The sequence below is a fragment of the Erythrolamprus reginae genome, chromosome 5 (assembly GCF_031021105.1).
Source record: "Erythrolamprus reginae isolate rEryReg1 chromosome 5, rEryReg1.hap1, whole genome shotgun sequence".
NCBI classification, from domain to species: Eukaryota; Metazoa; Chordata; class Lepidosauria; order Squamata; family Dipsadidae; genus Erythrolamprus; species Erythrolamprus reginae.
Genome location: NC_091954.1, coordinates 36023518 through 36281203, shown reverse-complemented (window position 1 = coordinate 36281203; position 257686 = coordinate 36023518). Strand labels below are relative to the sequence as shown.

General features: G+C 40.7%; 1 protein-coding gene across 6 annotated transcripts; it reads left to right on the top strand.

The window, feature by feature from the left end:
- Positions 1-31019: 31019 nt before the first annotated feature.
- On the top strand, positions 31020-250976 carry PLCE1 (phospholipase C epsilon 1). 6 transcript variants are annotated; one of them, XM_070752402.1, is made up of 34 exons: positions 31020-31085; positions 63149-64575; positions 117848-118106; positions 134070-134365; positions 176740-176885; positions 179044-179302; positions 181479-181693; positions 195262-195937; positions 196974-197156; positions 197776-197893; positions 199027-199189; positions 200370-200492; positions 200582-200718; positions 202372-202610; positions 203730-203791; positions 203871-204036; positions 205787-205894; positions 207022-207138; positions 209061-209219; positions 216847-216976; positions 218279-218320; positions 220007-220131; positions 221145-221262; positions 223233-223364; positions 225984-226271; positions 228596-228759; positions 229216-229477; positions 230381-230499; positions 233793-233921; positions 235293-235505; positions 240192-240353; positions 241432-241650; positions 247670-247871; positions 250046-250976. In XM_070752402.1, exons 2-33 carry the CDS (start codon positions 63664-63666, stop codon positions 247847-247849), a joined length of 6621 nt encoding a protein of 2206 aa, XP_070608503.1. In that variant the 5' UTR covers positions 31020-31085; positions 63149-63663; the 3' UTR covers positions 247850-247871; positions 250046-250976. The 6 variants fall into 6 exon arrangements, with proteins under 6 accessions (XP_070608503.1, XP_070608504.1, XP_070608502.1 ...); XM_070752403.1 differs by lacking the exon at positions 31020-31085 and adding an exon at positions 45373-45537 and having other exon boundaries at positions 233796-233921; XM_070752401.1 differs by lacking the exon at positions 31020-31085 and adding an exon at positions 45373-45537.
- Positions 250977-257686: the final 6710 nt, after the last annotated feature.

Here is a 257686-nt window from a genome sequence, read left to right as displayed (position 1 = left end):
AGAACCGATTCAGTGACATCATCATGAAATCAGCAGCGGCTTCTACCGATTTGAGTAAACCAATCCGAACCTCTGTTCCACCTCTGGAACAGAGACTCTATCCCTTTTGTATTTGTGTTGTGATGTCCCGCACATTCAGGCAGGTAAGAAATGGAACTTTCATTGTGGTATTTCATCACTTGTATTACATTTTGAAAGGATAATTTTTATATTTGCTAGATTAGTTTGTCCTTTGCTTCAATATATTAATTTTACATTGTAACATTTGATTAAGGTAATGATCCTTCAGATATTTACATTTCACACCCACCCACAATCCTGAGAATTGTTATGAATGTCTTGGATTACAAGAAGAAAAGTAGTAAAGACGGCTAATTTTGTGTAGCGGTTAAGGCATCGGGTTGCAACCAGGAAAATCCTATATTCTGGTTCTCCCTTTGGTGTAGAGCCAGTTGGGTGATACTGCACCAGTAATTGTATCTCAACCCTAGAAAGGAGAAGGCAACGGCGAACAATTTCTGAAATCTTTCCAAGTAAACTGCAGGGATATATTCAGGCCATCACCAACAATTTAATTTAATTTACATTTATTGGACTGCTAAGCTGCCCAACTCCTTGCAGACTCTAGGCGGCGTACAATAATAAAAAATAGTGTAATATAATAATAACAATATAAACAGTGATAAAAGACATTATAAAACAATAGCCGTAAGAAACAGTTAAAACCCCCCAAAATAAAACAACCATTCAACAAACATTCATTCGAGGTCCCGCCAATCAGCATTGTTTGGCTGACGGAACCTGGAGAAGGCCGACTCTGTGGGTTCTAGTTGGTTGCTGGGAGATACGTGGCAGAAGACGGTTCCGTAAATAGCCTGGCCCGATGCCATGTAGGGCTTTATAGGTGATAACCAACACCTTAAATTGCATCCGGAGATCAATTGGAAGCCAGTGCAGCTCGCAGAGTGTTGGAGTTATGTGGGTGTACCTAGGTACAATGACTCAAAGGAGCAACAACATCAACAAAAAGTGTCTGTATAGGTGTGTAGAGCTAATTTTAAACCCAATGCTTGGAAAAATCAGAGGCAATTGCCAAGGCAGGCTAGATACAGCAAAGCGATGACAGAAGAATGGACTCACAAAAACTGAAAGAAGCTGTCACTGATAGATAATTCTGGGGACATTACATCCGTTACAAAAACTGAATTTTTACCCTAAAATGTCATACACTCTACATGCAGATACAATGAAGATAAAACAGGAGAGGCAATTAATGGCAGGTATAAAAGATTGAATATTTATATACATGATACTAGTAAAAGAGACACATTAGGACAGGAAACAGAAGGCACTCTGGTGCACTTATGCACGCCCCTTACTGACCTCTGAGGAATCAGGAGAGGTCAACAGTGGATAATCTAAGGGTAAAGTTTTGGGGGTTAGGTGATGATACTACAGAGTCTGGTAGTGAGTTCCATGCATCAACTACCGTACTTGGTTACTAAAATTGTATTTCCTGCAGTTGAGTTTAGAGTGGTTTGCTTTAAGTTTGTATCTGTTGTGTGCTTGTGCGTTGTTGTGGTTGAAGCTGAAGTAGTTGTTGACAAGAAGAACGTTGTAGCAGATGATTTTATGGGCTATGCTTAGGTCATGTTTAAGACAATGTAGTTCTAAGTTTTCCAAACCTAGGATTGTAAATCTAGTTGAATAGGGTATTCTGCTATGAGTGGACGAGTGGAGGGCTCTTCTAGTAAAGTATCTCTGGACATTTTCTAGAGTGTTTATGTCTGAAATGTGATGCGGATTCCAGACAGATGAGCTGTATTATGCAAAGACCTAGTGTGCTAGAAAAGACTCAAATGCTTTTGAGTCTTTTCTAGAGAGGTGGAAGGGCAGAGAAGAAGAGAACAACCAGCAGCATGATGGATGGTCTTGGTTACAGTGGTGAAGGGTGCACTGTTGAGCCAAGCTGGGGACAAATCCTCCTGGGGAAAGTCCTTAAGTGGTTGCTAAGAGTCAACATTGACTTGATGGCAATAAATCAATCTATGAACATGTACAATGGCACGCTGTACAAGCAAACCTCTTACACAAGGCCTGAAATTAAAGATTAGCTGAGCATACAAGATTCATTTATTATCCTACCTTTACTTCGTAAAACCCCACGGTAGTGTATATGGCACTTCCTCCTTCTATTTTCCCACAGCAACAATCTTGTGTGATGGGTTGGGCTGAACTCAAGGTCGCTCAATTGACTTCTGTGCCTGAGGCAGGACTAGAAATCAAGCTCTCCCAGTTTTCTACTCCGGCACCTTAAACTCTGCACTGATGCCCACATATTTAGCCAGTTTATCCCCACTCTTTTATGGGAAAGTTTCAACAGGGCTTCTATGGGTGAAGTCTTGTGACCAATTTGAGGACTGATAAAGCAGGATTTTCTATCCACATTCAAATGAAAACAAGGAGAATCAATTTTCAATCTTCATTTCCAGTTGTATTGAAAAATTCTCTTTGGCTTTTGATCATAGGATCTCATGGATCCCTCCTTCCCTCTCTCCCTCTTCATAGTGCTGATGGAGAGTTAGTGTGGTCTTTCATTCCAACATTTTTTAGTTTTTCAGATAAGTAGCCTGTAGTTTCTACACAGGAAATGGACTTGTATGCAAATACTTAGGATTTTAAAAGGTTGGGAACTGTACCCTCAGATTGCATAAAACAGCTTAACTACACCTAATAACTTTTTAAATTTACTTTTGCAAAATGGAGAGGAGAAAAGAATGATTAATCTAAATGTGAGATTGTGAGAAAGGTTGCATTTTTATTCTCATCCATACAGGCAGTGTATATATACTAAAGCAAGGTATTGTGCTATAGTTTTTTTCCTCCAATAGGTGTCACTAGTATTCAGTTGTTTATGAATCATGGCTCAGCATTTTTAAAGAGCAAAGCACTTTAAGTCTGGTGATGGATGATGGTGTTACTTATTTACTGGTGTATTGGTTAAATATACTCTGTAAGTTCTTAATGATATTTACCAATGTCATTTTTTCTGATTTTTGAAGTGCAGAAATGGAACTCTAACATCCATTTGGTGCTCTTGACAGAATGTAGCCTTAATCCTCCACCATTCTAAGGCAGAAGCTGTTTAGGATTACAGCATTGTGGCTGTATGTTTCTTCCTCTGAATGCTTCTTATTCCTAATAAGGTTTGTGCTTTGTTTCCTCAAATAATTCATTCATCATTTAATCTCACACAAATCCCCATAAAAGGTGCTACCAAACCTCCTCAATCACAACAGCCTTCTGATCAATACATACAATAATTGTGACTTTACACTTTTTAAAAACAAATGTGAAGTATATTTTTTTGTGTGCTTTTAAGAAAATCTAATTATTAAGTTAATCAGGAAAAATGGTACATACTATTTTAGGCACTCTGTTCGGTTTGTGCTATGTGCTTATTATTATGGTTAGTTGCATAGTCAGCCAAATATTAAGACTGGATCTAGTATTTTTATCCACCCATTGGATCATTCCCAAGGACTCTTTGGATAGGCATATGTTGATGTTTAATGGTGTTAAAGATATCATTTTTAAGGATATAAACTGTTCCCAGTAAAGCTGTCTTTTGCAATTGATTGATGATGAGTGTGTCAATGCCAATGGTGTTGAAAGTGGTGATCTAGTTGTTTTGGGACTGCACCCAAGGCATTTATTACCATTGATACTAACAATTATACTAATCATTATATAAATAATGGTTGCAGGAATTGGTTATGTCTGGTTTAGTGAAAGGAAGGACTAGTAGTGGATAGCACTGTTCCAATATCTCAGGGGGTTGCCACAAAAAAGAGGGAGTCAAGCTATTCTTCAAAGCACTTGAAGGCAGGACAAGAAACCAAGGATGGAAACGAATGAAGGAGAGAAGCAACCTAGGACTAAGGAGCAAATTCCTGATAGAACAATTAATCAGTGGAAAATTAGTCTCCAGAAGTTGTGAATGCTCCAACGCTGGAAGTTTTTAAGAAGGGATTGGCCAACCATTTGTCTGAAATGGTATAGTGTTTATTGCCTGAGGAGGGTGTTGGATTAAAAGACCTCCAAGGCCAATTCTATTATCCCAGTAGTACTGTAGCTGCTGGTCCTGGTTGCTCAACCAACAATCCTGAACTTCGCAGCCCGTTTGTCACCAGATTTATTTATTTATTTACTTATTTACTTATTTACTTATTTACTTACTTACTTACTTACTTACTTACTTACTTACTTACTTACTTATTAGATTTGTATGCTGCCCCTCTCCGTAGACTCTGGATGGCTCACAGCAATAATAAAAACAATTTATAACAACAAATCTAATATTTAAAAATATCTAAAAACCCATAATTTAAAAAGACATACACACAACATACCATACATAAACTATATAGGTCTGGGGGAGATGTCTCAGTTCCCCCATGGCTGTTGGCAGAGGTGGGTTTTAAGGAGTTTACGAAAGGCAAGGAGGGTGGGGGCAATCCTAATCTCTGGGGGGAGCTGGTTCCAGAGGGTCGGGGCCACCACAGAGAAGGCTCTTCCCCTGGGTCCCTCCAGACGACATTGTTTAGTTGATGGGACCTGGAGAAGGCCAATTCTGTGTGACCTAACTGGTCGCTGGGATTCATGCGGCAGAAGGCGGTCCTGGAGATATTCTGGTCCGATGCCATAGGTCATGACCAACACTTTGAATTGTGACTGGAAACTGATCGGCAGCCAATGCAGACTGCGGAATGTTGGTGTAACATGGGCATACCTAGGGAAGCCCATGATTGCTCTCACAGCTGCATTCTGCATGATCTGAAGTTTCCGAACACTCTTCAAAGGTAGCTCCATGTAGAGAGTGTTACAGTAGTCGAACCTCGAGGTGTTGAGGGCATGAGTGACTGTGAGCAGGAACTCCAACACCTTGCACAATCCTTGTTGACCCAGGCAACAACTGATCCAGTATGGGTTCCTGTAAATGAGATCTCACCATATGGTTTATGGGGGGAGACATTCTTCACCTAACTATTTTGGTGAGCCCAGAATGGTTGAACCTCTGGCATAGCTCTTTTTGTTGTTTTTTTATATCCGAGGGAACGAAATTCATAAATCCATGTGACCCGGTTAATTCTCAAGGCCACATTCTTCTTTGTTGCTAGACGTGTTTTTGTTAGCCCTCATTCTTTCCCAAGAAATGTAACTATACTTTTGTGATCAGGCTTAGCTTGCTCCACAAGAAAAACAGGATGTTGTATTCTGTTCAGGGAACCTACTCTTTCTTGAAAGGCTAAATATTCCCCAAAGATTTTGGAGTGCTCCTGGGTCTCCTAAAAGCGGTGTTGGTCTCTGGAGAGGAGAGGCAGGTTTTTTTTTTATTTGACAAGCTGCCTGTCATACACCTACTTCTCCAGTACATTCTGGGGTCAAACGTAGCAACCCTGTGAGGGAAAGGGAGATTAACTTTGAGTATGTGACATGATTTTTAATCTGGATAATGGATCAAGTCAAAGCTGCGGCACTGAATTTGCTACGTGTTTATTCATTGTATATTTACTATAGAGTCAGAAGCATACCCTAATGTTCTTTAAAACTAAATTAGCCCTAAAGTCAACAAAGAAAGCTATAACTTAAAGTTCCAAAACCTAGGACCAAAGAAAGAAAGCAAACATAAAACATCAATCAATTCACCTCAGACCAGTACACTGCAAACACTGCAAGGGTTTTTTTTTGTGCCTTTCATTCAGTTTTCTGACTCTTGGCAACCACCTAGACCAGTGTTTCCCAACCTTGGCAACTTGAAGATATTTGAACTTCAACTCCCAGAAAACCCCAGCCAGCAAATGCTGTCTGGGGAATTCTGGGAGTTGAAGTCCAGATATCTTCAAGTTGCCAAGGTTGGGAAACACTGACCTAGACTAGTCCCTGCAGTTTCATTGACAAAGGGTTTGTGTGTGTGTGTGTGTGAGAGAGAGAGAGAGAGAGAAATGGATTGCCCTTGCCACTTTTCTAGGGTTTGGAGAGAATGACTGGCTCAAGGTCATCTAGCTGGCTTTGTACCTAAGGCCGGACTAAAACTCACAGTCTCCCAGTTTCTAGCCTGATATGGTTTTTTAAAAATTATTTTTAATTATTTTCAAATATTTTATACTTCAACAAATATATGACAGAATGTCAAGACAATAAACATACATTTCAATACAACATTATATATCAAATTGTTTTTTGACTTGTGAGTCTGCAGCCTGATATGCTTACACCAAACTGGCTCTGGATGGCCTACGTTGCAAGCGAGGATAAAACTAAAAAAATAAATAGCACAAGTAAAAACACGAATGTATTTATATGCCCTCGAAAGGACAGCCTTGGGAGTCCTAAAGAAGGGAGGGTGAACCTTTTTTGGCTCGGGTGTCAAAAGGGTGAGTGCATACATGATACCTTGCACCTGTGTACCCACACCCATAATACAATGCCCTCCCCACCATGCATGTGCACAACCCCCATGCTGCCCCCCTGTGCATATGCCCTGCCTGTGCACATGGGCCTCATTGAAGCCTCTGGATGTCCGGTAGACTTGTTGGGCTGTTTTTCGTGCTCCCCAGGGTTCAGGAAAGCCACCTGAAGGCCGATGATGGCAAAAACGAGCCCAACGGGCCCAACAGAAGTTCATTTCTAAACTTCCTGTTGGGCTGTTTTTTGCCGCCCCCAGTTTTCAGGGGGGAGAGCGAAAACAGCCAAAAAGAAGGCTGAAAATCAGCTGGCCAGCACATGCATGCGCGCTGGAGCTGACATGGGGCAACTTCTCAGGTGCCCTCAGATATGGCTCCACATGCCACTTGTGGAGCCTTGGTGGCGCAGTGGTTAGAGTGCAATACTGCAAGTTACTTCTGCAGATCACCGGCTGCCAGCAGTTTGTCAGATCAAATCTCAGTAGGCTCAAAGTTGACTGTTTCCAACGTTGGAAAAATGAGGACCCAGATTGTTGGGGGTAATATATGCTGACTCACTGTAAACCACTTAGAGAGGGCTGTAAAGCATTGTGAAGCAGTATATAAGTCTAAATACTGTACTATAAATGCTATTGCTATAGGTTCGCCATCACTGTCCTAAAACAACAGGGCTGCAGGAAAAAAAAACAGAAAAAGAGTTTTTCTTTAGTTGGGTGTTTCTTGTTGGAGGGAGGGAGGGCGGGAAGAAGGGAGGGAGGGAGAGAGAGAGGGAGGGAAGAAGGAAGGAAGGAAGGGAGGGAGGGATGGGTAGGAAAGGGATAGGAATGGATGGGAGGGGCAAAATATTCTTTGTCAAAAGGCCTTTGTTTGGGAATGTTTTTGTGATCTGTGATGCAAAGATTAACCATAAGAAAGCTTATCATTTTGTACTATTGTGCTATTATAAATGTGATTCTAAATCTCTTCCACCAATATAAAACGAGTGTTTCCTATGCATCTGTGTGGATCTTAACAATAGCAAATCAGCTTGTGCTAATAGGCAATGCAGGCAAGCAACTGCAATCACATTTCTAGCTGATACCCAACTTTTGAAAATATGCATCATTGGCAACTAAAATAACTGCTGCTATGCTGACTTCAGTTAGAAATATCAGGTACCATTATAGAAACATTTCTCCCAATATTTAGTATTTTTCTGGAAGGAGCAAATCTTTCTTTCCAGACTTTTATTTTCTTCACAAACACCTGGCATGTTGTTCTGCAAGATTTTTATAAAAGATTTGTTTTCGTTTTTTCCGTCTCCTTCCTATCAGATTTATCCAGATATATGGATCTGTTAATAAAAGTTATTCTATAATCCCTATTAACTTCTCCTGACGCTAGACTTGCATCACAAATGTTATTATTACAATTTCCAAATCACCTATGTTGGATTCTGTTTAATAAATTTGTCAGAAAACAAATAGGCATTTAATAGGGATCTTCTGCAGACCAAAGGCTTTTAAATGTTTAGCAGACTGAATTACTGGAATGGAGAAGCAGGAGTATTTTGTAGATTGTTATTATTTTGGATAGCCCACACACTATGCCACTACCCAAATACACTTGCAGAAGATAGGATAGTGATGGGGGACCTATGGTGTGCGTGCTACATGTGGAACGCAGAGTCATATCTGAGAGCATGTGAGGCATTGCCTTATGTTAGCTCCAGTGTACACGCATGTGCTGGCCAGCTCATTTTTGACCTTCTTTTCCGCCATTTTCACTCTCCCCAGGCTTTGAATTGGCCTGTTGGGCCATTTTTTCATCATCTAAAGGGTTCAGGAAAGCCTGGAGAGGGCAAAAAATGCCCAATGGGACCGCCTCTTGCCACATACCTCCCAGAGAGCAATAAGAACACACAGAGTTGGCCTCCTCCATGTCCCGTCAACCAAGCAGTGCAGGTTGGCGGGACCGCGGGGGAGGGCCTTCTCTGTAGCCACCTGGGCTCTATGGAACCAAATACCCCCCAATATCCATACTGCTCCCATATTGGCCTTCCATAAAGCTACGAAGACCTGGCTTCGCCAACAGGCCTGGGAGGCTATGAACTAACTACTGACAGGGCCATACTGTATGAATGGTATGTATGTATAGGATCGTGATTGTTTTGTATTAACTGGGTTTCTTTTAATATGGGGTTTTACATCGTTTAGATTATATTTGACTTCTTTTTATTGTTCTGTATTTATTTGTATTTATATTTATATTATTATTGTAAGGAGCCCTGAGTCCTTTGGGATTGGGCGGCATAGAAGTCGAATAAACAAACAAACAAACAAACAAACTTTTGTTTCCAAACTTCCAGTTGGCCCGTTGTTTGTCATCCCCAGGCTTCAGGAGGCTTTCCTGAGAGCAAAAAACAGCCCAATGGGCCTATGGGAAGTCTGGAAGCTTCAATGCGGTCTGTGCATATGCGTGTGTGTGGGGGGGGTGCAGCGTGAAGGTGGGGGTTGTGCATGTGCGTGAGGGGCAGTGCAGGGGCTTGTGTGGATGGGGTGGGCACTGCATTATGGGTGTGGGCACACACGTGCACGCTATTGCACGTGCATGCGTGCTTTTGACACCCAAGTCAAAAAAGATTCGCCATCACTGAGATAGGAGAAGCTGTTCCTGAGCTTGGATATTTTCCTGAGAAAACCTCCACCATATCAACCAACCTTCCAGTATTGAAAAGTTCTGATAGAACACACCCATTACAAAATGCCTATTGAACTGGCTTTCGGAAGGACAGGCAGCAGGAATTCTGAGCTATAATGCATAGCAGTCCCAAAAAATGTACTCAAGGTTAAGGGATGCTGGGAGCTGTACTTGAGCAATACAGGTGGGATATAAATTAAACAAATAAATAAATAAATAGGTAGGGCAATGTATGTTTTCCTTGAAGAGCAATGACTCAGAGCTATATAACGCTCCCAAAATCTTATCTACTACAGTGGTACCTCTACCTAAGAGTGCCTCTACTTATGAACTTTTCTAGATAAGAACCGTGTGTCCAAGATTTATTTTGCCTCTTCTCAAGAACCATTTTCCACTTACAAACCCTAGCCTCCGAAACTGTAACCGGAAAAGGCAGGGAGAAGCCTCCATGGGAGCCTCTCTAGGAATCTCCTGGGAGGAAACAGGGCCTCCACCCTCCCTGTGGTTTCCCCAATCGCACACATTATTTGCTTTTACATTGATTCCTATAGGAAAAATTGCCTCTTCTTACAAACTTTTCTACTTAACAACCTGGTCACGGAACGAATTAAGTTCGTAAGTAGAGGTACCACTGTACTATATTACTCTTAAAAAGCCATTATTTATGAATTTTATAAATTTTCAGTTAATCTTCGAGTTACAACCACAATTGAGCCCAAAATTTGTCGCTAAGCGAGACAGCTGCTTGGTGAATTTTGCTTCTCACCACAGTTGTTAAGTGAGTCACTGTAGTTGTTAAGGTAGAAACACTGTTGTTAAGTGAATCTTGCTTCCCTGTTGACTTTGCTTGTCACAAGGTCACTAAAGGTGATCCCTTGACCCTCAGATGCTTTATGCATTTTATGACTTTTGGCTGAAAAACGGCCCATAGAGAACCATTGGTTTGCTTAATGACCACCAAAATGGTGTTACAGTCATAAGTCAAGGACGATCTATATTCTGCTATTACCTGCTGATGTTACCATCACATTTATTTTAGCTAAAGTATTTTTTATCTTTTTAAATATTAAATGTATATTTGAAATATCATAGGTGTATACCTGTAGTCAATGATGGGCTGCCAAAATTTTTACTGGCACACTGTGGGTGTGGTTTATCTTTGTGGGTGTGACTTAAAGGTCATGTGACTGGGTGGGAGTGGCTTACCGGCCAAGGTAAGTTTCCAAATATGTGCTTGGACTCTATTTCAGTTGATTAAGTCACATGATTTGAATAGCCACAGAAAGGGCAAATGATAGACAACATTATTTGTTGAGGAGCACAGTAACATTTTAAGGTTTTGTACTGAACCCACAAGTTCAGTACGGTAACAGATTAGGCAAGTAGCTCAATTTTCTTTAATTGCTATAAAAGTTCAGTTCTAGATAATGATTAAAATAATTAAAGTATTTATGGGTAGTATTTAATTATTTCTTATTTTAAAAGTAATTAAGGATCATACTAAGGTACTGTACTAGAGAATGAAGGACAGTAAAAAAAAACTATTAAGCATTCAATAAATAGTGCATAAACCTACTCCCCCCCTGCGTCCCCCCTCCCCTGCCCCCCTGCAGCAGCTCATTACCTTCTGTAGTATAATATTAATATAATTTGTTAAAATCTCTCTGCTCTTTCATTTCCCTCCCCATTTTTCTTCAGTTGAAATGCTCAATTAGAAGCTGAAAAGCTGCAAACTGATAGCTAGAATTGACTAAACTTTGACCTTATATATTTGCTCATAGAAGAAGGTTTGATACTTGATATAGATTTTATTTTAGTGAAATAGGTTTGAAAGAAATCAGTTATAGGACTAAAATTCTCAGAAATGTTCTGAAGGTTTCTATTAATATAAATATAGCATATGCCTATTTTATTTACAACCCTTTTCTTAAATCATGACTGATTATCTGCTGCAAATATTTACAAGATACTTGCTGTGCCAAACTTCAGCTACTGGAAATGAGTCAGTCAGTGGCCTATTCCAAATTTCTGCTAAACAAACAGAAACACAAGCAGGTGTTTTTAGGAAGTTTGCAAGTAACTGAGTAAAAACTGTATGCATTGATTTACAGCAGTGCGAAACTCGCGGACCGTGGGCCAGATGCGTCACATGTTGGCAGTGGTGGTTTACAAGCCGGAACACTAAATTGCGCTCACTGCTGCGGCTGGTAAGATCTTGCGGGACCAGCGCAATTTTGCTGCTGCACCTGTGGAGGAAGCAAAATCACGCACGGAGCTGCAGGTGCGCCCATGTTTCAGCATGTGTGGAAGCAAAAAAACCTCGCCAAAACATGGGTGCACCTGCGTTTCCGTGTGAGATTTTGCTTCCTCCACAAGTGCAGTAGAAAAATTGCACTGGTCCTGCAAGAACGTACAAGCCACGGCGGTAAGCGCAATTTAGCGTTCCGGCTCGTAGCCCACCACTGCGTGTTGGCCACACCCACGCCCAGTTTAGCAAGGGGGGGAAAGGTTGCAATACATCAATGTGACACTGCCGTGATGTTGCGAGTTTGACACCCCTGATTTACAGTATCATGTTTGTACAGTATGGACATAAAACCTACTAAGCAGTACATATGAAATATAAAAGCCAATGCTCCCAACAAACCTGTAAAGTAGACTATCAAGCATAGTTCCCTCTAAGCTGAGCAGTGAGCAATCGCTCACTTAAAAATCATCATCAACTCAGAGTTTTCCAAACCTGCCCAGAAGCCGAGAGGGAAAGAGTGAGAGGGAAGGAGAGAGAGAGGAAGAGAGGAAGAGAGAGAAACAGATAGAAAAAAGAGAGGAAGGAAAAGAGAAAGAAAAAGAATGGGAGTAAGGAAGAGAGAAAGAAAATCAAAATCTAGTTTGAAACTAGCTCAACTATTTAAGTGGCATTTTGATATTGATAGAGTTGCCCTATTATGAGCTCACTGTTATAGACACACAGTACAGTATTTTATTTTGAAATTATCTGAGGCAAAACAGGGTGGGTTTTTTGTTTGTTTGTTTGTTTCTTTGTTTGTTTGTTTGTTTATCTATCTATCTATCTATCCATCCATCTAATATATCTATCTATCTATCTATCTATCTATCCATCTAATCTATCTATCTATCTATCTATCTATCTATCTATCTATCTATCTATCTATCCATCTAATATATCTAACTATCTATCTATCTATCTATCCGTCTAATATATCTAACTATCTATCTATCTATCTATCTATCCATCCATCCATCTATCTATCTATCCATCTAATCTATCTATCCATCTAATCTATCTATCCATCTAATATATCTATCTATCTATCCATCCATCTAATATATCTATCTATCTATCTATCTATCTATCTATCTATCTATCTATCTATCCATCCATCCATCTATCTATCCATCTAATCTATCTATCCATCTAATCTATCTATCTATCCATCTAATCTATCTATCTATCTATCTATCTATCTATCTATCTATCTATCTATCTATCCATCTATCCATCTAATCTATCTATCTATCTATCTATCCATCCATCTATCTATCTATCCATCTAATCTATCTATCCATCTAATCTATCTATCTATCCATCTAATCTATCTATCTATCTATCTATCTATCTATCCATCTATCCATCTAATCTATCTATCTATCTATCTATCTATCTATCTATCTATATCTATCTATCTATCCATCTAATCTGTCTATCTATCTATCTATCTATCTATCTATCTATCTATCTATCTATCTATCTATCTATCCATCTAATCTATCTATCTATCTATCTATCTATCTATCTATCTATCTATCTATCTATCTATCTATCTATCTATTTATTATTTCTGTGCCGCCCAGTCCCGAAGGGACTGCCGCTCAGACACTATACTTTTCCGCCCACCCCCCAAAAAAATTAGAGGGAACACTGCTATCAAGCCAAACTTCATGCAATGTTGAATGTCTCACTGTAGTGCACATGTACAGGTCGGAACAGGACAACTTGCCATGGCCAACTCACCACAGCCAATTCACTGCAGGACAGCTCGGCACATCTGGAACAACTCACTGCGGGACAATTTTAACAATTCTATTTAATTATTAAAAATAAATATCAAATGTTTTAATTTTTGCCATTCACTTTTCATTCTGTTTCTCCTTTTAAATTATTTATTTATTGATTCTATTGCACCATTTAATGTAACTCTTGTGGTGCAGCGAGTTGGCCCCAGCATGTTGTCCTATAGCCAGAAGTGGGTTGCTATGGTGGAATGGTGACGCCTGCTAGCCCCCTTGGCTCTGAGTGCTAGTGGAGTCCAGCGCAATTTTGCTACTGTACCTGGGCAGGTGGTGAAATCTTGGTTCTTGAAGCTATGAGATTCCATCTGTTTAAAAATATAATCCAACAAGGCCCAGGAAGACTTTTCTGTTGCTGCACTTGTCCTCTAACATAGGGCCTCCAACCTTCGCAACTTTAAGACTTGTGGACTTACAGCAAAGCTGGCAGAGGAACCAACCATGGTGGCGCAGTGGTTAGAGTGCAGTACTTCAGGCTACTTCTGCTGCCTGCTGGCTGCCTGCAATTTGACAGTTCAAATCTCACCAGACTCAAGGTTGACTCAGCCTTAAATCCTTCCGAGGGGGTAAAATGAGGACCGAGATTGTTGGGGGCAATATATGCTGACTCTGTAAACTGTTTAGAGAGGGCTGTAAAAGCACTGTGAAGTGGTATATAAGTCTAAATGCTAATGCTAACTCTGGGAGCTGAAGACCACAAGTCTTAAAATTGCCAAGCTTGAAGACCCCATCATGCTCCCTAACATTTCCTTGGCTCCAATTCCAATAGCATTTCATTAAGTTTTTAAAATGTGGCTGTTTATCAGAGCCAAACAAATTTGGTGGTTAATTCAGCCTGTGAGATTGATGATCATTTACTAATGGTTTGTGTTGTCCTCAATTGCCATTATGTGTTTTTGTATCATTGTTGAAGAGTATTGAATTCTTAACATTATGTTAGCTACTGAGAGTCACCATTGAAAATAGAATAGATTGAATTGACTCAAAAGAAAACTGTACAATGCCTCTCACATATCATAATGTTGTTAGCCCATATAAGAGGATTATTATATCAATCATGGAACAACCAACCTTTGCTACATGACACTGTTCAATTGAGTGCACATCTCCAGCTTCAAAGAAGCAATAATACATGTGATAAATTATCAGACGTTCTAGTTTCTTAACACACCTTGAAACAGAGATTTCTTTCATCTGCTCTGAGCTACCACTAAGTGTTAATTTTAATTTTTCCTCTACCTGTGTGTGTCCTTTTTTCAATAGGACAATCTACCTACGTTTCCCACCTCTCAGCTCACATTCCTGAAGCTAAATTTGGATAGAGTCCTCGTGTGTTACAATGCTAATATTTTAAAAACTCAACAAATATGTAACCCTTGAAAGATGTGTATGGTCAACACACTTTGCCAGAAATATTGATATACCACCACTGAAGTGCAGTCAGTGAAAAAGAATTAGCTTATTACACTCAAATTCATGAATATATGAAGGGGCCCACTGACTAGGGAAGTGGGATTGAAACTGCTTTAAATCTATTTCCCTTTTATTTTACTTTTTTGCGTTATGAATTCACAGAGAAGCACAGGAGGGGAGTACATTGGAGGGCCTTCCTCAATTGCACCTAACAATAGCACGGAGAGGCCCAGGCAACATTTTTGTTTATTTGTTTCTGTCATTGTGATGCTCCCTTCAACAGTGAGAACAATTAAACAGGCTGTGGCAGCTCCATCACTGGAGGCTTTTAAGAAGAAGGTTACTATATCTACATGGAGAGATGTAAATGGTGGAGTACCACAAGGCTTCATCTTAGGCCCAGTATTCTTCAATATCTTTGTAAATGACAGATGAGGGAATAGAAGGAAACTTCATCAAATTTGCAGATGACACTAAACTGGCAGGAATAACCAATATCCCAGAAGACAAGCTCAAGATCCAGAAAAATCTTGATAAACTTGAACAACGGGCCCTATTCAACAAAAAGAATTTTAATGTGGAGAAAAGGAAAGATTTACATTTAGACAGAGAATATTAAAGATAAAAGTACAGATTAGGGAGAGGGACCTTTGAGTCCTAGTGGATGATCACTTGACCTCCAGCCAAGCTGGGTTGGGGCGGGGAGGGCGAGGCAGCAGCTGAGAGCTCGGAATCCCCTCCCTCCAGCCCCTTCCCAAGGGGGCTGGTTGGGAGAAAAAAAAGTGGGACATTTTTCAAAGGGCATGGGACACAGGACAAATAATGAAAAAGTGTGACTGTCCCGCTAAAAGCGGGACGTCTGGTCACACTAACATAGAGAGGCATAGAATCAAGATCACGTGAAGTATTAGTATCGCTTTATAAAAGTAAGTAAGACCCTAGTAAGACCACATCTGGAATATTGCAGCCAATTTTGGTCACCATAGGACAAACTTTGGAAAAAGTTCAGAGGAGATGATGAAAGGCCTGGAGATTAAAACATATGAAGAATGGCTGCAGTATTTGGATTTGCCTAGTCTAAAGAAAATAATTATTAGAGGCAACATGATAGCTGTATTCCAGTATTTGAGGGGCTGCCACAAAGAGAAGGGGTCAAATTATTTTACAAAACACCAGAGGGCAGGACAAGAAACAATGGTTGGAAAGTAACCAAAGAGAGAAGCAACCTGGAATTCAGAAGAAACTTTCTAACAGTGAAGACAATTAACCAAAGGCATAGCTTGATTCGGGGGTGAAATTCAGCAGATTCTGAAGAATCAGTAGCAGAAATTTTGAGTAGTTTGGAGAACTGGCAAATATCATCTCTCGCTGGTCCCTCCCCCATCTATTCCCTGCCTCCCAAGACCCAGTTGACAAGGAGGAGATGGGAATTTTGTAGTATCCTTCCCCTGGAGTGGGGAGGGAATGGAGATTTTACAGTACCCTTCCTATGCTACATCCACCAAGCCTCACCCACCAAGCCACAACACCACACCCACCAAGCCACGCCCACAGAACCTTGGAATGTTTCTTACTGTGGGAAGAGGGGGGCGGTTGCATGAGGAGTTAGAGTGGTAGGCAAAATAATTTCCTTTTAAAGTTTCAAGGTCATCTTTTGTCAGCACCGGCCTGGAAGAAGATGGGCATGTACGGACCTAGTGGCAGAAGATTATGGTCCATGTGACGAACTTGCCGGTGTGGGGCAGGAGAATGAACTGTAAGCTGGAAGTAGAAGTTCTGGGGAAATCAGATCCGGGTTTCCCAGAGACGTGCCAAGATGGCTCTAAGAATATATTGGAACTTTGAGGAAGTATTTGCCTTGGACTCTGATTTAAACTTAGATGTTAGTTGGAACGCTGATACCCACCATTGTCCATCAAAGGTAGAGCTAAAAAGATGACTGAGCCCTAATATTTTCTAGAGCTTCACCTTTGTCTCAAAAGTGAGAAGAGATAGCGAAAAGTCTGGCAAATAGTTTGCATTTAGTGGTTAAATTGATTGCAGATTCTCATTAATTGGATCCTCGTCAAACAGTCTTGCACCCAGAATCAATATCATTCATAATGCTTCTTTGATTCTAGTTCCTGATCTCTATGGTCTAATTATATATATATCACATGTTTTTTGCTAAAATTTTAAAATTAAGGGAGACTAGGATGGCACAATTTTGGCCTTGTTCTGGCCTCATCAGCTAGCCACAACCTTACTGGGATTTGTATATATATACATATACATATACATATATATATATACATCACAGAAATTATTGTGTGGGTGTAGGTGTGTTTTTAGATTTTTGATTAACCACTCTGGGGAACAGCTCACTGTTCATGTAGCTTCAAACGCTTCTCTACAAAAATAAAATTCCTTTCAGATGCACTGAGTTATATTTTATGTTTCTTACAATTGTCCTGATCACTTACAATGGGTTTCTTATTGTAAAAATGGAATATATGAATTTTGCTTCTTTTAACACATTGAGCACATTATTGCACTGCCTCGGGAGATTAAGCTTCTTTCCCCTCATATATTTTCAAAGTTTCTGAGACACTAACAGTTTTGATTATAAGGGCAGTCCTCAACCTATGACAATTGAGCTCAAACCCTATGTTGTAAAGTGAGAAATCTGTTAAATGGCTTTTGCCCCATTTTACGACTTTTCTTATCACATTTCAATAGAATTCTTTATTGCCCAAGAGTGATTGGACAGACAAGGAATTTGTCTTTGGTGCATATGCTCTCAGTGTACATAAAAGAAAAGATACATTTGTCAAGAATCATGAGGTACAACAAATAAGCAATGAAGAAAGAATCAATATTAATAAAAATCTTAGGATACAAGCAACAAGTTACAGTCATACAGTCATAAGTGGAAGGAAATAGATGATAGGAATGATGAGAAAAAATAGTAGTAATAATAGTGCAGACCTAGTAAATAGTTTGACAGTGTTGAGGGAATTTGTTTAGCAGAGAGATGGCGTTCGGGGAAAAACTGTTATTGTGTCTAGTTGTCTTGGTGTGCAGTGCTCTGTAGCAATGTTTTGAGGGTAGGAGTTGAAACAGTTTGTGCCCAGGATGCGAGGGGTCAGTAAATATTTTCACCGCCCTCTTTTTGACCTGTGCAATATACAGGTCCTCAACGGAAGGCAGGTTGGCAGCAATTGTTTTTTCTGCAGTTCTAATTATCCTTTGAAGTCTGTGTTGGTCTTCTTGGGTTGCAAAACCAAACCAGACAGTTATAGAGGTGCAGATGACAGACTCAATGATTCCTCTGTAGAACTGTATCAACAGCTCCTTGCACAGTTTGAGCTTCCTGAGTTGGCGCAGAAAGAACATTTTGTTGTGTTTTTTTGATGATCTTTTTGATGTTAGGTGATCATTTGCTAACTGAATTGCTGCAGTTGTTAAATTAGTCACATAGTTATTAAGTGAAATTGGCTTCCCCACTGACTTTGTTTGTCAGAAGGTCACAAAAGGGAATCACATCACCTGCCCTGGGAGACTGCAACAGTCATAAGTATGAACCAGTTGCCAAGCATCTGAATTTTGATCACACAATGATGGGAATGCTGCAAAGGTTATAACTGTGAAAAATGATCATAAGTAACTTTTTTCAGTGCTGTTGTAACTTTGAATGGTCACTAAATGAACTGTTGTAAATTGAGGACTTCCTGTAACTTATTCCACACAACTCTGACGAGATACTTTGCTTTTATCATTTTGAGAGGAATTTGTGACTGTGGGAACCCCTAAAGCAGATGTACCAAACTTGATTTCATTGAGGGTTGTGTTTGACCTCGGGGGGGGGGGGCATGGTGGGCGTGATCATGGTGGGCATAGTCAGACCAATGTCATTCATTTTGGAGGTGCCTGTAGCGGCCCAAGCGCTCTGCTAGCAAAAACAGGCTCCCGAACTCTGTTTTCGGCTGCAATGGCCTCCTGCAACCCTTTGCCAGTAAAAATGGAACTTAGGAGGGTTGCTGATGGCTCTCCCAAGTTCCATTTTTACTGGCAGAGCCACTGTTGGCTGGTCCTTCATTGTTTCCAGGCTGGCCCCGCAGGCCAGATCTAAGTACCTCACGGGCCTTAAATCTTTACTTCTTGGTGCCATGCTTCTCTGAGACCTATTTACTGGTCATTTTGATTTTAAGTGATCATGTGATGTTAGCATACCAATTTTTATTTTCTGTCACTGTTACATCATTCTGGAGCTGCTATTAATGTTTTGAAGTGTTTTTAAATGTTTCCATATGTTTTATAGTTTAATTAATAATTTTTGCCTGACACCTCAGCGCTTAGCATGCCTCTCTTAAGTATATGGGGAAACTCTTCATGTTGCAGACAAATACATTTGGGGAATTGAAAAGAAACAAATTTGCATTATACTGTAATTAAACATGTACAAAATGCTCTTTAATATCTTGTTGCTGGAAAATTCAGCCTATTCCTGATGAAGGCAAGATTTTTGAAGACATTTATGAATTGTCTTCATAAATTCTCTGGTCTTCTGAAATAAAATCTCTTTTGGGAATGTCACTTTTTATCCATTACAACACACTCTGGTCTTCCCTTGAAGGACACAGAGGCGTCCTGACCTGGGTTGCACTCCTTAATTTCTGATGAGTCATTCTTGTTTTTGAGTTTCTCCTAATCTGGTTGCTATAAACTGATGGAAAATGCTAATAATTTCTCTGCGTTTAGGTGCTATAGTAAATCCTTTAAACCATTTTGGACTTTGGCTTAAAGTGAACCATTGTTGGATGCCAGATACTGTATTCCTGATGGTAAAGTTTTATTAGTAAAAAACAAGGATGGAAATACAGTTACATCCACAGGCAACATCTGAACTTATATGCAGGTAGTTCTCAATGTACAACAATGGAGACCAAAATTTTGGTTGTCAATTGTTGTGGTCATATATCAAGGAACCCTGGATCTGATTTTTCAACCATTTTCAACCATTTTCACAGTCATTAAGCGAATCCATTCTCTCAAATAGTTATTATTATTCTTTTACCAATTAGGCTACAAGGCTATAAAGTAAATGCAAAATGGAATACCCAAAGATCTGTAGAAAGTCAGCACCACCCATTCTCCTAGCAGAGGTGGTTCCTCTTGGTTCTGACCAGTTTGCCTGAACTGTTAGCAACTCGCTGGTGACGACAAAATGATATCACGGAACCGGTTCGGTGGGTGTCAATCTGTAGATGCTACATCTTTTTTAAAAAAAAAATTGGGGAGATTTTTTTTTGTAAAAAAATTGGGGGAGGGAATTTTTTCTGACTTTATTTTTCTTCTGAGCATGTGCAGAAGTCGAATTTCCAGTACTGTGTATGCATCACAATATTGGTTTTGACCTTTTGGGGGGGGAGGATTTTTTTGGGGGGGGCATTGTGCATGCATATGCATGCACACACAAAGCGTGCACACCCCACACGGCACGAGAAGAAGCAAACTGGCAGCGAGGTAAGTTAGAACCAGGGGTGAGCTACTGCCCAGACGAGGGGGGGGGGGGGAACGCAGTGGGGTAGCAAAAATGGTTCTCCATGCCAGAGCATCCAATTTGCACTGAAAGATGTTGAAAGAAAATGCAGGGCGTCCTGCATAAGCCACACCCACTGTGGTAGTAAAAAGTTTGATAGCCCTTCACTGGTTAGAACCCACCCCTGCCTCCTAGAGAATGAAATATACAGCAGTACCTCTACCTAAGAACTTCTCTACTTAAGAACCTTCTTCCTTCGGTAGCGACTGTCCTCCTCTTCTTCCTCCTCCTCCTCCCACCCAAATTCTGAGCTTTTATTTATTTCCTAATGGGTTATTTGCTGGCCAATAATTATTTGCTTTTACATTGTTTCCTATGGGAAAAATTGCTTCGACTTACAAACTTTTCTACGTAAGAACTTGGTCACGGAACGAATTAAGTTCTTAAGTAGAGGTACCACTGTACTGGTCAAAAAAAATAAAGGGAACACTCAAATAACACATCCTAGAATGAATGAAATATTCTCATTGATTACTTTTTCTCTACAAAGATGAATGTGAAATTGATTGTCAATATGTGTTGCTTCCTAAGTGGACAGTTTGATTTCACAAAGTTTGATTTACTTGGAGTTATACCGTGTTGTTTAAGTATTCCCTTTATTTTTTTAGCAGTGTATTATTATCCAACAATTTGTTCTTGGCATTCTGTTTAAGCTCATGCACTCAGTGATACTCAATACCATCAAATTTAGTATTCACACTCAGCTTTCATTCCCCAGTTTTTAATATTGTCCTATTAATGTTGCTCTAATACCAAGATGGCAAACCCATATTTCCATGTTTCAGCTACAGCACACATGTGCGCCAGCTGATTTTTAGCTTTGAGAAAGGCGATTTCGTCTCCAGATGATTTTTTCCCAATGTCTCAGCTGTGCTTCGGGTGAAGAATAAAGGTTGACATTAAGATATGGGGGGCAGAATGCATACTAGCACACCCACACCCACCCCTTTTGGCACGTGAACCAAAAAAAGTTCGCCATTACTGTTCTAATAGGAGCTCTACTACAGTGTTAAGTACAGAAACCTACCAAGACACTTGTACAACACATCTGGTCTGCACCACATACAGATTTAATGTGTAATAATAAAAGCTGGTGGAAGCGGTTTGCTTTGGCTTTATCTGGGACATTGCATTGGCAGTTATATATTTCCTTGGCATCCTGAATTTTTATTGCTATCCACGATTGACCTTTCCAGGTTCCTAAGAGGTCAGTAAGGGGCATACATAAGTGTACTAGTGTGCCTTTCGTCCCCTGTCCAATTGTCTTTCCTTTATCTCATATATCTTATATATTTTCTTCCTTTCATATATCTTCTCCTCTGTTTTTATATATTTTCTTTATATATATTACTCATGTCTATTCTCTTCTATATGTATTGTGTATTGGACAAAATAAATAAAAAATAAATAAATAAATATCATATATCTTTTCTTCCTTTCATATATCTTCTCCTCTATTTTTATATCTTTTCTTCTACCCTTTTCTTTATATATAATACTACATGTCTATTCTCTTCAATATGTATTGTGTATTGGACAAAATAAATAAATAAAATAAAAATAAAATAAAATAAATTTGTAATAACCCTGCAGTTACAAACTTGGAAACCACATCATTTCAGCTGTTTTAATGCAATGCGTTCAATTCTTACTCATCTATGCAATAACTCAGATGTTCTTGCATTCATTTGGAAAAAAATATCTACTGAACTTTTCCAACTTATTTTTCCCACTTATTTTAATAGTTATATGCACATTATTTTAATAGTTATATGCACATTTTCTTGTCTGAGTAATATATATGTTCTGCAGAATATGTTCCAGAGCTCTATATGTTCCAGAGTTCTATGCTATATGGTTTTGTAAAAAGGCATACATTAACCAAGAGTATGAGTTTATCAACTTTTCTTAATGGAAATGTCAGTGAGATATCTGGTAAGCTTATATTGAATTCAAGGATGTTTACATGTTATAGCAGTTTTATTATTTAATATAATTTTTTTCAGCTTCAAGTAAGATACATTATCAAACTTCAGTTTCCCCTATTCAGTTCCATACCTAAATCTTTAACACCCCAATTATCATTAAATGGCAACAAAGAAATTTATTTATTTATTTATTTATTAGATTTGTATGCTGCCCCTCTCCGTAGACTTGGGTCGGCTCACAGCACAATAAAACAGTTCATGACAAATCTAATAATTTACAATTTAAAATATTTAAAAAATCCCATTATTAAGCAGACATACATACAAACATACCATACATAAATTGTATAGGCCCAGGGGGGATATCTCAGTTCCCCCATGCCTGACGACAAAGGTGGGTTTTGAGGAGTTTACAAAAGGCAAGGAGGGTAGGGGCAGTTCTAATCTCTGGGGGGAGCTGGTTCCAGAGAGTCGGGGCCGCCACAGAGAAGGCTCTTCCCCTGGGGCCCGCCAACCAACATTGTTTAGTTGATGGGACCCAGAGAAGGCCCACTCTGTGGGACCTAATCGGTCGCTGGGATTCGTGCGGCAGAAGGCGGTCTCGGAGATATTCTGGTCCGATACCATGAAGGGCTTTGTAGGTCATAACCAACACTTTGAATTGTGACCGGAAATTGATCGGCAACCAATGTAGACTGCGGAGTGTTGGTGTAACATGGGCATACCTGGGGAAGCCCATGACTGCTCTCGCAGCTGCATTCTGCACGATCTGAAGTACCCACAATTCTAGCTTTGAGCTGCCATTTATTGACTCCTTTTGTATTTTTGGCTTTTAATGTTATAGGGAAGTACTCAAAAAAGAGAACTAGAACCAAAATTATATATTTAGAATGAAGCTGGTTTAAAAATAAATCCATTGAATATACTTTTCTACTCTCCGGAAGTCCATAAATCAGCTGGACAGCACATATATGTGCACTAGAGCTGATATAGGGCAACGTCTTGCATGCCATCTGTTGTGTCCAGAGGACAGTTAGGATTTGTACCAGCCCCATATTCTTTGGGCGGGAGAATACTGTAAAATGATTGGCCGGCTCAGCCTGGCAGCCCGGGGTATATATATAGCTGCCAAGCACGGCCGTGTTGTTGTTGTTGTCTTGTTACTTGTTGTGAAACCGTTAATTACCGTTCTAATAAAAAGATCTGTCTTACCCAGAGAGTCTGCAGTTGATTCTTGTAAGGATCTAACACCATCAGATATGGCTCCATGTGCCATCTGAGGCACACATGCCATGGGTTCGCCATCATGGCCCTAAACTAAACTGACTCTAATTAATTAATTAATTAAAATTAGTGATTCTTAAAGCACATCATTTTTCTTATTTTTCTTTCTTTCTTTCCACCTTCTTTTTACTCTTTTTGCTTTAAAAACATTGGCAGTTCATGCCCTCTAATCAGTGTATCCAGAAAAGGAACAGCAGTTTCTTGATGTTCTATTAACGAAAGCAATCAGAAAAAGTTTGTTACATGGTTCATACAGACCATCAGTTTGCTAGAGTTATCTCTATTTCTCAACCTGATCAGCTTTGAGATGTGTGAACTTCAACTTCCAAAATGATGGCTAGGGAATTATAGGAGTTGAAGTCTACACATCTAAAAATGTTTGTGAGTGAAAACCACAGTGACAAGAAGCCTTCATCAAGTTTCCCAATTTTCATTTCTGGAAATGAAATGCATTATTATCACAGGTTTTTCTAAAACTCCACAAGATACCAAGCTAATTAGAGTAATTGGAAGTTGCTGCTAAAGAATGCCAAACCACAATGTGAAATTGCAGCACTGGTCAAAAGGGTCCAGCAGATTATACTACCTGAGATTTCTCAAGAAACAACAACTGAATGAAAAACTGCTGGTGACTGCCAACCTGCCTTCCATTGAGAACCTGTATACTGCACGAGTCAAAAAAGAGGGCTGTGAAAATATTTACTGACCCTTCGCATCCTAGACATAAACTGTTTCAATTCCTAGCCTCAAAATGTCACTACAGAGCACTACACACCAAGACAACTAGACACAATAATAGCGCCCCCCACGAATGCCATCACTTTATTAAATAAATAATTCCCTCAACACTGTCAAACTATTTACTAAGTCTGCACTGCTATTACTATTAGTTTTTTCTTAACATTCTTATCACCCATTTCCTCCCACTTATGTCTGTATGACCGTAACTTGTTGTTTGTATCCTTAAGATTTTTATTAATATTGATTGTTTCCTCATTGATATTTGACCCCTATGACAATCATTAATTGCTGTACCTCATGATTCTTGACAAATGTATATTTTCTTTTATGTACACTGAGAGCATATGTACCAATGACAAATTCCTTGTGTGTCCAATCATACTTGGCCAATAAAGAATTCTATTCTATTCTATTCTGTATTAGAGTAGAATTTTATGGGACAAGTGTGATGGGACACACAAACAATTTGTCTTGGTGTATATACACTCAGTGTACATAAAAGAAAAGATAAGTTTGTCAAGAATCATAAAGTACAACACTTAATCATTGTCCGGGTACAGCAATCAAATCGTATTAACTTACTGCATCTGTGTATGGTTTGCCAATTGCACAGTGGCAGATAGGACAGCACTCCAGTAAACATCATTGCCAAGAGAATAATTGGTTGTCCTCTCCTCTTCCATTGCCTTAAAAAAGTTGAAAACATTCTTAAAGATTTATCTCATCCTGGGCACTCTTTTTTTGAAATATTACCATCTCGCAGACAGTACAGGATAATAAAAACAAGGACAAATAAGCTGAAAAACAGCTTTTATCCCAGGGCAATAACCATATTGAATTCTACCATATAGTGCAATATCGGGTTTTCAATTTCATATACAGAGAATGTAAATGATGTATGTTTGTGTTTGTGTTTTTATAGTTATAATACTGTACATTGAAGATGGCATTTAATTTCATTGTACTATGTGCAATGACAATAAGCTGAACTAAATCAGATAGATCACTAGGAGTTTGATATCACAAGATCCAAAATGGATGTGGCTAAAGAGCTTAAAGGAGGCCAGCAAACATTTTATCACATCCTGGCTACACCATTGGTGACAGCTGTCAAACTAATCTTATTGCAGAAATGGAAAGCAGCAATCCACTAGAAATAGCAAAGTGGTATGCAAACGTTTAGGAAATCAGAATGATGAACCAATCAAAGCATATGATTGGAAATAAAGACTACAATCTTTTATACTTACCACACCAGACTTATTTCAAAAATGCGTGGGGTTGTGCAGTAAAACATTAAATGTTTTACTCCAGCAAGTTGGGTGACGTAAGACCATTACTTCAGTAATGAAAAGTAGGAAGGGGCATTATAATATTTTCCCCCCCAATATATTTTATTAATTTTCTTAAAATAGACAAAACTGACAAACATACATTTAACATAGAGATGGGGTTGTATCTTCCCCGCTTATTCTAGAAATAAAATTTCAATACAGAAAAAAGAATACATTTAAAAAGTACTTAAAATCAACTTGTTACTTTAGATGAAAAGAAGAAATTTGTTTTACCTTATATAGTAAATCTTCATACATACACTAGTTCTAACATAACTCTTAAATCATATCCCTGCTAATTTTAACATAACTCTTAAATCATATCTCTACTAATACAATTCTCTTTTTTTTCCTTTTAATATTTCTTCTTGTTTATCCACATATACACTTTGTTCCATATCTCATAAAATTCTGTTAAAATAAAAGTAAGAGCAGATCCAAAAATAAAGGGTTTGACCATTGGAAAAGAAATATATAAAGTTCAAGCATTTGCAGATGATTTGACTTTTATAATAGAAGATCCGATAACAGCAGTCCCAATATTGATACAGACAATAGAACAATATGGAAAAGTTGCAGGGTTAAAAATAAATAAGAGTAAAACACAATTTATAGTGAAAAACATGAATAAAATTCAAGAAAGAAAACTTGAACATATCACAGATATGAAAATAGTTAAGAAAGTTAAATACTTGGGAATACAGTAGTCCCTCGCTATACCGCGCTTCACCTACTGCGGCTTCACTTCATCGCGGGTTTTCAAGAAATATTAATGAGAAAAATCATTCGCGGATCTTCACTGGTTCGCGGGTTTCTGAGGAAGTCGATCGGCAGATTTAAACAGCCCACCGAACTCGATCGGCAGGTTTTTCAAAAAATATATATCTAAAATGGTAAATACTGTATTTAAATACTGTATCTAAAATAAATACTGTATGGGAAGGGTTTATAAACACTTAAAACAATGAAAACTTACCAAACAATTACAATATAAATACTTAAATAAGTACTATCAGTCGATAAATTCCCCATCGCGGATTTCACCTATCGCGGCCGGGTCTGGAACGTAACACCAGCGATAGGTGAGGGACTACTGTATGGATAACATCAAAAACAATATCATTAAAAAATGATAATTACATGAAATTAATTGTAGAAATCTAAAAAGATTTAGAAATATGGAACAATTTAAAAATATCTTTTCTGGGGAGAATTGCCACAATTAAGATGAATATTTTACCTAAGATCTTGTTTTTATAGTTAAAAAAATTTTATGGCAAGGAAAGAAAGCAAGAATAAAGATAAATATTTTGGAAGATATTAAAGAAAGAGGAGGATTTGCGTTACCTAATTGGAAATTATATTATCAGGCAGCCGCCTTAACATGGATTAGAGGTGGATAGTATTAGAAGATAAAAGAACATTAAAATTAGAAGGATATGATCTTATGCTTGGCTGGTGTTCTGTCTGGGTCCCTCCAGAAGCCAACACCAACCAAAAAGAGAAGCCAGACACACTGGTAAAAAGCAAAGGCAGTTTATATAATTCAAAGCAAACACAGGTAACAGAAATTGTTCTTACAGACAGGAACACGCTGGAACTTCACAGAGGTTTCACGAAGGCCATGAAAGAAAACAGGATTCTTGCTGTCAAAAACAACGCTGGAGATAACAAACCCACGCCTCCCCCAAGTCTTCCAGACTTCTAGGCCACAAGCCAAGATCAGAGACGCCGAGAAGCAAAGCAGGGTCACAGAACTTCCAGTTGATAACGCTCCACAAGGCTGCAAGGGCGGGCCTGCCTTTTAAACCCTGCTGAGGAGAACCACACCCCAAACCCAGCTGTGATGCAAATACCTTTCTAATTGGTCCCGTCTCTGAGCTGCACGTCGCTGTCTCATGTCAATTATAGCCTGTGCTTCTTCATCCAATGAATCCAGGCTACTAGCTGGGGAGAGCCCCCCCCGGGGCTCTCAGGCTGCTCTCCCTCCTCCTCTTCCTGACTTTCCTCTCCCCCGTCTGTCTGGTCCTCCCCCTCCTGTTCACTGTCCTCCTCCTCTGGGCATGGATCCAGCAGAGACGCAGCCGGTCCCTGAGGAGCCTCAGGCTGAATCACAACAGCTGGCATGCCTTTTTATGGTATGATAAGGACAAAATACATACATATTTTAAAAGACATACAATAAGAAAGTATTTGTTGGAAGTCTGGAAAGACATAAAGAAGAACCATTTTTTGACTATTCCCGAATGGATCTCCCCCCTAGAAGCAATAACACACCCTAATTCAATAAGGGAAATGAAAATAATAAGATACAAAGAATTACTAGATTACCAAATTAAAGTCAAGAAATAAACTACAAAAAGAAGGGATTATAGTAGACTAGTGGCAATATGCTCAGATTCAATCTAGATTTCAAAAAGATAGTACGACATATATCTTTAATAAAAGTAAAAATTTCTTAGGTAACTTATTAGCTACTAATCAGACTAAATTAATAGGGAAAGCATATAAATATATGATTGCCCACAAAAATATAGATTTGACCTTAAAGGATAACATGATAAGTTGGTGCAAAAATATTGGTAAAGAAATTGATATAGATACATGGGAAAATGTTTGGATTTTAAATTGGAAAATGACAAAATCAGTTTCCCTAAAAGAAAATCAAATTAAGATGTTTTACAGGTGGCACCTCCCACCAAATAGGATAGCAAAAATGTTCCCCAAGACTTCTCCATTATGTTGGAAATGTAAGAAGAAAATAGGGTCCTATTATCATCAATGGTGGACATGTAGTAAAGTTAAGCTTTATTGGAAAATGATAGAAAGAATAATAAAAGAAATAGTAAAACAGGAGATAGAAATAACCCCGGAATTTTATTTACTGGGTATAACTAATCAGAAATATAAGAAAGAAATTTTACACCTAGTTATTCATATTTTGACTGCGGCCAGGATATTATATGCGCAAAATTGGAAAGGGGAAAATATCCCCAAGGAAGAGGAAGTTATTAAGAAAATATTAGACTGCGCTGAAATGGATATGATGACAAGACGGTTAAAGGATCAAGAAGAGGCATTATAATATTTTAATTAGTCAGTATGAACAACTTTTATTTATTTTATTATTTATTTTATTTATTCTTTATCCAATATACAATACATATGGAAGAGAATAGACATTAAGTAATATATATAACTTGCTTCAGCCTAATGTATTTAAATATCTTGCCAGCTAGTAGCTCCTACTAAAATTAATTCAAATGGGAGAATTAAATGCGGTCTCACATTCTTTAATTAATATTATTTGAAAATGCTTCACTGTAAAAGGCTCAGCAGCAGTTCAGCTCATTTAAAAAAAAATTACTTGTAAAGGTTTTTATATATCATTGACTTATAACTTGCCTGTACATTCTAATCCTAAAGTAAAAAAATGAAATTGCTTTCATAAAGCAGTCAATAATTATCATTTGATCAGCTGTAGACTGAGGCAGTCTCACTTCGAAAATTAATTTGTTAATATTTGCTAATCATCTACATCAGTGTTTTTCAACCAGTGTGCCGTGGCACACTAGTGTGCCGCGAGACATGGTCAGGTGTGCCGCGAAGCTCAGAGAAAGCAAGCAAGAGAGAGAGAAAGAAAGAAAGAGAGCAAGAGAGAGAAAGCAAGAGAGAAAGAGGGAGGGAAGGTGGGAGAGAGAAAGACATAGAGGGAGGTAGGGAGGGAGAGCAAAAGAGAGCAAAAAAGAGGAAAGAAGGAAGAGAGAAAGAGGGAGAGAAAGAGGGAGAAAGAAATAGAGCGAAAGGGAGGGAGAATTTTTTTGTCCAAACTTTTTTTAGCCCCCCCCCCCTCAATGTGCCCCATGGTTTTGTAAATGTAAAAAGTGTGCTGCGGCTCAAAAAAGGTTGAAAATCACTGATCTACATTGTACAAAAACTTTTTACGTGTAACAATAGCAATAGCATTTAGACTTATATACCGCTTCACAGTGCTTTACAGCCCTCTCTAAACAGTTTACAAAGAGTAAACATATTGCCCCCAACAATCTGGGTCAATGAAACAGAACCTTACAAATTCAGATCCCCATGTGTATGTGTTTTTTTTAATATTGGAGGGGAATTATTATAAATTAAGACTGATTAGGTCCCACAGAGTTGGCCTTCTTCAGGTCCCGTCAGACAGACAATATCGCTTGGTGGGGCCTAGGAGAAGAGCCTTCTCTGTGGGGGGCCCCAGCCCTCTGGAATCAGCTCCCTCTGGAGATTCACACTGCCCCCACCCTCTTTGCCTTCGGTAAGAATCTTAAGACTCACTTATGTCAGCAGGCTTGGGGTGATTAGATCTCAGCCCCCTGGCCAACAAATTGAGATATACTGTATGTTGTATGATTGAATTGGTGTGATTGATTTTAAATATTGGATTTTTAGGTTGTAATTTTAAATTTAATTGGATTTGCCATTGTACTGTATTATTATATTATATTATATTATTATATTTTATATTATATTACATTATATTATATTTATTTATTTGATTTTTTTTATGCCGCCCTTCTCCTTAGACTCCGGACAGCTTACAACATGTTAGCAATAGCACTTTTTAACAGAGCCAAGATATTGCCCCCACAATCCGGGTCCTCATTTTACCCACCTTGGAAGGATGGAAGGCTGAGTCAACCTTGAGCCTGTGATGAGATTTGACTTACAGATCTAGCAATCAGCTTTACTGGAAGAGTGGCATGCAAATCTAATTAATTAATAAACAAAAAACAAACAAACAAACAAACACTGTTTGCATCTCTGTAAAGTATTCCAAATCCAATATTTATCAAAATAAAATGACATTTTTTTGGCCTTTATTATAGTCTTCGGAGAGGGACGGCATACAAATCTAATAAACTATAACAATAACTTTAGCCAGCGTTTAACATTTCTGAAATTCAAGTTCCAAGATTTCTATACAAGATCTTGCTCTCTCTCCCTCCCTCTTATTTAAGGGGGGGGGGCGGTCTTTTCAATGCAAAAGATGCTCCCTACCGCCAACTCCTTAGTTTTCCATGCAAACAGATGGAAACTTGACAACAATATCCCCTCGCTCTGCCCCCCTGAGTTCTTGTGCCTCACACAAGCCTTTCTTCTCCCCGGTTTGGCAAAGGGCGCGCACAATAGTGGCGTGCTTGTGTGTGCTCCACTTTTCAACCCGGTCCCTGAATCGAGCCATTGTTTTCTGAGGCGATAGCCTGCCTTTTTTTTTTTTTTATTTCCACAGAGAAAACGGGGGGTAAAAGAGGGCACCTTACATAAAACTCGCCGGCGAGGCTCGGAAGGGAAGGGAAAGAAGGCGAAGGGGAAGCCCCAACCAAACCCGCGCAGCGCTGCGAGCCCCGCTGGGTCACTTAACGCGCAGGGACGCCCGAGTGGAGTTACCTCAGACATTCCAATGGAGTGAGGCAGCGGCCGGGCGCGCGGCTCCGTGCATGCAACTTAGTCGCCGCTTCTCTTTCTGCAGCAGCAGCAGCAGCCGAGCCAAAGGAAGAGGTGGCCGGCTTCTCGTTCCTCTGGCGGACAGGTCAGTTCTACGGTTCTTCCTTCGCTGGCCCGCTTCCACTCGCGAGGGTGGGATCCTGCAACGCCCGGGGAGCGGCTTTTTTTTCCCCCTGGCAAAGGTTGCCAGAAGGCAATCGCCGCTTTGTTTTAATCGCGGTTTAGATCGCTGCTGGTGGTGGTGGTGGGGAGAGGGGAACCCAACGGTCCCACCGAGACCGGCCTCTTTGAAAAGCTTCCAGAAAAACCCCCATTGAGAAAAACGTGGAGATTTGTTGCCCACTTATTTTTCTTCCTCTCTTTAGAACAACACACACACACACACACACACACACACACACACACACACACACACATTTATCCATCCTGGATCCTTTCCGCGCCTTGCTACAAGCGGGGGGGGGGGGGGAAGCAAAGTTGCTACTCTTAAAATTTAAACGTGTATCCACGCGTGTTTTGCATTGGACCGTCGGCTGTTGCTGGGGCTTTGGGGATGGGGGGGACACAAGCCGAATGAATGGACTTCGATCTTGCAGAATACAACTTAAGGATCGCGTTTCTGTTTGCAGATGGAGTGCTTGAATGCCAAGCTGTGCTTGTTTGTATGCGTGTACGTGTGTGTGTGTGAAGGGAGGTTTTCCAGGATTCCTGTTCTTTCTGCGGGAGAGTTTGGGCTTTGAAATTGAGATACTGTATATATTTTTTAGAAAGGGGGGGAGTAGATGGCGATTGGTCCCCTGTGCTAATGCTTCTTTTTATTTTTATTTCTTTACTGTTATGTATATGGATATTATTATATCTTTACATACCTCCAATATGTACTTGACATAACAAAACAAACAAACAAATACATAAATGGAATGGGGGAATTCCTTGGCGCGGCGCCTTATCTGGAAACGGGTACTTTCAAGAGACAGTCGGGGGATGCGATTCCAGTCTCTCTCCTCCTCCTCTTTTCGTGGAAACGAGCCCCGCCGGGCGTGGGAAGAGACGCGTCTGTATGCCCGTGTTGGGCCGGGAGGGGAAAACTCCCGAAGGAGCAAGGCTTTGAGGAAAGGCTATCTGATAACCACCAGCCCCGCTTTTTAACTTTAGCGTTTCCACCATCTTGCAGGTGCCTAGTCCCTCCCTCCTCACTGTACTGTACTGTGTAGTAAAATTAGGGACTGTGTTAGGGGCGGGATCTGATGGGTTTCAGGACAGTTTAGGGGAATTTTTTACAGTGTCTTGTCTCCCTGATGCTGAAATCCAGAATACAGGAGGTTTTTACAATTAGAATAGAATTCAGTTCAATTCTTGATTGGCCAAGTGTGATTGGACACACAAGGAATTTCTCTTGGTGCATATGCTCTTAGTGTACATAAAAGAAAAGATAAGTTCAGTAGAAATAGATAAATATAGTAAGTAAGCGTAAATTAATAGACAATATATGTACTGTAAAATTACCTTAAAGGTATAAATGTTTGTACAGTATTTTTTTAAAAAAATGAATTTTATTAGTTTTAATAGTAAAAACAGATGCACACTACACAAAAGATAGTGCACAGTGATATGTGCAACATCATTCGTTCAAACCCCTCTACCAAAATGAGGGTGTACTGATTTATATTATTTTAAACCAAGAAAGTTATCATGTTTACAATTTATAGAGTGATTCATTTATTCTTTATAACTCGGTCTCAAATTCTACTAACCATAAAACCTCTAATCCTGTCCCATCTTCCCATCAGTTTTTTCACTATATTTTCATTGATCGTATTCATTTTTATATCCATAATTTCAAATTGAATGTGTTCCACCACGTACCAGTACCAAAAAGGTATGAATATTTGTATAAATGTTTTGGTTTTGGTTCGTTTTGTATAATGTCTTATTTGTTTGTATTTTCTTTTATGTATTTTTTAAAAAGTCTATAAATGAATAAAAATGATTTTTTTAAAAAGAAAAGTTTGTCAAGAATCATAAGTTACAAGACTTAATGATAGTGTGGGTACAAACAAGCAATCCGATCATATTAGGAATCAGTTAATGTAAATTGTAAGGATACAAGCAACAAAGTTACAGTCATGATAAGTGGGAAGAGATGGGTGATGAGAAGATTAATAGTCAGTGTGGACTTAGTAAACAGTTTGAGAATGTTGAAGGAATTATTTTTAAAATAATTTTTTATTGATTTTAAAATATAAAACACACACACAACATACAACAAGTGCTTACTGATTTGTGCCCACCACCAGACAACTTTTGTACCCCTTCACCAAAATGGGGGCATATTTTATATATATCATTTTAACTCAAGACCAATATATCTATTTACATATTATAAAGTGATTCCAATTTATTCTTTGTAGCTTGGTCTCGAATTCTACTAACCATATATTGTATCCTCTTATCTTGTCCCATCGTCCCATCAGTTCTCGCAAATCAGTTTCATTAGCCGAATTCATCCTTTTGTCCATAATCTCAAATTGAACGTGATCCACCATATAAGAGTACCAATTTTGTATTGAATGTTGAGGGAGTTATTTGTTTAGCAGAGTGATGGCGTTTTGGGGAAAAAATATTGTGTCTAGTTGTTCTGGTGTGCAGTGCTCTATAGCATCGTTTTTGAGGTTAGGAGTTGTACCCAGGATATGAGGGGTCTATAAATATTTTCACAGCCCTCTTTGTCATGTGCAGTATACAGGTCCTCAATGGAAGGCAGGTTGGTAGCAATTGTTTTTTCTGCAGTTCTATTTTGAAAATTCCCACTCCCTTCGCTCCTTGGATGATTGCTAAGTCCTTGCAGAGAAAGAAAATCAGAGTTTGGGGTGGTGTTCAGACATGTAATGCGGGGAGGGGGATACAGGATCTGCTTAAGGACAATGGGTACTTCCGAAAGAGGTAGGCATTTGTGAACTTACTGTGTGGACTCAGCGTCTGGCACCCTAATGCTAATGCCCTGTGATGGCTTTTGAAGTTCTCCTGTTAGGAAGGATGAGCATTTTTGGGACATTAAAAATAAACAAATAAATAAATAAATGTACCTTCTCTTGCCTAGATGAAAAGTTAAAGCAGGAGGCATATTGATCTTAAGGGGTTCTTTCTCAGACGTGGCTTGCAGGGGACACTGTTCTTGTGTGTTTATACCTCTTTTTTACGTCACTGTTTTTCTGCAGGTGGGATATACAGTTAGCAGTTGAGCCATCAGACCTCAAAAAGCAGTTGAGCCAAAAAGCAGTTGAGCTCAATTAGCAATTGAGCCATCAAAAAAAAAAATAGCCCCTCCCTGGTACAGAGCTGGAGGGATCAGGTCTGATGGCTCAACTGCTAATTCTCTGCCTTACAAGGCAGAGGCTACCAGATCGAATCCCAGTAAGGAAGGGTGTGGCTAGCTGATGAGACCAGAACAAGGCCGAAATGGGACCATCCTAGTCTCCCTTAATTTTAAAATTTCAGCTAAAGACATTTGATACGTATTATATATATACAGTATATAGTATACTGTACATATACTGTATTCTAGTGGAGAATTTTTGGCACCTAGGCATCCTTTTTGCAATACGATGCATTTGTTGGTTTTCAGGATGAGGGTGGGAAAATATTATGGATGTGATTTATGAAAACATTAGTGATGAATGGTCTACAGCTCTCCCCCATCTGTAGTCCTTTGCCTATGCCACTGAGAAATTAGTCGGTATCCGCTCACCAAAATATTCTTGTCTACTGATAAATTCAAAATTCATGAAAGAATATTGATTTATAATTAACCACACAGTGTTCTTGCTTGAACTGGATAGTCAAGAAAAGAAGAATCCATTGAATTGAAATATCTAGGTTGATGGAGAATTTTGGGAAAAGTTATGTTAGGTCAGATTTTATTGTTTGCCAAATTATGTTTTCTTTTTTGTTTTTAACTATTTTAGTCTTAACAATGAGAATGGACTAAAAATGTTTAGAGCTATCTGTCCTGTTTGCCCCACTGTTAAACTTCCCCAGAGAGCCATTTTTTTCTAACTGAATGATAAGAATAATTGAAGCTTCAGCTGATATCACTGTAAATATAAATTGCGGACAAACAATCTCACACAGGGGAAATGTACTGTGACTAAAACTGCTGCTTGTGCAATCCAGATAATCCTCGTAGAGAAAAGAATGTCTGTGTGCTTGAATTATAGGGAGCTGAAGGGGATTGGAGTTCTTCTGAATTATGCTGCAATCCCACTAACTGGCATAAACATGCTCTAGTAATCATTTGTTTTGTGACATCATGTGCTCATGCACTGGCCTTCATCAAAATGATCTCTGACTGTTCCAGCGCTTTCCCTTTTCTCTTGTTACAATGTTTGGGATGAATGTGAATCTAGCACATCCTTCAGAGACAATGCAATTGCTGATATTGCAATGCAATTGCTGAGTTTTCGGAGAGGGGCGGCATACAAATCCAAATAATAAATAAATAAATAAATAAATAAAGATATGGTCTCATGAGGGTCTACCCTGCTTCTGTTCCCACTGTAGAGCATTGTGGGCACAGCCTCTTCTGTCCAATTGTGTGATCTGCCCCAGAAAGCCATTGACTTCTGGATTAGAAAACACTAAAACCCCCTAATTTATCAGAAAATGCTAACCAGCATTACACAAGCTCCTTAAATAAACTACACTGCTCAAAAAAATAAAGGGAACACTTAAACAACACAATATAACTCCCAAGTAAATCAAACTTCTGTGAAATCAAACTGTCCACTTAGGAAGCAACACTGATTAACAATCAATTTCACATGCTGTTGTGTACATTCATCTTTGTACAGAACAAAGTATTCCTTGAGAATGTTTCATTCATTCATATCTAGGATGTGTTATTTGAATGTTCTCTTTATTTTTTTGAGCAGTATACATACTCAGCACTGTTCAGAGGGTTTTTTTCCTCTCTCCCATTTTTGTGGGTGTTTTTTAAAGCAATAAGAAATAAATGATAGAAGGATAGAAGAATCAAATACAGGTAACGAAATATGAACAGATAAACAACCAAACTAAAACCACAAAGAATTGTTATTATTGGAAGTTTATGTTGTTACAAGAACTTTTATATCCATTTTATATGGTTAAATGTGAGTTCAAACATTTGGTTAATATAAATAATTCAAGCAGTGGAAGTGATGTGCCGGTGTCTGGAGGCTGTTGGGGCCTGGATGGGTGTCAACAGACTCAAACTCAACCCGGATAAGACGGAGTGGCTGTGGGTTCTGCCTCCCAAGGACAATTCCATCTGTCCGTCCATTACCCTGGGGGGGGAATTATTGACCCCCTCGGAGAGGGTCCGCAACTTGGGCGTCCTCCTCGATCCACAGCTCACATTAGAAAACCATCTTTCAGCTGTGGCGAGGGGCGCGTTTGCCCAGGTTCGCCTGGTGCACCAGTTGCGGCCCTATTTGGACCGGGACTCATTGCTCACAGTCACTCATGCCCTCATCACCTCGAGATTCGACTACTGTAATGCTCTCTACATGGGGCTACCTTTGAAAAGTGTTCGGAAACTTCAGATCATGCAGAATGCAGCTGCGAGAGCAGTCATGGGCTTACCTAGGTATGCCCATGTTTCGCCATCACTCCGCAGTCTGCATTGGTTGCCGATCAATTTCCGGTCACAATTCAAAGTGTTGGTTATGACCTTTAAAGCCCTTCATGGCATTGGACCAGAATACCTCCGAGACCGCCTCCTGCCGCACGAATCTCAGCGACCGATTAGGTCCCACAGAGTGGGCCTTCTCCGGGTCCCGTCAACTAAACAATGCCGGTTGGCGGGCCCCAGGGGAAGAGCCTTCTCTGTGGCGGCCCCGACTCTCTGGAATCAACTCCCCCCGGAGATTAGAACTGTCCCTACCCTCCCTGTCTTCCGTAAAGTTCTTAAAACCCACCCTTGTCATCAGGCATGGGGGAACTGAAACATCTCCCCCGGGCACGTACAATTTATGTATGGTATGTTTGTGTGTGTGCTTGTTAGTATATCGGGGTTCTTTTTAAAACTTTTTTAAATATTTAAATTTATTTGAATCTATTTGGATTTGTACAATTTGTTTATGCCTGTTGTGAGCCGCCCCGAGTTCACGGAGAGGGGCGGCATACAAATCTAAATAATAAATAAATAAATAAATAAATAAAATATTGTAAATAGTAAATTGCAAATTGTACATAGAATAAAATACAAAATCCAACTTTTGGATTTGTCATGCTTTCTATATAGAATTATAATCCAAGAATGGTTTCCAATTAGAATTAAATTCTGTTTAAATAATACACAGTTAATCTAGCCATTGAGGCATATTCCTGCATTTTTGAAGCCCCCCCCCCTCAATAAAAGACATATAAAATTCCCGCAACAATTAAGCATGTACAACGTTAATTTTCTGGATCTTAAAGGGTTATGTGAAATTTAGTAAGACTATCTCAGGTTGCAGTGGGATTTCAAAATGTGTTCCTTCTAAAAATGAATCACTGTCCAGTAGGAGGACGGAGCTTTCACAACATTACCACTATTGTACATTAAAAAAAGAAAGAAAAGTCATCAGATTTGTGTTTCCAAAATCAGGAGAAAAAGAAAACAGATTCTAAATTTGGAAAGAGAATTGAGTTTTCTCGGACGTGGGTTGTAGCCTTTGCCAACAAGGGGTCTTACGTGGCTATACTTTTTAGTATCTTTATAATGAGAGGGAGTGCTCCATTTACTTGCTCCAGACAGGCTGTCCACAACCAATAGTTGACAATGGAACTTTCTTGTTATTGATGATTTCTCTCATTTCGTCCTGTTCCCCTCCTCTGTACCTTTGAGCCATCAGGTGAGCTATTTTGGGATAAGGGCTTAGCATTCCTTTGGAAGAATGCTAATGCTAGAGGCAGTGTTCAGAAATAGCACGACTGATAGAGGTCATGCAACAGGTGGCCAAGCACCCCATTCCAAGCACCCACCCACTCATCTCTGCTCCACGCTAGGCGTAAAGTGATAGATGGCTATTTGCTGCTGGCAGGCAACCCTTGATGAGAAAGGGAAATGAAGCCAAAGAAATCTGCTAATTGTTTCCCTTCGTTTATCCTGCCACAAAGCATTAAAGATTATTAGTTACTGACTTGTTACAGTGCCAGGTTAAGGGCTCTGTAATCTTTGCAGCAAGGGGAGTGCTGTGGGGGTTGCGCACTTCAACACACCTTCTGGCTATGCATTTACTGTAGCTACCATCCTTTGAAAAGTCATGGGACAACTTGTTTTTATTAAAAACAGGGTTGTCAGCAGGGCATGGGCTTGTTTATTGAATGACTTTCTTTACATCATCCCTCCTACCTTGGACATAATCAAGTCTAACCAAATCAAATCTTTACTGTGATCAAAGTCCTGCATGAAGTGGGTGAGCAACAAGAAATTAAAAAGCATAAAAGGTAGGACAGAATAAAAGCACTACATATAAAACCCTAAGTTTTATTATTTTTTAAATTCAAACATTTATTTTATTTTAGGAAATTTATATTGCTGCCTACTTGCATAGGGCGACTCAAAAATAGTCTAAAAGGAGGCATCAGAGCAATAAATGTGCATAGGGGAGCGTGGCAAATTAAATCCATTTTAATATAGAGCACTCTACATGACTTATGTTGGAGCCAGATTGGTATCTGAGATTAACAGGGAGGTGTCCTGTATACATTTATGCAATAATGGTGATTTATGGGGTTTTAGGCAATAATGGTGAAATGAGGGTAGTAGGAATGTCTTTGTAGTACAGGCACTGGAAAAGTACATGGTCTATTGTTTTTATGTGTCTAGAATCACAGGTGCATTATCTTTCTGGGCAGGGGGAACTTGTACCAACCTTCAAAGGCAACTGAGGGCAGGACATGATACTGTGCCTCCACGAGGCAGAATCCTATTGGGTTCACTGGAAATAAAGGTTGAGGACCTGGTTGGGTCCAACTGGGGCTCTACAAACTGTTTAATGAGAGTTTTAGCCTGATTGTATCCCATGAGTAGAAGACCTGGAGAGAAGCCCAAAGCATTTAGTGGTCACAGTCTTTTCCTATATAGACTAAATCCGGTCCCTCACAGTTAGTGGAGCAAGATCATAGGGAAAACAGGATAGTCTGAGCCAGTAGTTGTATTGACATTCACATTAGGCCAGTGATGGTGAACCTTTTTTGGTTTGCGTGCCAAAAGGGTGTGTGAGCGTGTGCTAGTACGTGCGCACGTTCCCACACCCATTCCCTCCCCCCCCATGCATGCACACCACCCCTGTGCTGCCCTGCGCATGAGCACAACCCCCCTCTGTCCCTGTGCATGCACACAGGCCTCACTGAAGCCTGGGACGGTGAAAAAATGGCCAAACTGACAAACCAGAAGTTTGGAAGAATAGACTTCTGGTTTGTCCATTGTGCTGTTTTTTGCACTCTGGAGGCTTCAGGGAAGTTTCTCTGAAGCCTCTGGAGGGTGAAACGGCCTTCCCCAAGGCCAAAAATCTGCTGGCTAGTGGGTGCATGCGTTCTGCAGCTGACATAGGGCATTGCCTCGCGTGCCCTACGATATGGCTCCACATACCACCTGTGGCACACATCATAGGTTCACCATCTCAGTTCTAGGCTGCACTCTCATGAGGTTTGTCTCTAGTTTCAGGATGGCTTTAGACACATATTTTGGAGTTTGAAGTCCACTCTTAGAAGTGGACGCTCTAATAGTACAGAATTGGAGTGGGGACCCAGCTGGGTGCCAGAGAAAAGTTGTGTTATTGTCCTGGCTTCAAATAATTTGAGTGCTGCATGAATGCAGTGGTCACCTCTTACCTTGAGGAATTTAAGGATGGCAGTGATCTTCTTCGTGAATTTTCAACGATGTCGTTTCCTGGGGTTTCCTATTGTTGGTAGAGTTATAGGAATATTCCCAGATATTTGAAATGGGAAACTTGATCGATTTTTGTTTTCTGATCATTGAGCTTTAGCTGGTCTTCCTTGCAATAGAATGTTAATGCTCCAAGCACTCTTTTAAGAAGTATTCTTAGGAGTATTACTGCATCGTCTGAATAGAGTTCAATAGAGATGTGGCTTCCAGCTAGTTTGGAGGAATGAAACTTTGTGTTCAGGAGATGGGTCACAATGGAGTTTATAGTATATAAAAACTGAATAGGGATGAGGCCAGTATGCAGCCTTGCTTTAGATCTTTCTCAGTTCTAGTGACACTAGTGAGAAGGTGGGATTGCAACTTACTTTGAGTGATGTTTCTTCATACGTATTGAATGAAGTAAATATTGGTCAAAGAGTTATTCAGTTTTTCCCATAGTTTGGCTCATGTATGGTAACAAAAGCTACTTTGAAATCTACGAAGGAAGTATAAAAGATTGCAGGAGGAGTATTTTTCAATGAGAAGTTATAGCACTAAGCATTGATGAACAATGGGTTGTCCTTCCGTAAATCTGGCTTGGTCTTCACTAGGTATGTTTTCTTGTTCCAGTCAGTTCTAATGTTTCCATTATTGATCTTGCATAAAGGTTTCTGATATTGAGGAGTCAGATCAGTTTATTATTCGCAGGGTTATACTTTTTCCTTGTTTTGTATAGAAGGAGTAATTGCAAGCCCCTAATCCTTGGCTACTTGGTCTTAGCTGTCGAAGCAGGTAAAGATTGATGCTAAGTTGGAGTAACTGTAATTTAGGATGCACAGGTGATAAATATCTTGATGAGAATATTCCACATGTATCAGACCACTATGTGATTGAAACCTATGGGGCTAATTTGTAGTGTATACAAGTAGTCATCAACCTATGACCACAATCAAGCCCAAAAATGTATGTTGTTAATTGAGAAATTTGTTGAGTTTTGCCCCATTTAACAACATTTTCTTGTCACATTTATTAACTGAATCACTGCAGTTATTAAATTAGTCACACGTTGTTAAGTGAATCTGGTATCCCTATTGATTTCACTTGTCAGAAGATCACAAAACGGGGTCCCAGGACACTTGGACACTGCACATAAATGTGAGTCAGTTGTCAAGCATCTAAATATAAATCATATGACCATAGGGATGTTGCAACAATCATAAGTGAGAAAAATGGTCATAAGTCACTTTTTTTCAGTATCATTGTAACTTCAAACGGTCGCTAAACAAACTATTGTAAGTTGAGAAATACCTGTACATTGGTACCTCTACTTACAAACTTAATTCGTTCTGTGGTCATGTTCTTAAGTAGAAAGGTTTGTAAGAAGAAGTAATTTTTCCCATAGGAATCAATGTAAAAGCAAATAATGCGTGCGATTGGGGAAACCACAGGGAGGGTGGTTTCCTCCCAGGAGATTCCTAGAGTGGCCCCATAGAGTCTTCTCCCCTCCTTTTCCGGCCCTGTTTCCTCCCAGGAGATTCCTAGAGTGGCCCCATAGAGTCTTCTCCCCTCCTTTTCCAGCCCTGTTTCCCCCCAGGAGATTCCTAGAGAGGCCCCACGGAGGCTTCTCCCTGCCTTTTCCGGTTACAGTTTCAGAGGCTCGGGTTTGTAAGTGGAAAATGGTTCTTGAGAAGAGGCAAAAAAATCTCGGACACCCAGTTCTTGTCTAGAAAAGTTCGTAAGTAGAGGCGTTCTTAAGTAGAAGTACCACTGTATATCTCAACTGCACCCATGGCATATACAGTTGTGCTTGTACGTTTACATGCCCTGGCAGAATTTATGATTTCCTGGCCATTTTTCAGAGAATATGAATGATAACATGAAAACCTTTCTGTCACTCATGATTAGTGTTTGGTTGAAGCCATTTATTATCAATCTTGTTCAATCCTAATGACAACAGAAACTTTCCAAATGACCGTGATCAAAAGTTTACATACCCTGGTGATTTTAGCCTGGTAACATGCACACAGGTTAGCACAAAGGGGTGTAAATGATTATTAAAGGTAACCATCCTCATCTGTGATCAATCAGTATGTGTGTATAAAAAGGCCCATGAGTTTACAGATTCTGATATACAGATTCTTGCCTCTTTCATCCAGTGCTGCACTGATGTGTCTGATTTCCAATTCATGGAGAAAGCAAAAGAAATGTCAAAGGATCTGCAGGGAAAATGTAGTTGAACAGGAAATGAATATAGTATTATGATTTGAGCTTGATTTAGTTGGTTGATTTAGGATCCATTTCTTGGGTTATCCTAATTCAGGATTTGAACATTGTTTGATTGAGCTATCAGTTGCAATTAGTGCAGGTTCCCCCCACCCCATAAGTCATGTGTGAGCATATTTATACTGCAAGAATACAATACTGTATATAAACACAGTGGTACCTCTACTTAACAACTTAATTCATTCCGTGATCAGGTTCTTACGTAGAAAATTTTGTAAATACAGTAGATGCAATTTTTCCCATAGGAATCAATGTAAAAGTAAATAATGTGTGCAAACCCATTAGGAAAGAAATAAAAGCTCGGAATTTGGATGGGGGGTGGAGGAGGAAGAAGAGGAGGACAGTCGCTGCCCAGAGCAAAGGAAGCATTTCTTTTCTCTGGGCACTGGCAGAGGTTTATTCCCTCTCCAAGTGCCCAGAGAAAAGAAAATGCTTCATTCGCTCTGGATTGCCAAAGCCTCCATGATGGCCAGGATTAAAGGGGGAATGGCAGGAAACTGGCCGGGACTTTGTGCCGCTCTCAAATTTCCTGGAAAATTTTTCCGGGCTTGGGTTCTTAAGTAGAAAATGGTTCTTAAGAAGAGGCAAAAAAGTCTTGAACACCCGGTTCTTATCTAGAAAAGTTCTTAAGTAGAGGCATTCTTAGGTAGAGGTACCACTGTATATTTATTATAATATTTCATATACAGTGTTCCCTTGACTTTCGCGGGGGATGCGTTCCAAGACCTCCTGCGAAAGTCAAATTTCCGCGAAGTAGAGATGTGGAAGTAATTACACTATTTTTGGCTATGAACAGTATCGCAGGACATCCCCTAACACTTTAAACCCCTGAATTACAATTTCCCATTCCATTAACAACCTTTAGATTATTACTCACCATTATTACTGGTACTCACCATTGAAGAAGATACTTAATGAGCCTGATATTTATTAGCATAATTATTTATTAACAATAATTTGGCAATGACGTATGACATCACGGGTGGGAAAAACTGTGGTGTAGAACTAAAACCCTGTGAAGTATTTTTTAATTAATATTTTTTGAAAAACCGTGGTATAGACGTTTCGCGAATGTCGGAGCCGCGAAAGTCAAGGGAACACTGTATACTATTACATAGTTGCTTATGCTAATCCAAAACCAAAGTAATCATATTAGGTCTGTGGAGGTTTGTGAGTAAAGAAACTCTACATTGAAAATACATTGTGGAGGCACTAATAAAATATGAACTGATTTTATCAGTTGCAGGATGCCACAAGATTCTTGTTTTGCAAACAACGAACTATATAATGCAGCAAAAATAACTGTTGCTATTCAGAAAAGCTTATACTACCTAAATAATTGTTATAGGAGGGGAGGTTAAGAAGTCCAGCATTAAGGTGTTCATCATACTTGTGTCCACAGAAGCAAGCAGTTGACAGTTACAAGAACAAGGTTGGCACAGCCCTGAAGAAAAGAAACTTTGTGGACAATATTAGATTGGGAGACTAACATTGAAGAACACGCTGCAACAGCCAAATTGGAAATACATATCCATCTTAGAAGTTTAATTAAATTCAAACAGCAATGGCTGTCTTGTACAGAACACATTATAAAGCAAGGGAAAATTAGATATTTGGAATAAAATAGAAACCAGCAATAATCTGTAGAATACAATCAATCATTTGCCACATCCAATCTGGGTCCATCACCGGGACCAGAGGTTTAGTCTTTTGAGTTTTCGGACTCGTGCTGGAGCCCATCCTCAAGAAAGTTCTCTCTAACAAAACGTGTAAATCAATTTTTATTAAAGTCACAGAGCAAAATCTATAAATACAGGAGCTCAGCAATTGACATGAAGTAGAAAATGTGTTACTATCACAGCTTTTAAGCACTTTTAATCTTTTATGTGTACACATGCATGTATGTTTTTTAGGTCATTTTTTACTCCAGATGAGTGCCCGGACTGCAGTTTTTAGGAAAGTGGTATGTCCTTGCCTGCTTCCTAAGGCTGAGAAAGAGGGACTGGCCCAAGTCACTCAGCTAGCTTGATGCCTAAGGCAAAAAGTCTCCTGGTCACCACTAAACTATAATCTATACTTGGAAACTAAACAAGCAGAGAAGCAATTTAGAACTCAGGAGAAATTTCCTGACAGAACAATTAATCTGTGGAACAGCTTGCCTCCAGAAGTTGTGAATATTCCAACACTGGAAGTTTTTAAGATGTTGGATAACCAGTTGTCTGAAGTAGTGTAGGGTTTCCTGCCTAAGCAGGGGGTTGAACTAGAAGACCTCCAAGGTCCCTTCCAACTCTTCTATATTATAAGTATTGTTTTATCTTGTTTCCTTTCTTTTTCTCTTCTGCATTTCATTTCATCATTGATTTTTAATAAAATTTGGGATTATAGATTAGTTTATTTTTATTTTTAAATTAATTGGATTTAGATTGTATTGTATTGTTTTCTTTTTTTTATATGTTGTAAGCTGCTCCGAGTCCTCAGAGAGGGGCAGCATATAAATCCAATTAATAAATAAATAGTAAATAAATTTCACAAGTCCAACAATAAAATAGTGAGGGGGACTAGCATTCACTTTTTTTTAACAGGAATGACCCCTCTTCCTTTCCAACCCAATTATATTGCTTCTGAGAATTATCTACACTGCTCAAAAAAATAAAGGGAACACTTAAACAACGGAATATAATTCCAAGTAAATCAAACTTCTGTGAAATCAAACCTATCCACTTAAGAAGCAACACTGACAATCAATTTCACATGCTGTTGTGCACATTCAACTTTGTACAGAACAAAGTATTCAATGAGAATATTTGATTCATTCAGATTTAGAATGTGTTATTTGAGTGTTCCCTTTATTTTTATTTTTTTGAGCAGTATATTTTGATGAACAAAGATCTGGCCATCCTGGAAATGGTGACTTCAGGTTGATCCTTCCTCCTGGAGGGGGGGAAAACAAAAACAAAATAAACCCTTGCCAGGTAGCCATAATCTTGCCCCCACACCCTCGCATGTTTTCAGATATCTATATCTATATATCTGAAAACATGAGAGGGTGTGGGAGGAAAGATGAAGGCTATCTGCCAAGGGTTTATTTTGTTTTTTAAAAAATATATTATTTATTTTGTTCTTTTTCCCGCCCAGCGAGGCGTTGTTAGCCTAGTCCGTCACCTCCTCCGGGGTCAGCCCCTGCTGGCGAGCAACCTTTCTTTTTTTCCTCCGCCTCCCCGCGGAGTTATGTGGGGAATTTAAAGGGGAGCCGCTCGGCTCTCCCCGAGTTTGCCGAGGAGGCGCAGAGTCGTGGTGTTTAGGGCCCTCCTTCCAGCGATGATTGGCGGCCGGCGGCGGAGGAGCTGAGGAGATTGCCGGGGTGAGATTTTATTTTATCTTATCGGCGGGAGGGGATCCCGGGCTCGCAGCCTCCGCTTAGTAGGACTTCCTCAGCGGCGGGGGTGGTGGTGTGGCGTTTCTGCAAGGACGGAGCATCTCGGAGAGTTCGCCTGGCGCTCGGCTTAAAGGCGCGGGGGGGGGGGGAGGCGGCGGGAAAAAGTCCCCGCTTTAAACGGAGGTCCCGCTGCCCGGCATGAGAGACGCCCAGTTTGATGAGGCGCCTAAAAGGGCGCGCTTTGTGACACGGCTCTCTGCTCTTAGGGGCTAGTTCCGATATTAAGCCTAAGCATGCAAAACTATTTGTAGCTGCCTTCAAAGCCTCGTTTTGTGGACGTCAGTGCCGACAGGTTGTGATGACCCGATGAATCCGGCTTGCCAAATTGGCGTCTAGCAACTTTTGTGGACTTCAACTCCAAGGATTCCCCGATTTTTTGCTGGGGAATTGTGGGAGTTGAAATCTACATATCTTTAAAAGGCTGAGAAATACTCTGCTAAATTTAAAATATCCCGCTCAAAAAAAATAAAGGGAACACTCAAAGAACACATCCTAGATCTGAATGAATGAAATATTCTCATTCAATACTTTCTGTACAAAGTTGAATGTGCACAACAGCATGTGAAATTGATTGTCAACCAGTGTTGCTTCTTAAGTGGACAGCTGGATTTCACAGAAGTTTGATTGACTTGGATTTATATTGGATTGTTTAAGTGTTCCCTTTATTTTTTTGAGCAGTGTATATTTTTGACGATTTCAAAAGTTAGAAAGCTAAGGTGGGAAAGGTAGAGTATGTTTGCCAACAGTGTATTTCAGAAGGACTGCTTTGCATAAAGTTTTATATATTGTAAGCCATCCCAAGTCCTTGGAGAGGGAGGTTATATCAATTCCAATAAATAAGTAAGGGAGTGAGTGAGTAAGTAACTAAGTAAGTAAATAAAGCAAGCAAGCTTTTTAAAATACCTTTTAATACTTACAGGCATCATATTAAGCTCTAATTATTTTCTGTGAGCATTGTGTGTGAACTAAGTTTTACAGGTTAGCTGTGGGGAGCCAGGTTTATTCAGCCAACCAGTGCTAAAACAATTTATGGCCTAATAGGAAATTGCCTAGTCATAAATATTTGCTGTGCTACCAAAGCCTCATTAAAAAATTCCAACAAATCTACATTAATTAAGGTTATCTTTATTTGAGTGTTGGGGATATTTAATTCTTCCTGATTTTTACACTGTTCCTGTTTGTTTCTCTAATGAGTAAACAGCTAGTATTTTTCATGTTGGTGATAAAAAAATCTAACCTGGGAGGGTGAAATTTTCTATGGCATGTCATCAGGAATCAAGATCAATTTGAAACAGAGGTCCTTAAAGAAGGTGCTTTTACATAAAACTTTTATTGTGAAATTGGCCAATCATCTGCGGGATATATGGAATGGCTGGATCCTTCTCTCACTGTTTTATTAATTTATTTAATCATATTGACATGTTTATTTTATCTCAAACACTTGATAAGGAATAATGAAATAGCTGCATAATATATTCCAATTAGATACATTTGCTTGGAAGGATTTGGTTATTGTGCTTTTAAGTACAGGCAGTCCTTGACTTACAACACTTCATTAGTGACCATTCAAAGTTATGGCAGTGAAAAAAGTGACCTGACTGTTTTTTCCATGCTTATGACCATTGCAACGTCCTCATGGTCATGTGATCGAAATTCAGATGCCTGGCAAATGGTTTATATTTAATGTTGCATGGTGATATGATTCCCTTTTGCAACCTTCTGGCAAGCAAATCAATGGGGAAGTCAGATTCTCATAACAACTGGGTTACTAACTTAACAACTGCAATGATTCACTTAACAACTGTGGCAAGAAAAGTTGATAAAATGGGGCAAAACTCACTTAACAAATGTCTCTGCAACATGAATTTGGGGCGGAATTGTAGTTGTAAGTCAAGGGCTAGCTATATTGGCCTTGCTTCCTTTTATAAGAGAAAATATAGTTTTGGTATGCTTTTTAAAAAAATAGAAACAGTGAGACAAAATAACAGGTAAATAGACATGTTTTTTTATGAGCTTGGCTAGTTTACTGGCTGTGAACCCATCTAGTGGGAAAAGGTTGTGACATTCACACATATTTGCTTGCCTCTAGAGTAGACTCTTATCCTTCTCATGTGCTTCATCTGGCCTGTCTTTAAAGATAGGTCGGTATGTTCAACAGGTGCAGAATTCAGCAGCCTGGATGCTTATGGTAAAGGAAAATGATCAAAGCATGAACAACTATTTCATATCAGCTGCAGTAGTTGCCACTTTGCTTCTAAATTCAGTTTCAAGTACTGGGAATTTCCTTTAAAGTCCTAAGTAATTTGAGACCCTGGGATTTGAAGGCTTGATGGCATCTGTATAAACTTCATTGTCTGCTATTATAAAGAATTAGAATTATTTTATTAACACAATTATTTCCATATTGTAGTTAAATGGGACCCATGCTATTGTATACAAGAAATTAGTGAGGTAAAAAAATAATTTAGCTTATAAGAAATTGTGTCCAAGTTGTACCCGATTTAAAATGTTAGCTGTCCCAATACCAGTCAGGTTATTCATTAAAATCAGATGGGGAAGTTAATGTAATTGTAACTTGGTTTTTTTTTTTTTTTGCTTATTGCTTTGAAACATTGATTGTTATTTTTTGGTTTATATTCCAGTCTTTATGTTCAGGAGCATAAGTAGAATTTATGTAGAAAATTCTGTTTTTCTCCATTGACTCTGGAAGGAGAGTCCATCATGGGTTGTTAACCAATCCTATTGGTAGAGACTGAGTTAATTTGAATAATTAATAGTCACCGCCCCCTTAGCAGCCCCCATGAGCCAGTTTTAAAAACTCAGTCCAAGTGTAGAGACTGTTGAGTTTTAGTCTGAGTTACTTAAACATTAATGTTAAATAAAATCTTGTACCTTTTTAATCTTGTTTCTTTTGTCTTTCTACAGGTTGAAGAGAAGTCATCCTGGAAGGGGTCTCTGCCCTCCGTGGGCACCGCCCCCACCGGTTTTCTCCTCGGGGCCCCCTTCCCTCAGCGGGTACCACCCGAAGCGAGGAGCGACACAGCCTGGGGTCCCTGGCCTCCGAGGCCAGACCCGGCTGCAAGCCGAAGGTGGGGGGGTCCGCCCCCCCCCCCCACTGGGAGGCTTGGGGGAATCTCCACTTCCCCAGAAGATTAGGCAGCGAAAAGAGCTGGCTCGGGGCCAGCGCCTCTCAGCTGTTTGGCGGATCGGGGGGAAAAGCCGCCGCCGATGCCGCCGCCACCTTTACTGTGATCGCCGAATCGGCGAAAAGAGCAGGGAAATTGCTGAGCGAGCAGGCAGGCTGTGTGGAGGATGATTGCCCTAGCGGGGGTTGCCCCCCCCAATAAGGGAGCAGCGGGAAGCCACGGAGTGCTAAAGGGGCTAGTTTTGCCTCAGAGGCTTTTCCCACGCCCGCCATTTTGTGAGAAGGCGGGAGAGTTGCTCTCCGCCCAGATGATGGGCGCGATCAACTGAATGGGGTCAAATTGCGCATGCGTGAGCCCCAGGGGTGTCTGATCGCCATTTTGTGCGTTGTTTCTGAGGAGATAGCTGTCAGATTCGATCTCCAGATTCAGCGAGTGAGTACAATGGAAAACCAAATGCTTCCAGTTAAAGTGCCCTCTCCTAGCACAGTCCCTAAGGCCAAGGCTAAGGCTAAGGATAAAGGCAAGACCCAACATTCCTCTTCATCGCTTAAAGAAGCGGAAAAGCGGATTCAGGCCTTAGAGAAGAGGTTGGAGGCGGCCCTTCACACCCCCTTGACCATCTCTCCTCTGCCTGCGCAATATTTGCCTCTGGCCAGGGACACATCAGTTCCTCATTCCACTGTAAGGCCAGCAGAGGTACTGTCAGACCGGGATTGGTCACCAGACAGGCAGATGTCAGCTATGCCTCAAGTGCTCCCTTCTCCTGGTCCTATCCAAACTAGGCCAGGGTTAGCTAGTCAGTCCTTAAGGAATGGTCAAGGACCCTCAGCCACCTTTACGCCCACAGCAGCGGGGCTTCGGGTTCAACCTGAGGCATGGTGAGCAGCAGGGCTTCGAGCACAGCCAGATGCTTGGCATCAGATGTCCCCTTCGGTGCAGGACTTAATTACCAATGCCTATACTCAGGGGATGGCGGTGGGGGTGCAACAAGTTACACAGCAGCCTCGCTCAGTTCAGTCAAAAAACCTATGGTGTGCACCGCCCCCCTCGGGTTTGGGGTCTTGGGCTGAAGAAGCGAACCCTTTAGAGGATACTGAAAAAGACTATGAGCTTTCTGACGATGAAACACCACCGGAACAGCCCGTAGCGGCTGGCTTGTTTAAGGCTTCAACTTTCAGGGTCTTGCTTCATAAGGCCAAACAGACTATAGACTTACCAGGTCCTGGGAAATCAACAGACACCATGGATGGGTCCAAACTGTCTACTGTACTGTTTAAGGAACCCCAGCCCGAGTCTGACCACATTCCATCCTCTGATATTTTCCAGCAAAGTGTTAAAAGACCCTGTCAGCACCCAGCTGCAGCTCAGGGCCCCTCTGCAGTAGAAAGAAGGTTCTACACATTTGATGAGGAGGTAGAGAAATTGCTGGAGTTCCCTCCTATAGATCAGCCAGTCATGCAGCTGATTTCCAAGTCATTAGTGCCCTCTGAGACAGGCGACAGCCTGAAACCTGAGGACAGAAAGGCAGAGGTGTTATTACGCAAAACACATCAGATGGCAAGCTGGGGATTCAGAGCAGCGGCGGCTGCTTCCTTTTTCACTCGAGCATCAATAGTATGGCTACAGGAGATGCAGACCAGACTTGGACCGGATGAGGGTCGATTGCGTCAAGATCTCGGAAAACTGTTGGCGGCAGCGGAATTTTCGGCTGATGCCACTCTGCATGCTGCCAAGTTTTCGGCCAGGAGTATGGCGACCACTCTGTCATCAAGGCGCCTTCTCTGGCTGAGAAGCTGTCCAGCAGACCTGAAGTCTAAATGGAACCTGGCCTCAGCACCCTTTCAGGGGGACAAGCTTTTTGGGGAAGCGTTGGACCCAGTCCTCGTTGAGGACAAGAGGAAGTCCCTCCCCAGAGCCTACCGGCGCCAGGAGCGTCGCTATAACCCCTACCAACGCAGGCAGCCCTTTCGGTGGGACTCCTCCGCTCCAGTTGGTCAGAATACAAGACCGTATTCCCAGAACCAGTATAATCCTACCACATTTCGGAGTGATAGAGTGCCCTTCCAGGATCGTCAGAGAGGGTATCAACAAACGAGGCGTCCCTTTCGTAGAAACCAGAGGGGCTTCAAGCGCCCTAAGTGACTCTGTTCATCAGCCCCTGGGAGGCAAGCTTCAATTTTTCGAGGCCTCCTGGCGGACTACGTCCTCCGACAGGTGGGCGTTAGCAACCGTCTCCCAGGGTTTGCGTTTGGAGTTCCTCCAGCCCCCACCAAACCGTTTTGTTCAGTGCCCAGTTCAGCGGGACCCCCAGAAGAGGTCACAACTGCAAAAAGAAATAGCTCATTTCTTGGAGATAAGGGCAATAGAGGAAGTGCCCAGGCACGCAATAGGTACAGGTTTCTATTCAAGGGTGTTCCTTGTACCAAAAACATCGGGAGGGTTCCGAATGATCCTGAATTTAAAACACCTCAATGCCTACATCAGGTATCGACGGTTTCGGATGCAGTCCCTCCAAACCATCTTGGCTTCGATCCGGAGGCACGATCTCTTGACATCCATAGACTTGAAAGAAGCCTATTTGCATGTGCCAATCCTGCCAACTCATCGGAGATTTCTCCGATTCTACCTGAACGGGTCCCACTACCAATACCGGGCAATGCCGTTCGGCCTCTCTTCGGCCCCTCGCACCTTTACGAAACTACTCGACGTCCTGACTGCCAGTATCAGGTCCCATGGCATTCGGATTCTAGCCTACCTAGACGATCTTATTATCCTGTCCAGGTCCCCGCTCAGGGCTCTGGAAGATCTGGCAGTCACGAGACAGACGTTGGAATCCCACGGGTTCATGATCAACGAAGAAAAAAGTCATCTTCTTCCAACAGCCAGGCTGTTACACCTGGGGTCCTTAATAGATACATCCACAGGGACTGTAACCTTATCCCCAGAAAGAATAGCGAACATTCAGCAATTGATTTTACACCTTCAGCGCCAGCAACGGGTATCTCTCGCGTTTCTTTCAAAGGTGTTGGGGACCCTGGTTTCAGCTATCGGCATTGTGCCTTGGGCTCGTCATCATATCAGGGTCCTTCAATGGTTCCTTCTTCCATCGCAGAGGACGCAATTGAGTCATTCACAAAAGTCAGTGCGGCTTCCTCCAGAAGTCAGGGAATCGTTACGATGGTGGACTTAGCTTAGACCCACTTAGCTTCGCTGTCGGCGGAACACATTGCCGGGACCAGCAACATACAGGCGGACTGGCTAAGCAGGTCTACCCTGGACCCCGCAGAGTGGAAACTGGATCCCGGATTGTTTCATCAGATAATTCAACGCTTCAGGACTCCTCTGGTGGACCTTTTTGCGTCACAAGCCAACACGCAACTAGTAAGATTTTATTCTCGGTTCCCAACACCGAAAGCAGAAGGGGTCAATGCCCTCTTGTCTCCATGGCCCCGGGGTCTGTTATATGCATTTCCCCCGACATGTCTTATGCAAAGGGTACTGGACAAAGTAATCCGGGAGAAAGCCAAGGTGATCATAGTGGCTCCATACTGGCCCCGCCGGCCGTGGTTCGCAGACCTTGTAGCCCTATCGGTGTCCCCTCCTTGGAGGATCCCAGATCGGGTCATCTCTCTCAGTCAGGGGTCCATTTGTCACCCGGATCCTCAATGGTTCCAATTAGCCGCCTGGCGTGTGAGCGGGAGAGACTGATGCAGCAACATCTACCGGACACGGTCATTGCTACAATGCAGGCGGCTCGTCGGCCATCGACAGTGCGAATATATCAGGCGACATGGGCAGCCTTCTGCAGATTTTGTTCCAACCGTCAATGTGATCCGAAGCAAGCTTCATTAATTGCAATCCTGGAATTTCTCCAATCGGGAATTGAGCGGGGGTTAGCCCCTAACACCTTAAAAAGGCAAGTGTAAACTATAATCCGTTTGTCAGAATTTCGATCTTTGGCTCACCACCCATGGGTGAGGGATTTCATCAAGGGAGCTATTAACAAGCACGCTCCTGCTGTACGGAGATTCCCGACATGGGATCTCACCCTGGTGCTACGTGCACTCACTGGACCTCCCTTTGAGCCCATGAGGTCAATTTCATGTAGATTCTTATCAATTAAGACATTATTCTTGGTGGCGATTACATCTGCCCGTAGGGTTTCTGAGCTGTCAGCACTGTCCGTTAGACTGGACTTGTGTGTGTTCCATCCGGACAGAGTGGTGCTGAGGTTGGATCCTACGTTCATCCCGAAGGTGAATTCAGAGTTTCACAGACGGCAAGAACTTGTTCTTCCGGACTTCTGCACGCATGGTCAACATCCTTCTGAGCTTCGTTGGCACAAGATTGATGTTCGAAGGGCTTTGAAGCTCTATATCAGGAGGACGGCATCATTCCGAAGGACTGAAAGACTGTTTGTCTCCTTTGCTCAGGCCACGATGGGTCTTGGAGTTTCTTCGCAATCCCTTAGTCGCTGGATTAGGGATTGCATTGCGGAGGCTTATACAGCAAGGTCTCAATCACCTCCCGCTGGGGTCATGGCACATTCGACCAGGAGTGCGGCGACTTCGGCGGCTTGGTCGACACAAGCTTCTTTAGAAGATATTTGTCGTGCAGCAACTTGGGCATCATCTTCTACTTTTATACGCCACTATAAACTGGACTCTTTGGCTTCAGCAGAGGCTTCCTTTGGCAGGCGTGTCTTGCAGCGAGTGTGTGCCACTCCAACGACCTCGGCCCAGCCTTTTCCCTCCCAGGGGATTTGATCTTTGGTATATCCCATGATGGACTCTCCTTCCAGAGTCAATGGAGAAGAACCGTTGTACATACCTGAACGGTCTTCTCAGTGCTCTGGAAGGAGAGTCCAAACCCACCCGGCATGGTGTTTGGCCAGGTCGCCGGAGTGTTGGGACTGTTGAAGGTTATATATTGTTACTGGAGTTAATAAAATTTTATGGTTTTTACATTGTCTTCGTTTTTAAAACTGGCTCATGGGGGCTGCTAAGGGGGCGGTGACTGTTAATTATTCAAATTAACTCAATCTCTACCAATAGGATTGGTTAACAACCCATGATGGACTCTCCTTCCAGAGCACTGAGAAGACCGTTCAGGTATGTACAACGGTTCTTCTCCACAACAGCAAGGTAGGTTGAGCTGAGAACGGGATAGAACCAGAATTTTGGATCTTCCAAATCCAGTGGTTTTAACTTCTGTACCACACTAGTTTTAACACATTTTTTCATCATTCTGTTTTCAAATTGCAGTGCTTTTAAGCACGGTAGTAAAGTGATCCCCCGCTCGTTGCGAGGGTTCCGTTCCAGGACCCCCCGCAACGAGCGGGTTTTCGCGAAGTAGCGCTGCGGAAGTAAAAACACCATCTGCGCATATACAGATGGTGTTTTTAACTTCCGCAGCACCAGCGAGGAGCCGAAGATTGGGGGCGGCGCGGCTGTTTTAAAACGTCCCCGCCGACATGGGGGGCTCGCTAGCACCCCCCCGAACCCCCAACCCGGGTTTGGGGGTGTGCTAGCGAGCCCCCCATGTCGGCGGGGACGTTTTAAAACACCCGCGCACCTTCCCAACTGAGCCCTCAAGCCAAGCGCCAAAGGCGAACTTCTGCGCTTGGCTTGAGGGCTCAGTTGGGAAGGCGCGCGGGTGTTTTAAAACGTCCCCGCCGACATGGGGGGCTCGCTAGCACACCCCCGAACCCCCAACCCGGGTTTGGGGGTGTGCTAGCGAGCCCCCCATGTCGGCGAGGACGTTTTAAAACACCCGAGCGGCTTTCCAATGAGTCCCGAAGACAAACGCGGAAGTTTGACGTTTGTCTTCGGGACTCATTGGAAAGCTCCGATCGTTTTAAAACAGTTGCGCCGTTCTCCGCTGACTCCTAAAGCGGGGAAGTTCGCCAGGAGTCAGCGGAGAACGGCGCAATTGTTTTAAAACGATCGGAGCTTTCCAATGAGTCCCGAAGACAAACGTCAAACTTCCGCGTTTGTCTTCGGGACTCATTGGAAAGCCGTGCGGGTGTTTTAAAACGTCCCCGCCGACATGGGGGGCTCGCTAGCACCCCCCGAACCCCCAACCCGGGTTTGGGGGTGTGCTAGCGAGCCCCCCATGTCGGCGGGGACGTTTTAAAACACCCGCGCGCCTTCCCAACTGAGCCCTCAAACCAAGCGCCAAAGGCGAACTTCTGCGCTTGGCTTGAGGGCTCAGTTGGGAAGCGGCCCGAGCGAACGGCGTGGGGGGGAGAAGGGCGCACGAGCCGCGGGCGCGCGGGCAGGCAGGCTGCGGACAAGCCGTTCGCTCGGGCCGCTTCCCAGCTGAGTACTCAGCTGGGAAGCGGCCCGAGCGAAGCGGCAGCAGCGAGGAGTTTGCGTGGGCGGTGGTGGGGAAACTCCTCGCTGATGCCAGCCAAGAGGGGGAAGACCTAGGGAAGCCGCCCAGCAGCTGATCTGCCCGGCGCCATCTACGCATGCGTGCCCATAGAAAAAAAGGGCACGCATGCGCAGATGGTGTTCTGACTTCCGGGTTCAAAAATCGCAAATTACCCTGTTCGCAATGGTCGGGGATGCAATAACCGGGGGATCACTGTATTTTTAAAAATTGAAAGCTAAAGTCTGTTGAACTTCTAACTCTGGTGGGAATCAGAAGGCCGACAAATTCTTGTCTTTTTCTCTTGCTGACAATTTTGTTTGTCAGATTGTGGGATTCTGCTCTTCTGGACTTAAGACCTACTAACAGGATATTCTGACCCAGCTCTCCAAACAGGACAAGCTCTCTGTAATCAATCAACGATTCCTTTATTAGGAGCGCCAGCAGCCCCAACAAAAAGTCGCTATCACAGCAGGCAAACTAGTCTGTTCAGCAGGGAAATGAATAGTTGTCTGCCACATCTATTCATCTGCGCTCCCTGCCTTTTATCCCCAGAGCGAGGGTGGGGCTTCGCTAGCAGCAGTGGCTCTTCTATCCCAAGGATCAGCCCAAAGATTTCCACTGCTCTACTCTGCCTTCTGCACATCTGCGCATCAAGCACTGGACCCAGCTGTTTCTCCTCTTCCTCATCAGCCACCTCCAGACTTGGGGGTTTTGACTCTCCATCTGAGGGTTGACGGATGGTCCAGGCTCCACCTCTGTCTTTCTCTCTGGCAGCTCCAGTTCCTCTTCACCCTCATAGCTCTTAGATTTCATTGATCCATGCCTTCTCCTCATCTGATTTGGCTGCTGGAGGAACTTTGGGAGGAAGTAACTACTTGTCCTTGAATTCATTATGTCTAAAGGAAGAGAAATTGAGAAGAGTCAGACACTGATTCAGCTGCTACCAGCTTAAATGCTATTTCGGGATGTAGTATATTAATAGGAGCATAGGATCTAGATTACAGCAGGAAATTGACCCATTCTGTTCTGCCTTTGTTGATTACTTATAATATAGGTGGTCCTTGGCTTAGTGATCGTTCAACGTTACAACAGCACTGAAAAAAATAACTTAGATGACCATTACAGTATCCTCATGGTCAAATAATCAAAATTCAGATGCTTGACAAGTGGCTCATATTTTTATGACAATTGCAATGCCCCAGGGTCATGTGATCTTCTTTTGTGACTTTACTCACATGGAAACTAAATGGGGAAGCCGAATTCGGTTACCAACCATGTTACTAATTAACTACTGCAGCAATTCACTTAACAACTATGGCAAGAAAGGTCATAAAATGAGGCAAAACTCATTTAACCAATAACTCGCTTAGCAGCAGAAATGTTGGGCTCAATTGTGGTTGTAAGCCAAGGATTACTTATACTGTGCCCTCTACAGGTGGTCCTTAACTTATGACTAGATGCGTAGTGGCTGCTCAAAGTTATGAGCTCCCTCTCTCCCCCCCCCCTGCAGAAAAAAAGCTATTTAAGGTTTAGATTTCAAATTATGATGACTCACTCCTGCCTTGCCCACGTGTCTGATTGTGGCCACTTTCCAACAGCCCACATTTATGCCAGTTTTCAGCATCCTACAATTCTACAACCACGCTATAACAATGTTTTTGCTGGAAACTGGTGTTTGCTTTTTACAAGAGGCAAAACAGTGCTAAACGTGGACACTAAAAATAAATGAAAGAAAATACAATCAGTCAGTCCATGATAATTAAAGAGGTGATCATCTGGAAGCAGAAACACATGTGTTGACCAAGAAGATTGATAAATTATCAAATTGTATCACATGGCAAGATTAAAGGACATAAAAGAAAGGAAAAGCAATGGATAGGATGAAAGGGATTACAGGAATTTCCTTATAATTCAGATAGGCCACAATAAAAACATTCATCATAAAAATAAAACTCAATTTGATGGCTCCTAAATTTATTTATTTATTTATTTATTATTTAGATTTGTATGCCGCCCCTCTCCGAAGAGCAGTGTTTCCCAACCTTTTTTGAGCCGCGGCACATTATTCATATTTTCAAAATCATGGGGAACATTGAACGGGCGGTGGGGGGGGGGTGTAAAGAAAAGTTTGGACAAAAAAAATCTCTCTCTTCCTCCCTTTTGCTCTATTTCTCCCTATTTCTCTCTCTTCCTTCCCTTCTTTCTCTCCATTCCTCTTTCTTTCTTCCTCTCTTTTTTGCTCTCTTTATCTCTCCCTCCTTCCCTTCCTCTATGTCTTTCTCTTTCTGTCTCTCTTTCTCTGTCCCTCTTGCTAAGTCTCTCCCTCTGCCTCTCTTGCTATGTCTCTCTTTCTTTCTCTCTCTGTCCCGCTTGCTAAGTCTCTCTCTCACTCTCTCTCTCTCTGCCTCTCTTGCTATGTCTCTCTCTCTCTGCCTCTTGCTATGTCTCTCTTTCTCTCTCTCTCTATGTCTCTCTCTTTCTCTGTCTCTCTCTCTGTCTCACTATGTCTCTCTTTCTCTCTCTCTCTGCCTCTCTTGCTATGTCTCTCTTTCTCTCTCTCTGTCTTTCTTGCTATGTCTCTCTCTCTGTGTGTCTCTTTCTCTCTCTCTGCCTCTTGCTATGTCTCTCTCTCTCTCTTTCTGTCTCTCTTTCTCTCTGTCTCTCTTGCTATGTCTCTCTTTCTCTCTCTGCCTCTCTTGCTATGTCTCTCTCTCTTTCTCTCTGCCTCTCTTCCTATGTCTCTCTTTCTCTCTCTGCCTCTTGCTATGTCTCTCTTTCTTTCTCTCTCTCTTTCTCTGTCTCTCTTGCTATGTCTCTCTTTCTTTCTCTCTCTCTGCCTCTCTTGCTATGTCTTTCTCTCTTTCTGTCTCTTTCTCTGTCCCTCTTGCTAAGTCTCTCTCTTTCACTCTCTCTCTCTGCCTCCCTTGCTATGTCTCTCTCTGCCTCTTGCTATGTCTCTCTTTCTCTCTCTCTCTTGCTATGTCTCTCTCTTTCTCTTTCTCTCTTTCTCTCTTTCTCTCTGTGTCTCTTGCTATGTCTCTCTTTCTTTCTCTCTCTCTCTCTCTCTCTCTCTGCCTCTCTTGCTATGTCTCTCTTTCTCTCTCTCTTTCTCTGTCTCTCTTTCTCTGCCTCTCTTGCTATGTCTCTCTTTCTCTCTCTCTCTGCCTCTCTTGCTATGTCTCTCTTTCTTTCTCTCTCTCTCTCTCGGCTGACTGCAAGCGGGAGCCCTGACAGCAGCTGGACGTGCTGCTGGACGCCGTATATGCCAGCCCCGCAGCGCCAGCATGTACGGCGTCCAGCAGCACGTCCAACCACCACCGTTGGTGCCTCCACCTTGGAGATCCCTCTCGCCGCCCCCATCTCCCCGCGACTGCCTGGGGCCGCTGCAGCCGGCACCCTCCTGCTCCCACCACCAGTGCCCTCCCGCCGGGCCCCAAAGGACACTTGCCGCTGACGCCAGGGAACTCCAGCTGGGCGGGGCGCTGCCTGTGCCTCCGAGCTCCCACTCGCAGCTGTCCCCCGGCTCCTGCCAGATGCCGCGGTTTCTGGCGCTCTCCTGCTGGGCCCCAAAGAAGGAAGGCAGGAAAAAGGAGGCACGAAGAATGAAGCTCTCCTTTTTCCTGCCTTCCTTCTTTGGGGCCCAGCAGGAGAGCGCCAGAAACCGCGGCAACGGGCAGGAGCTGCGCCGGCAGCGCCCCGCCGAGCTGGAGCTTCCCTGGGAGCTTCGCGGCACACCTGACCGTGTCTCGCGGCACACTGGTGTGCCAAAGGTGACACGGGTGCCAAAGGTGACACGGGTGCCAAAGGTGGCACGGGTGCCAAAGGTGGCACGCGACACGGGTGCCAAAGGTGGCACGCGAGCCGTTGCCCTAGCTCAGCTCCAATGTGCATGTGTGTGCCGGCCAGCTGATTTTTGGCTCACACAGAGGCCCTGGGAGGGTGTTTTTGGCTTCCAGAGAGCCTCTGGAGGGATGTGGGAGGGCTTTTTTACCCTCCCCTGGCTCCAGGGAAGCATTTTGAGCCTGGGGAGGTCCAAACATGAACCTACTGGGTTCACCAGAAATTGGTAAACAGGCCATTTCTGGCCTCTAGAGGACCTCCGGAGGGTGGGGGAAGCTATTTTCGTCCTCCCCAGGCATTGAATTATGAGTTTGGGCACTTGTACATGCGTGAAAGCAAGCGCCTATGCTCTTTCAGCACCCGAGGAAAAAAAGGGTCACCATCACTGCCCTACAGTATAATGCAAACCTAATTGGAATTAAGCCCCAGAAAGATATTTCTTGATATATCTATACAGGATTGTAGCCTTGACCTTGAAATATAATCCTAAAAATTCCTAGCCAAATAACTGGTGAATATTTGTGTAAAGTGAACACATATTTGATGATGGGTATAATCTTTCTGATTCCTCCAAACAGTCTAGTTATATTATATGACAGAGCTCACATGAGGAAACATTGAGAAACATACATCAAGACGTAGCCACTGCTGCTATTTTCAGAGAAAGAATATTATTTCCACAGCTGTTATATTCTGGTAGCGGCTGCAATCAAGAGGTTTTCCTTCATCCAAACAGTAGTTGCAAGTTGCTCTGACAAAACTAATTTTGCTACTTACTTCTTTTAATACCAATTTATCAGCATCTGGCAAATGTTTTAATAGAACTTTCTTTTGAGGTTTACATTAAATATTCTGGGCAGAAATATCAACCTGTTTGCTTTATTACTTACTTTGTATCTTATTTATACTTCATTAGCAGTGATTTCATTGTGAAAGGTAAATTGTTTGTCAAAGGGCTTCACGTTTGTACAGGTAGTCTTTGACTTATGATGACAACTGAGCCCAAATCTTCTGTTGCTAAGTGAGACAGTTAATTGAGTTTTGCCCCATTTTATGACCTTTAGTCAGAAAATTTTATATCTTTTGAAGAAAATAAATCAAAAGCTCTCCCAGTCAACTGCATTTAGCTGATTCAAATAACTTCTTTATAATTAATTCAAAATATTTACAGTACCATACATTCTTCTTTACAGCAAGCTGAGAATATACTTACAAACATCATAACACAATGAAGACTTTACACAGACAGACCTTGTGGAGAGAGACATAGCACAAGAGAGACACAGCAGAGGCAGACAGAGACTGGACACCACACCCAGCTCCACGCCTAGTTCTTTGCACATGCTCAGTAGCACTTTTCTCTCATTGGCTGACTGAGCTACCACATGACTCTTCCAACTCATGAATATTCCTACACTCTCCCTTCATGATTGGAAGACACCTTGTGCCTCCCAATGGTGGGTTCCTACCGGTACGCTAGGGTGCGCTGTTCCGGTAGCAGCCCGCCAATTGTTCAATTTGTGTGCGATGGCTCCGGTGCCATCTTCGCCAGTCCATTGTGCGGCACCATCTTTTTTTTGTTTCCAATTCATGCACAGAAGCAAAATCTTGCGAGGGGACTCTCACACTTGTGAGATTTCAGTGATTTGTTTGCTTCCGCGCATGTGCGAAAACAAAAAATTGCCAAAATCATACAAGTATCCCCTCATGAGATTTTGGGGCTTTTTGCTTCTTGGGCATGTGCAGAAGCAAAATCCTGCGAGGGGGTGCATGTGCGGGCACACCCACGAGTGCCCAAATTGCCAGGATGCGTGTACAGCACACCAGTACGCGGGTAAGAGGAACCCGCTGCTGGTGCCTTTACCAGTGGCTAATACATCTTATACACCCATGTACAATCCACAGATTTGGTACCCTGTCTCAAAGTCACAGATGTAAACACTTCATGGTCTCCGATGGATTTCATCTCTTTGTCCATGGCTTCCTTCAATCTTTCTTGTTCAGCTTTTGGTAATGCCAACACTTCTTTATAACTTATTGGCTCATACTACACATTACTGGATAAACTGTATTGTTGTGCTTTTGGTATATGCTGTGAGCCGCCCCGAATCCATGGAGAGAGGCGGCATACAAGTCCAATCAATCAATCAATCAATCAATCAATCATTAACTAACTAACATACTTTTACCTTGTTGGCAGAATATCTGTCAGGCGGAATCCCTTTGTGACCTACGTGGATTGACTGCTCCTGTGTTTCAAGCCTTTCTGGCTTCATGTCTTGTTCAGCCTCTCCTCCCTAACACTAACACTTTCAATAAGCAATTTTCTATCATTAGATGAGTTACTGTCATTAAATAGATCCACCATCACTAAATGGATCACCATCACTAAGTGAAACATACCCAGAATTTGCATTAATTATGTCCCAATTTTGTTCTGCAATACTATCAGACCTGGAAAGGATTACCCTCTTGCTCCCACTGCTAAAGTGATAGTCTTTTGAGCCTGGCTCATAGCCTACAAACCTGAGCTTTCTAGCCTTTTGCTGTCCTTTTCTTCTGATTGCCTTTGGGATATGTACCCAGGCAGTACTTCCAAAAATTCTTAAATGTGTCAGTGATAGCTTTCTCCCATATAGGATTGCATATGGAGCATTATTATAGAATTATAGATTTATCTGGGATAAAAACAATCTTTGCACGACATTTTACTTCATCAGAATTAATTATCAAAATCATAAATAAACCATAGACATGATGGGGGTGGCACACATCCAAGCGGGGATTCCAACTTACCGCTGCTACCGGTGCTGATACATGTGCAGCTCCGGGTGACCTCATCAGAGGAAAGATTTAGCTTCTGCGCATGCACAGGAAGCAAATCTTGTGAGAAGAGGTGCAGGTGTGCGTGATTTTGGTGATTATTTTTCTTCCACGCATTGCACGCACGTGCATCCTCACAAAATTTTGCTTTCTGCGCATGTGGAGAAGCCAAATCTCGCTTTGACGCGCATGCACGCCCACCGACTGGTCACCCGGAACTGTGCACGCAGATCCATTTCCGCTGTCGGTGCTCCCCCCTCCAGATAGGAACCGAATACTGCTGGCATCTTGCTTGAACCTGAACACCAGAAAACCAGACTGGTCAAAATTAAAACAAGGGATATGTGAATGTTGTCTCTTCAAGCCCATTATATCGTGCAGACAGGAGACAAAGGAACACTGGCTTTTGTAGTTCCAACTACGAATAGGTCTTCCATTTGATACATAGAAATGCTTAAAGTCTTTCATTAGGGTGATACTATTAGTTTTTCTGCAATAAGTCTACTTAACATAACTTGTATTTCTGAATGTTGTCAGTTTTCAATCTAATGTTGGGAACAGACTGATACTTATATATTTGTAGGCCGCACAACTCAGATTAACAATAAGTTTAATAGATGGTTGAAATAACCATGAGGGCAGAATAAAAATGAACATAAATTTTAGTTCTAGATTGGTAGTGTTCCTCCAGTCTTCATCAATTGAATAATAATAGTCTGGGACTGGCATGGGACTGGCACTGTAAAGATATGAATTTAGATAAACGGCTAGACTGGCAGGTTTAACGAAGTCTTAAAAATCATTCCATTGTGCTGCTCCCTCCCAGGCAAGGCCCTATAAATAATGAGGCAAAGTGTGGGTTGTACATGGAGAGATGGGATGAGTTAGGTAACTCCACCTAGTGCCACTTAATACAGATGGACTTTTATTAAAGCTCACCTCACCTTATATCACCTTAGATTATTATGGATGAGAAAACCGACCTGGCATACATCACCAAGACCTGGCTAAACACTAAAAAGAGATGGGATTCTACTTTGTGCCCAGTTTGCTTTCAGATATGGCATCTGCTAGGACCCCAAAAATGAGGGGAGCTGTTATTGTTTGGTGTTGGGATGGCCGGGCGTGCTGCCTTGGAATTAAGCCAATGTGAGACTATACTTCTGAGGCCAATCCTGAGAGGTCAGTTGCTGCTATTGTACTCAGTCAGCCAGATATCCTTTTTGTGCAGCAGTTTCTCTGCCTGTGTTGCTTTGGGCTGATGGGTGAAGTTCCTTGGGGATGTCAGTTTACATGTTTATGAGTATGTAATTTAATACCATTAACACTGTGCTGGTTTTTTTTCCTTACAGAAAACAAACTGGAAGCTGCATGACGTAGGAAGCAAGGGCCTTTCCCCGTTCTGTTCTTCTGTGAAATGTACAAGAGGGAAAACACCACTATATTCTATGAGAGAAGTGTCAATCGTTGGGAGATAGCAAGCTTGGATACTGACATGCTCCAAACAAATACTGACTGGAATTTGTATTCTGTGCCAGCCATGTGCTTGGAATTTTGGGGAGACTCTTAATTACAGAACTAAATGTTTTGTAATGGTAGCATTCATTACATTGTATCTTTGGAGGAAAAATACATACATATATTTTAAATATGCTATGGGGTCAGCTGCTTTTCCAAAGAAACTTCAACTTACATTCAGTTCATTCAGGGTCAGTATTTGCCATTCAGAATGGAAATAATGGATATAAGCTCTGCAGGTGCCAGTTATGAAATGAGAAATCAGATGTTCAGCTCTTTTTTGTAACTTGGATAAGAAGACCTGCTAGTGAACATTGCTTGGCATTTTTATTTTAACAGATACAAAGAAATGACTGATAGAGAAAATGTGTGGCAGGATGGCATGTTTATTCCTGCTTCTTTGGAATCTCTTAACATAAATTATGATGTACAGAAAAACCGTAAGAGTAACGCCATACGTAACCAATTATATAAACCGTATTATTCTTTTTCAAAGAAAGAGAAATATTCAGAAACTGGAATTTCTTCTTCGCTGCAAAGAGTCATGTATTCCGAAATTCCGTTAAACATGGATGAATCTCAAATAAAGTTGAAGTCATTAAGAGGCCAGTCCTCACTCAGCAAAAAAGAAAGTGAAAATGCAGATGCCAGTTATGTTAAAGAGACCAATAGTATCTCAAAAAGCGGACATACTTTGCGTAATAATTTAACTTGGAATGGCTGTGTGTCTTGCACTAATGGTTCCATAGCCTGCACTTGTAATTATCTGGAACTGCCATCTTGTGGGAGTAAAACTGGACAACTCCATGATTCTTCTGATACGTCAGTGGATAAATTGTTGTGTTTCAAAAAAGGAACTCCAAAACTGAGTGTGGGAGGCTCAGGTCATGGTTTCTCAAGTGGCAATTTTACTGGAAGGATGCCATCAAAGTCTCTTCTGGGCCATTTTGAAAACTGCACTGCCAACAACATTATGGAGGAAAATGTTTCCCGAAGTAAGAAGGAGCGTTCCACCTTATTAATAAGAAGATTTTGCAAAAATGATAAGGAGATTAAAAAATCAGTCTACACTGGAACCAGAGCGATTGTAAGGGCTTTACCATCAGGGCACATAGGGGCTGTTGCTTGGGATTGCATTGCTCAATGGAAGATTTATACTGAGTTAAGGAACACGGGGATTATATCGGAGCAGCTAAAAATCCCGCAAGTTTCAATAAACCAATTGTTATATTATTACCTTCTGCAATCTATATGGCATGCGGTAAGTGTCTTTTTAAAATCCAATTTTGGAATATAGTGGCTGAGAGATGCAAAATTTAAATTTTAAAGTGCTCTTTGTGCCAGTTAAAGTTCAGTGATATAGCCAAGTAAAATAGGGAAATGCATTGTTTCTTAACCAATTTATTAGAAAACAAAGGAACACATTCTTAATTCTTAAAAATCAATTTATGATGCTATTGCTATCCAAATATTTAGCTTATTCGTGCGATAAAAATATCAGTAGTCCTCAACTTATGATCACAATTGGGCCTACTAATTTCCTTTGCTAAGCAAAATAACTGCTAAGTGAATTTTGCTCCATTTTCCGACCTTTTGCCACAGTTGTTAAGCAAATCATTGCACATTAAGTGAATCATGCTGTCATTAAATGAATCTCACTTCCCCCAGTGACTTTCTCTGTCAGAAACCTGCTGGGAAGGTCACAAGGCCCTGGGCCATAAATACATGCCAGTTGCCAAGCACCCAAATTTTGATCAGGTTACCATGGCGATGATGCAAAGGCTATAACTGTGAAAACTGGCCATAATTCACTTGGCAGTGCCATTATAAACAGTCACCAAATGAATGGTTGTAAGTTGAGGACTACTTGTAATGAGCAGAAAGAATGATTTGGGTTTGCATATTCAATCGTAAGTTGAATTGATGCAGTATACTTTTAATTGCTTAGACCAGTAATAGCGAACCTATGGCATGGGTGACACAGGTGGCACACAGACCCCTATCTGCTGGTACATGAGCCATTGCCCTAGCTCAGCTCCAATGTCCATGTGTGTGCCGGCCAGCTGATTTTTGGCTCATACAGAGGCTCTGGGAGGGCATTTTTGGCTTGCAGAGAGCCTCCGAGGGGATGGGGAAGGGCGTTTTTACCCTCTCCAGGCTCCAGGGAAGCCTTTGGAACCTGAGGAGGGCAAAATACGAGCCTACTGAGCCCAGCAGAAGTTGGGAAACAGGCCGTTTCCAGCCTCCAGAGGGCCTCCGGGGGTTGGGGGAAGCTATTTTCGCCCTTCTCAGGCATTGAACTATGGATGTGGGCACTAATGCATGGGCAATACTGTGCGCACATGCTCTTTCAGCACCCGAGGAAAAAAAGGTTCGCCATCACTGGCTTAGACAGAGAAGAAGTAATTTATGTGAAAGAGATTTCTGGAGGATTTTGGCTTGTGACTCAGTATGTTGGACTTAATGACTGTATTTATTTGAATATTACAATATACCGTAATTTAAATACATTTTATAGAATCCTTTTATAGAATCTAAACCTCTTTGTACACTTGCCAACGTTTCATTATTCAAGTTAACATCATCACTGCTGGTGAGCGTGGGGTTTGTTCCCTGTTGAGATATAGCAGTTTCTCCTGCTGGTGTTAGTGGAAATAGGGTTTTCTCCTTGGTATTCCTTGTTAAAGGTTTTGTTTTTTTCTTGTTTGTCTGGTGTTGATCCCCATTTACTTAGGCATTTGCTCCTGGAGAGGATATGTTGTAGTCTTTTTATTTCCTTTTTGGATTTTTTACTGCAGCCTTTAAATGCTGTATAAATGTAGTTTATTTCTGAAGGCTGATATGTCTGAGTGCCAAGTTTCCAGGATTTCCCTACTGTTTTTTTTTTAATTTAGTTTGGTGTAGGAAGCTCATAATTTCCTAGTTGAAACTGTGATAGTTGCATTGTCCATGTGTTGCAAGATTAAGGAGTTATGTCTTACTTTTTAAATTATCTTTAAGTACTGGCAAAGCCTTAACTTACATCTCCTGAGTCTATTGCAGTGCTGGAATAGATGGGTTCCAATTAGCTGAAGGTAATCCTTGACAAGTGATTGACCAGAACATTATATGAAGAAACATTTACCGTTGAGAAATAGTCTTCTGTACTAGTGCCGGCCCCAATAATCAGATGCACACAAATGATCTAATTAATAAAAGGATTTAATATGTCCCAGTAGTGTAAAAGTCTTTTAAGAGTCTTTTCAGAAAGAGAAGCAAATCTAGCAAAGTGTTATCAGTTGGCTAAAGTCCCAGAGCAAAGATAACCTGGTAATAATTACCAGCTGTAGCCAGAGTTCTCAGACAAGGTTTTCAGAAATTAAGGAGAAGACTGAAGCTCATTAGCAAAGCCAAAAATGTGTCCTTTTATAATCCATACTTGAGAATTGGGGTGGCATACCTTGGATGTATACAGAGCCTTTCGTAAGTACAGTACATCAGGAGAACTGCCTCTTTCAGGAGGATAGAATCTTTGTTTGTATCATTTCAATCCACATCAGTGAGCAAGAAAGTAACTCCATCTACCATTGGGCACTGGTTAAAGGCCTGCATTGCATTGGCCTATGAACATCAGGCCAGGCCTGCACCAGACAACATCATGGCCTATTCGACCAGAAACACGCCACCACCGCTGCTAGGATATGCGAGCTTCGATTCAGGAGATTTGCAGGGTGGTGTCTTGGGCCTTGTCTTGACTGAAGCAGTTTTGGAAGATGAGTGCTACAGAGGGTTCTTCCTGTTGAGGGGACTCTGGGCCAGCCTGTTTCCCGTCCTCTGGATATTTAGTTTGGTTACATCCCATGCTTGGACTCTCCAAGCAGCACACAGGACGAGAAAGAACATTGGACTTACCTGAACGTTCATTCTATGTGCGCTGCAGGAGAGTCCAATCCCATTCTGGTTTCTTACTGGTCCAGTGTCCAGGAGTGGTTGATTATATTGTACTGGCTACGTCCTCTCAAGATCCAAGTCTTCAACGAAAAAATGGAGCTCAGTCAGGCAGAAGAGGCGTGGCCAAAGAATTTGCAACTTAGTCTCATTCGTTCGTTCATTCATTCATTCATTCATTCATTCATTCATTCATTCTGCTTGCCACCTAAATCGTGGTGAAGCGATTCGGAGTGGCTTTCAACATTAAAAGCATGCAAATATACAAATATATATATATATATATATCTTATAACAATAAAAAAATATAACTATGTAGAGGCAGGGAGGGAACCAGAATGTACAGTGGAAAGAGGAGATCTACTGATCCATTAACCTCAGCATGAAATTCTCCAAGCTAAATGGCAGAACCACATCTTCCGGCCCTTATGGAAGATCAGACAGGTGGGAACAGATCTCACCTGGAGTGGGGGTAGGAGTGGGGAGGAGATGTTCCAAAGGAAAGAGTTTGCGGAGAGGGGCGGCATATAAATCCAATAAACCTAAAGAAGCCAAAAAGAGAAAACTCTTCTGGATCCTGCCAGATGGAATTCACTGGCTGAAAGACCTGCTGTCACGGGTAAAGCGGGCCAGTCCCATTGAGATGACATGGTTCCTCAAGTAACCTGGACTCCATGCCATGTAGGGCTTTAAAGATGACATCTAACACCTTGAATTGCAACCAGAAGCAAACCAGCATCCAGTGCAGATCACAGAGCAATGATGTAAATAGGCCACTCTAGAGGTTACACAATTGCCCACGTCATCTCACTTAACACCAGTTGTAGCTTCCAAGTGCTCGTCAAGGACAGCCCTTAGGTAGAATGCATTGGAATAGTCCAGATATGAGATGAATAGGGCTTGAATGATTGAGTGCAGAGTGCAGAGACTCCTGATCCAGGAAAGTCTGCAACTGGTGCACAATTTGAAGTTGTGCAAAGGCTCTTTTTCTGGACCAGTTGGTAGAGAAATAAAGCTTCGAGTTAGAGCAACATGTGTTAAGTGAATTTGCTCCTTTTTACAACTTTTCTTGCCATTGTTGTTAAGTGAATCATATCTTTTTTACATTAGTTGTTAGTAAATTATTGTTATTATTTATTAGATTTGTATGCCTCCCCTCTCTGCAGACTCGGGGCGGCTCACAGCAGTGATAAAACAATATACAATAACAAATCTAATATTAAAAGTCTAAAATAACAATTTAACATTAAAAAGTCTAAAAGCCTGATTATTTAAAAAGCATACACACAAACATACCATACATAAAACTACATAGGCAAGGGGAGATGTCTCAGTTCCCCCATGCCTGATGGCAGAGGTGGGTTTTAAGGAGCTTACGAAAGGTGAGGAGGGGGGGGAGAATTCTGATCTCTGGGGGAAGCTGCTTCCAGAGGGTCGGGGACGCCACAGAGAAAGCTCTTCCCCTGGGTCCCACCAAACGACATTGTTTAGTTGACGGGACCCGGAGAAGGCCAACTCTGTGGGACCTAACCAGTCGCTGGGATTCGTGTGGCAGAAGGCAGTCCTGTAGATATTCTGGTCCGATGCCATGAAGGGCTTTATAGGTCATAACTAACACTTTGAATTGTGACCGGAAACTGATCGGCAACCAATGCAGACTGCGGAGTGTTGGTGTAACATGGGAATACTTAGGGAAGCCCATAATTGCTCTCGCAGCTGCATTCTGCACGATCTGAAGTTTCCGAACATTTTTCAAAGGTAGCCCCATGTAGAGAGCATTACAGTAGTCGAACCTCGAGGTGATGAGGGCATGAGTGACTGTGAGCAGTGACTCCCAGTCCAAATAGGGCCGCAACTGGTACACCAGGTGAAGCGGGCAAACGCCCTCCTCGCCACAGCCGAAAGATGTTTTTCTAATGTGAGCTTTGGATCGAGGAGGACGCCCAGTGATCCCCCCCCCCCCAGGGTGATGGATGGACAGATGGAATTGTCCCTGGGAGGCAAAACTCACAGCCACTCCGTCTTATCAGGGTTGAGTTTGAGTCTGTTGACACCCACCCAGACCCCAACAGCCTCAAGGCAACAGCACATCACAATTAACATGGTTATTAAGTGAATCTGGCTTCCCCATTGACTTTGCTGATCAGAAGGTTGCAAAAAAGGATCACATGTCCTTTTTGCAACAGTCATAAATATGAACTAGTTGCCAAGCATCTGAATTTTTTTTCCGTGTGACCATGGGATGCTGCAATGGTTGTGAAAAACTGTAAGTCACTTTCTTCAGTGCCATTGTAACTTTGAACGATCAAGTTGAGGGCTACCTGTCATATTTTCTCCTTGTGTCACATTCATTGCCCAAAATATCAGCAATGATTAACATGGGAATCTAAGACAAGCAGCTTTGAAGAATTTCATTCAGTTTTAGGTCCGCCCCCCCCCCCCCAAGTATAATGGACCATGGTACTGTAAGTCCCAAAACGTAATCTCTGCATTTGTTTCTTAAATTTTAATGCGAGCAAGATATATATGTGATGGGATGGGTAATTGGACCACTGGTTTTCAAAAGTTCCTATATGTTTCATCTCTTCTTGTACAGTAGTAGCGGTCCTCATTTGGTACTCAATGCATTTTGACCTGAAAATTTTGTCCTGATAATCATCGTTTGTTTGGTATCCAGCACACAAGCTAGAACTTGTCATTGTCAGCTGCCTTGTGACTCACTACATTATTCCTTACTGGAAAAAATGTTTTGTATTCATCATTTTTGGTATTCATCGTGCCTCCTGGAACCAATTAACGATGACTACTGAGGTACCATTGTATTTCTAATATGCAGTTCCCTTTTGAGGTATTCTCTGTCCTTGCAAATTGTGTTGGTCCCATCACTTCCAGAAAATGCTTGATGCCTAAACCGCTCACTTTTATGATGAATCACATCAACTCCAATTCCCAACTATCGCTACCTTTCCTTTTCTTTTGTCCCATTCACGCTTTTTTTTACAGAAATCCTCATTTGTTTTCTCATTCATTTTCTCTATATGAATAAACCATATCAAAATACTACTGAACCCGTTCGGGTTTTTTTTTTGTATTCAATTAACTTGTCAGTCTTATAAGAGCAATTAACTGCTCTTTATTTTTTTACCACACATTATTTCCAAGTATTCAGTCTCTGTGTTTTTCTTGACATATCCAAGTGTTACTTTCCAATAATAAAATAGTCAAAATGTCAGCCATTTTCATCCCTTTCAGCATTACAGGTAATCCTCGAGTTATGACCACAATTGAGCCCAAAATTTATGTTGCTAAGTGAAACATGTATTAAGTAAGCTTGCTCCATTTTACAAACTTCCATGACTTGCCTTGTCAGGAGGTCCAATTGCTTTGTCTCTACCATCCTGTTTTATTCACATTTTTTCTTTCACTGTCCTTATATTTAGTGGAATATAACAAGTAACTACCAATAAGAATGTAACTTATATCAAGCACTGTATCGGTTTCCATTATATCTGCAGTATTCCTTGCCATAGATATATTGGCCCATTTTGGCTAGTATGGCACAGAATATTGAAGTCCACTTTTATCTTAAGCATGTTCATCCTTTCCTATACCAGCTAAACCTCATCAATTAGAAGATATATTCAGTGTATTCATTTGTACTCAGGATACTTTCCTGTAAAATTATGTATTAATAGACAAGTTTGATCTTTGCTTATAAAAATTAATTAATTAGGTAACAATAAGCTGCATTACATTACAGCAGATGCCAGCAACCCATGGCTCTAGAGACACATGCAACTCTTTTGGCTCTCTGCTGCGGCTCCCTATCCCATCACTGGCTGTCCGTTTCCATGTCCCTCCCCTTCCAGTCACTCCTTGCCTGGCCTGAGAAGATAGGGGTTGACAGCAGGGGATGGAGAAGCGGCTGAGGCGAATTCTCCAGTGCCTCACTCTTGCTGGAGCTTCTTCTGACCTTGTTGGTACTGGACTTGCCTTGGTCGCTTGAGGAGACAGGGAACCTACTTTCCGTCCCAGGACACTGGCATGACTTGGCCGCAACTGACACCGGCCTCGCTAACACGAGGGCTGGCAGAGTGGGAATGGGATCCAGGAAGAGGGGACGATGCAAAGGAGCATGGGCCCATGGCTTTAAGAAGTTCAGGGCAGTGGAAACAGACGGCTGGCCCTGCCGAACCTCACATACCCACCCTAAGGGTCAGGCTCAGAGAAAGTCGGAGGACCCTTGCAAAGACACTCACCTGTCAGCTGGTCTCCCTCTCTCTGTATGTCTCTCTCTATATTTTATTTATTTATTTATTAGATTTGTATGCCGTCCCTCTCCGAAGACTCGGAGTGTGTGTGTCTCTGTGTGTGCACGCGCGTGTGTGCATCTCCCTCCCTCTCTCTCTCTCTCGCTCTGTGTCTCTTCTTACTCTCTTGGAAAGGCTAGTGAACTCTTCTTGGGGTGCTTTACTACACCTTTTCTTTTTTCTTTTTGGAAATCCAGGCTGGCTGAGGAACAAGTGCAAGCTGTAACAGAGGTTCCCTCCTCTTCCTCCTCCCCCTCCTTCTCCTCTCATGACCCCTTGGCTAGCTGTGGCAGGGCAGAGAGGGTGTGCAGGAGAGGAGGAGGAGGGAAATCGCTGCCATAGCTTGCGCTCGTTCCTCAGCCAGCCCAGATTTCCAAAAAGAAGAAAGGAAAAGAGTATCAAAGATCCTCAAGGAGAGTATGCTGGACTTTCCAAGAGAGTGAGAAGAGACAGGGAGCGACACACACACACAGACACACACACACACACACACAGACACAGACACACACACACAGACAGACAGACAGACAGACAGAGAGGCAAAGATACAGAGAGGGGGAGAGAGAGAGGTACAGAGAGGGAGAAAGTTAGAGAGGGGACACATGCACACACACATAGTGATACAGAGTGGGGGAAAGAGACATAGATACAAAGAGAGGGCAGAGGGAGAGGGAGAGAGAGACACGGAGGGGGGTGAGATAGAGGGGACAGAGAGAGACACAGAGAGAGAGGTGGGGAGATAGAGAAGGAGAGATGTCAAATGGGTTTTGTGGTGCCAGGTGTTTTTTAACAAGGGTCCTCTGCCCTAATGACGGTTGGGTAGGCATGACTGGTGGGGTCACATGACCGGGTGGGAGTGATTGATGTCAAGTTGGCCATGTCCACCCAGGTTTTGTGGCTCCCAGTGTTTTCTTTTCTGTGGGAAACTGGTCTAAATGGCTCTTTGAGTATTTAAGGTTGCAGACCCTTGCATTATAGTAATAAGATAAGAGAGTACAGAAATGTTATTTGTTTTATTTATTTATTAATTAATCTTCTATGCCGCCCTTCTCAACCAACTCAGAGTGGCCATTATAGTCAAAAGATGAATTTGGAGTATGGACGTCCATCTGTACTTTTATTTCTTTCACTGCTTTTAAGATTTGCAACATAAACTACTGATTTCTGTTGCTTTGAGCCTGACATCTTTCCTACACTGTAAAATGAATCTGCAGAAAAAGTATCTATATCTATCAATGACAGACAGTTAGTACTTGAGAGTGATTCCTAACATTCTAAGTTCAATATATGTATCATCAGGACCACAATTGAGACTTTCTTCTTCAGAATAACAGAATATTGTAAAAGAATTGGAAGGGATCTTGGAGGTCTGGAACCCCTATAAGATTGGGATAGATTATGTTCACCTGTGCAATTCTGTATACAAACAGTGTAGGCACTGTGAATTTCCAGTTACAGCATTATCCTAGATATGTTACATAACAACAATAAGAGAAAATGCTCTTTGATAAGTACATAAATTGCAGAATTCTTTGGTGTTGATGTACTAAATGGTGACTATGTAGGTGAAATTAAAAGTTTAGTAAAAGAAAAACCTGAAAATCACCATACAAGTACAGCTTGTCCCTTGTGGGTGAGGATAGTTAGATATTAGGAATTATTATGTTAGGAATATAATAGGTTAGGAATTATTATGGTTATAAACTTGCACAACAAAGGATGACATTTTGGAATAACATTAATCATTTTTAACCTTTTCTGCAACTCACAATGTACTACTGTATTTTGAAAATTACATGATTTAAAATATATGCATTTTTGCGGGACAGTTCTTCGTATATACTGTAATTCTGTTTTTGTGCAGTCTTTTCCACCTTTGATAAATTTCTTTATAAGCACAATAATGTTGATCTTATCTATTTTATTTCATTCTTATTGAAACATTTCTGTTCCATTGATCAAATAAAACTGATATTTAGGAAACAATAGTTTGGGAAGAGAGACCCTTGGCCATAGAGTGGCTGAGGGTCGGACAATACTGAATGGCTGACGATGAAATATTTGGGAAGGAGATAATAGTTTGATTGTTACGTGGTATCAAATCTCTTACCGATCACATAGATCAGGGGTGATAAACCCACGGGCCGAATGTATCACACGCTGGCCAGGCCCAATCCTAGTTTAGCAAGTGGGGGGAGAAGTCACAATGCATCACGTGATGTTATGAGTTTGACACCTGTGACAGATTTTCTTTATGATGATCTGCTCCTAACCTAGTCTTTCAGGGTTTCCCGCAGTGCACTCATCACCACTGTAATTTGATGCTGATTGTCGTCTTTTTCTCTTTCCTTCCAACTTCCCCAGTATTACAGCCTTTTTCACAGAACTGGGTCTTTGCATAATGTAGAAACAGAAACATAGAAGATTGACGGTAGAAAAAGACCTTATGGTCTATCTAGTCTGCCCTTATACTATCTCCTGTATTCTATCTTAGGATGGATATGTGTTTATCCCAGGCATGTTTAAATTCAGTTACTGTGGATTTACCAACCACATCTGCTGGAAGTTTGTTCCAAGTTTCTACTACTCTTTCAGTAAAATAATATTTTCTCACGTTACTTTTAATCTTTCCCCCAACTAACCTCAGATTGTGACCCCTTGTTCTTGTGTTCACTTTCCTATTAAAAACACTTCCCTCCTGAACCTTATTTAACCCTTTAACACATTTAAATGTTTTGATCATGCCCCCCTCCCCTTTCCCTTCTGTCCTCCAGACTGTATAATGTGTCTGAAGTTGGAAAATTTGACCTTCATCAGATGAGTCTCTTGTGGAAACTATGGGTTGATTTGTTCAATTATCCATTTTGGATTTTTGGGGGGTGTCCGTGAACGTGATATTCTCAGAAGTCTTCCTAACCCCAGAGTTTAAAAGTATCATTACTCTTTCTAAAAGCAAATTCTTAATTATATGTTCAAAATATAGACATACACTTCACTAGTCATTTTTATTGTTAATACAGAACTACAGAAAGAAAGAAAAACAAAACCCCAAATCATGTATCTTATAAATTAAAAATCATTTATTTAATAAATTTCTATGCTTCTCAGTTGTCATCTTTACTTCCTCTATACCAGGGGTGGGTTCTGATTTTCTTTACTGCTGCTTTGCTCAGGGACGTGCTTCGTGTGCATGCATGCGCAGCAATGAAACAAAGCTTCTGTGCATGCGCAGAAGCAAAAAACAAGATGGTGGTGCCTATGGCACTGCCGAGAGAATGAGCTTGGGGATGTGGCAGGCCTGGGTCGCTGCCAATTCCAGGGATCCAGTCCACCAAAAATTCTGGTTCTTGTTCTTCTGGTGGCCTCAACCATTATTATTCGATACTGTTGTAATATGTGACTTACATGGCTAGATTTTAGGTATCTTTGGATTTCTCATAAATTTCACTATTGCAATGAAATGACGATAATCCTTATTAGTATTACTTTTTTACTGGTTTATGACTGAAAAAAGCTAAGTAGCTGTTTGCAGAGATATAAATTTGGAAGAAATAATCAAAATGTTGCATAGAATTCGAATAAAAATTAATAGACATTAAATAGAGATGCTTAAATTATAGTCTTTTCAAAACAATTAAGGTGCAATAAATACCATATTTTTAAACACTAGAATGTCCAGAATGCAGTCTTTTCAGGCTTATGGTTTTTGTGTTGTCATGCAAAGTCTAATGCCTCTTGAACATCTTTGGATTTTTCTTCTTCTGCCTATATAAGCTAGAAATATATATCTTTATAACTTAGCTACTTTAAAAGTTATAAGTTAAGACCAGAATCACTGTATATTTTACTCATGATTTCAAATACCAAATAATTGGTAAAATATCCATAAAATCAAAGTTTACAAATTGTTACAATGACAATTGTACATAAGAGAAAGAAACTTTTCCGGAGGTCTTTTGGAGAAAAATAGCTTGTCCGCTGCTAATTGTTTTGTTGTTTTTACAGTATACTTATTACATTGCTTTTTATTATTAGCAATATTGTATTTGTTTTTTGGTGCTAGTTTTTGACTCCTAATGACTACCTGGATTAGTCCCTTTACTTTTTGGGGGAAGGTTTTTCTGAAGAGGTTTTCATTGTCTCCTTCCCAAGGTCACCTAGTTGGCTTTGTGTCCAAGCTAGAACTAGAATTTATTGGCTCCAGGTTTCTGGCCTGATGCTTTAACACTACAATGAACTGACTCTCACTTAATTTTGTTTTATGTGTGCACATGTATGCTGTGGACATTTTATTTTATGATTTATAGTAAACTGCTATGAGTCTGTAGGAGGCAGCATACAAGTATAATTAATCATTTTAGAATGTTGTGTGAAGGAGACTGGTATTTAAAACTGGTGGCGAATATAATGAAATGTATAAGCCATCCTTGTAAATTGGTGTCATGTATTCTAATCTACCAAATGAATTTACCGTATTAGTTCATATATCTACATTAATCCTACTATTGGCCTACAATTAATAATTAGCCAAACTTTTAGTGGGAGAAACATAATCTAGTTTTATCTTTTCCTTTTAGTATCTAAACATTTCTAATCATTTTTTTTTGGCCGGGGGGGGGGGGGGGGAATGAAAATCCTGTGGATTACAAGTTTTAAGAATGGAAAAATATTTTGGCTATAGCTTGGTAAATAAAATTATATCTAAAGAGCTTAAACTGCTGTGCAAATAAATTTTTGTTTTTAATGGAATGGATGCACCATCTAGTGGCAACACTGATAAATGCAGGTTTATTATGTTCTGAGATCATAGATATTTGATATTCTGATGTGTATATTTTAAGAGAGGTTAGGAAATAAATTATTGTAAGCATAATTGCAGCATTAGATAAATTGTTCTGTATTTCTCTTTTTAATGTTCTTACTAATCCCCATTTTTTCTTTGTTTGGAAGACTAAGTGCAAAGAGAGAGAGACTAAGAGCGGTTACCTAATACTAAGATATTCATAATTGTTTACATATTAAAAATAACGCCTACATGTTTTAGGCGAGAGATAAGATAAACCATCCAGCTTCTAGGGGAAAGTAGACTATAGAACCTCTCTAAGTAGGGCAATTTTGCATTCTTTGAAAGTTAGTTTGAACATTTGACTTGACACTTGAATGTAATGCGATTTGATATAAACATAAATTGCCTTCTGTATAAATATTCTTTCCTCTATTTTCATCCCTGGCCAGGATCCAAGGAGACCAGAAGCATCTGTTTCTATTTAAAATAAACAGTTTCTTGTTTCCATCCAAACCAGCCAGGATCAGCAATCACCATGCTTTTTGTTGTAGTGTAATCAAAATACTATTTAAACCTATCTCCTTTGTGCAGCTCATTTAAGACAGAAACAAATACTTCCATTTCCTTCTTGTAGCCACAACAGTTTACTATTGTAATATAAATATATAAGTACTTTTCATAGTGTTGGAAATTTAGGCATTGCAAGAATGGATATTTTACACCTAAAGTAAAAAGAAAAACAAAAATTTATTGGATACAAGAGCCCTTTTGCAAATCAAGGACTGGCGATGGCACAATAATGGAATACTAAAGGAGCATCTTAATACAGTACTATGTTTTTCAAATTTGACAACTTTAAGGCACGTAGATTTCAACCCAGAATGCCCCAGCCAGCATTTTCAAGTTTGAAAAACACCATCCTTGCCCAATCAAATCTCTTATTTACCATAGTATAGCGATTTAGAAAAACTTTGTGGGAGCTGAAGAAGTAGAAGAATGCTGAAATATCATTGATAGAGAATTAGATTATATAATTGAAGAAGCTTGTGGAAATGTCAAAGTCACAAGGGAAAGAAGACTTTAAAAAAAACCAAAAGACCGGAAACTTTAAAAAAATGACTTTTTGCTGACAAGAAAAGATAAACTGAGAATTTATGGATTTGTGGATTTGATTGCAAGATGTCAGTCCAGATAAAGGGGGAACACAGAAGAAATTATCAGAGGAAAAAAATAAAAAGAAATATAATTGTGTCTAGTTAAAAGACAGAAGCAAATCTTATCCAACACCGTATTAAAAAAAGTTTGTTCAAATAATCACTCTAAAATCTTTTCCATGTGTGCTAGAACAAATCCTAAGGAGTTTGTTGGATGTGTAGGTTAATATGTTCAGAATTTCAATCTGGGCAGTTTCTAAAATTAAATTTAAAGTAATGAAATTAAATTTGAAATAATGAAGTTTAAATTAAATTTGAAACGGGTGGAAAAAAAATTCCCTACCAATTCTGTGGGCATGGCTTGGTAGGCTTGAAGGGGGAAGAATACTGCAAAATCTCCACCCCTTCTCTACTCCCGAGGGAAGGATATTGCAAAATCTCCATTCCCACCCCACTCTGAGGCCAGCCAGAGGTGGTATTTGCTGGTTCTCTGAATTACTCAAAATTTCTGCTAGTGGTTTTCCAGAACCTTTCAGAACCTTCTGAATTTCACCCCTGATTTGAAGAAATAATAAGAAACCAGGATACATGTTTCCTTTGTTACTGAAGAATGTTTGAAGCTTCCATTTTTATTTTTAAAATTAAAATTCATTACGCTTTTTCTGTATTTCATTTCCCGTGTATTTTAATAATTTTGGGTGTTTTTTAAAGGTTTTTGTTCAGTATCTTGCATTACTGAAATCAGACATGTTGACCAGCAGGTGGAGACTTGATTAAAGCTTTTGGATATTTACTTTGGAGCTAAATTTATATAAGAAAGCATTAGCATTTCCTTAAAATAAGAATATGGAAATTATATTAGTTAAAATAAAAGAGGTCCGCTCCTCTTTGTGATATCCCTCACTGTATTATATTGTACCACTAGAAACATTCCTAGGTTTATTATCCACCCTAGTTTTCTTCAATTCTTAGTTGCATAATTGAGGTACTGTATTTTAATTTGCCAAACAATCTTTTAATTTAATGTTGTAATTTAAAATACCCTCACTTCTATATGAGGGGGAAGCATTTTCAATACTTATAATTTTTGTTACTTTACATATTAGGTCAATTCCAAATACTTTTGGAGAGTGGAAGAGAGGAGAAGAAAAATCCATTCTATAACTTGCTATGTTCCGAACGTTTTTAGGACAATATTTTATTCATGTTTTGTACTTTTTGTATAAGATAGACACCTTCTATGCCAAGATACCTTCAAGGCAGTTTACCAAAAAAAAGAAAAAGATATAAAGGTATAATAAAACTCAAACATATTTTAACAGAAGCCTCAGCAATAGCAGCTATATAGCAATGAATCAACAGTATGACTGGATTTGTAAACTGAATAAAGCAGTCTAAAAGGTGGATCAAAAGGTGACAGGCCTGCTAAGTAGACCATGCCAAGAAATGAACTCCACCAGAATTCTAAAACTATTTTTATTGAGATTGGCTATAATGACTAAACCTTGCAAGTCTGGTTGTGTTATACCCCTTCACCACCTTCTACTCCAGTGAATAGGGATCTGCCTGAATTCCTTCCAAATGTTACCTTTATTTATTTCTTTTTTTCAAGTACATGTTGGTAGTATACAAAGATATAACAATGTTTATATACATGATACTAGTGAGAGAGAGAGACATTAGGATGGCACAGAAGGCCTCTTACTGACCTCTTAGGAATTGGGTGAGGTCAACAGTGGATAGTCTAAAGATAAAGTTTTGAGGGGTAGGTGATGATATTACAGAATCAGGTAGTGAGTTACATGCGTTAACTACTCGGTTACTAAAGTCGTATTTTCCTACAGTCGAGTTTGGAGCAGTTTACTTTAAGTTTGTCTCTGTTTTGTGCTTGTGTATTGTTGTGGTTGAAGCTGAAGTAGTCGTTGACAGGAAGGATGTTGTAACAGATGATTTTATGGGCTGTGCTGAGATTGTGTTTAAGGCGACATAGTTCTAAGCTTTCTAAACCTAGGATTGTAAGTCTAGTTATGTAGGGTATTCTGTTGCGAGTAGAGGAGTGGAGGGCTCTTCTACCTGGCAGCTTTGAGCTTAAAGAATGCATCAGCCCCTTTTGTCTCGGTAAGGGTTCCTGCATATTGTTGAGTCCTAATAAGCAGGCAGTATTGCTCAGAACACAACTTTATTATGGTAGGAACTCATAACAGAAGGCGACCAAGGAAAGGAAACCGGAGGAGAAAGGAAAGCCTCAGCTGCTTCTGACAGCCGTTTATAACCAACTGTCAGAAAGTCTCCGACCAGTGAGAGGCGCCGAACTACCAGCATTCCGAATGCTCCAATCCCAGCAGCCCGCCTGTTGCTGGGACATAAGACATATCTTCACCAAAGTCCTTTCCCTTATTCTCTAGCAAAGACGATCAAACATATCTTGTTGTTTTAGTAGTCCATAGTCTTTGCTGAACAACAGTCATCGGGATCAGTTTTTAAGCACTGTAATGGTGAAGTGCAGTGTCACATGATAATTCCGGTAGCTGTTGTTAAGCAAATCCTGCATGTCATTAAGGGTGACATCCTGTGGTCGCCATTTGTGACCACCTGCCTACTTTTTCAATGGACAATTGAAAGTGAAGGTTGCAGATTGTGACCACTTGCCGATAGGATGCTGTTACTGTCATAATTGCTGAACCTGAATTGTCATCATGTGATCATCAGCCCACTGTGATAACTGCAACTACAATTTAATAATTTAATTTAATTAATTTTATTTTATAGTCTGGAGGACAGAAGGAAAAGGGGGGACATGATCGAAACATTTAAATATGTTAAAGGATTAAATAAGGTCCAGGAGGAAAGTGTTTTTAATAGGAAAGTGAACACAAGAACAAGGGGACACAATCTGAAGTTAGTTGGGGGAAAGAAATATTATTTTACTGAAAGAGTAGTAGATGCTTGGAACAAACTTCCAGCAGACGTGGTAGATAAATCCACAGTAACTGAATTTAAACATGCCTGGGATAAACATATATCCATCCTAAGATAAAATACAGAAAATAGTATAAGGGCAGACTAGATGGACCATGAGGTCTTTTTCTGCTGTCAGACTTCTATATTTCTATGTTTCTATTTTATTTTATTTTATTAATTTTATTTTATTTATTTTATTTATTTTATTTAATTTACTAGATTTGTATGCCGCCCCTCTCCGTGGACTCGGAGCGCCATACAACTACAAGAACCAATCCCAAAGTCTTCTGTTCAATGCCATCATAAATTTGAATGGTTGATGAACAGGTTGGTGTTAAAGAGGATTACCTGTAGTTGAAAACAATTCCATCATTTAGAAATTGCTAAGAAAAACCTCATACTCTATGTAGGATTTTGCTGGTAGGTCCCCAAATTACCTTACATTAAAAACAGAAGACATTCTTTCCAAGACCAATGTATTTTTCATCGCAGTGCTAAATAATTCTTATAGCTGCATATAAAATAAATGTGTGCTAAATTGTGTGCTTTCCATTTGTACCTTTCTTGGGGCTGAAGAATTTGTTTTTATTTGGTGAGAAGAAAGTGATTGGAAGTTGGCAGTGGAAGAAGACTGCTCCAAATCCATGTCCTTAATCTTATTTCTTCTGTTTTAGTTTCTGTTGTCTAGAAGCTGTTTAAACTTTATTATGTTTATAAAATTTGTATGAGCATTCTTTTTATATCACTGTTCTTAGCTTGAACTTCTTTCATGTTACTGGCTTTTAATATTTTTGATATTTTCCATGAGCCAGCATATTAAAAAAGTTAAAATCTACTGCCGTACATATTATTTGAAGCTGAGGATGAAATGTCCATACATAGCTTACAATTTTAAAAGAAGCACTGAGTTTAGTGAGGTTTGTTTCTATCCACCTTTGAACGATTAGCTCTAACCGAGTCTACGGAGAGGGGCGGCATACAAATCTAATAAATAAATAAAAAAATAGCATCTAAGTTGGGTACCCTTAAAATGCTTATGTTCAGTGCTTTTCTTATAACTATACTTGGTCACTTTCAATACAAGAAATCTCTCTTTGTCATTCCATTTCCAAACCAAAAGTTACTGACAGCAAAAGTTACTGACAGCAAAAGTTACTGACAGCAATTCGGAGAGGGGCGGCATACAAATCCAAATAATAAATAATAATAATAAATAAATCATTTTTAACTAATTTTATATTCCTAAATATCTTGGAATCAACTTTCTGGGGGGGAAATAAGCAGAGAGAGTATTATAAACTGAACCGGTAGCGACCCACTGGTGATGTCACAATGACGTCACTGAACTGGTGCTAGTCTGTGGGTGCCACGATTTTTTTAAAAAAGCATGCACAGAAGCCAAATTTTGGCACTGTGCATGCGGTAGCCATCTGTTTTTTAGAATTTTTGTGGGTTTTTTGCAGTGTGGGAAGAAGTGAACCAGCAGTGAGGTAAGTGCTTCCAGGGTCCTCCTGTGCCCCTTTTGGTTCTCTGGAGGCTGTAGGGAGCTTGCTAGGCCCAAATTGGGCCACGGTGTGTGTGTGTGCGTGCGTGTGTGTGTGCAGCACTCCACCATGCCCCTTTTGGCTCTCAGGGGGCTGCAGGGAGGCTTGCTAGGCCCAAAAGTGGTTGGTGGGGCTTCAAGGGAGAAAGAAAGAAAAAAACACTCACTGTTTGGGGATCCCCTCATGCACGGTGTTTGAGCTGAGAGCTTATTTTAAGTGGCTACTAAGCTATCCTCACACTAAACTAATCAACAGTGGGGCTCTAAGAATGCAAGATGATCAGTGGGCATCTTCTTAGTTTCAAAATATCTGTTGTTGTTTTTCCTGCTACCAAAGATCTTATAGGGTTCTTCACAGGAAGGGAGAAAGAGGGAGAAAGAGAGAGATATAAAAGAAAAAGAAAACAAAAAGAAAGAGGAAGGAAGGGAGAGAGAGAGAAGAAAAAGAAAGGAAGGAAGGGAGAGAAGAGAGAAAGGAAGGAAGGAAGGAAGGAAGGTAGAAGAGGAAGGAGGCACCAGAAACCCTGCCACTAGACATGGCTTCAGAAGATACCTTGAAATAGCACATCAATTTAGGGCTGGAAGATATCTCAGAGATCATCTAGTCCCACGCTATGCTGCAGCAGGAAGCCCTTACATTGTCAGGATTATTTTGGTGCCTCTAACCGAGAGGAAAATTGCCAGAAGAGAGAAGGAATTTACTAGGACAAAGCTGTCATGCAGAGATAGTCCTTGACTTATGACCACAATTGAGCCCAAAATTTTGGTTGTTAAACAAGAGAATTGTTAAGTGAGTTTCAGTATATTTTACTCAATCCATGACATTTCCTGGCTCTAACAGTAATGTGCAACTAGGGAATAACATATGAAGGCATTCTAATGTACGTAAGTTATGGTTAAAATGTGGCAGAAAGTGGACCCTGGGTGTGTTTTTTCAAATGCAGTAAGTGAAGGTGAATGTGTAGTTTTAGAAGAGCTGTGTTTGTGTGTGCGTGTGGGTACATACACATACAGTATATATAGTAGATAGTGTATCTTTTTGTGTGCCTGTGTGTAATATGTATGTACACATATGACATATATAAAGAATATTAAATAGTATAGTTTGGATGTTCAGTAGTAGTAAATAGGGAAATTGTATCTCGTTGAGATCTGTGAGGTGAGGAGAGGCCAGGCTCCCTAACCCTAACCCTTGATGTAAGTGACGTCAAGTTGACCATGCCCACCTAGTCACATGATCACCCAACTACCCCCACCCAGTCACATGACTGGTAAACCACTCCCACCCAGTCACATAACTGCTGAACCACTCCTACCCAGTCACATGACCATCAAGCTACACCCATCATCACATGACCATCAAGCCATGCCTACAAAAGAAGCCATGCCCACAGAGTGGTAGTAAAAAATTTGGAACCTGTTCTGCCGGGCTCAACGGCACGTGCCCCCAATTAAGTGCAAAGGTATGAATTCAGACACTCACACTTGAAAAGTCAAGAACACAGTTTTTATTGAAAAGAAAAGCAAAGCAAAACACCCCTTCTTCAGCCAAAGGGCACACTTTCAAAGCAACAGACAAACAAACACAGAGCAATTAGCAAGCAGCTGTGAAAACGTCACAGCTACCCTTCTTCAGCCCTTGGCAACTCACACACTTGACTATGGTTTAGTTTCAAAGTCCTGGGTTCCATGCAAAGAGAGTCCTTGAGACAAAAGCCACTTCCTCTTTCTCTGAATAGATAATCTTCCACACTCAGAAGAAGCCGGCACGCTGCCCATTTAACAGCAGCCCTAATTAGTTGAACCACACCCAACCACAGGTGAACTCTCTTATCTCTTGTAATATCTACCTGGCTGCTCTTTTCTAGTCATTGCCCTGCACCTGCGTATGTCAATGAATGTCTCTTCATCCGATCCCAGTGAGGATAATGATGATGAACTACCTCCTAATGGACTGTCTGCCAGGCCCCCCTCTGAGGATCCCAGTTTACATTCACTCCCTGTGTCAGACGCTTTGCTGTCAGCAGCAGACGGCAGTAACACTGTCCTCTGACACTGCGAAGATTCCCCCACATCCACCCCCACAGTCCTTGGGGCAGGAGCTGGCCCAGAGCCAACCACAACAGAACCTACCCTTGGTTATAAAGTATAGCTCATGAGATTCTTGGCTATTGTAAACAATGAGATGTTTATGTCTTCCTGAAACGGAAGGTTTTATTTTTCTATTACCTGCTGAAATTAACTCACTGCCCTTATCAATTTTTTGATGAGATATATACATAATGCTTGGTTTGCATGGTTTTGTTACATCATTTTTCTCTTTATTAGGCTAATTGGAATAACAGTCTTCCACTGTTTTTATCATATTTATTTGAACCATGCTAATAATAGGATTAATATAGATTTAATATATACAAACTAAATAAATAAAATAAATAAAATATATAATACTTCAACCAAACTTTGGGGATCAGAAACAAAGTTTCTTGACAAGATGGTGCTCTGCAGAATTCATATACTGGTAAATCTGAACCAATGTATTCGTCTCTTTATATACTGCTCAAAAAAAAATAAAGGGAACACTCAAATAACACATCCTAGATCTGAATGAATGAAATATTCTCATTGTTCTGTACAAATGAAATTTATTGTCAATCAATGTTACTTCCTAAGTGGACAGTTTGATTTCACAGAAATTTGATTTACTTGGAGTTATATTGTGTTGTTTAAATGTCCCCTTTATTTTTTTGAGCAGTATATTTCTACACTGAATTTACCCAAGAGAAAATATGTAAGCTCCAGAAAAACATGCCAACGTATTTGAATATGTAACTTTCAGGGAAAAAAATATGCTAAAAAGTGTTCAAGTTTCAGTTCCATGAGGCCTCTGGAATTTTTAATGTGCTTTTAAAAGAAATGACCATTAGAAAAAATAGGTTTTGCAGGAACTGAAGTGAGGCTGGACCATGTGAAATTCAGCAAAGGGATTAAGATTTGGCACTACACTACTAGTTTCTGCACAAGCCTTTTAGGCACAGCTTCTTGAGACGGGAACAAACTGTCATCCTAGAGTGCTGAGTACAGTTGGCTTGTCTGGACTTTGTGTGTGTGTAGTATGCTTTTCTGCATTCCATCTTTCAATGTAGCTTTTGGTTCAAGTTGATATGATCTGGATAAGTGAGCTCTGGATCCTTAAGTGGAAAAGGTATGGCATTTTCACAGAAAAAGCTTTTATTTAACTTTTCTTTTTACCAAGCGTGATACTAATATGTTCTTCAATGACTATTTGCAATTAACAGCAGAAGGATTTCACAGCAACTGTGTTTTAGTGCAGAAAACAACATTTGTTAGAAAAGTATATAATTATTGTTAGCTTCCCATTAATTATTATGTATTGACTTTCGTAGCAGTTGGTCATGGATTTTAAAAGCCAGTTTATTGTTTATAATCAGATTAATGCTATTTGTTTATAGATGTTTGCTGGAAAGTAACTTCATTACAGTACTCCAATTTTGGAATTTACTGTCTTGTTTTTGAAACCTTTAGATGAGGCATTGTTTAATAATTCTAGAAATGTAGAAAACATTAGGTGGAATTAAATGTACATTGTAGATTGACTCTTGCAGTAATGTTGAACATTTTTATAATTTCAGAATAAAGCTGGTTTTAGAAGTATCTGTATTAATTCAGTATTGTATGTTTATGATAAAATGAAAAAAATGCTTTATTCTATAAGGAGGATCAATTATTTTTTTATTTCAGTTTATTAATATAAAGTTTTATTTCACTGTACTTATACAGATCTATTATATACTGTAATTTTAACAGTGTAAGCCATCACAGCAAAATAATTTATTTTTGACATATTGAACTGCTTTCTAGTTTAAATGCAATTGACAATTTTCAAATACTGCATAATAAAGCAAGTTCTTACATTTTTTAAATTGAGAACATTTTCTTTACCACATATGTTTCACTGGATGTCAGCTTTGAATGAGAGCTCTACTAAAATTTCTGTTACTTTGATGGCAGCTACAATAGAAATGAATATTAAAATTATTGATAAATATCACTATGAAAGATCAAAAGAATGAATAGTGCATACTATTTGAAAACTTTTTTTAAAAAAATAATTTGCTGGCAATTGTATATTACCAAGGAAGAAGGAGGTGTTAATAAGATAAATGGATTGCAAAGTACACCTTATTTACTTTCCGTCGGAATATATTAACTGTACTTTTGATGTGAACTTTTGTTCCTAAATTTGTTTGAGTTTTATATTGCTAAGCTAGACTTGGATTCTCTAAAGACTTCATCAACTGTCCTGTGAAACTTTACTTATGAAGTGAAGGGTGCAAGGAAATCACTTACATTTCAGTAATTGCATAGCTTGCTGATTATTTAAAAAGAAAAGATAGGGATGGATGAATATATATCAATACTCAGTTCTTCTCTCTTTGAGTGTTTTATACTTTATTTCAAGAGATTGGTTGGAATGAACATATAAACCTGTTAGAATTAAGGTTTGATTCCCCTCCCAAGATTCGGCTTGAATATGTAAATACAGACTCACGTGATTAAATGCCCTTCAATTTATGTGCACAGTGAAAATCAATAATGATATAAAAAGTTTAAATTTAGCTTACTCTTCAATATGCCAAGTTTATCCAATTTCTACGAAAATTCAATTACAAAAACTTCCAATCAAAAATGATACCTACAACCTAAATAAATGTATTTTATTTGTCTACCTGCTTGGTGTGTGCTACAACTTAAAGTGCTCGGAAGAAAGAAAGCCCAAAAAAAAACACCAGGCTCTCTGTGTGTGCTTATACATACACACACACACACACACACACACACACACACACACATATGTGTGTATGTAACACATATTTTAAAATAATAGCATACAGTATATCATAAGCTTATTATAATATCATGTAAAGTAACACATTATAGATAATAGAACAAGTTTTTTACTTTTGTAATTCTACAAAAAAATTAAACTCAACATAAAGTTGATTGACATATTAAACTTGCCAGAATTTTGATTAAAATGAGAAAAACTACCTTTGATTGGAGGTTTAAGATTTCTAAGAGGCCCAAAGAAAAAAACAGATGGTTGTGAAATTAAAAAGAAAGATCCAGAGATCCAGAATAGATAGATATGGGAGGCCTGTATTAGAGTGAAATGCCCTAATATGAAAACAAAATAAGGTATCTAGTTATGGAAAAATAAACTGTTCTTGTTTTAGCAAGTTAGTATTAATAGAATTGTGCTAAAGATCAACAATAGGAGAGTAGTTTAGCTATCCAGAGCATATCTGCAAATAGGTTTTATTTCCTGCTAAGGCTCCAATGTTAAGTAATGTTTGCCCTTTTATTTGGACTGTATAAATATTTTAGCATTACTTTGCAGCTGGTAGACCTGTAATTGTCCAATAAAGGAGAAAATGATACATAGTGGAAGAGAGAGACACAGAGACTAGAATCATTACCAATTCTGAGGACAAAAGGAACTAATATTGTAAAAACTAAACTGCCTATTGCTGTTTCTGTCATTTAGACGTAGTACACTACTGATCTATACCTGGGTTGTTTACATTTCTTGAACAGCAAGAACTTTCTTCAGCTTCCTCAGCCCTCTTTAATTTTCCTCTGAAAATAAAGTCACATATTATTGTAATCAGTTATTTGATAAGAAATAAGTCTATTTAATAGTTTTCTTTTTGCCCTATTAAGGGCATTAGCGCTCTAGTCCTACAAGTAGTTTAAGTCTACTTTATGTGTGTGTCTGATTAGGTTCCTGAGCTTATATTTGCCTACACTGATATCTGTTAAAGTGGAAGAGAGTCAGTATAAATAAGCAATTCCTTATTTTAAAAAGCTGTTTAAGAACTTCATCCCGTTTCCCTGGAGTTCAGTTTTATGTTTCTGAAGAGTTGTCACAGTAGTGGTGTACTCCCAATATCAGTATAGCTTAGAGAAATAGAAGTGTCTATGAATTTTTGCAAGCAAGTTGTAATACAGTACTGTATATACAAAAGTTTGAGTTGAAACTAACACTTACAAAGCAAAATAAATCTCATAGATGTCTCAGTTGCAGCTCCTGGTCTGTAATAGTCTCCAGAGGATAAGAGAAGTTAATATAAAGTATTTTTGTTCTCCTGGCCCTAAGCCAGATGTTTTAAATTCAGAGAGTGATGCCTCATATGACATTGAACTCCAGTGGGGAAACTCAGAAAACATTTCTTATAAACCTTTGATATGTTACTGGCCATAGCAGAAACTATATGTAGTATTTTAACTCTGTTAGTGTCTAATTACACTTTTAAAGTGTATTTTATTTCTTGAGTGAGAATAAATTCAGATATGTTCTAAAATTTTAATATATTCATTAAGCTATAATCACGTACGTATCTATGCTGAAATTCCTTTTATTTTAATGAAATGTGCTTCTATTAGGAATTATATATTGAATATAATATGCTATGAATGATTCTAGTGATACCAAATTATTATTCCATTTTAAATTCAAATTGTGAATGTTACTTATATCTTTCTCTAGATGATAACTCAATTGAGGGTGAACAAGTTGAATCTGCTAACTCCGTGTATATCTAATTACTTCCCACTGTCTCTGTGTACAGAGAAATATTAAATATTGAAATATTTAATAAAATTTAATATAAAAAAAGAATAGCGAGTGAAGGAACATGTCATAGAAGAACATTCCTCCCATCATTCCCCAACCTGTTAAGTGCTTTAATTGTCTTGCTTTGCTTGAATAAGAATTTTGGTTTTAGTGGCTTCAATCCACCGTTTTTCACAGAATTAACTATACTGTATACATCTTTACAAAGCTACACATGATTGGAATTAGGAATACGTTAAGCAATGCAAATGACCCTCAGTGGGAAAACTTTATCTTGCTGAGGAAGGTGTCATCTAGCTTGAGTGGAAACTTTGAAAACAATATTTTTTGCCCATGTATGGAAGCGCCTGTTATTAAATAGGTTGCAATTGCTCTGACACTTAGAAACAGGATTTCATTTTGTTCTTGGGTTGAAAGTTTCAGGAAAAGTAAACAAACTTTGAAGATCTGCATACCCGTAGAATATCGTAGTAACCAGCAAAGAATCTTTACATGCTAATTCATTTGTGTATACCTGTGCCAAGTTGGCACCGCGGACAGCAGTCTTGGTGAAATGCTCTCTGTTAATTTTTCTGTTTTTTTATCATTCTCTGTGACTCACTACAGATTTCATACTCGAGACTAACTACTCCATTACTCCGCTTAACAACTAATTCCCACAACACCTAAATTTATTAAGACTGTATTGTATTACTATTATTCTTCTCTTCCTTATTAGTATCTATCACTTCCCACTTATTACTATAACCATGTTGCTTGTATCCTTCAATTATATTGTTTTTATTTTTTTCCTAGTACCATTTGAAAGCTTACTAGTAAACTTGACTATCACTAATTATTGTATCTTTTTATTTTTGACTAGCTATACCCAGTCACATGTTGCTATGGCTCAGTCTGGTTAAATGGAAAAGAACGAAATGAGAAAGTGTACATTTAAATTTATTTATTTATTTATTTATTTATTTATCAATTTATTCAGAATAGTAAGAGTTTGAAGGGACTTTGGAGGTGTTCTAGTCCAGTCCCCTCAATTATATCATACAGTTTGAGGGGATTAACATTAGAGAGCAGGGTGATATTTGTATATCCCTCTCCCTCCTTGTCCCCACCAGGTTTAAGAGACTGACCCGACTCATCTTCCCAAATATGATAAGACCGGCCTACCTTGCAGGGTTCTTGGTTCAATGACATTTGTACATCTCTCTCTCCCTCCCTCCCTGTCTCTCCCCTCCCCGGTTTAAGAGACTGGCCCAGTCCATCTGCCAAAATACGATAAGACCGGCCTACCTCGCAAGGTTCTTGGTTCCACCCAAGCATGGGTGGCAAACCTCACGGTTTGCAGGCAAACTTGGTTCCTTTATTTTCTGATGATACTTTCTTGTGGCAGTTTCCGGCATGGCAGTTGATCAGCAGCCAATCAATACACGCCTGCTATGCTTGTCACCAGGGAATTCTATGTTTTTGGCCAGTTTTTACCTGTCACAGGTGCGATATCTATATAATACAGGTATATCATAAGGGCTGTGTTCGAATGGAACGCTGTGTCAGAATTTCAAAGCAATCAGTGAAGTACTTTTTAAGATTAGCCCCAACTAACAAAGATACATTTACATTTTTATTAAAATAGATGAATGTCCTTGTGTGTCCAATCACACTTGTCCAATAGTGTGTGACATCAATGACTTGGACGAGGGGATAGAAGGGGAACTTATCAAATTTGCAGGTGACACCAAACTGTCAGGAATAGCCAACACTCCAGAAGATAGGCGCAAAATACAGAAGGATCTTAAGAAACTTGAACAATGGGCAAAGTACTGAGTACATATGCATGCTTATACTTTTCAGAAGTCCGATATTGTTCTCTGCAGAATCATTTTTTAATTGATTACATGTAATATTCTAATTTTCTGAGATGGGGGATTTGAGGTTTTCATGAGCTGTGCTCCATACCATAATCATCACAATTATGACAAATCACGGCTTGAACTATCTTGCCTTGCATGTTATGAATATATTAAGTTTCAGTTCTAGGCTGTATTAACAAAGGCATAGAATTAAGATCATGTGAAGTGTTAATACCATTTTATAGGGCCTTGGTAAGGCCACACTTGGAATACTGCATTCAGTTTTGGTTGCCACAATGCATAGTAAGACTCTAGAAAAAGTGCAGAGAAGAGCGACAAAGATTATTAGGGGACTGGAGGTTAAAACATATGAAGAACGGTTGCAGGAACTGGGCATGACTAGTTTGATGAAAAGAAGGACCAGGGGAGACATGAGAGCAGTGTTCCAATATCTCAGGAGTTGCCACAAAGAAGGAAGAGTCAACCTATTCTCCAAAACACAAGAAGCAATGGATGGAAACCAAACAAGGAGAGAAGTAACTTAGAACTAAGGAGAAATTTCCTGACAGAACAGTTAATCAGTGGAACAGCTTGCCTCCAGAAGTTGTAAATGCCCCAGCACTGGAAGTTTTTAAGCAGATATTGGATAACCATCTGTCTGAAGTAGTGTAGGGTTTCTTGCCTAAGCAAGACTAGAAGACCTCCAAGGTCCCTTCCAACTCTGTTGTTGGTGTGGTTGTTATTGTAATAATAATAATAATAATAATAATAATAATAATAATAATAATAATAATAATTAACAGCAATAATAACAAAATAATAATAATAATAATAATAATAATAATAATAGTAATAATAGTTATGATTATTATAGAATTATGTTCCCTTCTGTTCTGTTGCGTTCCGTTCCATTGCATTCTATTCTATTCTATTCTATTCTATTCTATTCTATTCTACTCTACTCTACTCTACTCTACTCCACTCCACTCCCCTTCCATTCCATTCTATTCTATTCACTTTTCAAAAGCCAGGGGCTGATTTTGTAGATAGAATGAAGATGTCTTTTTGTATAGCTACTTCAAACATTTAGTCCTCTTAGATCCAGTGCAGATGATAAATGAAGGCGAAATATTTGCATTATAATGGTGTTCCAACAAGTAGATTAGGAACTTTTTATTCTGGCAATGGCTATCAGTGTAAGAACAGTAGTTCCTTCTAATAACAATATGGAGTTAACTAGATATTGCCTTTGCACTTTTGTAATTTCTAATTTCTTTAGGTAGATTTAATTTCTATAATTCAATAATTCATAGGAATTTTGGTATTATAGCCAAATTATTTTGGTGAAAAGAAGAGCTGCATCATCAACAGGGAGTTAACAACTTCAATTCCCTCCTAACCCTAAAAGATTTGAGAGGAAGAAAATGACCCCAAAAGACTCATGCCTACCATAATTTGAAAGAAGCAAGAGATAAAAGCAAGCTTAGCATTACTTGCCAAAAACACCTAAATCAACCAATCTACTGAAAATACTGGCTGGTTGGCTTTCCTTTTGGCGTGCATCAGGGCGAAGACCCAGTAAAAATCCAATTTACCTCAACAAATGGGGAAAAGTCTGCGGAGAGGGGCGGCATACAAATCTAATTACAATAACAACAATAACAACAACAACAACAACAACAACAACAATAATAATAATAATAATTATTATTATTATTAAAATAAAGGCCTGGTGGTCCAGAGTCTAAAAAGAAAGATGGGATCTGTTTGTCAGAGGATCAGAGAGGAAGTCCCTTGAAATCTGGGTGGGAGGCTCTTCAGAGAGGGATATGCTGGGTCTCTTCTTCCCTCCCCCTTAGATTCCCCTCTCCCAGCTTTCTTCCCAAGCCTCGTTTTAAGGGGAGGGGGAAGCAAGGTGGCACAATAGTAGCTAAAAGGCTGTGAGGCAGCGTTAGGGTTTATTAACGATGGGGAAGATGCCATTCCTTTCCAAGAACCCAGGGAACGTGGAATAAAAATAGGTGTGTGTGAGGTGTGTGTGTGTGTAGATAACAGTCCAGGACAGCTTCAGCCACAAACAACAGCTGCTCTTATTTTTGCTGAGAGCTTCTAAGCCACACAGCATTCTTTAATAAATACTAACAATAATGAACTATAATATACAGGATTAAAGGAAGGAGGGTCAAATCCTAGAAACATAGAAGATTGATGGCAGAAAGAGACCTCATGGTCCATCTAGTCTGCCCTTATACTGTTTACTGTATTTTATCTTAGGATGGATATATGTTTATCCCAGGCATGTTTAAATTCAGTTACTGTGGATTTACCAACCACATCTGCTGGAAGTTTGTTCCAAGCATCTAAGACTCTTTCAGTAAAATAATATTTTCTCACATTGCTTCTGATCTTTCCCCCAGCTAACTTCAGATTGTGCCCCCTTGTTCTTATGCCCACTTTCCTAATAAAAACACTTCTCTCCTGAACCTTATTTAACCCTTTAACATATTTAAATGTTTTAATCATGTCCCCCCCTTTCCTTCTGTCCTCCAGACTATGCAGATTGAGTTCATTAAGTCTTTCCTGATAGGTTTTATGCTTAAGACCTTTCACCATTTTTGTAGCCTGTCTTTGGACCCATTCAATTTGATCAATATATTTTTGTAGGTGAGATCTCCAGAACTGAACACCATATTCCAAATGTGGTCTCACCAGCACTCTATACAGCGGGATCACAATCTCCCTCTTCCTGCTTGCTATACCTCTAGCTATGCAGCCAAGCATTCTACTTGCTTTCCCTACCGCCTAACCGCACAGTTTCCATTGCTTTGACCACTTATCTAAATCATTTGACATATTACAGACGCCTCCAGGAGTATAAACCCTATTGCACACTTTAGAATAATCGGCAAATAGGCAAACCTTCCATACCAAACCTTCCCCTATGTCAATCACAAAGATATTAAAAAGAATAGGACCCAGAACAGACCTTTGTGGCACACCTCTTGTAACTAGGCTCAGAAGAGGAGAAGGAAGCGAGGGAGGGAGGGAGGGAGGAAGGAAGGAATGAATATATATTTAAGGAAGGAAGGAAGGAACTTATATTTAAATAAGTGTGTTTTGGGTTGCAATTTGGATACTCAGTCCCTAAAAGGTTCACCATCACTGCCCTATAACTTTGATTGAGAAGAGTAGTAGTGGAGATTAACCCTCTGAATCTATATAAAAATAATTTAAATAGCCCCACTTTTCAAGGGATAGAACCTCTTATCCTGTTAAAAGATACAGGAACGCACAACTAGTTGTAAATAATCCCCTTAACCACTTCCAATGTAATTCAGTCTATAGGATACCTACAGTTGCCTCCTGATTTCAGAATACTGTACAAATTAATGTGATTAAACTAAATATGATTGGATGAAAATCTCTGATCTGATCTTTAAATCCAGTCCAGATCATGAAATAATTTCTACTTTTTAAAAAAGTCCCCATGTGCCAAACAAACTGAATAAGTAAGTTATAAATGCATTTTGTCTTCCTAGATTTATAATTGGAAAGAAAATCTCACATAACAAATTGCAATTAAGCTGTGAACTTTAGGTTCACATCCTGGTTTGGAATGCAGCAGAATGGAATTCTCAAACTGCTGATAAGAGTTCCTCGTAGTTATTAAAATCCCATGATATAGTATGTTTGTAAAAAAAAAGTTGGATCCCAGACAGTATACAGTACTGACAAATATATTTAACAGGATTTAGATTGTGAATTATTTGCCCATGGAAATTACACTCTATGGCTGCTCTTTAGGGGTGGGTCTTTGTGTCTGTTTTGTTAAATAGGAAGTGGAATATGTAGACAGCTCAGATAAATCTGAATTTTGATCCCTTCTTTATGATAGTGAAATTGATGATAATAAACGACCCATACTACTAAATGTTTACATGCCTCCTAGAAGTGCCAAATTTCTAATCGGGACTAGGTTTGCAATGGATGCATTAAGAGATAAATTTCTGGTGGATAATAATGGTAGGAGATTTTCATTTAAGAATAGATGGAATTATGTTACATCTATTATATTTTTTACATATTGCATTCTATTTTTTTATAACAATTCTTCAGACCCTCTCCCCAAGGTTGGCAAAAAAAGAGTTGTGATCCCAGTATATATATAAAAAAGGTAATTAAAAGTTTCCACAAAAATTGTTAAAATCGCAACCATGCAAAATTTATGCCAAACATTTAGTTAACATATTAAAGAATTGTGTTATCATAATAGGAATTCAGAGGCTGAATTTAGAGTCAACAATTGATCAATCTTGAATCATATTATTGATAAATAAGTCAATGTAAAGAAATTGTTTGATGCCTGTGTTGATTTTCACATAATATTTGACTCTACAGCTAGAAGCAAGTTACTGATTAAATTAGAACAGCTTGAACAATTCATTGATATTTATTACCTGTATGACATTATACCCAAATACTCAAATTCAAGTTAGATATATCCCTGTTAGGCCATTTAACACACACTATTGTGATCTTTAAAGGGATGAAATGATGCACACTAGCACTATCTTTATTCATCTTGTTCATCAATCATATTGTTGGAGCAATGGGGAGGGGGGCAGAGAGCACTACTGCCAACCAGGGAATGGCAGCTCCCAGTAGGGAGGAGCCCAAGCAAGACCGAGTGTTTGGAGCTTCTCCAGCCAGTGCATGGCACTGCTGAGGAGGAGGGGGGGCAGAGAGTGCTGCTGCCGGCCAGGGAATGGCGGCTCCCAGCGGGGAAGAGCCCAGGCAAGGCCATGCACTCAGAGCTTCCCCAGACGAGTAGCTAGTGAGGGCGGGCTGATCATGGTGGGCTACCTGCGCAGATGACCCCGTGGCCTGGGCCATAGGTTCACCTTCACGGGCTTAGATGTTCAACAGACCTGCCACTTTCGGGAGGACTGAATCTTTATTTGTTTCATTCCAACTGACTTCCATGGGCCATCTACCATCGGGCATTAGATCGAGGCATGTATTGTGTTGGCTTACGATCATCAGGCCAGACCCACTCCACGGTGCATAAAGGCCCATTCAACAAGAAGCACAGCCACTTTACCTGCATGGGTAATGCAAGCCTCCATTCAGGACATTTGTTGGGTGGTGACCTGGGTCTCCCCTTCACCATTTATAAGAAATTACAAATTGGTCATGTTTGCCTGGGATGAGGCTGCTTTTGGGAAAAGAGCGTTTTGAAGCATTCTTCCTGTCGGGGGGACCCTGGACCAGAATGCTTCCCACCCGATTAATATTTAGCTTGGGTATATCCCATGCTTGTACTCTCCAAGCAGCGCACAAGAGAAAGAATGTTGGACTTACCTGAACATTTGTTCTATGTTTGCTGCGGGAGAGTCCAATCCCATCCTGGTTCCTTACTGGTCCAGTGTCCAGGAGTGACGACTTCCTCCTCTCAAGATACAAGTCTTCAGCCGGGCAGAAGAGGTTCGCCAAGGAATTTGGCAACTCAGTCTCTGGCCAATCAGATGGAATAAAGCGATGCTTGGACTCTTCCACAGTGCATATAGAACTGAACGTTCAGGTAAGTCCAACATTCTTTCTCTTTCGAGCCCTTCAAATATTACAGGGAAAGCAACAAGCATAACTGGCTGAAGTTTTTCAGATAGATTTTAAAAGTCACATAGTACTTGGCTTAATAATGAAAACTCAGAAAAATAAACACTACTTAAGTACAGAAGTCAGAAGAGGATTTTTGAAAATAGTTCTGTCCCAGTTCATGAGCTTTCTGTGGTAGAAGCATCACCCAATGCCAACAACTATAGCATTTATCTGATTTTCTCTCTAATGTGAAAAAGCAGTGATCTACAGTAAAATACATTTAAAGTACAAGCTGAGAACATTCAGGTAATCCTTGCCTAAAAACAATTCATTTAACTCCACTCAAAATTTCAACGGCACTTGAAAAAAGTGACTTATGACCATTTTTTCAAACTTATAACCACGGGTGAAATTTACAGGTTCTGGCAGGTTCTGGAGAACCGTTAGTGGAAACCTTGAATAGTTTGAGTAGTTGAGTAGTTGAGAACTGTCAAATACCACCTCTGGCTGGCTACAGAGTGGGGTAAGAATGCAGATTTTGCAATATCCTTCCCTTGTCATGCCCACCAAGCCAAAACCAAAGAACTGGTAAGGGAAAAAATTGAATTTCACCCCTGCTTGCAACCTTTGTGGCATCCCCATGATCACGTGATCAAAATTCATATTTTTGGCTACTGATTCATACAGTTTTCCAAGGTCATGTGATCCCCTTTTGTGACCTTTTTGACAAGCAAAATCAATGGAGATGTCAGATTCAGTTAACAACTGTGTTACCAACTTATCAACTACAGTGATTCACTTAACAACTGTGTCAAGAAAGATAATAAAATGGAGCAAAATTTACTTAACAAATACTTCACTTAACAACATAAATTTTGGGCTCAGTTGTGGTCGTAAGTCAAGGACTATTTGTATTCTCATTGTAAAACATTTTTTAAAAAAATATTTTGTAAATGTTGTTAAGTAATCCAGGCTGATTTTGTTTTAATGGTGTGCTAAATAGGTTAACTGAACTTTAAATCCATTTAGTAATAAGAATATAGTAGAACCCCGACTTACGAGACTAATTGGTTCCGGAAGGAGGCTCGTAAGTCAGAACGCTCGTATGACGAAACATTGTTTCCCATAGGAAACAATGTAAAGTCAATTAATCCGTGCAACAACAAAAAAAACCGCTGCCGCCGAACGCGGAAGTTAGCGTTCAGAGACAGCTGCAAAGCGGTGCGCGTGTTTTAAAACGTCAGAGCCGGCCTGGGGGGCTCGGGGGGAAGCCCCTGAGCCCCCCAGGCCGGCTCTGACGTTTTAAAACACGCGCGCTGCTTCGCAGCTCTCTGCTGAATCCGGAACGCTAACTTCCGCGTTCGGATTCAGCAGACAGCTGCGAAGCAGCGCGCGTGTTTTAAAACGTCAGAGCCGGCCTGGGGGGCTCGGGGGCTTCCCCCCGAGCCCCCCAGGCCGGCTCTGACGTTTTAAAACACGCGCGCCACTTCGCAGCTGTCTTCTGAAACCGACCGCGGAAGTTAGCGTTCCGGCTTCAGAAGACAGCTGCGAAGCGGCGCGCGTGTTTTAAAAGGTTGCAGCCGGCCTGGGGGGCTTGCCAGCACCCCCCCAGCCCCCCAGGCCGGCTGCAACCTTTTAAAACACGCGGGATACGAGCGCCAAGGAGCTGTCTCCTGAAGCCGAAAGCGGAAGTTAGTGTTCGGCTTCAGGAGACAGCTCCTTAGCGCTCGTATCTCGAATGTGAGCTCGGGAGGCGAACAAAAATGTCGCTCCCCTCCCAGTTCTTATCTCGAGTAGCTCGTAAGTAGAGCTGCTCGTATGTCGAGGTTCCACTGTATACACTTTGAGTAGATTATAGGTAGTCCTCAATTTACAAATACAGTGTTCCCTCGATTTTCGCGGGTTCGAACTTCGCGAAACATCTATCCCATGGTTTTTCAAAAATATTAATTAAAAAATACTTCGCGTTTTCCCCCCCTATACCACGGTTTTTCCCGCCCGATGACGTCATATGTCATTGCCAAACTTTTGTCTGCCTTTAAAAAACATTTTAAAAAAATAAACTTTAATAAATAAACATGGTGAGTAATAATCTAAATGGTTGCTAAGGGAATGGGAAATTGTAATTTAGGGGTTTAAAGTGTTGAGGGAAGGCTTGGGATACTGTTCATAGCCAAAAATAGTGTATTTACTTCCGCATCTCTACTTCGCGGAAATTCGACTTTTGCGGGCGGTCTCGGAACGCATCCCCCGCGGAAATCGGGGGAACACTGTATAATTCAGCGCAAACTTTTAAGTTGAAAAGTGAGAAATTTGTTAAGTGAGTACCTCAGTACTCATCATTAATTGGTTCTGGGAGGTGGGTTGGGTACCAAAAACAATGAATACCAAACAAATTTTTCCCATAAGGAACAATTTACAGTGGTACCTCTACTTAAGAATGCCTCTACTTAAGAACTTTTCTGGATAAGAATCGGATGTTCAAGATTTTTTTTGCCTCTTCTTAAGAACCATTTTCTACTTAAGAACCCGAGCCCGGAAAAATTTTCCAGGAAATTTGAGAGCGGCATGAAGGCCCAGCCAGTTTCCTGCCATTCCCCCTTTTATCCCGGCCATCTCAGCCTTTTCTGTGCTGCCAGAGGAGCCTTTCGGTGGTGCTTAAGGAGGCTTTGGCAGTCCAGAGCGAATGAAGCATTTTCCTTTCTCTGGGCGCTTGGAGAGGCGCCTCAGAGTCCCTCTTTTTTTTTATGCCTTAAAATTTTGGATTTTTTTGATTCCCCTCACCTCACCTTCTTCCTTTGGCAGCAGCTGTCCTCCTCCCCTTCTTCCTCCTCCTTTTCCCACCCAAATTCCGAGCTTTTATTTCTTTCTTAATGGGTTTGCACGCATTATTTGCTTTTACATTGATTCCTATGGGAAAAATTGCTTCTTCTTACAAACCTTTCTACTTAAGAACCTGATCACAGAACAAATTAAGTTCTTAAGTAGAGGTACTACTGTAGTGAGTCACAAAGCAGCCTACATCAACAAGCTTGTGCATTGAGTACCAAACAAATGATGATACAGTGGTACCTCTACTTACGAACTTAATTCGTTCCTTGACCAGGTTCGTAAGTAGAAAAGTTCGTAAGAAAAGGCAATTTTTCCCATAGGAATCAATGTGAAAGCAAACAATGCGTGCAAACCAAATAGAAAAATCCAAAACTTTAAGGCTTAAAAAAAAAGCGGTGTGAGAGGTAATTTTGGAAGCGAGATCGGGCAGAGAACGTAGCAGGAGGTAAAGGGCATTTTGAAGCGATATCAGGCAGAGAACGTAGCAGCAAGTAGGGGGGGGGGCGTTTTGGAAGTGAGTCCGAGGAGCTCTCTGCAGCCGCCCCATCTGGCTTCAAAATCCCCCTCACCTACTGCTACGTTCTCCGCCCGATCTCGTTTCAAAATGCCCCTCGCCTGCTGCTACCTTCGCCGCCCATTCTCTCTCTTCTCCAATGCCTTTGCGCTTTGCCATGATGGTAGCAAAAGGGATGGGGGAGGGTGGAGACTCTGCACGGCAAAGCCTGACTCCAGTTCCCTTGTGATCATCAGAGCCTGCAAACTTAAAAGCGCTTGTTTTGCCCACTGTTCGCAGCAGCATCCGAAAGAGAAGCGAGGGTTCGTAACTTGAAAATGGTTCGTGAGAAGAGTCAAAAAAACCTTGAACACCCGGTTCGTATCTCGAAAAATTCGTATCTCGAAAGGTTCATACATAGAGGCATTCGTAATTAGAGGTACCACTGTATTGGGACAACATTTTTGTATCAAAATGTACCAAATTCCATGACTTTCAAACAGTTGAGTACTAAGGTATCACTGTATTATTATGATGATTCTCATTACATAGAAACATAGAAGATTGACGGCAGAAAAAGACCTCCTGGTCCATCTAGTCTGCCCTTTTACTATTTCCTGTATTTTATCTTAGGATGGATATATGTTTATCCCAGTAATATTTAAATTCAGTTACTGTGGATTTATCAACCACATCTGCTGGAAGTTTATTCCAAGGATCTACTACACTTTCAGTAAAATGCCTCATTACTCTGTTGCTTTGCACACACACTGAAAGCTTCTGAACCAGAGACAAATTCCTTGTGTGTTTAATCATACTTGGCCAAATAAATTATTCAATTCAATCCAATTAATTCAATTCATATCCTTAGTTTAATTGTAGGTATGCAAATCAGAAGTAAGCTCCATTGAATATATAGAACCACTGCCACCTTCAGTTGCGTACCCAGGTTGTGAATAAATATTTTGGGATAAAGGGATAAAAATGAAATAATAATATGGTATAATATACAATAAAATACTGAAGCACACATCTCTTAAACCTTAGACTCCAGAAGGAAAATTGCTTTATTTATCTTCCTCAGACCTAAATTTAATCAAATTCCTTTCCCATGTAAAAAGCAGACACTATTTTTTTTTTTAAAGGTGAGAGCTACATTATTTAGAGACAGTTGGAGAAATTCCTGTGTTCTGGAGACAGGTGCCTTGTTGTCTCCTTTTATGATTGCAAGCTACTGTCTCCTGCTGCTGCAGACAAGATTCGGAGGTTAAGAAAAATTGAATGAGCCATAAACTTCATGGGTTGCATAATATTAATATTTTGAAAAGTACAGCTATTTGAAATCACTTTTGTTACTCAAATATTTTGAGAAAATAAAACTTAAACCAGCCTAAGAAAAATTCTGGGAATGATTATTTAAATAATCATATTTTAGGAAATAAAAAATGTGAAATGCAGATCAAGAATGCTGCACCATACTTTAAAAAAAGCCATATTTTGTGGCTTAGTTAGAACATAAGAAGAACCATGCTGAATCAGGCCAAAGCCCATCGAGTCCAGCATTCTGTGTCACACAGTGGCCCACCAATTGTCCATGGGGATCTTGAGCAGAAAGAGAAGTCAAGACCCTCCCTTTCCCTTGACTCCCAACAAGTGGTACTCACGGGAATCCTGCCTGCCTCAACCAACATAGAGGCAGCACTTGGACATTTATTTATTTATTTATTCGATTTTTATGCCGCCCTTCTCCTTAAACTCAGGGCGGCTTCCAACATGTTAGCAATAGCACTTTTAAACAGAGCCAGCATATTGCCCCCACAATCTGGGTCCTCATTTTATCCACCTCAGAAGGCTGGAAGTCTGAGTCAACCTTGAGCCGGTGATGAGATTTGAACCACTGATCTTCAGATCTACAGTCAGCTTCAGTGACCTGCAGTACAGCACTCTACCTGCTGCGCCACCCCGGACATCCATTTCAATAACCATCTATATGCTTAGCATCCATGAATCTGTCTAATCCTGCCTTGAAGCTATCAAGACTGACAGCTGTCACGACCTCTTCTGGAAGTGAATTCTATAAACCAACGACCCTCTGGGTGAATAAATATTTCCCTTGATTTGTCCTCACTTTCTTACCTATGAGCTTTAGGGAGTGCCCCCTTGTCCTAGTATTGTGTGATAGAGAAAAGAAATTTTCTCTATCCACCTTTTCTATCCCATGCATGATTTTATACACTTCGATCAAGTTACCCCTTAAACGCATTCTTTCAAGGCTGAAGAGACCAAGGCGTTGTAACCTGGTATCATAAGGGAGGTGCTCCATTTCCTTTATCATTCTTGTTCCCCTTTTTTGCACCTTTTCCAGTTCCATTATATCCTTCTTGAGGTGCGGTGTCCAGAACTGTACACAATACTCCAAGTGTGGTCTCATCATCGATTTGCACAGAGGCAATACAACGCTTGCTGACCTATTTTCGATTCCCTTCCTAATCATGCCAAGCATGGAATTTGCTTTTCTTACTCCTGCTCCTGGGTTGACATCTTCTTTTAGCTGTCCACCAAAACCCCAAGATCCCTTTCTTGGGTTGTCTCAGAAAGTTTTGTCCCCATCAGTTGGTAGGTATAATTGGGGTTCTTTGCCCCAATGTGCATAACTTTGCACTTGTTTAGGTTAAAATGTACTTGCCACTTTGTTGCCCACTCACTCAATTTCGAGAGATCCTTCTGGAGCTCCCGACAATTAGTTTCACTTTTCACTACCCGGAACATTTTAGTGTCATCAGCAAACTTTGCTACCTCACTATTTACTTCTACATCCAGATCATTAATGAATAAATTGAAAAGTAAAGGTCCGAAAACTGAGCCTTGGGGTACAACACTTCTTACTTCTTTCCATCCAGAGAATTGTCCATTTATTGCCACCCTTTGCTTCCTACAATTTAGCCAGTTACCAATCCAGGACAAGACCTGTCCTCTAATTCCGTGGCTGAAGAGCTTTTTTAGGACCCTTTGGTGAGGGACTTTGTCAAAAGCCTTCTGAAAGTCAAGATATACTATATCAACTGGGTCCCCTTTATCTGTGTGTTTATTTACACCCTCAAAGAATTCTAACAAGTTAGTAAGACATGATTTGCCTTTGCAGAAACCATGTTGATTTGCTTTCAGCAATGCCTGTGCCCAGTAATTTTATCGTTAATAATGGTTTCCATCACTTTACCTGGAACTGAGGTTAAACTAACTGGTATATAGTTTCCTGGATCACCTCTGGATCCTTTCTTGAAGATCGGGGTTACATTTGCCTACCTCCAATCCTCAGGTACAGTGCCTGATCTTAGAGAAAGATTATATATTTTAGCTAGAAGTTCAGCAATTTCACACTTGAGTTCCTTGAGAACTCTAGGGTGGATGCCATCTGGACCCGGCGATTTGTTGACATTTAGTTTAGAGAGGCATGCAAGAATATCTTCCTTGCTTATCTCTATCTGGTTTAATTCTTCTAATTCCCTCCCTGGGAAAACTAATTCAGTGGCAGGCAAATGCTCTCTATCATCCTCAGTGAAAACGGAGGCAAAGAATTCATTTAGTCTCTCAGCAATCTCCTTGTCTTCTCTGATTATCCCCTTCTGACCATTGTCATCGAGTGGCCCAACGGTTTTTCTGGTTGGGTCCCTGCTTCTGATGTACTTAAAAAGGTTTTGTTTTTATTTTTAATATTCTTTTCTATATGCTCCTCAAAATCTCTCTTGGCTTTCCTGACTATCGCCTTGCATTTGGTCTGCCAGAGTTTGTGATCCTTCCTGTTCTCCTCGGTAGGAAGAGCCTTCCATTTCTTAAATGCATTTTTCTTCTTTCCAATAACCTCCTTTACCTCACCCGTAAGCCATACTGGTATCCTCTTGGACTTTCCAGTCCTCTTTCTTCTTTTAGGAATGCATTTTAGTTGAGCCTGTTGTAACGTATTTTTAAACAGTTTCCAAGCATTTTGGAGGGATTTGACTTTTTTTACTGTCCCTTCTTTACTATTTTCCTTATTTTGGCAAAATTCCCTCTGTGAAAGTTTAAGGTCTCTGTTAGTTTTTACTGACAATTTGCTATCCATGGTTAAGCTGAAGGTTATTGTGTTGTGATCGCTGGCTCCTGTGGGCTCGGTTACAAAGACATCATGAACCAAATCCTGTGCGTTAGTTAGAACCAAGTCCAGTATCCCCTTTCCCCTGGTTGGTTCCATGACCATCTGCTCAAGGGAATAATCAGCTAACATGTCAAGGAACCTTGTCTCTCTTTCATGTGTAGAACAAGAATTTACCCAATCTATTCGGGGATAGTTGAAGTCCCCCATTATGACTACCCTATTTCTTTTTGAGGCCACCTTAAATTTATTTTCCAATAGCAATCTGCCTCTAGGGTTTGGTTGGGAGGGTGATAGCAGATCCCTAATGTCAGACTAGTTTCCTGTCCTGGGATTTTTATCCACAATGTTTCTGTGGGTGAGTTTGAATTTTCTTGAATTTTGAGTTCATGAGATTCTAACTTCTCATTTATGTACAAGGCCACACCACCACCATTTCTCCCTCTCCTGTCCATCCTATACAGTTTATAACCTGGAATCCTTGTGTCCCATTGTTTTTTTCTTTCCACCAGGTTTCTGTTATGCCAATAATATCAATATTATTTTCTTTTGTCAAGCCAATTCCCCTATTTTTGCTCTAAGGCTTCTAGCATTCGTGTACAGACATTTATATGTAATTTTCTGGTGCATTTTATTTGACTGTAGATTTTGGCTGTAGAATTTGTAGATGGTCTACCATGTCCTTCTGCTTGACTATTAAAATGTAGTTTTCCTGTTGACTCACCAATGTGTGCATAACTTCCACCCTCCATGCTTGGCAGTGTGCCTTCTTGAACCGGAAGCTGCCTAGCTCCTGTCTACTTGCCCCTACAGATCAGTTACTCTTACAGAATTGTAATCTTCCCCTTTTGTTGTTACAGTTTTATATTTTTTTAATGTAATCAAAACAGTTCTGATATAAATATAATGAATAACTCTGTATTAATTAGTAAGGATACATTTTGGAACTTTTTTGTTCTTCCACCTTAAACCCTTCCTGATTAAAGGTAAAGCAAAAACTCTGGAAAAACATGGAACAGTTAAAAAATGGAAAATATTTGAACTCCCTGTAAAATCCCATAGCCCAGTGATGGTTAACCTTTTCGGCACTGAGTGCTGAAACTAGACTGGATGCCGAAGCATGTTTTGGGTTGCCGCCTGCACATGCACACTGCACAGCTAGTCTTTGTGTGAAGACCAGCTGGCCGGTGCACATGTGTGTGCCAGAACCCAGAAGAGCAGCTGGCAATGGGGCGCATGCCCACAGAGGGACTCTGCATGCCACCTCTGGCATGCATGCCATGGATTTGCCATCACGGCCATAACTGAAACTATGTTGTTATACAATAAAACACTTACAAATACATGTTCCATAGTTAAAACCAGCTCCCGGTTTCTGTATCACATCTGCTTTCTCAAAAACAATGGCAAAAGTATAATAAAAAAAGTGCACAAGAAATTTATTTATTTTATTTATTTATTATTTAGATTTGTATGCCGCCCCTCTCCGCAGACTCGGGGCGGCTCACAGCAAAATACAACAAATCATGACAAATCCAAATAAATTTAAAATATTTAAAAATATTTAAAAAGAACCCCATTTACTAACATACACACACACAAACATACCATGCATAAATTAGACATGCCCGGGGGAGGTGTTTCAGTTCCCCCATGCCTGACAACAAAGGTGGGTTTTAAGGAGTTTACGGAAGGTGGGGAGAGTAGGGGCAGCTCTAATCTCTGGGGGGAGTTGGTTCCAGAGAGTCGGGGCCACCACAGAGAAGGCTCTTCCCCTGGGGCCCGCCAACCGACATTGTTTAGTTGACGGGACCCGGAGAAGGCCCACTCTGTGGGACCTAGTCGGTCGCTGGGATTCGTGCGGCAGAGGGCGGTCTCGGAGATATTCTGGTCCAGTGCCATGAAGGGCTTTAAAGGTCATAACCAACACTTTGAATTGTGACCGGAAATTGATCGGCAGCCAATGCAGACTGCAGAGTGATGGTGAAACATGGGCATACCTAGGTAAGCCCATGATTGCTCTCGCAGCTGCATTCTGCACGATCTGAAGTTTCCAAACACTTTTCAAAGGTAGCCCCATGTAGAGAGCATTACAGTAGTTGAACCTCGAGGTGATGAGGGCATGAGTGACTGTGAGCAATGAGTCCCGGTCCAGATAGGGCCGCAACTGGTGCACCAGGCGAACCTGGGCAAACGCCCCCCTTGCCACAGCTGAAAGATGGTTCTCTAATGTGAGCTGTGGATCGAGGAGGACGCCCAAGTTGCGAACCCTCTTCGAGGGGGTCAATAATTCCCTCCCCAGGGTGATGGACGGACAGATGGAATTGTCCTTGGGAGGCAAAACCCACAGCCACTCCGTCATACCCGGGTTGAGTTTGAGTCTGTTGACACCCATCCAGGCCCCAACAGCCTCCAGACACCGACACATCACTTCCACTGCTTCGTTGACTGGGCATGGGGTGGAGATGTAAAGCTGGGTATCATCAGCATACTGATGATACCTCACCCCATGCCCTTGGATGATCTCACCCAGCGGTTTCATGTAGATATTAAATAGCAGGGGGGAGAGGACCGACCCCTGAGGCACCCCACAAGTGAGAGACCTCGGAGTCGACCTCTGACCCCCCACTAACACCGACTGCGACCGACCGGAGAGGTAGGAGGAGAACCACTGAAGAACAGTGCCTCCCACCCCCAACCCCTCCAGCCGGTGCAGAAGGATACCATGGTCGATGGTATCGAAAGCTGCTGAGAGGTCAAGGAGCACCAGGACAGAGGATAAACCCCTGTCCTGGGCCCGCCAGAGATCATCCATCAACGTGACCAAAGCAGTTTCCGTGCTGTAACCGGGCCTGAAACCCGACTGCTGGGGACCTAGATAATCAGCTTCTTCCAAGGACCGTTGGAGCTGGAGTGCCACCACCTTCTCAACAACCTTCCCCATAAAGGGAAGGTTGGAGACTGGACGATAGTTATTAAGTACGGCTGGGTCCAGGGAAGGCTTCTTTTTTTTTTTTTCAAAATATTTTTATTAATTTTCTTTAAAATGACAAACAAACTTACAAACATTTAACATACAATGTAGGGATGTATCATCCCCGCTCTTCTCAAAAGTATAATTGCAGATACAGAAAAAGGAATACACAGTTAAATATCTAATTCAATGCTACTAATACAAAAAATATCTAGTAAAAAAATTTAATGTCATATAAAAATTTCTAATTAATTTCAAGTCAAAAAAATCTTTAGAAAAAACAAATTTCTATTCTATCTATGTAAACTAAATCTAATATAAATCTTAATACGAAAAAATCATCTAAAATATCTATAATTATTGCTACTCTTCTTTCTTTATTTTTTTATTCTTATCTATCCATTCATAAACATTGTTCCATGTTGCGTAAAATTTGGTTTCTTCCTGTTCATTCAAGCGTCTTGTCATCATGTCCATTTCCGCGCAGTCTAATATTTTTGCAATAACTCCCTCTTCTTTGGGGATATCTTCCCCTTTCCAGTTTTGCGCGTACAGTATATAATCCTTGCCGCTGTAAAAATATGTATAATCAAGTACAAAATTTCTTTTTTATAATTTTGGTTAGTAATTCCTAGCAAACAAAACTCCGGGGTGAAATCTATTTTCTGCTTTGTAATTTCTTTTGTCATTTTTTCTATCATTTTCCAATACATTTTAGCTTTATTACATGTCCACCATTGATGGTAATAGGATCCTATTTCTTTCTTACATTTCCAGCACAGAGGTGATGTCTTTGGGAACATTTTTGCTAATCTACTTGGTGGGAGATGCCATCTATAAAACATTTTAATTTGGTTCTCTTTCAAGGAAACTGATTTTGTCATTCTCCAGTTACGCATCCAAACTTTCTCCCATGTATCTAAATCAATTTCTTTACCTATGTTTCTACACCAATGTATCATACTATCTTTTAATGTTAATTCAATATTCTTGTGGGTAATCAAATATTTATATATTTTTCCAATTACTCTGTTGTGGTTTTTAGTGATTAACTCACTTAACAGGTTTTTACTTTTGTTAAATATGTAGAGTGTACTATCTTTCTGATATCTGGATCTAATCTGTGCGTAATGCCACCAATCAATTTGTATCCCTTTATCTTGTAGTTTAATTCTAGATTTTAATTTCATTTGATTGTCTAACAAATCTTTATATCTTATATTTCTTGTATCATTAATAGAATTTGGATGTATTATTGCGTCCAAGGGGGTAACCCAATCTGGAATTGTTAAAAAGTGGTTTTTCTTTATGTCTTTCCAGACATCAAATAAATATTTTCTCAGCGTGTGTCTTTTAAAGTAAGAATGGTTTTTATCTTTATCGTACCACACAAATGCATGCCAGCCAAGCGTGAGGTCATGTCCTTCTAATATTGATGTTCTCATGTCCTCTAAAGTTATCCAATTTTTAATCCATGTTAAAGCGGCTGCCTGATAATATAATTTCCAATTTGGGAGCGCAAAACCCCCCCTCTCTTTTATGTCTTCTAACATATTTATCTTAATTCTTGCCTTTTTCCCTTGCCATAAAAATTTTTTAACCACATTTGTTAAGTTTTTAAAAAAGTTAGCCCCTGGATTAATTGGGATCACTTGAAATAAAAATAATACCTTAGGTAAGATATTCATCTTGATCGTAGCAATTCTTCCCAAAAATGATATTTTTAAATTGTTCCATATTTCTAGATCCTTTTTAATTTCATTAATTAATTTTATATAATTATCATTTTTTAATGTTATTGTTTTGGCTGTTAGCCATATTCCCAAATATTTTACTTTTTTAACTATTTGCATTCCAGTAATACATTCTAAATTGCTTTCTTGTATTTTACTCATGTTTTTAGTTATAATTTTTGTTTTATTTTTATTTATTTTCAAACCTGCCACCTTGCCATATTGTTCTATTGTTTGGATTAATCTTGGTGCTGTGACTAACGGATCTTCCATTATAAAAGTCAAGTCATCTGCAAAGGCCTGGACTTTGTATATCTCTTTTCTAACTGTTAAACCTTTTATCTTTGGATCTGATCTTATTTTTATTAAGAGTGCTTCTAAAGTCATAATGAAAAGAAGAGGTGATATGGGACATCCTTGCCGTACTCCTTTATTTATTTTAAACGCTTCTAATTGTTCATTGTTTAATATATTTTTTGTCGTTTGTTCTGAATAAATAGCGTCTATTAAATTAACAAATTTGGGGCCGAATCTCATTTTATTTAATTGCATCTTTATAAATGTCCAATTCACGTTATCAAAGGCTTTTTGAGCGTCTAAGAACATTAAAGATAGTATTTTGTCTGAATGTTGCTCATAATACTCTAATACATTAATAATTGTTCTAAGATTATTTTTAATTTGTCTACCTGGAAGGAAACCATTTTGGTCTGAGTGAATTTTGCTATTTATCACATTTTTCAATCTATCTGCATATATTGCTATAAAAATTTTATAGTCTACATTCAATAAAGATATTGGTCTATAGTTTTTAATTTTTTCTTTTGGTGTATCTGGTTTGTGAATTAAAGTTATCAAAGATTCCGACCATGATTTAGGAATTTTACCATCCACTCTACATTCATTAAAAATTTGGAGCATATTATTTCTTAATACTTCATTTTCTATTTTATACCACTCTGCCGGGATAGTGTCCGGTCCCGTGGCTTTGTTGTTTTTCTGCTTTTTAATAACTATAAGGAGTTCTTCCATTGTTATTGGACTCTCCATCTTTTCTTGTTGCTCTTCTGTTATTTGTGGTAACTCTGCACTCTCTAGGTATTTAAATACGGCTTCTTCTTCAATATTATCATCTTTATACAATTCTTTAAAAAAGTTTTGAACTATATTTGCTTTTCCCTCTGGATCATATTTTATTATTCCATCTTTATCTTCTAATTTTCTAATTAATTTAGATTGTCTCTGTTTTCTCAGTTTATATGCTAACCATCTACCTGATTTATTGGCATGTTCAAAATATTGTTGCTTAGCTTTCTTTATTTTTTCCAGTATCTGATTTTGTTCTTGTAATCTAATTTTGTGTTTAATTAAACTCATTTTTCCCCAAGTCTTTATTTTTCACATTTTGTTGTGATAGAAACTCTAGTTGTTTTAATTCATTTATTAATTGTTCATATTTTCTTTTTCTTTCTTTATTATATTTTGCAGTATAGGATATTGTTAATCCTCTTATGTATGCTTTAGTTGCATCCCACAAGTTCTGAGGGGTGGTGTCTGTATTTTTATTAATTTCAAAAAATATTTTTAATTCCTTTTCAATCCATTCTTTATATTCTTTCTCTTTCAAAATATTTCTATTCATTTGCCAATTACAATGTTTTTTAATATTTCTCATATAAACTATAACTGGATTATGGTCTGCCCAAGTATTAACATCTATTTCTACGTCTTGTATGTACTCTGCTGTTGTTTTGGGAGCCCACACCATATCTATTCTAGTCCAAATTTTGTGGGGGTTTGAGTAAAAAGTATATTGCCTGCTGTGGGGATGCCTTTCCCTCCATATATCATTCAATAGCAATTCTGCTTTCATTTTTTGGAAAGTGGAGGGCAATAAATTCTTTTTTTTCTTTTTACAACTTTTCTTCACCCCCGAATGGTCTAATTGTCTATTTGTTATGGCATTAAAATCTCCAATAATTAACATATTTTCCAAATTTAATTCTAAATTTTTTTGATGTAATTTTTCATAAAATGCAATTTGGTCATCATTTGGGGCATATATAGAAACAATAGCAAGCGATTTGGGTTCAATATCAATCTGGACAATCAAAATTCTACCTTCATCATCACTATATAATTGTTTGGAATTTATAGAACTCTCAACATACATTGCCACTCCTCTTTTCCTTTGGTCTGCTAATGCAGCATACATCTTTCCAATTTTATTATTTAACAATAAATTCCGATTACTCTTTTTTATATGCACTTCTTGGAGTATCACAATTTGAGCTTTTTGATTCTTAATTTTGGAAAACATTTGTTTTCTTTTTTTTGGTTCATTAAGTCCATTGACATTTACTGAAAAGATTTTTAAATCTCTCAATGTAGTCATTTGTTGTATTTCTTGGTTTCGCGTTGAGGTTGCTTTCTTCTGGCCCCTTGGTCCTGGTCCTCCGCTTGTGCAGGTGCCCCCATGGCTTCGGCCTGCATTGCTTCCAGTTCTTTTGTTATCTGTTCCATTTCGCATATTCCACTGTTTTCATAAAAGTCTCTTGCTTGGTCTAGATTCTCCAATTTATATCTCGTTGATTTCCATGTCAATGATAGACCTTGTGGAATAAGCCAACGAAAAGTTATGTTTTCTTTAATCAGAAGTTTGGTCAAGAAATGATAGTCTCTTCTAGTCTCTCGAACACGTCTTGGAATTTGTTTTAATATTTTTATTTCTCTGCCTTGGTGTTGTAGTTGTCCCGCTCTTGACCAATGCAATATATCATCTCTCATGCTTTTTGTTACAAATTTGATGTGAATCTCGCGTGGAAGATTAAAACGGCGAATATAGCTGTTAGAAATTCTGAAGACTTCATCGATTTCTTTTTTTATGTCATCTGGGTCCATCTGGAGGATTTTCCCAATAATGTCAGCCATAGTGGCCTTTAAATCTTCATCTTTTTCTTCTATTACGTTTTGAAATCGAAGTCCATATGACGCACGTTGCATTTCCAGATGTGTAATTGATTCATCATACCCTCTGTAACGTGAAGCAGCTTTGTCCTCCAAGTGACCAATTCTTTTCTCCACCTTTTCCGCCTTTTCTTCCACTGCCTTCATTCGTACTTCATTGTCTTGCAAGACTTGCTTAATCTCCTTCATCTGGTCTTTCATTTCACCTGTGTCAACTTTCATTTCCGCCATCTCTGCTTTAATTTCATCTCTCTGTTGTGTTGCATCTTGTTGAGATTTTAGCATAAAGTCATTTAATGTTGTTAATGTCTCTTGGATTGAAGCCAGAGATGGTTGTTTCTCCCTGTCCTTTTCCTTGGTGAACATAGTTGCAGATAAAGTCTGCTGTGCGGGAGATGGATGTGGTGAACTTTGCGGGGAAGAAATAACAGTTGTTTGCTTCTTGATTGTTTTAGTATGGGTGGAAGAACTTGACATTTTCAGATTTAAATTTAGTGTTATTTTATGTTAGCAGTATGTAAAGAGATTCTGTAAATTCCAAACCCACAGTAACGGTTATACTAAATTAATAGCAATTAATTAATAGCAATAAAAGTTCTAATTCAAATAAAAAGCTAAATTTCAAATACTCTTAAAATTTAAGATATATCTAATTAATGCTCAACTTGTTAATTCTTATTGCACTAGTCAAAGTTTATATCAAGAAGATGTGAAGAAGAAAAGGGGAAAAGGGGGAAAAGGTTAGTTTAACACTGCAGCAAAGATAAGAAGGAAAAGTCAGCAAAGTGAGAAGGAGGGTAAAAACATGTGAAGAAAGGGGGCAATCAGAGTTAAAGACTATTATTCAATTAGGAGGGACAGGGGACCAAAGACCAAAAGAAAATTTAGCAATGCATAAACAGAACCAATTGTAATATAATGTAATATAGAATTAAAATTCAAAAATTAAAATTATCAAAGGGAAAACGCAAAAAAAACCAATTGATTGAAGATCTAATTTGTTGTCAGAAACACCTTAACGAGTACTGCAAAGGTATTCCGTTTTTTGAAGAAAGGTATAGTCTTTAGAAAATTTATAAAGCTTTTTCCAAGCAAATGCAGTTTAATTTCACGAAGTTAAAATGAAGTCGGTCCGTCTCTCACAGCCCAGGAAGAAATCTCTCCGCAGTAAATCCAAGGAAAATGCTGTTAATCCACAAACCGCTATTAATCCAAACGAAATCCAATGGAAATAGTCCAACAGAATAATAAAAAAAAACACGTCGATTAAATAATCCAAATTTTAAAGTTCTCAAATGTGTGAAAAGAGTTTTTTTTCCCCTTTATATATATTTATTCAGAATTTGTAGGTAAATAGTGAGCAGTCTGGTCCTTCCGCTAGAAAAATCCCAGCCCGGACTTCATTTTTCAATTTTCCGTAACCAAATGTTTCAAAAATGTTTCAAAAAAGGAAAAGAAGTTTTTTCAACCAAATAATGTCATTTTGTAAATAATAAATCCTTTAATGTCTCATTTTAAAATCTTCTGGATCTCCTTGTTTGCAAAAATTTAACAGTTCAAAACAAGTGAAAGTGGTTAGAATAAGTTCCGGCTGTTAATTCGCGCCTGGATACAATGTTGTTTTAACAACTTTCTCTTTCGCCTTCGTTTAAACTCCGATTCAATTTTCTTGTTTTTTAAACTTCTTGTTTAGCATGGAACATAGAAATTTTTTTTACCTTAATTGTAGCTTCTTTGGCAATATTCCTTTTTCGATTAGGGTTGTTCAGTTTCTCTGCTTTTTACTCTCTTGATGTTTCTTGCTTCCCACTGGTTAGGTGGGATCGCAATGGCCGTGTCCTCTTGGAAGAGGACCGGTGCTCCCTGCACCAGAGCTGCAGGATGAACCCTCTGTCCCGGAGCCTCGGCGATGGCTCCCCGGGCAGAGGACTCGATCCGATCGCGCTGGGGCGACCTCTGGGAGGGTAGGAGGGGGTCTCGAGGTAGAGCCCTGCCAAGAGACTCCGCTGCGATCCTCAGCGAAACCGGAAGTCCCCCAGGGAAGGCTTCTTGAGGAGGGGGCGCACGAGCGCCTCTTTATAGAGTGTTGGAAAAATTCCCCTCCCCAAGGAAGCGTTGGTAATCTCCTGGACCCAGCTCCGTGTCACCTCCCTGCTGGCCGAGACCAACCAGGAGGGACACGGATCCAGTAAACAGGTGGCGGAACTCACAGCTCCAATGGCCTTGTCCACTTCATCAGGTGTCACCAGATCAAACTCTTCCCAGACAGGTGGACAAGTACGTGTCCCAGTCACCTCGACTGACTCATTGTTAGTCGACTCTGTTTTCCAATTGGAGTAGAGATCGGCCCGAATCTGAGCGATTTTATCAGCGAAAAACGTATTAAAATCCTCAGCACTGCTCTGTAAGGGCTCCCCAACTCCCCCCTGGTTAAGAAGGGAGCGGGTCACCCTAAACAGAGCGGCCGGGCGGGATTCCGCTGATGCAATCAAAGCAGCATGGTACGCGCATCTTGCCGCCTTGAACGCCACTTTGTAAGTCTTAATAGAAGCTCTTACAAGTGTTCGATCAGATTCAGACCTGCTCTTCCTCCATTGCGTCTCTAGACGTCTCTTCTGGCGTTTCAACTCCCGGAGCTCCTCGTTGAACCATGGAGCTCTACGGGGTCTAGCGCCACAGAGAGGTCACAAAGGCGCAATCCGGTCAAGAGCCTCCGCTGCAGCCTTGTTCCAGGCCTCCGCAAGAGACTCCGCCGAACTGTGGACGAGTGCCTCTGGAATAACCCCAAGCGCCGTCTGAAAGCCCTCTGGGTCCATCAGGCATCTGGGGCGGAACATCTTAATTGGTTCCGCCTCCCTGTGGGGAAGGATTGGAGCCAGGAAGTCAAGCCGTAGTAGAAAATGGTCTGACCATGACAAAGGCAATGTTTCTAAGTCCCTTAGTCTCAGACCATTACTCAATTGCTCGGAAAGGAATACCATGTCAGGTGCGTGCCCTCCCTCGTGAGTCGGACCCTGTACTACTTGAGTCAGGTCCATGGCTGTCATGGTGGCCATGAACTCCTGTGCCAACCCAGAGGTTTCGCCGAGTGACGGCAGGTTGAAGTCCCTCAGGACAATAAGTCCGGGGAACTCCACCGCTAACCTGGCTACCTCCTCGAGTAGCACAGGGCTTTTGACATGCAGCTGGGAGGCAGGTACGTGAGAAATAAGCCCACCTGAACCCCTAAGTCCAACTTCATCAAGAGAGACTCGCAACCCGCAATTTCCGGAGCAATGAGTCTACGTAGGCAAAGGCTTTCCCTGGCTATAATAGCCACTCCTCCCCCCCCTTCCCTGGGGTCGAGGTTGATGCCATATCTGAAACCCGGCTGGGCAAATTTCAGAGAGAGGAACACCTCCCTCTGGGCCCAGCCAGGTTTCAGTAATACATGAGATAAGTCATTCTCCTCTATTGTAAATATTCCCAGTATTGTCTCTGAGGCTACATATTGTTCTGTCTGGGTCCCCCCAGACGCCAACACCAACCAAAAAGAGTATCCAGACACACTGGTAAAAAGCAAAGGCAGTTTACATAATTCAAAGCAAACACAGGTAACAAAAACTGTTCTTACAGACAGGAACACTATGAAGCTTCACAGAGGTTTCACGAAGGCCAGGCAATAAAACAGAATTCTTGCTGGCAAAAACAACGCTGGAGATAATAAAACCCACGCCTCCCCCAAGTCTTCCAGACTTCTAGGCCACAAGCCAAGATCAGAGACGCCGAGGATCGAAGCAAGGTCACAGGACTCCCAATTGATAACTCTCCACAAGACTGTAAGGGCGGGCCTACCTTTTCAACCCTGCTGAGGAGAACCACACCCAAACCCAGCTGTTGCCAATTCAGGGATGGAAATACCTTTCTAATTGGCCCCATCTTTGAGCTGCTCGTCGCTGCCTCATGTCTATTATAGCCTGTGCATCTTCATCCAATGAATCCAGGCTACTAGCTGGGGAGAGCCCCCCCCCGGGGGTCTCAGGCTGCTCTCCCTCCTCTTCCTGACGTTCCTCTCCCCCGTCTGCCTGGTCCTCCCCCTCCTGTTCACTGTCCTCCTCCTCTGGGCATGGATCCGGCAGAGATCCAGCCGGTCCCTGAGGAGCCTCAGGCTGAATCACAACACATATTGGGTTATGGAATAAGCTTGGTGAAGGTTCTTATGGTCCAGTAAAAATGCTTTGTTTGGAGGAAGGGCTGCGTTTTGATTTTGAAGCCTAGTGGCTAAGGCACAAGGCTTGAAACCAAGAGCCTATGGGTTCTAGTCCTGCCTTAGGCATGAAGGCCAGCTGCATGACTTTGGACCAGTCACTCTGTTAGCCCGACTCAACTCACAGAGTTGTTATCGTAAGGAAAAATGGAGGGGAAATAATACAGGTGGCCTTTGACTTATGACCACAACTGAGCCCGAAATTTATGTTAAGTGAATTTAATTTAATTCTGTGTAATGTAAGAATTTTTTTTTAAAAGTCAGATTGTGGTGACATTATGAGCAATAAATGTTTTCCTTTGGCGGATTAACTAATGAAATTTGAGTTTAGCCATTTCCCCCCTTCCTTTTCCCTTTTGCTATATTTAATTTTATTCCCAATGAAGCATTTTTGAGAAATTTAAAACTTGCATGTTAGAACTTCTGGAGTGATCTGTAACAAGGATACACCTTTCATATGGATTTTGGAAGAATTATTGGATGATTTTTGACAAAGATGTTTTAGTACTTCATTTTCATAAAGAACCAAATTAGATTTGCATATTTTAAAATGAATTTGTTTCTCTAACAAAATAGCTGGCATCTACAGTATCAGCTTCAGTGGAACAAATTTTTTTTTGCCATGTTTTAAGCAGAATAGATGAATGCATAATAGAATCAATTTATTGCTGAATAAACTAACAGCTATGTTGATTCTTAATATTTGGATAACCTATACAGTTTTGATGTTTTATATTGCCACCCAAATCAAAGAGTTACAATTATAATCCTCTGTTGTGGAATGGTTTTATCTGGTATTTAGAATTCTGTTTTAATGTTAAGATCTTTAGAGGTACAGTGGTCCCTCGATTTTTGCGGATTCGAACTTGGCGAAACGGCTATACCACGGTTTTTCAAAAATATTAATTAAAAAATACTTGGCTGTTTTTTCCCCTATACCACGGTTTTTCCTGCCCGATGACGTCATACGTCATCGCCAAACTTTCGTCCACCTTTAATAAATATTTTTTTTAATAAACTTTAATAAATAAACATGGTGAGTAATAATCTAAATGGTTGCTAAGGGAATGAGAAATTGCACTTTAGGGTTTTAAAGTGTTAAAGGAAGGTTTGTGATACTGTTCATAGCCAAAAATAATGTATTTACTTCCGCATCTCTACTTCACAGAAATTCAACTTTCACGGGCGGTCTCGGAACGCAACCCCCGCGAAAATCGAGGGAACACTGTGTACACGTTAAATACGAACTTACGAATCTTCTAATATTGTAAACTCATTATAACTTATTACATTGTAAAATGCAGATTGAATGATGCTAAACTCAACTTGCCAAAAGTCTCCAGGATTCTTCCGTTAAAATAATTTACCTATTTTGCCTTTTAGTTATTCATAAATCAGAATAAACTATTGTTAAAATATGATTGGCTAGTTTCCTGCAACATCTTAAGCCATATCCAAGGAAGTCACACCATAGCAGTGATGGCAAACCACAGCCATTTCTGTTGGCATGCGAGCCATTGCTCTAGCTCAGGTGTGGGTGCATGTGCATGTGGGTGCTGGCCAGCTGATTTTTGGCTTGCACAGATGCTCTGAGAGGGCGTTTTTGGCTTCCAGAGAGCCTCTGGGGGATGAGGGAGGACACTTTGGAGCCTTTGGAGCCTGGGCAGGGCAAAACATGAGCCTACCGGGCCCACCAGAAGTTGGGAAACAGGCTGTTTTCGGTCTCCAGAGGGCTTCTGGGGAGGGTGGGGGAAGCTGTTTTTGCCCTCCCCAGGCATTGAATTATGAGTTTGGGCACTTGGGCATGTGCGATAGCACGCGCCCATGCTCTTTTAGCACCCAAGGGGAAAAAGGTTCGCCATCACTGCACTATAGCTTTGTGTAATGTGTAAAACTAGCCCATAGGAAACCCTTTAAAAATCATTTTGCAATTTTTAAATTTTATTTCTCTTTTGTAGTATAAAGTTCTCGGCAGCCATGTCATAGCTTCATTTTTTCTGCACTAGAGTAATGTTTATGTATAATGTCTTGATTATTTCCGGAAGAGTTTCTATTTAATGCCTCCTGGTGCTAATAATCCATCCTGGAGTTTTTCCTTAACAGATTATTTTCCCAATAAGTAAAAAAGAAAGAAAGAAAGAAGAGTAATGCTGTAGGATGGGTAAGGGAGAACAGAGGAAAGACACATGCATGACAATCTTTATCTGAAGTCCAACATTCTGTAAGTAACACAGCATAATGAAAGTCTGTGAAAGCCTTGTAGGAAAGCTTCCTGAAAGAGCACCTTCTTAAATTAGATTTATTTCTTTTTTATTTTTATGCTTGAAGAATAAATTCAACATAGAACACTGTTTATTCACTCTGATATTGTTTTTCAGCTCTTCGGGTCAACACAAGGAGCTGAAGATTCTTTGGACTCCTTTCCACATCCAGTGAGAATTTTGTTAATGCCATGCCACCATACAAGTTGCATGACTCCATGTCCTCGAACAGCTCCTGAGTACCGGGCTACCTTAAGTAGAACTTCTCTTTCAGACTTTATCAGTGGAGCCTTACTCGAAGCTACTCTATCTCTGGGAACAAGAAGTGGCACCTTAAACATTTCAGGAGGATCAACTGGAAAGACCATGTTAAAAGGTAAGGAAGCTATATAATTTCCGATGACCTGCTTGTGAAAGTTGTTATTTGTGGAATCTTTGTTCAAAGAGCCATAGGTGAGCCAAATGGTATGTGCATGTATAGGACAGAAGCAACCTAGAACTAAGGAGAAATTTCATGACACTTAGAACAATTAATCAGTGGAACCACTTGCCTCCAGAAACTATGACTACTCCAACAGTGAATGTTTTTAAAAAGAGATTGGAGAACCATTTTTCTGAAATGGTATCGATGGCAAACGGTTTTTCCTATCGTGCACTTGCACATGCCAACATCTGTATTGTGTGATTACTTTTTATTATAAGGGTTTTAAAATTATTTTTAAATATTGGATTTGTACACTGTGTTTTGTTGTTGTGAGCCGTTCCGAGTCTTCAGAGAGGGGTGGCATACAATTTAATAAATTAATATAATATTATTATTATTCAATGCACATCAAGCGCCCCCGCTCTCCCATTTTCTGACTACCAGTGGGCCTGGCAGACCCATTTTCCACCCTCCCCAGGCTCCAGAGGCTTTCCTGGTGCTTGGGGAGGGCAAAAACACCCTCTCTTGCCAAAAATGCCCTCCCAGAGTCTCCATGCAAGCCCAAAAACAGCTGGCAGGCCCAGAAGCATGCTGGAGCTGAGCTAGGGCAATGGCTTGCGTGCCAGCAAATATGGCTCTGTGTGCCACCTCTGGCACGCATGTCATAGGTTCGCCATCATGGGTATAGGGTTTCCTGCCTGAGTAGGGGATTGGACTAGAAAACCTCCAAGGCTCCATTCCACTAGGTTCAATCTCCATAGTTATATTATTTTGTGGAGTCTCTCAAATTTCATGCTTTTAGGAATGTTAACCACTTTAGATTATAATGTCTCAAAGCACTGGATAAGTGTGTTTTTATTGCAGTTTATAGTGCAGTAAGATTCCATGTCAAAGTGGTTCTTAATGAAATGGAATTAAAGTACAGTCCTCATTGTTTTGGATAAATTCAGAATACACATCTCTTTTGGTGTTAAAAAATTAGGTGTTCATTATGTTCCTGAAAAGTGATGGTCAAAAGATTTATAAAATGAGAAATTAAATAAATGCATTGTTTAGTTTTAGAATGTAGTAGATTAACATAAAACTTCTATGAATAAACATTGTTATATTTTAGTGTACTGATTTTTACAACAGTGTCAATCTAGTACAGTGGTACCTCATGATACGAACCCCTCGTCTTACGAACAACCCAAGATACGAACCCGGAGTTCAGAAATATTTTGCCTCTTCTTACAAACTTTTTTCTTCTTACGAACCCGCTGCCGCCACCGCCGAGAAGCCCCGCCGCCCGGCTGTCGCTTTTTGAAACAGCCGGAGGGCTTCCCAGCGTCCTCCCGAATGCCGAACACCAATCCCGAACTTCCGGGTTTGGCATTCGGGAGGCCGCCGAGAAGCCCCCCGGCTGTTCTAAAAGGTGACAGCCGGGCGGCGGGGCTTCTCAGCGGCCTCCCGAACCCAGAAGTTTGGCAAAAGTTCAGGTTCGGGAGGCCGCTGAGAAGCCCCGCCGCCCAGCTGTCACCTTTTAGAACAGCCGGGGGGCTTCTCGGCGGCCTCCCGAACGCCGAACCCGGAAGTTCGGGTTTGGCGTTTGGCGTTCGGGAGGCCGCCGAGAAGCCCCCCAGCTGTTTCAAAAGGTGACAGCCGGGCGGCGGCGTTTTTTTGTGGGGGGTTTTTCGTTGCACGGATTAATTGATTTTACATTATTTCCTATGCGAAACAATGTTTCGTCTTACGAACGTTTCATCTTACGAACCTCCCCTGGAACCAATTAGGTTCGTAAGATGAGGTATTACTGTATATTGTTGCTATAAATACTATAACATTTATTGGGAAAGTAATGTATGTGTCTACAACTGTACAATACATTACTAAATTAGATTCTAGATCCTAATTGTTGCTTCTCTATAGCAAATTTGGAGATTGTAGGATACAGAGAAGAATGCAGGGTAAGGATATATTTAAAACACTCTCAACTTTCCAATCACATCTTCCCAAACACAGGGAAATACTTTTAGGAAAACCATTTCTCTCATATATTCTGATGTCATTTTCTTAAAACATTTTTTTGCTATTTTTCTATACTCTTTTGTTTTGTAATATACAATGGACATGGGCAGCACAGTAAAGAAACATGATTTGTTGTGTATTTAAGCACATCAAACTATTTAGTGGATAAAATTATTATTAAACAATTTGTTTGCCAGCTGTTCTACTTCCTGATACGATAATCTTGCTATCCTTATTACTCTTTCAGAATATTATATTATTGATATATTTTGTGGATCATGTCAAAATTATTGAACTCATTTGAATATTTTGTGCTAAAGTTCAAGAGATGTATCATTTTGTCACATGATAAAAATAATGGTGTTTGTTTTTTCATGAAGAGATAAATACTCATGTAGACCAGAATTAATTCAAGTAAATATCTTGATAAATTTGGAATTTTGATAATATAAAGAAAAACAAACCCATACCTAAATTTTATGTCATGTACTAATTAGGAACATGTTTGAATTTTTAGAAAATCATTGTGAGGGAGGTTTCTGATATATTTTGACAATTATTTAAAAGGATATAATTTACAGTGATCCCTCGAGTATCGCGAGGGTTACGTTCCAAGACCCCTCGCGATACTCGATTTTTCGCGATATAGTGGTGCGGAAGTAAAAACACCATCTGCGCATGCGTGCCCTCGCGCATGTGCAGATGGTGTTTTTTACTTCCGCACTTGGGAAGACCCCCGCCCAACAGCTGAGGACCCGCCTGCCCGCCGCTTGTCCGGCCGCTGCGCCGCTCGTGCCGCCGCTGCTGGCGCGAGCAACGCCGCTTCCCAGCTGAGTGGCGCGAGCAACGGCATGGGTGGGCGAAGGGCGGGCGCGCGGACAAGGGGCGCACGAGCGGCGTGGCGGCCGGACAAATGGCGGCCGCGCCTGGCGGCAGCACGAACAACACAAACAGCATGGCGGCCGAACAAACGCACGAGCAACGCAAGCGGCGTGGCGGCCGGACAAATGGCGGCCGCGCCTGGCGGCAGCACGAACAACACGAACAGCATGGCGGCCGAACAAACGCACGAGCAACGCAAGCGGCGTGGCGGCCGGACGAATGGCGGCCGCGCCTGCCGGCAGCACGAGCAACACGAACGGCGTGGCGGCCGAACAAACTCACGAGCAACGCAAGCGGCGTGGCGGCCGGACAAACGGATTCTCCTCCGACCTGCCCTCACCTTAGCTTCCAGCTGATGCTTCGATCCTTGGAAGAGGCCAGAGCGCCTTTCTGCACCACACTCTGCGCTCGGGTTCCTTTCCGGAAGATGGAAGTTTCTCTCTTTCCATCCTTTCTAGCAATACAATACTCGATGGTTAAAACCATTTTAACCATCGAGTATTTTATTGCTAGAAAGGATGGAAAGAGAGAAACTTCCATCCTTCCATCCTTTCTAGCAATACAATACTCGATGGTTAAAACCATTTTAACCATCGAGTATTGTATTGCTAGAAAGGATGGAAAGAGAGAAACTTCCATCTTCTGGAAAGGAACCCGAGCGCAGAGTGTGGTGCAGAAAGGCGCTCTGGCCTCTTCCAAGGATCGAAGCATCAGCTGGAAGCTAAGGTGAGGGCAGGTCGGAGGAGAATCCGTTTGTCCGGCCGCCACGCCGCTTGCGTTGCTCGTGCGTTTGTTCGGCCGCCACGCTGTTTGTGTTGCTCGTGCTGCCGGCAGGCGCGGCCGCCATTCGTCCGGCCGCCACGCCGCTTGCGTTGCTCGTGCGTTTGTTCGGCCGCCACGCCGTTCGTGTTGCTCGTGCTGCCGGCAGGCGCGGCCGCCATTCGTCCGGCCGCCATGCCGCTTGCGTTGCTCGTGCGTTTGTTCGGCCGCCACGCCGTTCGTGTTGCTCGTGCTGCCGGCAGGCGCGGCCGCCATTCGTCCGGCCGCCACGCCGCTTGCGTTGCTCGTGCGTTTGTTCGGCCGCCATGCCGTTTGTGTTGCTCGTGCTGCCGCCAGGCGCGGCCGCCATTTGTCCGGCCGCCACGCCGCTTGCGTTGCTCATGCGTTTGTTCGGCCGCCACGCCGCTTGCGTTGCTCGTGCGTTTGTTCGGCCGCCATGCCGTTCGTGTTGCTCGTGCTGCCGCCAGGAGCGGCCGCCGTTTGTCCGGCCGCCACACCGCTCGTGTGCCAATGTCCGCGCGCCCGCCTTTCGCCCGCCCACGCCGTTGCTCGCGCCACTCAGCTGGGAAGCAACGCTGGGGTTTCCCCGCCGCCCACGCAAAGGGGAAACCCCGGCAAGAGGGGGAAGACCCAGGGAAGCCACCCAGCAGCTGATCTGGCCAGGGGGAAGCAAACTCCACCATCTACGCATGCGTGGCCATAGAAAAAAAAATGGCGCACATGCGCAGATGGTATTGTTTACTTCCGGGTTGAAAACTCGCGATATAGCGTTTCGCAATAATCGAGATCGCGAAACTCGAGGGATCACTGTATTGCCTATTGCTATGTATGAAAACTAACAGTACAGTATTGATTATTAGAACATTTTGACCTCGCTGAGTCTGTATTGATTTCCATGTAGCATAAATATGTCTATCTTTTTCTTGTAATTAAATCAAATGCTATATTTCTGAATAATTTAAATGCTTTAAAATTTTAATTGTAATGTATTTAGATTAGTCTGTTTTACTAATGTATATATATTAGGGAGTTATTTGGCACATTTAAAAAAATAAATCACATAGAAAGTCACTGGGCAAGTTTATATAATCATAGAAGAATTGTAATTTAATTGCATTCTAATACTAATTAGTGAGAAATATTGAGAAAAAATTATTTTATTATTGTGGATACAATATTTTTATCAATAAAAATTCATAAAATTACAAATTGGTAAAAGTATCAGGAATTTTGTATCACAAATTATTATTTTTTGTTTAGATGGCAAGTGTTGCTTTTTCCTTTTCCCTAACTGATAATTTCAAGTTCTCTTAACTCCTTATTTGCCCTATTTGAATATCACAGTCAGGGATAGCTGTGCAAATTTCAACGTATAGAAGAAAATATATTTATCAGATAAATTTTAGAGTAATGGTGTGTGTGGGGAGCAGATCATCCTGAAACTTTTTTTTCTTATTTCCTTCAAACCAAAATTTTGAAAATCATAACAAAATGTCTATTGGTGGTTTTCCCACAGTATGGTAAGCAAGATTGTAACAGGCCCCTGGGTAAGCTTAATTACAGTGCTTTTTTTCATCTAGAATTCTTGGCACTGTCTTAGAGATTCCAGAAAGTTGGATAATAATAGCTGCCCAGGTTTAATATTAGAATGTCATATAGCAATCTTATATAATATTGCAAACAAGGGTTGTGTTCACCAGAAATTGTAGAAAGGATATAAATTTTTAGGAGTTTACAAGATTATTATTCATTTATTTGCATGAGAAAAAAATAGGGGTAATAACTTATTTCATTGACAAAATTAATAATTACTTAATTAGTGCTAACTTACTTCATTGAAAAAAGATTTTAAATACAGATAGTCCTTAACATATGACCACAACTGAGCCCCAAACTTTGGTTGTTAAGTAGCACATTTGTTAAGTGAGTTTGCCCCATTTTGCGATCTTTCTTGCTGCAGTTGTTAAGTGAATCACTGCAGTTGATAAGTTAGTAACATGTTGTGATTGGATCTGGCCCAGCTCCTGCCCCAGGGAATGTGGAGGTGGAGGCAGGGGAAACGTCAACATGTCCTAGGCCTGTTTTGTTGCCGACAGAGTCAGGGAGTGCAGTTTCCTCGGACGAAGAAGGTGGGGGTGACTTGGAAGAGTGGGGCTTGGCACACAGCCCAGGAAGCCAATCACCATTATCTTCGGTCGATTTGGATGACGAAGTGTTAGACCCACGCAGGCGCAGACTTATGCATCGAAGAGACCAATTGAGGAAATATTACAGGAGATAAGAGAGGCCACCTGTGTTTGGGTGGGGCTCCAGTAATTAGAGCTGCTGCTATAAATAGCAGTGTGCTAGTTTGGCCGTTGTGGAAGATTATCTGATCGCAGTTCTTCAGGATTGTGCCTCGCTGTGTCTGAACTTTGTGGATTTTCCACGCCTTTGACACCAAAGCAGAGTAAAGTGTGTGTGTGTGTTTCACTTTGTGGGAAGAAGGAGGGCTGTGACGTTTCTTCACAGCTATTAGCTAAGTACTTAAGGACTGATTAAGGGACTTAAACAGCCGACAAGGTTGTTTTGGGGAAGAGTGCTCTTTGCAATACAAAAAGGGTGCTTTGTTTCTTTTGAATTTTGTGATAAAGAACATTGTTTTGAATTTTCAAATGTGTGTGTGTCTGAAATTTGTACCCGTGAATTTTCGGGAGGCTTCTACCAGAGAGCCCAGCAGAACAGTAACATGGCTATTAAATAAATCTGGATTCCCCATTGATTTTATTTGTCAAAAGTTTGCATAACGTTATCACATGACTTGAAACCAGGTGTGGGTTCCACTTACCTTTGCCACTAGTTCGCATCACACTGTTTCATGCACACTTGATACATTTGTGTGAACACACACCTCTCCTCATGTAGCTATAATCAGTATAGCTCAGTAGCTATAATCAGTACGAAACACAGCTGAGGAGCTGATCAGCTGTGCTCTGGGCAAAGGAATAAAGGTAAGTATAAACCCTGGGGATAGGTGGGAGGACCCTTTTTCATGTAGTGGAAAAAACTTCCAAACTGTAAAAAAAAATGGAGGGAAAAAATAGATGGCAGCACCCATGAACCTGCACCTACCAAACCTGATCCGTGACGCCATCGTAACATCTTCAGCGGGTCACTACCAGTTCAGCAATCCGGTCCGGACCAGGAGGAACCCATCCCAGCTTGGAGTGTTGCAACATGGTACAAAGTTTGTAAATGTAAAAAATGGTCATAAGCGACTTTTTTCAGTGCCGTTGTAACTTTGAACTTTCACTAAACGAACTGATTTAAGTAAGACCTGTGGACTTCAACTTCCAGAATTCTGCCAAGTTTGGTGACATGTGCATTAGAAGGATATGGTTTTATTTTATTTTAATACAATCTGATTACAGTTAAACAGTTTCATTTCATTTGTAGTACGGAACCAGCTATGATTTTCACTTTAGTCAAATTTATATTATAGTTGACTACACATAATAATGCTCTGTAAAGACTTGGAAAGAGCACATTTTGGAGCAGAAATACGCTCTAAAAGCAGGGCTTGTAGAAACAATTTCCTGTTGATTCCCCCCTCCCCCTTTGCTTCAATTAACACTCACATAGCTTGTTCTTTCACAACAGGTGATAGCTAATCTTCAATATAGAAGTGCAAATTTTATTTCCAGTCAGACAGCAGGAATAATTCTGCTATAACGAATTGCAAATTGGATTAATAAAGTATAATTTCCCCCCCATCCTTCTTATAGAACATATTGTTTATGAAGTGTAAAGAAATCACCAACAAGGTTTCTTTTTGTAGCTAAAAATATCAGAATTTAGCCCTGTATTATTAGCTTTTAATAAATTAAAATAACATTCACCCTTGTTCTTTCTGATTCTTATAGATATATATTTCTGATACACAATTAGCCACAATTGGCCACAATATTAGTCCACAATTGACCCAGTAGTGGGTTCTAAAACCCTTTACTACCGGTTTGCACACGCGCAAAAGCGTCCTGAGTGGGAGGGCGGAGCCTCTCACCGCCTCTCCTACCGGTTCTTAGAACTGTGCCAAACCCGGAGTAACTGACCACTGAACTGGCCACAATGTGAGTTTGGCTGCATTTTACAACCTTTCTTGCAACAGTTGTTACGTGAATCACTACAGTAACATAGTATCCATTGACTGCTTGTCAGAAGGTCACAGATGACCCTGGGACACTGTGCTGCCCCACTCACTCACACTCACCCGTCCAAAGGAGGCATCGCAGACACTGCAACTGTCATGAGTCAGTTGTTAAATGTCTAAACTTTGACCACGTGACTATAGATATGCTGCAATGGTTGTAAGTGTGAAAAACAGCCATATGTCAGTGCATTATAACTTCGACCAGTCACTAAATAAACTATTGTAAGTCGGGGACTACTTGTAATTGAGAGGTAAGGAGTAGAAGAAGATGATATGATTTTTTGAAGGTATAATTGAGTTGAATGCCCGAAGTATCTCATGAATGTGAGGTGGGGGGCAGTGGGGGGGAAAGAGTTTGGAACTTCAGATCTGGGCTATAGCTCCCTTTTTCGGTCAGTTGTAACTTTGAAGAATTAATAAGCGACAGATTGTAAGTCAAGGACTATCTGTAGTAGTGGTACCTCCCCAGACTCTAATATCAAGTAAGATTCAAGTGCTACAGTAGGTTTTGGGGTTTTGTACTGCAATGCTCAATTTTTAAAAATATATTTTGCTTAACTGTAATATTCCCTGCAGTACATCATTTATAAAGTGAAGTATCAAAGCAATTTGCCAAAGCAATTTTCATCTCTTCAGGGAGAAACATGATTTCACTAGTAGTGGGGTTTTTTTCACTGTACAATTACTATTAGTGCCCTACTATGTCTCATTATTTTTGGATATTTGTTGAACCTTTGTAATATTCAGTTTGAAAATAGATGAATCTGAGCTGTGACTACATATTAACCTTTATTATTTTAATGTGTTGTTATTTATTAGATAGTTAACCTAATAAATATTATCTTTGAAACTATTAGACAACTTTAAAAATGCCCTCTTCACATGATTGAGCAATATGCTTAAAGCTCAATAGAACATTGATATAATTTGATCTAAGCAATTTAAACAAAAAACCATCTGATGAACTCTTATTTTTAATATGATTTGTTGCCAAATCAACAAATCACATTGCTTTTTCTTTAAATACTGTATATAAAAATTAAAATTTCCAATGACAGCACAAACATGAAAATGGCAAAATAGATGCTAGGGAAAAACTTCACTACGGTTTTTAAAAAAAAATATATATATTGGCTCATGTTTTAATTTTAAACTTAAAACAATCTATATAAATTCCATATACATGTTTTTCCAAGGAGAAAAAAAGTTATTTTTTCTTAATGGCTTTCTGAAATTGTAGTGGACTATTGTAAATATGACCTCTCCCCTATGGGCTGTCTTTAATGCCTTTTTACTTGTTATTTATTCAGTGTGAAAGATTCCTTTCTTTTTAATAGTTAGGAAATGCATGAACAAAACTGTACATTTGGTGACAGATTCATAAAAGCCATAAAGGGAATGTAACTGATACAAATTTATTTTTAGATGTCATGATTAGACTACTAGTTAGGAGACCAAGTATATCTTTCCTTGTCTGAGGATTTTGTTGTTGTTGTTGACAACATACTAGATTGGATCAAAAGATTAATGCTAGCTTTCTTAAACTAGAAGAGTCTTTTTTTTAAAAAAAAAAATTCCTCTTGTATTTGTCTTTTTGTTTGTTTGCAATTTAGAATTCTCGACAGCTTACCAGCATTTCCCTTTTAGTAATGTTGGTAAAAGGATGTCATGGGGTCCCCTTCTTGATTATAAATTTGTTACAGGCAATACATTATAGGTGCTGAATTTAGTATTAAAGAAAATTATCTACCTTCTGTTCTGCCGGCGTGTGCCAACCGCCCTTAATTACAGGGTAATAAGTCTAAGCAGACACACACACATGATTGAATGCAAAATAAATGTTCTTTATCAACAGAAGAGAAGAAAAAACTCCCTTTTAAACTTCAAAGGGATTTCTTGTACAAACAAGGCACAGTTTAAATGCAATCCAATTTCTAACCCAGTAACTGGGAATTTGAGTCCACTAATGTTCTCCAAACAGTGATAAACACTCACAATGAAGTATAATCCAGAGTCCAGGAATTCCACAAACAGTTTTGAATACAAACAGGAAACAACAATTCACGGTCTTGACGAAACTACGATAAGATAATCTTCCACAACAGCCAAGCCAGCACGTTGCTCTTTTATCAGCAGCTCTAATTACTGGAGCCCCACCCAAACACAGGTGGCCTCTTATCTCCTGTAATATTTCTTAAGTTGTTTTCTCCTATGCCTAACTACGCATGGGTCTGTCATACATTCCTGATCTGAATCCAGCGAAGATAAAGATGATTGATCTCCTGAGTTGTCTGCCAAACCCCCCTCTTCCATGTCACCCACACTTCCTTCGTCAGAGGATACTGGAAATATCTTAAGCAACTGCAAGCAATATCTGCAAGCAACTCAACAGTCACCCTTTTGCATTTTTACAGCAGAGAGTTGCCAAGCTTTATGTTCATAGGTGAAACATTTGTAAAAGTTGAGATTATTTAATTCCTCCTCTGGTTCATGTGAACATCCATTCAAATGTTATATTTATTTATTCATTTGTCCAATACACAACACATATGGAAGAGAATAGACCTGAAGTAATATATATAAAGATAATATGTAAAAATAGAGAAGATATATGAAAGGAAGAAAATATATATGATATATGAGATAAAGGAAAGACAATTGGACAGGGGACGGAAGGCACACTAGTGCACTTATGTATGCCCCTTACTGACCTCTTAGGAACCCGGAGAGGTCAATCGTAGATAGTCTAAGGGAGAAATGTTGGGGATTAGGGGTTGATGAGTCCGGTAATGAGTTCCGCACTTCGACAACTCGATTGTTAAAGTCATATTTTTTACAGTCAAGTTTGGAGCGGTTAATATTAAGTTTGAATCTGTTGCGTGCTCTTGTGTTGTTGCAGTTGAAGCTGAAGTAGTCATTGACCGGTAGGACGTTGCAGCATATGATCTTGTGGGCAATACTTAAATTGTGTTTTAAGCGCCGTAGTTCTAAGCTTTCTAGACCCAGGATTGTTAGTCTATTTTCGTAGGGTATTCTGTTTCGAGTGGAGGAGTGAAGGGCTCTTCTGGTGAAATATCTTTGGACGTTTTCAAGGGTGTTGATGTCCGAGATGTGGTATCCAGACAGATGAGGTTCCAGACAGATGAGCTGTTATTTCCAGAAGTACCATATTTTAGAAAGTGGGGTGATTTATGATTTATGGCGTTCTAAAGATGAGTCAACATCAGATGTGATCCTCAAAGCTAAAGGAATTTTTTTTAAAAAACTATGCTTTTTCTGTAATGTAAACTGATGTATAAAACTTGTATATAATAGTATTGGTGTATTAATAACTGGTGGATTTACACTTCACGTGAATAAAAATTACATGAAGTGTTAATACCATTTTATAATATCTTAGTAAGACCACACTTGGAATATTGCATCCAGTTTTGGTGGCCACGATATAAAAAAGATGTTGAGACTCCAGAAAAAGCAGAGTGACTAGGGGACTAGAGGCTAAAACATATAAATATCGGTTGCAGGAATTGGGGATGTCTAGTTTAATGAAAAGAAGGACTAGGGGAGACATGATAGCAGTGTTCCAGTATCTGAGAAGCTGCCAGAAGAAATACTTGAAGGCTGGACAAAAATCAATGGATGGAAACTAATCAAGGGGAGAACGAAGCTAGAACTAAGGAGAAATGTGCTGACAATTAGAACAATTAATCAGTGGAACAGGTTGCTCCAGATCTTGTGAGTGCTCCATCACTGGACATTTTAAAGAGGAGATTGAACAACCCTTTATCTTCAATGGTATAGTGTTTCTGCTTGAGCAAGGGGTTGGATCAGAAAACTGCCAACATCCCTTCCAACTCTGTTATTCCGTTATCACAAAGCCTTGGAAGGATGGTTTCTCAAGCTTTATCAGTACTGCGCAAAAAATAGATGAACAGCAAAGGCATTGTGATGTTATTTCAAGATCATATATCAAAATGTAGGAATTGTAGTGCCAGTATATATTAGCTCATTTCCTTCCTTAACTTCCTGCTATTTCTGACCAATACTTGATGCTGAGATGGAACATAGACCTTGAAATCTGTGTTGTAAATATCAGTGTATGAACAGACTGCCCCCGTTTTAGGTATCCTGTAGATCAGTGCTTCTCAACCTGTGGGTTGGGACCCCTTTCGGGGGTGGAACGACTGTTTCACAGGGGTCGCCTAAAACCATGAGAAAAGACAAATTTCCCATGGTGTTAGGAACTAAAGCTTCCATTCTGGCGCTTTGGAACATATTTTTACAATCCGACCAATCAAGCATTTACATTGGGGATGACCTTCTGACCTTCCTGCCAACCAGCTTAAAGCTCTTTTGGGAGAATTAGCACTAGACTTTTGGTTGGGGATCATCACAACATGAGGAACTGTATTAAGGGGTTGCGGCATTAAAAGTGGTGTTTTTTTTAGAATTATTTAATTCTGAGAAATATTTTTAATTGCTTCTGCTGTACTTTCTTAAAACGTTATCTCTTTAAACACATTTGTTTCGTTAAAAAAAAAATCCAAGGTGAGGCCAGGTAGTAATCCAGATATAATAATATATTCATCTACACCAACTCTGAGAACAGAAATGGGCCAATACTACCTTCTGTTGTCATAGGAGAGCTGCAGTGCTGGCTATTGTCTGTTATGTTACAGAGACAAGACTATATAACTTCTTCTCTTCCAGTGTTATAATTTTCATCATAAGAATGACTTGAAGGTGCAGGAAGGACAAACAGTACCTTTTAGAGACCATGGTAAAACAAATAGTTTTTAATGTTCTTCACAATTTTTGAGCCTGTTTGTTCTCAGGCATTAAAGATTTATTGTTATCTTCACAACAACGTGTGGGGTAAGATAGGTCGGGAGTTAACAATTAGCTCAGGAGGAAGTATTTACATTTTTAGTAGCTAGGGTAATTTTGGAGGAAGCCAAATGTGGATAAAATAAATGGATTTTTCTGGAGTTGAACTGGGCTTCACTTTGTCATTGACAGTTGTCAAAAATTACTCCTGGGGGAAATGTGGTGGGTATCTTTGGTTTTTTGGAAGAACCAAAAATCAGCACTGAGAATCCTATAGAACAATATAAGTGTGATCCAGGAAAAATTATTTTGCTAGGTAACATGAAAAGATGGGTAGGAACAAGACAAGAAAAAGTACCAGTAATTGGATGATTCAGAGATACTGCTTATATTAGTATTATCTTATTGACTTGCATTTTTTTCAACCAAAATGGCTTGCAATTTAAATGAAGCTTTAAAAAAATATTTTTTGTACTTACCCTGCAATTTTTTAAAATCCTTTTAGTTTCAACCTGAGGCTGTCTTATGATTGGAAAGCCAATGAAATGTGTGGGATTACGTTAATAGACTTTGTGGGGAAATGCTTAGTGAAATTATGAAGTGAAAAAGACTGTTAATGAAGGGGGAAAGGGTATATAAGAGAATTACTATAGCAAAATAGAATGAAGAAAAGATATTGTATATTATATAGAAAGGAAGAATTAGATAAAGAAAGATACAGTTAAGACTAAAACAGGAACAGACTGCAGGATAATTTTGATGGAAATAAACATTGTTCATTGAAATTAGTGAATAGGGATAAGCAAGGAAAGAAAATGGAATTAAAAATAAAATTATGTAACAATTTAAGTTGAAAATGAATGGAGGGAAGGCTAGAATAAATACTTTATATATTTGTATGGGACTGGGAATGGTATGTTGAAGGGAGGAATTGTAGTGAATGGGTAAAGAAATCATTAAAAAACATTAAATTTATTTGCTGTGGGAAATTCTTGTGCGAATAAATGCCTTTTTCATAGTGCTTTACAACAATTTCTGGGTGATTTACAGAATCAGCATATTGCCCCCAACAATCTGGGTCCTCATTTTACTGATCTTGGAAAGGATGGAAGGCTGAGTCAACCTTGAGTCGGTCAGGCTCAAACACCTGGCTATAGGCAGAGTCAATCTGCAATACTGCAACTTGTAACCACTGGGTTCAATGACCAGTAACAAAATGGAGGGACACAACTGTACTTGTGATGGGTGTGTAGGGGAAAGACAGGATGGGGCAGGTTGAGGGAAAATCTTCCTGGAGAGCACCGTTTCCTGTAGGTTGCGCGCGTGAGCGTGTGTGCACCCCAAAATACCACCCCCGCGCCCTTTTCCATGGGCGCGCAGTCCCCATCCCCCTGCCAGCCCGTGGGGGGGGGTGGGGGTGGGGAGGCGCCGGCAGTAGAAGGCGCTGCCCCCGCCTGATCCGCTCCCTCTCCTCCTCTTCCAACGAAAGAAACGTGCGGGAGCTGCTTGCTTTCCGTGAAAGCAGCGCGCCTTTTAAACATGCTGCTTTCCTGCACCTCTGTCCTGGGGGGGGGAGTGGCCTCCTCCCCCCCCACCCAGGAAAGAGTTCCTGGCCGGCACAGGGCTTTCCTGCCACTCTCCCCCGAAAACACAGCGGAGGTCCAGGATGACAGGCGAAGCGAGGTGGAGCAACGCGAGGCTCAAGCTGGTGGCGGAAGACCTCCGTTGTGTTTTCGGCTGGGGGGGGGCAGGAGGACCTTCCTGGCTTTCCCGGGCAGCTGGCTCTAGCCTTGTGCTGGTCAGCAAAGCCGGAGACATGGAGAGAAAGGAAAGAGAGGGAGGGAAAGAGGAGAGGAAAGAAGGAGGGAGGGAGGGAAGGGAGAGAAAAGTGAATGAGAGGGAGAGAGAAAGGGAGGAAGAGAGGAAGGAAGGAAGAGATAAATATAAAGGGAGAGAGGGAGAAAGAGAGGGAGGGGAAGAGGAGAAGGAAGGAAAAGAGAGAGAGAAAGAGAAAAAAGTGGAAGGAAGAGAGAAGGAAAGAAAGGGAGAAAGAAAGAGAGAGAGAGAAGATAGGAAGGAAGAGAGAGTGAGAGAGGGAAAGAAAGAAAGTGAGAGAGGAGAGAGGAAGGAAGAGAGAGAGTGAGAGAGAAGAAGAAAGCAAAAGAGAGAGAGGAGTGGAAGGAAGAGAGAGGGAGAGAGAAACGATAGAAAATAAGGGGGAAGAGAAATGAGAAAATGATTGAGGCAGAGAATGACAGGAAAGAGAGAGAAATAGAGAGAGAAGTGATTCTTGATAGCATATGGTAAAAGCACTTAAATAATAACAGAGAAAAAAACCCCCAGCCCTCACCTGTTTTTATTAATACAGTAGTTATGTTTTTGGATTTGCTGGTTATTTTAGTTTTAATAGTAATAGAGTTTTGTTTTGTTTTATTATTAATTTATTTTAATAAAAAAGTAGGGATTTTATTTATTTATTTATTATTTGTTTGTTTGTTTGTTTGTTTGTACTTCTATGCCGCCCAGTCCCAAGGGGACTGCCACTCAGACACTGTACTTTTCCGCCCACCCCGAAAAAAAATTAGAGGGAACATTGCTGGAGAGTATCTATTGATGTAGTTGCTAAGAGTGAACAATAACTTAACGGAACATAACCATTATGAGCATTTCAAATGATAAAAGGAGTCTTGTGTTCCTGATAGTTTTATTTTGATTGTGTGGGTAAGATAGAGTACTTGTTGGATATGCATTATGAAGATCTTGCTTCCTCATAATAAATTTTTGATCACAGACTTGAAGTTTTACAGCATCATAGTAGACACTATTACGAATATGCTTTAAAATATGGTCCCATTCAGTTTACGTTGTCACTAAATGAGGATAATCATCATGAAGTGAGTGGAGTTTAAAACTGAGGAAATAATTATTGTCCCAGCAGACTATTTAAATGAATACAAATTACAGTACTTGTATCTTTGGTACAGAAGATGACACAATACATCCACCTATGCAAATGTTTACATATTATGTTCACATTATAATTTAATATATTTAACAATGTTAATAATATTTTCTAGAGATCAAAATGAACTTCAGTTGTGAAATTGCTCAGGATTTAAGCTTGAGCAGAATATATGATTTTGTGTGTGTGTGTGTGTGTGTGTGTAAAATGTTAATTAAACCTGATGAAGAGAAAATGCTGGCTATTTTTTTACTTTTGTTTGTTTTAGAACGACAGTTGATTTCGTCCATGGCCACATCTAATGCCCTCACTTCCACCGTCAGTAAAGAACTTGTAGAACTACAGCATCTCATTCAGTTCCCAGAGGAAGTTGCTAGTATCCTGATGGAGCAGGAGGAGGATCTTTACAGAAAAGTATTGCCCATTGACTATCTCTGCTTCTTAACCAGAGATTTGGGAAACGCTGAATGTCAGAACAAACTTGCATCCATCAGAGCAACTTTTCTCTCTGTCCCAGATGGGGAACGGAGTGCTGTGGAAAATTTGGTGACACGGTTCAATGAGGTAGGTGGAGGATTTTGATTATCTTCTATATGTTGTTTATATGTTTTTTGTTGTATGTTTTTATGGGCAGACTGAATGGGTCTCAAGTGAAGGGAACACTTCTGGGGTCTTTTCTCCTTTGATGAACTTTTCAGGCTAACTTTATACGAGCACATATTTGTGAAGCTGTGTAATAACTAGCTGTAACTACCACTTTAATTCCTCACAGTGCCTCTGCTATATAGACATTGCATTAGGGCATTGTGGGATACTATGTTGGAGCCACTGATGAACTTTGGTGGAATGTAGCCTGAATTTCCAGGAGAGAGGTCTGTATTCCAGAGAAGTAAGAGACAGCAAGAGTTAGCTAGTATATTTGGAATGAACATTAAAATCAAGATTTCTCCACTCTAGAAGTTCTCAGAATATATGACGCAATAGTTTAGCAATAGGACCTAGACTTATATGGCACTCCATGATGCTTTACAGCCCTCTCTAAGTGATTTATAAAGTCAACGTATTGTCCCCAACAATCTGGGTACTCATTTTACCCACTTCAGAAGGATGGAAGGCTGAGTCAGGATTAAGTCGGTCAGGATTGAACTCCTGGCAGTGGGCAGTGCTGCATTCTAACTGGTGGCATAAAGCATTGTTTATTTAGTTTGGCAAGATTTCTATCTAGAGGTGAAGAACAATAAAATAAACTACTTTGAAGTAACATAGCATGTCTTTCTTGGTTTTTGAAGCCTGACATAAACTGTTGAGTATTGGGCTGAATATTTTTTAGAGAATGAAGGACAGATTTTTAACAATGGTTTCTATTTCACTAGACCATGGTTTTTGCCCAAGGAAGGGTATAATTGCCAATCCTGGTCTTCTGACAAGTATATTGATTGTAACAATGGATTGGATTGTTGCAGAGAGCTTATAATTTAATTGCTGGGCCATTCTCCTTTGAGGGAGGAGTCGACAGTCAGGATGGGTTGTACTTGCTCGTCAGAGGCGTGTCCGAGTTATAGAAGTATAAAAAGGCTGGAACCGCCCAAAGGCCCAGTTTTTTCGACTCGCTTCTAACAGAGACACCTCGTAGCAGCACAACCTATTTTGTCTGTGACTCCTTATAAATAATCTTCATTAGGTTAGTAATCTCAAATTTTTATCAGTTTAAATTGGTCCTGAGGAAGCAGTAGGGTGCGGTGGCCTTTTGGTACAGCTCTATCTGCTGGTGGGTAGGGCCCTAGGTTCCCCCCCCCCTCCCGGCTCTTTTTATCTCCTTCAGCCATTAGGGCTGCCGTGGAGCCACTCGCAGGCAAGCCTTAAGCCTGGTGAGGGATCCTGGCTGGTTACAGTCTGATCCCCTTTGCCAACGTTCCTCCTAGCTAGAACGTGCGAGCCCTCACAGTGGCCTCTCGCCCCAGGGCTGGTTACAGCTCTGGTGGTGTTGTGTTATTTTACCTTGATTTTCCTCCCAGAGAGAGCTGGCTTCTGACTCCGTGCCAGGTTTTCCAAAAGACTCGGGAGAGAGAGAGAGAGAAAAAATGGCCCGATAGCTTGTGAGGCAGGAGAAATTGCCTGTTTACTAAATTCCAGGCCTCTTCTATCAGGCATTAATTGCTCACCAAGTGACTGAACGAAGCTTTAAGCCTCTGTAGATTTTTATTTCGGGGCTTTTTGTTCTGCATAATTGAGACTATTTACTAGGAAGAGAGATTGTCCTTCTTAGCATTTCTCTCATTCGGCTTCGTTTTAACAGTCCCAAGCAACTCCAGGCCTTTGGTGCCATTTTCTGGCCAGTCCTATGACGGTCTCAGTGGTTTCCCAAGTGACTGGGAACTCCTTGACCAGGCTTTAAAGAAGGAGTAAAATCATAGATTAAGAAATTCTTTCCTTTCCAAAATTAGGGGCTAGGTTATTGTTAATATATTTAGCCTTTTCCTTGCAAGAAACATTTTCAACAATTTTTTATTTTTTATTTTTATTTATTTATTCACCTTTATTCTATTTTACTTTTCCTCCTCACAGACCCCTGCAAGGGGACTTTGTCTTCCTAAATTTCCCTCTGCCTTTTATCCCCTTTCCCTCTTTCTATCTGTCCTGCCATGACAGACCTAGCTAAAGCAGGAGGGAAAAGAACCAAAAAATCTGTCAGGCCTCTACAGGAAGATCCTGTTGCCATCTCCTCTATTTCAGAGAGCAGGGATTCTATTCCCCATCCTTCTAAAGTAGAGAAGCGTAGGGATCGTACACTACAATGCCTCCATGAGAAAGCAGCCAGGGCTCTTTCCCCTACACCCAGGATTCCTAATCAGGCTCCAGCTGCTATTACCCCTTCTGGGTCCGCTGTAACTCTGGCTGCTAGTGTTTGGGGTCCAGCTTGCTTGCCAAATCAAGTTTTGAACCCAGACACTTCTAGACCTACAGTTCCTCTATCTCCTACGATTCTCATTGTACCTCTAGTTCAACCTGGCCCTTCCTTAGAAGTCTCTGAACGGATACCTCAGGCGACGCCTCACCCAGAGGTCCACCCTTCCTCTTCAACTATCTTTGATGCATCAGTCATCCAGAGGTGGAGTGAATCAGCAGTTCAACGCAGCGTTGAATTTAAGCTTAGCACCTTACCCACTACCATTCCTTCTAGACCAGTACCTGCGCCACCAGTGGTCCCTCGTTCCCTTTCTGCCTCTACCTTCAGACCTACCCAAGATTCTTGGTCTGATGCCTCAGCTGAGGACTCAGATTCTTCTTACAAGGAACCTCCAGAGGGGGGTCATGCCAGTCTGTCTGAGGACGAAGAAGCGTCTCCAGCTTTACCTATATCAGCGACCTTATTCCCAGCTGAGTTTTTTTCTACCATTTTGTTGAAGGCTCGTTCGACTGCTGGGCTCACAGCTCCGCCCGCTCACACCCAACCTTCCGCTTCCCAGGTGGAGACTCTGTGGAATCCTTACACGGAGGAGCAAGATGTGATACCGGCTCTGCACCTCTTTGTATAGACCATTACTAAACAATGCCTGAACCCGGCGGCAGGTCCAGCTCCTTCTAATCTAGAGAAGAGATTTTTTAATGTAGCTCCGGAGCTCGCCTCTTTCCTAGAGCCCCCTGCTATAGACTTCTCAGTTCTTGCCCTGCATTCTTCAGAGAACCTGCCGGGAAAGGAGGAGGATCTTCTAAATGGAGAAGACCGTAAAATTGATCAGCTTTTGCAGAAGAGTCATCAATCCGTTGCTTGGGCAATCAAAGGAGCTACAACCTCTTCCTTTTTCGCCAGGACCATGCTCATCTATATCAGACAGTTGCAGGAACAGATTCCGGCTTCTGACATTTCTGCCCAACAAAGCCTGAACAAGATGTTTGCCACCTGTCAACTACTGGCGGACATTACTCTATATACAGCATGGTTTGCAGCCAAAACCATGGCCTCCTCAATAGCGGCCAGGAGAATGACCTGGCTCAAGAAGTGGCAAGTGGATATTAAACACAAGTGGCGTTTTGCTACAGCAGAATACAAGGGTAAGAACCTTTTCGGTGACGTCTTGGAACCCTTCCTCATCGACTCTAAGGACAAAAAGAAGATCCTACCCTCGAGCCAGAAGAAATCTTCTCAACACCCATCTCCTTACTATCGTCGACCCTTTCGTCAGACTGACCAATCCTTCTCCTACTACAGAGGCTCGGCTCAGCAGAGCTACAAACCTCGCAATTTCCAGGACAAGACCCCTAGATGCAGAGGAACCAAGTGTCCCTTTCGCGGATCTGCAGGAAGCCGTCAGGGCCGAAGAGGTAGGTGATGATATCCTCCACCCCGACCCCCCTACAGTTCCCATCGGCGGTCGCCTTGCTAAGTTTGCCTCCCATTGGTCTGCTATTTCTTCAGACCCCTGGGTTCTCAATACAGTTGCAAGGGGTTTACATTTGGAGTTTCTTTCCCCTCCCCCCTCCTTCTTCATTGCCTGCACTATTTCCAAAGATCCCTCTAAGAGGGCTCTAATGGACCAGGCCATACAACACCTGTTAGACATTCGGGCCATTCAGCCAGTCCCCTCTGAATTTCAGTGCCAAGGTTTTTACTCTATCCTTTTTCTTGTCCCCAAGACCTTGGGGGGCTGGAGACCTATTCTGGATTTGAAACGCCTTAACCTGTATTTAAAATATCACAAGTTTAAGATGCACTCTCTTAAAACTATCTTAGCCTGAATCAGAAAGGGAGACTTCATGGCCTCTCTGGACCTAACTGAAGCCTACCTACATACCCTCATAGCTAAGGAACACCGTAGGTTCCTTCATTTCTCCTATGCAGGAAGGCATTTTCAGTACCCTTCCTTTTGGCCTAACCTCAGCCCCCCGGGTTTTCACCAAGATTTTATCAGTTTTAGCTGCCCATCTTAGATCTATACCCATTCGACTTCAATTCTATTTGGATGACATTCTGGTACTAGCGAAGTCCTTTAACCAAGCTCAGGACCACTTGAAGACCACTGTTGAGGTCCTTATGGCTCACGGTTTTTCTATTAATATCCAGAAAAGCCATCTCACCCCTGCTACCTCCATCCTTCATTTGGGTACAGTTATCAACTCCTCAGTGGGCCTAGTAAGTCTCTCCCCTGAACGGATAAGTAGCATTAGGGGGTTGGCATCCCAAATCCAGGGTGACCCTTTCCCCACCCTCTCCTCCCTTTCTTCCTTGTTAGGGAAGATGGTTTCCTGTTTTTCCATTGTTCCCTGGGCTAGACTCCACTCTCAAGATCTCCAGTGGCTTTTACTTCCCTTTCAAAAACTTGGACAGGCCCACTTGGCAAGACGAACCCATCTTCCTCCACAGGTCCAAAGATCCCTGACATGGTGGAAGTCCGGAGCCATCGAGAAAGGCACCCTGTTCCGAGCCTTCCCCACCATAACCATCACCATGGACGCCAGTCTGTCAGGATGGGGAGCTCACTGCGACTATCAGCAGGCCCAGGGCATTTGGGACGCGAGCCAATCTTCCTGCTCCATCAACTGGCTGGAGTTACACACAGTTTTCCTGGCCCTCAAGAACTTCAGCCACCTGATTGCCGGGCAGGACGTCCTCATCAGGACCGACAATATGGCCACCAAGGCACATATCAACCGTCAAGGGGGCACCAGGTCCAAGACTCTGATGCTAGAGGCCAAGAAGATCAGCCTCTGGGCAGAGAGACACTTGTCCTCTCTCCAATCGGAGCACATATCAGGGACAGACAACATACAGGCGGATGCCCTCAGCCGGGCAACAGTAAAGCAAACCGAGTGGAAATTAGATCCGAGAGTTTTCCAGCAAATTTCAAAGAGATTTGGCAAACCGTTAATAGATCTGTTTGCTTCCCCACTCAACACTCAACTTCCCCGCTTCTTCTCCTGCTTCCCGTCCCAGGGGGCGGAGAATTACGATGCCCTCCACTGTCCCTGGCCCAGGGGACTACTGTATGCCTTTCCTCCATTACCTATCCTCCCCCAAGTCATCCACAAGATATTGGAGGAGCAAGTGGGGGTAATATTGATAGCTCCTTTCTGGCCCAGGCAACCCTGGTTTGCGGACTTTAAAATGTTGTCTGTAGTGGAGCCATGGCAAATACCAGTGGATCCTCAACTGCTCTCCCAGGGGTTCCTCCTACACCTGGATCCGGGCAGGTGCTGCTTGACTGCCTGGCTTTTGAGCGGAACGTCCTGAGGAGTCAGGATTTCAACAACTATGTCATCGATTATATCCATAAGGCTCGCAAACCTTCCACGGAGCGTATTTACTCCTCAACTTGGCAAACCTTTTGCTCCTGGTGTGAGTCTCAAGGATTGTCTCCAATTTGCATTCCCCTCTCCAAGGTCCTCAAATTCCTAAAACACGGCCTAGATAAGGGTCTCTGCCCGAATACCTTTAAGCGGCAAACTGCAGCTCTTTCCTCCATCATCGCTTCTGACACCTGGATATCCCTTGCTCACGTTCCTTTGGTATTCAGATTCCTCAGCGACGTTTCCAACTCGCACCCCCCTGTGGTCCACCGTTTCCCCACTTGGGACCTCCCAAAGGTATTGTATTCGTTAACAGAACCTCCTTATGAGCCTGTACGAGAGGCTTCTCTACGATATCTTTCCTTCAAGGTATCTTTCCTAATTGCCATTACGACAGCCAGACGGATATCTGAGTTAGCAGCATTATCTGTCAGAGAGGACCTGTGCCTTTTCCACCAAGACAAAGTAGTCCTCCGCCTTGACCCGTCCTTTGTTCCCAAAATCAATTCAATTTTCCATCGGAGTCAGGACATTATTCTACCAACCTTCTGTTCCCGACCTTCTCTCCCTTCGGAACACAGATGGCACACGCTTGACGTGAGGAGAGCTCTTCGTATTTACTTGAGAAGAACACGGCCCATCAGACAATCTGAGGCCCTGTTTATTTTCTTCTCCCCTCAAAAGATCGGCCTCAAGGCTTCTTCATCCACCATTGGTAGATGGATCCGTGGGGCCATTGCCAAAGCCTATTACATGGAGGGCGTCCAGAGGCCTCTGGGTATAACCGCACACTCCACTAGGAGTGCGGCCACCTCGGCGGCCTGGGCCACTCAATGCCCCCTGGAGGATTTATGCAAGGTGGCTACCTGGACCTCTCTCACTCCTTTTATCCGCCACTATAAGATTGACAAGTTTGCCTCAGCACAGGCAGCCTTTGGGCGGAGGGTTACCCATCCCTTGGGACAATAACTTTGACATGTCCCATCCTGACTGTCGACTCCTCCCTCCAAGGAGAATGAGCGTTGACTCACCTGATACGCTCTTTCTCTTGGTAGAGGAGTCGACAGTCAGTTCCCTCCCCTTTTCCAACTTCCTTAGGCTTATCTACCTTCTTCTTCTTACCTTGTTTTTTTCCCTGTTCAATGTAGAGCTGATGAAGTTTTCCTGTATATAGTTCAGGTTTTTTTGAATTGGTTGAATCTAGGAGTCTGAGTTGTGCTGCCACTCCAAGTCAGTGTTTTCAGTTACGTCATCAAAACTGGGCCTTTGGGCGGTTCCAGCCTTTTTATACTTCTATTACTCGGACACGCCTCTGACGAGCGAGTACAACCCATCCTGACTGTCGACTCCTCTACCAAGAGAAAGAGCGTATCAGGTGAGTCAACGCTCATTTTGTTACAAAGTAAACATAATGTTCCTAGTAATATGAAAGGAACATGAAACAAGTATTTCTAAACTATTAACAGGTTCTACACATTCATTTATAATCCACCATCCAAATCCCTTTCATGTGCTATGATTGTTCTTAAGGAAATGGCGATATTTTCCTTTTGAAGCAAACTTTAAATTTATTTTCTGTCTAATTTATTTGAGTGTGACTGAAATCCAACAGTGCAATTAGCAAGTGTAACATATATTGCTGTGCAGTTTTACTGAGCTAAATCAGGATGTCATTGTAAGCTAATACAGTAGTGGCAGCAGAAACGGGAACGAGATAATTTAGTCACAGTAGGTACATGATTCAAGGCAGGATGGAATTGGCATTGTTGCTTAAAATGGCTAAATGTGCATTTATTTGGTTCTATTATAATAATCACAGAATCATAAATCTAGTGCATATCAGTTTTATATAAATCTACATTGTATGGCGGTATATTGCTGAAAAATTGTTTTGTATTTAAACCTATAAAACCATCATTATACAAATATATCAAAAAGATCCTGATCAAAATATGAGTAAATATTTATATGTCGCCCCGAGTCCTCGGAGTGGGGCAGCATATAAATCCAATAAATAAAATAAAATGAAATAAATAAATGAGAACAAGAAAGGGAAAAAAATAAGAAATACCTATATAACAAGATTAGAGAATCAGAGGCTTGCCTAGAATTCTCTTCAAAATATTCATATACCCTTATGCAGATATTATTGTATCTTTAAAAAAGATTCCAGAAGGAAGAGTCATGTTTTGGTTGGCCAAAAAATGTAACTGTTTTCTGGCATTGCCTGTAAAAATAATTCACTATATTTATATTGTGGGAGCCAGGATGAATTTTTAGATGACAGACTCTTGATACTTAATGAAAGAAAACTATTTCATACGTTGGTCCCAACCACCTTCACCCCAATTATTTCTTCCAAATTCTCTACTATGTAACAGTATTATGTGCATTAGCATTTTGATTACTTAATAATTTTTATTCTCTGAGTAAATAACGTTTGGCTTTATGTGGTTACCCATTCATCTTATAAGTTGACTCTTTGGGTTTATGTAATTTAACTTTATTATCAAATCAAAGTGTAATGGCCTTAAACTTTTAGTGTGGATGATCATGAAATATCAAAATAGAAACATTAAAAGACAGTTTTATGTGTTAAATGAAACTGGCTTCTTGTAAAAAATCTTTGCTTAGATTAAAAAAGGAATAGACAATATTTCCAGTCCCTTTTAGAAGGAAACAATATCTAAGAATATAGAGATGGGATTTTTACAACAATCTAATTTTGTATACCTATGTTGAAAGAGTATCAATTGATTTTATTTTAAAGAAGTAAATAGCCATTGATTACAAAGTGAAAAGGCTTAAACCTTTAGAATAATTTAATCACTTAAAGATGGCTCAAATATTTAAACACTACAATTAACATTTTAAATATATCCACAATCTACCCATCTATCAAATTTCTAAGTTACACCGAAGTATCAGTAAATTAATTTGCTCTTGGATCCTTTTACTTTTTAAAAAGTAATTTTAAATGTTTTTTTCCCACTCTCATATAACATTACATTTAACTATTTATATGTCTCTTGCAATCTATGGATGTAAATGACTGTTATGTAATGAATGTGTGTAGAACAGCTTAACTCTCTTAGCAGTCCCAAAAGAGATGGCTTAAAAGTATAAATTTGCTTTAGCACAGTGGAATGTAAATAAATATTTCATTCCCCAGTTCAGAACTTTTGAAAACTTAAATGAGCTTGCAGAAACCTTTAGAAAATACATGTATTATGTTTGTATAAATAGCTAAATGTTTCCAGTCCTTGTTTGGAACAGCATGCTTGAATTAGTATATAATCGGATTAAACTGGTAAAGGTACTTTGTTGGTCTGTTTTACTCCTTTCAAGCAGGCCAGTTATCATGCTTTATTAAATAGTTACAGGTTTTGCAAAAGGAAGCAGAGTAGGGTTTGTTAGTTAGTTAGTTAGTTAGTTTGTTTATGTGTGTGGGGGGGGTGGGTGTTGCTGCATGGTAGCACTTCCAAACACAAAACCAAAAAAAATTCTAGACCTGACTTTCTACATTTGTAGCTAGAAAATATTTTCCACTGCACTTGAAAGCATGGATCCAGTTTAGGAGGTGAAAATTAGCCTGTGTAAAATATAGACTTTTTAACTTTATGTAATCAACCAGCAAATGATGCCTGAGATGGGTGGATCATTCTGATTAAGATTTAATTTACAAGCACCAACCTAATGATTTAATGAGGCAAGGAAAACATTTAACAAATGCATATGATTAATGAACAAGTGGGAACAAATGCTAATACCAGCAAAGTACCAGCACGATACCTTACAGCGATGAAATTTGAAGCTGATGCATTTTATATATTTGATGTTACAGTAGTTTCTTGTTCAAAATTACAATCTGTTTTGGTGGAGCTGCATAAACTAGCGTCTCTTAACTTTTCATCCTCTTAAGTCTCTTTGGTCATACTAGCAATGAACTTTGATCCAGTCACAATAGAAATAAAATGTCTACTTTTTTTAGAAGAACGTATATTTATATGTATTTATAACCTTACTTTTATTAAAATATTAAATTACTGTGAATATTAAGGATATAAAATACTATGAATGTTGACCATAGCTAAAACTATAAAGTATTGAGTTAGAGCTAATTGTGACTGAAATAATGGTGATCAATAATGAATATTGAAACTCTAGAAAAAGTGCAGTAGAGAGCAACCAGAATGATAAAGGGACTGGAAACCAAAACATATGAGGAAAGGCTGCAGAAACTGAGCATGGATAGTCTAGTCTAGTGAAGAGGAGGTCTGGGGTGGGGGACATGATAGCAGTCTTCAAATACTTGAGGGCCAGACAAGGAGCAACGGATGGAAGCTGACCAAGGAGAGATTCAGCCTGGAAATAAGGAAAAACATTCTTACGGTGAGAGCTAGCAACCAGTAGAATGGCCTGCCTACGGAGGTTGTGAACGCCCCAACACTAGAGATTTTCAAGAAGAGATTGGACTGCCATATGTCTGGGATGGTATGCAGGGGGTTGGACTAAAAGACCAACCAGTCCCTTCCAACATACGTACGTAACTATATATATACATACATACATACATACATACATACATACATACATACATACGTACGTACGTACGTACGTACGTAATCGCTGGGGCAGTCTTCCCTTGAATCCAAATCAAGTGCTGTAGTACTTTGAAATAATGAGGATAATTGGTAAGATTTTATTCTGATTTCCAAGGCCAAATAATTCAGATTTCTGGACTCTAGTAAATATTTGTATGTACCTGAGATATGTACAATATCTTATTTCAAGTCAAAATCTATAGACTTGGCTATTTCTCTAAACATAGTCCTCGACTTACAATTGTAATGGTTATTTGTTATGATGGTTGTTAAAGGGTCATCATTTGACTGATGCAATTTAATGATTTTTTTTTGTAGTAGTCATTAAGTCAGGGGTCCCCAAACTTGGCAACTTGAAGTCTTGTGGACATCAACATTTGGCAAGTTGAAGTCCACAAATCTTAAAGTTGCCAAATTTGAAGACCTTTGCATTAAGTGAACCTGTTATCATTAACTGAACTCTGTGATCATTAATTTTTTGTGAAAAACCAGAAGTTAATACCAGTTCTGGCACTTGACCACAGGATGGTGCAAACTCCTATGAATGCAGGCTCAATTGCCAAGTGCCAAAAGGCAGTCGTGTGTATCAGGGGAGCGGTCCTCAGAAGTTCAGAACCGGTTTGTAAATATCTTTTAGGGAGTTGTAACTTCCGTCATAAATCAAAGACTACTGGTATAATTGACATGGAGAGATATTAAGTAGGATTATCCATTGCTTGCCGTCAATGGCAAAAAGATATCATGGAATGTGCCTGCAATTTAAACCAAACCATATGGCAGCAAGATTTAGTATTGAATAACTCATATATAAATTTAGCCGACAGGCTTGGGAGTAAGCATTTGACAGTGGATGGCTTATATGATTTCCTATTTGATTCTAACCACAGAAGAGGTGTGATCAAAATTCTTTTCTGGTGATTGCCTTTTGTATTTTTAAAGCTATTATATTCTTTGTTTTGGTTTGTAATCACAATTATAAAGAGTTAAAATGCGTTATACATTGTTTTTAGCATTGGTTACCCAGAAAGACACAGTGCTTAAGTAAAGTTGGAGACAAAAACAGATAAAAGTTATGGAGAAAGACTTCCCAATTTGCAGTCTGTGGCATACCAGAAACCAGGTTGCAGAATACAGGCAGCATCCGAAAGAAACCATGCCCCCTCCGATCCACAGAACAACTTCTCTCCAGGGAATCAGTCCCTGGTGCCCAAAAGTGCTAAAGAGCATAGAATTCATCTGACTGTCTAAGAATGTGGAACATTTTAAATTTGTTTTAAGCTTCACTGTAAAATGAAATAAGTGGTTGACTATTTTAGGCCTAGGGCTAGAGATTTATATCCAAATGGTTCTTGAGAATAGCTGAAGGTACAGTATAACATCAAAGCACACAGGGATATTTAGAAGTCACACAAGTTAATTAAATAACCAGCTAGTTTTGAAGCATTCATTAAATTCCAAAATGAATGGACCATAGAGATTTCATTTTGATGGTCCATGTCTACAGCCCTTCCTTCAAGTTCTGTTCTGCTCAGCCATAAATCTACATACTTTAGATGTTTGGCTTCTTGAATGTTTACCCAGAAGGACTAATATTATCCAATAGTTTTAAAGGCAGCCATCTAGTATTTTGCTCAAATTGGCTATTCTGAACCAAGTATATTATTCTTATTTTTTTTCCACTTAGAATATATAAAAGGAATGTAAAATAATTGTAAAGTTCATTGCTGCCGATGAAAAAAAGATCTGCCAATTTAGTAAATACCAAGCAACCTGGCTTTATGTTTGGAATATTTGTTTTCAGTTTTGTTTCTTTTCCAATCCAGATAGTACAATTAGTTTCTTATACTTTTTGAGGGCTGAGAACGTATTTATTTTTCCATGTTATTCATAATTTGATTGACAACTTTGGAGAGATTGCAGCCATTTGTGCTACTTTAAAGAATTTTTCCTTTTGCTAGTTGCAGATAGTTTCTAAGAGATGTGTTTTTAGTGACATAATTACTAAGTTCACAAATGGTGTGTTAAAATTGTTCTCCATAAATAATTTTTATTAAACCACAGAACCATAATTATAATTCACTAGAAATTCTAGATGCCAACGAAAACTTTCAGTCATCCAGATAGGGTTGCATGGAAGTTGAGTCAGGGCAACTTGACTTCTAATAATTCTAGAATTCTATGGAAAGTCTCAACTTTAATCTTAAAAATGTAATTTTGCTGCAATACTTAAAAACAAACTTACATTAATTACTTTGGTAGGAACTCAGGGTTCTAAGTTTAATAGATTTTATAAAGAAAGACGTTTATTTAAATTTCATATGGCCACACATCTCACGGATTTGATGCAGCTATGAAGAATGAAAATATAATATAAATGCATATTTATATATTTTTTTAAAATGATTCCAACCAAATGATTCCCTCTAATTTTTTTTTTTTGGGGGGGGGCGGAAAAGTATAGTGTCTGAGCAGCAGTCCCTTTGGGACTGGGCGGCACAGAAATAATAAACAAACAAACAAACAAACAAATAAATAAAAAACCCACCCTGTTTTGCCTCAGAGAATTTCAAAATAAAATACTGTACTGTGTGTCTATAACAGTGAGCTCATAATAGGGCAACTCTACCAATATCAAAATGCCACTTAAATAGTTGAGCTAGTTTCAAACTAGATTTTGATTTTCTTTCTCTCTTCCTTACTCCCATTCTTTTTCTTTCTCTTTTCCTTCCTCTCTTTTTTCTATCTGTTTCTCTCTCTTCCTCTCTTCCCCTCTCTCTCCTTTCCTCTCACTCTTTCCCTCTCGGCTTCTGGGCAGGTTTGAAAAACTCTGAGTTGATGATGATTTTTAAGTGAGCTATAGCTCACTGCTCAGCTTAGAGGGAACTATGATTCCAACTAGTTAATACAGTACAAGTGGCTCCCACTGAAACTGAGTTTACCAGAGAAAAGTCTATTATAGGGGTGTCAAACTTGCATCATCGCATTGTTATCATGCGATGTCTTGTGGCTTTCCACACTTTTGTTGAAATGGATGGGCGTGGCCAACGTGTGATGCATCTGGACTGCGCGCTGCGAGTTTGACATCCCTGGTCTATAACATCCTCCAACTAACCAAGTTAATGTTTGGGTAGGATTTTTTCCCTGTACCACAGACCATCAGGAGTTTTGATTGTAGGGAGATATTAAAGCGATACGTAACACAAGCATCCCCTTCCACTTCAATTAGAAAGGATTTATGTGTCTCTTGTGCGTATGAATATACGCATACCTAATGCTCAAACTACCATTTAAAATTATCTATGGCTCATAAGGCCACAAGTTCACCTCCTATGTCATATTTACAGGATCGTCTTCTGCCACATACCTCCCAGAGACCAATTAGAGCACACAGAGTTGGCCTCCTCCAGGTCCTGTCTGCTAAACAATGCAGGTTGGGGGGGACCATGGGGGAGGGCCTTCTCTGTGGCTGCCCCGACTTTATGGAATCAACTCCCTCCCGAGGTCCGTATGGCCCCCATCCTGCTGGCTTTTCATAAGGCCATGAAGACCTGGCTATGCTGGCAGGCCTGGGGGCCCTAAATCAACCACTAGCTTGTCCATGTACATTAATTATGACTAGTACGTGTGTTGTTGAACTGCTTTTAAGTTTTAATTAGGATTTTAGAAATTAGTTCATTTTTTTCTTGACTTCTTTTTATTGTTATTGTTACTTGTGATTTTATACTAGTAAGCTTCCCTGAGTCCTTCGGGATTGGGCGGCATAGAAGTCAAATTAAATAATAAATAAATATGTCCCACAGAGTTGGCCTTCTCCGGGACCCATCAACTAAGCAATGTCGTTTGGCGGGACCCAGGAGAAGACCCTTTTCTGTGGTGGCCCCGACCCTCTGGAACCAGCTTCCCCCAGATATCAGAGTTGCCCCCACCCTCCTTGCCTTTCGCAAGCTCCTTAAAACCCACCTCTGTCGTCAGGCATGGGGGAATTGAAATTTCACTTCCCCCTAGTTATACATGGTATGCTTGTATGTATGAGTGGTTCTTTAAATTGGGTTTTTTTAGATTATTTTTAATATTAGATTTGTTTACATTGTCTTTTCATTGTTGTTAGCCGCCCTGAGTCTTCGAAGAGGGGCAGCATACAAATCTAATAAATAAATAAATAAAATTAATGTCCCAAAATGTATAAAGATAAGTATGGTTTTCAAAAAGATGAAAGTGATGGCTGTGAAGATGTGATCAGAACACAGTTCCATGTTGCCACACATAACAAAAACAAAAAGGGGTTGTGGTTTTTTTATTACACAGTGACAGTTGCCATCTTGATATTTCTTTTACCCTTCCTGCAAAGACTTCAGATTTTAGGATACAATCATATGCATTATTAAATCTCTGGAATATGCCTCATGGACCATGTTCAGAGCAGTTTATGCATCACAAATCACTATGCCGTTCAATCATATTTGAAAGTCTAAAGAAAATGGGAATTTTAGAATAACACATCGTATGTTTAGAATCTTTTGTAATCTTCTGCTTATTTACAGAATCTTCTTTCTCTTTAATTTCCCAAATAGATTATTTCTTGATATCAACTGCTTAGTCATTCAGATGTAAAAGTGTAAAATCTTGCCTTGCCATACTCTCTATTGTTACTTGTTTATTCTATTGAAACATTCTAAAAGTTTTTTAATGGTTCTGTATGGCCTTTTCTTCTGGAAGCGAGACAAGCTTCTGTTTTTGTTACCAGGATGACTGTCAAAACTACATTGTATAGAGTTTAATATCTGAATAATTGTGTAGCTATGTGTTACTTGTACTAGGGATGAAGTATGACACAAACCTGTCAACTCTGTTTAGGCTGATACTATTTAATAATCTGTTTTATTGTATTGGTTAGATTACATTTGTTTCCAATTAAGATCTGTTTGGGAATTAAGTATATTTATCAATTATTATACTGTACAGTATTTTAAATTCACTATGCAGAGGTGCTTTGGAGTTTATGAGACACAGTGCCTGTCTGCAACATTTTAAGACAGCTTTGACTTTTCTGATTTACAGGATCTTGCAACTACCCTTCTGAAGCTACTACATAGTTCTGGGGGGGGGGGGGTTAATATATTTTTTATTGATTTTTAACAATTTTAGCATCACACAACATAAAACAGTGCGTAGTGAATTGTGCCCACCACCCCGACACACACACATTCCCCACCAACAAATTGGGGGTATTTCATTTATAGTCCACTTAACCCAAGAGCAATATATCTGTTTACATATTATAGAGTGATTCCAATTTATTTCTTGTAGCTTGGTCTCGGATTCTGCTCGTCATATATCGTCTTACCTTGTCCCACCGTCCCATCAGCTGTTCCAACTCAGTTTCATTATCCAGATTTATCCTTTTTTCCATAATTTCAAATTGAATATGGTCCACCATGTACCTATACCAATTTTGCATTGTCCATTTTGTCGCATCCTTCCAACCCAGAACTATTACTGCCTGAGCGCTTTCTATTGCTGCTTTTTTTATTTCTCTAAATTCTCCCATCGCATTACTTTTTACTAGTACTGCCATTTCCTTAGTGATTGTCCATTGTATATTTAGCATTCTATTGATATCCTCTTTCACTTTTTGCCAAAATTCCTGCACTATCGGGCATTCCCAAAACATATGCATAAACACTCCTTTGTATTGACACCCATGGCAACAGTTCCCCCTGACATTCTGCTGAAAATGTGCGAATTGAACGGGAGTAAAATACCACTTATGTAATATTTTCCTTCTCATTTCCCTGATTCCTGTATTTTTAATTTTCCTGATATCTTCTACTATATTTTCCATTTCTTGTACCTCTACTGATATCTCATTTTGCCACCATTTAGTCAATCCATCAATCGTATCCCCTTCTGACTGCACTAGCAATTTGTATATATTAGTTGCTTGCGCCTTTATCCCCTCACTTTTTTCTCTTATTATTTTCTCTAACCCTGTCTCCTCCCTCCATAATACTTCTTTATTCTCCCTTTCATTAAGATATTTACATATTGCATTTATTTGTAACCATCTTCCCTTACCTAACCACCATTCTATACGATTTCTACTTGGCCTGCCATCCTTCTCATATAACTGTTCTATCTTAGTTATCCCTCTTCCCTTCAACTCTCCTATAACCCTATTTAAGTTAGTTTCATTTGCTGTATTTATTACATAAAGCGATGACAGTTTAGATTTATATACAGTGGTCCCTCGACTTGCGCGTTCTCGATTAGCGCGAAACGCTGCAACGCGGTTTTTCAAAAAATATTATTTAAAAAAATAAAATATTAAAAAATAAATTTTTTTTAATTCTGTTCCCTGAATGGAGACCGCCGGCCGCTCAATCGGGCCGGCAGGGAACAGAATGGAGCCTTCCGCGGCGGGGCTGGTAAGGGGGGGAGCCGAGGGGGGAGCCGAGCCCAGCCCCGTGGCATTCGCTTTCCTCCCGCCGGCAGCCGACTGATCGTGGGCTCCTTCGCAACCTCGGAGAGCTTCCTGGTTTTCGTGAGCTTTCATGCCCCGGAAGCTCTCCGAGGTTGCGAAGGAGCCCACAATCAGTCTCGGCTGCGGGTGGGAGGAAGGCGAATCCCCCGTGGGCTCCGTTACATCTTCCGCTGCCAGCCAGGCCATGCTGGCGGCAGCGGAACAATCGCTGGCTGTCAACTTTTCTTTTTAAAACTGGGCAGGAGCTGACTTGCCTCCCCAGTGCTAAAAAGAAAAGTTGACAGCCAGCGCCACGCCTGGCTCGACTTCCCTGGCTGCTTGGCCGGGGAGGCTCGGCCGAAAGCGGCTGGAGCGGCAGAGCCGAGCACGCCTTCCGCCCGGGAAGTCCTGCCCCTTCATCCCCACCCCTCGCCCCTGTGGTCGGCGGGGATGAAAGGGCAGGACTCCCTGGGTGGAAGGCGTGCTCAGCTCTGCCGCTCCAGCCGCTTTCGGCCGAGCCTCCCCGGCCAAGCAGCCAGGGAAGTCGAGCCAGGCGTGGCGGCGGCAGCGCTGCTTCTCCGGTCGCCCGGTCCTCTCCTGCCTCCTGCGCCGATGTTCCCCGCTGCGACGGAAGGCAGTCGCTTGGCTAGGGAGGCTCGGCCGAAAGCGGCTGGAGCGGCAGAGCCGAGCACGCCTTCCACCCAGGGAGTCCTGCCCTTTCATCCCCGCCGACCACAGGGGCGAGGGGTGGGGATGAAGGGGCAGGACTTCCCGGGCGGAAGGCGTGCTCGGCTCTGCCGCTCCAGCCTCTTTCGGCCGAGCCTCCCTAGCCAAGCGACTGCCTTCCGTCGCAGCAGGGAACATCGGCGCAGGAGGCAGGAGAGGACCGGGCGACCGGAGAAGCAGCGCTGCCGCCGCCACGCCTGGCTCGACTTCCCTGGCTGCTTGGCCGGGGAGGCTCGGCCGAAAGAGGCTGGAGCGGCAGAGCCGAGCATGCCTTCCGCCCGGGAAGTCCTGCCCCTTCATCCCCACCCCTCGCCCCTGTGGCCGGCTCATCCAGGGGGGCGTGTGTGGACTGGCAAGCGGCAAGCGGGAAGCCCAAGGGAAGGTTCCTTCAGCCGCCCAACACCTGATCCGCTCCGCAGCGCGGCAGCAGCGAGGAGCCGAAGATGGGGTTTCCCCTTTGCCTTTACCCCATCTTCGGCTCCTCGCTGCTTCCGCGCTGCGGAGCAGATCAGCTGTTGGGCGGCTGAAGGAATCTTCCCTTGGTCTTCCCCGCCGCCCACACGCAAACTCCACCATCTGCGCATGTGCGGCCATGAAAAAAATGGCGCACATGCGCAGATGGTGGTTTTACTTCCGCATCCAATATAACGCGGAAATCGGTTAGCGCGGGAGGTCTTGGAACGTAACCCCCGCGCTAACCGAGAGATCACTGTAATCCTATTTTTCCCTGCCATTTTTTCCAAATTTCCATAGTCCCTTTCATTGGGCCTATTAATTTACCTATGTCACTCCTATTCCACTTTCTAAAAATTAATTCTCTATTCTTCATCCCGTTTATCTGTTTTTCCAATTTCACCCATTTGTTTTCACCTAATTGCAACTCCATTAACCTTTCCATTTGAAAAGCTTCCCTATACAGCTCCAAACATGGAACTCCCCATCCCGGGGCTTCCGGTTTGGTGGAGATCGCGGCAGGACGTGTCTGGCAGGGCTCTGCCAGGCGAATCCTTTTCTACCCCCTCCGAAGGTCGCATTTGCGATCGGATCAGGCCCGGATGGCCCGATCCATGAACAGGGGGCTCACTGCTGCCCGAGGACCCGTCGCCAGGACTCCGGAGGCAGCGGTTCGTCCCGCAGCTTCGGAGACGGGAGAACCGCTCCTCCTCGACTAGGAGGACCGGCCAGCGCTTTCTCCCCTCACTCAGCGGGAAGAATAAAATCAAAGAAGAGAAAGTATAAATATCTATATTTACATCGAAAAAGAATACAGCAGAAAGGACCTAAGGTAAAAATCTCCTTGTGTTTCGTGTCTAAAGTCAGAGATCGTAAAAGTTTCAAGTAAAAGTTTTTTTTTCCTAGGGCGAAAGTGAAAGTTTTTCCTTGTTTAAACCCATCCGCAAATAACAGCCGGATCTAATTCTTTTTTTCACTTTTACTTTTTCATCTTAACGTGAATTTTGGAACCTATAAAATAACTTTTTGACTTTATGATTTAATAAAATAGTTTAAATTTGATATGACTATCTAACTGCTAAAGGAAATTTCTAATGAGGATTAGAATTTGTTCCTGATAGATTTTTAAAATCATAATGTTTTGGACTTAATTTTTTGAAGCGGAGGAATACAGCCTTGCTGCCTTTTTTTTTTACTTCTGCTGCTCCTTTTTACAATATGAAATAATTTAATAACTATGAATTATGGAATCTAGAGGAGATTGAAATTACTTCTTTTTTGGATCACTTACTGTTGGAATAACCTATTTGGAATACTTGCTGAACCTTTTGGATTATTTGCTGACTTCTTTTGGATTATTTGCTGAGAACTCTTTGGTTTAACATCTGCCTGCTGCACCAAAATTAACCTGACTCCATCTTGGGATCTGTTTCTTTGTTCTTTGAACTTGGAAAATAAACTGACTTCATTTTGAACGCAAGCAAACTTTGGATTTGTTTTACTCTTTGAACTTTGAACTGACATTAAATACAACTTTATTCCTTGAGATTTGGATTTCCATCTTCACTTCCTAGCAAACCACAGGATCTATAAGAAGAACTTAAGTATATAATACTGTTATTGTGTCTTTGAATAACTATCTGTTTCTTTTTCCTGAATTCTCTTTGACTTTCTTCCCTTTTTTTGGATATTTTTATTATTAGAAGAAGCTTGATTTGAACTATATGCATTGTTAAAAACCTTGGGTTCCTGCTCTATTCTTAACAGTTGAATTAAATATTATCCCCCTTCCTTTTCTCTTCTTGCACAACTACTTCATCTTTTTCCCTTCCTTTTTTTCTTCTCTCCTCCTAAAAGTTTTCTTTCCAATTCCTTTCTTTCTGTTCCTTATACACAGCTGACATTCCTTCCTTTTTTTTTCTTCTTATTTTTCTTTGGCTCCATTGTATTTGAAAAGGTACCTGTTTTTTTTTCTCTTTTTAGCTCTGTGGCACTAAATAATAATATTTTTATTTTTTCCTTCTTTTCCCTTCTTTTTTCTTTTCCTTTGAACTTCGTTACTAATTGAATTGTTATTGAATTGGCATAGTCATATTATAAGGGAAACAAAATATATTGAATAGATTTGGAATTTATAGTAATTTCTTTTCCTTTTCACTACACATAAAATTGAAACTAACTTTAAAATTTGAAATAGTTGATTTTAATTTGATAATGTCCCACACCTCAACCCTTGTTAAAACAACCAAAAAACAAACCACACCAACTACTTTATCTCCACAAGTTTCACCGCACTCTTCTCCTTCGCATCAAGTGCTAACCATGTCTACTAAAGACAAAGACAAAGACAAAACAATGCAGTCCAACCTTGCAACTATACATGAAACTTTGAATACTTTGAAGGACTTTATGGTCAAATCACAAGAAGATGCTACCCAACAAAGAGAGGCCATAAAGGAGGAGGCAACACAGCAAAGAGAAGCCATAAAGGAGGAGGCAACACAACAAAGAGAAGCTATAAAAGCTGACTTAGCAGAATTTAAAGTGGAGATGGCCCAAATGAAAGCTGATATGGGTGAGATGAAAGACCAGATAAAGCAGATTCAACAAACACTTCAAGAAAATGATGACCGAGTTAAAAAAGTTGAAGAACAATCTGACAAAAATGAGAAAAGAATGGAATATCTTGAAGGGAGAGCCGATGAGAGATACAAAAGATACGATGAATCCATTATCCAACTGGAGATGCAACGAGCTTCGTACGGACTTCGATTTCAGAATTTAAAAGAGGAAAAAGATGAAGACTTAAAAGTGACTATGGCGGAACTCATTGGAGGTATACTTCAAGAGGACCCCATAGCTTTACAGAGAGAAATCGATGAAGTTTACAGAATCTCGAATAGCTATATCCGTCGGCACAATCTTCCAAGAGAGATACATATTAAATTTACAAGAAAGGCGTTGCGAGATGAGATACTTCACTACTCAAGAAACTCCCCGCCCCAACGCCATGGAGTAGAAATAAAGATATTAAAGCAAGTTCCAAGAAGTGTCAGAGAAAATAGAAGAGACTATCACTTTCTAACAAAAATTTTGATCAAAGAAAACATTACCTACCGTTGGCTTATTCCACAAGGACTTTCTCTGACATGGCGTTCTACAAGGTACAAATTGGAAAATGTAGATCAAGCCATGTACTTTCTTGAACAGAGTGGTTTGGGCCACTCCGACTACGCAAGTAACCAACAAGTGGTTCAACTACAACTAGTTCAACAGCAACCAGGGGAAAAACCACCAACTCAGCAAGAAGAAAACCTGGGGGCAACTGCTCAAGTAATAGAGCAGGACCAAGGTGCGAGAAGAGTTCAACCTCAGCGAGAAACTAAAAAACCCATTAAATGACAATGAATAAAGATTTTAAAATCTTCTCTGTAAATGTTAATGGACTTAATGAACCGAGAAAAAGGAAGCAAATTTTTTCTAAAATTAGAAATCAAAATGTTCAGATTGCAATACTACAAGAAGTGCATATTAAAAAAGATAATCAAAAATTACTGTTGAATCCCAAAATTGGAAAAATGTATGCTGCATTAGCAGACCAAAAAAAAAGGGGTGTAGTGATGTATGTCAAGAATTCTATAAATTCCAAACAAATTTATAAGGATAAAGAGGGTAGGATATTGATTGTACAAGTAGATATTGAACCTAGACCTCTAGTGGTTGTTTCTATTTATGCTCCCAATGAAGACCAAATGACATTTTATAAAAATTTACACCAAACAATAATAGATTTAGCTATTGACAATGTATTGATAATAGGTGATTTCAATGCTATCGCGAATAGACAACTAGACCATTCAGGAGGGGGAGGTAATAAAAAAAGGGGAAAAGGTAAAAAAACAAGAAGAAATTTGTTACCTAGTACTTTTCAAAAAATGAAAGCGGAACTACTACTAAGCGACATTTGGAGGGAAAGACACCCTCACAAAAGGCAATTTACCTTTTACTCCAATCCTCACAAAATTTGGACGAGAATTGACATGTTATGGGCACCAAAAACGGTGGCAGAACAAATAAGAGAGGTTGAGATAGACGTTAATACATGGGCTGATCACAACCCAATAGTGGTCTATATGACGATGAACAATAAACAGAACAACTGGCGGATGAATAGATATATATTAAATGATAAGAAATATAAGGATTGGATTGAAAAGGAACTAAAAATATTTTTTGAAATTAATAAAACATCAGACACTACTCCACAGAACTTATGGGATACAGCTAAAGCGTATATAAGGGGTTTAACAATATCTTACACAGCAAAACACAATAAGGAAAAGAAATTAGAGTATTTACAATTAACAAACGAACTAAAACAATTAGAATCCCTATCGCAGCAACATACTAAGAACAGAGATCTAAAGACAGAAATAAACGTAATTAAACATAAAATTAGAGTTACAGAACAAAACCAACTAACTGAAAAGATCAAAAGAGCAAAGCAACATTATTTTGAACATGCAAATAAACCTGGCAGATGGTTAGCGTACAAACTTAGAAAACAGAGTCAATCAAAATTAATCCAAAAATTAGAAGATAAAGATGGTAAAATAAAATATGACACAAAAGGCAAGGCAGACATTGTTTATAATTTTTATAAAGAATTATATGCTAAAGCTCATGTTATCGAAGATGAAGTTTTTAACTATTTAGAGGCTTCAAATCTACCACAAATAACAGAAGATCAACAGGCCACCATGGACGGACCAATAACAATGGAGGAACTTTTAACAACAATTAAAAAACAGAAAAACAACAAGGCTACAGGCCCAGATGCCATACCTGCAGAATGGTACAAGATAGATAACGAAATAATAAGAAACCATATGTTAGAAACTTTTAATTTATGTAGACTGGAGGGGAAAATTCCCAAATCTTGGTCAGAATCACTGACAACCTTAATACATAAACAGGGTACAGAACCAGAAAAGATTAAAAATTATAGGCCTATATCACTATTAAATGTAGATTATAAGATTTTTATCGCCATTTATGCAGAGAGACTTAAAAGAGTTATAAATGGAATAATACACCAAGACCAAAATGGGTTTCTTCCAGGAAGACAAATTAAAAACAATATTAGAACTGTAATAAATATACTAGAGTACTATGAACAACACCCAGACAAGACGGCATCTTTAATGTTTTTGGACGCTCAAAAAGCCTTTGATAACGTTAATTGGATATTTATAAAAATGCAATTAAATAAAATGAGATTTGGCCCAAAATTTGTTAACCTAATAGACACCATATATTCAAAACAAACAACGAATATAATATTGAATAATAGCCAATTACCAACACTTGACATAAATAAGGGAGTTCGCCAAGGATGTCCTATATCACCATTGCTATTTATCATGACCCTTGAAACTTTATTAATTAAAATAAGAGCGGACCCCAAAATAAAAGGTTTAACCGTAGGAGATGAAACCTACAAACTCCAGGCCTTTGCAGACGATCTAATGTTTATAATTGAAGAGCCGATTACAACAGTTCCTACTTTACTACAAACCATTGAACAGTATGGAAATGTAGCAGGTTTAAAGATAAACAAAAGCAAAACACATTACTTGACTAAAAACATGAATAAAATACTAGAAACGAAATTAGAAAGTATTTCTGCAATAAAGATCGTAAAAAAGGTAAAATATTTAGGAATAAATTTAACAGCGAAAACAATAACATTAAAAAATGATAATTATATGAAATTATTAGCAGAAATTAAAAATGACTTAGCAATGTGGAATAATTTGAAAATATCTTTCTTAGGAAGAATTGCAACAATCAAGATGAACATTTTACCCAAGGTTTTATTTCTTTTCCAGACAATACCAATAAACCCAGGGGGTATCTTTTTAAAAACTCTAACAAACTTAGTTAAAAAATTTATATGGCAAGGTAAAAAAGCAAGGATAAAAATGAATTGTTTAGAAGATATTAAAGAAAGAGGCGGATTTGGCCTTCCAAATTGGAAACTATACTATCAGGCCGCTGCATTAACATGGCTTAGAGATTGGATAACTTTAGATAACAAAAGAATACTCGACCTAGAAGGACATGATTTAATGCTTGGATGGCACGCATTTTTATGGTATGACAAGGACAAAAATCATTCATATTTTAAAAGGCATACGTTGAGGAAATACTTATTAGAAGTATGGAAAGACATAAAGAAAAATCATTTTTTAAGTATCCCAGACTGGCTAGCTCCTTTAGAAGCAATAATACATCCAAAGTCTATAAAAGATAGGAAAATAACTTATAGATATAAAGAACTATTAAATGATCAGATGAAGCTTAAATCTAGAATTGAATTACAAGAAGAAGGCACAATAATAGATTGGTGGCACTATGCCCAGATCCGATCCAGATATCAGAAGGACAAAATTCTTTATATTTTTAATAAAAGTAAAAATCCTTTAACTACTTTAATTACCATCAATTCAACAAAAATGATAGGGAAAATATATAAACTACTTATTGCTCATAAAAATATAGAGTTGACTTTAAAAGATACTATGATAAGATGGTGTAGAAATATTGGTAAGGAAATAGATATAGACACATGGGAGAAAGTATGGACTAATAATTGGAAAATGACTAAATCAGTTTCCCTAAAAGAAAATCAAATCAAAATGTTTTATAGATGGCACCTTCCACCAAATAGGATAGCAAAAATGTTTCCTAAAACATCCCCAATATGCTGGAAATGTAAGAAGGATATAGGAACCTATTATCATCAATGGTGGACATGTGGTAAAGCAAAAATATATTGGAAAATGATTGAAAAAATGTTAAAAGAAATAATAAAGCAAGATATAGATAATACCCCGGAATTCTATTTACTAGGTGTTACAAATCAGACCTATAAGAAAGAAATCTTTTATTTAATTATACATATATTAACTGCGGCTAGAATAATATATGCGCAAAATTGGAAAGGGGAGGAAATCCCCAAGGAAGAAGAGGTTATAGCTAAAATATTAGATTGCGCTGAAATGGATATGATGACAAGAAGATTAAACGATCAAGAGGATACTAAATTTTATGAAACATGGAACAATGTCTATAGATGGATAGATAAGAAAAAATAAGATATATCCTTAGTTGTTTTTTTTTTGTATTAGTTTTTACCTAGGTGATAATAATACTAATATTAGTTTAAAAGGACTTTTTGATGATTATGATATAGTAGTGTATGTATGTATAAGTACAAGCAATATACCAAGATGTATAATAGTTGAATTTAGCTTTATTGTTTGAATTGAAGGTTTGACATTATTTTACTAAAGTAACTAAGATTATATTAAAGGTATTTTTTGGTAATTATGTTATACTAACCTTACTTAATACTCATATCAAGATTTGTAAAACTTTAACTCAAATTTATTAACTTTTTCTACTATAATAGTTAACATATATTTAACTATGTATTCTTTTTCTATACTTGAATGTATACTTTCAAAAGAAGCGGGGGAAGTATACCCCCACTTTATGTTTATTGTTTGTATGTATTTGTTTGTTTTTATGAAAAAATAATAAAAAAATTTAAAAAAAAAAAAAAAAAAAAGGAACTCCCCATCCCCCCTCTTTTTCATTCGCAATTAACCACTTTTTTCTTATTCTTGGTCTCTTGTCTTCTTCAATCCAATAATTTAGTTTTTTGTCCCACTCTTTAACTTTACATACCGATAGCCCCCCCGACAGCACCTGAAATAGGTACATCATCTTGGGAGCTATCATCATTTTTAAAGCTCTTATTTTTGAGAGTCTCCTTAGCTTTTTATCCTTCCAGCTCCTCATCTGTTTCAACATTTTCCTCCATATTAATCTATAATTAATCTCTTCAATTTTCACTGGGTTTTTCAATAACCAAATACCCAAATATTTTATTTTTTTGAGTCCTAATTTCAACCCTGATTCTTTCCTGATTTCTATCTGTTCTCTCGGATCTATATTTAAGCACATAATCTCTGATTTTTCCATATTAACCGACAGTCCTGATTCCTGCTTAAACTCTTGTAAAATATTTATTATACCTTTAATCATCTCCATCGGGGTCTGGGTCAATATAATTGCATCGTCTGCAAATAAATTTATTTTCATTTCTAATTCCCCTATTCTATATCCTGTCCAAGTGTTATCTTGTCTTATCTTATTAGCTAAGATCTCTATTGCTATTACAAATAATTTTGGAGATAAAGGGCATCCCTGCTTGGTGCCGTTTAATATTTTAATACTCTGCGTTCTTTGTCCATTCACTCTTATATACGCTTCATTTCCTTTATAAATCTCTTTTATAGTTTCACAAATTTCCCCCCCCATATTTAGTTCATTACATAATTTATATAAATAGCTATGGTTAACTTTATCAAACGCTTTATAAACATCTAATTTCAAAATTCCCAATTTCCTTTCAGTAGCGGTAGCATGGTGCATCACATTCATTACATTTCTAATTGGTTCACTTATTTTTCTTCCCTTCACGAATCCATATTGATCCTCTTCAATTATTTTTGGTAAAATATTTTCTAATCTATTTGCCAGTATTTTCATAAATATTTTATAATCCTGATTTGCCAAACTGATCGGACGGTAAGACCTAGGCTCTCTTAAATCTCGACCCATCTTCGGAATGCTAACAATTTCTGAAAGCTTCCATGTCTGCGGGATATCACGATTTAACAATATATTATTGAACAATTTCCCCAAATGCGGCAACAACACATTCACATAAGTTTTATAGAATTCCCCTGTAAACCTACCTGGGCCCGGTGCTTTGGCTTGTTTTAACCCTTTAATTACTCTAGCAATTTCATCTTGTGTAATTTCTGCATTCAAAATTAGTTTATCTTCTTCACTTACTATTTTCCCAACCTTGAGGACTCCTATCTTCACTTGCTCCTCTTTATACAAATCTTCATAATATTTCCTCATTATCTCCTCTAACTGGTCACTACCATATCTAACTGCTCCACTAGTGTCCCTCAATGCTAAAATACATGATTTTTCTTTCCTCTTCTTCAGATATCTCGCCATTTGCTGCATTGATCTTGTCCCCCAGCTCTGTATTTTTTGTCGCATCATCATTCTCCCATGCCTCTGGAAGGAGACTCCAGCATGGGTTTAGCTCAAGTCTTATTGGTAGGACTGAGTTTTAAATTAACATAATTAACATACTAATTAGGTACCGCCCCCTTGCTGCCCCAAGGAGTCAGTTTTAAAAAACTCAGTCTAGGATAAGGACTTGAGTTTGCTTTCCTCTAGGTTAAGTATGATATTAAAGTAAATAAATTGGTTTGAACCTTTTAATGTTTTTTTCTTTATTTTACTACAGGTTCCAGATTGGCTTGGGGTCTCTGCCCTCCGCGGGCAGCACCCCCATCTTTCCTCCTTATGGGGCCTCTTCTCTCCGTGAGTACTGCCCTGAGAAGGAGCAACTGGGCTTTGGGTCCCTGACCTCCGTGGCCATACCAAGCCTTTACACCCCAGATGGGGGGGGGGGTCCGCCCCTCCCCATTGACGGGGGCGGCAGGAGATCGATGCCGGTGATTTTAAAAACCGCCAAACAGCTGATCGCTCCGGAACGGAGATCACAGGGAGACAGGAGAGTTTCCCATTGTTGGTGGCCATGGGGCTCGGCTGCTGAGGCAACGTCCTCGCGCCCGCCATTTTAGAGCACTCCAAGGGCGCTGTCAAAAAGGCGTTAAATAGGCGCGAACTGGGCTGGTTGCCAGCGTCTGTGAGGCTCTAATCTGTCCGGTAACTGATGATGCAGGTCACGTGGGCCCTGCTAGCCAATAACAGTGGAGACTAGCTGTCAGTAGCACTCAGGTCTCATTTGTTAGTGAGTTGCTCTAATCTGCCCGGTAACTGACGATGCAGGTCACATGGGCCCTGCTAGCCAATAACAGTGGAGACTAGCTGCCAGTTGCACTCAGGTCTCACTTGTTAGTGAGTTTGCTTCTCGGTGCAGGCCAGTGACTTATTTCTTGGATTTCAATTTGTGAGTACGCTGCCCCTTATTTCTCATGGCTGATCAACTCGATTCCAGGGAGGAGCAGGCCCAAACACCTAAGGCTCCATCCAAAGGGAAGGAAAAGGCTGCAGGCAAGCCCAAAATAAAATCTTCCCAGTCGGGCTCCTCACTGCGTGAGGCAGAGAGGAAGATCAAAGCCCTAGAGCAACGTTTGGAAGCGGCCTTGTCTCCCCCCCACACAAGGGGGACTGACTATAAGCCCATTTCAACCACTTCCTCCATCAACACTCTCTCCTAGTGTGTCAATGGGGCTCCAAGGCACTGCTACAGAAAGAGACTGGTCACCTGACAGGCAGGCATCACAATTTCCTCTTCCACCTTTGCCTTCACCTGCCACCAGGCCTGAGAGACCCTCATCATCCAATAGTCAGCCTATGCCACAGATGGGGATACAGACTGCCTACGCTCCCTCATCTACGTTTACGCCAACGGCAGCGGGTCTTAGAGAGCACGCAGACGCTTCGCAGGCATTTTCTCCTGTGTTACAGGACATTATAGCTAATGCCTATACGCAGGGCATAGCTGCAGCAACCCAGCGCTCTAATACATTTCCATCTCAGGCCACTCAACCCAGAGATCCTTGGTCAGTTCCACTGCCCCCGACTGGGTTGGGTTCAATGACGGCTGACCATTCCAATTTCGAGGAGGACAGCGACCATGGGAATGATTTGTCGGACGACGAATTCAGTTTTCCTGAACAACCAACAGTAGCCGGTCTTTTCAAACCCTCCTTGTTCAAGGTTTTGTTACACAAGGCGAAGCAGGCCTTGGACGTGCCGGGGTTGGCGACTCCTGTGGAACCAGGGGATGGCCTGCGCACATCGGCAACTTTATGCAAGGAACCCGCCAAGGAATCGGATAAGGTTCCCGCGCTGGAAATATTCCTGGAAAACATCAAGCGCCCTTGGCAGCATCCGGCAGCGGCGCAAGGCCCATCAAACTTAGAGCGCAGATTCTATACATTTGATGATGACATGGAAAATCTGTTGCAGTTTCCTCCCGTGGACAAACCGGTGGCCACGCTAGTTTCGAATGCGGTCGTTCCTTCGGAGACTGCCTCAAGCCTGATGAGAGGAGGGCGGAGACTCTCTTGAAGAAGACTCATCAGATGGCCGGTTGGGCTCTTCGGGCTGCATCTACGGCCTCCTTTTTCAATCGCGCATCCATCATGTGGATCCAGGAGGTCCAGGCTAGACTAGGTTCCGATGAGACCCGATTGAGGCAGGATCTCAATAAGCTTCTGGCGGCGGCTGAATTTTCTACAGATGCTACACTACATGCAGCAAAATTTGCCTCCAGGGCTATGGCATCGACCATCTCGTCACGATGTCTCCTTTGGTTGAGGAACTGGCAGGTAGATGCCAAGTCAAAGTGGACATTGTCCTCGGCTCCCTTTGAGGGCACAAAGCTGTTTGGGGAGGCTCTTGAGCCCGTCCTGGTGGAAGATAAGGACAAGAGGAAGGTCCTTCCGAGATCTTACTGCCGCCAGGACCGAAGGACTGGACCGTACTGTCGTCGTCAGTCCTTTCGGTGGGACCAATCTCCAACCACATCGCAGGCGGCCAGAGCCTATTCCCAAGGCAACTTCTCGACACCATACAGGAGTGACCGAGGTTACTTCCAGGATCGGGGCAGAGGTTTCCACCAGACAAGGCGCCCCTTTAGGGGATCTCAACAAAGGAATTTCCGACGTTCAAAGTGACTGCCTACCCGACATTCCCTTGGGGGGCAAGTTACAGCACTTCAGCACGGTCTGGCAGACTACATCCACCGATGCCTGAGTGTTGGCCACTGTGTCTCGGGGGGTGCGAATCGAGTTTCTCCACAGCCCTCCACATCAGTTCGTAACTTGCCCTGTACACAAGGATCCCGCAAAAAAGATTCTCTTGAAGCAAGAGATTTTGCACCTCTTGGAAATCCAGGCAATCGAACCGGTACCGTGCAACCTGGAGGGTACGGGGTTTTATTCAAGAGTGTTCCTCGTACCCAAATCATCCGAGGGTTGCAGGCTCATCCTGAACCTCAAACGTCTGAACCAATACGTTCTCTACCGAAGGTTCAAGATGAGCTCCCTTCGCTCCATCCTGGCTTCTGTTCGGGCAGGAGACCTCCTTACCTCAGTCGACTTGAAGGAGGCTTATTTGCACGTACCCATACATCCGGCCCATCGGCAATTCCTGAGATTTTGCCTAAACAACACTCACTATCAATACAGGGCAATGCCCTTTGGCCTCTCGTCGGCCCCGCGCACCTTCACAAAACTCTTAGATGCGCTGATGGCCAATCTACGATCCCAGTCAATCAGGATCCTAGCGTATTTGGACGATGTCCTCCTCCTTTCTGGAGACCGCGTGGCGGCTCATCGGGATTTGCAGACCACGGTGGCCTTACTACAACGTCACGGTTTCACGATCAATGTTCCAAAGAGTCACTTGGTACCTACAACCAGACTCATCCATCTGGGTGCAGTAATAGACACGGTTTCCCGGAGAGTGTAGCTTTCTTCAGAGAGGCAGGTCAACGTTCGCTCTCTGGTGGCCAGACTCCAGCGGCAACGGAAGGTTCCATTGTCTTTCCTGTCCAAGGTACTGGGGACTTTGGTGTTGTGTGTGGACATCGTTCCTTGGGCTCGCTACCATTTTTGGATGCTTCAGTGGACTCTACGCCCTTACCAGCTACGGCGCCTAAGCCATACACATCAGCTGATCTCCTTGGGACACGATCTGCGACTCTCCCTCAGATGGTGGAGATCCCCGGCACTGCGTCAGGGTTCTCCTTTTGGCCATTTTCGTTATACCATCCTTACCACGGATGCCAGCCTCCTGGGGTGGGGCGCCCATGTCAACTCCCAGGTGACACAGGGGTTCTGGAGACCCCAGGATTTACACCCGGTCAATATCAACTTCCTGGAATTGCAGGCAGTCCGTTTGGCACTGCAGGCCTTTTCAACATTACTCGAAGGCCACCATGTTCTCGTCCGCACGGACAATGTAGCGACCAGGGCGCATTTAAATCATCAAGGGGGGACGCGGTCACTCAGACTAATGGAAGAAACTGTTCTTCTTTTTGATTGGGCAGAGGTTCACCTATCCTCCTTACACACAGAACACATAGCGGGAGAGGACAACAAGCAGGCGGATTGGCTCAGTCGACAGGAGCTGGATCCGGCGGAGTGGAGACTCGATCCTCTTCTCTTCCAAGAGGTCGCCCGTCGATTTGGGGAGCCATCGGTGGATATGTTTGCCACAGCCCAAAATACTCAGCTCCCGAGGTTTTATTCCCGGTTTCCATCTCCGGGAGCCGAGGGAGTCAATGCCTTTCACCTTCCGTGGCCAAGGACCTTATTATATGCCTTTCCCCCAATTCCACTTATCCCGAAAGTGTTAGGAAAGATCCTGTTGGAGAAGGCGGAGGTCATTCTGTTGGCACCACATTGGCCTCGAAGGCCCTGGTTCGCGGACCTCATGGGACTATCCATCTCCCCACCGTGGAGAATTCCGGATGACAGGATCTCCCTCAGCCAGGGGTTTGTGCATCATCCGGAACCCCAATGGTTCCACCTGACCGCCTGGCACTTGAGGGGGACAGGTTGAGGAGTTGTCACCTTCCGGAAAATGTTATTGCCACAATTCAGGCGGCTAGAAGGCCTTCTACCACCCGTATTTATCAGGCGACATGGGCCGCCTTTACATCCTTCTGTACCAACAGACATTTACATCCTCAGGACTCTTCGATGCTTCCTGTCCTGGAGTTTTTACAAGCAGGTTTGGAGAGGGGCCTAGCACCAAACACGTTGAGGAGACAGGTAGCCGCCTTGGCTACCGTTATCAAGGGAGAAGATGGGAGTTCCTTGAACCATCATCCTTGGATTAAGGACTTCCTCCGAGGGGCTACTAATACACGCCCTCCGCCGGTACAACGATTTCCCACATGGGATTTAACGCTGGTTCTTCAGGCCCTCACGGGTCCACCATTTGAGTCCTTGAGATCAGTTCCATTATGTTTCCTTTCTCTTAAGACGTTTTTTTTAGTGGCAGTTACCTCGGCCCGGTGGGTGTCCGAATTATCCGCTCTATCGGTTAGATCAGATTTGTGTAGGTTTTATCCAGACAGAGTTGTTTTGCGTCTGGATCCCACGTTTATTCCAAAAGTAAACACGCACTTCCATAGGGCCCAGGAATTGGTATTGCCAGATTTCTGTGCTCGAGGTAATCATCCTTTGCAACTTAAGTGGCACAAGGTGGACGTGCGCAGAGCGTTGAAACTGTACATCAGACGCACCAGTGCGATACGAAAGACTGAGGCCTTGTTCGTGTCCTTTGGTTCTATTAGACTAGGTCTCAAGATATCCTCAAGGACCATTAGTCAATGGGTGAGACTATGTATAGTCGAGGCGTACAAGGCGAAGTCAACCAGTCCACCTCCGGGGATCCAGGCTCATTCCACTAGGAGTGCTGCTTCGTCAGCGGCTTGGGTGACGCAAGCGCCCATTGAAGACATCTGCAGAGCCGCGGCGTGGACTACACCCACGACCTTTATTCGCCACTATAAATTGGACACCTTTGCTTCGGCTGACGCTGCCTTTGGCCGACGTGTTCTTCAAAAAGTGTGCGAGGAGGCGCAGCCCATGGTTCAGCAATCTCCCGCCCTGGAACATTAACTTGGGTATATCCCATGCTGGACTCTCCTTCCAGAGGCATGGGAGAAGAACCATTGACTTACCTGAACGGTCTTCTCGATGCCCTGGAAGGAGAGTCCAAACCCTCCCCTATTGAACCATGGGGGTTTCCAGTTATTGTTTGTTCTTGTTGTTCAATAAATTGTTGAATTATTCCTATTTCGTTTTTTAAAACTGACTCCTTGGGGCAGCAAGGGGGCGGTACCTAATTAGTATGTTAATTATGTTAATTTAAAACTCAGTCCTACCAATAAGACTTGAGCTAAACCCATGCTGGAGTCTCCTTCCAGGGCATCGAGAAGACCGTTCAGGTAAGTCAACGGTTCTTCTCATCTTGTTCCATTTGATCTCATCATACACCATCAATTGTTTCTTTTTCAATTTCAATAAACTATTCCAATCTCTACTTTTAGTTAATCTTAACTGCTCTTGTATCAAATCTATTTCCCTTATCTTCCTTTCCCTCTCTCTACCCCACCTCTTCCTAATATCTGCTTCCATACATATACATTGTCCCCTCATGAAGGCCTTACATGCATCCCACACAATTGATTGTTTAATACCACCCACATCATTAATTCTAAAATATTCAGATAACTCTGTATGCAATTTCTCTTTATCTTGTTCCCTAGCAGTTACAACTGCATTATATCTCCAAATTCTTTGATTACGTTCCTGACCTATTTCCAATTCTGCCAATAGTGGGGCATGATCTGATATCCATATACTTTTAATGTCTACTTTTTTAACTTGTATATTGCCTCCCCTATTCATTAATATGTAGTCTATGCAGCTAAATGTATGATATCTTGCTGAATAATATGTAGCTCTGTTTAAAATATCTGCATGAAGATCCACCATATTAAGTCTGTTTAAATGTAACATCCTGCTATTTGCAGTCCCATTTGTTAATTGCATATTAAAATCTCCTGCCAAAAAAGTTGAGCCCTCCATAAAGTTGTCTAACTTCCTCTTAGTATTTGTTATAAATTGTTTTGTTTTCACATTTGGGGCATAAATTGCTGCCAATGTCAGCTTCTTTTGATTTATTTTCCCTTTAACAAATATCCACCTTCCTTCTCTGTCTTTCTGAATTCCAACCTCTTCAAAATTAACCCTCTGATGAATCAGAATCGCTGTACCTCGGCTACTCTGCGTTCCTCTCGATTCAAACACCCATTTCCAATTTCTATCATTAATCAATTTATCCCTTCCTCCCCGTCTTTTATGCGTTTCTGTCAAAATCATAATATCCACCTTATATTGCTTAGCCATCCTTAATATCCTAAAACGTTTCAAATCCGATCCCAAACCATTCACATTTAAAACCATTATCTTACACTCCATCATAATATACCAAAATCACCCTTTTCCCCTCTTGTTTTGCCCTTGGTTTATTTCCCCCCCTTTCTTTACCCCTATTACCCCCCCCCCCAATGTGCCTCCCCCCGTGCTCTCCCCACCAAGTGGGGAGAAGACAAGAAAAAAACTTGCCCATTCATGAGGCACATTATCTGGATTGCGTTCTCACTCAACTAGCTCCTCTTTCAACCCTTTTTAATTGTAATAAAGAGAAATCTTCTCCCCCCCTCCTTTGTCCTTTAAATAATTCCTTCTTTAATTTTAAATTCTTAAACCACTTTTTTCCCCCTCCCCCTTAGACTTCCCCCACTGAATGACAGATATACAGGAATCCCAAGGCATCTCCAAGAAAGAAAAAAAAAAATAACAATAATAATAATAATAGTAATAATTTTCTTTTTTTCCCCACAACAAGACAAGGAGGCCAAAACACCATCACTTTCTGGCTCTCTTCTCACGCAGAGCCCGTGTTTTTCTCTGCTCCTTTCTGATGGCCTCCACCTGCCTGGTTAACTCCTTCAGCTGCTCTTCCCTTCGTCTTTCCTCCTCGTCTGGGGTACTCCGACCGTCCAAAGCCTCTTCTCCTTCATGTGCTAGTGCTCCAGTTTCATCAAACTTAATCCCCAGTTGATCCAATAAAGCCTTTCCCTCCTCCAATGAACGTGCTCTGTACATTTTATTTTCCTGGAACACCAAGATGGCCACTGGGTAGCCCCAGCTAAATCTGGTTCCACTTTGATATAACCTGCTTGCAATTGGTTTCAAAACAGCTCTCGCTCTCAGGGTTTCCCAGGAAAGATCCCTCAGAACCCTTATCTCATTTCCGTCTTGTTTAAGGCTCGTAGAAGTCTTCAAAGATTTATAAATCATCTCTGCTTTTTTTTCACTGAGGAAAGCTACGATTATGTCCCTCTGCCTCCCGTCTCTTCTGGGGGCCCCCCAGTGAACTCGCAATAAATCATCCAAGCTGACTTGTACTCCTGTTTGTTTATTTAGCCAAGCACAGACTGCTTCTGTTAACTTTGAATCAAAAGCGGAATCCATTCTGAACCCATGGAGACGTAAATTCCTTCTTCTCTGACGGTCCTCCAAATTAGCAATTCTATCATTCATTTGTTTTATTATTCCGTCTTGTTCCTTCACCTGTTTTTCAACTTTCTGTATCTTTCCAGCAGAGGATTCCTCCTCCTTTTTAATTTGCTTTACTTCTGAGCCCAGCTGTTCCATTGTAGTTTCTACTTTATTAAATCTCTGTTCAAATCCAGTACAAATGTCCAGCAATTTATCCAGTTTTTTTTCAATGTTTGCTAAGCTGGAAACGTCTTCTTTTTCCCCTCCCTCCGCCATTTTAAGATTTATTGTACTCACTTATCACTTCCTTGTTACAGCGAAAGCGCCTCCATCTTTGCTTGAAATCGTAAATCTTCAAATTCTCTTTGATGCCCGTAGATTCCTGTACCTCCTATTTTTTTCTAAGAAGGATTTATAGTATTTTTAAGGGAGAGAAAACTCTTTACATTATATATTAATTCGGAGCCAGAGGTGAAATGCCTAGAAACCAATTCGGCACATGTGCAATCCCGCTACTACATACTTCTGAGAAAGGGCACTATTGCTTGAGTATCTCAGAGAAATGCCATATATGAACTGTGTACAGTGTGGAGCACTTTTTTGAAACCGAACCTCAAACACTGCAAAACTCTATTATAATGTCCCCCTTTTGGACACCAGTGACTGGTTCCATGGAGAAAGGTTTTTCTGTGGACTGGAGGAGGCATGTCATGGCTTAGTGTCGGTCCATGGGGACTTTGGGTCTATTACACTGAATGTCGGGTTGGTGTCATGCAGGGGTGGGTTCCAATTTTTTTACTACCGCTCTGTGGGCATGGTTTGATGGTCATGTGATTGAGTAGGCGTAGCCAACTTAACACCACTCATGGCCACGCCTTTACATATCCCCTACCTAGCCACACACAGAATCCATTAAAATTAATATTTTGCCAGCTGAGAGGGTTTTTCCTTTCTCCATTGCCCCGGCTGCTTCCACCTCAGTGGCCACACGGTTACTGCATCAACTATGCAAGGAGAATTCCTGCTCCCCTCTAATGCATTAAAACAACGGGAAGGCCCTTCAGAGGCGGGACGGGGTTTTCTTCCCACAGTTATTGCAGCAGCTGGGCGAGCCTCAGGCCCATGTCCCTCCCATCTAACCATGGCATAAATTAATGTTTTGCCAGCTGGGAGGCTAACAAAGAAGCCTCGTTTTCGAGCCTGGCTGCTTCTACTCAGAGCCAAACGGTCCATGCCCCCCCACACCCCGTGTTTGCCCTGGCAGCACTTCAGCAGTAGTAGCTAAGCGAGGGAAGGAGAGGGACCAGAGAGTGAAGCGGGTACGGCCACCGTTTATTCCAACAGCTGAGGATGGAAGAGGCCACAGTGGGGTGCAATTTGGGGGTGGCAGGTAGGGCAGGGGATGAGGTGGGGTGGGCCATGAGGTACGCATCTTAGAAGACTGTCAGCTCTAGATCTTGTGGCGGGGTTCTCTTTAAAAAAAAGCTTCTCCAGGCAAGTCTGAAAACTTCTGAGGCTGCTTAGGGAGGGAGTAGTGAGATGCAAACAAACTCAAAAACAAGATCATGGTGCATGCACAGTGGCGGAAATGTGGTTTCTGTACATGTGCAGAAGATAAAACCCAGAAAAATATTCATTTTTTTTTTTAAATAATCCAAAAAAAGATGGCGTCCACGGACCAACACCGACCGATCTGGTTTGGTGATGTCATCGTGAATCACCAGTGGGTCACTACCTGTGCACACGAACCGGGAGGAACCCATTCCTGATTGTAAGTGTGAGTCTAGGCTGCAAATCCCTTTTTTCCAAGGATTTTGTAACTTTCACCCAGAGTTAAACAGATGATCGTAAGTTAAAGTCCACCTGTTGGTAACCAGTTTGTTTGATAGTTTTGTCTTTATGTCTTACTAGCAAGGTAATTCTAGATGATTTTGGAGAGATTTCTGCTCAGATAAAGATATTTATGAGAGAATTACAAACTACAGTTAATTGATTCAAGTTTCAATTGTGTAGCCTAGGACTGCTTGATCGTTGTTTTTTCCCTAGTCCCTGATACTCTAATGCTGTCTTGTTTTGGGATTTTAACTTACATAGTAACACATTAACAGTGAGCAAAGGATTATTTAACTATCCTAGTCTTTTGCCTGTTAAATGTTCTTATCCTACACAGTCTTGTCAGTGTTTGTCATTGTCTTCTCTTCTTCGTTCATTCTTTCTTTCTCCAGTACACTGAACATTTTGTTTATTTTTTTAAGCCCCAAATTTCTTGCATATTAAGGGAAGTGTTTTAAAAATTGTTTTAGTTATAATTATTTTATGTTTACATTGCCATATGTCTTTTCCTTTTAGATTTATTTTTTAGAGTTAGAGTTCTATTTGTTTTGCGTTAGTTATTGACTACAATAAGTATTGATTTACAAAAAGTAAATTAAAGTTTAGTGTGATTTCATATCCCTCTACTTTTGCTAGAAACATGTCTGATTTTTTGTATGTGTGCATTTCTGTTTCCCTATATAACTCTAATTTTCCTTTTAACATTGTAAGGTAAACATTGCCTGCATAAGAAATTATTTTCATGTTTTTTCTTGTACGAAACTTAGAAGCTCTGCTTTATTTTGTTGAAATATCAGGCAGTGCCCTCATTTAAACAGATTTTCAAAGCAGTCTATCTCCTTGCTTCTAAATATGAAGTGGCCACATGGCCTTTCTTCACAGTGCTCTGGACTTCCTCTGCAACCTCTGTTGAGGCTTCTAATAGCAGAAGTTTTTTTGATTTGATTTAATTCAAATAATTTAATTTAATTGATTTGATTTAAACGCCACCTGACTTTGGCAGGGCACAGCAGCGTAAGAAAAAAAAAGATAACCCCACAACACCAGGGAAGAAAAACCCAAATATTGTAAGTAAAAGCAAATAAAGAACAACATGTTTATGGTGTACTACAGTATGTGCAGGACCTTCTTCTGATGTGTCTTCTGATGCAATTCAATAGAATTGCTGTTGTTGATCTTGATAGAATGATCTTCAGATACACAACATGGACAGGTCATCCTCGACTTGCAACTGTTCATTTGAAGTTACAGTGGTATTGTTAAAAATGACTTATAATAGATCTTTGCACTTACGAGGAGTTGCAACATCCCCACAGTCAAGTGATCAAAAACCTGGACACTTTGCAACTAGCCTGTATTTACAATATTTGCAATATCCCAGGTTCACATGATTGCTATCTGCACCTTCCTAGTCGTCTTCAAAGGAGCAAAGTCAATGGAATTCAAAGCTGAATTCGGTAAATGACCACATGATTCACTTAACTTAAACGCTTGGTTAACTAATGTGTGTTGTCCAAATCAATAATTTACAAAGAGAACCAATATAAAATGTTATATAGGTGGCATTTAGCACCAAAAAGATTGGCCCAGATATATCCAAATTATAATCAGACATGTTGGAAATGTAAAAAAGAGCAGGGCATCTTCTTCCATCTATGGTGGTTAAGTCCCGAAGCAAAAAAATATTGGCGGAAACTTAGAAAGTGGCCACACAAAATAACAAATACAGCAATCGAATTTACACCAGAATTCCTTAGAAATTTATATGTTAAAAATATTAAATATTTAATATTACACATTGTAATGGCCGCAAGAATTGCTTATGCAAAAAAATGGAAAGACCCACAGATACCTAGTCACAAGGAGATAATTAAAAACATACACGAATGTACAGAAATGGACCGATTAACTATGGAATCCAGGAAGTGATCACCTTGGCGTCCATAGCAACCTGCCAGTATACGTGACGTCAAAGCTCTGCCCCTGGAATCTCTTCGTGGGATTCCCCAGCTCCTTTTGTGCCTCCCGACCGGCCGACAGCTCCCCAGTATTCGCCTTCCTCCGCCGCCACCGGCGCCCGGCTCCTCCTCCTCTTCTCAGCAGAGGACAGCCGGGCGGTGGCTTTCATGGTGTTCAGCACGAACGCCGAACCGAAGCACAGATTTTTTTTAAAAAACAGGTTCAGGTCCGGCATGCCGAACACCACAGTATTCGGTACAGACCCGAATTGTGTGGGTTCGGTTCGGCCAACACTAGTTGTTAATTTTTCTATATTATATTTTTTAAAGCCTGTAAGCTACATTGAAGTTGCCATGTCCAAGTAGGCGGCTATATAAATTTTCTAAATAAATAAATAATCTTCAGCCATAAAATCAGAAATAATCATTTAACAGCTACCTTGCTTAGCAACATAAATCCTGGTCCCAATTGTGGCCATAAGTCAAGAATTACCCTCTTATCAGTTGTGGGAAGTAATAGAGTTGCAATGTCAAGCCTTTCGATAAACATCCCTATGTCTTGTAATAGTTAATTGTGGGTGCTGTCCACTCCTGCATAGCAAAGTATGCGTATTGCAACTGCTAACAATAATGCTAATGTTAATGCTCATAATTGCTTCTCTCATGCAAGCTTGTCTAATAGCGCCTATACAATTTGGTCTATACAGATAGCCTTCAACATATGATCACAATAGAGCTCCAAATTTCCGTTGCTGAGCAAAATTTGTTAAGTGCGTTTTGCTCCATTTTAAAACCTTTCTTGGCACAGTTGTTAAGTGAATCACTGCAGTTAAGTCAGTAACTCGCAGGGATGGGTTCCACTTACCTTCGCCACCAGTTCGCATTGTGATTTTTTGCACTTGCGCGCTCACTCCACTCACACGCGCATGTGCATACCCTCGTGCAAATTCACTTCTGCACATGCCCAGAAAGTGTTTTCAGCCCGAATCACAGCTCACAAGCTGTTCAGCTGTGCTTCAGGCAAAGAAATAATGGTCGGTATTAACCCGGGGGCAGGCGGGCAGGCTTTTTCAAAGCAGAGGATGAGGAGAAGCCACCCAAATACAGAAAAAAACCACCGAAAATTCTGAAAAAAAGTTGGCATCGCACATGGAGTGTCACAGACTGAACCGTATCCATGACGCCATCTTCAAGTCACCAGCAGGTCGCTAATGGTTTGAGTGATCTGATCTGAACTGGAAAGAACCCACCCCTGGCAACACGGCTGTGAAGTGAATTTGGCTTCCCCACTGACGTTCCTTGTCAGAAATTGGCAAAGCGCCATCACATGACCCCGGGACATTGTAACCGTCATAAATATGAGCCAATTGCCAAGTGCCTGAATTTTGATCATGTGACCATGGGGATGCTGCAATGGTCTAAGTGTGGTGGGTAAAGTTCATAAGTCATTTTTGGTGCCATTGTAGCTTCAAATGGTCACTAAATGAATGGTTGTAAGTCAAGTAAAGTTATCTTGTCAACAATAAAAAGAGTATTTTTTCCCAAGATGGTTTATTTTATTTTGTTTTATTTTATTTTATTTTAATCAACAATACAGTTTAATCTCATGCCCTGGTTTGTAGTCTTCTTAACCTGGCCCAAGTCTGCTTCTGTTCCAGACCAGGCATATAAGATACTTGTGGGTTTTTTTGACAGGGCAATTTTCTCCCTTTATAAATAGCTTTTAGTTACTTTCATGCAGTCTTGTAGCCGAATTTGCTATATGTCTTTAAATCTAACTGTTAAAAAATGATGAAATGCATGTGAATGTCAGTAAACATAAATTATAAATCCTTCAGGAGCCAAGAAGAAGAAAACTAAATGGAGGAGAGAGAAAAAGATTGTATTTATTATCTCATGTTGATAAGTGTTTATACAATGGGAAAAATGAAAACTCTTGGGAATCTCTCTATAAAATAGTCCAGTTGGTTTGAATTATGTTTCCATGTGAAATATGGTGTTTCTATATTTCTGTTTTTTTTAATTAATGTGGGAAAGTGAACTGCATTTTCTAAGTGTTAGATAATTGTTCAGACTTCATCCCTCAAACAAATAAAGTTGAAATGAGTACTGTCACTGAACCTAATATGGAATTTACCGATGAAGTCATATCGGGAATATGAGTTAGACCAAATTAAAGTAGATGTGTTTACATGTCCGCAACATGAGAGTTTTAATAATTTAAAATTATTTCTGGCATTTATTTTATAAAATATTTATAGTGATAAATGATATGTATATAAAATGATGGTGGTGAAGGGAAATTGCATTCATAATTTCCTATTAATTGATGTACAGTAAAGTAAAATATTTTAAAATATGGTTTAAAGAAAGAGCATGGCTTTGCAACAGAAAAAAGTTTACATTATTTAAACACTTTACAGTTATAAAATCTTACTAAGCATTAAGCCTTAGTGTTTTTCTTTAAAATTAGCAATCTATCATTGTGTATCCACACTGTATAAAAAAGGCTAGTGTTAATTCAGTCATAGCTAATTTTATATATATTGACCATGACAGTGAAAATTACTTAGATGCAGTTAAAATATTGATTTCTGGATTCTGTACACAAATTTATTACAAATTGTTATGCACTCTAATAATAATGTTATAGTGATTACCCTGGATTTAAAAAGTTTACACATCCCTATTTAAATGTCAGGTTTTTGAGATGTAAAAAACAAAAAAATCAGACCAAGATAATTATTTCTGAATTTTTCCCACCTTTAATATGACATATAAGCAGTGAAGGGCTGCAAAAATTTGTATTGCCACACTGTGGGTGTGGCTTGTCAGCCATGTAACCAGGTGGGTGTGGCTTGATGATCATGTGATCGTAGGGGGGTTGGCTTAAAGGTCATGTGATTGGCTTAAAGTGGCCAACTTGACATCACTCAGTCAAGGGTTTAGGTTAGGGTTAGGGTGCAAAGAGATACAATTTTCCTATCTATTTACTATTACTGAACATCCAAAATATACTATTTAATTCTATGTATATATGCCATATGTGTACATACATATTACAGGCAAGCAAAAATATACATTATCTACTATATAAACTGTATGTGTATGTACACACACACATGCATGCACAGCTCTTCTAAAATTATACACATTCAGCCTCATTTACTGCGATAGGAAAAACATACACAGAGCCCAGAAGGGGAAAAAAGAAAAAAAAAATCAAAATTTTTCTACCGGTACTGCATATCTGACCGTACCCGTAGCAGCCCATCACTGCATGTAAGTTATACAATTCACTTGAAAAACAAACTAAAAAACTTTTTTTGGGGGGGGGAAGGGAATAACAATTATAAAATACAATAATGTTTTCTGCTTTCTTTTTTCTTTTCTTTTTAATAAGGTAAGCTCTTGGGTGACATGGCTGATTCTGACTGCAGGTTCTATGGAGGAAAAGCGAGAAGTTTTCTCTCATGTAATACATGTGGCCAAATGCTGCTGGAACATGGGCAACTACAATGGTGTAATGGAATTCTTGGCAGGTCTCAGGTACTTGAAGTTCATTGTTGAAATGATGGCAGTTCAGGGATAGATTACGCTAAAGCAGTCTGTTATATACCACTTGCCAATTTAAAAATAAATAAATGGTGAACATCACTCCATCAGTCAATGTGTTGAACGTTCTGTTAAATTGCATATTTTATCCTCACCCACTGAACTTATAGTTTATAAATGTTTTGACAGAATAGAATAAGATGGATGACAGAGGTTATATCATTTTAAAAGACAGGTCTTTTTTCAGAAAACTCAAGGGACCTTATTTATCTTATGGAAAGATAAACAAGGAAAACAGGGGAAAACTTTTCAGTCTCTTAGTACCACATTTATACATAGTTTTAAAAAATGCTAGTTGCCACCCTGAAGGAAAGACATACTTTAGATAAATTTAGAATATATTTTATCAAATCCACCATGTTAAAAAACCTTGCTCTATTTTTCATTATTATTCGTGATTTCTCATACAGCCATATCTTCTCTCATTCGTTCTCAATAAAACGTGCACATTGGGAAATAAAAGTAACTTGATGAGATAGAGCAGAGGCAAAAACTAAAGGAAGCCTTATTCTTGAAAATATTTGTAGTTTCTTCATTCTATCCATTTAGCATAACATTTCATAGCATCTTGATCATGTATTCTCTGTTTGAAGAGGACTTTTTCCTGCTGGTTTGTAATATTACATAATGATGCATATGATTTAATGAAATTATATGATGACAAATCTAATCTGACATACTTACAGTATAAATTCTACATTAAACAGTCTTCCTTTTGCAGTTGGCAGTTTTTATTTTGAGCATCTTTTTAATTCAAGTGTAGATAGAATTAACTGAGTAAGATGAAAATCAGGAATATGTACTCATTCTCCTTATATTCAAGTCCTCAACTTATGACCACAGCGGAGCCCAATATTTCTGTTGCTAAGGAAAACAATTTTAACTGAGTTTTGTCCCATTTTATGACATTTCTTTCCACAGTTGTTAAGTGAATCACTGTAGTTGTTAAATTAGTAACACAATTGTCAAACAAATCTGACTTCCCCGTTGAATTTGCCTGCCAGAAGGTCACAAAACACCAAGGTACATCATAAATAAAGTCAGTTGCCAAGTGTCTGAATTTTGATCACGTGACCATGGAAATGCTGCAACAGTCATACAGTTTGGGAATTGGTCATGTCACTTTTTCCAGTGACTAAATAAACTGTTGTAAGTTAAGAACTACCTGTATTTAGAACAGGGGTACCCTGTCTGTAGGCTGCTGCCCACTAGTGGGCCGTGAAGGATTTGCAAGTGGGCCGTGAAAATGGCCAGCAAGCGAGTGCATTTCTTGAGCTGTAAGCAACCATGTCTGTGCATTTTCCTTTTGTATAAGCAGCAAGCTTGCGTGAACTATCTCCTTCCCCCTGGTCCACAAAGTGGGTCTGCAAAATGCTGGGGAATTATAATTAGAGCATGTACAGTGGTACCTCTTCTTAAGAACTTAATACGTTCCGTGACCAGGTTCTTAAGTAGAAACATTCTTAAGTAGAAGCAATTTTTCCCATAGGAATCAATGTAACAGCAAATAATGCATGCAAAACCATTAGGAAAGAAATAAAAGCTTGGAATTTGGGTGGGAGCAGGAGGAAGAAGAGGAGGAGGACAGTCGCTGCTGATGGAAGAAGATGAAGTGAAGGGAATCAAAAAAATCCAAAACTTTAAGGCTTAAAAAAAAAAAGAGGGACTCTGAAGCAGCCCCCAGAGAAAGGAAATATTGCTAAAATCTCACCCACACGAGCGTCCTCACGTGAGATTTTGCTTTGGGCACAGGCACAGAAGCAAAATCTCATGCAGGGGTATGCGCACAAGTGTCGGGCACACACCTGCTCGCACCGGCCTCCGAAGCCCACTAAAAAGTCCTATTGGATCGCTGATCTCAGTCGTTCCACTGTTACCAGACCACACTAAGACTAGATAAAAACACACATGTGCTAGGGCAGAACACTGCTCAAATAAATAAAGCAGGTTTATCCTTTGGGATGTTTACATGGCTAACATGATTAATTTTGCAATGGTAATTGTATGACAGTAATGATATTTTCATGACATTTGTTATTACTTCTAACAAGGTATGTACAAACAAGTAAACAGTCTTATATTTTCTAACTAGGTCAAGAAAAGTTTTAAAAATGTGGCAGTTCATGGACCAATCTGATATTGAAACAATGCGCAGCTTGAAAGATGCTATGGCACAACATGAATCATCGTTTGAATATAGAAAAGTTGTCAACAGGGCTCTGAATATCCCTGGCTGTAAAGTAGTTCCTTTTTGTGGTGTATTTTTAAAAGAGCTCTATGAGGTTTTGGATGGGGCTGCAAGCCTCATCAGACTTTGTCCTCAGTATAATTCTCAGGATGAAACACTAGAGGTAATTTAATCCGTGAGCAATCTTATTTAAGAAAGTTGTTATATTTCATGTTTGTGTGTGTGTTGAGGGGTGTAATTGCAAAGTTTGTTTGATTGATTGAAGCTTTTACAATTGCAATAATGTTTTATCTGATAATTATTCAAGTTATCTGCTAGATAAATTGCTAAACTTTTCTCCAACCTTATATAGTGCTTCACAGTGCTTTTCAGCACTCTCTAAGCGGTTTACAAAGAGTAAGCATATTGCCCCCAGCAATCTGGGTCCTAATTTTACCGAACTTGGAAGGATGGAAGGCTGAGTCAGCCTTGAGTCTGCTGAGATTCGATCTGCCAAACTGCTGGCAGCCGGTGGTCAGCAGAAGTAGCTTGCAATACTGCACTCTAACCACTGCGCCACCAAGGCTTTTCTATGTTGTTAAGGCAGATTCCATGGAAATTATCAAAGCACACTTGTTATAACTGGGACAGTCAGATAATCTTGGTCCCAATGAAGTGTAGAAGGTTAGTCACCTGTGTGTTGCCCCTTATTTTTCCTTCTGGTTAACTAAGGGTATTCTAAAAGACAATCTGTAGTTGGATCCTGGTGGTGGTGAATTCATCCTTGAAAGAGAGAAAGTGTCACTGCTGCTTTCTCATAGACTTTGGTCAACCCATTCCTCAAGAAGCCATCTCTATATTCAACTATTTTGGGTAATTTTTTGTGCCAACTCCAATCTTCACTTCTTAGAGAAGCTTGTTGAGAATATGGTTGTGTCACAGTCTCAGGGAACCCTAGACATTCCCTTCAGCTTGGTTTCATACTTAGATACGCAACTGAAGCAGCGTCCATTTGTGGTTGACCTTTCACAGAAGTGGGACAGGAGAAATTGAGCACATGACCCATTGTCTGTGGGGTCCATCGGGACATAACATTTTCCACTGTCCTATTTAACATGTCCAGTACACAGAGGACATTCTAGTAGGCATGGTCATACAACTTAATTTTTTGTGCCAGTTACATTCTTTCCTGGACTGAGATGCACTGCTCATCATCTCTCACACCTTAGGTACTTCTCAACTGCATATATGGGTCTGTCTTTGCATTTTTTAATATGGAGTTGCAAGCTTTTCACAAAGCATTAAAACTGGAGGTGCTCCAGAGCATGGGAGTTGGAAGATGACCTGTGCATTGTTGTTGTCTTGCTGATGGCTTTTTATGTGACGTTGATGTTCTTTTTTATTTTAATGTGTTGTGCGGTGACCAGAGTTGGAATTGCAATAATCATAATCATAATCATAATAGGAACAGTTGGATTATTCCATACTAGAATTACGGAGATTAAATCTCTATGCAAACTCCCTATGCCAAACAAGAATTAATTAGTAAGGTTATTAAATGTCTTTCTCACATATCACATACTCACACATTCAATTCCTTAAGATCTGCTTAAGTTCTTATACAAAATAGGTTCCTACTAGGTTTTTAAAATACTTTTTTGGATTACTAGCTAACAATTGTCTCCTTAAAGAATGCAGTTAAAGGGAGAAGGAAAAAAACAACCAAACTCCCTTAGGCTTATGGATTTGTTGCTATAGTTTGAAACTTCCTTGGTTTCTAAATCAGCAAAAATGTAATAAATACATTCCCATGTTCCACAGTGAAATATTCTGGTTTTGTCATTATTTCCAAATAAATGCCCTTTCAAATTTACCATAACAGCAATATCAGTGTTATCAAGAACAGAGACTGTTCTGTGAACTGAATTGAAGTGCCAAAGCAAAATTAATGATAGACATTCCAGGCATGCAAGTACATTTTGGTATGTGCCAAAATGTATTCTCATTTAAAGCCTATGGCTATTTATTTAAGAATAGACCTCATTCAATTCCGTTGGGCATATTCCTGAAGTAGGAATGAACAATGAGAGCAATAGCATTTATATTTATATACCGCTCCACAGTGCTTTACAGCACTCTCTGAGCCATTTATAATATCAACATATTTCCCCAACAATTTGTGTGCTCATTTTGCCGAAGGATGGAAGGATGAGTGAATCTTGAGCTGATAGTAGATTTAATGGGATTCCAGAATGGGCCAGAAACATTACTGGATAATCACAGTAGTAACTTGTATTCCTAATCTTTAGCTATGAATAGTTATAAAGTCAATGCTTAATGCTGTATCTTCTTTTTTTTAGTTTGTTGCAGAATACAGTGGTCAAGATAACTATTTGCAAAGGATAGGTCAAGATGGTCTGCATGATATAGGAAAAGAATCTATGGCTAATTACATATTTCAAACAATTCGAAGCTGTAACCGAAGCTTGGAGTCAGAAGATGGAGAGGATAACTTTATTGACTATGAAGGTGGAAATTCCAGAAAAAATTCTTTGAAAGACAAAACTCGCTATCAGTAAGTTTAAAAAAAAAATTAGATCTTCAAGTTACAGCATTAAAAAATGTATGATGTATAAAGCATAGCTCAAATAATTGTCCACAAATGTCCAGTCATGACCCTAAAATGGCATCAACCTTATACAACATAGAAAAATTGAAAGAAAAGGAGAACCCTTGAAATTTGTAAGAATCTATGCCCGCAGAATTCAACTCAGTAAGGATGAATTTCATAGACAGGAAGCATTGTGACAACTTCCATTTGTACTTTTCTTATATTTCTATATATTTTCATTAAGTAATATCGTCATTATGAGATCTTAAATTTTTAAATGTAGTCATATTGGCAACCAGGGCCGCCGATAGACGGGTACTACAGGGAGCGTGCTACCGGGCCCCGGGCAAATTGGGGCCCGCAGTCAGCGGCTCCTTGCACTGAGCTCCCGCTCGCAGCTGTCCCCTGGCTCCTGCTCGATGCCACGGTTTTCGGCGCTGTCCTGCTGGGCCCCAAAGATGGAAGGCAGGAAGAAGGAGAGCTCCATTCTTCTCGCCTTTTTCCCGCCTTCCGTCTTTGGGGCACAGCAGGACAGCGCCGAAAACCGCGGCATCGAGCAGAAGCCGGGGGACAGCTGCGAGCGGGAGCCCCAGGAGGGAAGTACCGGCAGTGCCCCGCCCAGCTGAAGCTTCACTGGCGTCGGCGGCAAATGTCCTTTGTGGCCCGGTGGGAGGGGGGGGCTGCAGCGGCCGCAGACAGTCGCAGGGAGATGGCGGCGGCGAGAGGGAGCTCCAGCTGGGCTGGGGTTTCGGGGGGGCCATGAACGCCGCCCGGAGCCAATGGCTTCTTTTGGGCTTACTTGAATTCCTGCTGCTGGTAAGCGCGCGCGGGTGGCCGGGTGGGAAGGGCGAGGCGCGAGGGGGAGGCAAGTGGAGAAGCGGAGAGAGAGAGAAGTGGACCAAAAGAAAGAAAAGGGAAAGAGAGGGAGGGAAAGAGAAATGGAGAGGAAGGAAGGAGGGAGGGAGGGGAGGGAGGGAGAGAAGGAAGGAAGAGAAAGGAGGGTAGAAAGAGAGGGAGAGAGAGAGGAGAGAGAAAGGAAGAGGAGAGATAGAAAGGAAGAGAGAGAAAGAAAGAGGGATAGAAAGAGAGAGAGAGTGAGAGATGCTCAGTGAGCCTTTCTTTGAAGTTGCCTTTCTTTCTTTCTTTCTTTCTTTCTTTCTCTCTTTCTCTTTCTCTCTTGCTCTTTCATTCTTTTTTCTTTCTCTTGCTTTCTTTCTTTCTCTTGCTTTCTCTCCTTCCTTCCCTCCTTCCATTTCTTTCATTCCCCCTCTCTATTTTTATTTCTCTTTCATTCTTTCTTTCTCTCTTTCTTGCTTTCTTTCTTGCTCTTTTTCTTTCTCTCTTTTACCTTCCCTTCCTCTATTTCTTCTTTTCTTTCTCCTTCCTACCTTCTTCCCTCCCTCCCTTCCTTCAGTCCTTCCTCTCTTACTCTCCCCTTTCATAAGTTTCCTTGCTTCCTTCCTCTGTTCCTGTCCCTTCCCCCTTTCTTTCTTTCTTTCTTTCTTTCTTTCTTTCTTTCTTTCCTTCCCTCCCTCCATTTCTTGCTTTCCTTCTCCTTCCTCCCTTGTTTCCTCCCTCATTCCCTTCTTTCACTCCTTCTTCTCTTACTCTCCCCTTTCACACCTTTCCTTGCTTTCTTTGCACCCTTCCTCTGTTCCTGTCCCTTCCCTCTTTCCTTCCTTCCTTCCCACCCTCCGTCCATTCATTCACCCATTCCTCTCTTGATCGCCCCTTTTACCATTCCTTCCTTCCTTCCGATGTGGGCCTGGGCCAGCAGAGTAGTTTGCTTTTGCACCCCGTCTCGAGCTCCCTTGGTGCCAACCCGGCCCTCCCCACTTCAGAGAGAAGGGGGAGAAAGAGAGAGAGAGAAAGAGAAAGAGAGAGATAAAAAGAGAAAGATAGAGGGAGGGAGAGAAAGAGATAGAAAGAGACAAAGAGAGGGGGAGAGAAAGAGAGAGAGAAAGAGAGAAAGGGAGATAAAAGAGAAAAAAGAGAGAGAGATAAAAAGAGGAAGAGAAAGAGAGAGGGGGAGGGAGAGAAAGAGAAAGAGAAAGAAAGAGAGAAGGGGAGAGAGGGAGAGAAAGAGGTAGAGAAAGTGAAAGAGAGAGGGAGGGAGAGAAAGAGATAGAAAGAGAAAGAGGTTGGGAGAGAGAAAAAAGAGAGAAAGATATAAAGAGAAAGAGAGAGAAAGGGAGAGAAAAAGAGAAAAAGAGAGAGAAAGGGAGAGAAAAAGAGAAAAAGAAAGAAAAGTAGAGAGAGAAAGAGAGACAAAAAGAGAGGGAGAGAAAGAGAGAAAGAGAGAGAGAGAGATAGAAAAGCAGGTGGGGGGGCACACCTATTTTGCCAGCCCTCGGATGGGCCATAGGGATCCAGTGTATGTGGAGGGAGAGGTCCCCAGCTTCTGTTCTGCAGAGGGGAAGCCAAAGTCCCCGCATGGGTTATGCAGAGTGCCAGTGTTTGGGGCAAGGTGGGGGGTGGGGTCTTCCTTAACCCCCATTTCTTTGGTGGGGCTAAGAGGCCTGCCCAGCAGGGCTGATGTGTTGCGGAAGGTCTTGTCGAGGGAGACCAGTGGAGCCCCCCCCCCCCGCTCCCATCCCCAGGGAAGGGGGTTCTGGCATCACTGCCACTGGCTTTGGAAAGAAGCCCCCGGCCTCTTCAGGGGGTGGAGGGAGGGGTCCATAGCACAGGGCTGGACAATGGCTGAAGACAGTTGACTGCAGCTTTCAGAATTCCTCAGCCAGGAATATGAAGAAGACAGTTTGAAAATTTAAAAGGGAAGGAAGGAAGGAAGGAAGGAAGGAAGGAGGGAGGGAGGGAGGAGGGAGGGAAAAGAAAAAGAAGAGAAAAAAGGAAAGAAATAAAAAGAAGAAAGAAAGAAAGAGGAAGGAAGGAAGGAAGGAAGGAAGGAAGGGGAAAAAAACCAAAAGAGAAAAAAGAAAGAAAAAGGGAAGGAAGGAAGGAAGGAAGGAAGGAAGGAAGGAAGGAAGGAAGGAAGGAAGGAAGAAGGGAGGGGGGCCCCAGACACTTAGGCTGTATGGGGCCCCAAAATTCCTGATGGCGGCCCTGTTGGCAACCATCATCCAAAATATCTCTAAATCATGACTGAGCATGGAGGTATTTGATTCCCTGGACCGTTTCCACTTTATGTATGGCCTGTATGAGATGTATGATTGTTTTTATGTTAAGGGTTTTAAACAGGTTTTTTTTAAATATTGGATTTGTACTGTTTTTTCTTGTTGTGAGCTGCTCCGAATCCTTGGAGAGGGGCGGCATACAAATCAAATAAAATCAAATAAAAAAATGAATGAATAAATGAATGAATAAATGAATAAATATATATTTGTGGCCTAAGAAGGCATGTGGACAAAATTCTTAGATGTGACCCAAATGGTGACTTCTGGGTGGGTGAGCGAAGCCATGTGCTGTAATAGCTCCCAGATGACCGGCAGGTATCCCTCAATCAGGAGCATTTCACCCCTGTGTGACCTTCAGATTCCTCTAAAAGATGATACCCACTTCTGTCTCCTGCTTTTGTCTACTTTTAGACATGGGAATATAGTATCCCAGTTCTCGAAAGTACTAATCAAATAATGATGCTCATGATGTTCAGTCATGACAAGGTTAAATACCCCTGATTTAGAGTTTGATGGATGTTTTTCTGCTTCCAGTTGTAACTTTCCTTGTGTGGATCCAGTGCTTGTTATTTGGAGAAATTTATAGGGAATCCTGATGGCATTACATCTACCTAAGAAAGCCTCTACTTACAAACTTTTCTAGATAAGAACCGGGTGTTCAAGATTTTTTTGCCTCTTCTCAAGAACCATTTTCCACTTACAAACCCCAGCCTCCAAAACTGTAACCGGAAAAGGCAGGGAGAAGCCTCTGTGGGGCCTCTCTAGGAATCTCCTGGGAGGAAACAGGGTCTCCACCCTCCCTGTGGTTTTCCCAATCGCATGCATTATTTGCTTTTACATTGATTCTTATGGGAAAAATTGGTTAATTATTTAAGAATCTGGTCACAGAATGAATTAAGTTCGTAAGTAGAGGTACCACTGTATCTCCTTTTCTAAAATTCTTTTATATTTTTTTGTTATTAACAAAGAACCGTTTGGAAGGGGGAGATAGAACGAATTCCTTGTTGAGGACTATCAAGGCTCAGAAAATAATAGATTTCTACTTTTCTTTCTCAGCTCTAGCAGAGCCATAAAGCAACTCAATTAAGTATATAATGAGAGCTCACTACGATATACCTCTACCTCTCCAGATGAGAGATCACTAAGAAATACCAGGGCTGTGGGTTAATTTAGGAAACAAGACAAAACAGCCCAGAAGAAAGCAATGGAAGACCAGAGCCACCTAGATGGTACCAATAGCATTTAGATTTATATACTGCTTCACAGTACTTTACAGCCTTCTCTAAGGGATTTATATATTGCCCCCAATAATCTGGATCCTCATTTTTACCGACCTTGGAAGGATGGAAGGCTAAGTCAACCTTGAGCCTGGTGATCTGCCAAACTGCTGACAGCTGGTGATCAACGGAAGTAGTTTGCAGTACTTCACTCTAACGATTACACCACCGTGTAGTCTAAGTTGCTATTGCTATAATATGATGGGTGGTATCTAAATTTGATAAAGAAATAATAAATAAATAAAGAATGAATGAATGAATGAATGAATGAATGAATGAATGAATTTGTATTGTTGCCATAAAAACTGGATGTCCTTTCAATCACAAGTTGAGCTCAAGGACATTAATGTAGGTTTTATTTTTGAACCATGGATATTATACCGGTAGGTAGTAAGTTACAGTTACGGTACTTTAAAATTGAAGCAAAAAATTCTGAACTTAACCTCAGAAGAGGAAGAGAGATGGTATGAATAGGGAGGCATTTTTAAAACACTAAATTATAATTTGATTTTTAGAATGACATTCAGCTAAACTGAATACAGTGGAACCTCGACATACGAGCAGCTCTACTTACGAGCTACTCGAGATAAGAGCTGGGAGGGGAGCGACATTTTTGTTCGCCTCCCGAGCTCACATTCGGGATACCAGCGCCAAGGAGCTGTCTCCTGAAGCCGAACGCTAACTTCCGCGTTCGGCTTCAGGAGACAGCTCCTTGGCGCTCGTATCCCGCGTGTTTTAAAAGGTTGCAGCTGGCCTGGGGGGTTCGGGGGGGTGCTGGCAAGCCCCCCAGGCCGGCTGCAACCTTTTAAAACACGCGCGCCGCTTCGCAGCTGTCTCCTGAAGCCGAACGCGGAAGTTAGAGTTCGGCTTCAGGAGACAGCTGCGAAGCGGCGCGCGTGTTTTAAAACGTCACAGCCGGCCTGGGGGGCTCGGGGGGAAGCCCCCGAGCCCCCCAGGCCGGCTGCCACGTTTTAAAACACGCGCGCCGCTTCGCAGCTGTCTCCTGAAGCCGAACGCTAACTTCCGCGTTCGGCGGCAGCGGTTTTTTTTTGTTGTTGCACGGATTAATTGACTTTACATTGTTTCCTATGGGAAACAATGTTTCGTCATACGAGTGTTCCGACTTACGAGCCTCCTTCCGGAACCAATTAGTCTCGTAAGTCGGGGTTCTACTGTATGTCATTTTAAAATGTATATTCCCAATTGTAATTCAAGAATACGTAATTTAAAACAAGGGTGTACTTTAACGTCTTCTAGGTCCATTCCTTTCGTCAAGAATTATATGTGGAACTGTGGTTCTAAGATTCTTGGAATCTTCAAGTTTTATATTCCCTCATGACGTAATTACTTTCAGGCAAAATTATTTCATCTCGTACATGAAACTTTAAGCAGCGTACAGATGCAGCTAGGATATAAGTCAGCGATGCCAGAAATAACATCATGCCATCTCTGTTGATCTTAGCTTAGAACATTATATCCTGCTGGAATAGCATTCTAAATCAGTCAAAATAAAGGTTATTTATTATTGTTCCTAATCCCATTACTTTTAAGGACATGTTATCTGAGATTCTTGAATTATTTTCGGAAGAGCTTATCAGGGCTAGTAAACTCTTTGAATATTCACACTAGAGCACAGCCATTCAGCACAGGTGTTGTTTTAATTATGACATATGGGAAGGTTGCTATTCTTTGTTCTCGGATCTCCCAATTCTCTCTGTGTGGTGAGAAAACAGCTGAGGCCAGAACATCGTGCACTTAAATGCACGTTATGAGAGAGCAATGAAAACTTTTTTAGACTACACTGCATCAACTGTATCTGCAAGAAAAGTTATAACTACTATTTATTTCTCTTTTTCTGATGAATTGAGAGTTGACAGCTATGATGTAGAAAGATAACATTTCTCCTAGGCATATGACCCAAGAACACAGTTCTGTTAACCTATGAAAGCCACTGGGTGGTCTGTGCAAGTTACTATCTGTCAGCCTAACTTTATTCTAAATTTATAAAGTGCTACTGATGCTATGATCTTTAAACAGGAATCTTTATCTACCTACCTACCTACCTATCCCAGGTAACATTAAACATCTAGGTAACATCTAATGTTATCTATCCATGTAGCATTAAATCTCAAGGCTAAATATCTTATGAGTATCAAAACACACCGCTATTAAATTATTTCATGAAATACATGTATTTATTTGTTGACATTTATTTGTTGCCCATCTTGTAGTGAACAACTAAAACAAACCTTTTGGTGTTCTTGCAAAGCAATTCTGCCATATAATTATAATAAAATTATAAAATAATTACATTGCAAAATAGAAGCATTGCTTCCAAGAGACCTTTTTATGTGCAGTATGCTTATTCATCCAAGTTCACAGAGCAGCCAGATGTCACCATCTCTTAATCATCAGTTCATGTTTCATCCTCTTTTCTGTTGTTGTTCCTGTTAACAGGGATAATGTATTTAGACTGAAATACACACAGCAGTAATTTGTCAGTTTTTTGGTAATGGCTTTGAAGTCAGTGGAGGCAGTCACCATCTTTCCTTTTCTCTGCCATTGCCCTAAAAATGTGACTTGTGAGCATGCAGACATGGCAATTTTAATGCAATTTTAAAATTAACTTTTCCCCTTGATTCTATGTTTTCTTACAATGTAGAAGAGACATATTCACATAGATGGGTGATCTATCTGTAAGTAAACAGGGTTGTTTAAAAAAATACATGTACAGTGGTGCCTTAGTACTCAATTGCTTTGAAACTCATTGAATTTGGGTGGAGTCTCCCACCACCGGTGCTACTGGTTCTAAGAACTGGTCCAAACTGGGAGCAATCCACCGCTGGTATACATCAGATGTCATTATAATGAAACATACGAACTGCAGGAAAGAAAGTATGTTTACATCTGGACATGGCCAAAATCAGAGTAAAATTTCGGTAACATCAACATTGAAAAGAAGCATTATAAGCAAGCAGTAACAAATTAATCATTAGAAGTGGCTATAAAGCCAAGCCATTTTAAAGCTACTAAAAACATATAAAGAAAGACAATTTGGCTGGTATAAACTACCATGCTGGCATTAATGAAATCTGACTCAGAGACAGACAAGTTAGGAACCAGTACAGTTGAAATTTTCTGCAAAAATGGACCAATGAAAGAACTGACTAGAAATCAGCTTTATTACATTATTTTACATGTAAATCATTTTAGTTATTTGCTTTGATTAGGGTTTTTTTTTGTTTGAGATTTCAAGCCTCAGAGTTATATCACTTTTAAAAAAGCGGGTTGTTTATTTTGGGGAGGTATAAGTTACATTTTTTTTCCCTTGAAATACTCTTATGGAAATCAGTACATTCTTCACAATGCTGTCTTCCATTCTTCTATTCGGTTGTATTTCACAACCTAAATAAATGCACTAATAAGTCCATTGGAGTTGGGCAGCTACAATGAATTCGAACAAATAAATAACTTAATGTAAACAATTATTCCCTCATAGGTTGATGCAAAGAGTTTATGAAGACTGACAACAATTACTTACCACAAACTGTTGTGGATTGTTTTGAATGGTCATTTGGTCCTTCACATACTTCATCCACCTTTTCTTTAGTAAAGTGATAATTTTTCCTTTATTTGAAGTAGCTATGGAACGGTTCTAGGCAGTGAAGGGCTACCAAAAATTTTACTACCACACTGTGGGCGTGGCTTATGCATTTTGTTTCAACATCTTTCAGTGCAAATTGGGTGCTGTGGGGTGGAGCTCCAAATTTTGCTACTGGAACTGCGTTCCTGACCGTTCTCGTAGGAGCCCATCACTGGTTCTAGGTCTGTAAGGGGCATGCATAAGGCACCATCATGCCTACCATCCCTGTCCTACTGTCCTATTGTCCAAATTTACCTATACCTACTTGCTTTTGTTTATGTTTATATCATGCCTATTATCTTCTACATGTTTTGACAAATAAATAAAATAAATTAAACAAACAAGCAAACTGGAGGACAAATGATTTTGAACATAAATAAAAAGTGGTGTCTTGCACTGAAAAAACAGTTTGAAATAGTTTTGAGCAAAAATTTGTAGACATGCAAAGCCATGGATATAAATACATAAACAAACACTTGAAGAACAATAATTACAAGTAATGATCCTTTGTTTCTTACTCACTAGAGGCAACAAAGGGAGAAGGAGGAAATGATGGTGAAGCATTGTGAAGACTATACAGTGATACCTCATCATACGAACTTTTTGAGATACGAACCCGGGGTTTAAAATTTTTTTGCCTCTTCTTCTGAACTATTTTCACATTACTAACCTGCCACCGCCGCTTGGATGCCCTGCCTCCAGACTTCTGTTGCCAGCCGAAGCACCTGTTTTCGCATTGGTGGGATTCCCCTGAGGCTCCCCTCCATGGGAAACCCCACCTCCAGATTTTGGGATGCGGTAGGGGAATCCCAGCAGGGGAATCCCACCAGTGTGAAAATGGGCACTTCGGCTGGCAATGGAAGTCCGGAGGTTGGGTTTCCCAGCGAGGGAAGCCTCAGTGAAATCGCAGCATCGCAAACGCTGGGAAACCCCACTTCTGGACTTCCGTTGCCAGCCGAAGTGCCCGTTTTTGCGCTGGTGGGATTCCCCTGGTGGAATTCCCCTGCAGCATCCCAAAATCCGGAGGTGGGGTTTCCCATGGAGGGGAGCCTCAGGGGAATCCCACCAGCGCAAAAACGGGCGCTTCGGCTGGCAAAAGGGGTGAATTTTGGGCTTGCAGGCATTAATTGCTTTTCCATTGATTCCTATAGGAAACATTGTTTCGTCTTACAAACTTTTCACCTTACGAACCTCGTCCTGGAACCAATTAAGTTTGTAAGACAAGGTATCATTGCAGTTCATCTTTGTCTATATTTTCACTGCAGCCCAACTGTGAAAAGAAACATTATAAACAACCTGACCTCATATAATTCTAAACAAATATAGAGTATATTAATATTCAGTTAATCTACATTTGTGCAGAAAACACAAATGCCTTTTTCTAAATGTGCTCATTCCCTTAATATGTATGTGAGATCATCTTTGCTTCCTGACAAAAGAGCTTCTAACGTAATTATCATCTGGCATCAGTTCTTTCTGGGCATATGAACAATATCTGATGTTTGTTTGGCTAATCTTCTTGTCCTTTCGTCTCATCTCTTGACCTCTAAAAATGTTTGAAAATCTTTGGATTTGCTGTTTAACAATTTACAGCTTTTTTTGGGGGGGGGGGGATCAACTTATTATTAATTGAAGCTTATGGTTTTTAAAAAACATTATATTTGTTAGATATTAAACTTGAAAGGCTTTCCTAAAAATAAATAGAAGTTTTCATGCATTAGAATGCAGAAAAATGGAGCCAGTACACTGTATCTCTAACATCAGAAGCTGGATTTCGCTAATAACATTCCTGTTGGCTGATTTATTTTTTATTTTTTTATTTTGCAGTTTTTCTTTGTTTCAGTAGAATTCCACTTAAAAACAAGTGCTACTAAACTGAACTTCATCTTTTTCTCTTTATTCATATACTTGTTCTTCTATCTCAATCATAGCCATTTTTGGTAAAATGTAGCAGCAAAACACATTCATTTTGATTGTATTGAAAATATTATTTACCTAAAATTTCATTCTTCATTCTTTTATGGTAAACTAAAGGTTTTTTTTTTTACAATTTTCAAAATGAGAGAATTGTCGGAAATTGAAACACTAATGGAATAAAAAATTATTATTATTATTATGTCATTCTCTGTTATAGCCCTTCATTTCAGTTTTGACATCTGCTTTTGATGAACCATATTGATATCTGTAGTAGTATATTTTTACAGCAATAAATTTGGAATCATTGCTCCATACTGTTAAAAAGTTTAATTCTGAGTCTGAAAAAAATTCCAATGTTTCTTTACTTCCAATTCATAATGAAATAGTGCTTTTTGAAATACATTTTCCACAATTATCAGTTGGGCTTATAAATGTATGAAGTACAGTATATAATCCAGAGGTGGGCTGCTAAGGCGGAACGGTGACGTGTGCTCGCCTCTGCCCAGGTGCAGTAGCATAATTGCGCTGGACTCTGCTACCACTCAGAGCCACGGGGGTGAGCACACGTCACCGTTCCACCTTAGCAGCCCACCTCTGATATAATCATATTATTACAGACTTGTCTATCACTTATGTTATATAGGCTGGACATTGTGGCTTTGGCATGCATTGAATAATTTGTGGTGATGAACTGTTTTAAGGATGTTTGTTAGATATTTTCCTTTTCTGCATCCCAGCAGGGAAGGCCTTGCTTGATACTGCATGCACATATTTGTCACTTTTAAAAAATGATCAACAGTTAGGCAAGAAAAAGATAACTTTATGCGTACATTTTGAGTACAGGTAGACCTCAGCTTACGACCACAATTGAGCCCAAAGTTTCCGTTATTAAGTGAGACATATGTTAAGAGAGTTTTACCCCATTTTACGACTTTTCTTGCCACAGATGTTAATTGAATCACTGCAGTTGATAAGTTGGCAAACCAGTTGTTAACTGAATCTGGCTTCCCCATTGACTTTGTTTGTCAGAAGTTCTAGAAAAGGTGAATCATATGGTCCTGGGACATAACAACAGTTATAAACATGAACCAATTGCCAAACATCTGAATTTTGATTGCGTTGTCATAGGGATACTGCAAAGGTCGTAACTATGAAAGACGGTCATAAGTCATTTTTTTAGGACCATTGTAACTTTGAATGGTCAGTAAACAAACTGTTTTTTTGTTTGTTTGACTTGTATGCCACCCCTTTCTGTGGATTCGGGCCAGCTCACAACATATCAAAAAACAGTATATAATATAAACATTTAAAATCCATTTATTTATTTATTTATTTATTTATTTTATTTTATTTATTAGATTTGTATGCCGCCCCTCTCCGTAGACTCAGGGCGGCTAACAACAATAATAAAACAACATATAACAAATCTAATATTTAAAATAACTAAAAACCCTTATTAAAAACCAAACATACACACACATATACCATGCATAAATTGTATAGGCCTGGGGGGAAGGAATATCTCAATTCCCCCATGCCTAACAACAGAGGTGGGTTTTAAGGAGCTTACGAAAGGCAAGGAGGGTGGGGGCAATTCTGATCTCTGGGGGGAGCTGATTCCAGAGGGTCGGGGCCGCCACAGAGAAGGCTCTTCCTCTGGGTTCCGCCGAACGACATTGTCTAGTCGACAGGAACCGGAGAAGGCCAACTCTGTGGGAATTAACTGGTTGCTGGGATTTGTGCAGCAGAAGGCGGTCCCGAGATATTCTGGTCCGATGCCATGAAGGGATTTATAGGTCATAACCAACACTTTGAATTGGGACCGGAAACTGATCGGCAACCAATGCAGACTGCGGAGTGTTGGTGTAACATGGGCGTACCTAGGGAAGCCCATGATTGCTCTCGCAGCTGCATTCTGCACGATCTTAAGTTTCCGAACACTCTTCAAAGGTAGCCCCATGTAGAGAGCGTTACAGTAGTTGAGCCTCGAGGTGATGAGGGCATGAGTGACTGTGAGCAGTGACTCCCAGTCCAAATAGGGCCACAACTGGTGCACTTGGTGAACCTGGGCAAGCTCCCCCCTCGCCACAGCTGAAAGACGTTTCTCTAATGTGAGCTGTGGATTGACGAGGACGCCCAAGTTGCGGACCCTCTCTCAGGGGGTCAATGACTCCCCCCCCAGGGTGATGAACGGACAGATGGAATTGTCCCTGGGAGGCAAAACCCACAGCCACTCCGTCTTATCAGGGTTGAGTTTGAGTCTGTTGACACCCATCCAGACCCCAACAGCCTCCAGGCACCGGCACATCACATCCATTGCTTCGTTAACTGGACATGGGGTGGAGATGTACAACTGGGTATCATCCGCATACTGATGATACCTCACCCCATGCCCTTGGATGATCTCGCCCAACGGTTTCATGTAGATATTAAATAGCAGGGGGGAGAGGATTGACCCCTGAGGCACCCTACAAGGGAGAGACCTAGAGGTCGACCTCTGAGCCCCCACTAAAATCGACTACGACCAATCAGAGAAATAACTATTTTAAAAACCCTGGAACATTAAAAATCATTTATTCACATTCATATCTATTCATTTGTATGTCTTATCAGACTTTATTTTTTACTATACTTTTAATTAGCTTGAAATAATAAACCTTTTTTAAATGCTATATTTTTATTTTTTTTAAAAGCAAAACCAATATTGGGTGTATGAGGATTTATTCATAAGAACTCTTTGGAAGTAAGCAGAACATAAATGTTTAAATAAATGCAATAATTTTACCGTTATATATATATATATATATTTGTAAAATACCCTTTTGTTATAAATGAAGCTCATTGAGAAAGTATGGCTTTAACATTAATTAACGTTAAAATATTTTATTTGTAACACATTGCAAGGACCTCATGCACCATAGTTTCCTCTAAGCTGCGCAGTGCGCTATGGCGCAGAGGTTTTTACCTCTCAGCCCGGGAGTTTCAAATTTAGCGCGGAGGACCAACCTCCATGCTGGAATTTGAAATGAGAACTGTTGCTTCTCTACAAACATAGGGCAGCAACAGTTCCTTAAGGAAAGGCGGGAAAGAAAGGGCCCAATTGCAGGCCCGCTTTCTTCCCCGCCCCTTAAATCCCGGATTTTCTCCTCCCCGCCCCCCCGGCAGCCAAACAGTTGTTTAGCTGCCGGCGGGCAAGGTAAGAAAATCGTCCGGGGGGGGGGGCATGGCAGTGCGGCTTGCTGCTGGGACTCTCTTCTAAGGATCCGTGGGGTGGGGCACTGGGAGTGGGGGGCCATGACAGGGGGCTGCGGAAAGCTAAGAGGCCGTGGGGGGTGCCGGTGACGATCGGGAACCGCAGCGTCCATGGGGGTGGGGAATGGCGACGACTCTCCGGACCAGGAGCCGGAGAAAGGTAAGAGGCCTAGCGGTGGCCCACCGCTAGGCCTCTAAGCGTCCGTAGTGGGGGGGTGCCGCCGATCATCCGGGAGCCGCATGATGCAATAACAAGTCACATGCTGATCTTTGCAAATGAAGGCTTACTGTATCTTGGTTTTCCCTCAGCTTGACCATTGGAGAGCTGTCAGATTCTGAAAGCGACATATTCGAGCAGTCCAAAGAATGGGCTATGCAGGCGGTTGAAGAACAACAAGAAGCTTTCGGCCATGGAATAGAGCTAATTCCCTGGTATGTCTTGTCAATCAGAGCTGATGTCCATCAGTTCATGTTGCAAGGCGCAACCGTTATACGTTACGATCAAGAAACTCACTTATCAGCGCGTTGTTTCCTCCAGCTTCAACCTGATAATAGCACACTGATATGGACAAAGCCAACCATTGCTTGCTGTGCAAATTCTAAAATTAAGCTTAGCACATTTAGTAGCAGCACTGAACTTGGAAAATTTCAGTTTCTTGGAAGTACTGGATTAAATGGACTGGTCGAGGGTTGCTTAGATCTGCTCTCAGCAAAAGCTGTGTATATGGGACACCCCGGCATTGATATGCATGCGGTGTGCATCCAGAATAACCTTTTAAACATGACCCTTGAAGAGAACTGTGTAACATTATTATATGGCCTTCAAACCACCGAAAACAAATTGCTGCACTTTGTGGCTCCAAAATATACTGCTAAAATGTTGTTTCATGGATTGCTGGAATTAATTAATGCCATGAGGAAGATGAAGAGATTTCCTGATCAAAGATTACAGTGGCTGCGGAGACAGTATGTCAGCCTCTATCAGGTAAAGTGAACTATAATTGTCCCTTTTCCTATCAATTACCATGTTTCCTGAAAATAAAACCCTGTCTTGTATCTTTGGTCACCAGAAAATGCACCAGGTCTTATTTTCGGGAGGGATGTTGTCTACTAGCTCACGTCACTTGCACACGTCATCCCACGGCCTTTTTTTCGCTATCAGAAGCCTTCAGGAACTTCTTCGGCCACAAGGCTTTCCTGAAGGTTTTTGCAGCCGATAAAAGAGCTCAGAGCAATCCGGAGCTCTGTTATCGGCTAGGGAAGCCTTCAGGAAAGGTCTTTAGGAAAGGCCTCTGTCGCCAATAACAGAGCTCCAGATTGATCCGAAGTTCTGTTATCAGCTACATAGCCTTCAAGAAAGCCTTACCAGCAGAAGTAATGTGTTGAGGTGTGTGATGCCTAGCTGCAACTGTCCAAAGATTATTAGGGCAGCTCTACCTATCTTCCATTCCCACCCTAGCTTAATTTTTACCAATGTACCCTGGAGTGGGCAGAGTCTCAATTATAGCTTATTTTGGGGGGAATAGGGCTTATATTGGGTGCACATGTAAATTGAAGCTGAGTAGGTCGTATTTTCGGGAAAACATGGTGTGTGTATGTATATATGTACAGTATATATGTATGTAAGTCTAGGCATATTCGGGTCTTTTCCCTTGTAAGGTTGATAGATTCCTGGCAATGTTTCGACGAGGTCTCATCATCTTTAGGCTGTTGTCTTCGGCTTTGTGCTCGGGCAAGCAAAGCTTTGTTCATCCATTGCCAGGAGTCTATCAACCTTACAAGGGAAAAGACCCGAATATGCCTGGACCTACATACCTATACCTGTGAAAATCTACCTGTGAAAATCTATGAATATATATAAATATATATTCCTATTAATGCATTGTTGAATTCTGCAATCATCTGTTTTCCATTCCTACTCTGTTCTTATCTAATATGTCTCCACACAATTTTAAAAAATGAACTATTTCTCTTTAATTAGGTAGATTGTGCATTTTAATAAAGTTTAATATATTTATTAGGAGGATGGCCGATATGAGGGTCCAACATTGGCTCAAGCAGTTGAGTTATTTGGAGGGAGACGCTGGAGTACAAGAAATTCAAGCTCGGGTAATTTGGCAAAAAGCATAGAGAAGCCAGGTGTGCAAAGAAACAACACTTTAGGAATCAGTGCAGCGAAGAAGAAGAAGAAAGTGCTTATCAGGGTAGGAGTCTTTTGTTAGTTAATATTATTACAGGTTATTTGAGGTTCATTATGTTTTCACCTGTCATATTGAATTTCTACATAAGTAAAACTGAGTTTATTTATTTGGAAGCAATGCAGTTTTTCTTTTTTACACACACCCACACCCACTCATACCCATTTGCCTGTACTGAAAGAACCTAAAAATAGAATGTTCTCAGTGGTATTTGACTTCTGAGGATGGCCTTTGTTCTGATTTTCAAACCTAAGGAGAATGGAATAACATACATTTGAAGTATAATGGTATTTTAGATTATGCAGAAAATATTATTTTTTATGCTGCTCAAAATGTACTAACTTGGAAGCCAAATCCAATTATATCAGGTTTTATTACCATTCTTCCTTCAGTCATGCAGTCCAGTTAAAATCATTGTTTGCTTTTCCAAAGTTATTTTATTTTCAACAATGCCTAGCCTGACCCGCCATTGTTATTCATTCTGTTCCATATGCAACTTTCATAGCCTTTTGGTTCACCAACTGTTTGATTAGCTGTTCATAGAGCTGTGTGACTTACAAAATAAAAAGTGGTTGAAATATGTACTGTTTTCTAAGACGTTTATTGAGAAAATCATTGTTTCAAGGGTGAAAGTGGAGATGGCACTGATGATGAGATGGCAAGTCGAAAAACAAGACCTCATAAGGAAAATCGGAATAGAAGTGGTTCAGACCCTCAAGATATTGATGAACAAGAAGAACCAGGTAAAAATAATTTATTAGGCCGCTGTGCCACTCAACCAGTGGTGGGTTTCTATTGGTTTGCCCCCTGATCGGGTGAATCAGTAGTGGCAGCAGCAGGAGGCTCCACCCACCTGGATGTCTATGCGCAGAAGCTTCTGCACATGTGCAGAATCAATGCATGTGCATCCACACTTCCAGTAGCGAGCTGTTAGTGAAGGTAATTGAAACCCACTACTACATTCCACTCCCGATGTCATGGCAATAAATTATAATAAAGTCAATAAAAAGATAAAAGATGGTGTCTAGTACATCATCATCAACAACAACATGTGTGTCACAGCTGTATGTGGCACACATATTCAAGATTAATAGTGTGAAAAAATAGCTTGACTATCTAACTTTGTTTAGTTTCAAATAAGAAAACTTCAGCCAAGGATTCCAAAACTGGCTAAGTAAAACAAATCATAATTATAGTTAGCCACAATTGTAGATTTGGAAAATCAGCAAACTAGTCATTAAAAGTGGGATATAATATAGAATTCAAATGCTTATTTTAATCAACCGCTGCTTATCATTTCATCCAAACTGCTTAATTTTAATTGCAGTTTGTTAGAAACAAACCAGCTTCAAACTGTGGGCTAACCTGATAATTTGTTGGAATATATGGTTATTGAGGTCTACTATAGGTGAATAAAAGATGCAAAACAAAGGCTTATGGTCTCCTATCTGTAGCCAGAATGATAAGCGGAGAGGAAAAGACACATGCAAATTTAAGTCATGTACAGATTAATAATAATGGATAATGAAACATCTGCAAGAAAACAACAAACTCAGAGAGCACCAAAGATTTCCCCCCATTGGAATCATGATGTGATTAAATACATTATTAAGTTAATTTTATTTCTCTCGAGATTCCAAATTCCATTTGTCTGTGGAGATTCTCAGTCATCCAGGTCATGGTTGCCCCAAAGGTGCTTTTTCAAGAGGCAACTGGACTTTCTGGTTTTTCTTCGAAGACATTTTTCTTCTCATTCAAGAAGCAAAGCTGAGAAGCTCAACAAAATAGAAGTCTTTAGTTACAATTTATTTGATTGGGCATCAGATAAGACTTATAGATAAATAAAAGTAACTGATAAAATTATTTTCATTGTTAGATGCAACTCTTCTGGTTACCTTCAGTGGTGCAAATACTCTGCCTTCAAGAAGAACACAATCATTGACTACTTCAGAGCCCCCCAGTTTAACGCCTGGTATCTCTTCACCTGTAAGACCACAGTCTTCTCCTGTGATGTCGCCATCAATAAAAAGCCAACCTAGGTAAGAAGAAAGCAGTTTTTTAAGCTTGCTATGAGTTTGGCTTTTTCTTTGACGTGTATCATCCATGCTTTAAAAAAGGGCTTGTTTTTATTTTTCTGAAAAAATGTTTGTTGGCAGCTTTCTTAAACTGTCTGTCTGTGTCTGTCTGATCTGTCTGTCTGTCTGTCTGTCTGTCTGTCTGTCTGTCTGTCTGTCTGTCTATCTATCTATCTATCTATCTATCTATCTATCTATCTATCTATCTATCTATCTAATTTCTAGGCTGCCCTTCTCCAGGGCATTCATAAAATCAGTACAAAATTAGATATAAAATTATACACCTCACCCTAAAACCCAAGACTTAAAAATTCCCAACATTAAGCCCATTCATCCAAACTCATCCAATCACAATTATACTATCAGCCGAGCAGATGTCAATGCTCAAGGGCCCCAAGCCTGCTGGCAAAGGTGTATTTTCAAAACCTTATGAAAGGCCAAAAGGGTGGGGGCAGTGCGAATCTCCGGGAGGAGTTGATTCCAAAGGACCGGAGCTGCCACAGAGAAGGCTCTTCCCCTAGGCCTCGCCAGATGACATTGCTTGGCTGATGGGACCTGGAGAAGGCCAACTCTGTGGGATCTGACTGACCGCTGGGATTATCACTTATAATAGAATTGTATTCATGTGTGAACTTAGATTTGGGGGATCATGGAAATTCACAGTTATCCTTTATACAACATTAGAATTGATTTATGTTAAAAGATGTAACCTGTTCTACAAGTAAAGAAACTAAATGCCTGGTTTCATTCTAAGAACAGGATGCCATATGTATAGCATTTCAAGTTTAGTTGTTAGATTGAATTATCTATTCAGCCATATCACTTGCTCATCTTGGAACACATCATTTCCCACCTTATCATATAGGATATAGTAAAAAATAAAAATTGAGTGGTCTGTGTGCACCAAATTGAGAATTCTAAAATAAAGGGAGAGGAGAGGATAAGGTGAGGTGAGATGAGATGAGATAAGATGACCTTTATTGTCACTTTTTATATTATACCACTGTATTAATCAAGTAAAAAATTGGCCTTGTAAAATAATATGTCTAGAGTACAATATTGTTGCATTTTACAATATTGTAATAATTATATAACTGCTTTTACATAAACTTACAATCAAATATACTCAATCTATTTTTTTAAGCACCTGGAGCAGTAGTAGCTGGCATGGAAGAGGCAAAGGAAGACTGAAAGGCTTTCAGACCTGTATGGCTTCTGATAGCAATATGAGTTTTGTTGAATTTGTAGAGCTCTTCAAGTCTTTCAGGTAACAAATACTGGTTTATTCCACACAGATAGATTCAGTTGATATAATTGGGGGGGAAAAACATAATCAAAATATTGCATATGTTACAGCGTACGAAGCCGCAAAGATCTCAAGGATCTTTTCAATACCTACGCCATACCGTGCAATCGTCTGAGTCCTGATTCCGCTCCACTGTATACTTCCCTGAAGATTGATGAGAATACAAATGGCCTCCAGCCTGATTTAGGTAAAATTAAACAATGTGATAGCACATTGGCTTTACATCTGTGTGGCCTATGACAGTTGTAATTCCAATGCAGATAGTCCTCGATTAATGATGTAGTTGTAATGTGCAATGTCATGTGACCACATCACTTAGTGATGATAAAAACGGCAGCCTTGATGTCATCATTAAACAAGGATTGTGGATTGTTAAGTGAGTGCCTTACATGCCCAGGATTTGAAACTGGGATAAACACTGGGAAAGCTGACAAGAAGCTGGAAGTCCCAGCATTAGAAGCGTTTCTTTATGTGGTGGGCAAGCAGTACAGAAGGCGTGATGAGTGCGAGGGGGTTCTGCACCTGTTCTGCTGCTTGGGAACTCCTCAAGAGAAAAATTGACAGGAGCAATGACTTGGAATGACTTACGACAGCGATGGCGAACCTATGGCACGGGTGCCACAGGTGACACGCGGAGCCATATCTGCTGGCACACGAGCTGTTGCATGTGTCTGCTGGTCAGCTGATTTTTGGCTGGCACAGAGGCTCTGGGAGGGTGTTTTTGGCTTCCAGAGAACCTCTGATTGGGTGGGGTAGGATGTTTTTACGCTCTCCTGGCTCCAGGGAAGTCTGTGGAAACTGGGAAGAGCGAATCATGAGCCTACTGGGCCCACCAGAAGTTGGGAAACAGGGTGTTTCCGGCCTCCAGAGGGCCTTAGGGGGCCTCCCCAGGCATTGAATTATGGGTTTGGGCACTCACACATGCGTGATAGTGCTCGTCCAGGCTCTTTCGGCACCTGTGGGGAAAAAAGTTCACCATTACTGACTTACGACCACCTGCTGGTTTCCCCATTGACTTTGCTTGTGGAAGCTGGTAGTGAAGGTTGCAAATGACAGTCATGTGACTGCAGGATGTTACAACATTATAACTGTGAACTGGCTGCCAAGTGCCTAGCTTGCGATCATAGCCATGGGAACACTACTGTGGCTGCAGTTGCAAGGATTCATCATAAATCCCCCTTGCTCAGTGCCATTGTAACTTTGAACAAGTGGTCATTCAATGAGGATTATCTGTAATAAAAATTTTGTATGCTTGTTGGCCAAATATTTGTTTTTTATATAGTGTAGTGCAATGCATTGAATGTTAAAACACATTATTGACAAATAAAGGGAAATATTTCTTCACCCAGAGGGTCATTGGTTTATGGAATACACTTCCAGAAGAGGTCGTGACAGCTGTCAGCCTGGATAGCTTCAAGGCTTCATGGATGCCAAGTGTATCGGTGGTTCTTGAAACGGATGTCCATGTGCCACCTCTATGTTGGTTGAGGCAGGCAGGATTCCCTTGAGTACCATTTGTTGAGGGTCAAGGGAAAGGGAGGGTCTTGCCTTCTCTTTCTGCTCAAGATCCCCATGTACAATTGGTGGACCACTGTGTGACACAGAATGCTGGACTCAATGGGCTTTGGCCCGATTCAGCATAGCTCTTCTCATGTTCTTATTATAACATTTCAATATTACGAATATACTTCCAAATCATGTAAATCACGGATTCATTAATTTTCTTCAAGTCATGGATTCAGCAAGATATTCTCCAAATATTATTGACTATTTAAAGACTTGGTGGGGGAAAAGGCTTAATTATTCTATGAATATTCTGATTGTGTTTTTAATCTTTCAGATTTATTAACAAGGAACATATCAGATTTGGGCTTGTTCATTAAGAATAGGCAGCAATTATCAGACAACCAGCGACAAATATCGGCTGCTATTGCTGCTGCAAGCATTGTTACTAATGGCACCGGAGTAGAGAGCACATCTTTGGGAGTATTTGGTGTGGGAATACAGCAGTTGAATGATTTCTTAGTCAATTGCCAAGGAGAGCACTATACTTATGATGAAATCCTCAGTATTATTCAGGTAGGTAATGCAGACTTCTCAAAGTGCATATATTTAGTTAATTCTCTTTGTCTGTCTCTCTGTCTTTCTGTCTGTCTGTCTGTCTCTCTCTCTCTCTCACACACACACATATATTTTCACATTGCGTTTTAAGCCCTCCGCAATAGTCTCTATGTCTGTGGGATGATACCTTGTGCTTCAAAGGCATAATCAATGAAGTTTGACTAAACAAGAATGTTAACATATCAACATTTTAACCCAAGCTCGGTGTTTTTAATATTTTAACTGATTATTATGGTATAGAAGCCGGCAGAATGATTTGAGAGAGTCACACTCTTTCAGACCCTGGAGGAAGGCAGTGGCAAACCATTTCTGTAAACATGGCTGTAAAACTTCCAGAACTCATCCATGTAGCAAAAGCACTTAGACTTATATACCACTTCATAGTGCTTCACAGCCCTCTCTAAGCAGTTTACAGAGTCAGCATTTCGCCCTCAACAATCTGGGTTTGCATTTTACTGACCTTAGAAGGACAGAAAGCTGAGTCAGCTTTCAGCCAGTGAGAATCAAACTGCTGGCAATCAACAGAATTAGACTGCAATACTGCAATCCATGAGTCCTAGTCGCCTGGAATCAAAATTGCCTTGTGAAGGCATTTAATACTACCTTTCTCCAAATGTTCATATCACTTGATGGCATGGAAGTAGGTTAACATAGAATGTACAGGGGACTAAAAGTAGTGATGTACAAAAATGTAATACTGATTCCTTGTTTACTGTTTTTATCCTCCAGCACCTTCCCCTCTACCACTTTTCTTCTGATTAGGGTTAAAGGCCAGACATGGCTAATATGAATTTTGTGGGAAGGGATGGTATTGATCTCTGCACGGCTGAAAATTGAGAGATGAGAGTTGTATTGTTCTTTTCCAGTCTCTGCTTTTCCACTTGATGTTTATGTCCAGTGCTACCTTTCCTTTTTAGATGCCATATTACAGCTTCCTTTGAAAACCCAGAGCTGCCATTATCATACCTAGTTAGCTGTTCCAATTATATATTGTATGTATTTATATGTAAAAACTGAATCAAAATGGATGATTGTTACATCTGTTAATTTTCACTGTTTCTCATTCTACCATTATAGAAGTTTGAACCAAGCATCAATATGTGTCAGCAGGGTCTCATGTCATTTGAAGGATTCACACGGTATTTATCTTTGGATATTTCTACATTCAGTCCAGAAGCTTTATGTAAATGTTATAAATTTTAAAAATCTATATCTTAGGTTTCTAATGGATAAAGATAATTTTGCCTGCATGAACAATGAATCTCAAGAGAACGTAGAAGATTTGCAGTTTCCATTGTCATATTATTACATTGAATCTTCACACAATACGTATCTCACGGGACATCAACTTAAAGGAGAATCTTCAGTAGAACTTTACAGCCAGGTATACAAAGTTAATCTGCTGTCTCCCCCCCCCCCCCCCAAAAAAAAAAGTATTTGTTTACTAAGTCAAAGAAGCATGACCTTTCACATGTTCCTAGTTGTGGCTTGTAAAACGTAGGAAAATAAGATGTGTGGGAAAGCGGTTTGTATGCACAGTTGTTCTCAGATGCTTTTTTTAATATTTATATATTTATGCTTTGTTCTGAGTTTTCATTTGAGAGTCATAGAATTTAGACACTAGCCAGTCTGATCTAAACTGCTAAAATTAGACTTTCCCACAGGAAAGACTGAGCTAATATGTTGTTTCATTTAGATGTAAGGGCACCATTCAGAATAATGTAAGTTGCGCTGAAAAAAATGATGAGTTTGTAGCAAAATTATTACTCAAGAGAATGCGGCTTCTAGGAATATTATATAATATTTTAGACACATTTTCCAAGTGACCCATACCAAAACACACTTTCCAAAGATTCAGCTTGATTTAGATGTGCATATTGAAGGTACATGAAAGTTAAAAGAACTCCAGAACCATCTCACTTATTATGTGTAGATATTAATAAACACTTCATTAACATTGAATGAAATGCTTCCTGATTTAGCTGCAATGGATACTTCCATAATACACGTAGTCCTTGCTGAATGACTCGTCACTTAGTGACTGTTCAAATTTATGACAGATCTATTTATGACCTGTTTTTGAACTTCCGGAGTTCCAATCTCCCCCATGGTCATGGGGTCATTTTGGACATTTGGCAATCACTTCACATTTACAGCCGTTTGCAGAGTCCTGCCTTTCATTGAGGACCTGTATACTGCACGAGTCAAAAAGAGGGCGGGGAAAATATTTACTGACCGCTCACATCCTGGACACAAACTGTTTCAACTCCTACCCTCAAAACGTCGCTACAGGGCACTGCACACCAAGACAACTAGACACAAGAACAGTTTTTCCCGAATGCCATCACTCTACTAAACAAATAATTCCCTCAACACTGTCAGACTTTCTAGTAAATCTGCACTTCTATTCTACTAGTTTTTCTCATCATTCCTATCACCCATTTCCTCCCACTTAGGACTATATGACTGTAACTTGTTGCTTGTATCCTAAGATTTTTATTAATATTGATTGTTTCTTCATTGCTTATTTGACCCCTATGACAATTATTAAGTTTTGTACCACATGATTCTTGACAAATGTATCTTTTTCTTTTATGTACACTGAGAGCATATGTACCAAGACAAATTCCCTGTGTGTCCAATCACACTTGGCCAATAAAATTCTATTCTATTCTATTCTATTCTATTGTTGTGGTCAAATAACTGTAAAAGAAGATCCATGCATCCCAAACCAAAGTTAATTTCCAAATTTATTTTTCCAGATGTACTTAAAATATATAATATGTGAATTTGTTTCTAAAATAGAAGAAGCTCATGTATCTGATTTACATTTCTAAAATTCTATTCTATTCCATTCTATTCTATTTTGTTTGTGTGCAAACAAGGGTCTGTAATGGGAAACGTTTGCTAAGGCTTATGAAAAGGTGGATAGCTTTGAATGTTACAGTAAAATAAATCCTGCATACATTTTTGAAAAGGAATAACCATGTCCTTTTTGTATTTTTAAGAGCTTCTTTTGTTCAGAAAACACACACATGCTTGTTGGGAGAATTCTGGGAGTTGGAGTCCACACATCTTCGAGTTGCTAAGATTGAGAAACACTCAATACATTATCATGCTTTTCTATATCATAGATTTTATTACAAGGTTGTCGGAGTGTGGAATTAGACTGCTGGGATGGTGATGATGGCATGCCTGTAATTTATCATGGACATACACTCACTACCAAGATAGCTTTTAAGGTACATGCAATTTATTATAGTATCTTCCATAATGTAAGTTAATTTGACAGAAGAGTATATTGTTCACTTAGGTAAATAACAATTATGATTGTGCTTTAATCAGAAGACTTCCAAACTAATTTAAGTTTCCCTAAACTTTGTGTTCCTCTTTTGTTTTGTTTTATTTATTTATTTTATTATTTTTATGCCACCTTCTTCTTAGACTCAGGGTGGCTTACAACATGTTAGCAATACAGTGTTCCCTCGATTTTCGCGGGTTCGAACTTCGCGAATAGCCTATGCCACGGTTTTTCAAAAAATATTAATTAAAAAATACTTCACATTTTTTTCCTATACCACAGTTTTTCCCACCCAATGACGTCATATATTATCGCCAAAATAATACTTTTTGCAAATAAATAACAAAAATAATCATTATTATTAATAAATAATTATATTTATAAATATCAGGATCACTAAGTGTCTTATTCAATGGTGAGTACCAGTAATAATGGTGAGTAAATGGTTGTTAAGGGAATGGAAAATGGTAATTTAGGGGTTTAAAGTGTTAAGGGATGGCTTGTGATACTGTCCATAGCCAAATATGGTGTATTTACTTCCACATCTCTACTTCGCGGAAATTTGACTTTCGCGGATGGTCTCGGAACGCATCCCCCGCGGAAATCGAGGGAACACTGTAGCACTTTTTAACAGAGCCAGCCTATTGCCCCCACAATCCAGGTCCTCATTTTACCCACCTCGGAAGGATGGAAGTCTGAGTCAACCTTCAGCAGGTGATGAGATTTGAACTGCTAACCTGCAGATCTACAGTCAGCTTCAGTGGCCTGCAGTTCTGCACTCTACCCACTGTGCCACCTCAGCTCATATTTTAAGCTCAGTTTTAGGGCAGGGTGTCAAACATGTGTCATCACGTGTCGTATCCTGACTATTTTCCCTTTTGCTAAAATGGGAGTGGGCATAGCCAGCAAGTGATGCACGTGCACTGGTCTGTGGGCCACAAATTTGACACTCCTGGTTTAGAGTCAGTGTACTAAGATTTCCCTTAGCAATTTGTGGGACAAAGTATTGTGCTTGTTAATTGTGATCGGGGAATGCTATAATCCTGATTGTTTTTTTAATTATTACAGGAAGTAGTTGAAGCTATTGATCGTAATGCTTTCATTACTTCAGATATGCCAGTCATCATATCTATTGAAAACCATTGTTCTTTGCCACAGCAACGAAAGATGGCTGATATTTTCAAGGTGGGTTACAAGACTATATTCACATCAGATTTACCAAGCTGCCCAGAGCCCCTAGGGCAGTGATGGTGAACCTTTTTTTCCTCGGGTGTCAAAAGAATGTACGTGCTATCGCACATGTGCGAATGGCCACACCCATAAGTCAATGTCTGGGGATTGTGAAAATAGCTTCTCCCACCCCCCCAGCGGCTGGAAACGGCCTGTTTTCCAATTTTACGTAGGCTCAGTAGACTCATGTTTCACCATCCCCAGGTTCCAAAGGCTTCCCTGGAGCTGGGAGAGGGTAAAAAACCCCTCCCCCATCCCCCTGGAGGTTCTCTGCAAGACAGAAACACCCTCCCAGAACCTCTGTGCGAGCCAAAAATCAGTTGGCCGGCACACACATGCACATTGGAGCTGAGCTAGGGCAATGGTTCGTGTGCAGATATGGCTCTGCGTGCCATAAGTTCAACATCACTGCCCTAGGGGGTTGGGCGGCATAAAAATGAATGAATGAATGAATGAAGCCAGAGTGTCAACATAATCATTAATGCATGTATATAATTCCTTTTCTCCTACTCTGTTAATCTTTTTATAGTGGGAAATAAATTAGAAATTGAAATTATTTTTTTACTGTATCCTAACAAGGAGGTTATGAATAACAGCTTCCTGATAAGATAAGATTCAAAATTGACTTTTAAAACATAACTTTAAATGTTACAATGGCTCTATGATTAAGGGCGCTTGAGCTTGTCAGCTGGAAAGTTGATAGCCAAAGTTTAAGACCTGAGCAAGGGTGAGTTCCCGTAAATTGCTCCAGTTCCTGCCCACCTAGCAGTTCAAAAGCATGAAAATGTGAGTAAATAAACAGCTACCACCTCAGTGGGAAGGTAACAGTGTTCTATGCACTTAGTGTGTAGTCATGCTGGCCACATGACCACGGCAATGTCTTCAGACAACGCTGGAACTCTTGGCTAAGAAATAGATATGAGCACCGCCCTCTCATATCCAAGAACAGTTTTCCCCCCCAAATGCCATTACTCTGCTAAACAAACAATTCCCTCAACACTGTCAAACTATTTACTAAGTCTGTGTTACTATTACTACTAGTTTTTTCTCATTATTCCTATCACCCATCTCCTCCGACTTATGACTGTATGACTGTAATCTGTTGCTTGTATCCTTAAGATTTTTATTAATATTGATTGTTTCCTGACTGCTTATTTGACCCCTATGACATTCATTAAGTGTTGTACCTCATGATTCTTGAGAGCATCTGCACCAAAGACAAATTCCTTGCATGTCCAATCACACTTGGCCAATAAAGAATTCTGTTCTGTTCTGTTCTATTCTATTCTAATTATCAGGCACAACTGAAAAGGATAAATTTTTACCTATCCCTTTTTGTTTCTTTGCTTGCTAGGATAATAATAATAATGATAACGATAATGATAATGATAATAATAATATAATTTTTATGGTTTCTGTCAAAAACAAAACCTTCCTTACTGCATTTTCAGAAAGCCATAAACTACGTATTTTATCTCAATCAGTTCAATTATTTATAATTGGATAAATTGATTTGTATTTTAAATCTTATTATATTAATGCTGTATGTTATTCAGGGCATATCCATTTTTATAATAAACTGTATAGAAATAATCATACTATATTATTATTAACTGCAGGATCCTAATGTTATAGCCATGAGTCATTGAATATGAGAAGGGTAGCAATTTTTTAAAATAATAAATAAATAAATAAATAAATAAATAAATAAATAAATAAATAAATAAATAAATAAATAAATATTGAAGCAAAAAGGAGCTGAATGTAGTAGGTATATAAAGCTTGTACATGCCCTGGTTTATTAAAATCAAATTTTGATTGTCTGAAGGGGGATTAATAACATTCATAACTAATATCGTTTTAATGTTTTATTCCAGAATACATTTGGGGATAAACTGGTAACTAAATTTTTATTTGAAAGTGACTTTTCTGATGACCCATTGTTACCTTCTCCCCATCAATTAAGAAGAAAGATTCTGCTTAAAAATAAGAAGCTCAAAGCACATCAAACTCCAGTGGATATATTAAAACAAAAGGTAAGATTTAAATTGACTATAGACATTCCACTTTGGGCCATGACAATATTTTAAGAATGAAATTTGAATTTAAAGAATGAAAGGCAGTTTCATTTGCAATTATACTTTTAACACTATCAAACAACAATATCTATTATTCTATTTCCTTGAGAAAGACATGATAGATGGAAAACCTAATTTAAACATCTGGCTGATGTGGACCAGCTATAATAATAATAATTTGAAGGAGGAGAAGGAGAAGAAGGAGAAGGAGAAGGAGAAGGAGAAGGAGAAGGAGAAGGAGCAGGAGCAGGAGCAGGAGCAGGAGCAGGAGGAGGAGGAGGAAGAAACAACAACATTGGAAGACTATCTGAAAGGCACTGAAGAAGTTGCTTTGAAGCTAGTACACCATGAAGGTTTACTGACTACCGAAGAGCACAAATGTTCTGCAATAAAGCCCAAATGAAGAATATAAAAGAGATATCATAAGACAAAATATTACATGGCCAGTACATAAAGAAAATAACAGGCAAAGCAGGTAACAACAGACCTGGCAATGGGTAAGAGCAGGAACATTGAAGAAAGAGACACAGTGGCTAATTCTGGCTGTAAAAGACTAAGCCTTAAGAACAAATACAAACCAGAATTGAAAAGACAGCAACAGATAGACAGCAACAAGCCTCTGCGAAGAAGCTTATGAAAAAGAAGACTCCCTTCCTTGTCTGGTGTAGCCTTTCCACTGAGCAGCCACCACTTGACATATCTGAACTTAACAAACTCTGATTAATTTTAACATCAGTTCCAAAGAAGTTATCTTAAAGCCACAATGTATAAAAATGGTTTAAATAAACCTGGATGAGCTACAGATCTGAGCTTTATGATTTAGTAAAATGTTATTCGTTGAAAAGAAAAACAAAACTCTCTTATTCCTTTAAGTTATGACGGATAAAAAGCATATCAAATCACATGGTACTTAAATATAGCTAGTAATCAATGCAAATGTGTATCTTATGTAATGAAGATTATTTAGCGTGAAGACTGGAATACATAGATACCGAAAAGGAGGGGTTTTTAAATAAATTATACTACATCTTGGCATGGAATGTTTTGTTCTCCACTTGCACTGCTTCGGAGAGTCCAACATGGGTTAATCTTCAGCCTAGCTGGAAGGGACTGAGTTAATAATTAGCATAATTTACTGGTCCAACCCCCATGCTGCCCTTCCTGGGTCAGTCTAAAAAACTCAGTCATAGTGTAGGGACACATGAGTTTTTCCTCCTAGGACTCTTAGAGTCTAGGAGTAGTTTTATTGGAGATTTTTAATTGATTTTAATTGTTTTTAATTGATTTTAATTGTTTTATTAATAAATATGCTTGTGATTAATGATTTTTCTCCTTTTCTGTTTGTCTTTCAGAATACATGGAGCAGCTCACCTCGACGAGATTGGGCCCCTGCTCTGCGGAGTACTGCCCTTAAACCATCTTCCCCAGGTCGGAGCCTCTTCCCTGCGTGGGTACAGCTCCCAAGACCGGGTGTCGCCAGTGAAAGAGGTCCCTGGCCTGCGCGGCCATACCGTCTTTTGGAGCGATTTTCTGGATAAGGCAGGAGGAGATTCAAATTTCCCGCCACAAACCGCCAGCGACAGAGGTCCCCGGCCTGCGCGGCCATACCTCAGGGCGATGCGTTTTTTCGCAGTATTGGCCAGGGTGAAGCAAGAATTTTTGAAATTCCCGCCCAAAACGCCACCCAGGATCTGAGCTATTCCGGCGATTCCCGTTGCCGCCTGAGACGGCTAATTAAGGGAGCGGCCATTAAAACATGGCGCGGAACACAGGGGGCCGCCATTTTGGGGCAGCCCTGCAGCCGACTTCCGGATTAATGCCTAGAGAGGCAGGAAGAGACCGGATTTCCTGTTCCACACAGGAAAAGAACTGGTACAATAGGCGGTGGCCATTTTTTGCTCGGTAATACTTGTTACAAAGCAAAGGAAAAAAAGTTTTTCTCTAATCTTTGTGTTACGGAGGCTCAGAATATTTCCCCAATGGCTGATCTTCCACAGCAGGGGACAACAGAGCCCTCAACTGTAAAGGCCAAGGAGAAGACACACTCCTCGAAGGCAAAGTCAAAAACCTCTCAGTCATCATCTGGATTAAGAGAGGCCGAGCGCCGGATTAAGGCATTGGAGGAGCAGTTAGAAGCTCAGAAACAGAGCAATGCCGCCTTGTCAACAGTGCCAGGTCAGAGTGGGAGCATGATAACTGGGACCCCCCCAAGACTCCCAGAGGGAATTGGTTTGGCCACAGACAAGGACTGGTCTCCGGATCGGTTTGGGGGCCCATCCCAGGTGGCAGAACCAATGAGACCTGAGGTTACCAGACCATCCTCAGTTTCTCCTGCATGGCACATGGCACCTCAACCATTGCCTACAGCCACATTTACCCCGACAGCTGCTGGGCTCAGATCATCCCCGGATACCTCGCAACGCCTACCACCAGCCTTGCAGGATATGATCGCTTCAGCATATTCGCATGGCATAGCAGCTGGGGTACAACAATACACGGCAAGTGCTCCCCCTGCCTCTCCACACCCTCCTCCTCCTCCTTCCCTGCAAAGGAATATTTGGGCAGCTCCAGTCCCCCCGTCACCTGCTCATGATTCATTTCTTGAGGACCCTGCATTCAGAGGACAGGGGTCAGAACCAGATGACGGCCTGCCTGAGGATGAGGGGGCACCCCCGGAACCACCAGCGTATACAGGTCTCTTTAGGCCCTCTATCTTTCGTGTACTGCTGAATAAGGCAAAGATGGCTGTGGCTCTGGGCGCTCCTGAGAAGTCCACAGATCCAGCATCAGCTCCTCCACCGGCCTCGAGGGTGCTCACGGAGCTCCAAAGGGATGCTGACCTGATACCAGCTCCTAAACTTTTTTTGGACAATGTTCAGAGGCCTTGGCAATATCCAGCAGCTGCTCTAGGCCCAACAGCCTCTGAGCGTAAGTTTTACGCATTTGAGCCAGAATTGGAAAAGTTGCTGGAATTTCCATCGGTAGATGCTCCAATTGCAGCCCTGGTATCTAATGCATTAGTCCCCTCCGATGTGGCAGATGGCCTAAAACCGGAGGACCGGAGGGCAGAGGGAATAAATAAAAAAGCTCACCAGATGTCGGCATGGGCCCTTAAAGCGGCTTCAGCAGCCTCATTTTTTAACAGGGCTTCGGTCCTTTGGCTCCAGGAAATGATCTCGAAGCTGGGACCTGAAGAGGGTCGCTTAAGGCAGGACCTTAACAAGTTGCTAGCTGCTGCGGAATTCTCGGCGGACGCCACTCTGTCAGCATCTCGTTTCTCCTCACGAGCCCTAGCAGCAAACCAATCATCCCGCCGCTTACTCTGGCTCCGGACTTGGCAAGCTGACGCCAAATCCAAAGGGCGTTTAGCCTCGACCCCATTTGATGGGACAAGATTGTTTGGGGAATCTCTTGACAAGGTCCTTGTGGAGGACAAAGACAAGAAGAAAATCATGCCTAGAACCTACAGAAGGCAGGAAAGACGCACCACTCCATATTTTAGACGCCAGCCCTTTCGGGCTGAATCTTCCTCCACTGCACCCCAGGCGGGAAGATCATATACCCAGGGGTCTTACTCCCAACTGTCCTACAGAGGGGACAGGGGTAACTTTGGAGACAGGAACAGGCAGTTCCAACAAACAAGGAAGGCCTATAGAGGTTCCAATAGAGGAGGCTTTAGAAGGAACAAATGACTTTACCAGGACAGTTCCCATAGGAGGACGGCTGCAGCACTTCACCGCCTCCTGGGCATCTATATCCACCGACACTTGGGCTATAAATACTATAACTCAGGGACTCACCCTAGAGTTTACCCAGAAACCTCCAAACAGATTTCTGGAATGCCCGGTACTTTCCAACAACCACAAGCGCAACCTCCTTTACCAAGAGATTCATCATCTATTTCAAATCAATGCCATCGAGAAGGTTCCACCACACCAGGAGAGGCAGGGGTACTATTCCATCGTGTTTATAGTACCCAAGGCCTCAGGGGGTTGCCGCCTCATACTCAACCTGAAGCAGTTGAACCTATACATAAAATACCGCAGGTTCAAGATGCACTCTCTAAGGACTATACTGGCTGCAATACGTCAACAGGACTGGTTGACGTCAATAGACCTCAAAGAGGCATACCTCCATGTCCCAGTGCATCCAGATTCCAGGAAATACCTCCGGTTTTGTTTCGAAAACCACCATTTTCAGTACAGGGCCATGCCCTTTGGCCTATCGTCAGCTCCCAGGACTTTCACAAAGTTGTTGGACATTCTCACCGCCTGATGGCGTATCTGGACGATATCATCATACTGTCCAGCAGCCCCAGTCGTGCACATCACGACCTGTCGGAGACTATGGAAGCCTTGGAGGATGTGGGGTTCTCAATCAATTACCAAAAGAGTCATCTCATACCGACCAGGTACTTACCCCACCTAGGTACCAACATAGACACCATGGAGGGCAAAGTCTTCCTGTCTTCAGAGCGCCAGGACAAGGTCAAAACGTTGATCACAGAATTGCAACGCAGCCGTACAGCAACACTAGCATTCCTGTCCCAACTGTTGGGAGTTCTCATATCCTGCATAGACATTGTTCCCTGGGCCAGGCTTCATGCCAGACCACTGCAGTGGTTCCTCATTCCTTTTCAACAGAACCGAACCAGCCACTCTTCCAGATCGGTGGCAATTTCACCAGAGGTGCGCCGATCGCTCCCATGGTGGAAGTCGTCAGCCCTACGTCAGGGGTCGCCGTTCCTGCTACAACAAGAGATAATAATAACAACGGACGCAAGCCTCTCAGGTTGGGGAGCTCACTCCAAGGTAGGGGTGGCCCAAGGACTATGGAGTCCAGAGGACCTCGCATGTCCCAACATCAATTACTTGGAACTCAGAGCGGTCCACCTGGCTCTCAGACACTTCACGGGTCTGGTGAGGGGCCAAAATGTACTGATACTTACAGACAATGTGGCGACAAGGGCGCACATCAACCATCAAGGCGGCACGAAATCAGGTCGCCTGATGAGAGAATCTCAGTCCCTGTTCAGGTGGGCAGAGCAACATCTCGCATCCCTACGAGCGGAGCACATATCCGGCACCTCAAACATACAGGCGGATTGGCTCAGTCGGACCACTATAGACCCGACAGAGTGGAGCCTGAGCTCAGATCTTTTTCTGGACATCGTGCACAAATATGGGACTCCGGAAGTGGACTTATTCGCCACCTGCCACAACAGCCACTTACCGAGGTTCTTCTCAAGGTTCCCATCACCAGGAGCGGAACAGATCAATGCTCTAACCTGCCCGTGGCCGGAGGGACTGCTGTATGCATTTCCCCCTGTCTGCCTAATACCGAGAGTAATACACAAACTATTACAAGAACAAGCAGAGATTCTTCTGGTGGCTCCTCACTGGCCCAGACGCCCTTGGTTTGCAGACCTCATGGACCTTTCAATTTCTCCCCCTTGGCGCATCCCGCATCACAAGGTGGTACTGATGTAGGGGTCAATTTGCCACCCAGACCCCCAGTGGTGGAGTCTTGCCGTGTGGCACTTGAGGGGGAGAGACTAAGGAAGGAATGGGTTCCGGATAAAGTGATATCCACCATCCAAGCAGCACGCCGTCCTTCCACGACACGAATTTACCAAGCTACCTGGAGGGCTTACTGCTCCTTCTGCAGAGGTCGCAATCAGGATCCTCAATCACCATCGGTGATCCAGATCCTGGAGTTCTTGCAAGCCGGCTTGGATAAAGGATTGGCTCCAAATACACTTCGCAGACAAACGGCGGCTATTGCCACAATACTTAAGATGGACTTTTCTACTCCAATCTCCCAGCATCCATGGATTCGGGATTTTATTAGAGGAGCAGCGAACATCAGACCTCCTACTATACACCGTTTCCCCACATGGGATCTGCCCCTAGTGTTGCAGGCCCTCACGGAGCCTCCCTTTGAACCCTTGCGGGAGATACCGCTACGTCTGTTATCACTAAAGACGGCTTTCCTCACAGCAATCACATCAGCAAGGAGGGTCTCCGAGCTCTCAGCCTTATCAGTAAGACCGGACTTATGCATTTTCCACACCAACAGAGTGGTCCTCCGACCAGATCCCGCCTTCTTACCTAAGGTGAACACGGCTTTCCACAGATCTCAAGACATTGTGTTGCCAGACTTTTGTACCCAGGGGTCTCACCCACTAGAACTAAGATGGCACAAGTTGGATGTTCGAAGGGCCATCAAACTTTATATTAGACGGACTACCACCTTTAGGAAAACGGAAGCCCTATTTGTCTCATATTTTCCAGCATCTATGGGGAGTAAAGTATCACCCAAGACGATTAGTTGCTGGATCCGTTCCTGCATCATCACCGCCTACAAAGCAAGGTCTACACCGATACCAAAAGGCATCACAGCACACTCAACAAGGAGTGCGGCCACATCAGCGGCTTGGACAACACAGGCCCCGATCGACGATATTTGCCGTGCGGCAACCTGGGCCACGCCTAATACATTCATTAAACATTACAGATTGGACACTTTCGCTTCTGCCGAAGCAGCTTTTGGACGCAGAGTACTGCAGAGAGTTTGCAACGATACTGCGCCCCTGGTCCAGCCTTTCCCCCCCTGATAAGTTGAGCTTGGGTATATCCCATGTTGGACTCTCCGAAGCAGTGCAAGTGGAGAAGAACCGTTGCACTTACCTGAACGGTCTTCTCGCTGCACTGCAAGGAGAGTCCAAACCCACCCGGCTGTTTGGGCCCAGGGTCCCAGGGTTGTCATAGTTTGAGTTTACTTCCAAGTTAGTTGGTTTAATAAAGTTCTTTGGTTTACTATCACTATGACTTCGTTTTATTGTAAGACTGACCCAGGAAGGGCAGCATGGGGGTTGGACCAGTAAATTATGCTAATTATTAACTCAGTCCCTTCCAGCTAGGCTGAAGATTAACCCATGTTGGACTCTCCTTGCAGTGCAGCGAGAAGACCGTTCAGGTAAGTGCAACGGTTCTTCTAGTGTTTCTTTAATGAGAAATAAATATGTGTTTATTGCTGCACTAAAAGATTCAGGCTATATAAATGGCTTACTTTTATGTCATTAGAGGCAGCTAGCCTCTGCATGGAATAGCAATAGCACTTAGACAGTGCTTTACAGCTCTCTCCAAGCTGTTTAAAGAGTCAGCATATTATCCCAGACAATTTAGATACACATTTTACCCACTTTGGAAGGACAGAAGGCTGAGTCAACCTTGAGCAATGAAGATCAAACTATTGACAGTGGGCAAAATTAGCCTGCAATAGTGCATTCTAACCACTGTCCCACCATGTAACCAATATTTGTGCAGCTGACCTCCTCTGTTTAATACATTTAAATGCTATTCCAAGTGGATGGAGGCCTGTATGTCGAGTAAGACCTTATTGATAGTTCAATTGAAAGAGTAATGCAGTAGGAAGTACAAGGTGGTGTGGATTTCTATGGATAAATGGGAATATAAAAAAAGATGGCCTATAACTAGGTGGTGGAGGATGAAGATAGAGGATCTGTTGCTACTTTGTAACTGTATATTCTGTCTCACTTTAAAAATCTGATTTGATGCTGCAGGCTCATCAGCTGGCATACATGCAGGCTCAGGCAACTAATGGTAACAATGCGGGAAGTCTTTCCACTGCTAACGAAGAAGAGGAGGATGAAGAAGATGAATACGATTATGACTATGAGTCCTTGTCTGATGGTAAATGAACACATTTGCATGTAATGTTGCATTTTTCAGATGTATGACAAGTCCAAAGTTTTGCTCATAGCTATTCTTGAAATTCCTGGGTCAAGGAATAAGTAAAATAAACCTATGTCAAAATATAATACAATCTCTCAATACAATCAATAGTACCATTAGTAGTTGTCGTCATCATCCAGGTCCTTGAAAAGGACTTGATAGGTAGACAAAAAATGCCAAAGCTAGTTTGAACATCAGTCTGGCTGACCATAATTCACAGAATCTCTTCAGCCCCCTCCCTGCCCTCCATGGACTGACTGTTCTGATACAGTGAATGCAGATCTGTAAGTCAGGCTGAATTAGTGACTTCATGGATACCTCCTGAAGCCTGTTTTTCGCTGCGATGGCCTCCTGCAGCCCTCTGCCAAATGAAAATGGATGTGGTCGTCATGGGCTCCATTTTAGCTGGCAGAAGGCTGCTGGCCATGCCCAGTCCAACCATGCCGACTCAGTTCCCCTGAAGTCAAACACAACACAGATGCAGCCCTCAATGAAATCAAGTTTGACATCTCTACGCTATTGTTTTCTTGGCAACATGATGGATTTTTTTTCTAGTTGTCTCCAAATGAAGTACTAGCCCAACTTACCTTTTTGAAATTAATGGGTCAAGTTTCTTTAATTTCTAGAAGTTTGCTGGTTAAGGTGGAGTGATTTAAAGCATTTCCTAATACTCGCTTCTGGTAATAGAGATACTTTGCTTGTGTAAAAGTACTGGGAAAATAATGGTATGAAATGTCAATCCATATAGAGTTCATAAATCTAATATATATATATACAATAGAACTGTAATCGGTTGCAAAAGCAAATATTTATAGGTTGTTGGTGATTTTCTTGCATGATGTAAAGAATTTGCTGATTCATCCCAGGTAGTCTCTTCTGTAGTTAACATGATGAAATTACCTGTCTGAGAAACTAACAACACAATGTCTATGCATTTTTACGAAATAGGCTCCATTGTATTCAGTCATTGTCATGAAAGTGTGTATAAGACTGTTGTCTTAATCTCTTACCTGACTCCCATCTTTGCTAAATACTCATACTAAGAAGTCAGTTCTTCTCTGATTTTCCGACAACTTTGGATATGAAGGCCAATTGGTTGCCTTTGTATATTCCCTTTTATAAAATATTTCTACTGAGGTTTCCCTGAAGCAGTTCTCTAAGTGTTTGCTGTCAACATGATAATTCTACTTAGTCTGAATGTTATGTTCATTTATCTGTCAATTCCTTTTACTTTTATTTCTTTTCTGACTGTTTTCATAGCTGATGTCCTTAATGCTTCTCCTGCTGCTAACAGCCAGGAAGGTAAAAAATCCCTCGATCAAACATTTTAATTGCATGAATGACATCCTTGCATTTCCGAGCAATTTAGAATGCGTGCTTTGAATGCATTTTTTTCACATACTAGTTAAGTCCAATTGTATATTTCCTTAATTTTCACTCCCTGCTTTGGAGCTTAAAGTATTTGCAAATACTGCACTTTTCCATATTCATAGCTGTTGAGAGTGAAATAGATTTTTGGACACCTATGTGATTTAAAGTATGCAATACACTTTGCTATTTGTGTAAGACAATGAATGAATGAACAAATGAATGAGTGTGAATAAGCACATCAGTTCCTTGTCATGCGCCTGCTTGAGTATATGCAACAAGAGTGCTGTGCAACAAATATTTAAAACATTTACTTTTTTGGAAAATTGCATCAGATTGCTTTTGCCCAACACAGTAATTTATAATAATTTATAATGTATTACAGGTAGTCCTGGATTTACTACAATTCATTTAGTGACTGATTAAAGTTACAGCAGCACTAAAAACAGTGACTTTCACATTTACAACCCCTGCAAATACTATACTGTATAAGCCCCAATCTTGCCCATGATCATGTACCATCAAAATTCAGATGCTTAGCAACTGGTTCACACTTATTGTCAGGTTCCAGACAATCAGTTGGAAATAAAAGCTCAAACGCAGAGGGTGTGGTGAATGAAACCTTTAATCTGAATTCTCTGGCACTCACTAACAATCATATCTTCCAGATGAAACATCTGCAGTGAAGACCCAGTGCTCCAGCCACCTATTTAAATGTTTATAAGCTCCACTCCGCAATTCCACCCCCTCCTAATGTCAATCAAGCCAAACCATAAGGAATGAATAGTCTATACATTGTGCCTGCGCCCCACAATGCCCGCTGGCCAGCAGGGTGTTGTCAGATGCTTTAGCGAGCGCTGATGGCATCTTCTGCTTCCATCACAGCCTGAGCAACAAGGGACTCCCCCCTGCCCGAATGGCAGCCCGATTATTCGGAGCTGACATTTACGACCATTGCTGTGTCCCAAAGTCAAGTGATCTCCTTTTGCAACCACATGACGAGCAAAGTTAATGGGAAAGCCAGGTTCACTTAACAACCGTGTTACTAACTTAACAATTGCAGTGATTCACTTAACAATTGTGGCAAGAAAGGTTGTAAAATTGGGACAAAACTCATTTAACAAATGTCTCACTTAACAACAGATATTTTGAGCTCAATTGTGGCTGTAAGTTAAAGACTATCTGTAATGCACAGGTGTATAACTGGAAAAATCTGCTTTCTTTAAGAAATGTTTGTTGCTGAACTCGATTAGAATAGGCTATTATTTTGACTCAACAGAACAGTATTAGGGAATTAAACATTATTTGGATGGTTAGCAATAGCAATAGAAATAGCGTTTAGACTTATATACCACTTCATAGTGCTTTTACAGCCCTCTCTAAGCGGTTTTACAGAATCAGCCTATTGCCCCCAACAATCTGTGTCCTTATTTTACCCACCTCGGAAGGATGGAAAGTTGAGTCAACTTTGAGCCAGTGGTGACATTTGAACTGCTGAACTACAGCTCTAACCACTGTGCCAGCTCTTAATCTCTATTTAGATAATATCTTCCCATAACATTTACTTAAAATAAAAAAATCCCTTTCAGAAACTTCAATCAGATATTACTTGCTTTCCAGATAACATTTTGGAAGACCGACCTGAGAATAAATTAACCATTGATAAGCTTCAGTTTGAATTTGGTGAAGAAAACGCCAAGAGAATTAAAAAGGCTGATAGCACAGTGGGCAATGCTAAAGGAAAGGTAGTATTTAACTTTCTCTTCCTAATTTATATCTATCCTAAAGGATGCAGAAGTGGGAGCTGGGATTTATTAAGAAACTGCTGGTTTTTTAAAAGTTTTTTTAAAGATAGGCCAACATATTATAACTTTTGTGAGAACAACTGTGAGTTCTATATTACAGTCTTAAATTTTTGACACAGTGGTAAAGGTGGTTAAAATAAAACAGAAAAAATGGCTCGTTGTAATATATTCATCGTAATATACAAAGGCCTCTTTTTATTTGTGATGTATTTTTCACAGTTTGTCTCCTTTAGAAATTTAAATATTTTTACCGGCCATTATTTAAAGTTGCCCCGAATAAAGGGTGTTTCAGCATGTAAAACAATAACCATTGAGTCTAGAAGTAAACTTCAAACTTCCAGTTTTAGAATTCCAAGGTTCTTAGATGTTATATATAAACTTGCAGTTTTGATCTGTTTAAGATTCTTGATCTTCAGGCTTTTGTTGCTGCTGGTTGATCTTTAACCCAAATTAATTGCATTAAATTTGGCTAAATCTGTTTTGATCAACCCAAAATTGGGTTGCAGCAGCACTTAAAATTTAGGGTGGGTGAGTGATCGCTTCTATCTCATGCTTGGGTATCAATTTAATAAACTATTTGGTGTGCACCTAGTTTGTCACATTAGGGCGCTTTGTAATTTGATAGATATGATCTGCTATATGTTAACCTTTTATACTCGTCTGTATCCAGATAATGTTTTTACCCTCTCTTTTCATATTCTCAATTTTTATTTTTTATTTTTTAATATGAATGTATGTATGTTTATATGTGTATACTTATTATTACACACTATATAATAAATATATATGTTTGAAATATAAAAATATTTTTTATCTTCCAGATTTTAATCTTTTAGTCAGAGAGAGAGAAAATAGATATCATTCTAAAATGTTTCTGCTTCTTTTAAGTGATTGTATCTCAAGACCTTATGCTGATCCATTGCTGTAATGAAAGTTTATTTGATTTGATGTAGGTTTATGATATGGAACTGAGTGAAGAATTTTATCTTTCCCAAAATAAAAAAGAAAGTAGACAAATAGCACCAGAACTCTCTGATCTTGTCATCTACTGTCAGGCTGTGAAATTCCCTGGTAAGTACATTGTCCTGACGGCCTTTGGCTGTTTATTTCAATTACGTTGATTTTGTTTTATTTATTTATTTTAAATTGTTTGATTTTTTTATGATGAAACTGTTATTAGAACTCTGTTTTTTGAACAAGGAGTAAGTTTCAGTTCTAATTCTGTGGGAAATTAGGCCTGTCAAGTTTTTCAAAGATAATCCCATCTTCTTCTCCCCTTCCTTCCTTCCTTCCTCCCTTCCTTCCCCCCCCTCCCTCCTTCCCTCTCTGCCTCCCTCCTTCCCTGTCTCTCCGTCTCTCTCTCTCTTCCTTCTTTTCCAATTAGCATTCTTTCTAGGCATAGCTTTTTCCACTCTTTATCCACCAGTTCGTCTACAGACAAGTCTGTCTTTTAGTAGCGATTTGGCTGTAGTCCAACAAAGGAACTAAAAAAGAGGGGTTATATTGGGATAGGAGCACAAACAGGAAATTGGAGCAGAGTAAGAATAGACAACTTGCAATAAATTGGCTATCATGGACAGGATTGGAAGGGTGGAAAGGACCTATGGCAAGAATAAAATAACATTGTAGAAGTTTTAAAGAAAAGGTGAATGATCTAATAATGCTGTGCTTGGAAGTGAAGATTATTTTGTTATCTTTGTAGTATAGTAGATTTTAAAATGCTGCTTAGGATGTTCCATTAGCTTATAAAAAGTTTTCTCTACCTGTTTCATTTTTGTCATTTTGTTTTCCTTTGTTGAAGTTGATCTTCCCAAAATTATTTACAGCCAGTTACACCCCAATATGTCAAGCGTATATTTGTGACCTAGAACAAAGTAGTTCACAGTAAAGTAAGGAAAAATGAAGAAACAATTTGTATTGTGTTCAGTAATCTTGCAACTTAAATATATCTGACACATAAAGGTATTTTACATATTTACATTGAAAAACTCCCTTTATGGGCAAAAAGACATTTTCAATTGTGCTAGGATCAATTTAGATCAATTTCCCAGTACTATTGTATTTCTATTTCCCGAATTAAATCTTTGCCATTTTTGTTCCAGAGAATTTCTCAACCTTACAGAATTCGGTTTTGATGCTTTTTATCAAAGAGGGGTGTGGAGATGTAGGTAATGCAGTTTTGCAACCAGAAATTCCCAAATGGAAGTTAGAATCCAAGCCATGACATTTCTGAAACAAAGCATAATCAATACACTAATTAGCAGAGCAGTTGATAAATCATTAAGTGCCCATAGGGCCCCTTTGGTATATGAACTGACAAAACTCAGAAAGATTTTAACCAGGGGTCCCCAAACGTGGCAACTTTAAGACTTACGGACTTTAATTCCCAGAATTAAAATAGGCTAAAAGCCACAGTTTTAAAAGAAAGAGAGCAACGCTGAGTATATATATATAATGGAAGTAAAGTTTGTGTAAATGCCATTAGTAATCAATTAAGATTAGCTTTGGTAAGAAAGAAAGCTCCGTAGATGCCAAGGCTATTCTGCTAGTAGTTCTGCAATAGTCTTCAAGCTTGGCAACTTTAAGACTTGTGGACTTCAACTCCCAGAATTCTCCAGCCAGCATAACTGGCTGGAGAATTCTGAGATTTGAAGTCCACAAGTTTAAAGTTGCCAAGTTTGTACAGGAATAGACTGAACATGATAATAAAGACTTTTTATTGTACAGGAATAGACTGAACATGATAATAAAGACTTTAATTGTCTACTCAATTGGTACTAGCTACAACTCATACCTAGCTTTATAAAATGGTTAAAATTTTAACTAGAAATATACTGTTTTTTAGGTAATTTTAGGTAGTTACCATAGAAATAGTTACAGCATTCAAAGATTATGCTGGCTGGAGAATTCTGGGAGTTAAAGTCTTAAAGCTGCCAAGTTTCAAGACCTCTGATGTTGATGTTTTCAAAAGCTGAGAAATGATAATAACGTGTCAACAGTAATTTTTTGACCATCTATTTATTATATTTTTATGGGAAAAGGCTTGTCAACTCTAAATCCATCTGCTTCTAGCCGAGGGAAGGAAAGAAAGAGCCGGAAGTCCATTTTTGGCAACAGTCCAGGAAGACTGAGCCCAGGAGAGCCAACCATACTTGGGAAAGCATCTGGAAAAGGTACTGTCAGAATTCCTTGATCAATTAATTTCACAGAAGGCTCCATAACTCAACATGCATGCCTCAGTTGCTTGTTATACATTAAATGTGTAAATCTCCTACAAATTAATAACCTGGAAGTCCAAAAAGTGATTATTATTTTTTTTGCTTTGAAAGGGCAACTGGACTTTCCCGTTTAAGCTTTTGGGGGGTGGGGGGAAGGACCTTTGAGACAACCATGACTGAAAATCTCCAGAGATATTTAACAAACTGGTCTTGGAGGGTGCACCAGTAGCGCCAAAGATGAGTAGCTCTTCACTGATCAGTATCATCATCTTTTAATGACCTCATAATCCCTGGCGCAACTGAATGGAACTGAGTTTTTACTGGCTGAGTGCCCTTCCTGTCGCCATTGTGGAGGTTCTTTTCAGCAGATGTAATCTCAATGTGCCCAGAGAGAGAAATATCTGCCTCTACCTAGGATCGAATTCACAGCCTCCCTATTGTGAAGTGAGAGCTCCACCTCTAGGCCACTGCACCACTCACTGAAAATACAGTGGTACCTCTACTTACAAACTTAATTCGTTCCATGGCCAGGTTCTTAAGTAGAAAGGTTTTGTAAGAAGAAGCAATTTTTCCCACAGGAATCAATGTAAAAGCAAATAATACGTATGATTGGGGAAACCACAGGGAGGGTGGAGGCCCTGTTTCCTCCCAGGAGATTCCTAGAGAGGCTCCACGGAGGCTTCTTCCCTCCTTTTCTGGACCTGTTGTCTCAGGAGATTCCTAGAGAGGCCCCACGGAGGCTTCTCCCTGCCTTTTTCCGATTACATTTTCGGAGGCTCGGGTTTGTAAGTCGAAAATGGTTCTTGAGAAGAGGCCAAAAAAACTTGAACACCTGGTTTTTATCTAGAAAAATTCATAAATTTTGTAGGTAGAGGTACCACTGTATTAGTATGATTATTTTTAATTAATTTATATACTACCTTTATTATTCTTATAAGAAGGCTGTAAGCATATCTAATATTCCTTCCTCTTCCTATTTTTCACACAACAACAACAATACTGGGAGGTGAATTGGATTGAGAGAGAGTAACTGACCCAACGTCACCCAACCAGCTTTCACATCTAAATTGAGACTAGAACTCACAGTCTCCTGGTTTCTAGGCCAGCACCTTAAAGCTCCAGCAAAGAAAGTTTTCTTATAAAAATGTTTTATATACCAGAGATGGATGTACTGTTCGTAAAAAGCATTACCAGCAGTTGTTGTTGTTATTGTTGTTATTTTTAAAATAGGATTGATTTTGAGAATATGACAGTAAAAATGCAATATGGAGTAAACTTAAACAGATGTTGTCCCTATTTACTTTAAATTTCTAACAAAACTTCCTAAAGGGAATGGTAAAATTGGAAAAAAGCTTTCTAGGTATATCTAAAGTTGTTTGTAGGGAAATGACAGTGCAGTTAGAAAGGTTGCGGGACTGACTCCTGCCGTATGAGTCCCAGCGACCGGTTAGGGCCCATAGAGTTGGCCTTCTCAGGTCCCGTCAATGTCACTTCCTAGGGGAGAGTCTTCTCTGTGGAGGTTCCGGCCCTCTGGAATCCGCTCCCCCCCGGATATTCGCACTGCCCCCACCCTCCTCACCTTCTGCAACAGTCTGAAAACTAGGCTTGGAGTTATTAGACTCCAGCCCCCTGGTCAACGAATGTAATGTATGACTTTTGTTTGAATGGGAATGATTGACTTTTAATGTTACTGGGGGTTTAGATGAATTAGTTTAAATTAATTGGATTTAGGATTTTCGTATTGTTTTCTTTCATAAGTTGTAAATCACCCCAGTCCTCGGAGAGGGGCAGCATATAAATCCAATTAATAAATAAATAAAGATGTAATTTCCAAGAGGGAATTAAAATGCTGATATAACCATGCCAGGTTTTTTAGTCATAAGAGATTGGTAATTACTGTTCCTTTGATTTCAGCTTTACTTTTTTGTTTCCTTCCTGCATAATCCAATAGGTTTTTCTGATCTACCGGTAATACTGGTGGAAGCTTAATATTGAGTGTAATGTAACTATATGTAGTAGCAGTTCAGGGATAGACTTGTTCCAATGGAAAGTAAAAGGATATGGCAATATTTGTTTTCTGTTTCTTAAATTAAATTTATGAATTTTAAAGTGTTAATTACACTGGAATTTATGTATGTGCCAGGAGGATTCATTCTTTATTAGGCTGAACAAATGAAAGTCTGATTATACATGCATTGCTATTGCTTTTAATTTATGAGATCATAAATCAGACACAAATCAGATCAATTTAAACACAAAAATTTAAGAATAGAAAATGCATAAAGTTGGATTTAAAAAAAAACATATTCAGCAGCATTTATAATTTCTGAAGAATTAAGCTATAATTTTATTACTTAAAATGTTGTTTCCTTTGAGGAACAAAATTTTCAGGAAAAGTAGTCATGACAGGCAAGAATTCCTTACTAGTCCTGCCAATTATGCTTTGGGTTATAATCATGATTTTTAAGAATTATGCATTTATTTCCTATTGAGGGCAACATAAGTTATTTAAACACAGATTTAAGTAAGTGAAAATTTGGAAAATGTCATTTTAAAGTATCATTTGTTTTCTAGGAATCTCGGATAGCATACGGCAGATCTTGGAAGAAGCTTCTTCGCCTCTTCCCGCAACTTCTCTGAGTTCCATAATAAGGACACCCAGGTGTTACCATATTTCATCCTTGAATGAAAACGCCACCAAGCGCTTGTGCAGGCGATATTCTCAGAAACTGATCCAGCATGCCACCTGCCAGCTGCTGAGGACCTATCCAGCTGCCACCCGCATCGACTCATCCAATCCTCATCCCCTTCTCTTCTGGCTCCATGGAGTACAGCTAGTGGCACTAAACTACCAAACGGATGGTATGGGAATTCTTGAATCTTCCTAGATGTGTACTAAAGTATCGTCTGGTTTATGCAATTGTACAGGGAGTCCTTGACGTACAACCACAATGGACCCTGGAATTTCTTTTGTTAAGTGAGACATTTGTAAGTGAGTTTTGACCCACATTACAGCCTTTCTTGCCTCAGTTGGTAAGTGAATCACTTCAGCTAATTTAGTTACCTGGTTGTTAAGTGAATCTGGCTTCCCTATTGATTTTGCTTGTCAGAAAAGTCACCGGGGGGGGGGGGGGTGTCACATAACCATGGGAGCCAGCAATGGTCATGTAGTAAATATGAAGCAGTTGCCAAGGATCTGAATTTTGCTCACACTGTCAGTGTGTGCCGAGTAATGCATCCGCCTAAAGCAAAACTCCGAGGCAGATATATTATTTCAAGAAGATATTTATTGGATACATCGTATCAGCACAGCTAGTGAAACCCGACTCTAAAGGTTCCCATGTTTTTTCTCCTAATTAAAAGACCAAATATTTCCCTCCCTAGATGTCCCTGATCACATTGTCCAATGAAGGTAATTGGGATTCTGCTTGGTCACACCTATTCTTCTCTTGCCATCTGTTGGGATGACCTTGGTTCCCATGAGAAAACTTCTTGGTTTGACTGGCAGCCATTCTATCACTCCCCTCTTCCCTTCCCCCTTCCAAAGTTTGTGGCAACTATGAGGCTGGAAAAAATGGCTTCAGCCAAGTCAACTTAAAAGTTGAAACACGCAATCATGGAGATGCTGCAAAGGTTGTAGCTCTGATAAATGGTTATTATCAGGGCTTTGAACATTCACTAAATGTGCTGTTGCAAGTCAAGTACAATGTAGTTAAAACAAAAGCTATTGAGTTTAATTAAAGAAAAAAAAAGATAGTTCCACATGTTCTTCTTTTTTCTGCTGTGGCTGCAGCTAAATCCTGCCTGCTTGTGTCTAATGGGTGAGCTATTTTCTTTTTCTTTTTTAAAAAGAAAATATAATCTTTATTGAAGATAAATAAGGGAAGAGATACATAAAGCAAAAGGACTGTGTAAATATTGGTACAAATGTATATGAATTTTGAGTATACAGTTATAAGTCAAGGTACACACTTATATATATAAAAGGGGGGAAAGAAAGAAGGAATCAAAAAGGAAGTGGAAAGAGAAGAGCTATTTTCAATGCATTGTAAGTCCAATTTACTTTCCTCTATTGCAAATGCTTTCTGAACCTTGCTATTGCTAGCTTGGTGTTAAATGGGAGTTGGGACGCAGGAAGCATGGAGGGCAGCCAAAGTATTCAATGGAAAAATACACCACTAAAGAAACAAGTTAGGATGTGTGTTCTATGCCCAGCATGAGTGGGGGGGGGGGAGTTCATTTTCCATATTTGCAGTGAAGCACTGTGACATTTAGGAGAAAAACATATTTTTGTATCGTCACTCAAAATAGAAATGTATACAATCCTGTGCATACATCACCATGCCTTATCACCAAACAAATTGTTTTGAACTTGCAAAAATATATTTAATTTACTGTTTTTACTTATTAGCAATTTTATTTTGCATATTATTAAAGAAGAATCATCTTGATGAGTATTAGGGCTTTTGATTAAGAAGTTTGCAATTTTGCATGCAAAATGGTAGAAAGGCTAGGATAATCAAGACATTGTGTGGATTAGCACTTCCTAGATAAGTTCGGCCATTTTTAAGGTGAAATATTGATATTGGTTTTTAAAGATTTGTTAAATAATTGGCTTCACCTGCACAAATCTGTTTGTATTCTAAAATCAGCATTTCATTTATCTTCTTAGCTTTGTTTTTGTTTTGTGTTGCTTTTGAGATTTTAAAATAACAAAATAAAAATGTTTATACAAACACATATATTTTTATAGAGTTTCTAGACTTCTTACACTATTGATATATTTTATAACAGTCTTAAGTCCTCAAATTAATGCTTAGGTTCAAATCCATTTTTTTCTGTCAAATGGTACAAGCTGAGAGGAGGAGAACTTGTGGTCTAGAGGTTAAAGCTACTGCCTTACAGGCAGACTCCCCAGGTTCAAATCCCAATAAGGATATGGCTAGCTGATGAGAGCAAATAGCTTGAAATAGAACTATATTAGTCTCCCTTCCTTTTCATTATCAGCAAAAATATGTTACACACAGATGCTAAATGAACAGTCACATTGCAAGGAATCAAGATTAATGCGCTTGTTTTACAGTTGCAATTTTTTGCAGAAATATTTTTCCCAATCCATATCAAATATGCTTTATTTTCAAACCATAGCACAGCAATTCATAATATTTTGAATGCTGTTTCCATAGATCTTTCTCTGCATCTGAATGCAGCAATGTTTGAAGAAAATGGAGGCTGTGGATTTGTTCTGAAGCCACTGGTTTATTGGAATAAGAATTGCCCCAAATATCAGAAATTTTGTCCTTTAGAACGAGATTTTGACAATATGGAACCGGCTATTTATTCACTGACAGTAAGTGCACCTTATATATAATCTTTCTTTGAAAAATCCAAAATACAATTGAGTACAGGAGCATAAAACCTTCACAGCGTTGATGCGATAAGAACCACATATGTATAGGAACCATTTCCAGATAAACATTTTTTTCAGTATTTGGTGCTGGAGGCATTGTATCTTTGGGCTCCTGGCTGTGGCAATTTTACACTTGGATGTTTTCCCAGAAGCAGATACTGTTCTCCTTCAGAATAAGTAAGCAGTAAATGACAAGACTGTTATTATAGTTGTGTTTATTGTATAAACATATTTCTGCTTCCTCTTAATAATTCTCTGAAACCAAGCTTTAATCATTGTTGTTGAAAGGTTGTTGGGTTTGTTTTGTTTTTGGAAGTTCCCAGACTCTCCGGTTCGTGAATAAAAAAACCTATAAAAACCACTCATATCTATTTCTTAATTTTTTCTATGTGTCAGATTGTATCCGGACAGAACGTCTGTCCTAGCAACAGCACAGGAAGCCCATGCATTGAACTGGATGTGCTTGGGATGCCTCTGGATAGCTGTCATTTTCGCACCAAACCGATTCATCGCAATACTCTAAATCCCATGTGGAACGAACAGTTCCTTTTCCGGATTCACTTTGAGGATCTAGTATTCCTTCGTTTTGCCGTTGTTGAAAACAATTCCTCAACTGTGATGGCTCAGAGAATAATTCCTCTGAAAGCTTTAAAAAGAGGTAAGGTGATGATGAATGCTTGGGTGCAAAGCCCAGACTGAAATATAGAAACATGGAAGATAGACGGCAGAAAAAGACCTCATGGTCCATCTAGTCTGCCCTTATACTATTTCCTGTATTTTATCTTAGGCTGAATATATGTTTATCCCAGGCATGTTTAAATTCAGTTACTGTGAATTTACTAACCACGTCTGCTGTAAGTTTGTTCCAAGCATCTTTCAGTAAAATAATATTTTCTCACGTTACTTCTAATCTTTCCCCCAACTACCTTCAGATTGTGCCCCCTCGTTCTTCTGTTCACTTTCCTATTAAAAACACTTCCCTCCTGAACCTTATTTAATCCTTTATCATATTTAAATGTTTCGATCATGTCCCCACTTCCCTTTCTGTCCTCCGGACTATACAGGGTGAGTTCATGAAGTCTTTCCTGATAAGTTTTATGCTTAAGACCTTCCACCATTTTTGTAGCCCATCTTTGGACCCGTTCAATTTTGTCAATATCTTTTTCTAGACTGCATTGCTTAATAGGTTACATAACAGTGAAGAAGAAAATATATGCAGGCTCGACTAGAAAAAGTGACAGGATCATTTTTCACAATTATGACCTTTGTGGCAAATGTGACAAGAAAGGTCATAAAATGGAGCAAAATCCACTTAATAGATTTCTCACTGAGCAACAGAAATTTTGGGCTCAATTGTGGTCATAAGTGAAGAACTACCTGTACTTTGCTGAGATATTTTATTAAAAATAGGTGACATGCCTTTAGCATTTTCCTGCCCTATAGTTCTACTTGTCGGGAAAACAATGATAAGTCTCAGTTTTACTTTGCAAAACATACATATTTAAAGATGTACTCAATTTCATTGTTTTTTTCTGTAATTTCCAATTATACATTCTTTAAGGTTACAGACATCTCCAATTGCGAAACCTGCATAATGAAACACTAGAAATCTCCAGTTTGTTTATTAACAGTCGAAGAATGGAAGAAAATTATTCTTTGAATGCTGTAACTACTTCTATGGTAATTACCTAAAATATATTCAGCAGTGTATTTCTAGTTAAAATTTTAAGTTTTATAAAGCTAGGTATGAGCTGTAGCTGGTACCAATTGAGCAGACAATTAAAGTATTTATTTATTTAATTTTAGTTTGTTTGTTTGTTTGTCAAACATGTACAATATAGTAGGTATTGGTATAAACATAAATATTAGCAAAGTAGGTACAGATAAATTAGGCAATAGAACAGTAGGACAGGGACAGTAGGCGCAATGGTGCGTGTATGCACGCCCCTTATTATCATGTTCAGGCTATTCCTATACAACAAGGGTCCCCAAATGTGGCAACTTTAAGACTTGTGGACTTCAACTCCCAGAATTCTCCAGCCAGCTATGAAGACCTGTGTTCTAGAGAATACTGGAGCCATTCAGAAAGGAGGGGGAGGCAGAAACCCAGATCACATAGAATTAATTCCAGATTTTATCTCCTTGCATTTGCTTACAATGTAATAATCAAATTAATGTTTAACATTGGTTTGATCATCCCCTCAATTCATAAGAAACTATAGCAATTATAGTCCATTTTTTTCTAGTGTTTATATATTATTCAGGGTGTCCAGCAAACCTTGAAAACAGGGAAATCAAGGAATTATCAGGGAAATCAGTGGTTCGGGAAATATCAGAGAATTATCAGGGAATTAGTGAAAAAAATGGAATAAATCGGTGGGGGGGACGACCAAAATGTATTAAAATGTTTAAAAGTCAGGGGGAAATCATGTAAAAAAAAACCCAACCACATCGCATTGCCTGGCAGAGTCGAGCAAAAATGAGCATAACTGTGGCAACAACTTGCTTCCTGAGCTACGTATGACGTCATCTACCACCACGCCTTAACTAGATAGCAAGTTACAGGGAAATATCAGGGAATTTCAAAATGTTTCCCCCTTGGACACCCTGATTATTGCACAGGAAGTTGTATTTCACTTTTCTAAGCTTTACCCAATTTTCCATAGGACAAATTATTCAATTTAACTCGTTTGAATTAATTTGCTTAATTTCTGGCTATTCTTTATCCTTACTTATTTTTAATAATGTTGAATTATACCTTACTTTATCATGAATTCTGACTGCCATGGCCAAGGGGCATGCATAAGTACACCTTTGTGCCTACCGTTCCTGTCTTAATGTCTTTTTTATCTTTTCTATCTCTACTTTATACTTATATTAGGTAGACGTACAATACTATATTTGTATGACAAATAAAATAAATAAATAAATAAATAAATAAACTCACCACAGAATACCTTGCCACAGGACAATACAATAATTCAATTTGTTTTCAGTCACATTTCATGTTGTCACTCCTTTAGCATCCTTTCTTTAATGATTCTATTCCATCATTTCATCAATATTAGTGTAACTTTTGTCCCATAGCAAAGTGTCTTGTCACGGGTTGTCCTAGATCCAGGATGGTGGAACTTGTGGCACAGAAGGGACACGGAGCCATATCTGAGGGTGCGCAAGGCATTGCCCCATGTCAGCTCCAGCGCACATGTGCACTCTGGCCAGCTGGTCTTTGGCCTTCCAGAGGGCAAGGGAGGCCTTTTTTGCCCTCCTTAGATCCCAGAAGCTTTCCTGAAGCGTGGGGAAGGAGAAAAATGTCCCAACGGGACTACTGGAAGTTTGGAGGAGGTTTTAGTGAGGTCTGGGTGTGGGAGGGAGGGGAATGCAGAGGGGAAGGCATTGCATTATGGGTGTGGGCGTGCTCTTTTGGCACTCGAGCAAAAAGAAGGTCCACCATCACTGTCCTAGACTGATTCTTTAGTCCCCCTCTCTCTTTTCCCCTCTCTCTCATTCTCTCTCTGCATTATACATACAGTTTGCCTGTCCTGCTGGATGAATTGGACCTTGTCATATTAGAATGTGCTATTAAGCAATGTCTAGCACTGATAATTAGTTGAGTGCAATGTATTGCAATATACAGAAGCGAGTAATATTTACTGAGAACCGTTAACTAGTGGAACAGCTTACCTTCAGAAGTTGTGGGTGCTTCATCCCTGGAGGTTTTCAACAAAAGACTGGACAGCCACCTGTCTGAAATGGTACAGTGGTACCTCAAGATACGAACCCCTCGTCTTATGAACAACTCAAGATACGAACCCGGGGTTCAGAAAAAATTTGCCTCTTCTTACGAACTTTTTTCGTGTTACGAACGCCAAACCTGAACCTCCGGGTTCGGCGTTCGGGAGGCTGCTAGGAAGCCCCCCGGCTGTTTTAAAAGGTGACAGCCGGGCGGCGGGGCTTCCCAGCAGCCGCCGAACACGGAAGTTTGGGTTTGGTGTTCGGCTTCGGGAGGCTGCTGGAAAGCCACCCGGCTGTTTTAAAACGTGACAGCCGGCTGGGGGGCTTCCCAGCAGCCGCCGAACGCGGAAGTTCGGGTTTGGTGTTCGGCTTCGGGAGGCTGCTGGAAAGCCGCCTGGCTGTTTTAAAAGGTGACAGCCGGGCTGGGGGGCTTCCCAGCAACCTCCCGAACCCCGAACTTTTGCCGAACTTCCGGGTTCGTGGTTCGGGAGGTTGCTGGGGAGCCCCCCAGCCCGGCTGTCACCTTTTAAAACAGCCGGGCGGCTTTCCAGCAGCGTCCCGAAGCCGAACGCCAAACCCGAACTTCCGCGTTCGGCGTTCGGAGGCTGCTGGAAAGCCGCCCGGCTGTTTTAAAAGGTGACAGCCGGGCTGGGGGGCTCCCCAGCAACCTCCCGAACCCGGAAGTTTGGCAAAAGTTCGGGGTTCGGGAGGTTGCTGGGAAGCCCCCCAGCCCAGCTGTTACTTTTTAAAACAGCCGGGCGGCTTTCCAGCAGCCTCCCGAAGCCGAACGCCAAACCCCAAACCCAAACTTCCACGTTCGGCGTTCGGAGGCTGCTGGGAAGCCCCGCCGCCCAGCTGTCACCTTTTAAAACAGCCTGGGGGCTTCTCGGCGGCCTCCCAAACGCCGAACCCGGAAGTTCGGGTTTGCCGTTCGGCGTTTGGGAGGTCGCTGAGAAGCCCCCAGGCTGTTTTAAAAGGTGACAGCCGGGCGGCAGCGGTTTTTTGCGGGGGGTTTTTTTGATTGCACGGATTAATTGACTTTACATTGTTTCCTATGGGAAACAATGTTTCATCTTACGAACCTTTCGTCTTACGAACCTCCCCCTGGAACCAATTAGGTTCGTAAGACGAGGTATGACTGTATAGGATTTCCTACTTGAGCAGGGGATGGACTAAAAGACCTCCAAGGTCCCTTCCAGCTATATTCTGATTTGTTTTGATGTGTGTGTTTTGGACAGCAGTTCAGCACAGCGGAATCAAGAGCAGCCACAGTGCACAAAGTCACCATACATGGAGTTCCAGGTCCAGAGCCATTCACAATTTTCCCTGTAAGGCAAGGAACTACTGTAGCTCAGCTTTTACATGAGGTAGGTTTTGCATAAAATGAGCCACTTGAATTCTGAAAATCTTAAGATATACACATCCAATACCGTAGACAGTTCTCAACCAACTATCATTGGTTCAGTGAGCATTTGAAGTTACAACAGTGCTGAACAAATGGTGGTTTTGACAGTCTTTGGAGTTCTAATTTGTATCCTGGTTTGAGCACTCCGTCATCCCCCAAATTTTTTGATTTTTTTCCCCTTTAATTTGTTCTACTCATTGTGTTACAGTAGTGAAAAAAAATGTGACAATTTCTTTGGCAATTTTTTTAGTATGGTAACTGACAAGCCCATCTCTAGTACTTGTGAAGAAATTGCATTTGCATAGATGAAATTAAGTTGAAAATGTTACACATTTATGCATGGTGTTAGCAGTTGTCATGGTGTTAGCAGTTGTCATTCTTCTATCTTTTCCAGTAAAATCTGCCAATCTCCAGGCAGAAAAATGTTTTTGCATATGTTATCTCCCACCCTCTTTAATATAAAATACTAGTTATTACTACTTATTATCTGGACATAGAGAAAGACTCAGCTATGAAGTTCATTAGGTAAAAATGTACCTGGAACACATCACGGTCAATTTCACAGAGTTGACATGCTTTCAGAGTTGCCTGGCGAGTGAGGAAAAATATAAATCGAATAAATTTATATTCAATTCAATATATTTCAAACAGATCTTTTCCTGTCCCCCTGCCCATTAGAACTGCAATCACTGTAATCAATTTTAAAATTATTATGAATCAAATGAATCATATCCCTCTGAAATATGGATTATGAAACATCTCTGAGGGAAAAACCCCATCACAGCCTATGCTACAGAGCAGTCAAAAACATGTTGAGGATATTTGTTTGTTTATTGTTCTGTGATACTAAAATGTCATGCTTGCTTTTAGGGCAATAGAAAGACTAAGATCCTAAAGTTTAAAAAAATGGTGGTGATGCAGTGCTATAATTCTTGCTATCCTTTAAGTGTGGTTGGTTGATTTGTTTGGTGTGAAGAAATGAGATGTCTCTCACTGCCAGGCAAATTGGCTTCATCATAAAGGTTTTGCTTGTCACGTATTTTCCCATCTGGAGCAAAAGCCTAAAAGTGCCAAATTCATAAGCAGAAAATCCTTCCACTGATTAAGAGATTGTTCTTCCATTCTACTATCTTGGGAAGCAGAATAAATATTCTGGCAAGCCCGGCCGAACACAAAAAATAAGATGAGAAAGCAGTTGTCTCTTTTAAAATAATCAATTGTTTAAATCTTAGACAACTCTATGGGGAATGCATTAATAGGTTTTAGTACATGCCAGCTAAATAATAAAATGATTATTTGCTCTTGAATGTTCATACCCATGGTTCTGTTTTAGATTTTGGCTAATGCAAACGGTATTGGAAACTACCCCACTGACTACTTTTTGATGGAGGAGAAATGCTTTATATCTAAAGACAGAAATGAGTATAGGAAGCCACCGTTCCAGAGAGTACTTGGCCCGGAGGAAGAGCTCGTCCAGCTTTTGAACAGCTGGTTCCCAGAGGAAGGCTACGTCGGAAGAATTATCTTTAAAATGCGTGAGGAAGAAGTGAGTCTGTTTGCCTTGATATCTTTTGCTTGCTGATGGTATGGGGGGGAGGGGGAGGACTAACAAAGACAGCTTGTGCAACTGGCTGGGATTTTATTCTTGGAATTTGAACAGAAGATTCCATCCTTATAAAGAAACTGGATCGTTATGCGCTCTTAATGAAAACACTTAAGTCAGAGGTCTTCACAAGTTGCCAAGGTTGGAGACCCCTGACTTAAATTAAATGTGTGAAGTTGCTCTGAAAAAGTTACTTTGCATTCTTAAGACCTTTTTTTCCCCCTGGCCTGGAGATATGCATTATTATAGCATGGAACAAAAGCTAAAAGCATTTTTTGCTGTGATCTGATCCCTTCCAGTTATTTAAAATCATCCCATCTTGATACATAATTGGCCACAAGTAAAGAGACGAAGCTACTCTCGAATTTCCTTTTGATCTTTATAGTCATCTCAATAGGTTTATGGTTGATTTTGCACTTTTAATTTCTATTGGGGGAAATGGATCACATAGTAAGATAAAATATATATTTTAAATAAATATAGAAACATAGAAAGAAGACTGACGGCAGAAAAAGGCCTCATGGTCCATTTAGTCTGCCCTTATACTATTTCTTGTATTTTATCTTAAGATTGATATATGTTTATCCCAGGCATGTTTAAATTCAGTTACTGTGGATTTACCAACCATGTCTGCTGGAAGTTTGTTCCAAGCATCTACTACTCTTTCAGTAAAATAATATTTTCTCACGTTGCTTTTGATCTTTCCCCCAACTAACCTCGGATTGTGCCCCCTTGATCTTGTGTTCACTTTCCTATTAAAAACACTTCCCTCCTGAACCTAATTTAACCCTTTAAGATATTTAAATGTTTCGATCATGTCCCCCCTTTTCCTTCTGTCCTCCAGACTATACTGATTGAGTTCATTTCTTGACAAGTTTTATGCTTAAGACCTTCCACCATTTTTGTAGCCTGTCTTTGGGCCCGTTTGTCAATATCTTTTTGTAGGGGAGGTCTCCAGAACTGAATATAGTATTCCAAATGTGGTCTCACCAGCGCTTTATACAGCGGGATCACAATCTCCCTATTCCTGCTTGTTATACCTCTAGCTATGCAGCCAAGCATTCTACTTGCTTTCCCTACCGCCTGACTGCACTGTTCACCCGTTTTGAGACTGTCAGAAATCACTACCCCTAGCTAGCACAGAACTGCCAATACAATGCTCAGATTGAGTATTCCTTTTGTCCAAGTGCATTATTTTACACTTGTAAACATTAAACTGCAGTTTCCATTGCTTTGACCACTTATCTAATAAAGCTAAATCATTTGCCATATTACAGATACCTCCAGGAATATCAACCGCATTGCAAACTTTAGAGTCATCGGCAAATAGGCAAACCTTCCCTACCAAACCTTCCCCTATGTCACTCACAAACATATTAAAAAGAATAGGACCCAGAACAGACCCTTGTGGAACACCGCTTGTAACCAGGCTCTGCTCAGAATACTCGCCATTAACAATAACTCTCTGATGTCTACGCTTCAGCCAGCTGCAAATCCACTGAACTATGCAGATTAAGTCCAATCTTCACTAACTTATCTATCAGCTCTTTATGTGGAACCGTATCAAAGGCTTTGCTGAAGTCCAGATAGGCAATATCCACGGCACTACCTTTGTGACATAGTCAAAGAAATCAGTGATATTAGTCTGACAGAATTTGCCCTCAGTAAAGCCATGCTGGTTTGGGCCCAATAAGTTATTGGTTTTTAGGTGCTGATTTATCCTGTTTTTGAGTAGAGTCTCCATCATTTTAACTACCACTGATATCAAGCTAACTGGCCTGTAGTTACCAGCTTCTTCTCTACTGCCCTTCTTGTGGATAGGCACAACACTGGCCATTCTCCAATCCTCAGGAACATCTCCTGTTAAAAGGGATTGGTTAAACAAATCAGTCAGGGGGGTAGAAATCATATATCTGAGTTCTTTAAGATATGTAATTTCTACCCCCCTGACTGATTTGTTTAACCAATCCCTGTTAATAGGAGATGTTCCTGAGGATTGGAGAATGGCCAGTGTTGTGCCTATCCACAAGAAGGGCAGTAGAGAAGAAGCTGGTAACTACAGGCCAGCATCAGGCAAGTATCTAACTTTTCATTGATTGCAGCACACTTTTCTAGCTTACCTTGTACAAACATCCCCTAGCAACTGGCATGCCATGGCCCGATGCAGTCCACGAACTGGGGTTTGAGGACTCCTGCAATAAAGTAGCTTTGTGGGAGGACTAAACATTACAGGGCCAGCAGTTTTGTTACTAAATCCTTTCCCAATAATTACTAGTAGGGAATTTGCCATCACCACAGCTGCTGTGCAGAACCAGCCTCTTTACTAGGATATCCACTAGGACTCCAAATGGAATTAATCTGTAGAATATTGTATAAAAAGCCAGTTTAGCCAGCCAAGCTAAGAAGTACTAGAAAATGATTGGTTACAACAAATTACAGGAAGCCAGATGGAATATACTCCAGAATTCTTTTTACTTGGGATAATAATAAGAAGAAAGCAACAATCAAGGATACAAAATATTTATTATTACACATCATTACTGTAGCAAGAATTGCATATGCTCAATATAGTAAGGATGTCAAATCTCCAGTTGAAAATATATTGATTGATAAGATATACAGATGTGCAGAAATTGACAAATTGACTATAGAATTGAAAGGACAAGATGAGTCGGACTATTATAAAGTTTGGATGAAATTGTATAACTGGATGGCAAAAATAAGAGAAAAACAGCGTGACAGTGTAGAAAAGACTAAGAATCGGGACAATGGAAAAATATGATATATTGTAAATAGATATATGAATTGTAAAATATGAAATTTGATGTGGATTTGTGAGGAAAAAAACATTACAATGTTTAAAGATAAAGAACAAAAAAAAATTTGAAGCCAGGATGCAGCCACTATATGTTTTTGACTATACCCTTGTGGATAACTCTCACCCCAAAAATTTTAAAAATAAATAAATATTTACAGATAGCTCAGATTCCACAAAACGCATGTGAAGTCACGATTATTGAAATGCATTTGCCATTTGATTGACCTTATTCACCCAATTATAGGATTTTCAGCTGAATGCTACTGAAAACTTGGCCAACTTTCTGCTTATCTCTAAGCAAAGTTGATTTGTGAACAAGTTTAAATAAAAAAACCACAATCCTTTAGGGACTCTATTCATGTTTTCCCCATTGAAAAATATTGCCCACTTATCCCCACTGTTTGCTTTCTGTTTTGTTTTTTTAAAAAAACAGCTAGCAGTCCATAAAAGGACAGGCACTCTTAACCAAATCCCACTAAATTTAGTCAAGAGCCTTTAATGAGAAAGTTTATCAAGCGCTGTTTGAAAATGCAAATATACAATGTTAATGTGGCCTCCCCTATCCATATCCCAGGGCCTATTAATAAAATTGCTCTTACTAGCAGAAAGAAGGAAAATGGAATCAGAATTAACAAATGTATTTTGTTAGCTGATTCATGAGCATTGATGTAGTTCACAATATAACTGGTATATCTGTTAAAGAGGGAAGAGAAAAGCAAGCAAGATGATTAGGAGACTGGAAGCTAAAACATACAGTTGCTGGAATTGGGCATGTCTTGTTTAATGAAAAGAAGGACTAGGAGTGACATGATAGCCATGTTCCAATATTTGAAGGGTTGCCACAAAGAAGGATGGGGGGTATCAACCTATTTACTAGACAGGAAGCAATGGATTGGAATTAATCAGGGAAAGAAACAACCTAGAACTAAGGAGAAATTTCCCAACAGTTAGAACAATTAATAAATGGAACAATTTGACTCCCAAAGTTGTGAATGCTCCAACTTTTAAAGAATAAATTGGACCACCATTTGTCTGAAATTGTATAAGTTTCCTGCCTGAGCAAGGGGTGGGACTAGAAGACCTCCAAGGGTCCCTTCCAATTCTGTTATTCTGTTCTATTAACTTGCTATTTGTAAATACTTTCTTGATAATATACGGGTTGGGCTACAAGATTGATAAAGTGACATCACATCCCAGGTTCAGAGACGAATACCAGTGTTCCTATGAGTCTGCGTAAATCATATTGGCTATCTGGGCTAAAGGAAAACAAAATTAATATATGGAGTTCTTTGCACAACTTTTTATTTTTAATAAAGCTAAAGGCTTTCCCTATTAAGTTGTATCTGACTCTGGGGGGCACGCTTAACTGAGGGAGCCAGCATTTCGAGGCTCATGTGCTCAGTGTGGCTATATGCCAGGTGCCCAGAACATCGTTATTTTCTCACCAAAGTGGGACCTATTTATCTACTCGTATTTGCATACTTTCAAACTACTAGGAGGACAGATGCTCAGGCAAGTAGTGGGAAGTCACCCGTTCCACCGCCTTGGGTCTCAACCCCAAAAGCTGCTGCTTTTTCCCACTGACAAGCTCAGTGTCTTTAACAGCTGAGCCATTGCACCTCCTTATTTGTTTAACAGTATTGCAAATGTCTGTGGCCAAATGTCATTTTAATCTTATTTTTTTCAAAAACAAATACTTTACTCCCATTTTTAATTTGCAAGAAAGGAGAAGAGATTTGAGGGAGCAACCTGGATGATAGGGCTCTACTTTGTAAACCTAGACACTCTTAATATTTAACATGTTTTTCTAGAGTTTAAATGCAAAGAATCTGTGCCAGGAGGAAAAACACAATGTGGTCGCAGTCTCTGAAGATGATAGTTTCTTTGTTCAAGTTCATGATGTTTCTCCTGAGCAACCCCGGACCGTCATCAAGACTCCTTGCTTCAGCACAGCCCAGGATGTAATCCAGCAGGTAGAACAAATGGCTTTGATCTCGCTTGCTCCTAGCTAGGATTCGCACTGGTGTTTAGTGGACCCATTGAATACCATCCAAAGGAATGTTACGGGTATTCATTAACATCCAGCTGGAAAATCCAAATGAAACTCCAGGATCATTTCCATTTCCAAAAATCTTGGAAATTGATTTTTTATTTATTGAATTTATTGTTTATTGAATACATTGCATGGTAACATCAAGACAAAACTAACTCTGAGGTTCCCAAAGACCAGTTCATAGAATTAAACAACAATTTTCCCAGCCAAACCCCCAAGGTCTCATGTAGTCCATGTAAATAAGTTCAAGCTCCACACTTGTTAGGATGTCCTTGAAAAGTTTCCAGCCTCTCATGGTATTCAGTGCAGGGGTGAAATTCAAAATTTTCTCCACTGGTTCTGTGGACCTAGCTAGGTAGGCGTGACAGGGGAAGGATACTGCAAAATCCCCATTCTCACCCCACTCTAGGCCAGCCAAGGGTGGTATTTGCCAGTTTTCCGAACTACTCAAAATTTCCGCTACCGGTTCTCCAGAACCTGTCAGAACCTGCTGAATTTCACTCCTGCTTCAGCGAAATCAGAGATTTCGCTTCTCCAACTAACCAATTTGAAAGCAACACTTCCCGATCTCTTACTCTGATGGCAAGTTGAAACACAGAGGCACATTGCTGCAAAAGTTTTGTCCTTGACAGTACTAAGAAAGTATCTAATCCAGATCACCAGGGTACAATTGGTTGAGTGCTGACCTGCTTCATGGTGATTGTATGTGGAAAGGACCAAAAATCACTGCCAAGAAAATGGTTAGATTAGAGACAACATGGTCTGTAGGTGGACGATGGGTGAGACAAGAGGATTGAAAGAGACCTCCCTAATTTCTCAAGCTACAAAGGAAATGGGAGCAGGTTTGTTTTTTCAGACATGAGCAATTCTGTCCATGTAGCTTTATAACAAAGTAATATTAGCTCACCTGGTTATGAGTCCAACCTGGTTTACCCTGTAAGTCTGACACTCATAAATTGAGATAAGCTTATTGACTTCTAATTTGTTTCCTTTAACAGACTTTATGCAAAGCCAAATACTCCTACAGTATTTTAAACAATCCTAACCCAAGCGATTACGTCCTTTTGGAAGAAATAACAAAAGAGCCAGCACACAAAAGATCTTCCACACACAAAACATGTCAGAGGATTCTTTTGGATCAAGAATGTGTGTTTCAGGCCCAGAACAAATGGAAAGGAGCTGGGAAATTCATTCTTAAACTTAAGGAACAAGTGCAAGTAAGTAAATTATTAAAGAGTTTGCAATTTGGGTTGAGTAATAGTATATGTAGTGATGATACCCAGCTGTACATCTCCACCCCATGTCCAGTCAACGAAGCAGTGGAAGTGATGTGCCGGTGCCTGGAGGCTGTTAGGGTCTGGATGGGTGTCAACAGACTCAAACTCAACCCTGATAAGACAGAGTGGCTGTGGGTTTTGCCTCCCAGGGACAATTCCATCTGTCCGTCCATAACCCTGGGGGGAGAATTATTGATCCCCTCAGAGAGGGTCCGCAACTTGGGCATCCTCCTCGATCCACAGCTCACATTAGAGAACCATCTTTCAGCTGTGGCGAGGGGGGTGTTTGCCCAGGTTTGCCTGGTGCACCAGTTGCGGCCCTATCTGGACCGGGACTCACTGCTCACAGTCACTCATGCCGTCATCACCTCGAGGTTCGACTACTGTAATGCTCTCTACATGGGGCTACCTCTGAAGAATGTTCGGAAATTTCAGATCGTGCAGAATGCAGCTGCGAGAGCAATCATGGGCTTCCCTAAGTATGCCCATGTTACACCAACACTCGGCAGTCTGCATTGGTTGCTGATCAGTTTCCGGTCACAATTCAAAGTGTTGGTTATGACCTATAAATCCCTTCATGGCATCGGACCAGAATATCTCTGGGACCGCCTTCTGCTGCACGAATCCCAGCGACCGGTTAGGTCCCACAATGTTGTTTGGCGGGACCCAGGGGAAGAGTCTTCTGTGTGGTGGCCCTGACCCTCTGGAACCAGCTCCCTCCGGAGATTAGAACTGCCCCCACCCTCCTTGCCTTTCATAAACTCCTTAAAACCCACCTCTGCCATCAGGCATGGGGGAATTGAGACATCTCCCCCAGGCCTATACAGTTTATGCATGGTATTTATTTATTTATTTATTTTATTATTTAGATTTGTATGCCGCCCCTCTCCGAAGACTCGGGGCGGCTCACAACAAGATATAACAAATCATAAATAATTCAAATAACTTTAAAATATTTAAAGATTTAAAAGAACCCCATATACTAACAGACACACACACAAGCATACCATGTATAAAATTGAACAAGCCCGGGGGAGGTGTTTGAATTCCCCCATGCCTGACGGCAAAGGTGGGTTTTAAGGAGTTTACGGAAGGCAGGAAGAGTAGGGGCAGTTCTAGTCTCTGGGGGGAGTTGGTTCCAGAGAGCCGGTGCCGCCACAGAGAAGGCTCTTCCCCTGGGGCCCGCCAACCGACATTGTTTCGTTGACGGGACCCGGAGAAGGCCCACTCTGTGGGACCTAATCGGTCGCTGGGATTCATGCGGCAGGAGGCGGTCCCGGAGATATTCTGGTCCAGTGCCATGAAGGGCTTTAAAGGTCATAACCAACACTTTGAATTCTGACCGGAAATTGATCGGCAGCCAATGCAAACTGCGGAGTGATGGTGAAACATGGGCATACCTAGGTAAGCCCATGACTGCTCTCGCAGCTGCATTCTGCACGATCTGAAGTTTCCGAACACTTTTCAAAGGTAGCCCCATGTAGAGAGCATTACAGTAGTCGAACCTCGAGGTGATGAGGGCATGAGTGACTGTGAGCAATGAGTCCCGGTCCAGATAGGGCCGCAACTGGTGTACCAGGCGAACCTGGGCAAACGCCCCCCTCGCCACAGCTGAAAGATGGTTCTCTAATGTGAGCTGTGGATCGAGGAGGACGGCCAAGTTGCGGACCCTCTCTGAGGGGGTCAATAATTCTCCCCCCAGGGTAATGGACGGACAGATGGGATTGTCCCTGGGAGGCAAAACCCACAGCCACTCCGTCTTATCCAGGTTGAGTTTGAGTCTGTTGGCACCCATCCAGGCCCCAACAGCCTCCAGGCACCGGCACATCACTTCCACCGCTTCGTTGACTGGACATGGGGTGGAGATGTAAAGCTGGGTATCATCCGCATATTGATGATACCTCACCCCATGTCCTTGGATGATCTCACCCAGCGGTTTCATGTAGATATTAAATAGCAGGGGGGAGAGGACCGACCCCTGAGGCACCCCACAAGGGAGAGACTTCGGAGCCGACCTCTGACCCCCCACTAACACCGACTGCGACCGGCCAGAGAGGTAGGAGGAGAACCACTGGAGAACAGTGCCTCCCACCCCCAACCCCTCCAGCCGGTGCAGAAGGATACCATGGTCGATGGTATCGAAAGCCGCTGAGAGGTCAAGGAGCACCAGGACAGAGGATAAACCCCTGTCCCAGGCCCGCCAGAGATCATCCATCAACACGACCAAAACAGTTTCCATTCTGTAACCGGGCCTGAAACCAGACTGCCGGGGACCTAGATAATCGGCTTCTTCCAAGGACCGTTGGAGCTGGAGTGCCACCACCTTCTCAACAACCTTCCCCATAAAGGGAAGGTTGGAGACTGGACGATAGTTATTAAGTACGGCTGGGTCCAGGGAAGGCTTCTTCAGGAGGGTGCGCACAAGCGCTTCTTTATAGAGTGTTGGAAAGACTCCCCTCCCCAAGGAAGCGTTGGTAATCTCCTGGGCCCAGCTCCGTGTCACCTCCCTGCTGGCCGAAACCAACCAGGAGGGACACGGATCCAGTAAACAGGTGACGGGACTCACAGCTCCAATGGCCTTGTCCACTTCATCAGGTGTCACCAGATCAAACCCTTCCCAGACAGGTGGACAAGTACGTGCCCCAGTCACCTCGACTGACTCGTTGTCAGTCGACTCTGTTTTACAATTGGAGTCGAGGTTGGCCCGGATCTGAGCGACTTTATCAGCGAAAAACGTGTTAAAATCCTCGGCACTGCTCTGCAAGGGCTCCCCAACTCCCCCCTGGTTAAGAAGGGAGCGGGTCACCCTAAACAGAGCGGCCGGGCAGAATTCCGCTGATGCAATCAAGGCGGTATGGTACGCGCATCTTGCCGTCTTGAGCACCACTTTGTAAGTCTTAATAAAAGCTCTTACAAGTGTTCGGTCAGATTCAGACCTACTCTTCCTCCATCGCTTCTCTAGACGTCTCTTTTGGCGTTTCAACTCCCGGAGCTCCTCGTTGAACCATGGGGCTCTACGGGGTCTAGCGCCATGGAGAGGTCGCAAAGGCGCAATCCGGTGAAGAGCCTCCGCCGCAGCCCTGTTCCAGGCCTCTGCAAGAGACTCCGCCGAACTGTGGATGAGTGCCTCTGGAATAACCCCAAGCGCCGTCTGAAAGCCCTCTGGGTCCATCAGGCGTCTGGGGCGGAACATCTTCATAGGTTCCGCCTCCCTGCGGGGAAGGATTGGAGCCAGGAAGTCAAGCCGTAGTAGGAAATGGTCTGACCATGACAAAGGCAATGCTTCTAAGCCCCTTAGTCTCAGACCATTACTCAATTGCTCAGGAAGAAATACCATGTCAGGTGCGTGCCCTCCCTCGTGAGTCGGACCCTGAACTACTTGAGTCAGGTCCATGGCTGTCATGGTGGCCATGAACTCCTGTGCCAACCCAGAGGTTTCGCCGAGTGACGGCAGATTGAAGTCCCCCAGGACAATAAGTCCGGGGAACTCCACAACCAACCAGGCTACCTCCTCGAGTAGCACAGGCAGGGCTTTTGATACGCAGCTGGGAGGCAGGTACGTGAGAAGTAAGCCCACCTGAACCCCTAAGTCCAACTTCATCTAGAGAGACTCGCAACCCGCAATTTCTGGAGCAATGAGTCTACGTAGGCGAAGGCTCTCCCTGGCTATAATAGCCACTCCCCACCCACCCCCACCAACCCAATCATACCAGTCATTCCACTCATAGCCACAAGCATATTTATCCCAATCATCCATTAATTTAGAACCCCAATATATTAAAAAATCAATTAAATTAATAACAATGTAAAATAGCAGTCAATAGAAATTTCAAACACTAAAACATTAAAAATATCTATAAATATATAAAATGTAAGATAAAAAATTGTATAATTATATAAATTGATTTTTGGTGGTATAAAATCAGATCTTAAAACATTCTTTAATCATCAGCAATCAATCAGTCCAGGTGTGATGTTCTTTTGGTCTTCATAGGTCTTAGGTCTTAAATTTAGTTTAAAGAGTCTTGGTCTTAAATCTCCTGTCTTTATAGCTGTCTTTTTTAGTCAATCCACAAGGGGACATAGTTCTTCAGTTAATCCACAATCCACAAGGGGGCATAGTTCTTCAGTGATGGTACAAACAGATCAGGAATTAAGGTTAAGAGGGGAAGGGGGGGGGAAGGGAGATTGGTAGCATAATCCTCATTTTTGTCTCCCCTTGGCCCCCAGTAGCTCTCACCTACTGGTGCCACACAGGGGGGGGGGGGCTAAAATTATTGCCTCTAGATATCCTCATTTATCACGTCTCCGCCGGCGTCTGCAGTTGTTCCCCTCCACCGTCTCTCGCCCCCACGTTGTCTCCGTCGTTCCCAGTCATCACCATCTCGACACCGGACCTCTCACCTCCGGAGTCGGGCTGGGAGTCTATCTGAGCGGGGACTCGACTCCTCTCACTCCCCTCAATTCCTCTCAACACTTCCTCTCCGGTGCCACGACCCTCCGCCCTCTGTTCGGTCCCGTCGCCATCCTCTGCACCGGCTAGGTGTTTTTCCGGTGCCGCGCTCTCTCTCAGCTCCCCTCGTCACCCCTACAGCAGTGGCTCGGCATTCCTCCGTTCTCTCCCACAAAGGCTGCATTCCTCCGTCCTCTCCTCTCCCACAAAGGCTGCATCCTCCGCAAGGCTCCGCAAGGCTCCGCCAGACGCCGCCGCCATCTCCACGCCTCAGCCGGCCACCTCTCCTTGCCGCGGTCTTTCTCGGCGTCCCTCCAACAGGCGGAAACATTCCCGACCCTCAAGTTCTTAAAAATAGGGGGACAAAGTAGGCAGTGGACTCTGACCCATCTCCGACCGTCTTGAACCTGGACTGATCCATTTCCTGACGATTTACCATCGTTTCAGAGGAGCAGCGGACCCACCATTCTCCTCACTGCTCAACCGGAACCATATCTAGGCTAGATGGAGAAGGAAGATCTGCTTTTCTTCTAGTTTTATCTCCTGCAGCCACCTTGGATCTAGCCTTAACCGTAACCATCTATCTTCCATCAAGGGATATTTTTGAAATGTTGATTTTGAAATTAAGAAGCCCCAAAAACAACAACAACACCAACAACACCACACACAAACACACAGAAACCTGTCTGCAGACATCCCTCCCTCCTTATAACCTCGGCAGCCAGGCTAATGTACATAAGCAGGAAGCAAACCCCACATAACTCCCATTCACTAACAGTGGTGAATGTGGGGTTTGCAAGCTCAAAGGAGTTCCAAGGGCTTCCACAGTTCAGCCCTGAGTGACATTATTCTCTTCCAACAAAACCCATCTCTCGGCCTCAAGGAGCCACGGGGGACCTGGGGCCTAGGCCAACCGCCCAAGAAAGCAAACGGGCTGTTTGTTTGTGTGTATGTTTGCTTTTAATAAGGGTTTTTTAGTGATTTTTAAATTATTAGATTTGTTGTACATAGTTTTATTGTTGTTGTGAGCTGCCCCGAGTCTGCGGGGAGGGGCGGCATACAAATCTAATTAATAATAATAATAATAATAATAATAATAATAATAATAATAATATAAAATAATTCACATATCTGAAAACGTTTTGCTATTTCACAGTTGTACATCATTAGAAATTGATTAAAATAGAAGAAATGCAAGAAATAATGGACATGTGAAAATAAAATTGGCAGATTTGTCCATACATATTTCTTTGTTTGCTTATAGAATTCATTATTTTTAATCTTTGGATGGTTCATAGACATGAATTGGATTCATTATGCATCTTACAGAAACCTTCATTAGGGAAAGAGAAAATAAGAAATTAACTACATGGTTTCATATTATTATTAATAATATAACGAGTCATGCTCTTCATGAAAGTATTGCTTCCAATATTTATGGGAATAAATCAGATTTGACCATTTCTTTTGAGATCCTCCTTTCTTTCCTTTTTTTCTTCTGGGCAGGCAGGTCGAGATGATAAAAGAAAAGGCATTTCCTTTGCTAATGAATTTAAGAAATTAACGAAGTCAAGTAAGCAGTACAGAGGGTTTATAACGCCACCTCTACAAACTTCTTCAGAAGGTCTTCAGAATAAAGATGACAAGACCGCTTACCACATGGCTTTTAGTGATGCTGTGGAATAACTTCTAACAGCTTTCAATTCAGGTAGGATGACACCAATGTCTAAATATTAAATAATTAAAAAGTTGTTTTTCAGTTAAAAATGGGTCACAGTACAGGTGGGAGTTTTTTACGTTCACTGCCTCAAAGACATAACACAAGAAGGTAAATGGTTGGAAGGAAGGAAGGAAGAAAGGAAGGAAGGAAAGAGAAAGAAAGAAAGAAAGAAAGAAAGAAAGAAAGAAAGAAAGAAAGAAAGAAAGAAAGAAAGAAGGGGACTGAAGGCAACTGATAATTTAGAGAACCAATGCAGGAGTTTAATTTTCTATGCCTCTGAACTATTTCTTATTTCATGGACAGGCTATTTAATTCTGGAAATTCGATGTGGCAGGACAGCATTAACCAACCTTTCTAGGTTGATTGCCCAGCGCATGTGAAAGGGGAGTAGAGTTGCAAATAGGCCACAGCCTAGTAGTAAACTGCAGCCTATAGGTTGGGGACCTCTGTGGTAGGAAAATTTGATTCTTCCATCTAGGCTAGGAAATTATTAAGAGCATTGTATGAACTTTCATTTAAGGAAGTCTTTGTTTACTATCAGTGGCATCCTAAAGATGAATACACAAATTGCATAAATATTGCTGAGCTTTGGCGGTATAATGTAACAAATCCCTGTTGACTAAGAGACCTTCAAAGAACTGAACTGAACTGATGAGATTGTACTATGGTCTTTCCATTATTACCATTTTGGCTTATTGCTCTAATAACAGATAGCAGGAAAAACAAAGCCAACAGATTATTCTTTCCACTGAGTTAAATTTAGGATTCCCTCGACATCGTAGTTTCTCATGCTCTCGTGCAGTGCCCCCAAAACATCTTTCCCAGAAATCTAGGATAAAGCGCATCATAGATTCAAGACATCTTCCCTTCTCAGTAGGAGACAGTGTGACCTGCTAGTATATAAAGCAAATCGTATTTTCACAGGCCTTTGCTAGTGCATGTGAAATCATTCTTGTTCGAAAAGTTCTCTCCTAAGTAGAAATACTATTTTTGGGACCCCACCACAAAGCTACAGAGGAATAATAATAGGAGACGAGGTTTAAAAGAAATGTGAGAAGCATGTCAGCTTCAGAACATAGCTTGATCTAAAGAAGCATCAGAAATCGCTCCTCAGCTGGAGCTGCGAGAACAGAAAATGGTTAGCTACAGGGGTGGGTTTCAGCAGGTTCTGACCAGTTCTGGAGAACCAGTAGCAGAAATTTTGAATAGTTCGGAGAACCGGTAGATACCACCTCTGACTGTCCCCCGCTCCCCCCCACAATATATTCTCTGCCTCCCAAGTCTCAGCTGATCAGGAAGAAATAGATGTTTACTTATTCTGTTTATGTCTAAAAGAGAAAATCATTTAGAAGAGTTATACATTTATATCCAGCATCTTTTCTGCTTTATTTACTGATAACAGTACCACAGTAATGAGGGACCACCTATCTCCAATTATTTTGCCTGCCCAGTTCCTTCTGGCAGATTGAATCCTCTCTATTAAATATTGTCATCCTATGGAACTGGGGAAATGGGCCTTTTTTGTGGTGGCCCCATACCCTCTGGAGAAACATTCTCCAAGATATACTGATGTTGCTCTTTATTCTAGAAAGTTCATGATCCCAGGCCTGGGGTTAATACACTTTTATGATTGGGGAGGGAGCTTTTTTTTGTTTGATTTTTTAATCATTTTTAGATCATGTTAGTCTTGGCCAGGAGTTGACACTTATAGTCCATTTGTGACCTGGGAACTTCAACTCCCATGCTGGCTCAGGGAAGTCCATAGGTCTTCTAATGGGGCCATAGTTGTCCATCCTGTTTTGAGCTGTCTGTGTGGTTGAAGGGTTTTTTTGTTTTTATCATTTGGAGCGAGGCTCTATATGCCAAACAGTGTCCATTTAAGTTGGGTAGCTAGAATATATTTAAATAAATAAATCAGATTTCAGTCTGGACTATTTTTTCTCCTCACAAATTTAAAAAAAATCTGAACTACTTTAACTGGATGTCAGCTGAAGTATTTTTTTCCCCATTGATTTTTCATTTTTTTTTGGGGGGGGGGAGATTAAATAATGGAACTCGGATATTTTCAACATTTTGTGCCTGTTCATGCATACATCAACTTGCAGGTCATTTGTTACTTTTCAGGTAGTAAGTTTTATCTGTTTTTCTTTCTTGATTTCAAGGTATTATCAAGAGATTACAAGAGATCAAGGTATTACAATCACAGTGAAGATAAGGAGATAGAAATACAAATCCTTCAGCATCTTATTTGGGCAGTCCTTTTTTTCTGTAACTGGAATATGTCTCTGAAAGAAAGAGAGAGAAAAATGGCGAATGGAAGAAATCCCCACTGGGGCCTGGAAGGGCCACTGAGGTTGGCTGGCAATGCAGGTTTGATGGAGATGAGAAGTTGATGGATTTCTGCAAATGAAAAGTTTGAAAAGCTGAACTTTGAAAGAATCCCATGGAAGAATTTGGAAATTGTTTTCTTCTTCATAATCAGCACCTTGGTTTGGGAGAACAAAGCATGCACCTTATGTAGTCCCTTGCAAACAGAAGCCTGTTTTTTTTTTTTTAAAGATTTTAATTAAGTCTCTTAAGGGAAAATGGAGGTTCATAGCATTTCATAATTGCTTGCTGCATAATTGTAATGCACCTTTAAGAATTCCTCTTCACACTCATACGATCAAAAGGCAGATGTACGTAGCCCATTGCAGTTCACAAATTTTAGTAGATTATTATGAATTTATCATTTGTCTTAATGTCAGTGTACAGTAGATGGTATATATATTAATTAGAAGAGATTTTTTTCAGGTAATGTATCCTAGTTTCCCTGTTTTGAAATACAGTAATTTATTTTAATATTTTAAAATATGTGCCACTGTAATATATTTATCATGTCTTGCTATAGAGAATTCTACTTATCTTGATAGAAAGTGTTACTTATTTCTCAGTTTAAAGGGGGTAAATGTTTAATTTTACTGAAAAATATCTGTATGTTAAATATCTCATTAAGTAATATTAAATTTTTTTGAGAAAAAGCCATTCAAGTGAAGTTTTCCCCCCTGGATTCTTCATTCAGCACACAATAACACACGACCTGGGTAAAATTTATACTTTTTGTTCTTAACCCTGCTGCGCTGTTCAAAACCACTATATAGTTGTACTGTTTATGAGTCTGTGTGACTTGCACCGAAAATTCTTTATTTTAAGTGCTTATATTTGGTCAATTTGAAAACTTCTTTCCCTTGGAAACTAGGTTGAACATTTGTGCACAATGAAATAAAAATTGAAATGAAAAAATAATCCAGTCTGCATTGGCTGCCGATCAATTTCCGGTCACAATTCAAAGTGTTGGTTATGACCTTTAAAGCCCTTCATGGCATCGGACCAGAATATCTCCGAGACCGCCTCCTACCGCACGAATCCCAGCGACCGATTAGGTCCCACAGAGTGGGCCTTCTCCGGGTCCCGTCAACTAAACAATGCCGGTTGGCGGGTCCCAGGGGAAGAGCCTTCTCTGTGGCGGCGCCGGCTCTCTGGAACCAACTCCCCCCGGAGATTAGAACTGCCCCTACTCTTCCTGCCTTCCGAAAACTCCTTAAGACTCACCTTTGCCGTCAGGCATGTGGAAACTAAACATCTCCCCTGGGCATGTTAATTTATACATGGTATGCTTGTGTGTGTGTTTGCTATTACATGGGGTTTTTCTTAAATCGTTAAATATTTTAATTAATTGGATTGTTGTGACTGTTTTTACTTGTTGTGAGCCGCCCCGAGTCTTCGGAGAGGGGCGGCATACAAGTCCAACTAAGAAATAAATAAAAATAAAATACTGCTTTGCATAAATAGTATTTAAAGAAAGGAAGAAAACCTTGCATTTAACTAGAACATATGGACGTTGTTATAAAATTTGAGGCTTCTTTTTACCTTTTTCCAAATTTGTGGCGTCGTGACATACATTATAGTTATTATAATCAACTTTAATGTCTCATTTTTGAGCAAATTGTATTAAATATTGCTGCTGTGTTATTGGGGTTTTTTGTTCTTGTTTTTAGTGAGGATGTTTAGGATAACCAATTTTACTTCACTGTGCAAACTTCCTGAAAAGTCTTGTAAAATAATTACCTATTTTTATAAAAATTACCCATTTTGAATTTATTTTATAAAGCTGCTAATGTTGTTTAGAACTTTTCCTTTTGCCTATGTATTAACCTGCTTCCCCCAGAATAAGGCATCCCCTGATAATAAGTCCAATCGGGTTTTTGAGTGTGTTCTGCCGGCGTGTGTAAACCGCCCGTAATTACAGGGTAATTAGTCCAGGAAGACACACACCACACGATAAAAGGAAAACCCAAAAGTTTTTATAAACAGAAAAACAGAAACAGCTCCCTTTTTCAATGTCAAAGGGATTTTCTGGTACACACAAGGCACAGGTTAAATGCAGTCCAATTGCTCACCCAATAACTGGGAAATTGAGTCCAATTCTAAAGTCCAGAGAGTCCACACACACAATACTGAACAGCAAAAACCACAATCTTGATGAAACAATGAATCAGATAAACTGCCATGAGGCTAAAACACCAGGCTGCACTTTTATCTGTAGCACTAATTACAGCAGCCCCACCCAACCACAGGTGGCCTCATTTTCTCTTGTAATAATCCTTCAGTTGTTGTCTACGATGCATCACTCTACACATGCGTGGATGTGTCATTAATTCTTGTTCAGAATCCAGGGATGATATAGATGACTGATCTCCTCCTGGGCTGTCTGCCAAACTCCCCTCTTCCCTGTCACTCACACTTCCTTGGTCAGAGGAGACTTCATCGGCAGATTCTACTGGAAGCAAAACAGGCCTGCGGCATGTGGATGTATCCCCCACATCCACCTCCACATTACTTGGGGCAGGAGCTGGGCCAGAGATAACCACAACAGAGTGCATGACAATAAGGGCAATATCTCCCCCAGGCCTATATAATTTATGTATGGTATGTTTGTAGGTATGTCTGCTTAAAAATGGGGTTTTTTAACTATTTTAAATTTTAAATTGTAAATTATTAGATTTGTCAGGAACTGTTTTTATTGTGTTGTGAGCCACCCCGAGTCTACGGAGAGGGGCGGCATACAAATCAAATAAATGAATGAATGAATGAATGAATAAATAAATAAATACATTCTAACTACAGGTAGTCCTCAACTTACAGCTGATCATTTAGTGCTCGTTCAAGATTACAACAACGGTGAAAAAAGCGACTTATGACCATTTTTCACACTTATGACCATTATAGCATTCCCACAGTCACGTGTTTAAAATTTAGGCGCTTGGCGACTGACTCAAATTTGTGATAGTTGCAGGGCCCCAGAGTGATATGATCACTTTTTGCGACCTTCTGGCAAGCAAAATCAGTGAGGAAGCCTGATTCGCTTAACAACCATGTCACTAACATAACCATCACACTGATTCACCTAACAGTGGCAAGAAATGTCGTAAAATGGAGCAAAATTCACTCAAATGCCCCAACATAAATTTGGGGTTCAATTGTAGTCCTATGTCAAGGAACATGAGTAGGCAGGGGCATGGATGGCCTTCTCCCTGAGGTGGTATTCAGCTGGTTCTATGCAGTTCAAGCGAACTAGTAGTGGTGACTACGGCTGGCTCCACCCATTAGTAATGTCGTCCCATTAATCCACGTTTTTGAGGCTCCGCGTACACGCTCATGTTTGCAAACTGGTAGTGAAGATAAGTGAATGCCACCCCTGCCCTCCCCCCCGTCATGTCTTATTAATATATCGTTTTTAGGATGGCTGCTTTGTCAAGTCTCAGGAAAAGAGGCAGGAATTACCATATGCTCTCTTTTTTTCCTCAACAACAATTATTATTATTATTTATTAAATTTATATGCCGCCCATCTCCAAAGACTCGGACCGGCTTACAGCATATAAAACAGTAAACATCGAGGTATAATTAATTAAAATTAAATTAAAAATCACATTTAAAAAACTAAAAAGCCTATTAACATACACATATCCATTCAAACAAGCCCACTATACATTCATTGTCCAGGGGGTAGAATCTAATGACCTCAAGCTTGGTAGCAAAATGAGTCTTTAGACTCTTAAGGAAGGTGAGGAGGGGGGGGGCAACACAAATTTCTGGGGGGAGTTGATTCCAGAGGGCCGGGGCCCCCCAGTGAAGGCTCTTCCCCTGGGGCCCACCAAACGACATTGTTTAGTAGACGGGACCTGGAGAAAGCCGACTCTGTGGGACCTAACCGGTCGCTGGGATTCATGCAGCAGAAGGCGGTCCCAGAGGTAATCTGGTCCGATGCTATGGAGGGCTTTATAGGTCATAACCAACCTTTTGAAACCGAATGGCAGCCAGTGCAGTCCGCGAAGTGTTGGAGAAATGTGGACATGTCTGGGTAATTCCATGACTTTTATTTTATTAACTTTATTAAATTAATATAATTTATTCATTTAAATTAATTAATCTAATTTTGTCTTCTGGGATCTCCACCAATTAATTTTTTTTAAAAAAAATATTTTTTCCTAAATTGATCACTATTAGCTTAATTTATCAAAGTAGTTATTTTTCTCTTGCCTTTTTAATTTTGAGTCATATTGCTTGTACCTTTTCCTTGATCTTTTTATTCATTCTTTGTTTTTCTTATCCCCTATTTTATCATAACTAAATGCTCCATAGAAATCACAACTCATTTTACAATTTTCTTAGGTTGTCATAATACTTCTCATATCAATCATCATTAATTTGTCTACATTATTCCAAATCGTTTACTTCTTCAAATCTCCGCCTACCTAATTTTTAAAATCCCTTTAAACCGATCTCATATATAAAACGTATATAGAATAAAAAACGATCAAAATATATCTCCCCCCCTTCTAATTCATATATGCTCTTGATTTATTTTCCCCTCCCCACTTTTTCCCTCTTTGAATCTGAAACTTTGTGCCATCTGATATAATTAAATTATATGATTAATTGGTAGCAAATGTACTTTACATTTTAAAACCAATAGCACAGCTGAAGGCCATGATAGCATTTTCCACTCCGTGGGTTTCATTTCCTTCATGTTTAACCAGTTTTTTTTAAAAAAAACGTGACTTAATATTGCAGTTTAAACCTGTCAAAACAGACCATGTGAAACTTTTGAGCAATGCAGTTATACACCTGCAGTTTGGCCAATTGAAGTCGAAAGAATAAATCAAGAACTGATCTTTTTAGTTTAACCGAAGTTAAAAGGATGCAAAACACCCGACAACAATTTGTACCTGAATGGAATGTAAAGTTATAATCAGATTGGACAATGCTACAAAGCTTTGTCTCATGTTTGCAAAACATATTGTTCACCTCTGGGACAGAGAGACTTCTAAAGACTTCTACATGTCAATGAAGAAACACCAGAGAGTTATTTTTGAAGGGAAGAAACATAGTGAATTAATGGCTTATATACTAACTTTTTGTACTTAATGTGGAAAAGATGAATACTTAAATCCAGAAAATACTCCTTTATTTTTCTCCAGACTAAACATATTTATCCCTGAGGGAGAAAATGAATGCATTATTTTTTTTTTTTTGGGGGGGGGGGGGATCTGACGCAGAAACATATTTGTGTTTGTGCATTTGTTTTAAAAGGAACCGCGATTATAGCTTGGCTGCTCAGTACCTACTGCATCTAGGCATAATGTTTGCGTTTTAATTACCCTTTTTTTCTCATTAAAATATCTACTGGGGATATTTCCAACCACTGAGAAACAGAATTGTGGCTTCGAGCCAATGGACATTTGTGGAGAGAGCGAGCAGGACAGGGAGAAATTATGAAGCATGCATTGTGATGAGACCTCTGACCTTTTCATTGGTTGTGGCCACATCAATAGGGACACTGTATTGTAATGTTGTGCGCCCCTCTTGTCATCTGGATAAAAGCTGTAATGGCATGTTGAGAGTCAGGAGAAAGAGCTGCAGACTAGACAACCATCACGCAAAACAGGTGTCAAATTCAAGGCCCAAGGAACACGGTGCCTGTGGGGTTTTTCCCTTCTTCCGGATCCTCCTTGCGCTGGGGGGGGGGGGTGCTGGGCAGTCACAGATGCTGCATCTGCTGGGACTCTGCCTCCCGAGGGTTTTGCTGATCCAGCCCCTCCAACAGCGGCTTCTCTGTTTCTGCACTACTTCTAAAGCTTTTGATGCCTCTTAAGACTTCAGATAACAGGAGGCTTTCTTCCTCACTCTCCTCCCACTCCACTATCTGCTTTCTTCGCTGGGTCACGTTCACTCCGGGGGGGGGGGGGGGTCTTCCCCCAGATCTTCCATGCATTCCACCCCCATCTAGCACTTAGCTCTAGGGTGAGGCTCGGTGTCTGGTTCTTCCTCGTCCTCCCACTGTCTCCAGTCATCTTCCTGGCTTCGGCTGGGGGAAGAGCAGAGTGGCACAAACGCTCCTTCTCCCCGGTCACTGTCGCGGCTGGACATTGTTGCTTACCTCCCATGGCAGCTTTCTCTCCGGGATGGCTGTTTTACTGCAGACTTTGTTTAATGTCAGGGACTGCTTCATTCAGAATTTAGGAAAGATTCAAGAGTCCATTTTGAACTTCAAAGAGCACTTTTACTATAACAGAAGTGAATCCAGTGAAAGAAAAGTCTGAAGAAAAAGGTGTGCAAGATGCATATTACAAAATAATCCCAGTACCCTCCTTGGCAGTCCATCCAATCTGTAGTGCCCATAAGCATCAGGTGGGTGCATCTTCCGCTCTGTGTCATACATCTGGAATGCAGAGGCCGTTGACCTTGAGCTGGTGATAAGCAGGTCTGCTCTGCGCATCTGTGCCAAGCAGACGATGGTGTGCTGTTAGCTCACCCACCCCTTTCCCTCATACAATTCAAAACTCCCATGGGCTCCTTCAGCATACAAATCCCAAATCCCAGCTGAAAATGGAATTTGGGAGCCCGTTATCACCAGCAGAACATTTGGACCACTACAGACGCTGACACGAATGACAGCAAGCTGGTCACGCCCACCCTGGCCATGTCCACTGCAGCCCCTCAAGGTCATACACAACCCTGATGCGGCCCTCTAACCCCTGAGTTAGAGCCTTTAGCATGAAAACTCAGTGGGCGACTTGACTTTTGCAAGGCGTAGGGAGAAGGCTTGGAGGTTTCCCCAGATTAATAGGGTGCAGGTGTTCTGCTGCACCCACTGAACGCTCTTAAGAGAATGGCTCTAGAAAAAGCAACGTTATAATTAAGGTTGGCAAGCACTGACATATTCCTTGGAGGTGATTGTGTGTGCATATTGCTTGGTGGGCTCGCCGCTGGGACAGAACCGGAGTTATCTCAGGAAATGTTTTACTTTTGGGAAACCACGGCTTTTTCATCACAGATTATATTTTGTTCGCTTTGAGGAACGCATGGGATTGTTCCAGCCTCTAACAGCATGCAAAACTTAAGGGTTTTTTCTTTTCATATTTTTTTCTTCTTTATGTTTAAATGCTTACAGGAAGCAGGACTACAAACAATCTCAAAGGCGATGGTTTAATTCTTCACCAACAGACACTGGGCAAGTATACTCTGTGGATGCAGAGACTGCCATTTTTTTCTAATTAATAACTGAAGTCGATCTCCAATATTTTTACTTTGGGATTAGGTGTGCAACACCCAAGTGGCTTTATGTATTCTTCAACATGTCTGGTGAACTGAGTCTGTGCAAGGCTGGTAATTTGGGATTACAGTCATACCTCGTCTTACGAACCTAATTGGTTCCAGGGGGAGGTTCGTAAGACGAAAGGTTCGTAAGACGAAACATTG

What these genes read in the sequence shown, in the direction of transcription:
- PLCE1 (XM_070752402.1), top strand. Translation starts at nt 63,664, where the DNA reads ATGACTGATAGAGAAAATGTGTGGCAGGATGGCATGTTTATTCCTGCT. An exon ending in AAAGACAAAACTCGCTATCA is followed by an intron (nt 181,694 to 195,261) that starts GTAAGTTTAAAA and finishes GTTTTCCCTCAG; the next exon opens with CTTGACCATTGGAGAGCTGT. An exon ending in AAATCCTCAGTATTATTCAG is followed by an intron (nt 202,611 to 203,729) that starts GTAGGTAATGCA and finishes CTACCATTATAG; the next exon opens with AAGTTTGAACCAAGCATCAA.